General features: G+C 45.2%; 18 protein-coding genes and 1 long non-coding RNA gene across 53 annotated transcripts in view; 12 read left to right on the top strand and 7 right to left on the bottom strand.

Annotated features, from left to right (window-relative positions):
• Window positions 1-3,303: 3,303 nt before the first annotated feature.
• dntt (deoxynucleotidyltransferase, terminal) lies at window positions 3,304-32,409 on the bottom strand. 3 transcript variants are annotated; one of them, XR_007485115.2, is made up of 13 exons: window positions 32,188-32,409; window positions 30,980-31,154; window positions 29,057-29,191; window positions 26,544-26,714; window positions 25,580-25,651; window positions 25,241-25,364; window positions 24,753-24,885; window positions 20,996-21,098; window positions 16,074-16,322; window positions 15,900-15,983; window positions 4,821-4,900; window positions 4,587-4,718; window positions 3,304-3,598 (listed from the first exon to the last, which is right to left on the bottom strand). XR_007485115.2 is itself a non-coding variant. In XM_049736229.2 (11 exons), exons 1-11 carry the CDS (start codon window positions 32,376-32,378, stop codon window positions 3,512-3,514), a joined length of 1,524 nt encoding a protein of 507 aa, XP_049592186.1. In that variant the 5' UTR covers window positions 32,379-32,409; the 3' UTR covers window positions 3,304-3,511. The 3 variants fall into 3 exon arrangements, 2 of the variants coding, with proteins under 2 accessions (XP_049592186.1, XP_049592187.1); XM_049736229.2 differs by lacking the exons at window positions 4,587-4,718; window positions 4,821-4,900; XM_049736230.2 differs by lacking the exons at window positions 3,304-3,598; window positions 4,587-4,718; window positions 4,821-4,900 and adding an exon at window positions 4,907-6,252.
• A 2,936-nt stretch (window positions 32,410-35,345) lies between these two features.
• Window positions 35,346-45,742, top strand: blnk (B cell linker). Of its 7 annotated transcripts, XM_049735808.2 has the most exons (24): window positions 35,347-35,497; window positions 35,790-35,852; window positions 36,878-36,999; window positions 39,829-39,875; window positions 40,193-40,294; window positions 40,700-40,765; window positions 41,714-41,760; window positions 42,139-42,182; window positions 42,277-42,391; window positions 42,772-42,863; window positions 42,972-43,044; window positions 43,224-43,249; window positions 43,329-43,360; window positions 43,458-43,485; window positions 43,598-43,676; window positions 43,853-43,877; window positions 43,967-43,991; window positions 44,082-44,112; window positions 44,226-44,304; window positions 44,383-44,411; window positions 44,503-44,537; window positions 44,609-44,692; window positions 44,761-44,916; window positions 45,399-45,742. In XM_049735808.2, exons 1-24 carry the CDS (start codon window positions 35,494-35,496, stop codon window positions 45,567-45,569), a joined length of 1,575 nt encoding a protein of 524 aa, XP_049591765.1. In that variant the 5' UTR covers window positions 35,347-35,493; the 3' UTR covers window positions 45,570-45,742. The 7 variants fall into 7 exon arrangements, with proteins under 7 accessions (XP_049591769.1, XP_049591765.1, XP_049591768.1 ...); XM_049735811.2 differs by lacking the exon at window positions 36,878-36,999 and having other exon boundaries at window positions 35,348-35,497; XM_049735810.2 differs by lacking the exon at window positions 36,878-36,999 and having other exon boundaries at window positions 35,350-35,502.
• On the bottom strand, window positions 45,601-50,976 carry LOC125978450 (uncharacterized). Of its 2 annotated transcripts, XM_049735807.2 has the most exons (4): window positions 50,825-50,976; window positions 47,524-49,518; window positions 47,440-47,493; window positions 45,601-47,362 (listed from the first exon to the last, which is right to left on the bottom strand). In XM_049735807.2, exons 2-4 carry the CDS (start codon window positions 49,502-49,504, stop codon window positions 46,743-46,745), a joined length of 2,655 nt encoding a protein of 884 aa, XP_049591764.1. In that variant the 5' UTR covers window positions 49,505-49,518; window positions 50,825-50,976; the 3' UTR covers window positions 45,601-46,742. The 2 variants fall into 2 exon arrangements, with proteins under 2 accessions (XP_049591764.1, XP_049591763.1); XM_049735806.2 differs by having other exon boundaries at window positions 47,440-49,518.
• Window positions 50,977-51,057: 81 nt separating this feature from the next.
• Window positions 51,058-54,676, top strand: ccnj (cyclin J). Its single transcript, XM_049735815.2, has 6 exons — window positions 51,058-52,190; window positions 52,383-52,475; window positions 52,712-52,922; window positions 52,986-53,285; window positions 53,462-53,621; window positions 53,737-54,676. The coding sequence occupies exons 2-6, from the start codon at window positions 52,407-52,409 to the stop codon at window positions 54,026-54,028; spliced, it is 1,032 nt and encodes a 343-aa protein (XP_049591772.1). The 5' UTR covers window positions 51,058-52,190; window positions 52,383-52,406; the 3' UTR covers window positions 54,029-54,676.
• Window positions 54,677-55,390: 714 nt separating this feature from the next.
• Window positions 55,391-68,115, top strand: btaf1 (BTAF1 RNA polymerase II, B-TFIID transcription factor-associated). Of its 3 annotated transcripts, XM_049735962.2 has the most exons (39): window positions 55,391-55,647; window positions 55,748-55,826; window positions 56,590-56,713; window positions 56,841-56,955; window positions 57,369-57,503; window positions 57,857-58,056; window positions 58,348-58,481; window positions 58,666-58,795; window positions 58,885-58,953; window positions 59,074-59,163; window positions 59,245-59,340; window positions 59,426-59,602; window positions 59,681-59,821; window positions 59,917-60,041; window positions 60,241-60,361; window positions 60,575-60,679; window positions 60,777-60,926; window positions 61,084-61,226; window positions 61,371-61,545; window positions 61,631-61,834; window positions 62,380-62,800; window positions 62,900-63,084; window positions 63,171-63,324; window positions 63,421-63,530; window positions 63,718-63,919; window positions 64,030-64,178; window positions 64,285-64,437; window positions 64,521-64,642; window positions 64,708-64,875; window positions 64,957-65,034; window positions 65,114-65,243; window positions 65,324-65,465; window positions 65,531-65,661; window positions 65,751-65,870; window positions 66,066-66,218; window positions 66,365-66,573; window positions 66,648-66,807; window positions 66,926-67,096; window positions 67,288-68,115. In XM_049735962.2, exons 2-39 carry the CDS (start codon window positions 55,813-55,815, stop codon window positions 67,435-67,437), a joined length of 5,556 nt encoding a protein of 1,851 aa, XP_049591919.1. In that variant the 5' UTR covers window positions 55,391-55,647; window positions 55,748-55,812; the 3' UTR covers window positions 67,438-68,115. The 3 variants fall into 3 exon arrangements, with proteins under 3 accessions (XP_049591919.1, XP_068508698.1, XP_068508697.1); XM_068652597.1 differs by having other exon boundaries at window positions 55,391-55,826; window positions 60,028-60,041; XM_068652596.1 differs by having other exon boundaries at window positions 55,391-55,826.
• A 2,867-nt stretch (window positions 68,116-70,982) lies between these two features.
• slc24a3 (solute carrier family 24 member 3) lies at window positions 70,983-96,118 on the top strand. Of its 9 annotated transcripts, none has more exons than XM_049736745.1 (19): window positions 71,297-71,446; window positions 73,635-73,844; window positions 74,048-74,222; window positions 79,552-79,677; window positions 87,445-87,521; window positions 87,947-88,021; window positions 88,108-88,192; window positions 88,533-88,636; window positions 89,519-89,593; window positions 89,690-89,715; window positions 89,804-89,857; window positions 89,941-90,068; window positions 90,400-90,560; window positions 90,725-90,968; window positions 91,284-91,450; window positions 91,794-91,908; window positions 92,314-92,426; window positions 92,517-92,582; window positions 92,810-96,118. In XM_049736745.1, exons 3-19 carry the CDS (start codon window positions 74,150-74,152, stop codon window positions 92,957-92,959), a joined length of 1,839 nt encoding a protein of 612 aa, XP_049592702.1. In that variant the 5' UTR covers window positions 71,297-71,446; window positions 73,635-73,844; window positions 74,048-74,149; the 3' UTR covers window positions 92,960-96,118. The 9 variants fall into 9 exon arrangements, with proteins under 9 accessions (XP_049592699.1, XP_068508740.1, XP_068508739.1 ...); XM_049736747.1 differs by lacking the exons at window positions 73,635-73,844; window positions 74,048-74,222 and adding exons at window positions 75,352-75,370; window positions 76,186-76,243 and having other exon boundaries at window positions 71,308-71,446; XM_049736742.2 differs by lacking the exons at window positions 73,635-73,844; window positions 74,048-74,222 and adding an exon at window positions 70,983-71,070 and having other exon boundaries at window positions 71,157-71,446.
• A 447-nt stretch (window positions 96,119-96,565) lies between these two features.
• On the top strand, window positions 96,566-100,184 carry fam98a (family with sequence similarity 98 member A). The gene is made up of 8 exons (XM_049736748.1): window positions 96,566-96,705; window positions 97,235-97,383; window positions 97,465-97,599; window positions 97,855-98,036; window positions 98,259-98,339; window positions 98,411-98,527; window positions 98,621-98,788; window positions 99,026-100,184. Exons 1-8 carry the CDS (start codon window positions 96,668-96,670, stop codon window positions 99,635-99,637), a joined length of 1,482 nt encoding a protein of 493 aa, XP_049592705.1. The 5' UTR covers window positions 96,566-96,667; the 3' UTR covers window positions 99,638-100,184.
• Window positions 100,185-100,331: 147 nt separating this feature from the next.
• On the top strand, window positions 100,332-114,250 carry LOC125978892 (ras and Rab interactor 2). The gene is made up of 12 exons (XM_049736736.2): window positions 100,332-100,774; window positions 102,555-102,639; window positions 103,306-103,403; window positions 103,867-104,068; window positions 104,203-104,314; window positions 104,541-104,613; window positions 104,773-104,864; window positions 107,290-108,879; window positions 112,064-112,372; window positions 112,920-113,051; window positions 113,137-113,300; window positions 113,475-114,250. The coding sequence occupies exons 2-12, from the start codon at window positions 102,580-102,582 to the stop codon at window positions 113,868-113,870; spliced, it is 3,228 nt and encodes a 1,075-aa protein (XP_049592693.1). The 5' UTR covers window positions 100,332-100,774; window positions 102,555-102,579; the 3' UTR covers window positions 113,871-114,250.
• A 618-nt stretch (window positions 114,251-114,868) lies between these two features.
• Window positions 114,869-115,781, top strand: tmem97 (transmembrane protein 97). The gene is made up of 3 exons (XM_049736749.2): window positions 114,869-115,012; window positions 115,111-115,255; window positions 115,495-115,781. Exons 1-3 carry the CDS (start codon window positions 114,896-114,898, stop codon window positions 115,767-115,769), a joined length of 537 nt encoding a protein of 178 aa, XP_049592706.1. The 5' UTR covers window positions 114,869-114,895; the 3' UTR covers window positions 115,770-115,781.
• Window positions 115,782-116,059: 278 nt separating this feature from the next.
• On the top strand, window positions 116,060-120,538 carry si:ch211-195b21.5 (neurofilament heavy polypeptide). The gene is made up of 8 exons (XM_049736739.2): window positions 116,060-116,404; window positions 117,050-117,198; window positions 117,272-117,965; window positions 118,046-118,568; window positions 119,029-119,096; window positions 119,241-119,337; window positions 119,408-119,514; window positions 119,828-120,538. The coding sequence occupies exons 1-8, from the start codon at window positions 116,216-116,218 to the stop codon at window positions 120,314-120,316; spliced, it is 2,316 nt and encodes a 771-aa protein (XP_049592696.1). The 5' UTR covers window positions 116,060-116,215; the 3' UTR covers window positions 120,317-120,538.
• A 5,839-nt stretch (window positions 120,539-126,377) lies between these two features.
• On the top strand, window positions 126,378-133,708 carry cdh1 (cadherin 1, type 1, E-cadherin (epithelial)). Its single transcript, XM_049736737.2, has 18 exons — window positions 126,378-126,783; window positions 127,575-127,689; window positions 128,124-128,212; window positions 128,412-128,522; window positions 128,956-129,096; window positions 129,201-129,356; window positions 129,441-129,585; window positions 129,808-129,980; window positions 130,158-130,286; window positions 130,360-130,545; window positions 130,625-130,869; window positions 130,947-131,089; window positions 131,277-131,368; window positions 131,711-131,843; window positions 131,939-132,157; window positions 132,312-132,442; window positions 132,574-132,717; window positions 132,882-133,708. The coding sequence occupies exons 1-18, from the start codon at window positions 126,730-126,732 to the stop codon at window positions 133,095-133,097; spliced, it is 2,622 nt and encodes an 873-aa protein (XP_049592694.1). The 5' UTR covers window positions 126,378-126,729; the 3' UTR covers window positions 133,098-133,708.
• Window positions 133,709-135,686: 1,978 nt separating this feature from the next.
• On the bottom strand, window positions 135,687-145,643 carry rasgrp3 (RAS guanyl releasing protein 3 (calcium and DAG-regulated)). Of its 5 annotated transcripts, XM_049735885.1 has the most exons (19): window positions 144,198-144,575; window positions 144,035-144,116; window positions 143,674-143,888; window positions 142,213-142,327; window positions 141,986-142,085; window positions 141,795-141,857; window positions 141,545-141,676; window positions 141,306-141,453; window positions 140,890-141,063; window positions 140,636-140,752; window positions 140,143-140,415; window positions 139,992-140,072; window positions 139,764-139,877; window positions 139,563-139,678; window positions 139,271-139,418; window positions 139,043-139,079; window positions 138,294-138,449; window positions 137,879-138,228; window positions 135,687-137,483 (listed from the first exon to the last, which is right to left on the bottom strand). In XM_049735885.1, exons 4-19 carry the CDS (start codon window positions 142,280-142,282, stop codon window positions 137,475-137,477), a joined length of 2,088 nt encoding a protein of 695 aa, XP_049591842.1. In that variant the 5' UTR covers window positions 142,283-142,327; window positions 143,674-143,888; window positions 144,035-144,116; window positions 144,198-144,575; the 3' UTR covers window positions 135,687-137,474. The 5 variants fall into 5 exon arrangements, with proteins under 5 accessions (XP_049591842.1, XP_049591840.1, XP_049591839.1 ...); XM_049735883.1 differs by having other exon boundaries at window positions 140,143-140,258; window positions 140,349-140,415; window positions 143,674-144,575; XM_049735882.1 differs by having other exon boundaries at window positions 143,674-144,116.
• Window positions 145,644-145,788: 145 nt separating this feature from the next.
• Window positions 145,789-170,735, bottom strand: ltbp1 (latent transforming growth factor beta binding protein 1). 5 transcript variants are annotated; one of them, XM_049735867.1, is made up of 31 exons: window positions 170,130-170,735; window positions 169,115-169,185; window positions 164,056-164,413; window positions 163,451-163,584; window positions 162,219-162,386; window positions 160,346-160,552; window positions 159,997-160,274; window positions 159,793-159,895; window positions 159,350-159,412; window positions 158,683-158,805; window positions 157,487-157,657; window positions 156,748-156,924; window positions 156,337-156,356; window positions 155,839-155,941; window positions 155,121-155,207; window positions 154,561-154,686; window positions 154,079-154,204; window positions 152,926-153,045; window positions 152,268-152,390; window positions 152,026-152,151; window positions 151,774-151,902; window positions 151,487-151,615; window positions 149,777-149,914; window positions 149,416-149,577; window positions 149,226-149,315; window positions 149,012-149,140; window positions 148,741-148,881; window positions 148,493-148,669; window positions 147,993-148,145; window positions 147,563-147,712; window positions 145,789-147,495 (listed from the first exon to the last, which is right to left on the bottom strand). In XM_049735867.1, the coding sequence occupies exons 1-31, from the start codon at window positions 170,507-170,509 to the stop codon at window positions 147,323-147,325; spliced, it is 4,635 nt and encodes a 1,544-aa protein (XP_049591824.1). In that variant the 5' UTR covers window positions 170,510-170,735; the 3' UTR covers window positions 145,789-147,322. The 5 variants fall into 5 exon arrangements, with proteins under 5 accessions (XP_049591824.1, XP_068508761.1, XP_068508763.1 ...); XM_068652660.1 differs by having other exon boundaries at window positions 148,493-148,673; window positions 148,742-148,881; XM_068652662.1 differs by lacking the exon at window positions 157,487-157,657 and having other exon boundaries at window positions 148,493-148,673; window positions 148,742-148,881.
• A 2,990-nt stretch (window positions 170,736-173,725) lies between these two features.
• ttc27 (tetratricopeptide repeat domain 27) lies at window positions 173,726-188,885 on the bottom strand. Its single transcript, XM_049735879.1, has 21 exons — window positions 188,738-188,885; window positions 188,536-188,676; window positions 186,299-186,476; window positions 185,205-185,334; window positions 184,877-185,017; window positions 183,924-184,026; window positions 183,421-183,579; window positions 183,064-183,194; window positions 182,751-182,863; window positions 181,925-181,991; window positions 179,077-179,190; window positions 178,728-178,823; window positions 177,603-177,725; window positions 177,018-177,245; window positions 176,783-176,881; window positions 176,391-176,443; window positions 175,671-175,836; window positions 174,892-175,089; window positions 174,708-174,819; window positions 174,541-174,641; window positions 173,726-173,990 (listed from the first exon to the last, which is right to left on the bottom strand). Exons 1-21 carry the CDS (start codon window positions 188,742-188,744, stop codon window positions 173,865-173,867), a joined length of 2,586 nt encoding a protein of 861 aa, XP_049591836.1. The 5' UTR covers window positions 188,745-188,885; the 3' UTR covers window positions 173,726-173,864.
• A 987-nt stretch (window positions 188,886-189,872) lies between these two features.
• Window positions 189,873-226,769, bottom strand: birc6 (baculoviral IAP repeat containing 6). 7 transcript variants are annotated; one of them, XM_049735860.1, is made up of 73 exons: window positions 226,315-226,769; window positions 224,490-224,671; window positions 224,285-224,422; window positions 223,275-223,468; window positions 223,042-223,153; window positions 222,567-222,649; window positions 222,253-222,478; window positions 221,966-222,135; window positions 221,718-221,776; window positions 219,947-221,578; window positions 219,354-219,503; window positions 219,049-219,274; window positions 218,817-218,977; window positions 218,540-218,671; window positions 218,049-218,180; window positions 217,614-217,780; window positions 217,415-217,551; window positions 217,186-217,347; window positions 216,700-216,834; window positions 216,509-216,606; window positions 216,289-216,436; window positions 215,928-216,061; window positions 215,620-215,766; window positions 215,337-215,524; window positions 214,953-215,267; window positions 214,703-214,802; window positions 214,337-214,551; window positions 213,886-214,094; window positions 213,340-213,695; window positions 212,992-213,211; window positions 212,464-212,600; window positions 212,208-212,345; window positions 212,004-212,131; window positions 211,688-211,819; window positions 211,384-211,599; window positions 210,979-211,162; window positions 210,679-210,855; window positions 210,389-210,522; window positions 210,107-210,260; window positions 209,911-210,027; window positions 209,579-209,739; window positions 209,272-209,398; window positions 209,057-209,167; window positions 208,581-208,839; window positions 207,932-208,506; window positions 207,677-207,852; window positions 207,515-207,611; window positions 207,238-207,432; window positions 206,963-207,163; window positions 206,571-206,850; window positions 206,211-206,467; window positions 206,004-206,112; window positions 205,522-205,746; window positions 204,542-205,388; window positions 204,328-204,471; window positions 203,914-204,043; window positions 203,625-203,756; window positions 203,395-203,556; window positions 203,155-203,328; window positions 202,775-202,974; window positions 202,347-202,674; window positions 201,959-202,176; window positions 201,558-201,722; window positions 201,119-201,290; window positions 196,391-196,613; window positions 196,064-196,209; window positions 195,646-195,756; window positions 194,827-195,038; window positions 194,079-194,240; window positions 193,366-193,443; window positions 192,945-193,133; window positions 191,505-191,639; window positions 189,873-191,055 (listed from the first exon to the last, which is right to left on the bottom strand). In XM_049735860.1, the coding sequence occupies exons 1-73, from the start codon at window positions 226,523-226,525 to the stop codon at window positions 190,825-190,827; spliced, it is 14,988 nt and encodes a 4,995-aa protein (XP_049591817.1). In that variant the 5' UTR covers window positions 226,526-226,769; the 3' UTR covers window positions 189,873-190,824. The 7 variants fall into 7 exon arrangements, with proteins under 7 accessions (XP_049591817.1, XP_049591820.1, XP_049591818.1 ...); XM_049735863.1 differs by having other exon boundaries at window positions 211,688-211,816; XM_049735861.1 differs by having other exon boundaries at window positions 214,953-215,264.
• LOC125978501 (uncharacterized) lies at window positions 197,022-199,955 on the top strand. The gene is made up of 2 exons (XR_007485049.2): window positions 197,022-198,122; window positions 198,580-199,955. It is a non-coding gene; the product is annotated as an uncharacterized lncRNA (long non-coding RNA).
• A 394-nt stretch (window positions 226,770-227,163) lies between the features above and the next one.
• On the bottom strand, window positions 227,164-229,873 carry yipf4 (Yip1 domain family, member 4). The gene is made up of 6 exons (XM_049735894.2): window positions 229,642-229,873; window positions 228,996-229,152; window positions 228,750-228,921; window positions 228,379-228,456; window positions 228,201-228,314; window positions 227,164-227,874 (listed from the first exon to the last, which is right to left on the bottom strand). The coding sequence occupies exons 1-6, from the start codon at window positions 229,697-229,699 to the stop codon at window positions 227,737-227,739; spliced, it is 717 nt and encodes a 238-aa protein (XP_049591851.1). The 5' UTR covers window positions 229,700-229,873; the 3' UTR covers window positions 227,164-227,736.
• Window positions 229,874-230,257: 384 nt separating this feature from the next.
• exo1 (exonuclease 1) lies at window positions 230,258-236,122 on the top strand. Its single transcript, XM_049735888.1, has 14 exons — window positions 230,258-230,359; window positions 231,245-231,405; window positions 231,507-231,626; window positions 231,719-231,842; window positions 231,955-232,092; window positions 232,167-232,379; window positions 232,468-232,655; window positions 232,737-232,839; window positions 233,018-233,249; window positions 233,361-233,568; window positions 233,709-234,150; window positions 234,225-234,305; window positions 234,833-235,002; window positions 235,215-236,122. Exons 2-14 carry the CDS (start codon window positions 231,245-231,247, stop codon window positions 235,291-235,293), a joined length of 2,259 nt encoding a protein of 752 aa, XP_049591845.1. The 5' UTR covers window positions 230,258-230,359; the 3' UTR covers window positions 235,294-236,122.
• A 3,373-nt stretch (window positions 236,123-239,495) lies between these two features.
• The window catches only part of si:ch211-125o16.4 (neuroblast differentiation-associated protein AHNAK), a 5,968-nt gene continuing 1,670 nt past the window's right edge, over window positions 239,496-243,793 (top strand). The window contains exons 1-5 of one of the 2 annotated variants that reach the window (XM_049735871.2): window positions 239,496-239,637; window positions 240,716-240,774; window positions 240,871-240,988; window positions 241,070-241,245; window positions 241,703-243,793. The exon at window positions 241,703-243,793 is cut by the window's right edge and continues 1,670 nt beyond it. In XM_049735871.2, coding sequence (XP_049591828.1) covers window positions 240,772-240,774; window positions 240,871-240,988; window positions 241,070-241,245; window positions 241,703-243,793 — 2,388 coding nt within the window. In that variant the 5' untranslated portion in view covers window positions 239,496-239,637; window positions 240,716-240,771. Of the gene's footprint in view, window positions 239,638-239,753; window positions 239,773-240,715; window positions 240,775-240,870; window positions 240,989-241,069; window positions 241,246-241,702 lie in introns of those variants that run through there. The other variant, XM_049735872.1, reaches the window with a different exon arrangement.

Genomic DNA, 243,793 nt, shown 5'->3' with positions numbered 1-243,793 from the left:
TTAACAGATCAAGATGGGGTCGGCCATCTGAGAGTAGCGTGGCATTGAAGTGATACCGTTTACATTTAGCCATTTTCAATCTTCTCAGCTAATAGCAAGTCTTGTCTTGTTATTTTACAACACTTAGGAAGTGGTGGATAAAGAGCAGCATCTTTGAAAAAGAAATCCATATTTCTAAATCCTCCAGCGATTACGATACTGCAGCTCGGTCAAAGTAGCAGGCATGAGCGAGCTCATTAGACTGAGGGAGTGCCCAGGATCCAAAGTGTTGCAGGAGACAGACCTTGACTTGATTTTCGCTTTGTTTGTTTGTAGCTTTCTCAGCACGTCTTTTTCAAATTGCCGTGTAATGTAACGCTTGAAACATAGAGCATTGTAACAGCAGGAAGCCGCATCCTGTCCAACTGTAAGAAGCGCTGCTGCTCAAATCACTGCATAGGCACAAATCAATGCAGGTTCAGGCTCTCAAGTGAGCTTGTTGATAAATTAAGGCAAATAAATTAGGACAGGAACTCATTTTGTGCGAGATGGACAATTAAAGATGCATTGAAATTTCCCCAGTGAAAACACTTCCTCATCTATTAAATAGAAGCAATCATCAAGTGTCACAATGACTTGGCATGGGGAAAAAAATCATGATACCAGATCATCTCAACCCCTCAGCGGCATTTTGAGATTTTTAATTTTCTTCTAGGCGTTACTACCAATACACATACTCAAGTCATTTCAGAGACTTTACAAGATAAGTGGTCTTAACCTCCCATTAAGGTTCTCAATTGACTTATTCCCCTAACCCTTATTATTATTAGAGGGTAGAGATCAACCGGAATGGCAGCAGAAAACGTTTTTGTCACAAAAAATGCCATTTTAAATATTATCCAACAGATGTTTTTTTTCCATGCTGAAATATTCTATGAAACATTCACAAAAATATGAGGCATGTCATTACTTATGTGATGCCACTGTAGCTTCAGGGTTATTTTCTATCTGACTGTGCGATAGTAGCCTGTGGGCATTCTTTGGGTGCTGTCTTGCAATCACTTTGTTGTGCTGTCTGGGACCTGGTCACAGCACATTGCTTTGGCTTCACTCTGGCTCAACTGACTTTGTGACGGGCCTTGAGAGGCAAGGATGCGCCGCCGTGTCCTTATTCTGTCACCTTCTGTGTTGGCTTTGAGTGGTCGCTCGCTCGCTCGGTCGCTCCCAACATATGCACTGGAACCCCAACGCAAGCAGCCAATAAATCACTGTCTTCTTGAAGAAAACAAAAGAAACTTTGTTGCAGGAGTTCTGCTCCGAATTTTGTTCCTGATGATTAGATATGCCTCTGCCTTGTTGAGAGTGAAGTCAAATCATATTTCAGTATATTTTATATTTCGATAATATCTGTTTGGGAGGATATATAAAAACAAAATTGATTTCTGGGTCACACATTTGCATTCAACATGAATATTTGATGCTGGTGTATCACTGCTGTTTCTTAAGAGAACATGATATGATACATCACAATATCAATATGTGGTCCCCGCACTGCTCACCACATCCATACACAGCCGCTGTCATGTAAATCAAAGCCTTTTACATTAAGTGAAGAAAGTGTTCAATCACCTCCAAATGTAATCATAGCACCCTACTTGTGCTTGCAGCAAGTAGATTGTATCTTATTATCGTTAATATTAAGAGGCAAAGTTGGATGGATCATTCATCCACCAAATGACAATCCATCCATCACAGTTGGAACTTTCTTTTTTTCTGGCTTCTTGTTGGCAATTCATTTAGGTTCCGCTATGGTTGGCCTTTCAAGATGACATTCTATGTTAGAAGGTGGCTATTCAATTTGGGTATTCATTTTTCCGAATCGTTGGAAATTGTAAAAAAAAAAAAAAAAAAAAAGGCCTCAGCGTTCATTATTTTTGCCATCATTATTTGGATCATTCTGTGTTCAGTGGGGGTTCATATTTCATCGCACTTTATCCCTCATAACTTAACGTATAGAAAGTCAAGTAACATTCAGTCGTATTTTATGGAATGCTCGGGTTCGTTGTGGAGGGGACGGCTGTTTGATGCACGTTCCCCTGAGTGCGCGTGTCCTTCTCAAAGAACAGAGCATTCATCATTGAACACTTTCCATCAATGCAACCTGTCAACATATCATCCTCAGCTCTCTCGCTCAATCATGTGACATCTGCGGTGACGCATAGACCGAGATGCAGGACGGCCATATGTCATTTTACACTGCCGCATAACAAATTGTACATGCTTATCAAAAGGTCAGGTGAAATATCAGACCATCCAAGTTTCAAATACACACCTGAATGCCGTGCCAAACAGAATGCATCAAACGTCAGGGCTCTTGGCTGGGTGGCTGGGTAAACACTGAAAATTGAATACCATTTCACGCATAGAAATAACTGAATCACAACATCAGCAAATGACTTACGTGGAAATGACTGCATCCAATTTATCATGTTGTCACATACCAATCATCTTTGTTCTCAGACATCAAAATTGGGTGGAAAAAAGCTTGTGCGTGCGTGCGTGCGTGCGTGCGTGCGTGCGTGCGTGCGTGCGTGCGTGCGTGCGTGCACGCATGCAAGCCAAAGGCAATAGAAAATGGATATGGGATTGACTTGAAGTAATGAATAAACAAAAGGTATGTGCTTTTACAATTGGCAACTTCCAAATAGAAAAGGCAAGGACGAATTGACATTTGGACAGTGATCGCTAATGGAATTCCTTCTCAAATATTCAGACTGCAAACTAACAGTAAACATAGCGGTATTGAAGAAAATCAAGTAAAAACACGTTTTGCGTTTGTATGTGTTACACAAAATGGTCACACGGCTCCATTGTGAATTTCAAAATGACTACAGTGTTGCCTTTCAAATATCCGCATCCGTTGACTCATTCTGGATTGCCACTCATTTGACTCTGCTGTGTGATTGAGACGTTTCGTCGGCTAAAGAATGTTGGATAATCGAACGGCAGCTAAATTGATCTGCGTTGGACGTGGACTGAAACAGAGGCTAAATGGAATGGCGACACGGAAGGCTCTTCATCTGAAGCTCATTACCCGCCGCTCAATTCCCACAAGACCTTCTTCTGCTTCACGCTGAGCACTTTCCTGCCGAGAGAGTGATTGCAACATCTTTCTCGACAAGCCCTCACCACTCTTTTTCATTGTTTCCTGTCTCCCCCAACTTGGCTTTCTCTTTCTGCCTCCCCCGGTGCTTCTTTCAGTCTCCCTCAAAGGCGAGCAATCGTCTTTGTATTGCATGTCATTACAACACTTGGAGACAAGCAAACGGTGAATGAAGGGGTGTGTTTATTCACTTCCTGATAACAGTGAATGAGCTAGTACATTATCAATCATGCACAAGCAAACAAAACAGCAAATAGCATCAGCGGTAAACAACTGTATGAAAATCAAAAGCAAGACTTTTGCAGCAGATGAATGGGCCTAATGGCGACGGCGGCGGCGGCTTTGACAAATGGAAGAAGAAGTGAATGCCTATGCATTTCTCTGCCAAGGCTCAACGTACTCAAGACCCAGATGAGCAAATATGTCCTCTTCGCTCCTAGCTGTCAGGAACCGTCCCTACCAAGGAGACAAACAATTACAAAGTCGTTCATGCGCAGGAATTTGTCAAAGCAGGTACCCAAAGACGTACGCAGAAACGGAGCAGGGTCTACAGTTCATCTTCTGTATTTGTCATTCCTTGATTATTTTTGTCTTTTTTTTTTGTCATATTTAATACTGATGCTACTTTGTATGTGTGCGTAGCACATCCGGCTTACAGTACAAGGGTCCAGGATTTGAATCCAGGCTTCGGCCTTTCTGCGAGAAGATTGCATGTTCCCTCTGTGCCTGTAGGGCTTTTTCTCAGGCTACTCTATTTTCCGCCCCACGTTCTAAAAACGAGTAAGCTAGGTTAATTGAACACTTTGAAATGTCCCCAGATGCGAATGGCTGTCGGTCTACGTGTGGCCTGCCATTGGCTGGCAGCCAGTTCACTGCCCCAAGCCAGCCGGGATAGGCTCCAGCACGCCCGCGACCCTCGTCGTTCGTAAAATGGATGGATGCTATAGTATGTGTTGTCCCTCCTCGTTATTGAATACATTCCAGTCAGACACCTGGTGGTATCTGCGTGGTCCTAATTTGAATGTTAACAGACTGCTCTTCCTTGGCTTCTTCATCCAATCACAAGGATTCAGCACTTGGCCTCTACACGTTCACATTCTCACCCACAGTGGGAAATTACAGCTCTCGTCGTATAGCTGGAGGGTCACTGTCATATTTTTTCACTTTTCATAGCCGTCCCGCTGGCCCGGATTGAATCACGCAGCGGGCTGGTTTTGGCATGACGACAGGAGAGAAGCGCAGGACCGCATCAGAACTCAGTGTGCTCCGAATCAATGGATTTGTTTTTTTGTCAGCAGGATGTATTTGATTCAACTTTAGGGCTCTTGTTGCAATTGGCAGCATTCTTCCTTGGGTTAAGATGGCCCTTTTCTGTTCATCAATCATTTGTGTCATGAGAATATCTGTAAATATCAACTATACAGTCTAAAGAGTATTTATTCACTTTGTTTCGCTGTGTATTTTGTGCGTCTTTGTCCCAGCTTGTCCCACTTCGACCCTTTAGCCGGTTGGCACCTCTCTGCTTCCTCTTTCCTTTTCCCCAAACGTGCGAGCGCAGATGAGATGAGCACTCTCCCTGACAAAACACGACTAGGTTATTAACAGCTGCCGTCTACCAGAGCAATGCGATGAGGGGTTATGTCTCCCTCCATAAGAGTGCTGACGAGCTCTGACTCACCTTGGGAGCGAGCGGGACTGCCTGTGCCAGAGAATGAGCTGTGATTTTGACACATCCTGCCTTCAAGTGCTAAACTGGACCTGACATGTGCAAAAAGGATGGGGGGAAAAAAGCCAAAGAACGGCAAGCAAAGCTGTCAGCAGAAGGCAGACATACAGTAACTGGGAACAACAAGTTGTCAGCCAAGAGAGAAATGCAAGTCCACCCTTCGAAGCTTGTTAAAGATAATGCAAAGGACAGGCTGGCCACGAGGCAAAAAGGTGCGAGTGCGTACTAGACGTAGCCTTTCAGAGCAGAAGAGGAAAAATGAAAACAAGAAAATATAGTATATGTTTTTATATAGTATATATAAAAGCTTGGACATGCAATCGGACAGAAAGTGTGAGCACTGTTATTTTAAATATGTTTCCCGCGTACTTTTCTTGTTATATTTCCTCCTTAATCAAGATCAGACATACCGGCAGGATGGGTGCTTGGCAAGATTGTGTGTGATGTCTGAAGGTGTGACTGCATTGATGAAAAATGTATCAGCTGATTTCAAAGACTGCAACTTCTATAGTCATCTGAATTTCCACATTTCCAGTCCTGTCAGACTTGGTATGTCCATAATGAGAAAACTATAAATTCATGATCTTAAATGGGTTGCTTCTTCAAACTACTATATAGCTTGTTACTATTTGCTGTTTATGTGCTTTTTTTAGCGTTTGTTTTCAGAAAGACAAACTACCGTGGCGTGGAACATTTATATAAGAGTGAAATCATCTTGAGGCACATTCAATGGCGCACTTTTGCCTGGCTCATAACATTAAGCCCATTTGACACCTTAACTCAAATAAAATGCAGACGTATCGTTGTCATTGATGGATACAATAGGAAACTCCATAACAGGCTGAAGCTATATGGAGGAGTGGAAGAAAAGTGCTTGACATGGCTGATGTGATTTGCAGTAAATCCACTTCGACTACAATACGTGGCAGGGCCTATTGTTCAGAGAGAAGACAGGACAATTGAGGGCATCCCGCTGTAGAGGCAAACACCGATGAGATTTTCAACATTACCATTCAGCCATTACCGCCGCTCAGGACTTCCATCCTTTCTTTGGTGCTCTGTTCACTTTCTTGCATTCCCCAAATTCTCGCATCCTTTACCTTTTGATTTGCTCAGCACATAACGGTGTGTTCATGAATATTAGAACTCAGACGATTCCACATTGGGCATAAACTGAAAGACAAGCCTTAATAATGCAAAAATGTTACTTTTCTTGGTGGGGTTCAAAACACAGAGCAGCTGTTATTTTTTAAAACGGAGGTAGGTGGTACAGATTGAGTTACCTTTGGGCTAGAATGGCACTCAGCCAAGCAAAGACCTCCATCAAGGTCAGGTCTAATTTCGATCAGGATTACATTTCACTTCACACCACCACCTGCATATGCTTGTGTGACAAAAAAGATTATTATTAATAAACCCATAATTCAGGTTCTGGCGCAAATTCAGAGACTGTGGAAGAGGTTGACTCCCACAGTGCAAATTGAATTTACAATACGCTGGACCATTTCATTTTTGTAGGTCCCAAAACTGGATGGGACATACTACAAGTCTCATTATTGGTCACGCCTCTACTAAAAATGCATTTTCCGCAGGCGAGCTTATCCATTATTATTGTTGGAGCAATCGCACACACCTGTCAGTAAGAAATCTGCCATTCTGTTCTAATACGTTTGCAGGGGACCACATGCACAGTCCTCGCTGCTACTTTAGCATGAGCAATCCGTCAACATTCCAGACCCAAATGAAAGCAGTATGTTCTTGCGAGTCAATGTCCTTGACTTAATAAGCTGCTAATCAGCTACATGTTTTTCTGTCCTCTCCGTAATGACGTCCCTCGTGACTGTGAACACATACGACAAACATCTGCCTCTTCTCTGTTAGCCGTCACCCTCTGTGTGCCCAAAGCTTGATGGATGAGGCGGATGGACGTGGCCGCCTGCCCATCCCGGCCGGACACACTCCACCGAAAGAGACGGAGGGAAATTTGGGAAAGTAGTCGTAGGCGTATCAATTCCACAGTGTCCATATACAAGAATCCAAACAAAATAAATGTTGTACTGTACGTGCGCCTCATCCACATCTGGCAAGCAAAAAGAGCACATGCGTGGACTTTCGCTCCACTCGCCCCGAGTTTGCCAGGGCACATTGGTGTGCCATGAGAGCTCTTGAGATGTGATTTGAAAATTTCACTTAACTGGCCCAAAAGAATTCATTCGTAACAATGTGTATTTTTGCTCAGTCATTTTGAGCCAGATGGAACAAATAATGTGTATCCATCCACCTTTTGTGACAGCGGTGTGCCATATCACCTTAGAAGGCGTGTTTTTCCTCAATGTAGGTTGGGAGTGACTATGTCCGTGCACAAATGAGGGGAGGGCTGTGGCAAAACAGCACAATTGCTTTCTGCAATTTGGGACAAACTACAGGGCAGGGCGTATGGTGAATGATCAAATCAAACCGTGACCTGATTTCCACTCAACGTCTGCAGGCTGTTAAAAGGTGCAGCTTTTTCAACACTATTCCGCATTTGCAGGCCAACGTTGGGTCTGATAAGAATAACATCCGCCAAGGACCTGACATTTTCTCCAGATGAAAATGTGCTAATGCTTTGCTGCTCTAGCAAGATGCTTTTCAACTCCATTAGTCTTTTTTGGTTCAAATGTGTCTCAGTGCTTCAAGTTAGGAATCACACTAGTGCAGCTAAACTACAGTGACAGGAAACTGGAGAACATTGTTTAAAGCTTTAGGGCACAAGGTGCTGGGAAAAGAGTTCAAACCTCAAGTGTCACAATGAACATGCTTACTTTGCATGGTGATTTTTGATGATGATGATGCTTCCTAGAAAGCAATGATCATGAAACCTCAAACTTTCCCTTTACTACTATGACAAAGAAATGATTTTAGCATTGAGCAAATGTCAAGGTGAAAAAAGACGTTCACCCTGTCAGAGAAGGTGGGATAAGGTCGATAACACCTGTGGACAATCATCAGCTGCACACCCGATGTTCTCTCGTCTGTCATTCGGCAGGACCTCGGGTCACGCCCCAGAGATAGAACCCGCAAGGGCGCATGCAACTCACTAATCACACCAGCAATTAGACAAACAGTCGTAAAACAGGGCTGCTTATAAACAGCTATATTGGCTTTAGTGCTGTTGTCATTATCCAACCTTCCCTGGCTTGCTAATCAGCTTGTAAAATAGGCAAAGGTCCAGTAAATAATGAATTCCTCATCAGTAACATGGAGGTCCCAACTCAAAATATGCTAATCTTATTGCTCTCTGTGCCTGTGGAGGAGCAAACATTTGCAAATGAAAATTGTTTAGAGGGTTCGGCTGCCCCAATGTAATGAATGGCCAGCAATAGAGAGAAGTGGAAAAAAACAAATCATGTTTTCAGTCCCTTGAATACTGGAACGAAACATTGGAAGTTTGTGATGCATTATAAGCGTTCTGAATTGAATGAGCATATCGTTAGTCGCATAGCATAGTTGCCCGAGTCATATTTCAGTGTTTGTGGAAAACAACAAAAAACGATTTTTAGATCACACATTTCAGTATTTTTGTTTTTCTGTCCAATCTGATTTCATCTCCTGTGTTGCGACATATATATACTATATATCTATATATATATATTTTTTTTTTAAGATGGCAATTCTGGTCCGTGAGTAAAATGAACGTAGCGGACAATCAACCGAGACTCCTAAAAGTCGATTTTTACGAAATATTTGATCAGGTTATTCGTCTGCTATTTTGTGTGAGTATACAACAAACATGATTGCATTGCCTTAAATGTGTTGATTAATCAGTCACCTATGACAGGTAAGCTGTTCTTTTTGCAGCTAACAATTAAAGTGCTGGAAGATTGACAAGTGAGCTTGCATTGTATATTTTCTCTCTCCTTCATTTGGAGCCACACAGAACAACCTCCCTCCCTCCCTCCCCACTAATGATAGCAGAAAATTAACTTTCTCTCTTGCACCAAGTCTCATGAATAATTAACTGGTTTGTTGAGCAGGAAGCAGGCGCTTTCAAGACCATTAAGGGTATTCTCTATGTGGAGGTTAAAAGAATTCAGGCTGTGAATTGCAAGTGGGGGGAAAACCCAAAGCCAACTATCAGGGCATTTAAGTAAGCTCATTCCCCTCTTCATGATCTCTGGATGCTGCTGTCATGATATCGCCAGCTGAATAAAAGGGAGGAAGGTCAGCAAATTCTCTTCTACTATATTAAGAATGGGAGAAAAAAATCGGATGGTTTCCACAATTTAGAGTAAGAGTCCCTTAGGAAGAAGTTTTTGTGGAAGAGATTTCTTTTGCTCGGCCTCTTTTTCATCTCATCGCAATAGTAAAGGGGCAGGATTCATTTTAAAAATGAGCAAAGAGAAGTGACCTCTTTTGAAACAATTACCGATGTGGCGAGTGTGTCAGTAGAAGTTAAGTTTTCAAGCTGATTCATTTCGAATTATAAACCATGGAAAAAATTGGACTTTTTTTGTTTCATAAATAACATGTGCGGGTGTTTTAGGAAAATCATTATAAGTATAGTAACCATCAGATGCATCAATATAACCTTGCCCAAAAACTTGGATTACATGAATTGCAGAACCATTTTTTTGGTCATATTCCTCACAACATGAGCTTTAAGGTCACACTCCAAAAACGTGTGGGGTTACAGCATGTCTGAGGTCAGCACACCTCTGAGCAAGACATACCTACCTACCTACCGTCTGCTCACTTTCCTGGTAATGTAGAGTCAAATGACACAAAGGCTGCACGCTGACCACAAGATCAGCCTGAACCAGCCCAGTGATTGTTCATTGGAGTGTTCCTCTAAATAAATCATGCATGGGCCAAACTGAAACAGGAGCCCAGAGTAGAAGCGGGCGTCTCTGTGCCACCGCCAGCTCGGTGTCAATGAATGCTTTTCGACTAGGCAAACACGGTCCGGCATCAGACAGTCCTGAAACCTTTTGCCTTTTAGCTCATTAATAATGGATCAAATGTTGCCTCTTTTAAGAGAGATAAATGTGACTCAGACTCATCCTGCAATGTGGTTTCACCGCTGTCATTATAATTTGCACCTTTCATCCCATCGCGTACGTTCAGATGGGAAGACTGCAGCTTGCCGCTATAATAGGCCGCAATTTATTTCTATTTTTACTGCCTTAATAGAAACTAAATATATATCCTTTCTCTTGTTTGTGGATGGATAGGAGTTTGGCCGAATGGAGGAATCGTCCTCCTACAGTGTTTCTTCCTTTTTCTTCCTTGTCACATAATCAGCAGGATTCTTTCTTTTTTTTTTCTTGAAGACTTAACTCAACGAGATCAATGCCACCGTGATTTAGCCATCGTTTGTCTGCATTTTATAGCAACTGACCTTCAATACATGTTACCAGTCTGACAATCAAATTTGAAACACAGAGTGAGTCACAATTTAGGGACCTGTGGCCTATGAAGGTCAGGAACTGACAAACGTGCTGATAAAATGAGAGTCCAGCCAACCCTGCGTGTTGTCGCCTAGCAACAATCAGTTTGATAATCAGGACACAGCATGTTGAAATGGAGCTAGAACCTTAAGTATGTGACCCAACTTTTTCAAAAACTCATTCAAGTATATTTTATTCAACGCTGTGATGTGTTGAATGTTTCTCACAAGGCTCTAACAAGGGCTATTGAACCAGTCCATCAGAATCAGTTGATTGAGAAGGATCAATAATATTTGACTCACTTCAACCAGGGAGGTTTTGTGTGCCGATACTACCAATCGTCATCCTATGTCCGTTTCTACGTGTTCAAGAAGTCTGTTTGGCTTGTAGATAACATTGAGTAGCCAAAAAAGAAAACTTAGCAATGGGACACCAAAACACTGGACATGTATTCTTTTGGATTGCTCTGCTTTCACTAATCTCGCATATGACTTGACCAATCCATTTATGCAGCAGTCACATTCTCCAATAATCCCCATTCAATTGCCTTAATTGTTGTGCAACATAGCATGCAGTCGCTGTATCTTGAAATGAAAGTCCATATTTTTGTTTCTCCCGTCATAAGTGTGGTCAAAATTCGAATTGAGTGGTGAAATATTTGGTTTGTCAGATGCCTCAAAAATGTCAACCTCTTACACTAGCACTTGTGTCATCCACAAGAGTATTCTGCCACCAATTATAAGAGCTGCTAAATTTGGCTGCTGGGTGTGCTCCTGGCTTGTTTTGACTTTGTCATTGCTGCAATATTTGAAATAGTCCCATTTTCCTAATCCTATTTACAAATCCAAATGAATGTAATTTGTTCATAATTCCCCATTCTTATCTTAGAACCACAGGTGGAGGCTGGAATACTTTAGCTGGGAAAGGGGAAGGAGGCATCCTGTCGCGCTGAGATACTTTAAATCCGACAATTCATCTTCATCTAGCTCTGCTCCGTGCAAACCTTTTGCAATTTGCCTGCCGGGGGATCATGTTTTTATGACTCTATGATTGGATGGCAAGTATTTCAGACTTAGTCATTTGCTATGATGACTTTTTTTGCTGCGGTTTTTGCATTGTTACCTGCGAATACGTGTAAGAACAAATTCATTTCGGCAAATAATCACACATAACATTGGTACGGTGCATACGTCTCAAATGAGGACTACAAAAAAATGGCTATACCTCAGGGCAATTGAAATTGGTAATGACTTTGATCTGCATCCTCACTTCCATTTATGGACCTAAATAAATTGACCAGAAATCAAGTGAGCCAACAGTTGGCTTTCACTCCAATGAATCCATAAAACATGTGTTCCCTTTCTGCGCTACTCCATTTCCGCATTGAAATTGTACTATGAAAAATATAATGATGATGACTTTTTGTACCTAATTAAATGCAAGATGTTGTTTGCACCCATGTGTGGCAAGGGAGGAATAAACTATCCCTCTAGCGCTTCACTATAATGAGGTCACCAAATAGAATTGGGTGCACGCCTTATTATAGTGTTCCGTATTCTGCAATTTCCATGATTGATGGCTTGAAATTTGGGCAACAAGCAGGACAATTTTAAGGTTTGTTATTGCATATGTTAATGAGAATCAAACCCAATTTGCCCGTAATAGAAAGTGGCAACAAAAAGAACACATCTGTGCACACTTGTAAATGGTGTGGGAAGGTGTTTATGCTCCTGTATTTATAGGACATGCAGGTTCAAAACAAAGATACTGTGCTAATTTAACTTTGCCATTCTCATTTATTCTTGGAAAAGAGTGACTGACTGCACTGCCCAAAAAAAATGTGAGCATGCAGTAGGTAAGATGTGCTGTGTATCAAACTATCTTTGTGACTGTGTTTTTCTTTGAAACTTTGCAAAGTCTTCCCATGGTTACCAGAGAGAGGAAAAAAAAGATACTTTGACAGATTCAGCTGTTGCAGACCAATTCATCAAGGCTTAAAAGTCCAAGCGCTGAAGAAACCACCGTATCCGACCTTGAAACTGTATATGTCACAATGCAACGCCAACTACTTTTCATTCGCCTCTGCTAATTAAATTGTAATTAAAATTCACAAGACCAGACGCCATGTGAGTTTTGTCGGTTTGAACGTGCAAAGGAACCTCACACTCATTTGTAAATGTGCAGCGGCTAATTTTCACGCTCCCACAGCAGACACCTGAGTGTTTGGAGGACACTTCCACACTTCTTTTGTCTGTCATAATGTTCGCACAGGTGTGTGTTTCGTACAATATGTGAAAACCCTGAGGGTCCGTGTGCCACCATCCGCTAAATTAAACCTCTCCTCCTCCTCCTCCTCCTCGTCCCTCGCACACTTGAGATCCTTCTCATGACCAGCACCTATCCTCAAACATCTCAGCAGCTTGGAAACAGGAGGGAGAGTGTCAGAACTCTTGCTCCCCGAAGCCCAGTGCAATTGCCCTGTTATTGTCCAGTCATCCACTGCTCATGGGGGGGCGGGGGGGGGGGGGGGAGCTGTGAGCACTCCACACCCTCGATTCTCAAATTTGACAGTGAGCTTCATATTAATTTCTGCTCTCCGCCTGGGGGCAGAGAACTTCTGCGTGACAGAGAACTATCTTTACGGGCTGATCACTTTTTAAATTAAACATTTTTATGCATGCCAGGAAGAACTGTAAGAGTCGACGCCATCTGCTGAATTTCTCTGATTTGAAAGGCTATTTTGAGAAATCTGCAAACGCTCCCACACGGTCATCTTTGGAAAGCAGAAATTGTGTGAAAGCGAATGTCTGTCTGTTCGAATGATGAGTAAGTCATAAATTCCAAGATTATATCTGTGTGTAATTGATACGAAATGTTTCATTGTTTCCGAGATGCTAAGCTCTTCTATTGCATTTTTGATACCAAGTTTGAAGAAACAGTTTCACCTTGGATCTGTTTGTTTGGCATTTCAATTAGAAATGCTCTTTTCTTGCCTGCAAGTGTCAGGCAGAGAGGGTTGAAATGTTCTTCTCATGTCTGTTATCTGCAACTAGACTTAGCCACGACAACTACTCTCGCAGCCTTTACCCTAGGACTTCATTAATCATCCTCCAACATATGACAGAGTGACTACTCTCTAAGACTGATGCGCACACACACACGCACGCACGCACGCAGAATAAGTGCCAACGATGGCTTATTCCACACATGCTATGGTTAAATGTGTTTGGAGGTGTTGGACAGGTCATGGATGCCTCCTGCCCTGGGAGGGAGTCAGTCTGTCACGGTATGATGAAATCCTCTACCTGTCCTCATTCATCAGGCCCAATCCACATATTAATTATCACAAACCTTCAGAGTTACAGCAGAGGACATTGGCTCACGTCGACCCAACTATCGCAGCAGACCTGTTTGGGTACTAAAGCTCGCTCCGATTGCCTGGGGCACTACAAATTGTCGGCCTAGAGATGTCAGTCATTGCTTGCGGAAGCAAAAATCTCTGCGCTCGCCTCACTTAGTCAGTCATCTAAAGCTCACTGCACCAGTGCAATGGAGCAGCTTTGACCCACATCTTTCAAGTTCCCCAACCAGCAGGTAGACCAAACTTTGCATTTTTGAAGGCAAGTTCCATTGTGCAGGGGCTTAGATGAGAGTTTGGAAGTGAACATTTCGAGGAGGCAGGCAAGACAGGAGTGGTAGGCTATAGCCAATGTCAAGAAAACAACAGATGTAGCTATTTACAAAGATATTTTTAACCTATTTTAATTAACTCAGCTACATTTGAGGCACATCTAGCTAATGAGGAAAAAAGCAAATATCCAAGAAAACTGTTTCTCGTGTTTTAACCACGTGGAAACTGAGGCTGTGGCTGTTCATTAAAAGAAAAATCATTCAATAGAATTCAATAAAAGTAACACTTATGACCAAGTTGGTTGTTAACTCAGCCTGATTCTTTTGATGTCCCTCCCGTGTTTGGTGGGTGGTTGTAAACCTGGCCCAGCAGTTCACCAGACCTAAATCCAATGGAACATCTTTGGGACTGCATGGCTCAAGCACAGGTTCGAATTTGCTTTCACATGAATCTCTTAATACTCACTGACCATTAACAAATGATTTGATCACTCATGTAAAAATGTTCGTCCAGCAACACATTTGTTTCGAATTCAGCTTCATTTTGAAGGCCTTATTTCCAGAGACAGTAAGCAGTAACATTTTGGCTCAACTGTCAAGCTGCCAGATTAGAGGATTTGACAGTGTGGGAATAGATCCAGAAAAAGAAATTGCCAATGTAATACAAATTTTGCTCAGCTAAAAGTGGCTGGCTGTTCATTCAAGGTAGAAAATATTTTCCAGGCCATTTACTTTACATGCTAATCTTCTTTTGTTTTCCAAGTTTGTTTTAGGATTGTGCATATACGTATGTTTTTGGTATCATGTGTTGTAATGACTGTCATTTGTTCCTGTTGTTTTAGCTTTTCTTCATTGAACATGATTCTAACCTATGCAAACAAACAGAGTCTTGAAGCTCAAGTAGATTCCAGCACTTAATTGGGAGAGCGTTAGAGTGAGACAAGCGCTGTTAGTTTTTTGAAGCATTCTATACCAGGTTGTACGACAACAACAACAACTACTCCCCCTCCTCCTCGTCTATGTAAAAACGACAGACCCGCACCGCAATACTGGATTTCAAAGCAAAACATCGAGTATCGATCTTCATTGTGATGGGGAGCAAGGAAGACGTTAGGTCTGGAGTGCAGAGCTCTGACTGAGTTGACATTTGATGCTTTCTGGTGACCTTGGTGCTCGTGAAATACAGTACTACTGCTATTTTCTTTTGAGTGCTAAACTGAAAGATGGCCAAAATATCATTGGAGACATTTTCATTCAATCAGGCTAGAACACTTCCTCTTTTTCCTCCTTTTACAGTCACATTTGAAATCATTTCCTTGGGTGTGATAACAGTTCTTTTCCTTCCAAATATAACAATTGGAGAGAGTGTCACAGACACACCAAAATCTTATCCACTTTTTTGTCTTTGCCCAAAACGGAAGCTATATTGAAGCAGTTGAAGGAAGGGTGGCTAACTTTAGTTGCTTCCACTTTCAACTGCCCCTATAAGGTCCTGCTCCTCTTTCAATATAAGCATATGTTTTTGTGTGACTTTTCCTCCTGTCCATTTCATTGCACGGATGGCTGCACAGTCAGCAGCAGGTCCTTGCATTTGAATAAACACCATCTGAGTTGGCTACTTGCGCATAAAAGTGTCATCCGCTGATCCCGAGACCCTGACCTCTGTGCTCAGAGAGTCAGTGATGGGATACGGCAGTGACAGGGTGGCTGGCGCCCATGTCCATCTGCACACTCGTTCACTTGATGCGCCAAAACAGCCGCTCTGCCGTACGTATGCGTCGGAAATGAAATAAGATGCAGAGAAGTTGAAGAGCTTCACAGATGACTGACTGCCTTAAAGATTGATGGGCGTCGACAATTTTGCTTTTCCTGTCTGCTGAATCGGTATAGCTTAACAATTGAAAAATGGTCATGGCTTGAATACAGACTTATATGTGTTAGATGTAAGAATATGGGATAGCCTTCACTGTACCTTGGTTTTGTCGTAAAGGGTATGATTGTCCAAAATCATCCTTCTCTCTTTCCGAGCAAACCTCCTGAGGTCTCTGTCAAATTGCTGTGGGGAAAGAAAAAACACCAACTCCATTTTCAAGGTGATGTAAGAAACATGGAAACCGTGATAAGTTCTCTCAATGTTTGCACATACCGTGGAGCCAGTCCATCCGAGAAGAGCAAAGGCATAACGATCCATGGGCGGCGATACCAAGTCCACACGCACTGCCCTCCATCCCCTGTTGTCCCCCTCGGCGCAGCCGAGACCTCCGTCCACCTGACTGGCCTCCAATCGCAAGATCAGGAAACATTTTGGATAATAGTCCATTGCCTCAAAACTTTTGCAAGGCAGCTTTGACACGTGAAAGGTAGACGCTTGGTAATCACAGTAAAGAAGAATCCCCTAAAGGAAAAGGGAGAGCAATTCAGTCAGAAAGTAAATCACTGGGTGGGTTTTTTTTTCAACCGTAAATTTTACTGTGTAGGTTATATGCTGTGTGGGAAAGTGAAAGTCTGTATAAATAATTCATCAAAAACTATAGCGAGATACTTGTACAAGTTGGCAAGTGAAAAAAAATGACAGCAAGTCTGCTGGAGTGAAAGGAAGGACGTTTTATCTCAACTTTATAACTGCCTAAATTAACATTATAGGAGGATCGGAAATTGTACATTTCCACATGAGTAAAATACTGCATCCAACTCATCCGATTGAGGTCATTATGGAAACATTTTTGCTTTTATTTGTAAATCTTTCACCTCTAGTAGTACTAATAAAATTGCAATGTATGGAAGTAGGTTAAAGTACAAACCTTTCCTGGCAGAGCACAAGAAACGTGATGCATTTGTTTATGAAATTCCAGTGAAAGGTAAAGAAGTAGTTTGATCGTAACTGTCGAATAATTTCAAGGAGAACTGTGTCCATTGTGACTGCTATTTTGGAAAACAATGTTGTCAGCTGGGAAATCAATCTGTGAACTAATTGCCCGAGCGGGTGGCAGTTATTTTTGTGCTCATCTTTTTATAAAGTTCAAACGTGTCTTGATTTACACTTTTTGAGATGTCTCATTGAGAACTGCGTGCACACTCCAATTTGTATTCAACCTATGGCATTTAAAAAGGGCCAGCACAACGAGGAATTTATTGCATGGATTTTCTGCAGGAAGGGCCACTTCCTCCCATATTCCAAAAACAAGCACCTTGAATTTGAAAAAAGCCTTGTATGGAAACCAAATCAATCTCTCCAATAATAATGTTGGTCATCTACAGGAATGATGAGAGACGTGTGAGCCAATCGCAGGGGTCAAACGATCACCTGCTTTGCCCTTGCCCCTTTCTTGGTCAAGGATGTGAAGTCCCTGTAGCGTGGATCACATGTATGGCGCAATAATGTGTCAGCACACTTGACATGCCCATGGTGATTTGGAGAATGTAGTCAATTTCTCATTGATATATCTGTAAAACGTAGCAAAAGCCACTCATGCCTATTACAAGAACAATGTCAATCTTTTGGAAGCCTCATATTGTTTTTCTACATCTCCACTCACGGAGCTCCCTCCAAAACTGTGCGCAGCATAATTCAAGCACCTAATGAAAGCATCTGGCCTTTTTAATATAAACGGTGGATTTTATTGGGGTCATCCGTTGGCGTGTTTATCTAACAACCTCTCTAATGGAGTTCAAGGTGTTAATTTAGACTTTCACCCTTCAAAGATGGAAAACTTGCCCCCACTTTCTTCACAACTTTCATTCCCTCTGTTGTTCATAATTCTCAAGTTCCTCTCTCTGGTGATAAAATGATCTCGGCTTCGTCATTGTAATGACTTCGGGGCGGTTTTACTTGAATTACAGCATGCTGACGATGACCTTAGTTTTATCGTCAAATGCTGCAAAGATTACAGTATGCGTTGAAAGGAAGCGTGACCCTTTCACATTAGCATAGATGCAATCAGATACCATGCAGAGTTTTCAGTCAAATATGCTCGAGACTATAAAATATGCGAGATGATTGTGTGTCCATTTCATTTGAACCCAATTCTATTTCTTATTGACATCGTACAAGCACGTTGGATGATCCGCAATTATTTGGGCACGCTGATGAAAACAGCTTGCTTTCTTGCTTTCCATCTTCTCAGAGACTTGCTTGACCGGTTAAATTAAGTTGAAAAAAAATTGACCGGATTGCAAATATTACCGACATGCTTTGAATCAGTGTGCCCTTTATGTCACTCACGTTTGGTCAATTCCTTCCATCTTCTTTCATCTCGCAACAGACCTTTTTATGGCTGGCCCTTAAACTTTACAGGGTGCATATCAACTTAGCACCCGCAACAAAATAGCCAATTCAGTCCACCTGATAAAAAAAAAAAAATAGCTCGGACCGCTTCGACATACCCAATGAAATCGGCTGTGCCAACTTTCCAGAGCATCCAGCCACTGTTCTTCCAAAAAAGATATCATGTGAACATTTAGCATGCTTGAACATGCTTGAATGATGGTGCAAAGAAATGGTGCCCCTACTCTCACTATTAAAGGCCCTTATTAGCCATGGTAAGAAGCTCATTTGTTGTGCTGCTGCGGGTCACATTTCCAAGTGTCACTGTCGAGTGCTCCCGCGGATTGCTCTCTTTCTCTCTCTCTGCAATTACAGATAACCATTCACCTTTTAATATGTAGGGAGAAAGATTCTCCAAGTTCCCTTTGTGTTGAGCAGAGTAGTCAGTACGTGGCTTTTCATCCACCACTTGGAATTTTCAATCATTGTGAAAATAAACCGGAAGGATAAGCTACAAATTCGGCCTAAAATTCACCCAAAAAAAAAAGGAAAATGCTCATTTTGGCTACGGAAACGGCTTTTGCGAATGAACAATGACAGGACCCGATACGACATTGCACGTTTTGAGCACGCTGCATTATTTTCAGCCTTGAATGATATTGATGCCTTTGAAGAAAAGCATTAATGGTGACACTGACATGGACCATGAAGTACCTGAACACATTTGATTCATGCTCTTTAGTTTTGGGCCCTCCGGCATACATACATACGTACATACACACATCAAATGGAGTCACTCGGATTTCTTCCTGTCTCGCTCTTTCAGTTTGACACACATCTACTCAAAATCCATTGAAATGTCAGGAAGTTGTCATCTGACTATTGCGGCGCACTCTTTCGCCCAATGGCGCTCTGCTCTGCTCTGCTCTGCTCTGCTCTGCTCTGCTCTGCTCTGCTCTGCTCTGCTCTGCTCTGCTCTGCTGTCATCTCCCAAGCAGCAGGTAAATCAGAAAACATCGGAGAGTTAGATTAAGCCACAGTTTACAGAGGGAATTAGAGAGACGCCAAGATAATCTTTCCCCAAAAGCTTTGCCTCGGAGTCGCGGCGGATGATTGAAATCTTTTTCTTTCCATATTGTAATCTACTTGCAGCCTCTTTTGAGATAACAGCATGAGCTCATAGCACAACGTTCTCAGGACAAACAATGTTGTGAGGCAAAGCCTGGACGTATGATCTCATCGGGTCATTTGTGCGAGTCACAGAAAGGAGGCAAAGTTCTTCAACCCTGCATGGAATTTGCTTCTTTTAGATTTGATGAACCGTACTTTGACTTTGCTAGTGTTGTTTGCGCTCCGGCGGCATGCCAGTCCAAGTCGACTTGACTGCTCAGATTTGATTTTGATGAGAAATTGAATCTCAGCTGCACGGGCAGCGCTGCTTGAATCACTTATCCAACCAGAGGTGGAACACTTGAATCTCTAACCGCATTGAGTCGCTCGGCACCAATGCGTAACAATAAAGCTGAATTGCGTTATCATGGCGGGCCATCCCGACAGATGATAGATGAACGGAAGCAATGCTCACTGACTCATTTGTCTGCTACTGAATCTGCCTCTGCCCTTAAGTTAGGCTTTAAAGATCATCAGGAAAATGATGATGACATTTGTTTTGTAAGGACACGTTCAACTCCTGTGCCCGGCCGGCCGCTATTAGCTGAGTGAATGCGCACGGACGCTTCCTCAGGGACATGATTCTCGATGAGGAGATTACACAGCCGGCCGGGAGTCAACCTTTATTACGTCATTTAATCACATCGCAGTGTCTTGTCATGGTGCCTGCAAAGCGGCCTTCATCTCTTTTACGCCGAGCGTATCTGGCTTTCTTTCTTTCTTTCTTTCTTTCTTTCTTTCTTTCTTTTCCGGCCCACCTAAAACATTTTTATCACCTGTCCTACCTACTTGAGTCACCATCTCGCAAGTGGTGTTGACATGTGCTTTTTGCAGCTTCAGCTCACCTGCTCAGAAATGGCTGCAAATGGTGGACTGTGAACAATATGTAGCAAGGAGGAGGTCATTATTATTAAAAAGGCTTGGCCTTTTAAAACCTCCCAAACAGCTCAATTGAGTAGGATGTGGTCATTAAGATCATTTTGTGAGTTCAGATAATAAAACTCTTGTCAATGGAGACATTTTAAGTCATAAATGATCTTTTTTTTTTGCAATGGATTTAGTTTATCGACTGTGCTTGCCCTGGTGAATCGAGTTTTATTTTCTTCTTACATAGTAACATTTATGATGCCCCAAGGCTAAAATAAATAAATAAAGTTATTATTGGTTCAGTACCAATTCAACAAGCGCGTTATACAGACATTAAAAATATTATGGTCTTCTATTATTTTATGTCCTTTGCAGTATGACAGCAATTTGGTGTTCATTTTGGAACCTCTGCCAAGAAGCTTTTCTTCTTTTTTTTTTTTCTCAAATCAATTGATTGTCTGGGGCCGTCCGTACTGTGCCGCACTGGTTAGCACACGCACCTCACAGTACAGTACAGGGTTCGATTTGGGCTCCGGCTTTCTGTGTTAGGTGTTTGCATGTTCTCCCCGTGCCTGCGTAGGTTTCCTCCCACATTTTCTTCTCATGAGGCTAAATAGGTGAGTTGGAGCAATACATTGACATTTGTGTTCATTTTTATAGCTTTATTCTGTCAAGGTGTAAATACATTGCACGCCTGCACTATGAATGTGGCTCAACAACATGAGTAATGTTCAACTTTTATAGGAAGAATTCATATCTTCACTTACTTGTTTTTTGAAGGAATCAATAATGTGGCGCAGGACACATCCCTCCTTGCCCACCTCATGTGTCGTGACAATAAAGTCCACATCATGGCCGACCTCCTTCCCCCTGGCAAACAAAGACCACAAGCTGCGTGGGTGCTAATGATATTATTACCCCATGTACATAGCCTCTAATTAAGTAACTGGATGAATATGGAAAAAACATTAAGAAGAGGCAAACAATTATTTGGATGCATTTTGTTTTTTCTGCAGGGAAATCTTTCCTCCAACCTTCTGGCTCTGTCATCCAAAAACATCAATAACATTTTGGAGCAAGGCGTTGGCGTGCCTTGTTAACAGCTACAGGCACAAGCTGACATGACACACCGAGGTCATTAGCACTCTTCCATAGAATGATTGCACTCTGCCGTAGCTGGAAGAGCATGCCGCCGTCTTCACTTGCTCCTTCGTGTTCACCTTAGAACAGAGGGTCGACGAGGATCCAAAGGAGTGCCGTAAGGCGGACGAGTGCTAAGCACGTCTAGCTCACAGATCTCAGATTTGGGGCAGATTGGAATTTGTCAAGAATAGCTAGCACCTGTTGCTTTCTGTGAAAGAAATGATAGAGGAAAGGGTGTTTCCCTGCCACTCTGAAGTTCTCATATTCCGTGATGAAAAGGAGCATTGTGTTCTTGTGATTATAGCGGCCTGCCAAAACAGCCCGCGTGTGCAGTTTGTCATCGGTGAGAACAGTGCTGACACAAACAGCAAACAAAGGCCATGAGCGGATGACAGAGGTTTCCTGATTTATCAAAGTTGGCTTCTCCTTCAGCTCTAGCTTTACCTCTGCTTGCTGCCAAATAGGCCCGGTGCCATTTCAAACTGATCATTATGCACTCACAACTCCTTTTGTACACACCAGCAACGACGCCGGGAGATGGATGAAATGCTGCAAGAGCAACATGCTGCATGTAACAAATGACGGCAACATCAAAAGAGCGACAATGGGCTATGAATATGGCTTTATGGCGAAGCTGATTTAAAGAGCAACCGAGTCTTTGAAAAGAGCCATTACTGCTCGAGCAAGGCATGCGAATGGTAATGGTTAGGGTTAGTGGCAGGAAGCGCGCACGTTCCCCTGAGAGTGCTTTGCTTTCAAGCACACTCAGCAGATGTTGCTTTTGTCACATTTGTCATTTCATTTGCCCTCTTTAACTGATATCCTTCCGTTAGATCAGATGCATCCCGCTTACTTTTAGCCTTGGTTGTTGTGGTGCGTGTGAAAATTGAACCTTGTCCTAATCGTATAGCTCGTAGGACACGTTCCCCATCTGCTGAATGTGCAAGTTCTCTCAAAGCCTACAGCACTCTTAATTGGCAAAGTGGAAATTCCGCGACATTTCCACTTTGGCGTAGGGCGTAAAAAAAAAAAAAAGCATGGAGAAGCTTTCCAGCTCAGCAGCATCCTCTGCTACGCTGGGAAATCTCACTTGAGCGTGCTGCATAAATGTGTGCCATGAATAGCAAAATCATAAACACGGGGAGAGATCAGCATACATTCATAGCTCTCTTGGATTACCTCTAATCAGGGTACGGGTGAGTGCAAAGCATAGGAATGGCTAGTCAAGTAGGACACATTCACATATACGCTCACTGGATAGTAGCTGTGCATTATTAGTATGTTGCGGGGCTATGCAGCTACTTCCGCTAATACAGCTTTGGTCAGCACAAAATTGGATGAAAGCACACGTCGCATTCTCTCAAGCTAAGAGGGTGGCTGCTTTGCTTTGCTTTGCTTTGCTTTGCTTTGCTTTGCTTTGCTTTGCTTTGCTTTGCTTTGCTTTGCTTTGCTTTGCTTTGCTTCCTTTTCTTTGCTTCGCAGTGTCACCACACACAAAAAGAAGAAGAAAGACTGTAAATACAGCTGGCCTGCCTACACTTACTATATTGCGTGAGGAAATGGGATCAATTATTGAGCGTTTCAGCACAAAGCACATGAAATATTAAAGGTTATTTACAAATTTGTGTGGATGACAGTGTGACATGTATGAATAATACAGACGGGGGTGCGAGAGTGTTGCTTCTGGAAAGGTCTTGGAATGTGAGGCAAGAAAAGTGAAGTCACAAGTAGCTGGCCACAGAGAGGAAACGCTTTCCTTTACTTTACTTGGATGTGTTGACAAGTGGCAAGTGATAAGAAAGCTTTGAATGCAATTGTATGCAGCACATTGTTGCTATCTCGTTCGCCTCTGCCCCTACGAGCTTAGCGCGGCCATAATTAGCTAGACCTGCACAATCTAATGATGTCAAACACAGGAGCTGTCATGAATGAATGGCTCTTATACAGTACTTTATTGTGCAATCAAACTCAATCAAAAGTGATATTCCATTGTAAGGCAGCTAGCTGCTCTGGAATCTTACGTGTATGTATGATATTGTGCATGTCTACCTAATGGAGGAGCATAACATAGTCTGCTGCTGCTGCTGCTGCTGCTGCTGCTGCTGCTGTTAAGGGATTTGCAAAGCTGTTCCATGTCACTAGTGACAATTTTGATTTTGAATCTGATCCACAGCTGAGTCTTACTGGTACATTTCCACATACATTGCTGGCAGAAGCTGTGTTTTCCAGACTAATCTATTTTTAATCCCCCCCCAACAACAAGAAGATTTCTCGGAGTCTTGTCACCCTTCTCGCAATAAGGTTTATGTCAGCAGCACCAACAAACCCTTGCGGTGTTACTCTGCTGTGAAGTGAATGACAGCTTGACTTACTGCTGTGTGTCACTTGCCTCTTGCAAATTTGGGGCCGTACATTATAGTGTATGTTACTTGGGTGCAACTGTTTGACAAGATTTAGTGCAAGCTATTGCTTGTAAGTAATTTGGCTAATAAGAGAATTAGAACCGTGGAAGAAATTACAGGTCATTAAATCTGTTGGAATTTTGGAAGGGTGTTTTTTCAAGAATGTCACAACGAAAAAAATGAGGCTGGCAAATACATGAGCACATTTTGCATGATTTTGATGTGTCATAGCCTAACTATCATCTGCTATTAAAAAAAAAAGACATAATTTAAGCTATATGAATCATTTACTGACTTGAAATAGGCAAGTCATTGTTCTTTTATTCAGCTCTACATGATTCCACTTAGATTTCAAGGAATACTTTGCAGGCCTTCACCAAATATGAGAGGAGATTTAAGTGTGCTCCAGCTTGCTGAGTTTGAAGTCATAAAAGCTCTCTCATAGGGCCTGTTATGCTTTTCAGCAGACTCCTCAGCCATAAATCGTGTACTGTTGCTCCCCATCATCTTGATGCTAACTATCCGTGATGCTCCCCCCCCCCCCATCTCTTTTACCAGATTTTCCCTGGAGGGGCAGTTATTTACATAATAAGACATCATTCCAGCTGTCACTCAGATCTTTTGAAGTTAAGAGTTGCTATATGTAGTATGAGGAGAACACCACCACTGATGTTTCTTTGCAAGTCAAGAGTAGTAAAACATTTGCAAGCATTACAGGAACCAAATTTCCTGCAAACCAAGTACACGGCTGCGGACCGTGGTTGGGGACCACTGATTACCAATCCAAACAAATCAGGGATATTGAATTGTGCTAATCACTAAGCACTTAGGACATAAAGTTGTGATTTCAAATTGAAGCAGATCTTGAAGGACATTTTGCAATAAGCAATAACAGCAGAACAATGATAGCACAAAACAATGACATTTGTTGCGCGTCAAGCAGCACATCAATCCAGAAAAGACCAGACGAGTCCTCTACCTGCGGAAGCCACCTGTCAGCGCTATTACGCCGTCCGACGTGATCAAACGGACAGCTTGGTCAATAATGTTCCCCAGGGCTTGAGCCTCCGCTTTAGTGACAACCCTTGAGATGTCTCCGTAATGCAGAAAACCTTCGGGGGAAATACCATGCGGTTATTAGTCTGGGAGCAAGCCATCAATCACAGCCAGTTGCTCGGAGGTGAATTAAAAGGGAGATGCAATGTGATATGTTGTGCTGGAAGGCACGTCGCTCGCTGAATGATGAACTGATGTCATTTTGCTTTCGTCTGTCTCCACCGTTTGTTTTGTCACGTTGTGGCATTTGAAAACTAACTCTGTTTATCTTGCAAAAACATAAACAACCCGTTTAACGGTAAAAGTGGATTTGTCTTTCTCTAATAAGTGGGATAGAAAAATATGACACTTTCTCTCGGCACCAAACTCCAGGTGGATTTTTCCCGTCGAGACGACGAGATGTCGACGTACCGCTTTGTTGCATGGGGTTGAGCTGAACGCTGGGCTCTGCCACAATGTCACTAAATGAGCGTAGCCCCCTGCGGTACCATTTCTCTGCCGTCTTGGGTCCAACCCCAAACATACTTGTGAACAGCTGTCAGCCAGGAAAGGAGCAAAGAGAAGACATGACGTGACAACTTTTGAGAAGAGGTTAGCTGTCGGGACTTTGAAATGCTACTATATGGATTGGCAAAATGCAAATCATTTCAAAAGCGCCTCAACTGAGAAAGCCAAGGGAAAGGGAGGCTGCGGTGTTCATCAAGATATACAGTACCTGCCGGGACTTGTTTTTTTCTTTTATCTACTGACCTTTAAGGTCTGATAGCGCTCACTGGAGAGTATTCGCTCAACGTCAAATGAATGGCCACTTTGGAGAATCTCCTGAAAAACAAAAATGTCATATTCAAATGTGGAATCAGTTGATTTTTGTTGCTGCTGTTGTCCTTTTATTTGTTTGTTTTTCGCGACAGAGAAACGGAATCGAATTTTTGTGCTGTGACGCAATAACCAAGTTATCATTTGCTGTGAAACCTCAGTATATTGACCCTAATTCACGTAGGTCGTGTCAGACATCATCTCTTTGAAATCCAGCAAAGGTTGAAATTCAGATCTTATTCCTGTTACACAATACATAGTATCAATTAGTCAGTGAAGCTATCATCTGGACAGGACCTTTCAAATGCGAGTGCGCACGTGCAAACACACCCACAGACGATTCATGGCAAAGTCTGCCTCAGTGCTTTATTTACATCAGTAGGTTTTTATCTTCAGTGTCGCTCGCTCCATGTTCACAAGCGCATCAAGCGTTTTGTTTTTCACCTTGTTTTGATGTGTCATGTCATTTTCTGGCTTTGCTATATGAACCATCAGCTCAAAGTGAAAAGAAAACGCTTAAGCATCTGAATGGCGCCAAGACAACAAGAGGTCATTCATCGCCAGTCTAACTTGGTCTATGGTGGGGCATTCGGTGTTATTCTCGACCTCAAAGCTGACACATCTGACAGATTTTGAAACTTGCACCGAGAAACGTACTTTATGATGTCAGTTTCACGTGTCAACTAGCCTGGCGTTGTCAGAAAAGAGCACAGTGGCTATCATTTGCCTGACAACCTAACATTTTCTTGGCACACAGGAGGAGGCAATGATGGGCAAGTGAAGATTTTTATTTATTTATTTATTTTTTGTTATCAGATTCTCACTCAAATGAAGTTCTCCCTTTGCACGTGTGCCCTCTGTCTGCAAAATAATGAAATGTCCTAAAAGGTACTAATACCTCCATGATTGCCTTGGTGTGGTCCCCCAGGCAGGGCAGGCCCTGAGTGGCCTCAATACACTGCACAGTCCAGGGCAGACTCTTCAAGACAGACGCAGCTCTCCTGAAGACAAGGCACGAAGACTGGAGCTCACTCAGTTCGTAGTACTCTGCCAGCACTTCAAAAGCATCCTGCAGGCACATAGGGCCACGATGGGGGGGGGGAGAAGCTTTTTTTAGGATTATTTTGCCTTTCTTAATGGAAGTGCAAGAGAATAACAATGGGCTTTTTCAGGCAAATGTATTAAATGCTCATTCATAAGTGATATTAAAGGAAAGCAGACTTTACGACTTCACTTCTTCCCAGTGACAGGGGAACGTCAGTGACAGGGAAACATGGATGCCACTTTTATGATGCTGCAAGAAGAATACACAATGCTCTCTAAAAGCAAGACTATGAGCAATGCTTTCACTTCTCAATAATTCATTGCAGTCGGTGCTAATAGAAGTTCAATTGTTTAGCAATGATCTATGAAAACTGGCAAGTCTGGCCTTCCAGAAAAAATGTTTCAGTTTCTCATGACGTTCGCACATAAGGCTAATATTGACGTAGTATGTTTAGCGAACAAACCATTTTGTCATTTCCAATTTCCAAATAGGATTTAACACTTTCCAATTTGACCAGATCGCAAAACACTCCATATATCCATCCATCCGCCTGAAGCCAAGCCCTGCTTTGAGGCCGCCCCACCACCCGCTGTCTCGCACAGCCTGGGGTCAGTAAACAGGACACTAGCTCACCGAGGGACGCGCTGACCCGCTTAGTGCACCACATGGAGATGGAGCAACTGCGTCGCTTGCAAACATACACTTACTCACAGATGACTCTGAACAGCGTGCATCACAGAAGCGGCAAGCTGGGCTGCTGATGAAGAAATGGGAGCGCATGTACTGTATCTGTTACAAGAGCTTTGTCAGGATGAGTCAGTGGCACGCTACGACATGGAGATGACTATACTTACTTGTTCATCTATTAATAATGTCTTTCATTTATGTTTCTTTCTCTGTGACGTGCACGTCCATGTCAGTCGTGCGAGCGACTGTTGGATGAGGGCGCACCGTGCCTTGGACCTCACAGTCTATTGGCAAAGGCTCCAACTCATTGGAGTCGCTCCCATTGGCTGAGAATCGAGTCAGCTGTGTTCCTCGCCACAGCATCGCAGCCATTTCTAAAAATACCGAAATGAAGAAAAGATAGGCAGCCCTTTGCGCTGAGCATGAAAATAAGGTCCAGGGTCTTTCAACAAAACGTCTAACCAAGAAAGCAGCAAGTGATAAAAGTCAACCTAATTTTACCTCAGCCTATACAGGCACTAACAAACACCCATAAAGCCAGTCTATCAATTTCCCTTATAGCGTCAGCTAAATGGAGTGAACCCATTTTGGCTCTCATCTCATTAATGAGGAATTATGGCTCATTGGAGGGAAGGCTTTAATGCAGCATGCCGATTTACCCCCCACTCGCACGCATTGGCGGCCATGCCAGTGGGTCATGTTCACACAGCAACCTGCTTCGCTGCATGTGTTCAAAGAAAGCGTGAAAGCAGGTTGGAACCCCCATTGAGAAGTAATTAAGCACAATCAACAGCTACAATGGCTTCCACTTATTAGCCTTATCTCAAGCACTTACATCAAATGATTCAGCAAACGTTAGCTACAGTGGAATTGGATCAATAGCTTGCTATGAGATGTGCCATATGGAATTGGAGATATGGAATTGGATCAATTTGTTGATAGAAATGCATTTGCAACAATTATTGAAATGTACCTTTCAATAACAATCTAGAATTGATAATCATGCTGGAATTTATAGGGGGGAAAAATGTCGTTTTTATTCTCCTCACAGTTCTGGGGTCTTTTATTATATTATTAATATATTGCTTCTTCTTTTTGTTTCATTTTCAGTCAACAAAATGGGGGGGGGGGAAATCTACTACTCTCCATCCTGGCTTGCTAATTTTCCTGTTGTTCAGTTTTCCCACCTGCTCCAGCCCGCCAACAGTGTTCATGAAGCCAGGGTAACAGATTCCTCCGTCCTGGTGGGGACTGTCATGTCCATCATCCACTTGGCTAGTCCAGCGCCTAAGGCTATGTAGTGTATGCCAGCGCTGTGCCACGGCTTTGTGAACATGTCAACTGGTACACTTCCAGGGTTGCAGCTGCAGAAGCATCTCATTTGCTGCTTTAACCCCTTTGGTGGTGTATATTGCAAAGCGCTGCCGGTAAGGGAGAAAGCAAGCTAGCAAGCGAGCAAAAAACAAATGGAACTCCTGCAAGCAGTGAAAAAAGAAAGAGAGAAACTTTAACAGCAACTACTCCAACAAGATTTAGGAAATTGACAGTCTCAGCCACAGCCAGAGAGAAAAGATGTGCCTCCAATTTTTACAGAGCAAAATATGCGTGATGTGGTGAAGACAGGTGTGAGTGCTTCTTACAGAGCAAAATATGTGTGATGACAGGTAAGTGTTTCTTACTGTCAGAATCTTGTTTTTGTTGTCCGTGCTTGTCCGTCTCTGGCAGGCATATTGAGAAACGGAGGCCGCCGGGGCCGGGGCCGGTGCCGGTGCCAGGGCCGGTGCCGATCCTTCTTGTAATGCAGGCGGCGTGTCCTGTTTACAAGAAAAAAAACAAGCACTCAAAAACAAATACATGCACGGCCTATATTGTATTTTCACGGCAGATACTCCACGATTGCTGAGTTACTAAACGTCTCGATGAGTCTGACGATTTATATCCCCAGGTGACGGTGCCAAGTGTCAAGCTGAACGTAAAAATGTAAGCGTTTGCCTCGGAGAAGTTATTTCATAAGCGCGCGTCTCCGGGGCAACAGGCTAATGACACTCATCTCACAGTCTGGTGGCATCCAAATTCATTACAGCCAGCCAGCCAGCCAGCGCTGAAGCCATGGCATTATAAATCTGCTTGCCATCATCCAATTTGCCTCCTGTAAATTGCCTCTTTCATACTGTGAAGAAACGGTTTAACATTGGTGAAATATATGTCAAGGGTGTCATCAAATATATTCCGATAATTAGACATCACAAAGAGAAGATAGCGTCCGTACAATTAGTCTTGGATTTACTATGAGAACCGGCACGGCTGAAAGCAATAGCCAGTCCGACCACGCACGCTATCTATCGCAAAGGTAATGCCGTCGACACTTTGATATTTGGACGCTTAAAAGCAGTGAACCGAAGAGTTGGACCTTGTGATCTAATGTAGGTTCCAAAAAGGAAAATGGAGAAATGATACTTTCTTATTGCTTTGAGATGTGCTTCATTAGATAGAATCCAAGTGTTGGCAGGGAAAATGTCATCAAGGTCCTAGGTCTTGGTCAACTGAATACACCATAAGTGTGCCTCAATGGACCCATTGCAAATATTGCATGCAAACAGATTTATGCTTTCAAATATTCTCTGGACCATTTCTGACATAAAACACACTCTATCAAGAAGAGCCAAAGACAAGTTCCCCTGAGCAACAGCCTAGCTACAGATTTTTTTTTTTTTTTTTTTGGGGGGGGGGGATCTCTATGTGACTGGCTGCTGCTTGAATGACTTTATCACTCATGTACAGTTGCAGAAAACGTGTATGGTTAATGGCCACCTGGAGAAGTGCATTCATAAATGCCAGCACGGCAGTCATTTGATGACAAGGATGCTTGTGAGAGAGCAACAATGTCCATGCGCCCGCCAATAATAAGATGAATTTCCGCATTGTTTAGTGGGAAAGGAACATCGAAACGTGTCACGCATTCCACAGGCTCTGGAGGAAAAGGCCTGGAAAACCTTTTATGATATTACATTGCTTTATTATATTCACATCCCTATAGGGTCGTTTTCTGCAGCATACCGAGTCTGACTTCCTATTGGTAATATGAGAGTTGCTCTCAGGATGGTCACAAGTGAAATGAGCCTTCCTCCAAAATGTTGTGGGATTCATATTGGTCAAAGCAAAGCGCAAAGCTGTGGGTTTGGTTTTTTTTTCCGGCTTTTAAGACATCTCAACCAGACCAAATGATATTCATTATTTTCATTGTGTTACAAGTCAAGCGAGCGAGATGACTGCAAATGCTTTTGTGTGTGCGCGCTACAGTTCCTCTCTGCACCGAAGAATACTGGAAGACAGTAGGAGTACATCAATTCCAAAACAAATTGCGGGTGACCAGACAATGGGGAAAAAATTCAAATTTGGGCCTTTATTTCTGTCAACTGATGCAAGACCCCTGTGGTGTCGTGTGTTTGGCACGCGCACACACACACACGCACACACACACACACAGGGGCCGCTGGTCTCCAAGTGGCAACTTGACTTCAGTGGTCTGCTTCATACATTGCCATCTATTGTCTCAATTCTGTCCAAGTGGATGCTCCTGTTTGCATCAACTACGGCCAAACCTGAATGAGGTGTCTGTTCTCCACAGCAGCAGGACTCCCCACTCTCATGCTGTCAGTGAACCAGCTGATGTGCAGCACTTGCATCTTGGAAAGATTGGTCAGGCCGCAGCCCTTTAGCCACGCCCACAGCGATGACGCCCTGCTGTCTTCAGACACCACGTGAGTGATCTCGTCGCTGTAAATGAAGATGAATGACTTCAATGCGCTGTACCAATGTGTTCCAAAGATACAGGACAGGTCAAGGTTGGACACATTCACCCTGCGCTAAAATTGAAGCCATGAGTAGCCCCGATCAAGTGAATATGCACCACTGACAGAAGCTTTTGAATATTCATGATGCATTTGTCCACTTTAAATGGAGTGAATTTTCAAAAGGAACCAGGGTTCCATTCCCATTCCTGGCTTCCTACAATGTGCGCACACGCATGACATGCAGCATCCATATGTTGAGGGCGCTGTGCTTTCAACTTGGCTAAAAGTTGCGCTGTTGCTATCAAACCACAGCTGATACCGCTTTTGTTGGCTTACGGAATGAACGTCGGTTTGAGGCGGGCACGCTCTATTTCCTGCCGTTGCTTTCAAACTATTGTATCAAGCCGAGTGTAACCGAAGCAGCGTTCAAGCTGTGTTTCTGGGAATGCTGCCATGGCCAAGCTGTCACGCTGCTGGCTGACACACACACACACACACACACACACGTGCACACGCACACACACATATGACTATACAACACTCACGAACACCCCGCATTCACTACAAGGTACACTGAAAAAAATCAATAACTTTTTTCTTTTTTTTTACTTGAGAAAAAGATAAATAGTGGAGGCTAACGCTCAAAGACACACGAGCACAAATAGTGCATTTTGTTTGCCTAGAACTGTGATCGAGAGGTCAATTCATATGAATGAACGACGTCACCCAAGAGGAACTTGCAGGAAGTTTTTGATTTTAAATGTTTTTGTTTTCAAACATACAAAGGAATATGCGCACACTTTGGAGTTGAATACTTTCAACGAGTGACAGAAATGAAACAAGGCCTGTCACATCCACCGGTAGCGCACAAATGATGATTCGTCACGGCTTGAAACAACACAAAGATTCTCGAGTATTCTCATACTCTGAAATCCAAAAGCGCAGTCATGTAAGTGTAAATGCAAAGTTTTTAACAATATAGTACATAAAAGGAGTAACTTTTTTTCCTAACTAACCTGAGGTGGTCATCCACAATAAAGCCTTTTGATCTGGCCAGTTGGGTGAGGAAGCTTCTCCTGCTGGATCCCATTTTCCTCTCCACTAGGTATAATCTGACCTCCTTAAACTTGACCGAGTGCTTTGGGCCACCGACGCTGGCCGCTTTCGAGCGCTTCCTAACGCAAGGCCTAATGGCAGCGTGGAACATCTTTTCTGGAATGAGCTGAGTGTTTCTTCAGAGTTTGTTCTTATAACTTCTATCAAGGAAAAAAATAGGCAACTGTTTCATTTTTTTTTTTGCCAACTGTGTAACGGTTGTTGGCATACGTTTCTGGCACCAGGTGTTGGAGTTGAATTTTGGTGTTTACCAAATAGTCGCAGCTGCAATGTTGGGTGGGTGTTTTTTTTGGGGGGGGGGGGGGGGGGGGGGTTCCAACAAATTTGGCATGGCTTTGCTTGCCAAATACAAAGTAGATTCACCAGCAATAACTTTTAAGAGGAAGTGTGCACGATAGCTTGGGGCCCAACAAACACACTGGAAAGTTTTCCTCTCCCGAAATGAGTGGAGCATCTCTCCAGGGAAAGGCCTGAATTGTGTTCACCTCACCCAGCTGTCCTGCCATGTCCAGTTGATTTTGCCACTTGCTCACACATTATGTCCAGAGCAAGTCAGCACCATCTGCTGCACCACTTTAATTAGTTTACTGTCTAAAAAGGAGAGTCTTTCATCCCCGAGCTTTGCACACACACACACACACACACACACACAGGTAGGTAGGTAGCCCAAGCAGAGCAACATTACGGACAAAGGAAACGCTTCACTGTTATATGACGGTGATGCAATTATCGACATCTTTGAATTGAAAAGGAAAACTCAACAGTGCATCTCATAAATGTGTCTTCATTTTGCTCCAGCTCGCTTGACAGAATTGATCAGAGTGCTTTCACTTAGCTACCTTGGGTTAATGGGTGTCATAGAGCAGAGTTGACTCATTTGACAGTTTAGCCTGTCCCCTCAATTACTCAGCAGGGTATGAAGGTGCTTGGCCTCCTGTCTAAATGAGGGCCATTTTAATATGACTAGGAGAAATGACTGTAGCAATGTCTCCAATTACTACTCAACCTCATTTCTCAACTGACTTCCTTCAGCAGTCAAATGTCCAAGAACTATTTGGAGTTTTCCAACAAACCCAAACCTTTGTCTAAATCTATTAGTTGCTGCCTTTCATATGTTTACCGTTCTTTCTTTCTTACTTACTGTCCTCCCTTTCTTTCTTTTTTTTTCCTTCTTACTTTCTGTCTGGCTTCCTTTCTTGCTTGCTTTCTTTCTTTCACAGTTGATTTAAGACCAGAAATGCAAATGACAGCAAGGCCTTTCCTGTTAAGTGACGTCAAACGAGGTCTATTCAGCCACTTTATGATGCGCTGCGGGATCTTAGACTTTAATAGAGAACTACGACTATATGCCAATATACGGGCCTTGGAAATGGAGAGAAAAAAAAGTTCATTTCATTAGAAATAAAATAACTAATGAACAAGCCATTCATCCATCCATCCATCCATCCATCCATCCATCCATCCATCCATCCATCCATCCATCCATCCATCCATCCATCCATCCATCCATCCATCCATCCATCCATCCATCCATCCATCCATTTTCTACCACTTCTCTTGTTCAGGGTGATGAATGGAGCTCATGCTGACAGTGGGCGAGAGGTTAGACAGAAGACACCCATTCACATGTAAACGCAATTTAGTCTTCATGGAAACCTTTTTGTGCACCCTACGCATCACTCTGCTGCCAAAATGAAACAAATATATATTTATGAATGTGGGTTTTTTTTTTTGAAATATTAAGGTTTACATAGATTGTCTATAGATTTTCTCGAATGTTTAAGCCGCTCGTCTCAACCTAGTAGGCTAATTATTCAAACAATGATGTAACAATCGCTATAGGAGAGGAAATTTGTGATAGTGCCAACTCCTAGTATATAATGTCAAGAAAACAATGACAGTCTAAATCTAATTTGAATTTTCATTAGCTGAGATACTTTTAAGAAGGGTTCATTTTTTTCACACAAAGCCTGCAATCAGTGCATTACGAGTGCATGCACAAAGGCTAAAAATGAAGACAATAGTTTGTGTTGTGTGCACTTCCCTCCCTGATTTGCATTCACTCTATTAGGTGAATGAGTAACAGTCGCATAGTTGTTTTCATTCGAGTGATTTCAATTGATGTTATTTAACGCAACGGCGAGCAGATACATGCAATCATCTCCCACTCTGTTGCATTTAATAACACTAACACGCTCCTATAGAGGAGTGTCTGCAGTATGGATAAACAAAGTCGGACATTTCAGGGAATCTTCGCAGAGAAGAATGGGAATGGAAATTGCAAGCGGAACAGCAAGGGACAAGTGCCTGTCCATCCATTCATTGCTTTTCTATAACCTTGTCAGGCTCACGGCTAAACGAAGGCCTTACCAAACTCTTGAATCTTGAATCCAACCTAGCCTAACCCATCTGAATTCAAGCAAGAACACCATGGACTGATTGTCATACTAACAACTATTCCTAGCTAAGGGCAATTTAGAGTCTTCAATTAAGCCTAGAAGCATGTTTGGGGAATGTGCGTGGAAGTGGGAGTATCTGGAGGGGGCTTGGCTGGTGCCCCCAGGATGCCTGGGGCCCGTAGAAAAAGTCAAACATAAAATCAACAATCAAATACAATTTGGTCCTTCTGGATTGACACTACATTGTTGGAGTCATAAAAGTCATAAAATTTGTATGCTTTTTTTGAAGCCACAGATTTCAGTTCTGACGACGACGATAGGACACATCTGGAATTGGATATCCTCGCATCAATCAGGCAACCACAGACCAGCATTCGGACTTAAAACTCAAGTAGGAGAATCTAGGTCAAGTAAAAGGTATGATATTTGATCATTCTATTATTTACGCTTCCATTTCTCACTTGTAAGGACTTGGAATACAGAAAGACTCATTGCTTCCAAGCTTAGATGCGTTGCTTGAATCTCAGTCCCTCCATGTTTTTGACCATAAATGGCTGCATTCGTTCAAGATGTGGGAGCCTAATAATGAAGTGACCTCCCACTGCGCACTTCTCTGTGCTGAAGCCAAAAGCTGGAGCTGCAGGATGTGACAGGTCAGCCCATTACTGTACTTCCAGGGGCACGCACGCACACACACACTCGCGCGCGTCAAGTCGGAGTCGGAGTGTCCCTGCTGTGACTGGAATGAACCTGCCTGCATCCTGAGAGCCTTGCGAGGGGTGGGACCAGCGCCAAGTGGCCTCATTTATGGGTAAGGTGAGTGATAAGAACAACAATCGGAAGGTATGTGCTGATGGATACCAACAAGGCACATCGACCTACTTCCTTTTTAAATCAGGCTCTCTTTATGACTTCAAAAAGAAGGCGTCCTTTAGAGAGGTCGTTTGCTTTGTCAAACAAAATATCAACATTCAGAAGAATATTCAGCAGTTTACTATTCGACCGTCTGTGCTTTCATGTGAACTTTCTTCATTTCGGAAATCTCAAATTGTCAAAGTGTTGTACAAATTGAATCTACTATTCTGTCCGTTTCTTTCCACTAGAACAATATGCAAGACTGCGCTGTGACTGTCAACAAACTGAGAATAAGTGGACAGAGGCTCCTGGTGAGTACGAGGACTGCCGCTCCCATTTGGGTTCTTATTTGTTCTCAACTTGAATATAACAGATCCATTATTTGTTCACGTTTTAATCTTCTGAGGGTCGTATCTGGCTTGCGGCCGTGCAGTTTGTCATTCTAATTACTAGCAAATGGACAAATCCTTGCAAGCAATAGGATTACATAGAAAGAGGCTGTCAAAAATGATTAACAGGCAATTTGGTAGGCTGTATACATTCAGCACAGCATTTGGCACTTTTCTTTTCAGAACTACATACAGTATTTCAATTTAAATGCACTGCAAATACGGCCTTTGTGCTATATGCAAAATGAAATGTATAAAACGGTTCCGTTGAATCATTTCTCCTTTTTGAATGTAATCAGTGGACATTATTGTTCACTTCTGCTTCCACTTTCCTACAAAAAAGTAATGAGTCTACTTTGTTTCGGCTGAGCACAATCATCGGCGCAGCCCCGAGTTCATTTGAGCATTTCGCAGTGCCGTCCGTAATATTCGAAATCCAGTGGTAAAATGAGATGTGAGGGACCCAACCTGCAAATGTTTTGAGATATGCAGCTGTCGCAATTTTAACAACAACAAAAACACATTGCATTTGCTCAAGTACAAAAATGTATAGTGAGAAAGCTGACCAGAATGATTTTCCAAATACTAAATATCAGAATTGAATAGAATGTCATTTCTAGCAAATACTCTATTCATATATTTGCTATTGTCGCTACTCGTCCCCGGTTGCTTTAGTATGTCTGTTACCATGGTTTCTGTTGGCGTCGCCCCTCCCCTCCCCTCCTCTCCCCTCCCCTCCCCTCCCCTCCTGTGTTGCCTCACAATCAATGTAATCAGTCACCTGCCTCTTGTTACCTGTAGTGTATTTAAGTCCTGTCTGCCCTTCACTCCACTTCCTGTCGGATTGTTGGTGTCCTCTGTGTCTAGTCTCTCGTCTCGTCTATCGTCGTCGTCGTTCTTGTCTTTATCTTGTCTTTATCTTGTCTTTATCTTGTCTTTTTGTTCAGTTCTTCTCATCCCTAGTCGAGCTTCTTACAGTCTGTCTTTTGAGTTCTCCAAGAAACCAAGCTGGTCCGAGCTGCATTTGGTCGCCCAGCTCCATTCCTTCCATGACAGCAATAGAAAAATGGTGACAATAACTTACCACTAACCCCTTTAGCAATTTGAAATGCATTTTGTTTCATAATTCAACATTTGTCTTGCTGGTTTGTGCATGCAAAAAGAAACAAGCCGTTGTTAGTGCAGCCATCAGTTTGCTGTGCTGGAATGTCCACGCGTTCATTTTCTTAGGCGCTTGTCCTTATTAGGGTCACAGCTGTATCCCGGGCAATTTGACGAGAGGCAGGCCAGCTAGCGCACGGATGGCTCACCAGCCAATCGCAGAGAACATGGACCATCCAGTCTCAATAGAGCAATTGAGAGCTTTCAGTATACTAATATATTTTGGGAATATCAACGTGGAGGAAGAGCAATAGCCAAGATTCAAAGGCAGACCTCAGAATTGTGACACAGACATGCAAAGTGTTAGTTCCTGCTGGAATAACATTCCGGTCCAAACAAAACACAGCATTAAACTTTATACGCATCTCATCAAATATTTAATGGACTGATGCTTTTATTATCACCGACATTCTTCAGCTAGAAATGAATATCCCATGGTCTAGATTGTGTTATTACAAGTTGTTAAACTAAGCTTGTAAACAGGATTATTAGTACATTCAAATCATTAGCGAGGTGTAGTCATCATGTGATGCTGAGGCTGATAACGCAGCCATCCTGTTAGTGGCTTTCCCCTGCTCTAATAACTTTAGAAGTCATTAACATGAGGCGATTGGAAATTTACCTCTGCCAGGCAGGCAGGCAGGCAGGCAGGCAGCGTGTGAGCGCTTTTGTTGTGATTGCCATTAGTTGGATTGCCAATTGCCAGTTTAAGCTGTTTTGTTAGTCAGCAGCCTCACCAATAACTGCACGAGAGCTTTCCAATTGGATTATTAACATCACTAAGCGCAATTGTTAAGATCTGAGAGAGCCTTCTCAAAATGACATGTTCTACACTTGCTTCACTATTTTCACTGCGTACTGGTACTCGTTGTATCGCTTCCTCATTTTGACGCATGTACAGTGCGCTAGAGGCCGTATTTATGTTGTCTGTCACATGAGCCAGAAAAATGCATTTTCATGGGTTCATGATTAAATGCTGTTAAAACTAAGAGATTAGGGAAACTTGTTTTTAATCAACATAAGCCATCGGCGCAGTTCCCAAATTATAACTAGCTCACAAGACTGGAGGAAATAGGAATTGGTTAAAGGTTAGCGGAGATGACCGGGGTTTCATGATATTTTCATTGTATTATATAAAAGAGAAGTCCCATTTGAAAGATCTGCTGAGGGATTCCAGGACATCATTCTAACAGCTGGTGAGTTATTAAGATTTGAAAGTGGCTCCGCACAAAGGCTTCCAATGTGCAGTACAAAGGAGAGAGAGAGAGAGAGAGAGAGAGAGAGAGAGACGGGGACCGCAGCTCGCAGCTCGCAGCTCGCAGCTCGCAGAGAACTTGTGTCTCATTTGAACACGCACAGACACTCCTATAAATAATTCAACATTGGGACGGTGCCTAAGTATCCACTGGGGTGGATTATTTGATATTTTATTCTGTGTCAGAAGGCTAAATCTGATTTATACAGACACCTTTTTCCCCACTGTCAGACGCATGATGATGAAGTGTGAGGTCAAGGTTCATTTTCTCTGAAGGAGGTAAAGCTTTTCATATTAAACAATGTCACTCTCTGATTTGCAAATAATTAAATCATAAGAGTGTACTTTAAAGGGCATTGACTGCGCCCTTATTTTTGGCTGCCTTCTCTTACCTGGAGCTACGTATGTACCTCCATTCAAACAAAGGTCATGTAAGGGGCCTCCCAGGAATGATTTTGACAATTGTAGTTTTTCTTACTGCTCATCACTGCTCTTAGTTTGGATGAAACAACTAGGAATAAGTGGAGCACATCAATATCTTACTTTTTGATTGTGTTATTTTATTGTCACAGAGGGCACATTTGAAACAAAGCCCAATGAAGAGCAAGAGAGTTGGAGCAAAGAATGACCTGGAGCAATGAATTATGAATGAAGAAGGGAATCCATAATTTAGTTGGTATTGTTGCATATTTTATGCTAATCATTTTCCTTTCATTTATGATTGCCTTGTGGTCATTTTTTAAAAAAAATTTATTTAATGTTGATGGTAGCACGCGGCACCTTGGTGTGCTGGTGCTTCGCGTGTCTGCCTCAGTTGAAAAGATTCCAGTCTCCCTATGCACCTTTCCGTGTGTCGTTTGCATTTCTCGAGGTGCTCTGGCCACCTTTCGTGTGATGAGTGTACATTTCTCACACGTACCTAGGTCGATGGTTGTTTGTCTACACGGTTGACGACGGAGCGCAAAAGTCAGCTGGATTAGCTCCGTCTCAGCCGTGACCCTGACTAGGAAAACAATAGAAAATGAATCAAAGGATGCATAGTAATGTGGTACTTTAAATGAAGCCTGCTAAGTTTCATGGGTCTGCAAACATCATGTGACAACAGCGTCATTGTTTTTCCAGATGATTTGCTTTGCATGTCTTGTCCTTAAATGATTCCTAAATCTTGCATAACTTGATATGAGGTTTTCAAATATAAAAGACACGTAGCACAAGTAAGTCAGGGGCACCTTCTCCTACAATGCTGCTCACTGATGTCGTTATCACGCTGCAAGTGCTGCCTAATCAAATGTGAAAATAAAAGGAGAAGCACCTCTAAATGTTGGATTAAGGAGCAAGTTACAAGGAAAGCAGACACGTCCACAAAAATGCTGAAGTAAAATACTGCCATCCACTGTTTGGAAATAGTCTGACAAGTGCAATAGCGTCTTTACAGTCGAAAAATAGTTGTTACTTAACAAGCGATCTCTGTCATTTCAACAGAACATGTCAGATGGCATCAAGAGCAAGTTCAGCTTGCTCCATCAACCGTAAGTAACAACGTCCACTCAAAACATTAGTGAATCCATGTTGATGAATTACAAAAAGTTTCCAAGCAAAATGACATCTCAGTTTGCACCATAAAATACTTCCTCATATCTCTTCCAGTTGGGTGTGTGGAAGCAATTTTAAATGGATTATCCTATTGGCATTTGAACTGGAAATGTTTTTTGACAATTTATGCATTATTATAAATAAATTATAGATATTTTTTTCACAATTATTATCATTCTTATACTATCAATTGAAGAGTGAGTGTAAAGACTACAACGTCCTTACGTTACCTCTGCACATGTGTTCATTGCAGTCGGACAAAAATAAGTCAAGAAGGAAGTAGCAAGAACAACCTCGACCACCAACACAAGATGGTCCCAGCACATGCACCTGCACCTGCTGATATCAGCAAGAGGTTTGTTGAAAACTCTGCTTACCCAAATCAACATTTGTAGCTATGGGAGTGACAAGGAGTAGAAAAGAGAAGTGATACTATTTTTTTAGCCAACTATACTGAATTTAAACCTCTTGGGGATGAAGGCGTGACTTAATTACACGACCAGGACAGTACTTATGACATAAACCAAGGAGCCTTCTAAAGACAACATGGATATTTTGAGCAAACTCGCAGATTCTGCCACAGCCAAGATTCGGTAAGCCCCATGAATGTTTCTCACCGTGTTAGCAATGTCGTGACTTTTATTTGGACAATGCAAAAACGACTTATAACTCCACCTTGGCTTTTGTAGAAAAGGTCATCACCTCATTCCTGTTTGCAACGCAGGTTTTCAGTGAGCAATAAAGTTGATATGTTTTCTAGGCAGCTTCAAAAGATTGCTCAGGACATCCAGAAGAATGATGCTTGCTACCTGAATAAATTTAGAAGGTACATTTCATCTTTTCATATTTGTTTACATACGGTCATGGTCAAAGTGAACCATCTTGATATCAGGCAAAAATAAAGACAATAAATGTCATTCTCTAAAAATGGATGAAATGACCTTCAACTCGTGAAAACGAAAAGAATTCATGTGATTCGTTTGTGCAACCATGTTGATGTACACTGAAGCTAGTCCAGGCTAAATTTGAAAAACTCCTGAGAAGTGTCTGTGTCGCAGCCACATTTGCAGCGATTCACAAGGGTACATGCCATGCACCTGTATGTCTTTGAAGGAGCAAGGGGGATCTCAAAACAGTTTCACAGTTATTTCCACAGGAAAGACTATGAAGCCAAAAATATCTCAAACAGGTGCTTTCTGTCTGTCTCACTTTTTCTGAAATAAATTCCCCTATTTCATCTGTCAGCCCCTTCTGCTTTCTTTTCTGTGGAACTGCAACCCCTGCCTGCCTGCCCGCCTGCCCGCCTGCCCGCCTGCCCGCCTGCCCGCCTGCGTGGCTGCCTGCCTGCCTGCCTGCCTGCCTGCCTGCCTGCCTGCCTGCCTGCCTGCCTGCCTGCCTGCCTGCCTGCCTGCCTGCCTGCCTGCCTGCCCGCCTGCCCGCCTGCCCGCCTGCCTGCCTGCCTGCCTGCCTGCCTGCCTGCCTGCCTGCCTGCCTGCCTGCCTGCCTGCCTGCCTGCCTGCCTGCCTGCCTGCCTGCCTGCCTGCCTGCCTGCCTACCTGCCTGCTTACCTGCCTGCTTACCTGCCTGCTTACCTGCCTCAAATATTCGTTTTATCACGCTCGTCAAGTGAGTTGAGTCAGAAGGTAAACAGCGTCACGGGACATTGCTACAGGGAGTGACCAAAAGGATGAGGGTCTGCGTGTGCCCCACACCATGACCACACATACGCATGAATGAATAACTCTCTTTATGTTGTCTTTCCATGTGGCGGCAGATTGAAAAGCAAACCGGTTCCAGAGGTACCTGTGAGAGACTACAGAGGTAAGATCTCACTGGAATGATTGGGATGAAGACCATCCACTCAGAAATAGAAAAGGCAAACCGTGGCACAGCAGGGCCACGCCACTTTACATGTTATTAAAAAAAATCAATTCATCGTGCAAACCTTTCTTTTCTCGTGTTGGGGTTAAGGCCAATGACCAATAAGTTGGACTGATCATGTCTGTCTCAACTAATCTCAGCTAAGGCTTTCCTTTGTGGTGTTTGCATGTTCTCAGCTTTTCTGGGCTTTAGTCCAGCTCCTATGGTTTCCTCAAATGAATTATCCCAACAACATGCATATAAAATGAATAGACAAATCTAAATGGACTATACTGTCATGTGTCTATTTTCCTCAAATTACAATATGGTGATTTGCAGATGAAAACATAGTGGGTCCAGAAGACCTTTCTGGATCAGAATATGTAAGTCTGAAAATAAAAAAAGATATATACACATATATGGCAGCTCCACAGCTCTCTCCAACGCGGCACACTTTTCGATTCACGTTGTCCCCAGGATAATACCATGTATGACGATCTACAAGAACCTGATACCAACTATGAGCCGCCTCCCAGCCAAAAAGTCTTTACCAGAACATCTTCTTCATCCTTCCTACAAGAGGACTATCTTAGTCAGTGTGCCAATCCATCCAATCCATCCAATCCATCCAGTCCATCCAGTCCATCCATGCATCCATCCATCCATCCAATCCATCCAATCCATCCATCCATCCATCCATCCATCCATCCATCCATCCATCCATCCATCCATCCATCCATCCATCCATCCATCCATCCATCCATCCATCCATCCATCCATCCATCCATCCATCCATCCATCCATCCATCCATCTACGCTATGTTTAATTTTCTGTTACTTTTTGATGACTCTAGTACAGCAAGTTGTATCAGGTGCTTTGTGTGGGCTTTTGATATAGAAAGAGTGACAAAGCTCAGGGGGATTGAGCAAATGGCATTATGCAAATGCTGACGCTTTGCTTCTCCATTCCAGACAGCTGCCATAATAGGCCAAAGTGTGAAGGCAAAAAGGCCTTCAAACAGGGTCAAGGATCACAACAACCCACGCAGATGGACAATACTGATGTAAGATGAAGTTCAAGACACAAGCCTTCTGCTTGTTGATTCAAGCTATCTGGTTGATACGTCCCACTGAGTGTACACAACAATTGATTTTCCTTTTGGGCTCCACAGGAAGACTACATCAGTCCAGATGACAGTAACGAGGAAGACAATTATGTGGAACCTGCAGACGACCCTGCTGCTGGTAAGCTACACTTCACAATATAGTAAGTCGAAGAATAAATGTGAAACAAATGCTCCCATCTGTTGAGGGCTACTTGGAAAAAGAACTATTCTAAAGAGAAATGCTTTTTTATATCTCAAATTTGGCATCCATAGCTGACAGACCATACATTGAACTCAAACTTGGCATTATTTTTCCAGATTTTTATGAAGTTCCAGACCAAGAGGTGGGCTTTTGCATTTCATTGTGCATGTGTGAGACCAACTACAATTTGTCCCTTAAATGCATTCATGGGATCTTTGCAGGATAATATGGTGGGCTATGTTTCAGCAAACAGGTCAACCTTCTATTTTTACCCATCACTTGATTTAAAACAATACATCACTTCAAATGGAAGGCTGACATAAGTTTCATTCTGCTGACCTTGTTTTCAGAGTCAAAATAAGGAGATTCCCTTCTGCTGTAAGTGTTCACAGATGAGCAAGAACCTCTAAAAATAGTACTGTATACATTGTGTTGCATTGGAAGCTGATTGTGTGCGTCTGCGTGTGTGCATGTGCGTGAGATCATCCAGGCACAGCAGGACGAAGGTGACTCGTCCTATGAATTGTGGGATCACGAATACAGTGGGTATCAAAGGAAAGATATGAAAGGTATTTATTGATCTGAGTCCTATGCATACAGTAAAGACATTTAGCATGTTGTGCCACTTAAAGGATAAGCAGTGTCACAACAACAACAACAACAACAATAAGTGGAAAGCACTGTAAAGCAAGCAAGGTTCTCATCTTATTGTGCTTTTCTTTTATGACCATTGATCAATCTGCAGAGCCACCCAGAACTTTCCCAAGAGGGTAAGGCTCATACGACTTAGTACCTACGTACCTTTGCATGACATTATAATGGCGGTCTAATGATGGAGCCTTGTTTTTAATGTGATCAGGTCATCAAACTCTCCCTTAAGGCTGGTACGTTCAATCGATCAATCAATCAATCAATCAATATGCTGCATTGCTTTGTGAGCCTTCCTGAAAGTACGTGCATCGTTCTTATTTCAGACACAAGATGGAAAGCAAAGAGACTTTGAGCGTGAGTATTAGTATTTGCAATAAGCAGACATGTCGCTTTATGGCATAAATGACAAGCCGTATAGAAACTGAACGACTGGATAAGAGTTTGGTCTTCTGTGTGGACTATTACAGACCGAACGCTACCGATGAGTCACCGTGCTCGTAAAGCACAGCTTCCGAAATCCCTTGCCCCGGACACCAAACCACCCAAGTAAGGCACAGGCTGTGTTTTGAGTGCAAACCCCAGTTAGCGAAATGACTCGTGTATTACTTCATTCACATCTTGCAGGACACCTCTTCCAAATATGACTTTCCTCAGTAAGTAGCATTCGGATTTTGTTGGAATGCGCTCAAGAAAAGCAGATATTGCCTTTGTTTCATTGGCTCTTTTTCCTTTTTGTACCAACAGAACCAACTGACAACGATTCACTTGACCAAGACAAGGTTATCTATCCTCGAAGAGCAGAACGTGCAGAAGGCTAAAGTGGAATTCAAACGATCTTCTATCATTCCAGGATGCCGAGGTCAAGGAGAAGCCCTGGTTTGCTGGAGACTGTGACCGCAAGACGGCAGAAAAGCTGTTGTTTCGTGCAAACAAAGTGAGACTCTTTTCAAATGGTATTCTATAATTCTCATTTGCATGACCCCCTGTTGGGTTCTGCTTCAGGACGGGGCCTTCATGGTGAGGAAAAGTTCCAGACAGGACGCCAACCAGCCCTACACATTGGTGGTGTATTATAAAGGCAGAGTGTACAACATCCCCATCCGTTTCACACACACAAGGCAGCAATACGCCCTGGGGATGGAGAAGCAAGGAGAAGAGGTACACTCTACATTTTGGAAATGATTACGGCGGATGGTGGCGGCATTTGAATAAGCCAGCCTACCACCTGTGGCCGCCGCCACCACCACCACCAATCTCTTGCCAAGGCTTCACTTGGCGCTTTATATTGTAAATGGTCTCCTCCCTTTCCGTTGTGGGCTGGTTAAAATCAGGAAAATAATGACAATACTACCGCATTGGCCCTAAAAGATGCCAGTACAACAGATGGCCAGTCAAGCCCTGAGAGGCGGAACTGTCCAAAAAAAAAAAAAAGAAGAAAAATCAAGAGTTCATGAGCCTTGTAATTGGCTGACGACCAGTCTAGGTTGAATAGCACCTAATCTTCGATCCCAATCAGGACAAGCGGCATTGAATGGAGGAGATCAAGTCTAACCTTTGGGAAAGATGTATGCAATGCATGTGATGATCATGCACTTGGCTAGAAAAGGTCTTAGCGCTCAGGAGTTGTTTTCCCCTTTCAGTATTTCCGCAGTGTCTCTCACATCATCGAGAACCACCAGAAGATCCCGTTGGTGTTGATAGACAGCAAGAGCAACAGCAAGGATACGGCCAAGCTGCGTTTCCCTGTGACACAAGCAAGCACATGGGGCCATCAGTGGCCTGCTTCAGATGCATTCTCCCCTTGTCTGTAATGCGCATGAAATGAAATGAGCAGACTCGGAGGACTTTCAACATGTTTATTGAGATGCTTTGCAATGCTCACGCATTGTTCAAATTAAGACAGTGTAGCTCTGGCAGAGGCAGGACTTTTTTTTAGACAGCAATTTACATGTTTTTCTTTAAATAAAGCAAAAGGAATACATAACTCTGTCTCTTAAATTATGCCAGGAACACACAATTGGAACTTATTCTCTAATCAACAAATAATGCTCATGTATAACAAACCCAATGAAGGCACTTGATGGAAAATATCTTATTCTTACAGTACCACGAGCTCCACTATGTACAAAAAGAAACCTCATCTGAAGTGAAGGTTTGCTATTTTCAGTGAGTCAGAGTGGGATGGTCCTGGAATGAAAAACACACACACACACACACATAGTTCCTGTGCTGTCAATACTGAGATCACATGTCTGCTTTTGGAAATCTTTTGCCACAGGAGAACACCGATTGAGATTGTCTGCTTGCGGTGAGGTAAGAGAAATCAAAATCCTCCTTTAATAGTGCAAGTAAAAAAAAAGAAGAATATAGATTATCATTTCAAGTCAAGCAAAAATAAACTACACTGAAAAACAATACAATCAGTCTATGTCAGATTTAAAAAAAAAAAAAAAAACTAGTCTTATTCGCTGACATCATAAAACACAACTTTGGGTATAAAAATGTAGCACAATAAGGAATATCTGTGCATGAAAATATATCTGTCACAGAAAAGATGAGATTTGAACCATATTTGAAATTTACAGACCATTTACAAGAATTATTTCATGGGCCCAAAGTTTATAAATACATGTTGACTAAAACAGCTTATTGTTTTTTTGTCTTCTTCTCCTTCTTCAGTTTTTGGTAGATTTGACGAACTAACATCCATCCCATTTGAAAACCATAAATATGTTACATCCTACTCAGACTGTGGCAATACAGTGTTTTGTCAAATGTGACAGTGTATTTAAATAAAGCATTTGTGTAGACAACCACAAAGGCTACTTTGTAAGAACCAAACGAAGCCCTTCATGAAGGTGCTAGTCAAAGATTCCGCTAGCTAATGTTACCCTGAGCTTGTGCAATCATATTTCATTAAGACTTGTAATTAAGGTGATTGTCACACGATTGCAGTCTTCCGTATTGTTTCTTTTCCAGTGTATTCAAACATTTTCACAGTTTGGCTTTTTCCAGTCCATCAGGTGCCTCTTACGGTGGAGCATCCACACTTCCCGCTCGCCAAAGACTCTGCCGCAAAACCAGCAAGTGAATTTCTCCGCCGTCTTCCTTTTGGGCGAAAGCCCACCGACCACCTGGTATTTTTTCCTGCTCAGTCTGCGCAGCCGAAGCTTCAAAACAAACCTTTCCTTGACTGAGTTCTCCCCACGCCGCAGCGGTCGGCTCTCGGCGTCCAGATAACGCTTTGTCCCGTCGTCGGTCAGGGCTGAGAGCGCGTGGAGAGTCCTTTGCGACAGGACCACCTTGTGCACGTCTCCTCTGTAACGGCTGACCACGTTCATGATCCTGGCCACCTCTGGGATGTCTGCGTCCGGGTGATTGAGTACCACAACGGGCTGGTCCCTCACCGGACGCCTTATGGGCTGCGAGGGATTCATGGCTATCAACTTCAGGGTTCTTTGCAGGCTTTTGGGAGCAGGCTGCCAGTGGCCTACAAAAGCTGGCCAGGAATCATCCAATGGGTTGAAGTCTGAAGGCAGCACAACACAGTGGTCAGTGTGTTCCGTAGATGCTGCAGGCTTAGCTCCTCCTGAGTTGATCACATCTGTCAAATGAAAGTTGACACTCATCTACAAATATACGTATGTGCAGCAATGTCAAGCCAATCATTTGCAGTCTTACCATGTGATGTGGTAGCAGGTTGGGAAAGCGGGGGCCACTTGCTGTGGCTGCTGCTGCTGCTGTGGCTGCTGCCGCTGCCGCTGCCGCCGCTTCGAGTGGCTCCATCAACAGCCAACTCTGGGAACGCACCGGAGAAGGGCAACCGGGAGTTCTCGGGGCACACTTTGACCGCAGTCTTTGACGGGACGCTTTTGTCAACAAGTGTGGAAAAGTTGTTTGGGCATTGATTTGCGTCGTGGCGTTCTCGTTCAGATGGCAGTGGCAAGTCTTCAAACACTGCGGGCTGGTCTATGAGTGCATTTCTGGGCTCAGATGGCTTTGCAGAGCAATGTGGAGGATGTTCAGCCTTTGCTGGTGCACGTGCTGATGCAATGGCTTCTCCCGGGTCAGGCTGATCACTGACACAGACCTGGAATGCCGAGTCAGGATTTGCGAGCTCCTCCACCCGAAGACCGTTTCTTTCAAGTAAAGGGTTTTGTGACACCCACTGCTTCTCCTTGACGGGATTTTTCTTTAACACGATCTTTAGGGCGAATTCGGAGGTTGCTTTCTTTGCCTTTTTGGATCTGGACTTTCTTTTCCGTCTCCTCCTCAGAGTTGGATTTTTCACTTTGTCTTTAGATGTAGCCTTCCGTTCTTGGCTCTCGTTTGTGACCTTGGGCTGAGCAGAAATATTGATTCCATCCAAAGTGAGTTGAGCATCTTCAGGCCTTATGACTTTCGCCCCGTTATTCAAGTTAGTCTCCTGGTTCTCTCCATTTTCGAGAATCCGGACACACCCAGCCGGTTCATTGCGGGTGGAACCGAACGGATGTTTACTTAGTTTCGTTTCATTCTCGAGGCAACGTAAGTCGTCGTTGAAAATGACTTGACCTCCCTTGTGGCCAACGTCAAAATGATCCTCAGCGGCAGGGCTCTCAGGGGTCACGCTTTCTTTTTCCGTCTTCGGTCTCTTAGCATAGGTAGCAGCACCGTTCTGAGCCAACGTTATCTTGTTTTGGACCGTGAGGACGGCCAGATCCTCGGACTTCGGCACCACGCCGTTGTTGGACTTGGGATGGACGTTGATGTCTTGAGGGACGTTAGACAGAACAGACTTGAGAGCCTTGGTCCATTTCTGGTCACCCATTCCCCCCGCCACAGATTTCATGAGAAACTGCTGGGTCGTCTCTAATGTCGTTTGGGGATCCGATAAATGACAGTATTTCTCCAGGAAGTCTGGACCTGGTAGAGAAAGGCAGTCCTCTGTCAACCAGCACATGTCCCTCACTGTGCTCCTGGTTAACCTCGGCTTCATTTGACTGTTGTTTGATTTCCTTGCCATGGACCGGATTTCCTTCTTTTTCTGACAACTATGGTTTGCATTGATGTGCTTTGCAAGCACCCACTTGTGTGATGTTTCATAGGCGCATCGGGGACAAGATAAAGTTTGGTTTGCTGTTATGGAAGCAATCTCATTTGCTCTTTGGAGGCCGAGATGATGTACACACAAATGCTCTAAAAAGACAGTCACGTCGCCAGTGGAGAACCTCTGACACTTTTCGCATGAATAGTTGCCATTTTGGCAGTGGCGCAGTGTGAGGTGCGCACTCAGTTCAGACCATGTGCGTTTCACGTCGTCGTTACAAATGCTGCAACTAGAAAACGTGTCCTTGTGGTTCAACAGATGGACTACAAGGTAGGAGAAGTCGTGTGCCGCAAAAGGACACAAATGACAAGAAAAAACAGGTGAGCTCCCTCGGTGCTTTTCCTCAAAGTGGCTCATCAAGTCTTTGGGAACATATTCCAGATTGTCCTTACATTGACTGCATGTAAACTTGAGTGCATCTATAGGCCTACTGTGGTTTGTCCAGCGGTCACTTTGTTGTGCCTCCAGGTGGGACTTCTTCAACGAAGGCCACTCTGTGCTTTGCTCGCGTTCCTCTGGTAGCTTTGGTCCATTTTTAGCTTCACGTTGCATCGTTGGGAGCTGAGCTTCACGTTTCCTTCGCCGGAGCCGTTTGTGCCAAACTCTATGCTTCTTATTTGTGCCAGGGGGAACTTTGCAAATATCCACCAAATCCATGGTCTTTCAGGTTTCTGGGAGAAAAAAAAAAAAAAGAGTACAAGTCATCAACAAGGCATAGCCACTTTAAATTAAGACGGCACCAACAAAAAATTAATAAGGCAAGCACTTTGAATATACTGTATTATTCCAAATACACACAGTATCTTGTCAAATAAAATTTAGTCAGTCGACTCTAAATTGGTTTATATTTGTCTGAAACTGTGCCCAATAGAAATAATGAGATTAGAACCAATCAGTTGTGATGAATGAATTGATAATTGATGGGAAAATAGAAAGCATACTCAGAGATGATCTGATCTTTATAGTTACATATTTTGATGGGTTTAAGCATTCTATCTTCTTTGTTATCATGTAGAACGCAGTCAACACTTGTGGAGAGCATTCACTCAATTCTGTTGATAACATGTGGCAGTTGTGCTTTAATGTCAAGTCATTCATCAAAATGAAACACAAACAAGCAAAAAATGTGCACTCTAAATGATACAACTTGTATCATTTTAAATGTTCATTTTTATTTGCATTGATCATGTTGAATGTTCTGTTGTTTAGACTCGAGTTCAAATACGTGTTGGTGGGTGACTATACATAATACTTGTCTGGAGTGGCGAGTACCCCCCACCCCCCCTCCCCAAATTCCACCACATATGCGCCCCCGGTCTTTGCAAAAAAGAAGCACTTCTATTATTGCTGCATATCCACCTGTTGCTGGCTACAGTTCAACTTGTTCTTTGTGGAATCCGAACATTTCCCTCAACGGGAACAACACGGTGTTTGGTGTTGGGCCACTCTTGCAATACAGTAGGTCCATCTCTGCTTGATACACTCGGGAGTAGTTGCATTAAAATGACGAAGTGATTGTTTGTGTTATGAAGTTTGCAAAAACACCAATATATTAAGCCAAAGAGTCTGCAAAGTGATTATATCACCGCAGCCATGTCGGTAAGTTGGGCGGCCATTGTACTCTAAGTTAACCACAACAAAGTGACGAGACTGTAAGCAACAGACGCTGCAGGGAATTGGGAAGTGACGATTTGAAAGCAACCGAGCGAACGACTTGTCACTACATTCACTTGCCAGGAAAACATCATGCGGTTGTTTGCGAACGGCGAAAATGAAGTGGCGTTTTGGTTATTTAAGAATAACGTGACGCACCAAGCGCTTGCACAGTGCAATCGTTTGTAGAATAAAACGCGTAGCGACAAAAGTTACGATAGTTGCACATTTTAGCGTGACGTCGCGATAACAATGGCATCCAAACTTGTAGGTTGCACACGTCAAAATGAAAACAGTTGTTGGTGCGATTGTCTCGGTTGTTACCTTTTCTTTTGTCGAGAGCTTGACAGCTCAGCGAGTGGCAGCCATGATGGTTTCATCATCCGGGGATTACAGTCGCTGAGCCCACTTAGCCTTTAGCCTTTAGCCTGTCCTGTCCTGTCCTGTCCTGTCCCGTCCTGCCCTGCCCTGCCCTGTGCTGTCTCGGACCTCCTGCTGCCTCTGTCGACAGACAGCCCGACTAGACGGACGGACCTCATGTGGAGGAGAGAAGCGAATTAACTTGCAAATTGCTCTTTTAATCCTCGATGACCATTCACTCCTATGTCTTATTTTACACAAAAAATAATCAACTTGTGACTGGCTGGCATTTTTTTAAAATCTTTGTTGCAGATATCTTTTTTTTTAAATTGTAAATTTATTGACATTTGTGTTTTAATAAAGCAAAATGTGACTTTGGCTTGAGAGTAAGAATATTCTGCAGCGCAGACCTCCACTATGGAGAAACACCTTTTTCCTGTGGGTGGCAGTAACGCACTGTTTTCACGATTATTATAAGTACAGTATGACTGTAAAAACGTCTTTAGTCTTCTTAATTTTGGACAACTTTTCATCAAATATCTTTTTTAAACTTCAAAGAACATTTTTATTTCATTCCAATTACATGTGCAGCACCGTTAGCGTAATGTTGCCGGTTCAAATCCAGGCTCCAGCCTTGATGTGAGGTGTTTGCATGTTCTTCCAGTGGTTATCTGACTTTGATTGTGATTTGATTTGATTTGATTTGATTTGATTTGATTTGATTTGATTTGATTTTGTGGACTTCAGCTTGCAGTGGCATTGCTTGATGTGAAGGGCTGTCAATTTGATACACACTTGCGCAATGAGTAATTTGCACAAATGATTGACTTTTAATTATTTGATTATATGCATCTAAGTGGTGGCATGGTGGACAACAGAATACTATCCATTTGTTAAATATGTCTATTTCCATTTAATTGGCTGAGTGCTGTTGCTGTTCCCCATTGTGCTGCTTTCATGGCCAATTAGAAATGCGTAAAATGAGACAGTGACCGCTTACTAGAAAATCAACTGTAGCGATCAAAACCCTCATGTTTGAATGTTGTAAACATTATGTAGTCTAACGTGAATTCTCATCAACTGTATACAAATATAGTCCCTACTTGGGACCTTCATTGTGGCCTATTTCATTTTGTAACTGAAGGGGACTCACCTAGATTATGTAACTTCCGTTGACACTGAAGGCCACAGCCGTGTTTGCTGGGTTTGTGTCAAGGGATGAAGCTTCACTGACTGATTGCTTGCGCGGTGCAAAAGCATGTTCTACGAGTCTACATTGGACTTTATTTCAGCTGAACGGGCCGCTATATTCCATTGATGTGCTCTCTGGGTGAGTATTGGCTTTTCCAAACTCTCTATATGCAACAAATTAACGAACTAGATAGAAGTCTATGCAACCGGTGCAACTGCCTGCATGCGTGGCACAAAAATCAGCTGCTTCTATATAGCACGGATGTATTTGAACTTTCTGGACAGACTAATTGACGCTCGCTAGAAGGTAATTGACGGTTTGTTTTTTCAGTTGTTTCAAAAGCCCCTGTGTTAAATGGAGCTAGAGGACCAGTGGTGGCAAGGACAACTGGCTAAAGATATTCACCAGGCGCTGCGAAACAATGTGAGTGACAGTGAGTGAGTGAGTGAGTGAGTGAGCGAGTTTCCAGGCTGGGATTTGGCGTGGCCCGCGGGCTGTTCAGTCATACATTTTTAAAACCCCGTTTGTGACTAACGCATGTGACTCTGAATTTTCATCAGCTTGTGGTTTGTGCATTCACAAGCTATGTTGAGTCTGCATAGTATAGTGAAAGAATGAAGCTGCAGTGGCATTCTCAAAGGCAAAATGTCTTCATTCAGGAGCTCAACCTGCCCTCCTTTAAAGGCCAGTCCCCTCAGCTCAACTTGAGGCGATACTTTGCAGACCTCATAGCCATCATCAGCAACCACTTCCGGCTGTGTCCACCAGCGAGACACCTTGCTGTCTACCTGCTGGACCTCTTCATGGACCGCTACGATGTCACCACTCAGCAGCTTCACATGGTCTCGCTCTCGTGTCTTCTTTTGGCAAGTAAGTGCGCAAAGGGTCTTTCATGTCTCACTGCGTCGTAATGCTCTGCTTTCCTTTCTGCAGGTAAATTTGAGGAAAGGGAGGACAAGGTTCCAAAATTGGAGACACTGAATAGTCTGGGGTGCATGCGCTCCATGAACGTAGTTATGACCAAGCAGGCTCTTCTCCACATGGAGCTGTTCCTGCTGGAATCCTTCCAGTGGAACCTGTACCTCCCCACAGCAGCTCATTTCATCGAATACTACCTTTCTATCGCAGTTCACGAGGGAGACCTACACGATGGCTTGCCTATGACCTGTTTAGAGAAAACAAAACTCTACATGGCCAAGTATGTCGATTACTTCCTGGAAGTCTCCCTGCAAGGTAATGGTACACATGTGAACTAATTGCTGAAGAACTTCTCAAAGTTTTTATTAAGACACCTGGGAGCTGTTTTAAATTGGGGGGGGGGGTCATAACATCTCCAACTTGAACAACAATGACATGCCGCTTGTATGTGTCCATTTTGTTAAGTGTCTTTTCTATTGTTCTTTGCCCAGATCACGTGTTTTTATGTTTTGAACCCTCTCTGGTGGCCGCCGCATGCGTGGCTGCCTCACGCCTCATCCTGCACGTATCGCCTACTTGGGCACCCCGATTGCAGCGACTCACAGGCTATACATTGGAGAACCTGGTCCCATGTACCGAGAAACTCCTCATGTGTGTATTTGAATGCTCTGACAATGAATTCTAAAAATTCTCCTCGCGAAAAAGGACTGTTGTAAAGTTAGAAGAATTTTGTCAACTGATTTTTCACTGTCCTCTTTTTGTTTAGTGCACATGACAGTGATGTGAAAGAGGCCAACAAGCACAAGTACCAGCAACCGGGCCAACAGCTACAGCAGCAAGTTCAGACGGTCTACCACAGTTCGAGCCAGGCAGCCACTGTGGCCCAGTACTTGCACCGGCCCGGCACGCAGTATCCCCAGCAAGTCGCACAGTCGGCTCTCGTCCCAAACCACAGACCTAGCGCATATCTGGCCCACACCGCCACCCTGCAGGTCTCCAACGGCCCCGTCGCAGGGCAGTACTCGGGCCATCACTGCCTCATTGGCTCCCAAGTCTAACCTTACTAAAAGGGCTTACTTACCAAGCCGGCAGTTGTGCTACGTGCTATCGCAGGTGATGATGTTCTTTTGGGATTTAGAGCTTGAGAAGAAATTCAACGACTATTAAAAGTCCGCAAAATGAGAAAGAATGCTTTTAATTTGAGAGGACTTGATGAGGTAGATAGACGCAGCATGTTGGACCGCAAGGTTTGAGCTATGTGCACTATGTATGCTCTGTAGTCATTTTCTGTGGAGAGCCAGTGTCAGGATTTTTGTTCAATTGAGTACCGCTAGTGACTTTGCATTGCTTATCCTCACTAGGGTTGTATTAGTATAATTTTGCATCAGGCCAAAATTCGATTTAATTAAAACAAAGTATCTTTGAGGTATTGATCAAAGTGCATTATAGTGGTGCTGTTAATGACTCCTAAATTGAGGGAAGAACAGCACAGGGTTTGGGACCGTTTGTGGGCAATGAATATTTTGTGAGCGCAATTGTATTTTTTTTCTGTACCCGTATAGATTTTTTGTTTACGTATTTGTGAACTGTTGAAAGAATCAGTTCATATGCAGAGACAGTGTTGCTCTTCTGTAGACAGATTATTACAGTCAGTGATGTGCACGAATGCGCATTTTAAATAAAATACAAATCTCTGTTGAACTCAATTTGCTTTCTGAAACAGCATGTTTGTGTTCATTTGATTTCATCCCAAATTTTTATTGACATTGGCGGCATTTGCCTAAAACAGAGTCTATATAGTGTTTTATTTCATTTAAAATATTTCAGGTTTCTTTCACAATTAGGAAATAGACAAAAATAAACCTCAGATAAGGATAAACAAATCAAATAAACATTTTATGCACACAAACAGGATATTTTTCAGCCCACAAGGGGCTTTTTTCTTGTCGATAGGGAAAGTGTTCAGCACCATGGTCAGCTCTATGTATTATCAAGCCCCCCCCCCACACACACACACACACGCACACGCCCAGACACGCTACCTTCCTATTTAATTGTACATATAACTTGTTAAACATAAAATCAAATATAGAGAACATGCGGTGACAGTACGACAATCGTGATTATGAAAAACGATAGCGTTGTAAAAGCAAAACTTTGTCAAAATATGATTCATACGTACGTTATTACGGGATTTTGTGCAAACACACAAAGTGATGTATTGGCTACATGTCGTATTTTAAAAGATCGCCTATACCCACGCGAAATAAAATAATGCACGCAGCAAAGGTTAAAAAAAGAAAAGCGTCCGTTCGCGTTTTTTCTTTTTTTCTTTATTCGTATTCCCTTTTAACGCGTACGTTCATTGGCTTGCCGTGATGTGTGTAGCCAATCAGCGATCGCCTTCCACAGAGGAAGGAATAAATGCAAGATGGCCCCTCATATAAAAACAGTCTACCGGGTCGCCTTGTCAGCGACACAAAATAACTCTTTATACTTAATTAGGTTGAAGTATTTATCTGCAAAGAGTTCTGAAGGGTAACGTAAGCCATGGATTCATATGTTTGTGGTACTTGGTAACATTTGGTGGCAGAAGATACCGGGGAGGCAAGAGAGACAACTTTGAAGCCATGAATTGAAAGTGAACTCGGCGTCTTGTTTCGACACACTTGGGGCGGTCAGTAGCACATCCGCAGACTGCCGGGCCTCGACTCGCTAACGCTAGCTGCTAACTAGCCTGCTGTCATTATTCGCCACACTTCGGGATCCATTTGCAGTGATCGTGTTGAGTCTATCGTTTCGATTTGAATGTGGGACGGGAAGAGCGACAGGACTCCTGAACATGGCTGTAACAAGGTAAGATCCGCCTATGTTGCGCTAATGCATACTTTGCATGTGTCGGACTTGACTCAAACAATTGGCTAGCTAGCCTACTTAACAGTGCGGCGTTCGATTCGATTTAGCAGAGAACGGCGTAGCGACGGCCCTTCTGTAAACAGTGTAATGTTGGGCAAAACTTGAGTCGTCGTACACATTCGTGTTGACACCGGGTCCATCGTACACTTGATCTGCTGTTGTGCACCGACCGCTGCTTCATGTCGTCAAGTCAAGTTGCTGGATGCAGGATGGATAACGACAACGTGATGACATGATGTTTGGGTCCGCTGACTCCTCAACTCGAACACTCTCACAGTATGAGTGGAGGTATAGAAGAAGAGTAATTGTGATCAGCTTTCAAATATTGTTCGAATGATCTGATGACTGTGGCCTGGCTATGATCACGTCGGATGTTCCAAGTCCTCTCTCTTGGTGTGACCGTGGTAACGATCTGCTACTGTTCTACTGTTCGGGGGGCAAAAGCTATACACCTTTTAATCCACACCACTTTATTTATAGACTGCTTAGTTAAAGCGCAGTTGCTCCCGCCTCCATCGTTTTGCTGTCCCATACATTCCTTAGCAAAAATGCTATATGGACGTATTGATCAGAAATTCTTGAATGACTCCTACATCCCACAGCCTCACTGCCCAAGTTTCTGTAATTGTAGAGCTATTAATATTGCCTTGTGCCCATTGCGTGACATGTTGTTTGTGCTGACCTTATATACATTTATTTCTAGACTTGATCGTTTGTTCATCCTACTTGACACTGGAACAACTCCAGTAACTAGGAAAGCAGCAGCCCAGCAGCTAGGAGAAGTGGTGAAACTCCACCCGCATGAGCTTAATAACTTATTGGCTAAGGTATGTTTGTTTTAAATGGGTGTCATAACAAGGCTAACTTGGGCTTGTTTGTGTTTTCAGACGTCATTGTTTTGCTCATCGGACATTTGAATTGTCAATGCGATAAATTGATTCTGTCTATTCTAAGGTCTTGACCTATCTAAGGAGTCCCAACTGGGACACTCGTATAGCAGCAGGCCAAGCTGTGGAAGCTATTGTGAAAAATATTCCAGAATGGAACCCTGCCCCAAAGCCTAAAGAAGGTGATTGCCAAGGCTGGCCAGAAAACACTGCATTGCATGCTTCTTTGGTGTAATAACGGACAATAAAGGCTCTCAAAATTTAGGATGTGTTTGAAGCCAACCTGTTACATTAACTTCACCTTTTTGTGACTACCCACTGCTTTGTTTTGAAGAAGAAAAAGTTTTTTTTTTGTTTGTTTTTTTAATTCACTTTATGGTAACCATGATAATGTAGCAAGTCATTTGGTCAATACTGACTATAAGAAATAGTGAAGAGTGCTTACAAAGTTGTGATTTGTTTCAAGAGGAATATCAAAGCTCTCAGAGTGGACTTCTGTCTTTCTATTTATGTAGTATGCATAGAGGAAAGAAGGCCAAATGTACTGTATTTTGTACCGTGTTGTCAATGTTACTGTCCGTTTCTTTTCTTCCAGAGTCATTATCGCCTGAGGATCCAGCCAGCGAGAGGCTGAGCTTCTACCATTTTGACATTTCCCGCCTACTCAAACATGGCGCATCTCTTCTGGGATCCGCTGGTGCAGAGTTTGAATTGCAAGATGACAAAATGTGTAAGTCAAGCCATCTTAACACGAGCTTGATGTAGCAAAGCTGGTGTTTTTGAACATTTCAACCAAATGATCCATATTTACACAGAGCTAGCTGCTAAAAAGCAGACTTCAACCAAACATTTACACAGAGCTGCTAAAAAGCCCCGGCCGGAAGCACATCCCATTTGCATTTGTAATCATGTGCACACAAACGACACAAAGAGTGTGACTTGAATGTGGTGGCGTCATCCGACTTGAAAAGATAATGTTCCAAATGTTTGTGTCTATTTATTTAATAAGTTGTTTGTAGCAGCTGCAATAGTCATGTTGCTACTTGGTTTGTTGAATGGTTCCCAACTGTTGTATATTTTCAGGCGAGATGGACCCCAAGGAACGCCTGGCCTGCCAAAGAAAGCTTCTTCAGAAGAAGTTGGGACTCGACATAGGCGCCGCCATTGGCATGGACACCGAGGAGCTGTTTAATGACGAAGACCTGGACTACACTTGTCCGTCGAGTGTCTCGAGGCCTCAAGGAAGCAAGATTACAGCAGGGTCCAGCTCCCGTAATCACGTCGTAGGTCTTCCTTTCAGCATCATAACTTTTCTCGATCCAAACTGAGCACGTGTAAGCCTCCGCTGCCAAGTATTTGGCATTAGCTCTTCTCGTCTGACATCTTTGCTTGGTGGACGAGAAGTGGGGCACATTATGCAAACGTTGCTTTGTAAGATATCAGACTTTTCATTTAAGAGCGCCGCGACGGTGAATTTGACAATTGGTGTTGGTGCGGTGCACTCTTTGTTTTGGTGTTCTTTCAAACTGTATGTCTTGTCTGATGAAATGAAATAACCAATCTAATGGTTTCAGCCTATTCAAGCTGCCGAATTGATAGACTCGGAATTTCGGCCAGGCATGAGCAATCGCCAGAAGAACAAGGCAAAGAGGCTGGCAAAGCTAGTTGCAAAACAAAAATCCAGAGACTTGGATCCAAATGAAAAAAGGTGAGGAGAAAAAGCATATTGGGAAAGTGCACAGTGCATTGTTTTGCATTTCACATGCTAGAAGAACAGAAATTTGAACAGAAAGAACCAAAAGTCTGAAATTTGGTTGCACTGGTTGATCAGCCGGCCCACATTTAACGGGACATAGTTTCAATAACATGAAGATTTTTTTCTTCTTCTTCAGTAATGACAGTTTTGAAGGTGAGCCTGAAGAGAAACGAAGGAAAACCACCAGCATAGTTCTTGACCCGCCAGCAACAGAACATAAAGTTCTAATGAACAAAGTTCAGGATTCCTCCAGTCTTTCAGACGAGGTAATGAAACGGGGCATTTATTGATACGTGTATCAATACCTAGTGAAAATTGTGTGACGCTTGCACTCATGCCTCTTGTTGATTTTTAGTCACAAGAATGGCCATTGGAAAGCTTCAGTGAAGAACTCTGCAACGACCTCTTTAATCCTTCCTGGGAGGTAAAAAAGTCATTTCAAACCTTAAAGAGAAGTCAACTGAGAAAAATGGCTTTAGCACAATATCTTCTACGCATTCTGGTGACTAAAGCAGCAAAAGCCACTCATGCATGTCATTTACAGATCCGTCACGGTGCAGGCACTGGTCTTCGAGAAATCCTCAAGTCCCACGGCGCAGGAGGTGGCAAACTTGCGGGAAGCACTGCAGAGCAGGTGTTTGATCGATCGATCGATCATTATTCTTGCCAGTTGATCACGGGATTTGAGCACTAACTCTTATGTTGCTTGTTCCAGATGTGGCGGCAGCACGAGGAGTGGATACAAGACCTCGTCATCCGTTTGCTCTGCGTCTTTGCTCTGGACCGTTTTGGAGATTTTGTATCGGACGAAGTCGGTGTTCACGGCGCTCTCTGATTGACATCATCGGAATTCTTTGCTTAAGCACTGGTGTTGTTCCACGTTAATCTCTCATCAGGTTGTGGCTCCCGTCCGAGAGACGTGTGCTCAGACGCTTGGTGTGGCACTGCGCCACATGAGCGAGACTGGGGTGTCCATGACGGTTGACGTGCTGCTGAAGCTGCTCAAAGAAGACCAGTGGGAGGTCCGTCACGGAGGCCTGCTCGGAATCAAATATGCACTTGCCGTCCGACAGGTACGCCTGTGAAGTGACACTATCGCCGCATCAATACGTCACTAACCATCCGTCCTTTGTGTTCTTCTTGCATCTTAGGACCTGATCTCTGTTTTACTCCCACGGCTGCTCCCTGCCATCACTGAGGGCCTTCAGGACCTGGATGATGATGTCAGGGCTGTGGCTGCTGCGGCACTCATCCCTGTGGTGGAAGGCTTGGTACAGTTACTGCCCAATAAGGTTAGTTTCAAACGACCTGTCGCACACGACAGCGTTTAACCAAACGTTCTACATCAAGGTTTAATGTTCGTAACGGACGTTCCGCTGCGCCGCAGGTACCGTTCATCATAAACACATTGTGGGATGCTCTTTTGGATCTGGACGACCTCACCGCTTCCACCAACAGCATCATGACATTGTTGTCGTCTTTGCTCACCTACCCGCAGGTTCGACAGTGCAGGTTGGTCCGATTGAGGTTCTCAGAGTAAAAGCTGAACGGTAACAATTGGCACTCATCACCCAGACCTTGGTCTTTCGATCTCGACGCTATAACGCCTTCTCCTCCAGAATTGTAAACCGTTAGACAATGAGTTGAGTTCTTTCTCTGGATGGCGATGTGTCGGAATTGCGTTGATCAACTTTCTTCTTGGTCTCTGTAGTATGCAGCAGTCCTTAACGGTGCTGGTCCCCCGGGTTTGGCCCTTCTTGAGGCACACTATTTCATCTGTTCGACGAGCAGCGCTAGAAACGCTTTACACGCTCCTGTCTAAATCTGACCAGGTAATGTGTTAATATATCCATCCATGTTTGAAATATGAAGTGTTCTTTTTTTTGAATGGATCGCTAACATTCGGTATGGATGCTTGCATAATCTGCACTCGGGTCTAAATCTGACCAGGTCATGCCTTCCTATAAAAATGTGAAGTGTTCTATTTTGAAATAATTGCTAACATTTATGCTTGCTAATGCTGATGATGTGCTTTTCTCCATCAGAAATGTGCATTGTGGATCAACCCCATCCTACAAGATATGCTCCGTCACATGTTCCAGTCTTGTATACTTGAAAGCAATGAGGAAATTCTGGAACTTATCCAAAAGGTACGATGAAGCCAAGAGAAATGACTTTCCTCTGTTTTTAGATCTTGTCCATAGTTACTAGGCTTCGATTAAGCTGCGTGCGTCCATTTGCATCCAGGTGTGGACGGAGCTCCTCTCTCAGGCCCCGCAACAGTTTGTGGTAGCAGCCAGCTGTCCATGGATGGGCGCCTGGCTTTGTCTCATGATGCAGGGCTCGCACATGCCCATCGACCTCAACATGTTGCTTGAAGTCAAGGCTCGCGCCAAGGTTGTTCTGTCTATTGGAATCACTTGAAAGAAATACTTTGAAATGTGCCACTCCAAAAAGATGCGGTATTAATGAAATAAATATGAAAATGCTTCACTTTATTGACCTGGTCAGATTCTTGGACAAAGCCTTGAGTGCATTTGTGTCAATGTAACAGGATAAAGCCGGTTCAAAGGCACGCCAAGGCACCATCCAGATCAAGGAAACAGTCCAGGAGTACATAGCAGGGGCAGAGACGGTGACCGATGACCCAGTATCGAGGGACTATGTGGTGATCCGTGCTCGCCTTATGGCTGCCAAGTGAGTCGGTGGCATGCTTTCACCGCATAAAGCCGCTCTTTATTTTTATTTATTTTCCCCTTCTCCCCCTCGTCTCGTGAGCGACGTGGCTCCTTTTTCAAGAGTATTTTTAGTTTGAGACATTCTCTCATCTCTTTGTTCCAGATTGCTTGGGGCTCTATGTAAGTGTATATGCGAGCCTCATCTCAATGCTGCGTCTCAGGAGATCCGTCCAGCTGAGTCTCTGGGCCAGTTACTGCTCTTTCACCTTAATTCAAAGTCTGCACTTCAGCGAATAGCTGTAGCTCTTGTACTCTGTGAGTGGGCTTCTCTGCAAAAGGTGAAACACTTTTCTTTTTGTGTGCACGACGAGGCCACTAGTTTCAAAGCCGGTATTGATTTCTGTTTCAAATGTTCCCCATTAGGATTGCCAGATAGTGTCAAGTGCGGTGCAGCCTCGTCTCCTCGCCATTCTGTCCGAGCAGTTGTATTACGACGAGATTGCCATCCCTTTCACGCGTATGCAGAACGAGTGCAAGCAGCTCATCGCCTTGCTTTCTGAGGCTCACGTGGACGTTCAAGACCGCCTCAATTGCAGTGTGTTCACTATTGATCAAGCCAACGAGCTGGTATGACCACTAAGGCGCGTTGGAAAACATGCTCGTGCACGCACTATCTGAGACAGCAAATGTATTTTCATTTGATGCCTCGTCGGTGGGTGTACTGCAGGCGTCGGTCGGAAGAGGCATTTGTACTTTGAATACGATCTAAATCAATCTGGTGAAATGCTGTGAGAGCCTCGCTCCCAATGTATACACTCTTATGCAATTAGAGTATTTTAAAAGCTTTCCACCACAGCCTGATGCAGCTGAGACTTGAGTTTTTTTCCTACCATGCAAATCTGAATACGACGCACAGTCTCGAAAAGTCATCTATGCTCCTGTATATTAAGTCACTAGCAGTTAAGGCAACGAGCCAAAAAGTAAAAACAACACCTTTCATAAGGTTATTGGCTTGCACGCAGAAATGTACTCCAACTCGTCATTTGCGCGCCATTCGCCTCCACGCAATGTTGATCGAGACCTTTGTAAACCGACGTTTGGCAGACAACCGAAAATACAAAACAGCTTTGCACTCAGTCATGGCAACTTTCGTTCTCCTGCTTATTCCCTAGTTAACCACCATCTTCACCGAATCAACAGCTGCTTTGAATATGACGACAAAACCGTGGCAGGTATTGGACAGCAAGCGGCAGCAGGCCCAAGCCACAGTCATGGAAACCAGCCACGAATGGCAGCAGTTGCATCTGCGTGTCCACATGTTCACCGCTTGCGCGGTGATCAACCTGCAAGTGCTTCCCGACAAACTCAACCCGCTGGTCCGACCTCTGATGGAGAGCGTTAAGCGGGAGGAGAACACGCTTATTCAGGGCTACGCCGCTTCTTTCATTGCCAAGCTGCTGCAGCAGTGTGCTGGACGCTCACCGTGTCCCAACCCCAAAATTCTCAAAAACCTCTGCGCCTCACTTTGCGCAGACTCTTCAGTCACCCCTTCGTCCGCCTGCCCCGTACCACCCGCACAGGAAAACTCCAAAGGTAACTGAATCTAATCACCATCCAAAGCGCTGGTGTTTGACGTAAAACTAGTTTCGGCTCTCACCTAATTAGCATTTTATTTTCCATTGTTGACATTAGGCGGCGGATTGGACAAAGACTGCCTGCATCACATGGTTAACAAAACTCAAGGCATCATGACTCTGTACCGTCATCAGAGGGCAGCATTTGCAATCACCAGTAAAAGGGGCCCTGTTCCCAAATCATCCAAGACTCCCACTTCAGACCTTCCTCCAGGCAGCGCCATCAGCGTAGACAATGACGAGGTATGACGGAATGAGCAGATGAACTCAGCGCTGATATCACAAGATGCAAATCTGCTTTTGCCTGCGTTGTATTTTTCTCCTCCTAGAGGAAGCCGTGTCTTATTCAAAGGAGAGGGGCGGAGTTCTCACTTACAACCATTGCGAGGCATTTTGGTAGCGACCTCACCAAGTCACTACCATACCTTTGGGAGAACACGGTGGGGCCTTTGAGGACCGTAGTCAATGAAAAGCATTTGATCGGTATGTTGAGTTCAAAAATTCATACTCTTGGTGCAGTTCTCAAACGGTCACGTATGACAGACACATCATGTTGTAAGGGACTTTCCTGTCTTCCAGATAGGCAGATTCAACTGGAAAGAGGCGACGTTGCAGCTCAGGAACTGGTCAACTCACTCCAAGTGCTTGAAGTCATGAGTGGAGCCATGTCCCATGAGCTCAAACCTCTGGTATGGCTCTTCTATTGTCTTTGCAATGACCTCATTGCAGTAAATGTGCTGACAAGACAATATTTATTGACTTTATTGTGGACCTGGGCCACCCAGCTCCCGGTTGAGAACATTTATTTAGTTGCACATGCATTCGTCCCAATGACTGCATGGAACGATCCTGTTTGTTTTTCCTGTTCAATTTCAGCTGCTGGAACACCTTCCTCATCTGTTTACCTGCCTCCAGCACCCTTACACGGCAGTGCGTCACATGGCAGCTCGGTGTGTGGGCGTGCTTAGCAAGATATCCATGCTGGACACCATGGACGCCTTTCTGGAGTGCGTCCTGCCCTGGTTAGCCGCTATTCACGACAGCACCAAACAGGAGGGGGCCATCGAGGCTCTGGCTTGTATCCTTGGCACGCTCCGCTCCGCTCTCTGTCACGTGACCGTTTGAAGAAACGGTCTTGTGTTGTGTTTCAATTTCGGCTGAGATTGTCCTTCACTAAGTGACTTTTAGGTGTCATGGAACAGTTGGATGTGGATATCGTGCCCTACATCGTATTGCTGGTAGTACCGGTGTTAGGACGTATGAGTGATCCTAGCGACAGCATTCGTTTCATGGCCACGCAATGCTTTGCTACGCTCATCCGTCTCTTGCCGCTGGAGGTAAGACCACGCAAATAAGAACCAACCTGCACTCTCTCTGACTGACACATTTGATGGCATTTGATTTTTTTATCCTCAATCTGAGACGTCCTACTTGCTTCCCTAGGCAGGTATACCAGACCCTCCAGCCATGTCTGCCGACCTGATCCGACAGAAGGCCAGAGAGCGACACTTCTTGGAACAACTGCTTGATGGCAGAAAACTGGAGAATTACACCATCCCTGTGCCCATTAAGGCAGAGCTAAGGAAGTACCAGCAGGTATGCAGATTGTTCAAGACTCTCAAAAGTAGGAAGTCGTCGTCCTAGTGACAATAGTCTTCATCCATCCATCCATCTCTTAGGATGGCGTGAACTGGCTGTCCTTCCTGAACAAGTACAAGCTCCACGGGATCCTGTGTGATGACATGGGCCTCGGCAAGACTCTGCAGTCCATCTGCATTCTAGCAGGAGATCACTACCTCAGGTACTGGACAAATGTCAAATGAATCGTGGATGTTTTTATAAAGCACTTTGTTGATTGCTTTTCAGGTCTCAGGAATATGCCAAGACAAAAGCGGCAGACTGCATCCCGCTGCCCTCTCTGGTGGTGTGCCCACCCACACTGACTGGTCACTGGGTGGACGAGGTCGGCAAGTTTTGCGCCAAAGAGTACCTCAATCCGCTGCACTATACCGGTCCACCTACGGAGAGAATGCGGTAAGTTGGAACGGTGTGGGATGCACCTTTCATAGATATGCAAAGCACGAAATGAGAATGACCGTTTTGATTTGCTGTCAGCTTACAGCACCAAGTGAAGAAACACAATCTTGTAGTTGCTTCTTACGATGTCGTACGAAACGACATTGACTTTTTTAAGTGAGTACTCTGTCTGCTTTTATTTCAAAGCGCATCTTTCTTTTGTATGTATCATGCCTTTTGATTTCCACCTTTGCAGAAATATCAAATTCAATTACTGTATTCTTGATGAAGGCCATATCATCAAAAATGGCAAAACCAAACTTTCCAAAGCTATTAAACAATTGGCTGCCAACTTCCGTGTCATCTTGTCGGGAACGCCCATTCAGGTTTGTTCTTCCTTCCTGCGATGTTTGTTCAAACGGACCAAATTCTTCATGACTCATCCTTCTCCTCAACTCATCCGTAGAATAACGTTCTGGAGCTCTGGTCCCTTTTTGACTTCCTGATGCCGGGCTTCCTGGGGACCGAGCGCCAATTTGCTGCACGTTACGGCAAACCCATCCTGGCCAGTCGTGACGCCAAAAGTTCCTCACGGGAACAGGAGGCCGGTACGGCAGTGAAAACCCCAAATGCCTGCTGTGATGTCAATGTGACATGAGCTCTATCCGCGCAGGCGTCCTGGCCATGGAGGCGCTTCATCGGCAAGTGTTACCCTTCCTTTTGAGAAGGATGAAAGAGGATGTACTGCAGGACCTTCCTCCCAAAATAATTCAGGACTACTACTGTAACTTGAGTCCTCTTCAGGTTTGTCCCAGACCCTGCATTCACTTCATTAGATGTCATGTTGTCATGGCGCTCTTCAATTTTTTGGGACTTTTCATACAAACTCTCAGGTTCAGCTCTACGAAGACTTTGCCAAGTCCCGGGCCAAGGCGAGCATAGACGATAGCATCTCTGCCTCTCCGGAGCAAGAGGAAAAGCCCAAGCTGAAAGCCACAGGTCACGTCTTCCAGGTACGCCGCCGCCGCCGCCTCCTCATTATCTAAGGCACAGAATTTTAATTGATACAATTTTGGCCTTATGAATAGTGCCCAAATTTGCACTGTGGTGTTTTTGATAAAGGCATATGAAAGTGGCTTATGACAGTAAGACAATGTGTCACAAGGGTTGAGAACCACTTCAGGATCAATATCTATATGATGTTTCAGGCCCTGCAGTACCTGCGGAAGCTGTGCAACCACCCGAGCTTGGTGTTGACCCCGCAGCATCCAGAGTACAAACGCGTCACTGAGCAGCTCGCAGGCCAAAGTTCCAACCTGCGGGACATTCAGCACGCTCCAAAACTCTCTGCGCTAAAACAGGTCAGCAACTTCTTCTCATGAGACTTCAATGGCTCTTCTATCTCTAGGCAGGCATTGTTCATTCCTAAAAGCTCTCGTTTTCTTCCATCGCCAGTGGGTGATTGCGGGTCCGTGAAATCAATGTTTCAATTTCTGCCTTTGTTCAGTTGCTCCTCGACTGCGGACTTGGTGGCGGGGGTTCCGAGGAGAGCACCGAGGCAGTGGTGGCTCAGCATCGGGTGCTCATTTTCTGTCAGCTGAAGAGCATGCTGGATATTGTTGAGCATGACCTTCTGAAACCCAAAATGCCCGCGGTCACATACTTGCGACTGGATGGGAGCGTGCAGGCCGGCCTGCGCCACGCCATCGTGTCCCGGTGGGTATTTGTCGACCGAGCTGTGACTCTTGCCAAAATCAATCTAAATCTGGTCTGCTGGCTTTTGGCTCCAGGTTTAACAATGATCCATCCATTGATGTGCTGCTGCTGACCACACACGTCGGTGGTCTTGGTCTGAACCTGACTGGCGCCGACACGGTGGTGTTTGTAGAACATGACTGGAACCCAATGAGGGACTTGCAGGCCATGGACCGCGCTCATAGGATAGGCCAGGTGCTCACAAGCGCGCATGGCCCGCTCGTATAGCTGTGTGCTAGAAGCACCGGTGACCGACCAGGACCGCAAATAAATTGGCTGCTCGTGTAAAACTCGCATGTTTTGTGTCGTGCAGAAACGGGTCGTGAACGTGTACAGGCTCATCACTCGAGGCACCCTGGAAGAGAAGATCATGGGCCTGCAGAAGTTCAAGATGAATATAGCCAACACCATCATCAGCCAGGAGAATGCCAGCCTGCAGAGCATGGGAACAGACCAACTGCTCAACCTCTTCACGCTTGACAAGGTGAGAATACCAAAGGGACCTGATTTCAAGATTCTTTTTCTTTGGATTTTATTTTGCAATAGAAGACAATTTAAATGATATGTTACAGGGACCAAAAGAAAAGCTTTACTAAAGTGGAAAACAGTGGGCTGAATAAACACACTATTATTTTATTTATTGAAATTCAGTACGTCTTCATGTGCGTGTTTCAGGACGACAGAGGCGAGAAGGGTGAGCAGTCCGCGTCCAGCTCAGGAAAGGCCTCGATGAAGTCGGTGCTGGACGGCTTGGGAGAGCTCTGGGACCAGCAACAGTACGACAGCGAGTATAATCTGGACACTTTCATGCACTCCCTGCAGTAGCGCCCGCCACCTTGCCTCCCATACTCGCGGCTCTGGAAATCATATTGGCTGGCTGGCCAAGCAGGACCTGGTCAGAATCTGACAAGCCCTGCAAGAACGTCTTCGATCCAAGTGTCCCTATTACTGCTCTAAGGTCTTTCACTGGTTTTCAGTGAATCATTTACAAAGTTGCAAAGGTAATCAATCAGTTTGATCACGTAGTCCCGGCAGCGTAAAATGGGTTTCTTCAGTGGTAGCTGCGACTTGTCGTGGCACCCTTGTTCCACAATACAGTCTTCCCTTCCACCTCTGTCGTCAAGCTCAACAGAATCCAGTTACCTTGCTCTCAAGTTAAACATTGGCAATCCAAATGTCAGTGACCAACCAATTTGTCACACCACATCCAACTTGTCTTAGACAACTGAGCGCCTCTTCCTATCCACTAGATGGCGCCATTGTTTTAGTTATTCGAAAGTGATGCAGGCAAGAGCCTGAACCTCCCGATGAGTATAAAATGAGCAGAGGAAAAGCGGCGCACTTGATGCAGCGTCACAGAGACTAAACCTTTTTCAGGGGCTAAGCTGAGAAGAGCTTCTGAAATGTATTTTAAAGAAATTCATATGTACATATTTCTGTAATAGCTGCTTTTTGTTTATGAAAGTGGAATTGAAATAAATTCTACAAACCCTTTGAGCTACATCAAGCAACATTGATTTGTACATCCGAAAAAAAAGTGCTGAAATAAACTTTGTAGTCATTCGAAAATGTAAGATTGGCTACAGAATCGAATGCCACAAGAGATGTTAGCATTTGCCCATTAGAAAACATGCAAAACAAACTAGTCATGTTAAGATACCTGAAAAGTTATTTCAGCTTTCTGGACACCCAAAACCTTCAAAGTAAGATGCAAATATAGAGCACTTTTTTAGGGAGACCGTAAAACTCACAAAGTCAAACCAGTTGACCATAATTCAGCTAAAATGGCGGTGAAAGAAATTCAGATTTGAACCATAGTAGGCCACTGTTGCAATAACCCCATTCCTCTGTTGAAATGAGGATGTAATACTCCCCATCTTTTTAGATATGACTAAATGAATCATAAAAATGATGTACTGCACTATATATGTATTTATCATACATAATAACTACATGAGAAGTACCTTTGCCTATTTTTGTCCTTTTGTCGCTGCACCTTTTCATTATTTTCTTCCTTTCTCCCTACTTTGAGGCGCATCCTTGTGTGCATGTGTGTGTGTCTTCTTGCACAGGAGATTCTGATAAGAGATGTCAGTGTCAGCCCTGGGGGGAAGACGCTTGCTAATAGAGTTTGCTCTGTGGAGGAGAAGGCACTAAGAACGTTATGTTCAAATATTCAGTTGTGTGTGCGTGCGTGCGTGCGTGCGTGCGTGCGTGCGTGCGTGCGTGCATACACATGCTGTAGCACATGGAGACTTAGTGCATATTGCTTGATTAAGCTGGTCATTTTTGCTGTTTTTATCATACATTGAGCAGTGAACGCGGGTGTAACCTGTGGCTATACATCTCTATGTTTACACTGGAGACACGCCTTCATTGTTGAGATGGTGCGGCGGCGGCGGAATGCAGCAACTTCTACCATATGCTCTTTTGATGATGTAATCTTGTTACGTCACACTAATTTGGATCCATGATTCATGCATGTGTGCACATGAAGCTTTGATGGCGGCTGGAGCGCTGCTGTAGTGTACTGAAAGTGATCCTAAAGGAGTTGATGCTCCCTCCCGCTTTTCCATTGCAAGTGTACAGTGTGGATGTGGACTTGCATGGATGGATTATATGGCATTAGTTTGCCCACATTAGGCTTGCTGAAGGATTAGTCAACTCGCTTTAGCAGAAAAGCAGATTTGTCAGTCATGCTGTATTTCACTCTTATTTTTACTGTCTATATCTCACATTAGTCTTGCGCACGCCCACAAAACCAAATGAAGAATTGAAGCCCCCTTGAGGCCTTCGATCAAGGAACATCCAACAATAGCAGGAGGATTTGTAGGTTTTTCAAAAGCCCTTTTACCTGCACTTTGATTCTTAACATAAATCAAAAGGAGTCTAGGAATGGCCATCGACAGCATATACCTTTTCAGACAGTTTTCATGTCAACTATTTCTTTTGTGTATCTCTATGCGTGCACATCTGTGGACGTACACTCCCTAATCTTCTTACAGAGGGCAGGATTATTCATCCTGATAGCAACTCTGATTTCTTTAATACAACCTTTCCTGTCTACACAAGTTGCAAACGCTGTATCAAAAATGACACGCCCCTCCCAAACAATTGTATAGCGTGTTTGGATTGGACTCGTGGGAAACGACTGCCGAAAGGTACCTTAAAGGTACAGTGTGTAAAATACACTTGCGACCCAGTGGTGAACAAGTAGAATGCATGTTCATTTGGAATTTCTTCAGCAGCGGTGGAAGGAAAATGTCATCACAAATGACAGTCAGAAAGATGGTGGCAACCTAAAATGAGTGGCTCTTGCTATTTTTAGGTCAGACATTTGAATGAACGATTGGCCAAATTGAATTTAAAATGTGCATTATTTCATATGCCCTGTGATATTCATTGTGCGCCTCACTGAACATTTGTTGAGAGTGTGCACCTGCTCTATGTCCAGCTGTGAGTGAGTGAGTGAGTGAGTGAGTGAGTGAGTGAGTGAGTGAGTGAGTGAGTGAGTGAGTGAGTGAGTGAGTGAGTGAGTGAGTGAGTGAGTGAGTGAGTGAGTGAGTGAGTGAGTGAGTGAGTGAGTGAGTGAGTGAGTGAGTGAGTGAGTGAGTGAGTGAGTGAGTGAGTGAGTGAGTGAGTGAGTGAGTGAGTGAGTGAGTGAGTGAGTGAGTGAGTGAGCGAGCGAGCGAGTGAGCGAGCGAGAGTGTCTTCTGCCTTCAGCATTATGCACCTCTGCAAGGACAGGAGAAAACAGGATTAGTGCAAAGGCTTGCTTCTCACATGAGACCTGATGTTGTTTGCTGCTGCACTCCACTGCAGCTGCAGATCAATTGTGACAGCTCAATTTCACTGACCATGACAAGTCCCAAGTGCTCGAAACATCGACCTCTCCCTTTCTTCTTCTGCTCTTTGCTCAGATACCGTTTTCTATTTAAAAATAAAAGGGTCCTTCAGATGTCTCAAGTGCAGAGAGGCCAAGAAATTCAGCCCTTTGAACCTAATGAAGTAGCGAAAAGGAAAAGGGAAACCCACGCAAGCAAGAATGAGGAGAACGTGCAAAATACACACAAGGAGGCTGGGGCCGGAAGGAATCGAACCCTGCACTTTTGAACTGTGAGGCGGATATGCAGAGTGATACTGGGCCGCCGACCGGTGGTTGCAGACCACTGGAATAGGAGACTGCAACTCTGATGGAAAAAAAAAAGATTCTGCTTATTTTTCACAACCCAAAGTAGGCAAGTCTTGTATATGGATATGTTTGTTTTATTGTGCCCCTGGTAGCCAGCCAGGTGCACGCCTCACCAAGTGCATTGGAGGCGAAATTGTGGCCAAAAGGTGTCGTGCGTCGTTTGGCCTTTTATTCTGAAGGTCTATACCGGATATAGCAGCAGGGACGCATTCAATTTGTTTGGCGAGTCCATCGACAAGCCGCTCACATCTGGCAGCTCCACTCCAGTAAGTGAGAGCGAGCGAGCGAGCGAGCATCCATCCATCTCACTCGCTGGCCGGCCGTGACTCGGTGTCCGTCTTCCTCCCTGCAGCCCAGAGTCGTGCGTCCTCTTTCTTGCACCAGCCAGCCAGCCAGCCGGCGGGCGGGCGGGCGACCTGCCGGAACGCTCAACCAACGGAGCGGAGCGGAGCGCCATGGCCCGCGTGGTGGGAGAAGCAGCGATGCCTGAGTCAACCGTGGGAGTAGGTGTGATGCTGAGCCGGCGGAGGAGGAGTAAAGGCAGGCGGAGGAAGCGAAAGGACTTGTTCGCCCTGCAGATGTGCTTCACGGGGATTGTGCTGGGACTCGTTGTTGGCCTCAACAATGTGGCACACAAGGAAGGTGAGAAACGCGCAAAGTTCAATGTCAAATGTCAGGTGTGCATTTAGCAATGAGGTTGGTTGCTCGAGTCTTTGCTTTTATCTCAATTGGATTGCAGAAACTCAAATTGTATTCCGTTTGATTGAGATCAATGTAGAATGTGTCTGTCAATTTTAGACTAAGCTACATGTGAGACTTTAATGAATTATTATTATTATTATTATTATTATGCAAAGCATTGTCGCAGGACATATGGTGAGGATCTCTATGAACAACAAGCCAACGCAACTGTCAAGAGCTCATTTGTCAGCATTTTTTTTCCCGCATTGTTTTGCTGCACAAAAAGTTGTTCATTTAAAAAAACAACAACTCATATTTGCAGACTGGAGTTTTAAAATGAATTCTAACAATTTAGGCAGGCAGGCAGGCAGACAGGCAGACATGAAATATTTAATGTCTTAGTTGGTATGTCAAGAAAATTGAGTACAATTTCACTTCACTCGTTGCTACAAATGACAAAGTCAGAAGTGGCTGACATATGCTCTACTTTCAGACATGTTGAGCCTTGACTATTGTTGCGCAAGAACTCAAGTCGGTACTTAGCAAATAGCGCAATAGCGTCTACATGTTTGCCTTGTGTAAAAAAACAAAGTCGTGTAGTGCTGCTTGCTGCATCCTTTCATGCAGACCGTGCCAGTGCCAGTTCAATTATCGGTTAGTGATGAAAAATGGGTGGGAAGAGCATCAGGCGTAACAAAAACATGGAAGTGGTGGCCAACCTTAAGGGGCCAAGGCAAATTTGCAACCAAGTATAAAAAATAGATCATAAAATAATGACACAGACCTATCACTTAATTGCTCCACGCTGCACTTGCGCTTTTATGTCACCTAATAATCAATAATTGACATTTAGGGGCAAAGAATGGATGTTTTTGCCCACCCATACATAACAGAAGAAGCCGGAAAAAATGCATGCTGAATATACGTATATATATTTTTTTGTATTGTGCACGTTTTGGACCGCATGAAGGAGGTCTACCGCTTTAAAAACAGTATTTTCTGTTCATTCATTTGAAGCATTGAAGGTAAAGGTTAAACGCACAGTGACACTCACTCACTCACTCACTCAACAGTATCTTCAACTGAATGTGAAATTGAATTCCATAAATTATTGCTGCATGCATTTATTAATACGTGACTAATTCTGACAAGCAGCACGGTGGTGCATGTGGCTGGAATGGCAGGCTCCCAACGCTGCAACTTGCATTTATGTCTGGGCCATATTGTCCCAATCCCCTCCCTGTATGGCATTTCTCATCTCTCCAGCTTTCATTTCAAAAACATGCATAATAGTCCAATTATTATTAGAAGTGTGAATGGTTATACATATGTCCGGAATTGATCGATGACCTGTCCAGGGTGTACATGTGGAGCAAGTCTGTTACAAAAACAGGAAGTTTGATGGTAAAGTCGCAACTGTAATTCCCAGATAATGTATGTGGCATGTCCATAAATCCATTTCTCGGTTGTATTTCACCCACTCGGGAAAAAAAAAAAAGGTAAATGCCACAGACACAAATGACAAACGCTGTATATGAAGGAGGGATCAGCCATATGAGCTGCTATTATCTCCAGGTTTTAATGCTCGCTGAACTTTACTGCTCAAGCTAAAGACCCTTTTCATCCATCGGTGACAAATGGCAAAGACAAATAAAGGCTCATGGTATAAACATGCCATTGACGCTTTCTTGGTATGAGCATTAGTGTGTCCATTACCTTATTACATAACTCAGACCTTTGGTTGTTGGGTCTCATCCTTTGTGTTTGCTAGGAGGATGGGTTGGGGGGGGGACACAGATGGAGGGAGCACTTTGTACTGACAAAGCCTTGGGACTCAGAGCAGAGGAACAAAATTGGACAAAAAGGAAAACAGACAAGAGTGCAGTGCGTGCTGAGAAGAGGAATGGGAGGGAGCATGTGGGGACAGCTCAGGCTATGAAATAAGAAACAGTAGGATAAAGGAGATGTAGAAGGAATTGACAGGAACACAGGGAGGTGGGATTTCAGTGCGCTAAATTGCCTGAGACAGGGAAGGTGAACAAATATGTCTTACTATTAAGCAGTCTTGCACAAGCCTCATGATTTGATGGAATTACAATTAAGAGGGCTCTGACCTATGATCAGTATCTTAAATCAATGTTTTTTACAGCAGGGTCCAGGTCCAAGGCCTAACAGTAGGTCTGCGGGCACATTGGACTGGGATGTCCCAATGGGGACAAAAAGCCCCAAGGACGCAGCCTGATGAGAGACGGCAAACCATGGGGCTGAGCGTAAACTAGCTCTGCAGAAGAGGTCTGGATGTCCTCGTCGGGGGCTGAGCGGAGACACAGTATGACCCACGGGAGACCCAACTTCTAGGGTCGGTCCAATTTTGAACCCAGCATTTGCTGTACCTCCTCTCATTGTAAAAAGAAAGCCAGTGATTGCCAGGTCCCACCTCCCCAGTACTGCGCGGTCTGATGCCTGCCTCTATTGTGAGGGAGCCTGGGGAGGACGAGTGCGCTACAAGAGTCCAACGCTTCCTCCTTGCCCATTTCATCCTTGGGCCCTTTTTTTCCACAGGGGCTCATACAAGTGCCGCCTTATGTGAGCTGTGTGGGGAAGGACGTTCTTCTAAAAATAAAAATCATCATTCAAGCACAACTGCAGAGATTTTACAATGGAATGGCGTGGAAAAGTGGTGACGGCATCCGCTCAGGTGGGATGACTCCCTGTGGCGTGATGATGGCGGAGAAAGGTAATTGCTGACAGACTGAACTGGCACTTGGCTCTGTTGACAATGAGGCCCTGCTGGCTGAATCACTCCGACAGCGGCCGGAGACGTGGCGGTCGCTCCTTCACATTTGCCATGGCAAAAAAAAAAAAGACGATCAGCACAGCGTCCGTAAAGTCCTGGCGGCGCGGGAAATGGAAAAGGTCCAAGGGTGCGATGACGGCTGTCTTAGGTAGTACGTCCTTCAGGTGTACAGGTACCTGATGGTGACCACGATCCTACCTACGTACCTTTCTAATGTTACAGCCAAGAATGTCGTACATATGTATGTATGTATGTAGGTACGTACGTATACGTACTGCGATTGACTGGCAAGCTATCCAGGATACACCCCGACTTTCACCTGAAGTCACCTGGGAAAGGCTGAGTGAGGATGAGCAATATAGTAAATGGGTGTTGGAAAAAGAAAAAAAAAAACTTCTCAACAAGTGCCAACCATTACCTTGGGCCAAATAGCTGCAGGTGTGAGTCACTCAAAGTCTTTTTTCTTCATTGTACTGCACGCCGCGCCACGCCACGCCACGCCACGCCACTGTGTGGGTGAGCATAGAACACTTGTGTCCTTGAATATCAACACTGCAGGAGGCACCTAGCACATTGCTTTTCATTGACACTAATTGTCTTTGACTGGTCCCACGGAAAAAGAAGCTGCAGTGGGACATAAGCAATCTGAATATTTGAGGAGTTTGAAGGTTTTGACTCTCTCCACCTGAGTCGAGTGATGGGAGGCGGTGAGTGTAAGCTGTTCTTTCCTCCGCTTCAATAATCATCTCTTTTGTCTTTACAGCATTTAAGGTGACACCAGCTGAGCAACCTCATTTCCGTCTCTTTTTCTCGTCGGTGATCCGGCCAATGAATGTCATGTCATGAGAAAACCTGATGAGATTGCTGTTTCCAGATTGAGGGCTGAGCGCGCACACAGACTGTCCTTGTGCCTGATGTTTGGATGCCAAATGTGATTTTGTGGAGTGTGTGTGTGTGTGTGTGTGTGCAGCACCCCGTTGCAGAGGTGGCTGTTAGTCTGAGCCATTCTGGCATGGCTCTGTTGAACTCTGAGCTGTAGTCAATAAACAGGTGTCCTTTCTTTTCCAAGGCATGTGAGGGCGATGTCAAGTCAAGTCAAGTCAAGTCAAGTTTATTTGTATAGCCCTAAATCACAAACAGTCTCAAAGGGCTTCACATAGCCAAAATTGACAATTATTCTCAAAGCATCCCCTGATCATAAGCTCCCAAAAGGGCAAGGAAAAACTCAAAAAAAAACCCTACCAGGGGAAAATGAGAAACCTTGAGAAGGGACCACAGATGGAAGGATCCCCCTTTCAGGATCACCAGGTTATAATGGATGCAGAGAGTACACAAGTAATACATAATATGAAAATCAATGAAAAAAAAAAAAAAATGGATGTCGGAGGTGTCCTCGATTGTCCTGGCAGTTGCCTCAAGGGGGCCGAGCCGCAGCTCCCCCATCCCGAACTGGTCCCCGAGAATCCAGCCAGCCGCTATCCGCTTTTGAGCCACCTAACCCCCTCCCCAGCCGGGGAGGAGGTGGGCAGAGAGAACAGAACAAACTCCGGCCAAATCGGCCATCACAAGTTAGTTAAAGGCCATCTCATAGAAATGTGTCTTTAAACGTGTCTTAAATGTTTCTACTGAGGTAGTAGTTCTAATATCCATTGGTAGGGCATTCCAAAGCTCTGGAGCCCGAATAGAGAATGCTCTAGACCCTGCAGACATTTTCTTGGCCCTCGGTATAACTAAAAGACTAGCGTTTTGCGAACGAAGGTTACGAGACGGAACATAAGGAACGACTAGGTCGACGAGATATGAAGGCGCTAAGCCATGCAGTGCTTTATAGGTTAGTAGAAGAACCTTGAAGTCACATCTTAAATGGACCGGGAGCCAATGTAATTCGGCTAATATGTCATCATCATCATCATCATCGTCGTCAGTGAGCGGTTCCCATGATAAAGACGGTCCACGTCACGGTGCCTACGATTGCCTTCTTTATGTCTGATGAAAGACCTGTAGCAGCTTTTTCCACCAATTTGGCTGTCAGCATTTTAGCATAGCTGCAGAAAGGACTACTTCTGTCTAGTAGCTATTGTTGATTGTTCCTCCACTTCATCAGCTTAGCCTAGCGTTTGTGACGTGTGTACTGGTGAGTGGGGAAAATAGTGGCAGTCAATTCCTATTTGATAGAAACAAGGACCCAATCAGTGAATTCCCATACTGTGTTGAAATCTCCTGAGTCGTCGTCGTCATTTTCATTCTAAATCGGAGGCAAAAATATGATATACCAATGTATTTCATCTCTTAATAAATAATTCTATAAAAGTAGTGTCAGGTCGCAGACAGTGAGACAGAGCTCCCTCTTTCTCTCTCTCTCTCTCTCTCCTCCCCCCCTCCCTCCCTCCCTCCCTCCACGAGCGATTAGCCTGCAGAGCCTTTTTGTGCACCTCACCTGAACAATGAAAACAATCACAGCGCTATTCATTTCTATTAAGCTTTTAATCATGCCAATCTGACGAATCCTACTCTTAGGTGACCGGGTGGCCATGTGGGCGTCTCTATTTTCATTTCAAAGTCCAACACCAATGTCAAGCAAGGCAAGCAGCAGAAAACATGAATTCTAATGTGTGTGCTGGAGCTCCAAAACTGAGCCTTGGAGTGATGGAAATGATCAAAGATGACGCAACACACAGTAAATTGCATGGCAAGGCCAACGTTAAAATACATTCGGCCTGAATTGACTGCTAGTCCGAGTTTGGGGAATTTGCATAATCACTGACTGCTTCACTGTCTGGTGGAACACATTGTATGGGTGAGCCTTTGATCTATTTTGCATTTTAGAATCATACCAGAGATGGATCCGGAAATATACTTCCTTCTCAGTTTAAAGTTACATGGCCCTTTTTGAAAGACCTGGAGCTTGCCCCTTTTGTTCAATTGCATTCGTGGCAGTGTGTTTCCACCAACTTAACTGGAAGAAAACCAAAGTGCAAATTGGTAGAACCTGTGCACCGAGGGACAACTCGTTGACCTGCGCTTCACGTCACGCGTGTGAAACGTCACACTGAGCTGTTGACTTTGGCACATCATCAAATGAAATGACAAAGACTGATGGACACAAGCCGTGACCTGACATGAAGGCTTGCTGTGTAAATTCACATTCAGATGGTCACTTGATGACTGGCAAGTGGCATTTCGGTATTGAGCATTTCATTTATTTGTTTGATCACCTCTACAATCCAACTGGAGCAAAATGATCAAATAGACATTTTTAGGAAATAATGCTCAGCTTCCAGATGCTTAATCACATGCTACCTCTTTTGCGCCACACCAACGTGGCCTGATTCTTCTTCTCTCTTGGGACACGGACGGAGCGAGCACAATGTTTCAAGATACTCTTGATGGTCACAAAATGTAAATGGACCGCTCATGATGTTGGACACAAAGCTCAACGATAGATGCATCTGCCATACCTGAGCTGGAAAAAAGGAAAGAAAAAAAAAAAGTCCCCGACATGCATGCAAGGAATGGAAAGCATCTCTATACCTAGCCATATTCTTTCATGCATGAACACATCTGTCAAAGAACGCTAATGAAGATGAAGTAGCTAATTAGGGACGACATTGAGGAGCGATGGGCGGCCGTGTTATTTGACGTTATGGGGTCGACTTGGACCTATACCCGTCGGACTCTGGACAATATAGGACACATCAGGCGGCGAGGATAGGAATGTGTTTGCTATTGGGAGAAATATGTGGACAAGCAAGCAAGCATATCTCTTGATGCTAATGATTTCCCACAAGCATTTTCTTTTTTTCTTTATATAACGCTCATCTGATAAAAATGCACTGCATAGTTGGCCTAGATCCAGAGGCTGGTAGAGTTGTGCAGGTACGAGGAGATCCATCAAATTAAACACACGCATATTCCAGTGTGTATTTCAGTTCACAACAATGAGGTCTGTGGACAGATGCTCTCTTTTGTCTTGCTTCACTGCTAATTTATCATCACAAAAAGCCCGATTGATCTGTGTTTGGCGTGACGATTATGATTTGCAATTTTATTCTTTCTTGTGGCTCGGTTCAGACCTCTTCAAATCAATGAGCGACTCAATCAATGACTTACCTCATGGATACAGTTGGTATGGAGGACGTTCCATGCTATTCTGCTTCAGTCATCTTCTGTTGCAGTCTACTGCAAGGTCAAAATGTAATTGTCCATTTTTTCCCACCTATTTAATCCACTCGTGTGCAATCCCAGTCATAATTTCGTTCCGCAGCAAAGCCAAAGCGGACCGGCCGGCTCTCTTGTGGGCGATAGATAGCGTTATTATGAAAATAGATTGCTTTGACCTTGTCATATTGTAGTCTTATGTTTATGTCATATGGACACCGCGTCTACCAAAAAGGACATATAGTAAGTAGTAAGAGGACATTAAGCCTGTGTAAAAGCAAGGGCGGCCTAGCACTGATGCAGCTTGGCAGATTTCACCCTGGGGTTCTCTCGGTAGAACTGTACACAGTCCAACTAGCACTGTACGCTTGCTGTGACTTGTGATTTGCCCCCCCCCCCCCCAAATGAGGACCAATGCAACCTGCTTTTTCACTGACAGCCAAAACCTTCCAAAGCATTTTTTGCTGAGCCTCTTCATTCTTACAGTTTTGTCAGCGTTGTACGTCAGAACACCAAGAATCCAAGGGGGACTGGAAGCCAGGGAAAAAAAAGAGGGATGGTGGCGCTTGAAATTTGTCTCCAAGAAACTGTGCCGTAGCTGCCCTCTACAGCCTTGTGCACATTCTGTTCTCCAATGTGCTTGCAAAATCTATCATGTTCTGATAAATTGAGTGTAGACTGCTTCTATTTATGGAAAGTCTGCCTATGCTGAGGCCTGTTGCATGGTGAGAGAGGAGATGGATTGGAAGAGGGCTGCTCGCGAATGCAGTGACCTACCTACATGAATGAACTGGAACGGAGCTCGGCATGCCTCCATATCAGCCAGCGTTCCTGCAGGAGCGTGCATATGTCATCTCTCTTTGTTCTGTGGCAAACGGAAGGCTTAGCAAACATCCGTAGGATGTCAATTAACACCGGACCTTCAACAAATGAGATTTGTGTGCGCCAAAAGTCATTTCTTTTGCGGAAAAGACACTTGTTCAGCCCTGAAATATATTTTTGTTTGCCGAAGTTGGCTATTTATTTATTCGTAAAAAATGAGTTTGAAGCTCTCTGTCATGATCAGCACTCACATCTTCCTCTCTGTTTTATCCCATTCCGACTCTCTCAGCACACCACGTTTCAAGCGCCGTCATACCGGAAGAGCCCAGGTGGGAGAGCCGTCACCTTCTGCAAGACTTCTATGACAACCAGTCGAAGCTCTTCTCGGAGCTTGAGAAAAACTGCACCGAACCAGGTAAGACTAGTCTAGCAGAGAAGAGAGACTTGTTACTTGGACAGTGCTGCTCAGCTCAAGTCAAATATACGTAGTTGTCCCCAACATAGTACGTAGCTGCTGCCCACTCCCTCGTTGTGTAACCGATGTTGTCTTTTTGCGCACTATTGTGTTGTTCTCCTGGCACGCAGCGCACGAGTGTTTTCCATGTGGGATCCCGGCTGGGCCTGAACAAGGCTGATCCCCTGCCAAGCATTCTCTTGATCTCATTGTAAACACACCACACATGTATTGCACACGCTCGCACACTCGCACCGCACACACACACACACACACACGTCATTTGTCACTTTGAAGATCCAGATACTACATTTCCGTTTGTCATCTCGTTGGATGAAGTGCAGCATGTTAAGGACACGGTTCCTATTGAATTCAAATGTGAAACACTTAATAGGGATGATTCTTCTTGCTTTCATCTCTCTCAAATCCGCAAGGGGAGGGAGATCTTGCAGCGTACCTGTACGACTGTACATAGCGATTTGTGCATGGCGTGCGCTCCAAGCGCCCTGATTTGAATGCAAAGGAGAGCTGCGACTGCGATCGGACGGGACTCGGTCCCGTCGTATCCCGTCACGGCGCACGCCGCCCTATTTCTACCTGTCTCGGTAAATACCAAAAGAAAGAAATCTCCACTGACGGCGCTTTGGGCTCGACTTGCACTGAGCATAAGAATGGGGCCTGCTGTTTCCTTCTGTAAAAACACAACCTTTGTTGATGTGTGAATTTGTTTCGGGAGATTTGGCCCAAACACATGAGAGGAAAAGGGAGGCACTATGCACCAGCCGTAAATGCCAACGAGCGATGCTCACGCACGTGACAGCAATGGCCCCAAAATAGCCAGCCCCTTTTGTCACAATGCTTCCTTGGATATCCTTCAAGGTGAAAAGGCTTGCAAGTCTCTGATCCAGCATTCCTCCCACCGCACACCCCGACCGACTGTGTGCTAGTAAAGTGCTGGCTGAGGGAGGGAGGGAGGGAGGGAGGGAGGAAAGGAGGAAACGCTTGGACTTACTTTTCTATAGCTCTATTTTTATGGTCTGTGTGAGTCACAGCTGTGGCTGGAGCGGTGATATTTTGTCTGTCCATCTCTCCAGAATGGTTGCTTTGCCTTGAGGAAATGTCCGCTTAGTAAACTTGCGGATGAACAGCTTTTTTTTTTTTTTTTAACCAGTCAAAGAATAGGGAGGGACGTGTTTTTCAGGTTTGTCTCTTCTTTGGAGGCAAATCAACCACTCAATTAATTTCGGTGTTTTCCTGAATTCTGAAGGTGAAAATATTCATGTGCAATTTCATTTGACAATCTCTAATCCAGCTGGTTATTTCTTCAACATGCACTACTTTGTGTACTTTCCTGCCTTTACAAGACTGAACATGGCATTTTTGGAAAAATGAGTGGGAAGCTGTGCGCGGCCATGTATGTGAAATGAGAGTCGACACTTTAGAACCATTGTGCTGATCATGCAAATTTTTTTAGCTTTGAAAATGGACCCTCATCCCCCTGCTGCCATGGAAACCAGTGCACTATGTCACCGGTGCATGTACAGTGTGTGTATGTGTGTGTGTGTGGGGGGGGGGGGGGGGGGGGCTTACTTGCTAGCAATGAGCGTTTTACAAAAAGTAAGCAGTCCTTCAACAGAACATTTTTTTTTCCGCCAATACAGCAAACGTTATGTTCACTCTTGTCTAACATTTAATATCTTAATAGCTACATTATTTTTCTCTGACTTGCTGTTTAAGGGATTCAACTAACGTATGTCATCTATTTTTTTTATCATTAACGTACTGTAATTTTTCTTTCTGCCGTGTTAAGCATCTCTCCCTGTCTCGCTCGCTCTCTGTAGCGCTTGCCTGCATTTTGTGACATTCAAGACTGTTCAACCTCAGCAGGGATGTTACCATTTCCAAAGTGAAAAACTTGATCCGATGGACCTCAGACAGGCAGTCAGATAGTTATTTTGGGAAAAGGTCAGGGACCAAGATAACACAGTTTAATTGAAATAAAGTCTCCTCAGCCACATAGCTATTAACATAATGCCGAATGTGTGAAGTCGGTAACAGATGGAACCGGAAACAGCCAAACACCCTTTTTCATTTTAATTGACCTAAAACTGCATGTGTCATGCATTTTTGTCAAATCTAATTGTGACAACCAGATTGACTTTTCAAATACCCAATACAAGAACGAACAAAAAGCTTTACAAAAACAACAACAACAACAACAAAAACGGAACGGCTCTTATTAAAAAATAGTGGGAATTGTCATTTTTTACAACTTTTAAAGAGTTAATCACTTTTGTTTGTTCTAGAAAAACATGCTGATTCGCTGTTTTTGTGCTCGGGTCACAGTCATAAAAATATTTCCTCGGCATCATTTCTTTGAAACATTTTGTTTGTTTAGTTGTTTGGTTTGATAAATGGAGGTTGTTTTTTTCACACGGGATGTGTTTCAGATGTGCAATTTTCCCGACAGTCCTTGAATGCACATCCGTAGTGAAAGTGACACTAAAATAATGCTTTTAATTTTCTCCCATTGTATTACTTGTATTTTCCAACATTTATCATTTATTTTTCTGTGTGAAATTATAAATGCAATTGTGATTTTGCGGTTATAAGTGTGAAAGCTGATGCTAAAGTCTAGGAATGGTTGAATTGAGTTTGTTACCAGGTAAAACAACACGTTTGTGTGTGAAGCTCATTTGCTTTTATTGAAGAACATCAAGATAACAGTGCAAGATTCCATAAGCATGTTTACATGACGCTCAAATGTGAGCGTTTCACTGGGAAAGTACAGCCTCCTCTCTGCTCAACTGCGATATGTCAAATCAACAACGTGTTTGGCAGCTCTCGCTCGCTCGCTCGCTCGCCCACTCCGCGGCCGCCAAAAGCACAGGCGGCCAGCGGATAAATGAATGACGAGCCTGCCAAGATTATGAAATAGCTGAGATGGAAGAAGCCCAAATGTTCATTTGCGTTCCTGCTTGCTTTATTAATGCTGTTTACGCTCAGTTGTTTTTCATGCTCCAAATGATCAAGCTGCAATTGCTATCAATTGCTTGCACAGTAGCTATCAAATATTACATTCCAGAAATGATATTATGTTAGAATGGGATTCTCCATGCTTCAAGCTCAGACCAAGACAGGCGTGCGTGCGTTCGTGCGTGCGTTCACTCACTCACTCACTCACTCACTCACTCACTCACTCACTCACTCACTCACTCACTCACTCACTCACTCACTCACTCACTCACTCACTCCTAACCTTTGGTAGGCTCGAAATCATGAGCATAATACCCAGCAGACATACTGTTGACTGGATGTGCTCTCATCATTCGAATAACCAAGATCATATCAGGCCGCGGATAAAAGCAACATTTACTGCCAGTAATGTGTGCGTGTGTGCATGATGGGATTAATACAATGACGTGGCGTCATGTCAAATGTGTGTGCTGTGGGCTCAGCACTTGCGTATTAGGATGATGATTCTTGAGGTGTCGGCTTAATGAAGTAGCTGAAGGTATGTCATGAAAAACATCTCCAGAGGTTCAAGATGTTTATTTGGTGTGAACAGTGTTTTTTTTGTTTTTTTTTAATACCTCTTCATTATACATCAAGCCTGATAATGACGCAGCATTGTGGCCTATTTACTCGAGGCTGCTGCTGCTGCTGCTGCTTACCGCATGTCAACTTCCAAGCGCACGTTTGTCTCAGTAGTGTTAAAAGTTCAGGGGCAGTGCTAAAATTAAAAAAAACAGGATTCTCTCTTTGGTGCACGCCACCACCTACTGTACATACAGTAGATGGTCAATATAGTCTATTCAAACAAATCTGTGAAATGTAATGAAGGCACGAGACAAGCGGGGCATGTTTTCATCTCTGACACATTGAGTGCTCCATCCGTACTTGACCCTGTTGATGGATGAAAACCTCGTTTTTCGTCTTTTTTTTTGTCATCCATGGGCAAAATGGGCGCCTGTCAGTGATGGATTAAGCAACCTTCCTTCCTTCCTTCCTTCTGACAGAATGGAATGGCCACCTCTGATCTGACTTCTTGCCGCCTCCCTGATTAAATGCCACTATTAGCATGTAACCTTTAGCTCAGCGTTGCACGCACAAGTGCACAAGCAACAAGTTTTCAGTGTGTGGTTTTGTCCATGTGCATCACAATGCCCTTCCCCCTGTCACTCCTATTCTTCGGCCGGACACGTGCAAGACGGCAAAGGCGATTCTCGCTCGTATCTCTTGTGTTCACACACTTGCGTGATTTATTTCACCTCTCACAAGTTTTCTCCCTTGGTGATCCTTTTGCTTTCTGAGGTTCCGTGAGTCAGGAATAGATACTAGGTTCCTTGAATGTGACTAATCCCTTGTGGTCTTCAGCACAGTAGAGAGAGAAATATACATAGGTTGAAGGGACAACCTAAACAACAACAATGCTTTGTTGAAATCTTTTTCTTCCTAAGTGACATCCGGTGTTGTACCTCAACACGTTCAATGAAGGAACGTTGACTAATGTATTTTGAGCATTTTTGTGCTCCTTCTGAACGGTTTTGAATGATGGACAGGTAGCGTGGTCAAACTGCTGATGTTGAAAAGGACCGCTGCTGAAAATTCTGGGAGCTCAGCAGTCAGCAGCGCCTGCTATTTCAGATGACGCATGTCAAAATGATCGCAATATAGAATAGTTCGGTGCGTTAGGAAATAGCGCATCACTTTAGTCATAATTGGTTGCATCATCGGAGTGGTTTGTACAGTGGCAGCGGCGGCGGCGGCAGCAGCAGCGGCAGCAGCGGCAGCAGCAGTTGCAGCCTGCAGCCATTGGCTGAGCCAGTGTCTGCAGCTAATTGTGCCCTCAGGCTGCAGACACTTGTTAATCCCCGAATAGAGAGGAGGCCAAGCAACCTCAAGTGTTCAGCTCTTGGGGCTCTTTTCTCCCTTCCTTCTTCTCCATCACTGTGTAAGTGATGACTTTTTAAATTGTTCAAGGGTCATTACAGGCAGTGGACATACGTATTTGTGTCATTCAACACTGCTTTCATCCTATAAATTCTTTTCTTCTCCCTGTGTGTTTTCTTGCAAGTCTGCCCTTTTTCTTTCCGTTCACGATTGCTCGATGTGTTAGGTAATACCACCCGCATATATTTAAGTACTTGTGGCAGAAAATAAATGCAACCACATGCTGCTGCCTGTGTGTGTGTGTATGTTGCAATTGCATGCAATCACATGCTTTTAAACAAAGCTTTTTCATATGAGCCCTGTATTACATGGCATTGGCTTCTATTTTTCATAAAGTAAGTGGCTGCATTTGTGCTGCAGTCTCCTCTCCTCTCCTCTCCTCTCCTCTCCTCTCCTCTCCTCTCCTCTCCTCTCCTCTCCTCTCCTCTCCTCTCCTCTCCTCTCCTCTCCTCTCCTCTCCTCTCCTCTCCCCTCCCCTCCCTCTAAATGGAGATTGACATAAGAATGGGAAGGACTCTTCTGTGCTTGAAGGACACTGAGTCATCTCTAATGTCATCCAAAGAAATGAATCACTTCTTCTTTTTATGAAATGTCTGCAATTGAAGCCGCCAATTTCTCCAAAGTGACTTTTAAAAAGTATTTGCCAAAACAACTTTATTTCTCAAGAGAAGGCTTTTGTTGTGTTTGAATGATTCTTCCTTGAAGTTGTCCAGTGGAGCGAGCGCTGAAGCCAATTTGGGATGCTGCTCAACTTCCTCTTGTATTTAAAGTTCTTTTTTGCTTTCTTTTCTTTGTTTGTTGTTTTAATGTGACAAATGTAGATGTTTTTGGATCAACTTTCGAAGAGGGCTGAAGTTGAGCCTGTTTATTGTGTTTACAATGTGTGTGTGTGTGTGTGTGTGTGCGTGTGCCACAACAGCGAGCTTATTGTGGATAGAGGAAACACCATCTGTCATCTGCATGAAGAGTGTTTTTTTTCCCACTGTTCTGACAACAGCGAGGTCTCCCATTACGCCTTTAATGATGTATAGGATTTGTCAGATTTCTCTCTCTCTCTCTCTCTCTTTCTGTCTGCGTGTGTATGAGTGCCACACAACTCTTACGTAATGCTTGTGGTATTATGCAAGGAGGTGGGGGCGAGGGGGGCTGACTGTTGTTTCCAACCCTCAAGTGACAAGCCGTCCGTCTCTGCTTGGGTCAATCCACGTTGATCTCACGAAGCTCAGGGATTTGGCAGCTGACTTGGCCCCTACATGCCAGATTTCTTCATCAGGTCACACTCACCATGCAGTTTACCACTATTTCTGGGGATAAATTGACATGATGGAAAGATGAAGATTATCATGGTTTTCTATTTTATTGTAAATGATAAAAAACAAAAAAAAATATTTTGCGACTCATTGCATTATCATCTTTCTTTTAAGAATATTCCAATGAATTTTTTCCCTCAAATCTGACCCAACTGGAATGTTTGGGAATTTCTTTCTTTTTTTTCTTGGGCACCACCAAAGGGGCGATTTCCAACACATCTATCTGCACAGCCACTTTGACCTTATTTATTCCGAGGTGATGACACAACAGCTTTCTAATAGCCTTTTATCAGATTATATACTTAGCCAAATGGCTTTAGCGCAGCAGATATGGTAAGCATTGATTTTTCACCTTCTTTTCTACATGCAAAGATTATACAATGCTTTTTGTCTCGCTCACGCTCTGACATGCAGGTTTTTTTTTTTTTCATAGAATACTTAATGAGATTAGAACAGTACTAGAAGGTTACATCATTGCTGGTCTGTTTAAATATCCTCCATCATAATCCTAAATCATTTCAGATGCTTAGTATATCTGACATGCGTTGTACAGTTCCATTTCAAACTCTGTCCAGCTCCATCAATGTTGGACCTCTGTATTTATTGATGATGTGACCGCTGACCAAAACGTTGGGATGATTTCTCAAGTGTTTTGGACAACGTTCTCAGCCAAATGTTTCCAAAGCCCTTTGCAGTGCAGAAGGACCCCGGAGAATATGGAAACATAGCCGTAAAAGACAGCAAAGAGTTCAATTTAAAGAGGGCCGGGTCAATCTCCTGACCTCAAGCAATGACCCTATATTTTTTCTATAATTTGTTTTTTTTTTTTCTCTCTGAGTAGCTCCTCCACATGATTTCATTTTGGACGACTTGTCTGCTAGCTTCACCTTGTTCTCTCCTCTTCTTCCTATGCATAGACAGCGTTGCGGCCACGCAACACTCACAGGCTGCAGGTGCCACGGCCTGCCTGACTCACAAGCTCCGGGCTATACTGAGGGAGAGAAAGAGAGAATGTCACTGCACATTGGGTTGCCATTCGGTTACACCGGCACATCAACGCATACACATACAGCAAGTTACGAAGACACACAATGGAGCTTGGCGAGCAAAACCCAAATACACACAAAGACACGCAGAGTGGGTCATGCTGGGCCACAGCTATTTTTAACCCGAGCGCTTGTATGCACACTTCCATGTAATCCTGGGAATTGTGCATGCTGTGGCTTATTTTCTTCCAATTGGCTAACGATACACACAACGAATTATTCCTTGTGTCGTTGAGGTCACCGCCTGATTGAAATGATATTTCTCACCGAGCACAAACTCGACTCTTTGATCAGGTCTTTTTGATTGTTTGGAGGTCACTGCGAAGCTATTGAGACGTTTCTCATTTCTCACTGGATCATCATAATAATAATAATAATAACGGGCTTCTTTCTTTCATTGTGTTCTATTTTGTCTGCAGCTATTCACGAGTTCCCCAGAGACTTCTTCACAAACCAGGAGCGCGTTGACGGAGCCGTGGGATTGCATGTCCTCTGTGTGAGTGTCTTTTCGGCTGTAAAGCCTCACCGTGTAATATTGATCTGCAATATTTCTAGTTGTTTTTTTTGTCTTTGTATACAGTAGAGGTTTTTTCAAGGGTAAGGAACAAAATAGTCTGGTTTCCTAGAAATCATTCCTACTTCCAAGGGCTTCACACATGAGAATGCATTCTAATTACCCGGGAGAACTCATGTCCCTCTCGTGCATCATAATGCCATGAAGATGTACATGCTCTATAAAAGGAAACATTTCAAGCATGTAAATATGTTTTGCTTTTCTCTAAAAGTAGAGGATGTTGGAAAAATGATCTGTGTACAGAAATGATTTCATTGCCGCAGCAGCCAAGTTGAAAGTGTGTGTGTGTGTGTGCGTGTGCGTGCGCGTGCGTGTGCGTGTGCGTGTGCGTGTGTGTGTGTTTGCAGGCTGTCTATATGTTCTATGCCTTGGCCCTTGTGTGTGACGATTACTTCGTCCCCTCATTAGACAAGATATGTGAGGTAAATCCTATATCATTGTTTTAGCAAGATTTGCCGCCATGATGATTTTTCTTTCACTTTTCAAATTGCTTCTTCTCCCCCACTAGCGTCTTGATCTCAGTGAGGATGTTGCAGGGGCAACCTTCATGGCTGCGGGAAGTTCAGCGCCTGAACTGTTCACCTCGGTCATAGGTGACAAACGTACACAATACGCGTTCATAATATAGCAAACTCAATAAAGCTTCCGATTGAACACCTACAAATCAGTCAATGGATCTCAGTGGGTTCCTCGAAGATGATTCCGTCACACTTGACATGCATTTATAAGTCTACAGACAATCTTGTAAACTGTAGATTCAAATAGTATTTATCAAAACTTGGGGCCTCTAAAGCCAGAGCATTCTTTTGAGATAGTACTTTAGGCTGACCAGAAAGTGATGTTTGAAACAATCCAAAATGTATGCCCCCCTCCCTAAAGTAAACAAACGACTCAACATGTGCAGCAATGAGTGTTGACGTCTCTGCTTTGCAGGAGTATTCATTACCAAAGGGGATGTTGGGGTTGGCACCATTGTTGGCTCAGCTGTCTTCAATATCCTCTGCATTATTGGAGTATGTGGGATCTTTTCCATGCAGGTGAGCTACATTGTTGTTTGTAGTCAAGTACTTCAGTTTGGCTCGGCTACGCCCTCAAAGACATTTCATCTGCATAATTCAACGGTTACCTTAATAATTTTCCATTTGCAGGCAATCATTTACAATAAAATAGACAAACTGAAGATGAGCTTCAAACGGATCCCTGAGGACAAAAACAATCGAGTCTTTCATTTGTGAGGCAATCAAGCCTGCTTTGAGACATTACAATGATCTCCGTAACAGCTCTAGATCAGGGCGATGAGTGTTAAAAAGAGTTCATACGAGAAAGGTCATTCCCAAATTTCCCCAGGATGTGACCAAAGCCTTCTTCACTTGTCACCACAATGATAATTGAGCTCAAGAAGGTCAAGGAGAAATGGTTTGGATAGAGAAAGAATTGCATCGTGTCTTCAAATGATTGTCATTTGTTTTGAATGGCTTTCTGCTTTCTTTCGTTCTTTCTTTCGTTCTTTCTTTCTTTCTTTCTTTCTTTCTTTCTTTCCTTCTTTCTTTCTTTCATGAATGCACATCACACTTCCCACGTATTGTCAGCCTCAGTCCAAAAATCCCGCCCGCCTGTCCCTCTCTGCCCCTTTAATCCTTTGAGCAACCGCGAAACATACTTGAAAGAATGTTTTTCCTATCTAATGACATATTATGCAAGCGGAGACGCATGATGTGTTTATCTTGTTAAAAGCATCTTTCTCAACCGGACGAATCCGTCCGTCAAAGTCAAATAAGTATTACGATACCGATTTACTATTTGTCTAAATAATGCAGTTGTGTGGAAACTAAAAATCACCCAGTAATTTGTAGTCAACCCTTATGTGGGAGTGAATAATTCTTCTTCTTTTTTTTTTTTTTTCTGATTGTTCTCCCCAGACCATCCATCTGTCCTGCTGGCCTCTGCTCAGAGACTCCACCTACTACACTCTGTCTATCGCTGCTCTTATTGTGGTAAGTGCCTACTTTAAATTGTGTGTTGTGTTGTCATTTTTCCATACAGTGCATGTAAAAATGGAACCTTTCGTTGCCCTTCTTTCCTTATTGTAGTTCATATATGACGAAAAAGTGGTTTGGTGAGTCCCATTTATGAAATTCAGCATTTTCTCCCATTGACAGTTCCAGAAAAAAAGAAAGAGAAATGTTATTTATTGTACTTTTTAGGTGGGAAGCACTCACCTTGATTCTGATGTATTTCGTCTATATTTTGATCATGAAGTAAGTTACATAACAAAATGCATATCAAGTCAAACGGAACTGAAAATGGGTCTAGTTTTAAGTGTTGGATTTGTTCCCTGCAGACTCAACTCCCATGTGGTACGCTTCCTGGAGAGGCGGAAGAAGAACTCATCCAGTTTAAGGAACGACGCCGCTAGTAACGGCGAGCTCGACGATGGCTCCGATGCGACTGCCGTCCTGCTGAAAAAAGGTAGGCGCTCGGTAAAAGCTCTTAAGTTGTAGCGTTTGACACGTGATGGCAGCAAAGCACTACATTTAGCTAAATGACCATTCCCAACTCACTAAAGCGTCGTTCTTTGCACCGTTGTGCCGCAAAATGGCGCCAAAAAATACGTCAATAAATACTAATCATAAAAAGGATGCCTTTTCTGCTTGTTGTTATTATAACGGACAAACGTCTCAATACATCTTGTGTGTGTTTTCAGAAGGCTTGTTTGACTGATTAGCTAGCTGTTCATAGTGTTTAGTGCATCCGTAATGTATTGACCCTGCGCGCGTGTGTGTGTTTGTGTGTCGTAAAGCAAACCGCCACAGGAAAACATCCGTGTTGATGGTTGATGAGCTTCTTTCAGCATACCCCCACCAGTTGTCCTTCTCAGAAGCCGGCATGAGAATCATGATCACCAGCCATTTCTCCCCGAGAACACGCCTCACCATGGCCTCCCGAATGCTCATCACTGAGGCAAGGGCACACACGCACGCACGCACACACGCACACCCGCACACACACACCCGCGCACACACACTCGCCCTTTAAGAAAGATTGTGGTGGCTACTTCCAATGACATCTAACATAACACACTATCTCAGAGGGCTGATGACACGATGTTTGTAATGTGCGTACAGAGGCAACGTCTGATCAACACACAAACTTTGATCAACGGCGACTCGGACGGGCCCGCGAAAGGAGCGGCGGGCAAGCGGGCTATAGAAAACGGGCTGTCTGGAGCAGAACGCGGTGTCAACGTGCGGCGGGAGGATCACGAGGCAGGCAATGAGACGGAGAACGAGGACAATGAGAATAACGAAAATGATGAGGAGGAAGAAGAAGAAGATGGAGAAGGGCCTTTTGTGCCCTTCCAGTGTCCAGGTAGCTGAAAGAAGTCTTGTCAGCTTGTTGTGCAAATAGCATTAGTATTTAGTTAGGTTGTTTTGAAATATAAAATAATGCATTTGTAGCATGAAATCTTTGTTTCGTGCATGGTACACGTATATGAAGTTTCATCCCAGCAAAACAATTCGAATCATTTAATTATTCGCAAGAGAGTGAGCTGCTTCGTGAAATGCCTTTTGCGTGAAATCATACTCAAATGCGCAAGCAACATTCCAATTCGGCTTGTATCAAAGTGGAAATGAATTCTATTGCAATTGTATGATTTATTATTAGAATGTCATTGTATTGCAGCGGGTATATGCAACAAAGTCAAGTGGCTGCTGGCCTGGCCTCTGTGCCTGCTGCTCTACTTCACCGTGCCCAACTGTTCCACGCCACGTTGGGAGAATTGGTTCATGCTGTCGTTTGTCGCCTCAACCCTGTGGATCGCCGCCTTCTCCTACTTCATGGTTTGGATGGTGAGAGTTTTCATGCTCTCGCCCAAACTCGGTTGCGTTGACTTGTGGCTGAGATGAAAAACATGCAGCCATTCTCCTGCCACATTTCGTTTTATTAACACTGTCAATCAGGGCTAGTTTGTTTAGAGGGGCCCTATGCTTAACCTGTACCATATTCAATATTTGACACTTTTAGTTTATTGATCAGTTAGAATGATTCCAAGTTGAAATCTTGCGCTTTACATTTCAACAATGAAACCAGTTCCACAGCATTTAAACACATACTATGTGCTATTGTTAGAATGTAGCATCAAAGATGATCTCTGGAATAAGCGGCGTTATTCTAAAATGTTTTGTGCCTCAGGTAACGGTGATTGGCTTCACTCTGGGCATCCCCGACGTCATCATGGGCATCACCTTCCTGGCAGCTGGGACCAGTGTCCCCGATTGTATGGCCAGCCTCATCGTGGCAAGACAAGGTAGGCGGGCAGACAGGCAGACAGACAGACAGACAGACAGACAGACAGACACACAGACAGTCACACACACAGGCGTACAACAACCGTTACACTGGAGTGAAAAGCGGGCAGACACTTCAACGGGGATCCTTCAACTGTCTTTTGATCCGTGCTTCTTTTAGCTCCTGTCATCAAATATTTAAAGAGGTCTGTTTTTCCGGACGCGCCCTGGCCATCACGCGGCTTGGCTTTGCGCTCGCTTCGAATCACGCTTTCTTCGGGACATCAGTCGGACACGTGATGACACCGCTCTGACCTTTTTGAACCCCCAGCCGAGCTGCCCACGCTGTCTGCTTTTTTGTTGTTGTTTTTGCCCCCCCCCCCAGTCGCCTTAGCAACTTTCTCCCGGTGCTTCTTTCTGCGCAGGAATGGGAGACATGGCGGTGTCCAACTCCATCGGTAGTAATGTGTTTGACATCTTGGTGGGACTAGGCCTCCCCTGGGCCCTGAAGACACTGGCCATTAACTACGGCTCCGACGTAAGCGGCAGATCAAATCCGAATAGGAGAAAGCGCACAGTTGCTTTTGGTTTGATTGCAGTCAAATTCAATTCAAACACTTTGTTGCAGATCAAGTTATACAGCAAAGGACTGATTTTTTCTGTCGGCCTTCTGTTGGCGTCTGTGTTTCTGACGGTGAGTGTGCATGGAAAGGCTTTCAGATGCCTGCCTCATCGGTTCCTTCAATGAATGTGAGCGATGATTTCACCAATGCTAATTATTCCTGCTACAAAAGATGCAGCGTTTCGGGCTGAAATACTTCTACTGCGTTCATGTTTTCATTCCTTCAGCTTCCGAAGCGGCGGTATCGACTCATCATCGTTCACTTGTGCTTGTGTGCGTGCGTGCGTGTGTGTGTTCAGGTCATTGGCGTTCACCTCAACAAGTGGACGCTGGACAAGCGCCTCGGTCTCATGTGTCTCCTCCTCTACTCCGTCTTCCTGTGTTTCTCTTGCCTCATCGAGTACAACATCTTCACCTTTGTCAACCTGCCCACCTGCAGGGATGACTAAGGCACGCGCGCGCGCATGCGCACGCGCACACACTTTCAGACGTGGCATTTGAAGTGGAATTAGATGGCAGCGTACCAAAATTGCAAATCTTATTAACGAGATTAATGTGCAGACAACTTTCCCTCAGTGGAAATCACAAATGTGTCTATTATTTATTTATCAGTATGAGAAGAGGAGGGAGGGACGGCCGGCCGGCCGGCCCACACGGGATGACAACCACAACTTTCTGATGTGGTGGACTTTTTTTGTTTGTTTTGTTTTCCTCCCATGACGACATCGTCGACCGTTATCGTTTGGAGGAAACGGTGGAATTCAGCACTGTGCCACCCACCCATGTGATTCCGAGTCAATAAACTGGTGTGGGCTCGGAGGAAGGACATTTGTTCCGCAAATGAGACAATGTCCCAGCTGTCATTATTATGATCCAGAATTGATAGCGTTAAGCCATGGGGCCCATTGTCTTATTGTCTCTCGACTCGTACGTACATATCCAAAATACACCAGGGCGTTGTTACCCACCCACCCGCTCGTGTTTTGTAAATGTTACAACGCAGCTGACGTAGCGATGTTTTGTATTTCAAATGAATTAGTTTGCTTTATGGAGAGCTTTTGGTTGCCATTTGTACATAGCGTCGTGTAAATAAGCCCAGATGGCCGATCTATTATTTATTGGTGTCATATGCACATTTCTCCTTTGGAGGTCACAGAACCCTCAACAGGTTTATTTATGGTGCCAGGGTCGCTGCAATCCACTCTTAGGAGAGGAACACTTCTTTACAGATGACAAGCACAACCAACCGCTTTGGATGTTTTCGAATGACTTGATTTCGATGCACCGCGTGTTAAGATTAGGGAACAAAAGTCCAAATGCTCTTGCGCTCCCGAGCCGAAACTAGCTTTAGAAAATGACCGCTCTCTCTTTCTTTGTGGTCCTCCAAATGGTCCGAGCTGATTATAGGGAGGCTTTTCCTTGTAAGATGAAGCCGTTTTTTTGCGTTTGGCTCGAGCACTGCGAACACAGTGTTTATTAGGAGTGACAGGGTGGTTCGTCACAGAGAAGCAAAGTACACAAAATAACGTTTTGCTGCTCTAAGCTCCTTTCATACACTGACGAAATAGACACTGATGGCATTATTTGACTAGCCGCTCACTCTTTGGTAGATGGAGGGTCCCTTTCGAGATGTTCTATAAGACATCAGGACATCCTCGCTTGAATACTTTCTTTTTTTCCGTCGAGAAACTTTGTATTTTGTATGGCCTAATGTTTAGATTTGTCCCAATTTGGTAGGTTTGTTCTACAGTATTTGAATATTTGTACTAGATTTTAGAGCATGTTAAATGTAGGTTTGTGAACGCTCCCGAGTACTTTTACGCCACTTCGGGGAGTCCACAAACAGCACAGAATTCGCACTTATTCCTCAAATGACTTCCACAACTGTTGAAACCTGTTGATTCTTGCACAGTATCCTTACAAATGTTTTTCTGTTGTTATTTTTATTTTTGGCCTATTTTATTCCACTTTGTTTTGATTAAAACATTAGAAAAGGAATTCTATTTCAAATGTAGTATTTAAAATGTAATTTTTGCTTTGTTTATTTTGAGTAGGCTCAGTTGTTCAGTTTTGTCATCTGTGCTATTACAGGAAAACAGGGTTTTTGAAGTTGTTGAAGAACACCTATAATGCAATAATTACTATCATACAAACATGTTGACATCCCACTTTAAATATAAAAGAATTTATCATTGATAAGCGTTATAAAAAGAATATAAGCTGTGTGTTTTTTATGTACGGCGTGACACTTTGCCAGCTGATCTTTTATTTAAAAAAAAAAGAAAAAAACGGTTAATACCAGGATTAATTCAAACAGGACTCTTTTTATAATTACAGAAATGCATTTTGCAACTAAACAATCAAATTACAACTTGCACCATTCCGCTGAAGAAATCCCCTTTTTAACACCAGTGAATTGGTAGACGTTCCATGTTGTTGCTCTCAGAGGATAAAGATTCCCATTTTTAGGAACTTGAATTTATTTCCCTGAAGATGTGAGCTATCATTCTGTGCTAATATGAGGCTATATTGTACAGTATGACATTCTAGCCTAAGGTTTCAAATATTTATATATTGAGGAGGAATTCTTTCTCGTAGGACTAACACCAAGCTTCTCTGTTTTGTCTTTTGGCAAAATATTGTTGTTTACACTCGATGACACGATTTGAATCCAGAGAACAACTTATTATGTTTGCATGCCAAGAAATTGATCCGAAATGGAATACAAGGCATTGATGATCCAGGATATTCGGGACAATTGACCAAAAAATAACAGTTGATGATTTCGTCCATTTCTTTATTTGATCCGAGAAATGTTTAGTATAGTACACGTCGCTCTTTTTGATCTTCACACATTCCAAAACATTTCCGTAGATTCAGTATTATCAGTGAATGTTTTTCTTTCGATTGTCACATGGAACAGAGCGTATTTATACCATGCACTTTATCATACGACAAATTGTTACAGGTTTGTTTTGAACTGATCCTCTGCTGCTATTTACAAGATATACCGAAAACCAAAACAGTATACAATCCCATGGGTTCTAAATCAACCAAACCACCACAACAATGGTCAAAATTTGTCTTGGATATTCTGAAAGGTGTGATACCCATATAGATACTAGATAATACTATATTTCAGATGTACGATATGTATATAATAGGTGTAAATGTATATATTTTTGGTTTCCACGTGTATATTTGTCGAATATATATTTTCATAGAATGTAGGCTGGCCTTGTACTCCTTTGTTTAGATGTGCTTGAGACCTCTTAAGCTACTTGTTTACTCGCATGGAGATTCATGTTCAATATAATAAATTATTTGTAGTTGATGATCTTAATGTATATTTGGATGGAATTCCGCTGAATTCCCAGCACTGCATTTATTTCAAATAGCATGCTCTTGCTTGGTTATAGCGGGATTGAAGAGGAGAGGAGACGAGAGCTATTTGCAGAATACATTTCAGTACATGTGCAAGTGTTACCGCTTCTGAATCTAGGACCTTTCTAACTGGATGGTTGACTTTGTGTTTAGATGTTTCAAATGTCATTTTAGAGATCATTTTGCTACCAAAGCATTAATAAATATGTATTTGCTCAAGACAACATATGTATGTGTCGAATTATTATTCCTTGTATCGAATGACTAAGTCCTATTTCACCTACATAAATATCAGCTCTAAAATCAAATGTAATCCTTTCACGTAGGACATGAGCGAGCAAAAAAATTATTTCCGTCTCGAACTACTGTATTTGTACAAGATAATCTTTATTATAGCACTTAATGCCCACCAATAATAAAAAAATAGCTAGGGTGCAAACCAAACAATGACACAGTACAGAATATTACAGGTCAAAAAGCTGTTTGTGAAAAATCCCTGCAGTTAAATATAGTCATTGTGATGGATATTTTTTTTTAAAAAAAATCCTTTTCTTTTTCATTCACATATTGGAGGTATGACGACATTTCACATGAGAAAAGACAGACTATTTTACTGGTGGTCTGGCTTGACAGAATCCTGTCGCTAGAGGGCGTTATTGCGCCCATTTCACATGTTGATGAACAGAAAATAAAAGCAACGAAGAAGTCAATCGCTAGTCACTCCAGCTGCTCTATTTAAGCGTATGACATCTTGTGAATTTTGATCGTACGCAATGGAGAATGATATTATCGTTTCTCTTGAGGATTTGGGGTAAGTGAAAATGCAAAAGAGTCTTAATGATTTTATTGAACAATGCACTGTGGCCATTTCAGTGGTTAACCGTGACTGCGAATGTGGCGACGTGGTCTGCTTTAGCTAAAAAAACAACAGCTGAGCCGGTGTTGAAGTTAATATTAGTCAGAGAGTCCGTTTAATCCACCTCTACTGATTGCCATTATAATGTCGCAACAAGTGTCTCAAAGAAATGTCAACAACACTTGTCTCTAGAAGCGAAAGTACACGGGTGTAAATTGTTGCTGCTGCAATCACGACAAGTGCAGCTCCTTTTTTAAGCCCACGCTCGCCTCGCCTCGCCGCGCCGCGATAGAAAATCGTCGGTCGCGATGTATTGGCTCATTCCTAAATGTTGCTCAAATTTGGCTGCGGCATTTGGTTTGGGCGCTCTCCATTCAACCACACATTGTCATTAATAAATGGCCGCGCTGGGCTGATGAAGAAAATATAGCGTTATGACTTTAACAGAACTTTAATGCGTGCTATCATCACTATGTCATTGAAGGTATCAAGGCCCACTGTTGGAGGACGGAGCTCTGGAGTCAGCTGTGACCGGTGGGGCTGCTTCACCGGAGTTTACCAAGCTCTGTGCTTGGATTGTGTCCGAGCTCAAACTTTACAGTAAACTGGAGGAGAATGTCCAGGCAACCAACTGTAAGATTTCACATGCATATTCCTAAATAGCAACAGTAAATGCTGTGAATGTTTTGGTTTGAATCATCACGATTCCTGCAGGTCCAAGTGAGGCAGAGGGCTTCCAGCTGGAGATGAGCGGGCTGTTGGCAGAACTCGCTTGCCCTTACCCCGTCCTCACGAGTGGAGCTGTCAACCAAAGGCTTCTCAACGCCAATGACTGCCTGCTGCTGCTCTGTATGGTTTCAGCATTGACAGCTTCAAGTCTGATATGAGGGGGGAAAAAAATGGAATGAATGCATTGTGATGGACTAGCCGCAAGTTGTCACGTCTGCTCGTGCGGTGAACGATGCGAACTGCGCAATATCTGATGTAGATTTGCTGCTTTCTCATATAGCCCTCGTTGAAGCGGACAAATGGGATCCAGCATTTAGTCACTTGTAGTTTGAGCAAGCAAGATGTGAGAATGACAAAGTGGCATTTCCCTCGCAGCCTTTCTGGTATCCGAGCTGGAGGCTTCGAGGATGATCCTGGTCAACAGACCCCAGAAGAAAGCCCAGGAGTGTGGTAGCCCTGCCTTCCAGGAACTAAAAGGCATCTGCATGGCACTGGGAATGTCCAAGCCTCCGGCCAACATTGCTATGTTCCAGTTTTTTAGTGGCATTGAGAAAAAGGTCAGTTTGCCCAATTGTTCAAATAGACCAGCGATAAAGGTTACAGTACCTAAAGTAAACCACATTCACTTTTGCAATCATATGGTCTTGGTTGTTTCTTTCTATTTTACCTCTCTAAACGTACGAGTCACGCGGGTCATAGGTCACGTGAATGGTGCAAAAAACGTTTGCTATTTACTGTATTTTCTCACACTGCTTGTTATCTGACCTCATGTGTGGTAGCTGAAAGAAGCCACAAGTAGAGTGCCAGCCAATCATATAGGAGACCCTTTGTTGAAGAATGCCTTTGGACCCGTGCACATGGTAAAGGATTCTTTTTTGGGGGGAATTCAGTCCCCTGAAATGAAGCTCATGCCTTTTGTTCCCTTTGACAGGAAAAAATCGAAGCCATCAATCAAGCGCTTGTAAATGAGTATGAAGTGAGAAGGAAGATGTTGTTAAAACGTCTGGATGTGACGGTGCAGTCTTTTGGTTGGTCAGAAAGAGCAAAGGTACGCAGCCCCTTGTTTAAGAAGAAACGCATGCTGTGGTTGCTCTAATTTTCCTTTTGTGATTGTATCCCCCCCCACCCATCCCCACGACAGTCGCATGCTGGGAATTTGGCTAAAGTTTATCAGCCGCTACGTTCTGCCCTCGGTACCCAAAGCAAAGTGTCTGTAGCGCACCTTCTTGCAGCCCGACAAGACTTTTCAAAAATCCTTCGCACAAGCAGTGGGAAGTCGAGAGAGAAGACTGCCTGTGCCATTAATAAGGTGAGTCAATCGGTTTAAAAAAAAGTTAGTTTCAAATTTGATCAGCCTTGTAGGCGTTCCCTAAATTGTTTCTTTGCACTTGTTGAAGGAGAAAAGCCTGAAGCAAAGACATGCTGAAATGTTTTTTTTGTTTGTTTTTGTCTTTTTAGATATATTTTTGTCATAATGGGAGAAGAACTTTGAGGTCAATGTTGAATGTGCCATTTCACGGTTGTTTTTTTTCCCCTCACCCTCTAGGTTGTAATGGGTCGAGTGCCAGACAGAGGAGGGCGTCCCTGTGAAATTGAGCCGCCCCCTCCAGAAATGCCTTCATGGCAAAAGCGGCAGGATGCCCCCCAAGCTAGTGGACAGTATGGCGGAAGCAGGGGCACTTACGATCATTATTCCCAAGGCAGTCGGGGGGGCTATGAGAGGGGCGGCGGAGAAAGAGGAGGCAGGGGTGGCAGAGGCGGAAGAGTGCAAGGAGGATGGGGCGAGGGGGGTGGAGGGGGGAGAGGTAGTTACAACAAGGGCCAGTATCAAGATTTGGCTGCTCATCAGGGTGGAGGCGGCGGCGGAACCAGAGGTCCCTATAGAGGAGGCGGGAGCAACCACGGAGGCCCCCAGGAGTCCGGCCACCATTCAGGCTATAATGACAATTACCACCAGAACGGAAACTGGCATCAAGAGAGAGGAGGCGGAGGCGGCGGCGGTAGAGGGGGCAGGGGGAGAGGAGGCCGAGGAGGAGGCTGGGGAGGGAGAGGAGGCCATAATGTTAGTCAAGGGGGACACTTTGAACAGTTTTTTCAACATGGTGGCCAGAACTACAACCAAGCTGGTTTTAATCAAAGCCGCCACTACAATAGTTGAAGATAGTCAGTCGTGTGGGACATTACAGCACAGTCCGCAAACAACTTGAGAAGGAAGGCCTTACCGAGCTCACATTTCAGCAGGAAATGATGCGCACAGTATACTTATACATAGAGTAAATGTTTGCAACAATGTTTACATATGAACTGTACTGGCTTTTTTTGGTCATCTCCCTCCACAATGACAATTCTTAAAAAAAAGGTTTGTCAGTAACACTTGTTTGCTCAATTTGAAATCAGGTGACTCAATCGTAAAGCTTCACTGCTCTCCATCAGGAAAAAAAGAGGTTGTCTGCAATCGCTTGGTATTTCACAAAGGGCTCTAAAAATTCGCACGCTTACTTGAAGTGTTCTTTTTATGGCCAGGGTTCATTTTGTCAATTAGTAACAGCAAATATAATTGATTATAAATAGTTCAAATTGTGTTGCCCTTGGATTGTGAGCCTACAAATGCATGAATGTGCAATAAAATAATAATCATAATTTAAAAAATCCCACTGTTTGTCTAAATGCCTGATGAAATAAAAAATCACCAAATTGTGACATGAGGTTTGGGCTGACGTCAGCTGTATTTTCTACAAGGGGATTTTTTTTTTCATCGGTTTCAAATGGCAAAAAACGAAACTGCCATCCTTGTTTCCACCTTTCAAACACAGCAGAGAAAGTATCTTATTGTTATCATTACAATTTTTATTATTTTACCATATATTTTAAAGGGCTGACCAAGAAGTGATCGTTCCTAACTGTCGTCCCTGTCATCATAATTTTAATTGAAATCATCTTTAAGTCATCCGTGCCGAAAACATTTCTCAATTTTTGGGCATGTCCAGTAAATTGAGAAATTTTGAAAACAATTGTTTTATTGTGAAATGGTGTAAGCGGAAGTCTTACTGTGCGTCGAAACGCAGCCAAAAGTTCCACAAAGAGGGAAACGCAGCCAAGTCGGGAGAGGAAACGACCGACCGACCGAGTGCACTATCATGGAAAGAAGGCGCCGGTTGTGTGGCGTAATCTTGTTTACTTTATTTGCTTCGAGAATATAATGAGAGAATTAAGTTAAGAGAGTTTGGTGAAGTGACTACGCTATGGACCTTTAAAGATCTTCTCGTAGGAGTGGGGGGTTTCTTCGTATCGTTAAGTAAGTATCGTTTCAACTTTGCCAGTTCTTTGTGCGGACATTCGTAAGTGATCGTTCCGCGCTTTCCCCCTAACCGGTCGGTCGCCCGGTCGTTGTTTCTTGAGATGGTCGTAGTGGCTGTTGTGACGCGTTTATTGAATTACGTGCAAAGAATCCTGAGGGACGGACTGGCTTGCTGCTCAACTTGCCTCCCACCTGTTTCAACGGCTTCCGTCGATGAATGACCAAATGCTCGATCTCGAATGCGCTCGTTTGTATTGTGCCATCAAACATTCAAATCTCAATCAATTTTATTTGAATTGTCTTATTGTTTAAACTAATGACAAAAGACGTGGAAAGAAATCGACTTAAGTCTTTCCCAACTGAGGTGTGTGATATTTCATATAAACCCCCCAAAACCCAAATCCGCCCTGCAGTGATCTTTTCTTTTCTTTTCTTTTCTTTTTGTTCTAAGTAATGTAATGCCCCCCCTGAACGTTTCCAACTCACAGAGCAGTGCGTAATGTATTGTTTGCAAGGTAATTACATGGTAGCTGTTTAAAGTTGCCACTTGTGCTCGGTCTCAACTTATGACTGTATGATTCTTTCTTCCACTCACAGCCAATGGTATTTTCTAACCAAAGTCTCAAATCTGCTAATACTCTTTCTGTTGAAGACCAACAAAACACTACAGTGATGTACTATGCAAGTCACAAGTCAGGTATTGACTGTAATACACTAACTTGCACATGTATAGCATTGCTGGGAAGTTCATTTGGTGACGCTTGCACCAATGTCAAATTTATAAACAGTACTCAAGGATGTTCAAATTGTAATGCAGTGGTTTGGATGAGAAGCAGTACCTTAGCTGTCAAGACCTAGGCTTAGATTGGCCGTATCTTCGTAATGTCGTCGTCGTTCCAAGTTTTTCTTGGATGTCAAGTGAATGCAAATGGTAGTTTGACCAGTGATTCCATAGAGGCGGTGGTCTGCCTGACCACAAGGAGTTCAGCACTTACGCAAAAGAGTGGCTTGAGGTGTAATGTGCAGTGTGAGTGCTTTGATAGCTACCTTTGTAATGAGTGTGTGTTGGGTGTTTAAATAGAGTGGGACTGAGGATTTTTCTCTGTTGTCAGTAATACTGTGTTTCTGTGCATGTGTGGGATTTGCTGCTTTGAGGCTGATGTTAATTCATTCGGCTTCAAATCAATCAATCTTTGGCTGATGTTTGCCACTCAGTCATATCTTGATGGCATTCCAAGAAACTTTACTGCGACTGACAATATAAATGAACACGTGCTGGCAAAGTGTTTTATATTCCTTGGACTTCCTGGTTTTCTGGCCGGGACACTGACTCACATATGGCTCATACAAATGGAAAGACACATTTGGGCACCTGAACTCCCAAAATGCTGCAAAAAGTTCAGGGTGCCCGATGATAGGCTCCAGCACGCCCGCGACCCCCCGTGGGGTCAAGCGGGATAGAGGATGGATGGATGGATGGATGGATGGATGGACGGACGGACGGACGGACGGACGGACGGACGGACGGACGGACGGACGGACGGACGGGTAGATGGAAGTCCCAAAATGGCCAACACGTGCTTTTGTTTTGACAAGAGGTGTCGGTTCTGCATTCCTAACACATGCATGGTAGGTTAAGGGTGTGAATGTGAGTGGAAATGTTTGGCTTTGTCTGTCTGTGCCTTGGAAATCAGTTCAGCGTGTCGCCTGCAAATACTGTACCTCATTTCGGTAGCTTTAATGATGATAATTGTTCTGCTTGAATTTGCCTTTCCAGGGAGCTGTCCAGGAGGTTGGACAAGATGTCCAGCCATAACATCCAGCAGCCCTCCAAACGGGAGAGGAAAAGCAGTTTTTTTAAGGTACGTACATGTCAAATCATCACTACTGTTTTTCAAAAGGGAAGTGAGTTGGAGTCTAGCTTCTTGCCTGTTTTTCCTAGAAAACAGGAAATAATGACTTCAGCGTGTCGCTCCACTCAAATGTTTTTCTGGCGTTTTACTGTTGTTGTTGTTGTTGTTGTTGTTAAAATATACGTGTTTTTCAGCAAATCCAGATCTGGCCTCTCGGTAAACCTTGGAGAACACCAAGAATGATCAAACTGTACAACTGTATAGCAGACCGCTATTTAAAAAAAAAAAAAAAAAAAGTGAAATATATAAAGTGTATTTATTTGTGTAAGACTTAAAGCAAGTCTATCTGAACGCAATGTATGTAGCAAAGGGATTAAAAAAAAAAAAAAAAAAAAGGTTTACATTGCACTACTGCACACTTCAGAATGGTGTCCACTGTCCAAGTGGGCTTTTCGAATGCTCACATTGTGTAGACTTAGACTTAGACTTAGTAGTTATGGCTTTTAGATTTGGGATTTCCCACTGCTGAGCTTGTCTTTTTGGGACTCGTGTTGATGATCGGTAGCCCGCCCGACAGAGAGGGAAATGAAACAAATGACATCAGTACAGCACAGAAAATGTTCATTGTCAGCTCAAACCGCGAAATGAAATACAGTATTTGCTTTTCTTTTGTAGTTGATTGAATCCTTTGCTTTGGAAATTGGCACTTTGAAAAAAGAGATGGGGAAAAAGCCTGAGCCAATAGAAGAGCACAAGACGGATTCAATGCATGGGTGAGCTATCCTTTATCGACGTACGTACGTACGTACTTACTGTTTGTTGATTTAATAGAGCGCACTAGCACAATACAGACAGCAGAGAGCACAATTGAGTTTTTCTTGTCTATTGCTGTGGAGATGTAGATGATGACCAGATGTTTACGTACCTCTTTTTTCCCCAAGAATCATCCTAAAAACACTCATTTAGGGCTTCATTGTTGGCTTACCTCTCGTAAAGAAAGAAAAAGCCACACGGGCGCTAAAATAATCACAAAAGTCATGACACAGTAGTGATGTCTTTTACCTGTGGGTGTATTGAGTAAGGGATTTTTGTTTGGAAACGCCACCTCTTTGCTGTCGTAAAACACATGTAGACTTCAACTCGAGAAGCAGATAGGATACGTACGCATGTTCCCTTCCTGTGAAACTTCCTGCTTGCTCATGCCCATGGCGGCACTCTTGCTTGCTTGCTTTTCAGACTGAGCGAAGAAGTCGGGGGTCTCTTCCTACAAGCATCCCCTTGTTCTGACACGGCGACCGGAGTCAGGGACTCGGGCTACGATTCCCTCCATCGGCGACTCAGCGTTTTGGACAGGTTAATCAATACGCATTGTGTGTGGCTCCAACTTGACCTAAGCCATCAGGACGCCGTACACATCCTACAGGACCGAGCGCCTGGAGTAAGGAAACAGCTTATCACTACCATTACAGTCGGATAAAAGAAAAAAAGACTAGCCCTATCACGCCTCTGAAATCAAAGTGTCCGTTTGAGTTGCAGGTTTTCTGATTGAATGTTTCTTCCCCTGGCCCCTAGACATTTGTGGTGAGGAAGTCTTCGAGCTTGCAGAAAAAGGTCATCTCTTTACGCATGGACAAGCACTCTCCACTTCCTGTCAAAGACTTTGTTGTCAAAGAGAGCCAGTTCAGTAGGTTTCGACACTTTCTATCTTCCTGTTGCCCTGGCAATGGCGCTCATGCTGCTGATTGATTTTCAAGCACATTGGCGTCTCTTTGAATAACGTGCAATCGTTTCAACTTGACCTCACTTGTTCTGACAAATCTCTCTGGAAAGTAGATTGCATCAAAAGATGAAAGCTTGATCACGGCCTGCAATGAATTGATTCCTTCCTTCCTTCCTTCATTGTTCTCCAGCTTTTTCTTTGGAAGGATCCGGCCTGAGTTTTGCGGACCTGTTTCGGCTTGTGGCTTTCTGCTGCATCAGCAGGTAAATTCATTCTTCGCAATGACTCACGTTGCTCTTTTTGTTTTTGTGACCACGCTAAGAAGAGCGACTCGTACGCTTTTAGTCCCTCCTGCGTCAACCTGATTCTTCTTTTTTAGTAGTTTTGCTCCATTTCATTCTGCTTTTGTTGCTTTTTCTCAGGGATGTGCTTCCCTTCACCTTGAAGCTCCCAGAAGCCATCGCTTCAGCCAAAACCTCTGCTGAGCTTGCTCAGATTGCGAAACTTGGAGCAGGTACTACCGATGGTATTCAGTGTTCTTTTGGCTAATCGTTTGTTGTCTTACCCATAGGGCTCTCTGTCTTTGTATGGGCGTTAAACAGTGACCAGACGCATGTTGATTGGCGTGCAGGTTCAAGCCTCCCGCAAGCGTGTTTGGGAATTTTGCCGGGTGTTCCAGCATACTTTTACACGGTCCTCGCGCATTTGGTGGCTGAAAATAGAGAACAGGTTGTTAAGCGATTCAAAAGTGAGACCTATTACGTTACTATTAGCTGGCGCTAAACTGGCCTAGCACACAATGTCATTCGTGCCCGTTGACCTCATTTCATGTGCCTATTTTTTGGTGTGCGCACACATAGGATTCTTATTTGCATAGAGCGAGTGAGCACACACTCACACGCAAATGCGCGCGCACACACACGTGTTCACACAAATTTGACTAGAATTCCAGTAGTGAATGACTCAGTCTGAGGGACAAAGGTCTTGCAAGCTCAGATGAGTTTAGTTCAACAGGGAGGCTATTGAGTCACTCACAACGTGGCCTCACGTAAAGGTGTCCAGTGTGAAACGTCACCCCACCCTAACTTCAACGTGCTTTCTACTACTGTACTTTTTAATCGAAAGTAGTTTGAGCTCTGTTGTGCATGAGAGCGAGCCAGCCAGCCAGCCAGCGAGCCAGCCAGCGAGCTTCCGTCCGTTGTCTTCTGAGGCTTTGAAGGGCTCCGTTTGCCTTTCGAGCAATTGTGCAAACAAAGGTAGAGCACGCATTCAAGCCTAATCCCCATCCGACTCCTTTGATTGAGAAAAAGAACCATGTTTAATGTCACTGGCCTTTTCTTCTCAGTGCCATTTGACTCTTTAGTCAGCACAGACAGTGAACGGAACGACGTCATTCTGACAAGATTGCATCATTTGCCAAATTGAACCATACAATAAACATTTTGATAAGAAGACCATGGCGTGTAGATTGTGGAAGAAAATACGCTGAAATGTGTGCGTGCTCAATACAACTAAACAAAGCAATGTACAAATACACATGGCAAATAGATTACTGAAAGGATATTTTGTGCAAATCCCCCTTTTGATCCAAATCCTTTTATTAGAACACTAAATCTTCTGTACTGAGAAATTGCATTTTCCAAGAAAGAGCTATTGGGCAACAGAAATATGAACAAGTTCAGTCAAAACATGTTGTAAAGAAGACTGGATTGTAAACAAGTGGAGAGTGGGAGGGCAAACGAGGGTTGGCCATGCGTCATTGAAAGAGTTAGAGGGAGGGGGGGCGTGGGAGGGGGAGAGAGAGAGAGAGAGAGAGAGAGAGAGCTGGACATACTCTGCTTGCTAACAGCCCTCCCAGAAACACATCAACATCCTAACAAATATTGAGTCGAAGTGCACTTGAAGACAGCCGCATTAAAGGGTCCTGACATTTTGGGCTTGGTCCCAAACAAACCTCTCATTGTTTGTCGTCACGTTTTGGGATCACAGTGAGTATTGTTGTCATGTATTTTTTTCTGGTTGGAAGGAGTTACTCTGTGTCTGGTACCCGTGCTGTATCACTCTTTCTATTTCTCCTTTGACTGCCTGCCTGCCTGCCACAGGCGGGACTTGAGAAAGTTGTCGGTGCGTGACATTGCCTTGAAAATGATATATTTTTGCTTGTAAAAAAATAAAAATAAGAAGCAGCTGTGGTTCCGGGCTATATTTAAAGCTGAAGTGCTTGCGTTGACTCACCGAGAGGAGAAGTTGGAGTCAGTCCTCCTCGGCATATAGCAGACGTGTTAGAAACACAGTGAGAAGATAAAAAAAAGTCACATTTTGTTTCCTAAGATGAAATGATGCAAATTTGGAGAGATTCTTGTGTGAATAGCTGAGGCCGAATGTTTTCCTGAGCTTTTTGCCACTTTTCCTTACTAGTTTCTCCGCATACATAATAAATGCATCGTCTCTTAAGTTAGTTAGTTGCTCCTTCAGGTCTTTACATGTATTCTGGAGCAGTGGTTGCCAATCTTTTTTTTTTTTTTTTCTTATCCACGGCACACCTTTTCGTTGGAAAAAATCTCGAGGCGCCTCACCGCACCACACCTGACGCTCTCTCACGGCCTTGAAAATCACTCTGCTTTAATTAACTTCATCTGGCTTGTGCGTGCATGCGGAGAAGGGCTAAATGATGGCGTGAGTTTATTTCCACAGATGTCATCAAGTCTTGGAGTTCAGGCGACGTATAGCGTTCTGGTGATTTGTGCATACTGCTGCTCATTTTCATGTCACACAACGGTCATACAATACATGAATAAAACCGGATTGACTCGTCACAGGTTGCTTTTTTTGTCATGACAGAATTCTTTTCCAAAATACGTAGTCTTGAGACGTCATCGCCCCGGTCGCATAGCATTTCATCCAACTCGCTATAATCAATGTCATTTGTCATTCTACAGGTTTCTGGGACAGTGAATGGTGTCAGAAGAGGAAGGGTTCCTCCTCCTCCTCCTCCTCCTTTTTCTTTGGAGCCACAGCTCCTGACAGAGGACCTCCACCCGGCCAGCAAGCACTCTCTGTCGCAGCCGCCCCGAGCCGCCCTCGACTGGAAACTCGCACCCCTTCGGAGCTCGAGTGTTGCCAGTCGAATGGGGCGCTCTGCTTCATCAACCCACTTTTCATTAAGGTTCATCATCCAGAGAGCGAGCACTGTCCTGAATTAGATTCCTCTGATCCGAGTCAAACTCACAGCCCGGAAAAAAGCAGCGACGACGACAGGCCTGCAAGTTGTGACTCCGATTTCAGTGACAACCAACAGTCCAATGAAAATAAGGCGTTTAGCCTTGGTAGCGCCACGCAAGCACAAGGTGAAAAAAAGCAAAGCGCTGAAGACACCACGTCACGGTCTCCGCCGAGTCGTCCACCCCCGCCACAGTGGGCCCCTCCCGTCCGGCAGCGCAGTATGCCCGAGAAAATTGCCTGGATCAATGTCCCCAAGGAGAAGGCGGAAGACAAGGAGCGCAGCAGTAGCCTCTTATCCCGTCTGGGTTCTTCACTTAGTATCAGCCCCTCGTCGTCCCCTCCCAAAAGACTCAGCATCAGCTCCCCTATCTCCATCCCGAGACCTTCTTTCCCCCTCTCTTTCGCGTCTCTGTCCTCCTCGCCTCGAAAGGCCAAATCCTCCCTGTCTTCCTCCCTGGAGGATGCCCAGTGTCACCTGGCGCTAGAGGAGCAAACTATTGAAAAGGCGCTTCTGAAGGCCAAACTATCTCAGCAGAGCAGCGGCAAAGCTTGCACGCAGCCCCGCAGCAGTCTTGCGGACACAATGACCGTAAGCCAACAAGTGGTGGTGCGCGGAAGCGCTGGAGAACGAGCAGGAGAGGACTGCCAGGATGGGGTTAGCCAACGTCTCAGTGACGTGAGCCTTTCCACGGATTCTTCAGACTCCTTGGATTTCTTCTCTCAGTCGTCGCCTTTCTTCCTTCCTGCCCTCCATGACCCGAGTCCACCTACGGTGGCCGATTTCAACACCCACCTCCCCCTTTCGCTGCCCTCGTCCCATCTTCTGTATTGTAGCACGGAGGACGACGACGACGACGAGGAGGAGGAGGACGAAGACGAAGAGGAGCCCGACTACGGCGTCGGCCTGGAAAGCGACCAGGACCAAGACCAGGACCTGACCATGATGCCGCCCGGGCACAGGACCAGGCGGCGGCCGAGCGCCAGCGCTTTAGTCCTCCAGAAAGCGCTGCGAGGTCATCTGCGCAAGATGAGTGGCGTTTTTAGCTCCCTGTTGACACCAGAGAAGAGAGCCATTCGCAGGGTGGTGGAATTGTCCAAAGACAAAGCCTCCTACTTCGGCTCCCTGGTGCAGGACTACCTGAGCTACATGGGGGAAGGGGCAGGCACCCCGACCTGGCAAAGCTTTGCCTCTGGACTGGAACTCCTTCAAACGCTGCGTCAGTTTATCACACAAATGAAGAGTTACCTGCGACAAAGCTCCGAACTTGGTTTGCCCATAGAGAGCCTGATACCTGAAGACCAAATAGGTAAGTTGGAGAATTGCGCTCATGCATTATTCGGACTAGGATTTATTTTGTATGCGATGGAAGGAAAAGGGGAAAAAAAAAAAAAAGTCTCTGAATGGGGACCAGTGTATTGTCTGGCGTAATAATGCTCTGAGGAGGAGTTCTGCCACTAAGCTCAAGTTGGCAACGTCAACCTGCTGCTGCTGCTTGCAGCCAAGTCAATGATGGTAATCGTCACATTGAATTGCCTATAGATTTGAGTGAAAATGTCGTCGACGTCACTGCTTGACTTTCTAATCTTCTGGTATGCCGGCGGTCGCACCATTCCAACCGTAGGAGCATAAAGACCTCATTGTCAAGGAGGTGGGAGTTTAGTAGGTGTGTCTCATGTGCAAGCATGTTGTTGTGGAAATGTTGTTTAGTTTTCTTTTCACAAGTCAGCCAGTTAGAATTGAAAGAAGAAAACGGCAAGCGATTTGATGTCGGCAAATGCGTTTGTGACGTATCCATCGTCTCAACTGCGCGGCCAGACAGGTTGTCCGTTCCGTGTTGATCTTATTTGGGGTCTCAATTCTTTGGCTTGCTTTCTCATCTCTCTCTCTCTCTCCCTCTCTTGCGTGCCCTTTCTCACTGGCTGGAACACACACCCGGCGAAAGAATGTTAGACCTTTTGGAAAGTAACAAAAGGATGACTTTTTACCTTGGGCCGAACGAAGGCTGCTTGGCATTCTGAAGAAACAATTTGTAATCTGCAATGAGTGGCGCTGTTGTTGCACACTATTTGGTTGTGTTGAGGCTTCAGTGGAAGCCCAGCTGAATCCCAAGATGCGCTCTGCCAAGGTTTGTAACCCTACTCCACACGCCCCAATCAAAGAGAGCATTGGAAGCAAGGCCCCGAGCTCCCTAGCTCCCTAGCTCCCTCCTTCCCTCCTGTCCTGTCTGTTTTGCAGTCTGGACTTTGCTGACTCTCACTTGGCATTTTTTCTTCGTGACTCTTTCTTTTCCTAACTGCTGTTCCAGATGCTGTCCCAGATTTATTTACCATACACTTGCTGTAAAGGTGACTGATTCTGCTTGACTAATTCAAGTGAACGTGTGACAATATCCCAAAAGACAGTTGCGTGGTTATACACTGAAGAGGTTTGTTTTGCTTGTTTTTGATTTGAGTTTTCCAGGGACTTCTGGGGATGAATAGTGTGCTGAAATCGGAGGGAGGGTGTGCTTCGAAGAATGGACCCCCTTGTTTTATACTCTGCACACAGACCAATGAAAGTGCAATTCTGGTGCCTTTTTTAAACTGCTGCTAATTTATTATTTCAAATGGCTATTGCTTGTATTGCAGGTGTCCTATTGTCTGTCTAGGCTCTGCAGTACAATATGAATGAAAACCTCTTTTTGGATGAATTTATACTTATGCATGGAACAGCGCCAACCCGAATGTACACTTAGAGCAATCAAGTCTTAAGACGTAGGTCGCGCCATACAATTAGATAACAATAGAGATGCTGGGGTGGAACCTTGTGCCCGCCAAAGAAGTTCATGGTCACTCTAGCTGTCGCAGCGGTGTTCGTCCTTGGTCGGCAGTCTAATCGTAAAAGAATGTAGCCGTAAGAAAGACAGCCGCTCTGTTTCCTTCAACATGAATTGTTTTGTTTTGTTTGACCCGAGCGAGCGAGCGAGGGCAGGTAGAAAAGCTATGTTGAGATTGTGTCACTTTAGCAGGAAGGAAGCAATCTCTGTATCAGGAGACGAGTGACAGATTCCAGAAACGCCTCTGTCTCGCTCGCTCGCTCGTCCAGGCTATTTTGGATTCCCAAACACCGTGCTGGCTCAAACACAACGCTGTGATGCTTGCTTACAGACGTCAATACATAATGCATGATAGATTTGAAAGTAAAAGAATCTATTCCAGGCAGGCTCAAAGCATTTTGTATTCATTGGACAGGCAGTTAACCACTTCAGTCAATGAAAACTACTCAGTCTTTGAAGAATGCTAACAAACACAGAAAGAGCAGGGAAGGAAGGCCTGGATATACAAAGCGCTCGCTACATACTGGATGGAAGCTGTTATTCACTTTGTACTTGAACGGCAAAGTGAGAAGGTGCTCTTTGTGTAAGTCTTGCGCAAGTGCAGTCTATTTGCAGCTCTTTAGTTCCAGTTGAGCTGAGGCAGCAACGCAAGGAATTAAACATGAATGATTCATGCATGAGTGGGATTTGTATGATTCGATGATCAACAGTGCTGTGTAAGAATGATCCTATGCTGAGGCAGAAAATAAAACAACTGACTTGACCTTATTCTGGAGAGAAGAGTCAGCAGCACAAATGCAAACGCACACACGCGCGCGCGTTCCTCCTTATTCAGCAGTGCTGCGGTTTGCTTTCCATCCTGTCTGGATGATATCATGGCATGTGTTCGTCAGACTGCACGAGCTGAGATGCAAAAAAAAAAAGGTCATACTGGCACGTTTCCGCTTCTCGTGCGCACTTTTCTCTTCCCTACAATTGTTCCTCCCCCAACAACACAGTAGATGTTCTCAGCTTCAAGTAGTCCTTGACAAAAGATGCACAACTGTAAAAGTGCGCTGGGTTTTTGCATCTCTTGTGGAGTTTTTTGAAACAAAGACCAAATAAATGTATTTGCATACGACGCAAAACATTGCAAAAAACATTGATAACAATGCAAGTCAAAGTAATAATCATACCGTTCTAAACGCTCTGATCCATGCAAACTCCACAGGTCCATGGTATTGTGTCAGTCTCCTGAAAAACCCCAAATCATTTAGAATTGCCTGTTTGAACATTTATGTACTATAAACGGGGCTCCAAGACCTTTTAATAACTCATGATCTTCCCTAAAACAAATGTTGTTGATGATTTGATATCATCTAGAAGATGAGGAAAATGCAGCTGAATTGTGTGCATTTCCTTAACGTCTTGCGGCAACAACATACAGTAGGCTAAAATGTGTTCCTCTCTTACTTAGAAAGCTTGTCAAAGTCAATTCAGCACTGTTTCTTGGCAACAACTTTGCATCCAATGTAGGACTTTCCTATTAGACACGGCTTGGCGCCGTCGTGTGGCCCTTTCATGAACAGCAAGTCTCCGCCGTTTTTTAGATGACACGAGGGGAAAGAGTGAAGTGGTGAATTCTACTGCCAGCACTAATAATGTTCTGTGAAATGTGACCTCCCTTTTTTTTCAGATCACGTCTTAGAGAAAGCCATGCACAAGTGTGTTCTGAAGCCTCTCAAAGCCATGGTTAGTGCGGCACTGCAGGAGTTTCAAGTGCGCAGCGGGGAATGGCAGGAGCTGAGGGACAACATGTCTCTGGCCAAAGCTCGCCAGCCGCAGGAAATGGGCGTGGAGGACACGGTGCCGCCAGATCCCATCGCTATAGAGAAGATCAAGTGCAAGTTTCACACCATGTGCAAGCTGTACTCTCCGGAAAAGAAGGTCACCATGCTGCTGAGGGTTTGCAAACTCATCTACACCATTATGGAAGACAATTCAGGTAGCGCAACTTTACCATACACAGTGACGCTCCCTCCCACTGTATCCAACCAAGTACCTCTGTCTCCACTGACCCACCGATCCTTTTGACATTTCTCAAAATACAGCAATGATTTGTTCGGCCAATGCTTAAAGAAAGGTCAAACTAAAGGGAAACAAATCAAATCGTTCACATAGAGAAAAACAGTTGATCCACGCAGTCTTTTAAGCATCCACTATGACAGCTTGCCAAGATTCGACCACACAAGTGTCATGTCAACACGAGTATTTCTTCCAATAACATTTGAATTGATAAAGCCACACATTTGGATTGATCGATTTGAAACATTTCTACTGCATTGCAATGTCATTTGCAGTTTGATGAATCATTCAGCCCTAGAACACAGTGACATAAAGGAAAAACACTGTGTCTAGTGAAACTGGAAGTTGCGCAATTTCATCTTTATATCTGACTCTTGCTACATTCGATGTCTAAAAAAAAGTCCATGGTTACCACGAGTTGAAAATAGATCTGTCTGTGTGTGCGTGTGTGTGTGTGTGTGTCTCAGGCCGTCTGTACGGTGCAGATGACTTCCTGCCGATGCTGACCTACGTGTTGGCACAATGCGACATGCCGCAGCTGGACAATGAGATACTTTACATGATGGAGCTACTGGATCCCTCGCTGCTTCACGGAGAAGGTGTTTCTTTAAATTGAAGCAGCTCCTGACCCTTTTATTGGTCGCAGACTAACATTTGCGGTGCTGTGTCATCGTTCTGTCGCAGGTGGCTATTATTTGACGAGCGCGTACGGAGCAATGTCATTGATCCGCAACTTCCAAGAGGAGCAAGCTGCCAGGGTGCTGAGCTCCAAGACGAGGAACACGCTGCACCAGTGGCACCAGCGACGCACCACTCTGCACTCGGCGCCATCCTTCGATGACTTCCAAGTAAGGCCGACAAGCTCGGGATATTAGGCGTGCATCCTGACGCGCATTGATTACACTAATCAATACAATTATTGGCAGCTCTTATTGTACTTCAAAGTTAGACTGATGGAAAAGCACTATGTGTGAAGATGGCTGAAAATGTATCAATTTTTCCTTCGTTCTTCTCTCTCCTAGAATTACCTGCGGGTGGCGCTGCAGGAGCTGGCTAGCGGCTGCACCGCTAAGACCCTCCCAGTCCGCCCCTACGCCACCGTGGAGGAAGTGTGTCAGCTGTGCGCCATAAAGTTCAAAGTGTCTGACCCTGCCAGCTATGGCTTGTTCCTGCTGATGGAGGGCAACAGCCAGCAGCTGGCAGCAGACACCCATCCTCAGAGGATCAAGGCGGAGCTCAACAGCCGGCCGCAAGCTCCCCCCTTCCATTTTGTTTACCGCCGCTTGGCCGATCGCAGCGCCTCGGGCCCTCCGGACTCTTCGCCCGGTCCCGACAACGTCACTTTGACCAACCTGAGCAACCTCACTCCTGAGCCAGCCACCCCCTCCCCTGATTTGGACCTCAGACTGTCACGTTAATGGAGAGAGAGAGAGAGAGAGAGCGAGAGAGAGAGAGAGAGAGAGAGACTCTTCATCATCGGCCATGCGGCGTCACCGACCGACACGCTTCCGGCCGTGTCCAACAGAGCCTTGGACCATGTAGAGCACAACAGCGTGCTTGTAGCAGTCCGACTTCTCCTTTTGGATGTCACGCTCAACATCCTCTGTGTAGAAAGTTGAATCAAACAGACAAGATAGAGGAAGAGAGCAGTGACAGAAGTAAAAGTTTGCTCTTTGCGCCTTCAGCTTGGGTCCTGAAAGGAAACACTTTTGTTTTAGCTCTTGTAGGGTAATCATTTTGTGTTTCTGTGATTTAAGTCGACTCTAATTAATTTCAAGTTAATTTTTTGTCTCTTTAATTGTCTGACTCATGTTCATTTATTTAGCTAGCTATCTCCCCACATTAACGTAATTTTGTGTGTTTTTATGTGGCGTGGGGGGGGGGGGCGAAGTTGCAGAACGCTTTTATTTTGAAATCTGTCGGAGCTACTTCGCATGCCGACACTTGACTTCCTGTCTGGTTTGTATACAGTAATTTCATCAACTTCATGAAATCCAGTGAACATTGAAACTATGCGGAAAGCTTTCGGAAGCGCACCGCATCGCACCGCACCGCAGCCGGTGTGAATTGACAAGCGAACTCGAATGCTTTCATTTCCCTGCGGCGTGGCGTCTTCAGTCTGTATAGTGGCCGACAGAGTTGCCGCGGGTGGGTCAACCTCCGCGGCCAATTAGTTTTTATTTTCTTCTTTTGTTGGTTCCGTGGCCGGTAGCCCCGGCCTGCCCATCGGACCACCGGACCGGCCGAACCGAAGATGGCCAACCGGGGAAAAGCCCGCCTACCCTACCCACCCCACCCCGCCCCTGGATCATGTTCCAAACTGAACTGACTACTCGTCCATGAACAGAACACACCTTCGCTGCATTGCTTTGAGACTCGGAACGTTCTATCTGTCTGTAATAACTTAACGTGTTGTGCTAGTTCTTTGATTTGCTTATCCAAAATGAAGGGCATTCGTTTATTAGAAACAATATTTGTCTTCTATTTTACATCGCACATTCCGATCACGTTATTTATTGACTTGCAAACAGTTCTACCAGGCTATTTGTATCCCCAAGCTGTAAGTATCGCTTGATAAATGAAGGTGCAAGTAACGTTGCATGGCTTTATTCGACACATTCGTCCGTATAATATTCGTAATGCCATCCATTCCCCTAGCTGAGAGACCTATTCCAGTGGTATGCAAAGGAGTTCAAAGACCCAATGCCCCTTCAGCCGCCAGAGTGGTTCCAATCTTTCATCGTCTGTGAGGGTTTGCTGCAAATACCTTTCTTTCCAATTGCAGCATATGCCTTTTACAAAGGTAAGTTCATCAAAACGGCCACTCCTACTTGAATGGTCAAAGCAAAACAAAACAAAACAAAACAACAAGCGTGAGTGCGTTACGAGTGCAAAAAAACGTGTGCGTAAAAGCACATTTATTTGACGGGAGTGTTTGAATAGTTGTTATAATTTGAGTAGGCCGCTCTATTGAAATCCACGGTAAACTGCAGGAGTAAAGAAAGTTTATTAGTTTGATCCCAACTGTTTCCTGTCTTCTAGGAAGCTGTCACTGGATCAGGACTCCTGCCATTATTTATTCCACCCATGTCGCCACCACATTGATCCCAATTCTCTCCCACATCATCTTTCATCAGTACACTATTGAAAGCCCCTGGGCCCCCCAAACATGGCAGGAACGTTGGACGCTCGTTGCAATATATGCTCCATATTTGTTTGTCCCTGTCCTGCTGCTTTTCACCATGCTGCTGTCATCCACATACAACCCTACTAAATTTGGAAATACATTGCCAAACAAAGTAAAGAAGAAAAATTGAAATGTTGCCTGACCTCTTGTCTTTTAATCTTGTATTATTTATATTGAGTGCATTGACTCAATCCTTTACCTATCAAATGTCTTGGAAATTGTGCAGCTGTTTTACTGTAATCTGGTCAGCTCATTTTTTAAAGTATGCTTTTCATTTGTCTCTGCACTTGATTTTAGCTATCAGCATATAATATTATCACATGACAAAAAAAATCCTGTCGACGTTTGAGCTGGACAAATCAAATAGGGGAAAAAAATGCAATAACGCTCCTGCTCAGTAGAGGGCAGTGCTGCTGTATCCGATCTGGTTTTAAGCAGAAGAAGAGTATGTTGGGGTTTGACGCATTCATTTGCTCGATGCCTTTACCGCAACGGAATCGATGGAGTTGCTGGTTGTTCATTTTGTGCAGTTGAATTTATCCTACTTGTCTTGATTGCTTCATCAAAACAGAAATAATGTACCGGCCCGGACGACATCCGTGCGGTCCGCCTTCTTTCGGTGTTCCACGATCTCGCTTCAATGTCGGCGCTCCTTGTGGGCCTTCTCCCGGAAATTTACCTCCTCGACCGTCTAGACAATTTTCGTCTTCGGCGCCGATGGGAAGCCAATTTCTTCCAAGACCTCCAGGACCTTATTTTATGAATGTACGTACACGACAAGCTCATGCTTGAAGGGGGCGAAGGTAGCTAGGACTTGTATAGCACCGTTTTAGCAGTTAAAATGAAGTCCTCAAGTAGGACGTAGCTCCTCATTTCAGCGTGCAATAAAGTGCGGCATATTTGAGAGGAAAACATCATTTTAGATTCTATTGTATTGTACAATTGGGTTCGACATCTACGTGATCAAGTTTGGTATAACGCCAAACATGAAGACGAAGCTAGTTACGAGTATCATCAACAAAGTCATGTTCGGTGAAGGTCTCAATAAGTGGACATACACATTCGGTTTTTAGAGAATGACTTCAAGATATTCTGGTTCCGAATTCCTGGGACATGCCAGGGCAGATGATCCGTCACAGCATATCAAAGTATAGTTTCGTGTGTAAGAGAGTGAATCAAAAATAAATAGAATACGGTACATGCTAAGAACATAGCCTTTTCTAACTTATCTTACTGCCAAACGCTTGCCTATACGCCAAGTTGGGACACTCAAACTCAAAGGTACCACCGTGTCAATGGGGGGGGGGGGGAGAGAAATGTTGCTTGTAACGTTAAATAGTATACATATGCCATCAATGCCACAATTCTTTCATGCAAAGTCATATTCACATGAATTCTTAATACTCTCAGCCCCACTGTAGCACGTTCTCCATAGACCGCAGTACAGTGATAACCGTGGGGGGCAGCCAGCAGCTTGCCTCTCCGACACCACCGCCACCACCGCATCTTCCGGGTTCCCAATGGAATCCAACATCTGTCAAGCTTGCACCAGACAACAGGTATGTATGTCGTCTTACACGTAGGGCTGGACCCTTTTCCACTTCAAGGTGTTGATTGATATCCCTTTTTTAGTGACAGCGCTGGAGAGGAGTTCCTGAGATGCATAGCTGCAAATAAACCTTTCCCAGATTATCTCAGAGGGAACATGGAATACAACCTGGCTGACGCATTGAAGTCAGCCAGTATCCTGAAGGAGGCCGTCAAGTCGGACCCGGCTTTCCAAAAGCGGAGTAAAAGTCCGAGCAGGAGTCCTGAGGGCAGCCGCGGAAGATCCCGAGCTAAAAGCCGTGCCCGAAGTCGGAGTAGAGCCAGGAGCAAAAGTCGCCTTCGTGAAAAGAGTCGAGCGAGGAGCAAGAGTCGAGCGAGGAGCAAGAGTCGAGCGAGGAGCAAGAGTCGAGCGAGGAGCAAGAGTCGAGCGAGGAGCAAGAGTCGAGCGAGGAGCAAGAGTCGAGCGGGAAGCAAGAGTCGAGCGGGAAGCAAAAGTCGAGCGGGAAGCAAAAGTCGAGCTCGGAGTCGAAGCCAAACCAGAAAAAGTCGTGCACGGAGCAAAAGCAGGCCTCGGTGGTCATCGTCACCGAGTAGCGGTCCTGACGGCAGCCGTGCTAAAAGCAAAAAGCGGCAAAGGAGTCCCGGCCACATGGGCAACGACAGCGCCGCTAGTTGTAGTAGTAGTGCTCGTTTGTTAGAGGGACTAAAGTTGGTCATGACCAACAAAGAAATGGAAAACCATCTGCCCTCTCTCAAAGAGGCAATCCGAACTATTCAGGTAGATGCGTGTCTTGCGCAGTCAGTAAATGAATCTTAAATGTCCACAAACAATGCTTTTCTCTCTCTCTCTCTCTCCAGGCCTCGAGTCAAAGTAAACGAGCTCCGGGTGCCGAGCGACCTAGCGCGCTTTCCACTTTGTCGCTGGAAAGTGACAGCGTGCTCCTGCCTCATGACAGAGTTGGCAATGACTTCTCCTGGCTTCAGCCCAAATGGCAGTCAGCTTCCAAATCGGATCCGTTCGAAGACGAAGAGTTGTTCTTATACGGCGACGAAAACGCCACGCGACAAAATCCGTGCTGTGGAACATCTGCAACACTCACGCCTGGAGAGTCAGAGTCAGTCAAAGAAAAAAAAATGGATGAAATGAAGAGATGGGATCCCAACACTCAACAGCGTGACTGCGACCGGTCCAATCTCTCGTCACGGAGCCGAGCCTTTGCTCATCCGGACGAGCGCGAGAAAATCAAAAAGATCTTGAGCGCTTTGGGCCAAACAAACAATAGCAAATCAGGCCCTCGGCCGCCAGCGTCCTTAGGATTGAAATCGTGTCAAGGCCCCAATATGCGCAACGCTTTGGAGTCCCTGCAATCACTCGTCAAAGGTAAGTGAGGATATTCAGATGATTTGATTTTATGATTGACTTCCAGATTCATCAAGAATGGCATGAAATTGCAAGTCAAGCTTGCAAGGATTCTGCTTCCTTCTCACCTTTTGCGATGTACAGAAGAGAATTCAACTTGAATGTGACAAATAACCTGCACATCTGCCAAATGAAAGTCCCTGAAATGATTTGAGGGGAACAATTGAAATGGTTGAGTAAATATACACAATGTTTGATGCAGCATATAGATTTTGAGGGGTATCTTACCGATTGATTCCGCTCAAATTTCATGCAAGATTTGTTGCTGTTTTTGGATCTTTTTTCTCTCTCCAGTGATCAAGGAGAAGCTTTTGTGTCACCTGGACATGACGCTGGAGCAAAACGGCTGTCTGATATACTTGGCGCACTATGCTTTTATTGGTCAATAACAATTGTTACATTTTGGTTTTGCTTCTTCAAGCAACCAAGGAGAAGCGGGAAAAAGGTCACCCAGTTGGGACATCTCTGTCATCATATGATAAACACAAGGTAACCAATTTCTAAAACATTCTGCTAGAATATCAGCGCTCGCTGCCAACCGTTCGGCCGGCCCCGTTCTGCCTGCCCGACCGACCGAGTCAACTCGCTCAGCCCTTTTTCATCTTGCTTGAACTTGTCGTTTATATTTTGTAGCCAGGTGATGAAAGTGAAAGAAGCGAAGCCAAACGAGCAAAAACCACTCAAATTGAAAGTTTGATGAAAGAAGTGGGAGAATCGCTCAAACAGGACGGTAAAGCAATCTATATCAATTGCTCATGAATACATGCATTCAGGCACTCATTTGATTTTATTCTTTGCAGGATTCAATTTCCTCATCCCAGTGTTTGGCTTTTACTGCCAGATATGCGAGGAGTTCATCGGAGATTTCAGTCAAGCGGAAAGCCACGCAGCCATCCATTGTAATCGCGTGAGTACTTCCTTTTCCATACAAAACGTTGATATGGTCTCATCTTCGGTCCGTGCCTACTCGCCCGTTCGTCAAGGGGTGTGTGCGTGTATTTTTAATGCCATGGGATGGTCTCTTTAGTGAGTGAAGTGCCAAAGTCATTTAGGCTCTGACCATTGGGAGCCTCATACATCAACCTCCTTTCACATTGTACACCAAATGCAAAGGTTACAAATTCCCCACACCCTTTTTGTGGATTGCCATCATGTTTTGATTTCTTGGGATAGTGTTGTATTCTATCTATAGTCAATGTTTATTTGTTTTTTTTTGGTAGAAAACACTGGTAAGTAAACGTACAGAAGAGACTAAAGGACACTCGAGCTGTAGCAGCAGCAGCAGCAGCAGCAGCGGCGGCAGCAGCAGCAAACACCATCCTACATTGTTGCACCTCAAACACAGTTACAAAGACGAGAGAGGAGACAACAGGAAACACGGAAATGATTACCATAGAATCAAAGAGGAGGATGATCATCATAGGCGCCAAAGTAGTTTGCTCAAGAAGATGAGGGAGGAGAAGCTGCTCATAACGGTTTGTGCCGACCCTCCGAAAGTTAAGGAGGAGCCCAACAAGGATTGGGACGCAGTTAAGCAGGGAGGAGCATCCAACGGAAAGTCGAAAGACGCTCATCGAAAACACGCAAAGGAAAACAACGAAAGCCACCACGGCAGCGATGACCAAGAAGATGAATCCAAAGTAAAGTCACACAAAAAGAAAAAGAAAAAAGAGAAGAAGAAGAAGAAGAAAAAGAAGAAGGATGCCTAAGGAAGATCCTATACATGACCCTCGCTCGTTAGCAAGTTCAAACACACATCACGGCATCATTGCGAGACAAGAGCGTTTGGACAAGTACAGTACACGTGTCAAACCCGACGTCCGTTTGATGCGCCCTGCTCGCACAAATGACAAAACTGCAAATTGTTGTCACTTTTAAAAACATTGTTATTGCAAGCAATACTGTTCAATAAAGAACAGATGGACAAACTGTTTCTTGACTTCTCATTTCACACCCATCATGGAATCATGCGAGGGAGGCGTTTCTTTAATGAGATGGTTTGAAAAGAGTCACTCGTGAGTGAAATTTGAAAGGCAACTTATTTGTTAGCTATTGATTATGACCTAAATGTCATTCATTTTGTGCCAATGGCCCGCCCATTGTGTCATTTTAAGCAGGGCAATTCGATCTTACCTAATCAATGGTAATATTTGACGGCAAAATATGAGAAGCCATTGCAGATGACTTTCCTGAACATTGGAAGTCGGCCAGCACAACCTTAAACATTGGATTTAAGAAAAGTGTAAAGATGAACGTTGACTGATAGAATATTTACCAGCAGGTGGCGACACTGCCATGGGTTTACTTGGCACTTGATAGTGTGCCTTCATTCTTTTTTTCTTTTCTTACTATATATAACGCGCTAGTAGTAGGGTTTCAGGCAGACTCGAATTTTTGTTTGACAAAATGTTGTGTGACGTGAGTGTGCAGTCACCACATTAGTGTGGCGCAATAGTGGACAGTTGGATGAGTGAGGCTGCTAACATTCCTGTCATATCAAGTCGCAACCTGTCCACGAGTCTTGTTTGGGGAGTCCCTTCGGCTTTACCTTAATTGACATTCCGACATTCCCACGTAACAATAGTCCTTAATCTATACAAATCCCTTCTGATCTTTTTAAAGGACAGTAAATGAATGAAAATGATTGCAAACTTCCCTTTGCATTTTGCAGATTTTAAGCTTGAAAATCTTGAACGTTGTTCAACGGGCTATTTTATTTGCAAAAAGTATTTAACCTCTCACATATATGCAATATACTGTATGCAGACAATCAAACAATGATCAGCTGCTAAATTACAAAGTAAGGTAGGCGTTAACAAACAAAATATGCCATAATGATGCTATTTATTCGAAAACGACTCGGTAATGGCACAGGACTGCAGTTGGGTGATCGTGTTGTGACTTCAGATCAGTGGGACTCTCATCTCATCTTATTCTTACATGGCTGCTTTTCAAACACAATGTAAGAGGAAGTAGAAGGTAGTGTGAGACCAATGTGCTAACCACTAACCACCGTGTTTCCCCCCCAGACAATTGTTAAAATCAAAATGACACACACAGCTCTGTGAAGTAAAGGGTGTCTCGTTTACAAGTTGACGATGAACATTATGAGAATGTTTTTACTTCCTGTTTTTGTGCATGTCCTCTCTTTTTATTTGGAAAAGAGCATATCAGGATGCCCTGAGCTTGTCTTTGAGTTGAAGTGAATGATCAGAAAAGCTCAATGGAAATAGATACCATCACAGCGTTTCCTCACCTTTCTGCGAGCGAGCGATACATTCCATGACCCCCTGCGTAGGTGAATTCCACACATGACAGTTTTGCTCTTCCTGCCCCCTCATTTGAGTCAGAACGGCAATATTTGCCTAGCTAACGATTCGGCTGTAGCAGCGGCAGACAAAAGAGAATTTTCAAACATGGACACCTGACAAACTATCTTAGCCTGACCTAGGATGAAGCAACATGGATGCATTTCAAATGGGACCAAAGAGAAAAGACATCCTCTCTTTTTGAATCAGTAGCTTCACTGCTTGATTTTGCAGTCCTCTGTCCGTCCTTTAATTACACGTAAATGTGTGTAGTCATTGTTAAGCGTAACCGCACCCGCACCGAATGGGCAAATACAAAGGAGCAGTCGTTACACAGAAGCAGGGCTAAGGTGCGGGTGGGGCCTGCATATTTCGCTGTCTGACATGCAGGCCTTACCTTCAGGCAGATAAGAAAACAGTTGGATTAAGACGGTGGGGGTGGCACTCGGGTTTGCTCGAGTTTGTTGAAGGAAATGCTACTTCAGAAGATACACAGTTTGCTTTAAGGGAAAAGGAAGGCATGCATGATCCCAAAATGATAAGACAAATTTGGATTAGTCATTTGAACTCACCCTCTTCCTCCCTGCCTTTCTTTTGACTTTTGTTATGATGGCTTACACATCATGGATCAGGGGTGGGTGGCCAAATATGGCCAGGTGGGACACATCCAGCTCCTATAATCCAGCCAGCCCATTGAGAAGAAGAAGATGGAATATGGCCATATTACTTGATTTCATTAGTTGGTCAATAAAAACAGGTTCTACAACACATCAAATGCGCATATTGGCCACGTTACCACAAGGCTTAGTGTTGTTATGCTTTGCGTTTCATTGATCGAGGCAGTGTGGCTCATATTACTACTGTATACACAATCCTCCTTATTCCTACAGCCCATCAACCTTTGCGGGAATTCCAGTTTGAAACAGAAACAACATTTTGTTGACCTTTTGACGCCAGACTTAATGTGGGCGGGGATGCTCGTTGGCTGACTAATATATAATATTCCATACATGGCTTTTTTCCCCATGCTTTGCGGGCTTACGATTGTTTGGAAAATGGAAACGACAAGTCTGTCACAAACGTGTAGCGTGAAGGCTTGCCATTATTATTTCCAGATCCGTCAATCATTTCATGCAAGCCATTTCAGTGGCTTGAGGGATTGCCTCAAACTTCCCTCATCAAACTTCCCTCACAGCATGATGAGATATGAAACATACCTACTTTCCTTTATGTATCTATTTCAGTACCAAAACCTTTCTGCACAATAAGTGAAGGTTAAAGTTGTCCTAAGCTGGGAAGCTCTCATCGGAGATTGAAAGGCTGAGTGTAAGGGAACTAAAAGCTTGTGAGCAGCCTGATAATGGGCTTTTAAGAGGAAGTCCATGGTAGTCTTTTATGCTTGGAGTCAGCTGTTGGCATAGAGATAAACAACACTCCTCCACACGTCCAGCAGTAGTAGGAGAGGGATGGAATGAGTGGCCGCTTTCTATTTTCCTCTTCTTTTCCATGTTGGAATCGCCAAGCCACCACCGAAGGACAATAGTCACTACTATTGTTTTTAATGGAGATGCCTTTGGACCAAACTAAATCCAAATCTAAACTCCAAAACCTGGTAAGCTGCAAATTGGTAGCCTGGCAAGCCAATCGCTAGCTGGCTGCTGGTCGAGCATTGGGTCTCGCTTGCCAGGCTAGCAAATTGGAGCGCCAGACTTGAACACAAAAGTAAAGCAAACATTTCCCTGTGTTTACTCAGGACACGATAGACCCGTTTGAACCTGCTCGTTCATTTAACGTTACCAACGTAGTATACGGCATATGTGTTATTTTGCTCAAATATGGATGGTTGGGTTTTTTTGTATTAACAGTTGTCTCTATGAAGTTATCATACCGTAAAACTGAATGACCTCATTGCTTAAAAAAAAACAAGTTTCAGTTTCCTCACCGGCTGGCACGTAAAAAAAACAAACATTAACTTTGCAAGTTAATGATTGACGAGATGGTCACATGTCAGTGTCTGACACAGACTTGCTAAAACAGAAAGAAGAGCACCATTTTGAGTTTGCTTTTGTGTTTCGACTTGGTGATTACAATATTATGAACAACTTGATGTTTGGACTAAAATACATGTCTGCAGGTCTATAAGGACCAACTAAACTAGCTAGCCAATGATTGTTGACTCTTGATTCTTCCGCCTATCTTTGAAGCAAAACAATGGCAATGCAGCGGAAGTGACAAGTTTCAATTGAATTCAAAAGTAATGGGCCGACAAACACGAAAGGCTCTGGATTTATTTTCCGTTTAATCTCTTTGACTTAAATCGGTACGGAAACCATTTCTTACAAATGTGTTACTTCTCAATATTTCTTTCTTTGTGTGTTTCTTTAAGCAGTGCTTTGTTTTAACCTTGTGTATTCCTCCTCGTTAATAAACGTTTGTGTTTTCCGTTCTTGTACTGTTTGTCTGTTTACCTTGCGTGGGAACATTTCTCTCCATCCCCTTTGCGTTGTGTACTAATTAACACGGTTCATGGCAGACTGTTATACATTCCAGCGTGATAAGTGCAAGGACACAGTGCTTGTTTGAGTGTGATGAAGATAGAGAGAATATCTTCACTGGGCCAAATTCCACACAGGATAAGAATAAACGGCCGCTTAGTTGACATTCAGATCTTCATTCGAACAAATTCAACAATAAGTTGATCCCGTTTTTTTCTTGTTGGTCAAAGCTTACGTCAAGATCGGTCAAGCTCACAGAACCATAGACGTCTATTAGCCCGACGTCTAGAATTGGTCTATGTTAAGCCCAAATCTGGACGACAAAATTCAATCCATCAAATAGGAAATCTTAACATCCAGAATAGCTCGAAGTTTGCTTTCACAGGTGGAGCAGACTAAAAGGACTCATTCCTCTGAGAAGTGTGTGGGAAGTTTTAACCGTAGCCATTCATTCCTGAGAAGAGATAAAGGAACTATGTTCTTTCTGGAGGCCGTAATGTCCGATAGTCTACATTGTTATTCAAAACTATTTCTCATACATTGGATCTGCCCAACCAACAAACTCTCTGATCAGCAAAAACGAATCAATGTCGACAGCTGTTGCTGGGAACTAGGAGGAGAAGTTGCAGTTCCCCTTGGCGGTAATGCTAATAGAAACTGCATTTTTCTTCAAACCTTGGATGCGAAGAAATGTTCAAGGCCTACAAATCTAGCAAACATTGTAATGTGACGCTGCCTTGCTGCCACTTAACTTTGCTCCCCCTCCTTTTGTAACTCCTCTTATCTTTCATCAAGGCCTCCCTCCCTCCCTCCCTCCCTCCCTCCCTTCATGGCTATCCCGCATCTTTCACTTGTTAAGTGGTGGCAAATGTAAATGGAGCAGTCTTTCTTCTGCACCCACGGTTCTTTGTCCATCTGTGGGATCATGAGTGGAAGGGAAGAGCACACACACACACACACACACACACACACACACACACACACACACAGACACACTAAATTGCATTTTCATCATCCATACATCGACTTTGTAGATTACCAGGAAGCCTTGAAATGAGACATTGTTCCTTTTTGAAGGGGGAACCATTTGTCTTTCGCTTCCTTATTTACTATTCGTATTGTAACAATGCCACAAGTTACATTACGCCAACATGGCAACGGATTAGGATGGGAAACAAAAAGTCCAAATGTGTCCCTGGCATACCTTCATACGATCTCTTTTTCATATGAAGAAAGTCGACGCCAACTTGATTTTGTACTACTGGGCTTCCATCCATTTTGTGGCCCACATCTCCTCACTTCGAAGTGAGCTGCAGACTTTTGTGATACTTGCAGAAAAGCATGAAGAGAGAGAACATGCATTTGCTAACATGAACATATTTTTGCACAACCTTCCTACTGTTGATGACGAGAGCGTCAGTCAGCAGCCCCTTTATGTTGCAATTCCAATTGACGTTGTTACTCGCAACCCAAAGACAATGAGTCATATAATATGCGGGCAGTGGCAAAAAAATGACCCGGGCAACCGCAATGAATTATAGATGGCTTTTTCATCTTGACCAATGACGTCAAGTCGTGCAACTGTTTCCAAATAACGTTTTAATAGGTTTAAAACTGCTGTATGGTTGATATCTAATAAACAACACGCGTGTTATTTGAAAAGACGGTGTTTGTTGCAATTGATTTGAAACGCCGTGTGCCTTTGCGTGGACTTGGCCGTAGGTGTTACGACAGCAAAGGATACAATCTGTTCTGTACGATCTGCTGCCAGCTTTTTCAACTGTAAAATGGGACTTGCGCTTGAAACAGACACACACACACACACACACTCACACACAGACACACAGACAGACTCACTTGAGAGAAAGAGAGAAAGAGAGAGAGAGAGAGAGAGCAAAGGGAGGTGTGGCCTCCCCTTGAATTAACATAAATGCGGAACAGAAAGTTGTAGCTATACAGCTCCAAGCATCGATACAGATCTTATTTCAAAAGCTCGTCTGTCCGTATTTGTGACGAAGCGGCTATAGAAACTGTCCGTCGGTATCTGGCGGGCGTGTCAGCCTGCCTGCCTGCCTGCCTGCCTGCCTCCCTGTGTGTCCTTATGTGGAAGGCGGAAGTGGCGCACCTGTGACTTGACGTCACACATTGAAAATACCTGTAGCTCCGAGAGTGTTCACTTCGACAACTACCTCGCCTAAGTAAGAGCGTCCGTCCGTCCGTCCGTCGACACAAGCCTGCTTCAGTCCGGCCTGCTGAGGAATACACCATTTATTTGATCGTCAGCATTTCAAAAGTGCTTTTGTGGAACATAGCGGGCAGATGAGGGCCGCCACGTTTGCGGTGTGGGGGGGAACTTTGGCCGTCGTTCTTCAGGTGAGCTTCAATTACATGCTGATTTTGTTTTTAATTATTTCAACGTATCAGAAGGTACATTCCTTTGCCGGATTCATTTGTTCTAAAAATCCACTTTATATATGGCATTTATATTAGCGCTTGCCTTTCGGTAAATTGATTTAGTCGCCGTAAATTCGACGGATATTTCACCTTTAGAGCGAGATACTGGAGGCGATTTTTTTTAAGTACATGTTTCGATTGTCTGTTTGATTGACCTGATTTTATTTAACATTCGGATGAAATCAAACTAGCAAGACGTTGAAAGACGTTTGAAAGTGCGTGTCCTCGAACGGAGCAAAAGGGCCTCGCCTCGCCTCACCTCGCTCGCCTCGCCCCGCCCGCCCCGCCTTGACAGGTTAACGCTCGCCTTCTTTAATCTAGTCACCATTGAAGACTCGTATATATATTTTTTTATATTCTCACTCACCATGCGTGCATGTGGAAGTAAGGGAACTATTGCAATATGAAATCATCCAAAAGATCGCCAAGCTCCTGTTTCAGCATTGCATATCAGACACGCAGTGATAGTCATTTGGCGTTTTAGACGATCGCCTTTTTTTCGCTGCGTAACTGTTACATTAAAAACAAATCATGGATATTTTGACCTTAGCATTGCAGTCATGTATGAGGAACGACTTCAAGCGACAAACTAACCGTTGAAACAAAGTGATCAATGAGTCAAGCTTCAAAGTTGCGAATAAATTGCAATGTCCGATTTGCTCGCATGCACAGCTCACACCACACTCACTTCCCTGTTGATGTTCTTTTAGGCTTGGGCCATAGTTTCAGCTGAGGAGCAATCATGCGTGCCTGGCTTTCAGTCAGACATGAAGTTTTTCACTGTGACCAGAAAGCACTTAGGAAGGGGCACCGTGTTGGGCAAAGGTAAGAGCAATCGCAAAGTTAACAACCATGGCTTGTCATTTGTCTGGGTCATTGTTTCTTATGCTTATGACATGAACGCAAATGTTTCAAAGAGGAAAGGGCTCAAATGGTGAAATGAGTGATACTCACTCTGCGGTCAAAACAAGCTCAAGCCTCAGCTTGCTTGCTCACCTAATGATCTTTCCTGCACGCAACGCACTAAATGTCCCCAAGCCTGTTTTGCAAAGCATGTCAACAGCTGCAAGGATAGAGCATTGGGTTTTTTGTTTTTTTCCCCCTCTCTCTCTCTTTCTTCTCTCTTAACGCAACAACACTGCCTAGATAGTATTGTAAAGGTACATTTTCAAGGATATTCCCACGAGGACAAATTGGTTTACTTACTTTCTTAATGCAATGACACAACAAAACATTGTCATTTCTTTTGTCTGTTCTAGTGGACTTCTCAGACTGCTCAGGTCGCACAAGATTTCGTTTTACAAGTGAAGACTCGCGTTTCTCGGTCCAAACTGATGGCGTCGTGAAGGTGAGCTATTTTGTTTCGTTTCTATTGCTGCTTGTTTTGTCATCAGAACTGGAGCCTCGTATGAATGAAACACAATCAATCTCTAACTAAGGAAGTCGATGGTGGACTGCTTGTGTCCAGCGCAGTGAAATGTATTATACAATCAAAAACAAAAAGCTAAACAATGTGCTGGCCTTGTATTTTTTTTCCTTTCATTCAGGTCAACAGGCCGGTGTCTCTTCATGAAGGTCAAATTGACTTTTTGATGCACACCTGGGACTCTCAAGGGCGCAAGATGACCATTCCTGTCAGGCTCTTATATCATTCCGAGGTAGGATGAGATAGCACCACCTTGTAGTTCTTTTCCAAAAATATGCAGGACAGTACTAGGTATTTTCATGTGGCGTTCTCCTACCCTTCTCATTAGTGCTCAACTATATTTCCTTCAAGTCCAAAATGATGCTAATACAGTATAAGGTTGATTGTATGACTCGACTTTTGATGGTCAGCTGTTCATTGAAGCCTGAAAATAACTGAATTGCGCATTTGCGCCCTCTCGTGGCTGCATTACAATGTGCAAAATATGGTTGCACTTTTTTTTTTTTTTCTTTCTACTTTGAGAGTCATCTAAATGAAGTTGGAGAAGGGGGAAATATCCAGCATAGCGGCCCTCGAGCAAGCATCTACCTTGGTGTCCCAAGGTGTGCCGCTCAAAGCAGCTGTGGCACAAGTGTTCATTTCCTGCTCCCGTTGTGTGATTTTAGAGACGTGATGATGCCCAAGTGCCAGTCTTGCAATTCCCCCAGTCTAATGGAGGATTACGGAGGAGAAAGAGAGACTGGGTTATTCCAGACATTAACGTTGCGGAGAATGACCGAGGTCCTTATCCCCTCAAAGTATCTCAAGTAAGGCCCGTTTTGGATTCTGCATGAAGACCTTCAGTCATACTTGGATTGCAAAAACACAGAAAGCCAGCCAGCTAGCCTCACTTCTCCTCCCTTCTGTGTAGATTCGCTCCAATGAAGACAAACAGAAGAAGATCTTGTATAGCATCACTGGTCCAGGAGCTGATCAGCCTCCTGTTGGTCTTTTCACCATGGACAGAGACACCGGGAATCTTTACCTCACACAACCGCTGGACAGGGAAAAGCAGCCCAGGTACTTGGTGAGTGAGGTCCTCTTTTGGAGAAATTCATGCTTAAAATGTCTACTGCTGTACACACTCCTACCATTGTTCACGTGTGTGCAGTTTAAAGCCTTCGCCGTGGCAGTTGATGCTGGAAATGCTGAGGAGCCCATGGATATTATTGTCAATGTCATTGATCAAAATGACAACAACCCTGTTTTTGAAAAGGATACCTTCTTGGGAGAAGTGGCTGAGGCATCACCAAAAGGTACCTACTAACAAATGGATTTATTTATTCAACACACCATAATAAAAAAAGATTGCACGAGAAGGAGGGGTTTAAAAAATAAATAAAAAATGATACTGGGCAAGTTCAGCGGCTGACTGTAGATAAAAGATGATCGCCTCTCCTCGATACACAATCATTGATTTGATATTCAAAGTACCTGCTGGTTGTCATAGCATAGATTTGTCATTTTTCACTTGGCAGGTTTTGAGGTCCTAAAGGTGAACGCCACGGATGCGGATCAGGAAAACAATGACAATTCTGATATCCGTTACCGTATTGTGAGTCAAGATCCAGAGTTTCCTGCGGCAAATCTTTTTGACATTAATTCAGTGACTGGCGCCATCAGAATCAATGCCGGCGGCTTGGACAGAGAGGTGAGGCGAGGCGAGGCCTTTTTGTCTTTTTTGCACCTGCAAAACCATATTTATTGGCACTGCAGGTCAAATCTTAACGGTCTGTTGTCAGTGCACCATGCAGTGCATGCAGACAAGGCAATTGTTTTTGTAAACTTGAACAAAAGTCGTCGGCCTCTCCTCCTTCTTTCTGAACAGAAATATCCCAGGTACACTTTAGAAGTGGAGGCAGCTGACCTGAGGGGTAAGGGGCTGACTGCAAAGGCCAAAGTTATTCTCACTGTGACCGATAGCAACGACAATGCGCCAACATTCACCCAGAACTCGGTGAGTCCCTGTTCACTTGATTTTGCTCATGAATTGTCCCAGGATTTTTAGTTTCACCTCTTAATTTCCACAGTACGATGCATCCATGGAAGAAAATAAAGTGGACGTTATAGTCTTAAAGATGACCGTCACAGATGGTGATGAACCGCATTCTCCAGCCTGGAATGCAAAGTTCAAGATTATTAGTGGTGACCCCAAAAAGTTGTTCTCCGTGGAAACCGGAAGCAACAAGAACGAGGGAATCATTACGACTGTCAAGGTATCAAATGGAGTCCTTTTCTCACAGCGCAATGTCGTGCGTGACCTGGACGTGATTGGAATCCTTTTTCTGAACGCAGGGTCTGGACTTTGAGCAGAACAGCAAACATACCTTGTTGGTTGCAGTGGAGAATGAAGTTCCCTTTGCTATTCCCCTGCCCACCTCCACGGCCACTGTGATTGTAAACGTGCTTGACGTTAACGAACCCCCGGTCTTTGATCCGGTGGAGAAATCGGTGTCGAAACCCGAAGACCTTGTCGTCGACGCCGACGTGGTGCAGTACACCGCTTCGGATCCAGACATTGCACGCAAGCAGACGATCATGTGAGACGACTTGTTTCTTATACCACCGGGAAGTGGACGCATCTTGCTTTGAAGCTGAATTTGTTTTTCAAATGCAGGTATAAAATCGTGAGTGACCCGGCTGGATGGTTAAACGTGGCCAAAGATACAGGCCTGATCACTGTGAAGCATGCCATGGACAGAGAGTCCATCTTTGTCAAGGACAACAAATACACGGCGCTCATTGGCGCATATGACAATGGTAAGTACGACGCAGTAACATCTGCTTTCACAATTTGCACAGCTGTAACCTACGAGAAGCTTCTTAAACATGCGCACGTCCCAGTTGGAGCAATTGTTAAAGCGGGCTCCAAATTCAGACATTCTTAAGAATGAAATGAAATTCAAGGGAACGATTGTTCTTTGAGCTCGCCTTGTCTGTCCACTAGATGAAGTTCCAGCCACAGGAACAGGTACGCTGATGATCCTCCTTGAAGATGTGAATGACAACGCACCCACCATTGAGGAGCGTTTTTTTACGGTAAAAGTCCCTTTGCTTCCACATCTTCAATTTTCGAATGCAGCCATTTGGTTTCTGCGTAGTTTGTTTTTGTGGTGCACTTTCAACCTCAAACGTACACGCGGCATGTTAACTTCATTTCAATGTTTAAAAGAAAATGGCGGGTTTTTTTTTTTCCCCCTGCAGACAATGATGTGTTGCTCTACCCCTCCCCCTTTTTTTTTTTGTTTAAATGCACTTGTACTGAATATAGAGATCTTTTACACAGCACCAGAGAATGACCACACTTTGAGAACCACCGATGGCATTTCTTTGACTGAATATTTCAAGCTGCAACTCTGAATCCAATGTCGTGTTCCCCAGGTGTGCAACAAAAAACCCGTGCCTCAGTTGCTCTCGGTAACCGATAAAGACGGACCCGGCTTTGCTGCTCCGTACAGAGTCGCCTTGGAGGGCCTGTCCAGGAACAACTGGACTGCCAGAATGAACGACTCCAGTATGTATTGCAACACCTTTTACTTTGCTCCTTTGCAAAGGCGTGACGTGACGGTCGTAACGCCAGGCCGTCCGTCCGTCCGTCCGTTGTTGCAGAAACGGGAATTATCTTGAACTTGGCCACCGAGCTGGCGAGCGGCGAGTACACGGTGGTTCTTCGAGTGGCGGACAACCAGGGTTTGGAGCAAGACAGCACGGTTCAGGCCAAAGTGTGCGACTGCACCGGGGAAGATGTGATGTGCAAAGGACGCGTGGCGGCCGGCGCAGACCTTCCCGTTATCCTGGGAATTCTGGGAGGAATCCTTTTGCTTCTCTGTGAGTCTGACATTGGCTTTTACTTTCTTCCATCACAGCGACGTTTGATTGGCTGTAATGGCATCTCGTGCCTCGTCTTCCGCCGCCGCCGCTGCTGCTGTTTGATGTTTGATTTGCTGTACTGGCATCTCATGCCTCGTCTTTGTGCGCTCAGTGCTGCTGCTACTGCTGCTGCTGTTAGCGAGACGGCGAAGGGGAGAACCCAAAGAGCCGCTACTGCAGGACGACGACTTCCGAGACAACATCTACTACTATGACGAAGAGGGAGGTGGCGAGGATGACCAGGTACAAACGCAATTCAGTCACGTGAGCCTGCATGAAGCACAAGCCATCACCATGAATACAAATATCTCCTAATCAGTCTCTGTCGACTTTTTCTAACTCAAAGTGACCATTTATACGACTGTGTCTTCTAGGACTACGATCTCGGTGTCCTCCACCAAGGTTTAGACAACCGTCCTGAGGTGTTCAGGAATGACGTGAAGCCAGTCTACCTTACAGCTCCGCAGTACCGACCTCGTCCCGCCAACCCGGAGGAAATCGGCAACTTCATTGATGACGTGAGTCGAGTGCATTTTATTTGGCACATTTGTGATGTGTTGTTAGCGTACACAAAGTATGTTGAAAAAGCAGAGATTTTTTTGCCGCTCTAACCAACAAGCCCGTCCTTCCTTCCTTCCTTCCTTCCTACCTTCCATCCTTCCTTTCGTGTGCTCGATTGCAGAACCTGAAGGCTGCTGACAACGACCCGACGGCGCCCCCCTACGACTCCCTGCTGGTGTTTGACTATGAGGGAGGCGGCTCTGATGCGGGAAGCCTGTCCACTCTCAACTCGTCCAGCAGCGGCGACCAGGACTACGACCACCTCGGCGACTGGGGGCCTCGCTTCAAAAAGCTCTCTGATATGTTCGGGGGAGGAGAAGATGACGACATGCTGTAAATGGACCAAAGGGCAGAATGGGTGGAGAACGAAGGGAATGGATGGATGGATGAATGGATGGATGGATGAATGAATGGATGGATTGTGCCCGAATGTGAGCGTGGACTGATTAGTTGAACCATTCAGACTGTTCATTGCACATTCCCGTTGTCCGTAAGAGCCACTGCTCGAAAGCCAAAGGAGGGCCAGGCCTCTTTGATTGTGTCTTGTTGTAATGGCCCATTTGGAATAGCTACTCGTAGTTTCTATTCCCTTTGGAGACTTTTTTTTGCTTGCTTGGTTGGTTGGTTGGTTGGTTGGTGTGTTTAAAGAACCATAGCTTGAATATCATTGAATTTGTCAACAGGTCTTTGGAGAAACTTGCAGATGCACTGGTTAACTCAAAAGTTTATTGCGCCAATGTGTACTTTGCAGTGCCTCAGTTTTGTACTATTGCTTCTTTTGAATTGATGCTTCTGTTCAATTTCTTCTTTTGGATGACAATCCTCAGTAACCTACATGGAATCTTTTTTTTTTTACTTTAATGTGATAATGCAATTTTGCTAATGCTTCCAAATGAACTTAAAACCTTTGTTAAATTTGGAATTTTATAAAGTTATCTTGAAACAGTCTCTTATCTGTGGCTCCCTTTCATTCAACAATCTGGACTAATTGTATTGACAATTGGCATCATAAAACATTTGAAGGTGTATTCACTTCCACCACTGGCACTTTTCACTTTCACGAAGCTTTTTCCCTAATGAAGTGGCCTGTGATTAGGTACACCTCATGGACACTTCAATAGGTACACTACACAAGGTAAAAAAAAAATACATGAATGAAAAATGAATTGTTTGAATATGCGTCCACTTATACAAAGCGAGGTTCGAATTCTAAAAGCACAACGGGGTAAGTGCTCACACTTGGGATCGAACCAAGTTCCTACCGAGCAAGAGCCCGTGTCACTAACCAGTTGACTATTTCGACCCGTTAGAGTCTGGCCGTCTGCACTCTTTTGTACTAGTCATGTGCATTCCAGTTAAGAACTGCAGCTTTAGAATTGGTTCACTCAAAAGATTTGTTCAAAAGAATCGTTCACCGAATCGTTCGCTACACTTTCTTCTTATTATTATTTTTTACCTAGTACCTAATAATAGGCCACTTTATTATTTATTGAAAATGGTGGTGTACCTAATGGAGTGACCATGTGATTCCCTCGTTAAGTGCAGGTGCGTGAAAACTTTTAGCCACTTTCACGTTCAAAAGGAGCTAAAAGTTTTCACGCACCTGCACTTAACGAGGGAATCACACGGACACTCCATTAGGTACACCGCCATTTTCAAGTGTACCTAATAACAGGCCACTTTATTAGGGAACTATCATGGTCAAAGGTCACAGGTGTCAAGCTCTAGGACTCTGGGCCGCGTTCCAACATGTTTTCCAAGTGACCCTCGTTAAGTGCAGCTGCGTGAAAACTTTTAGCCACTTTCACGTTCAAAAGGAGCTAAAAGTTTTCACGCACCTGCACTTAACGAGGGAACCACACGGACACTTCATTAGGTACACCGGCATTTTCAAGTGCACCTAATAACAGGTCACTTTATTAGGGAACTATCATGGTCAAAGGTCACAGGTGTCAAGCTCTAGGACTCTGGGCCGCGTTCCAACATGTTTTCCAAGTGACCCTCGTTAAGTGCAGCTGCGTGAAAACTTTTAGCCACTTTCACGTTCAAAAGGAGCTAAAAGTTTTCACGCACCTGCACTTAACGAGGGAACCACACGGACACTTCATTAGGTACACCGGCATTTTCAAGTGCACCTAATAACAGGCCACTTTATTAGGGAACTATCATGGTCAAAGGTCACAGGTGTCAAGCTCTAGGACTCTGGGCCGCGTTCCAACATGTTTTCCAAGTGACCCTCGTTAAGTGCAGCTGCGTGAAAACTTTTAGCCACTTTCACGTTCAAAAGCAGCTAAAAGTTTTCACGCACCTGCACTTAACGAGGGAACCACACGGACACTTCATTAGGTACACCGGCATTTTCAAGTGCACCTAATAACAGGCCACTTTATTAGGGAACTATCATGGTCAAAGGTCACAGGTGTCAAGGTCTAGGACTCTGGGCCACGTTCCAACATGTTTTCCAAGTGACCCTCGTTAAGTGCAGCTGCGTGAAAACTTTTAGCCACTTTCACGTTCAAAAGCAGCTAAAAGTTTTCACGCACCTGCTCTTAACGAGGGAATCACACGGACACTCCATTAGGTACACCGCCATTTTCAGTTGTACCTAAACACAGGCCACTTCATTAGGGAAAAGTCATGAAAAGTGCCACACCCGCCCTCACCCCCACTTTCTGATTGGCTGTTTGATCTGTGACGTCACACGGACACTCCTTTAGGTACGCCGCCATTTTCAGGTGTACCTAATAATTTTATGCATTTTTTGTGCGTGTCAAGAATGTGTATTTGACTACTTGCTCTTTATTTGGGGGGGGGGACACCAACACATATTACACAACGTAAAATATTGTCATATAAAGCAGTTAACCAAATGTCATATTTTTGTTTTCATACCCCAAAAAATAAAAACAAGGAATAAAACACCAGACAAGTTTCAACAGGTTTTAATGTTTATTAAAATAATAATAATAAAAGTACATTTCAAACCAGCACTCAAATGTGAAATTGCAGTAGATATATTGGATAACAACATTGAGGCGTATATACGCATACACGTTATTTTAAATGTTCTAAAATCAAGATTACCCAAAGAGAAGCATCACCTCCCCGTATTTGCATAACGGGGCATCCCTTCATGCAATAAAGTTAGCCGTTAGCTTGGAGAAAACGCGCTTAAAAGAAGTGGTGGTTCTTTCTTTCCTTGGCAAATCGTAAATCGACATTCTGGCTTACATAGTTCACGCCAGGAGGAAGACGCAACACGTTGTTGATGCACGGGAAGGAAGGAAGGAAGGAAGGAAGGAAGCAAGGAAGGAAGGCAGTTGACCCATTGCCTCGTTCGTGAACGGGAAAGTCACGATTCGTTCCCTCACTGACCCGTTCTCGCGATGAAATGGAAATGCAAATCACTCGCTCACTCATTCGTTCACTCACAGACTCGTTCGTTGGTGAACGGGAAATGCAATTCACGACTTGTTGGTGGACGGGAAGAGACGTCATTCTCTTCTTCGATTTGTTTTACGGCAAGGTGGCACCAGCGTCAATGCGCATTACCGCCACCTACTGGTTGAAGTCATATAAACTGAAAAAAAAAAAGTTAAAGTTGAAGTCCCAATGATTGTCACACACATCTGGGTGTGGCGAAATTTGTCTCTGCATTTAACCCATTCCCGAAGGGAGCAGTGGGCAGCAGCGGTGCCGCGCCCGGGAATCATTTGGTGATCTAACCCCCCAATTCCAACCCTTAATGCTGAGTGCCAAGCAGGAAGGCAACGGGTCCCATTTTTATAGTCTTTGGTATGACCCGGCCGGGGTTTGAACCCGCAACCTTCCAGTCTCAGGGCGGCGGACACTCTACCACTAGGCCACTGAGCTGGTCTAAATAACTTTAGGAAGTGATTGGTTCACTCTTGTTCACTGAAAAAATCGTTCTTTTGAACGAATCGTTCACTCACGAGCCAAAACTCTTTTGTACGTACCCAACGCGCGCACAACGAAATATTGAATGGATAGGCATGACTCAAAACGAAAGCGGGCCGGTGGCCGAGCTCGCCTCGTGTGGCGAGTGGCTCCGTCGCCGCGCTCGCACACCTCCGACAGAGGCTTCGACTACCCACCCCTGCGACATGTGCTAAGCATGAAAGTACTAACGCTTGTCCGGCATCGAGCCCTTCCTTTTTATCTCGACTTTCCCTTTTATTGTTACTTCACAATCCACATGCAAGTTGCCTGTTTATTATCAGTTAGCTATTGTCTTTCTCCAAATGTTCATCCAAAAGTCAAACACTGAATTAAGATTGGTGTGACGAAGGACATTGCCTCTATTAAGCACACATCGTTTTGTAAAAATGTTTTACACTGGTGCTGACATTATGGTGTCTTCTGGAGAAGGCTCCAAATAAAGTCCACCATCCTCTGGTCTCAAAGCTGGGAGTGCGCTTTCTTATGCAACACATAGAAGGACCTGTCCATTGTGCTTCTCCTTTCTCACAGATCACATGTTGCCCTGTTACTGAACAAAGCGGGCATTAGCGCGTTTCGCTGTCCGCGCCGGAGCCCAGAGAGCAAGCACGCCGTGACCCGACGATGACACGCACTCGGTGAATGGGGAACATCAGAGAGCCATGCACCTTCCCAGACAGAAGAACTTCCTGGTACCAGCCACCAGGGTCTTTCTGGACCGCTGAGACTGGCGATTCACACACAGGTTACCAAGTCAGCTGTCCTGAAAGAAAGGGACGAGAAATAATAATCTTTGGATTAGGAGTTTAGGAATCTTCACTACATGCTTACTCCTTAACGCAGATGATTAGGGATGGCACAAAATTGAAAATGGGCACGATTGAGTGAAGGACATTGCCACGTGGACATTGTCTGCAATCATCGGGGTGCTGCAGCCTATCCCGGCCGAAAGAGAAAATGCGCTGAGATCGACTCTCCGGGTCACCACAAACTGACCGAGTCTAGCAAATTGCAAAGAAAATGAATTGCTGAATGCTCTCATTGGAGTTCTTGCATAAGTCCCCTCGTGACTGATTGGGAAACCAAACGGTTCAAGTTGTTGTCAATAATCGTCATCTTGTAATATATGAATAGGATGCTCCTGTTTGCTTCTCTCACCTTCCCTCTGCGGGCGACCCTGCGATCTTGAATCTGCACGAGGCCATCGGTCCCGGCGCACTCTACCAAATCTGTCGGCCGTGGCCCGTTATCCTGGTTTTCCCATGAGGCGAGAGCTTTATTTGGACCGCGCCGGTATTTGGTTTTGGGGAAGGTGTGGGATCCGCTGTCAGCTGTGCTCCCCCAGCTGTGTTGTGACCACAGAGGTTCAGTCTGCGTGGCCTGGCTGATAGTGGCCCTCTGCAGGCGGACGGAGATCCTCTGGGCCGAGCCGGTCATCAGGGTGATGCTTTTTGTAGGACGGGCTGATGTCATCGCAGCGGGGAACTCAAACACCTCGCAGTCCTTGTCTGAAGCGAGCAAAAGGGATGATTGGAATGCAACGGGAGCACTCGACACGGAAAGTAGAACTGACCGCTACAGGTGTCCAGCGCAGGGCTGCCGGGCAACGAGCCGCGCGTCGTCATCAGTCTGTCGGGGCTCACGCACCCAAAGGAACCGGAGCGCAGCAGCTTCCTGCAAGCCAGAACCAGCAACTCCCGACATTGTTTATGGCAGTTGACGCCGCAGTCTGCAAAGTCCAAATGGAAATTCATCAAGTCCACTTTGGAAACAAAAAGGTGCTCCTTGCTTGGGAGATCAACCTCAGGTGTCAGGTTTAGCATGGGAGACAATAATGCAACAGGCCTTAGAACGAGCCGTCTTCCACGTTTATGGAATGACTGGAGCAGGTGTCATGAAACAAAAAGCTTATGGACAAGTGAGTCTTGTCTAGTGGGAGTCCAAATGTTGAACAGAGGCTGCCCTTTACCCAAGTCAAATTCCTTGTTTGGCCCGCTCAAACATGGCCAGTAAAAAGATTCAAGAGATTCAAGAGTTTTTTATTCTCCATGTTTGAGCGTGCCAAACAAGGAATTTGACTTGGGTAAATCACAGCCTCTGTTCAACATTTAGGTGACTAACAACAACACTCAGGACATGTGAAGAACGAAAGATATTCTCAAACACCCCCTGATCTTAAACTGATCTTAAACTCCCAACTCTTGAATCTCGAAATCCCGTCAGTGTTATTTCATTGTTCATACAGTGACATCAACACACCAAAGTAGAATATGAAGACACAACATAACATACGTATCATTGTTGTTGTTCCATCTGTCATACCTTTACACTTGTAGCCCTGTTTGATGATGCCCCAGAGCTGCAGGTGAAGAGGAAGAAAAGAAGAGCAACGTAAGATTCATGGCGAGCAAACAATAAAGGACAGCTGGCCCTTCCTGACTTGGCTTTCAAGCACACAATGTGAAGAAACCTTTTGCTTTCATTTGCATTTTCACGCGCTAAGACCAAGGAGATGCACGCAGCCAGCGCTAAGGCTCAAGATCTACGTACAAATCCAGCGCAGTGTGCACAGAAGGTGGGCTTCAGATATGTCATTTCCTGGAAGTTATGCAAAAATCCCGGCCCCATCTCACACTGGAGCAGCGGGTTCGCTCGAAGGAAATACGCAATCATCTCGTCTTTACTGATCAGGCCATCTCTGTGAGAGAAAGGTGAGGACAAAAAGAAAGACGCCATCTCATTCAACTCACATGATGATAGATACGGTTTGCAATTGACCAAAAAAAAAAAGTCTACAATAAATAAATAGATTGAATATATAGACATATTGAATGGCACTCACTGATCTTTATCCAAAACACAGAAGGAGTCCAGGAAGGGAAAGTTAGCGGCAATATTTTCAAAGTCTCCTTGAGAAATAAAACCATCATGGTCGGGGTCATAGTTCCTGAACACTGACTGTGGGAAGATGAGACGATGAAGATGTCATGTTCCAGTCTAACGCCCATCTGCCAATGCGACAACCAGGACGCGCTGCACTCACATCCACCACTTTCCTGATGTGTTTGTTGACCACAGTGGGATCGGGTTTGGTCGGGACACCTGAGGCCCAGTCCAGCGGTACCAGCGGCTTGTTGGGAGTTGTGGGAGAGGTTGGCTGCAAAAGACACGTCACTGACTAGACCAGTTGGCTATCATGAAGAGAAGAATGCTAACAATAACGAATGAAACAATCTTGGAAGAAGCATTTTGATGATGGACACTCACTTACCAGCGATTTGGGATTCCGCGGTTCCCGGAGCAGTGACAATTCATAAATCTCATCCTCGGTGTAGTAAAGGTCTAAAGAAAGCTGAAAAGATTTGGCATTTGTTAAAGCCCCGCACTAGGGTGGACACTGAAGCTATTCAATATGTTGGCACCGTCAGCAGGTAGATCAGGTCCATGTTGGGCTCCACTTGGGCCGCTGCGTTCTGCAATGTCACCAGCTCGTTGAAAGTCACGTAGAGCTGCTGCATCTTCACCAGGTTGACCTTGTCTTGCACCCAGTCAGGGAAGACCACATGCACTGCTATGAGGTCCTTCAGGTGCACACCCAGGATGGGGATTTTAAAGCCTTGGCACTCACTGAAGGCCTTGCGGTAGTACGAGTAGTTATTGTTGGAAGAGACGAGTTCGGTCATCTCGCGCCACGTCTGCGTTTGGGTTCAGACAGTTTGCACAAACAACACGTTGCAATTCTTCTCGCCATTGTCAATGTCACAACCTGTTGTGTGTTGTTGTTATTCTAGCCATTGCTTTTATAGACTGACAATCAGCGGTGGCTGCTGCTCATTGTGGATGAGACTTCCCCCCCCTCCCACTTTTCAGGGGTCTTCCGAAAGCAATAGAAGGATCAGGTTTGTGTTGACCTACCTTAACTACCTCCGCAGAGAGATACGATTGCGTCTCCTTCAGACGAGAAATGGAGCTGTGGCTCAGCCCTCCCACCACTGCCATTAAAGTGTTGAAGTTGTGCAACTGAAGAAGTTTCTGATGGGAAACAGTCATTTGTCTAAATGAGTGTGCGTGACTTGATATGATGATGATGAGGATGATGATGACGATGATGATATGATGATGATGACGGCACTGCACTGGAAATATCAACAACCTTTTGTGCGGCTTACCTGAGCCACATGGATGTATTTGGTGATAACCTCTGCCCTGGTTAGAGGTGTCAGCTTGCTTAACACCATAAGTTGGACCCACTGTGAAACTCCATTGAACAGAGCAATGGAGCGTTCCAGTGTTGGATTGTCCACCAGACAACCGTGGATCACATAGCTTTTGTAATCAGGGAACTGGAGACACAACAAGGTAGGCAATGGATTACAATCGATCAAAGGTCATGAGTCATTCAGTCAATCTAAGAGGAATAATGTTGCTTTCAAACAAATACAAGTACAATGGAACCTCCAGAGGCTAAAGTCATGCAATTTGGAGTCACACCAAAATGATGAGAAGCCTGCTCTGGACCAGAATGTCGCTCCGCCTGCATTCATTCCAGAGGCTGTCAAACAAGAAGAACGAAAATTGCGCCTACCGATATCCTCCTGATGGATTTAAACTCCAAAAAAGTCAGATGTTCCGCAAGCTCCATGGGTTCAAGGTGGTCAAACAACAGCGAAGCTTTCCCTTTCTTCACCTGCTTTTTACGCTGCGTCAACTTGCGCATCCAGTCGTACGAAGGACTGCGAGAACCATTGACAATGCTTAGAAATAAGAAGAAGAATGAATCCGTCCATCCATCCGTTCCAAAAAAAAAAAAGCGCCGTTACTTACATGGTGGAAATGTCGATAAGTTTGAAATGCTCCTCGCGGCTGAGCCTTTCAGCGACTTCCCTGAACTCCTCCGTTATCCGAATCAGACCCAAGTCCAGGTTGAACTCTGCAGGGAATGTCCCTATCCAGTACCTGAGCACAAAAAAGTACACAAAAGCATGGCACATCTGTCGTGAAACGGACAAAAAAAAAAGGTTGATGAGAAAATGCGAAGCGACGTACGACGGACGTGCCCGTGTGACGGCGTTACCTCATTAAGTAACAAATCTTCAGTCTTGTTTTCTGGCAGTCATCAGTGTTGCACTCGCGATACGTACAATTGTGTCAAGGAGCATTTTTGATTGGAAAATCAACGGTAACAAACAGCAACGTTACAAACACGTTTGTGCCATTTTGTGGAGTGCAAGTTCCCACTCTTCCTTCTCTTATTAATGGGGATATCTCATCAGAAGTTTTCCAGCCAGTTCTGAAGATGAAACATACCAGCGATGCATCAGCAGAAGCATGCGGGGAAGGTTGGCCTCGAGCTTGCCATTGTCGTCTGTGAACAAACAAAATGACCATTTGACATTTGGATTTGAAATACTGACATCTCTCAAACAAATAGGAATGGCAATAGCATGAAAATGTCTTCAACTGATGTACCGGCTTTGAATAGAAGTGCTCACCAAATGCATGAACGCATTCATTTAAGAGGGCATCAAGAGAAGCTGCCTTTCCCAGTGTTGACGATCCCATGTTGTTGAGTCCAAGAGTCAATCTTTTGCACCGCTCAAAGTATTCCTGAGAGATGAGAGAAACAGAACCGATCTCTCATGAATCCAAGCTCCGGCCTCCCGCGCGTGGAAGTGCATCGGTGCACTTGATCTCCTATGTCGTCCGACATTTCGACATTCCAAGATCGTGCAAAATCACAATTCTGATTGTGATGTTATGGTGACGGAAGACTGAATTGTGTGAATAATCCTTCTCCGTATGAATCCTGCTGGCCACCTGGCCTTTTGGCTTGGCTTGGCTTGGCCAGCACGTGCGACCCGAGTGGGGATGGAAGTTGATTTGTATCAGGCAGTTCAACAAAAAGTCTCAGTTGCGCTTGCTTTTCTCCAAACAAAGCTCTTTTTATTGAGTCACTCCACTCCACTTAATAGTGTTAGTATTTGTCTGCACGTCCACAAATCACAGAAAAAAAGTCCTTTACGGAAGTTCTGCTACGTAATAATCACGTCAGCCATGCAAGCATCTGTTTATTGTGACACTCACAGCAGTATCAAATGAGACTCTGATTCATTCAGATGAATGAACACGGATATCTGAGGGCAATTCTTAAGTTTCATTTCAAAACTTTATTTATGGCTATGGATTGATTGATTGATTGATCGATCTTACTTTGAAAGATGAAGCTAATTCTTGCTGCTGATTTGATTTTTTCTTCTTCTTCTGCTTTTATGGCTTGAGTGTACACGTTACAGTCAGCTGTGCCCTTTAGCATGACTTGTTATTTGCTGCTTTACAATGGGTCACTGTGTCCCTGCCTCTGGTTAGCAGATGCGTCATTGTGTGTGCGCTTGTGCGGCGCTCCGCTTGTAAGCACTGTACATACTACACTCGCACATGCACATTCAGATAGCACTTGTGAAGGAGCAATCTATTTCAAGCAACAAGATTTGGCCATTTCTACAGCTTGAAAAATCACCATATTGCCACATTGGCTTGTCTTGAAAATGGGAAGAGTGGCTTTGTCATTGTCATGGCAAGCCTGGATTGTCCATTTGAAATGTCTGTAAAATACGACGCGGGTTTCCCTTTTGTGCGCTTTGACGCATTTGCCACACGGTCAAATATTTCTCCACGAGTTATAATTATTCCAATCATATTGAAAAGAAACTTGCTTCTTTTACTTCAAACCATGTGCTTGTTAAATGGACTTATTATCTGATTATATTTGCAAGAGTGACTTGAAAACAAGTTTCAGTTTACAAGTACAACCAAAGAGGATCCTTCGAGTAAACAATATGGTAACAGCTGCATAAGACAGCTAGCTCCAACACTACTCTGACTTGAGTATTCAAAGGAATCAAGGTCACAGTTCCACAAATGGAAGAAAAATGACAGTTTGAAATAGGTCTTACCCGCTGAAAAGAGTGCCGTGCCAGGAAAGCAGATATGAACTGGTGCAAGCTGTTGATGCTTATAGAGTGGAGAGAGACAGAGAGACAGAGAGCGAGAGAGAGAGAGGGAGGGAGAGAGAGAGACAGAGAGAGGGAGAGAGAGAGAAAGAGAGAGAGCACGCCATCATATGACCTCCTCCTCTTCCTCCTCCTCCTTGTTCGTAAACACAGCCAACCTAAGCAGCAGGACCACAGCAAAGTCACCACACGCCCACACGTAAAGCACTGGAATTGTAAATATATATTCATTTATAAATCAAAGGGGTGCTTGGGGAATGAATATCCAATGCTTTTTGTCATATTTGTCAAAACGGAATAGTACGCTCATGACTTCATCCGTGGGGAAGCCAATCAGCCTTCTGTCCAGATCTTTCGCCTCTAATCGGAGTTTCATGAGTGTAGTACTAAAGACAGAAAGCATCATTAATGAGTTGTCAATCATTTGCCCCACACACACACGCACGCACACACACTCAGCCTGTTACCTTGAGCGTCAGGAGCTTTGCTGAAACTACGGTGGAATATTTAACTGAATAAAAATAACCATCCCAAATAGAAGAAGAGGGCCGAAAGCCTCGGGAAGCTCCTTTTTGCACTCCACTATCAGGCCACACATTGATCCAATCCAAGCCTTGAAAGGTTGAGGTCATAAATCGTGATGCTGCCTGTGCAAGTTACGTATCTATTGTCCCTTCTCCAGAGCCATGCTGTTCCATTGCATTTCCAGTAAATGTCCACCGCAATAAAAAGAACAAGAGTCGCCTGTTGCACAACAGAAGCGCTCTGACACCATCCATATCTTATACGTGGTATCTTCTTTAAAGTTTGCCAACCTGGTTGAAAGTACAGCGTGTTCCTGCAGATGATGGGAATGCTTTGCAGGAGTCAAGCACTTACCAGTGTTTTGTATTCTAACACAATTTGGACAGCCAATGAAATCATCCCCAGATAATATTGCACGCTTTGAGCAGCACATTTGAATGAATTGCTTGTTCGTGGACGTTCGTCTCTATACGAACGTGAATTTGAGGGCAAAACGGAATTTCGGGTGGCCACTCATGATTTTGTGCCACCGACAGGAAGCGGAGAGAGTAAGTTGAAGCTATACTCTTGGCTACTTTTCCAATCATCTCCTACTCCAAAGAGCTTTTCCAAATGCTTATCTTTCCTACTGACTATAAACTTGTCGAGGTCAAATAAAGACGGAGCTGAAGCCACACTGCACATACCTCATCGATGATGATGACGACGGTGAAGCGTTTAAAGCATATCCACAACAAGGTTTGAGCCGCGAGGGTCGGAAGAGGCCATTGGCTCCAAATGGGAATATTTTCAATTTAGTCTGCGTCTACCTTTCCATGTGCCAGCAGCGGCCAGCCACACTGCTGCTCCACATTGGCTGATTCCTATTTGTGACTTGTTTGTCCAAATGGCTACTCGACTTCCTTCAATTGTTTGCCCAACTTAGTCGTTCGTCCTGCCTGCACGGGGCTAAATTTAGTGACTGCACAAGGTGGAGTGGAAAGCAAAGCAGGAAACGGACAAACCTAGTGAAAATATGCACGCTTGCTCATGCGCTCGCTCCTTCGTCCGTAAGTTTGCGACTAATTTCACAAGCACGGTCGTTCCAAATGAGCAAAACATTTTGAGTGAGTCATTCTCCCATCAGTTTATTATTGCGCTTGCTCACTTCCCAAACGGAGTGCTGATTGAATGTGTGCGTGCGTGCGTGTCTCCATTGTTCTGGATTGCGGCGAGAGGGTCAGCCCATCCCATATTCCTCTCTGATGACGTTGTTTGCATTGTTTTGTCTCTATGGGCTTCTAAAAATGTCTGCCTAAACAAAAACAGTGAGCACACATCCTGCTGAAGCCTGGACAAAAAGAATACAAGCCCTACTTTTATTGTCTCACTTTTTCAAAGGGGGAGATTGGTGCTCAGGGTCTGTGTGTGTGTGTGTGCGCGCATATACTATACACGTATATATATGTATATATGCGTGTATATACTATATATGTATATATCTAAACATATTCCTGCAATAAACAACTTTGATCCAAAAAAGACCAATAAATATAAATATCAAAAGTTGTGATTTATTACCAAATCATATAAGAAATGTATTTACTCAGTACAAATTACAAAAAGCATTTGCTGTGTTCTTACTCCAAACTTTGTTCAGTCCCATGATTGGGTTTCGAGTATTTGAGCCCTTCCTAACAATTTGCTAACTGATGTCACAGCCACCCAAATACAGTGGCTTTCTTTATATTTCAATATTGATGAAAAATGACCAGCTTGCATTGCATCCATCCATCCATCCATCCATCCATCCATCCATCCATCCATCCATCCATCCATCCATCCATCCATCCATCCATCCATCCATCCGCCAGTTTTCATCAAAGAGGGGAGTAGACATTTGACCTCTTCACACAGTCTCAACATCAAAAGTTTTCCTTCTTTGTTCCTATCGTTTTATACAACTGTGTGGATATTCTCCATATAAGACACGACACGGTTTCATCTTTCAACGGACTTTGGCTATAACGAATGTGCATTGGGACAATGTCGTCTGTGATGTGAAAGTAATGCATCTTATGAGGAGGGCATATGGAGAAAATAAATAAAGATGTGCAAAAGCCAAATGATGACTACGACGAAGTGAGTTGCTTTTGAGGGAAAATATTCAAAAGGCATGAAGCGATCCATACATACATACATACATACAGTCATTTAGCAATGTGTCTTGGAGTCAATCAAATACAGACTATTAAGGAATTATGCTGAACAAGAGAATGCAATGAATGGCCTTTTCTTGTTGGGACAAAAACAGAGCCAAGACGTTTAAGGCAATTGTAGAAGTCAAACTCGACCCGAATTACAATTTTCACTGGGACTAAGAATCAAACTTCCATTTGCCTAAATGGTAGCCAACTGTTGTTTACTAATTGGCATCGGCTCATATCATGATTGTTTGCTTGACGCCTTTTGCATTTCAACCCTTGCTGGCACGTTAAATGTTTGTCGGACGATGCTCAGGCGTGGCCGCTCCATTGATATATATATATACTATATACGTATATTTTTTTTTATACTTGCTAGCCAGGTAATTCAAAACCCTGGTTAATTGTCCATATTGATTGTATGCTTAACATCGGTTTAAGATGGCGGCAGTGTGACCCTTGAAACATTTGGGGTTCAAGGTACCACGCTCCACTCATTTCATTTCAAGAACACAAACAAGGCATTGAAAGTGGAATACTTATAGACATCATAACATACAATCTATAAGATAATACATTATAGTTCATTTCAACAATATTTCATATTCAAAAGATATTTCAAATCTATTAAATAGAAGAAATCAGTCTTAATACTCACATTGAAGAGCTGGGGAATGCAGAAAAAGAATGTTGGGATCATTTTCAAGAGTTTTGCACTTGGGGGAATTTGGCTGTCAACCAAACCGGGGAGATTTCACTAATGTGAATGAATCAAAGATTTTCTTTTCAACTGCTCTTCTCAAAATTGCGATTGAGCGTCTCTTGTGGCCCGGCCCGGCCCAGTCCGGTCCGGCCCGGTCCAGCCCAGTCCAGTCAATCCACAATCACTGTGCGTGCGCTGAAGTTTGCCGTGACACTGTCTCCACGCAATAGTTTGGTTTTTCAGAGGGAGTGAATCCCGGAAGGCACGCGCAGCGGTACGAACCCACCGTGTTGATGCATCTGGCATTTCTACACAGCGACATGCGGTCGTTGAGCTCTGAACATTCATTTACATCTGGAGCAAAGAGAGGCACGGCGTCACATTTCAGCCGAGCCATGTCGGTCGGCTGTGCTTGTCTTACCGATGCAGGCCATGCGGGGCAGGTCCAGCGTGTAACCGTCAAAGCATTCGCAGGTGAAACCCTCTTGCACTCGAACGCATCGACCGTTTTCGCAGCCGTTCAGTACGCCGCACTCGTCTGCTCGCAAGCCCTCGAACGCCTTGAACGGATCTGTCGCAAAGGTTAAAACAAAGGGGAAAAAAAAGCCTTAGAAATTAGCTCGCTTGAAAGAACCACTGCATTGCCCATGACTCTTGATTATTATTGGTGGCCGGCTTAAATGATATTCCACTGAGACTGATCAATTATGAAGTTATGAATTGATGTTGCAGCAGCAGCAGCAGCAGCAGCAGCAGCAGCAGCAAACTGCAACATTACTCACACAAGATGGCAGCAAAGCACTGAATGACAAATGTAGCAGAAACTTGCTGTTTGTGGCAAAAATACTGACATTCCTCATGGTCGTAAAACGGCAGGGCAGGATTGTCGTCTGGCGATGGTGAATAGTCCAGGCTCACTTCATATTCATGGAGCGCACCGGCGACAAGGGCGTCACGGCCGTAAGGATGCCGCCCGGCCAGGTTACACATGGAGGCGTAATCCGCTAAAGTGGCACAAAGAAAAAGCCGGCAAAGTCAAACAAACGCCGACGAAGCTGATCGGTGCGCCAGCATAACCGGATGAGCGCGACAATGAAGCGTTTTCCCGACAAAGGGCCGCAAAGGCATTTCGTGCCTAAAGATGATCCGTCATTGAAATCAGATGTTTTCAGGTCTGCTCAACAGAGGAATCAGTGGAGAATGAAGAAGCGGCATGGGAGAGCGGCTTCAACAACAGCACCCGTGCTGCCCAAGGACCGACCATATGCTGCGACAGAATCAATGCGCTGTCGTGTTCATCGTGCGCCGCGTTGCCGCGACCGTGCGGGTTTCTTCGCTTCGCTTAGTGTACCTGTGTTTTTGGGAGGGCACAATGCACAGTCCATTCCCCAGGCCTCTCCAAAGAGACAACAGCACTCGGTAAACGTGGTCTTCCTGTCGTCGCCCAGCGGCAGAGTGCACGACATGGAGTCTGTCACCTTCTGCCAGCAGATCCCCTGGAAGTCCATCTGCCCCACCTCGTGTTGCTCTGCCAGGCAGGGGGATACATGCACACACCATTTCTCCCAAAATATGACGGTGGGAGAAAGAAAAGCTTACCAGCCGCATCAGGGACAAAGATGCAGCTGTTACTGTTGGCATCCAACACCATGGGATGATTACAGAAACAAATGTAGGAGCCTTCCGTGTTCAAACACTCTGCTCCAACGCACACTGACTCATCCAGGCACTCATTTATGTCTGCCGGAAAACAATCAGAGACCAAAGACAACTTGGATTATTTTGGGACCTAAAATGAAAAAAGACAAAAAGGCTCGAGATTGGAGCCCAGAGCTTTAAGGCCTGCGTTACAGTTCTTATGTGCACGCACCTCTGCACTCCAGTTTTGCAGGGTCGTAGTCTTGTCCCGTCTTGCAGTAACACTCATAGCTGCCCACCGTGTCCTGACAGAAGCCTCCTTTACACACCTCCTGGCCGAACAGCGTGCACTCATCTGCATCTGGAAAAAAAGAACCGGTTCAAGGATTCCTTTTACTCATTGTAAATTCAGGAGGGGGTTTGATCAAATGTCAGCTACGACTTACTTTTGTAACTCTCGGCTGTTGGGACTTCATAAAGCAAATCTCCACTTGGGATAAATCCTTTTCCCGATGGACACATCTGGTTGAACTGGTCTGAAATGAGGCCCATCCATCCATCCAATGATTATTTCAAATGGGACTACGATGCACCTGGTACTGCATATCGTTCTATCATTTGGTCCTGAATACGTACCTGTGCCATTGACAGGACAGGGATAAACCTCACAGTTGTCCCCCCAGCCAGCTCCCAGCGTGCAGCAGCACTCTTGCAAGGTGACGTGGCTGGTAAGCACACTCTCGCACAAGTTCTCATCATTCAGATGGAAGTAGCACTCCTTACGCTCTATGGGTGAGACTGAAAGGCAAACAAGCACGCAGCACGAGACAAGTTTTGGAGTTGAGGCAAACTGAACACACGCGCACACACACACACGCGCGCGCGCGCATGAGCACGACTGGAAGTTCCCCAAAAAATGGTGTGTGCCCAAGTTCATCTCCATTTCCAATCCAGTACTTTCCATGCGCAAGCTACAAGCTCGAAATGAGTCAGTCACCTGTGGGAACGGGCTCACATCTGGCGACCATCACATTATACTCTTGGCCGCTGGGACACGTGCAGACGAAGGAACCGTCAGTGTTTAGACACTGAGCTTCTCCACAGACACTATTCAGCAGCTCGCACTCATTAACGTCTGTAAAAGAAGCATCCAAATAGATAATTGCATCAAGAAATACTTGTGTTGTTGTTGTTGTTGTCCTCCATGTTTGTCACTTCCTAATAGCGGCGTCCCTTTGGTCAACATATGACCTTGACCATAAATAATGCTAGCGCGGATGAGTACACTGCTGATTCTTCACGCCTACCGTCCGAGTAATATACGTACGGCGCCAATATTCACCACCTAATTCCAAATTGGATTCCACCCTCAACAAGCCATAATGATAACGTGGAAGATGGGCATAAATACTTGCGGCTTGTAATCAACACTTTGGAAATGGCGTCCAAGCAACTACATTTAACTGGTGCACTCCAATCAAGTCCTATAAACATGTCAGGGATTAGGAATGGAAATGGGATGCACTGATGTTATTTTGGATACATTTTGAAAACGTTTCAAGAACATGACTTGATCAATATGCAATCGCTGAGTCAAAAGAAGACCGAATGTTGACATTCCATTTGGGTCCCTTTTGGACTATGTCTTAGGTCTGGTTTTTTGGGCTACTTAACAAATGGACACACGTTCTGCGGCCTGTCCTCTTTTCCAGCAAAGAAACCTTTCAATTGAGAGCGTGCCACTCAGGTGGCTGACCTTGATTTGGAGCGCCACAGTTAATCTTCCTGCCTTTTCTTGACAGATTTATTCTCATGACTGCGCAGACCACGGAACCTCGAATGAAAGTGCACGTTGAAATTGAACGTAGGATATTTGAGAAGGAAATGCTGATGGAGATTTGACAGGGTGCAAAGGGCTAAACCACACAAAGAGCGTGAGAGACTCGCGTAAGCTTAAGTGGAGGGAAAATAATCGAAAACAGAAGTGTCAAGGAGGCGCGAGATAGACAGAAAGGAAGGAAGGAAGGAAGGAAAGACGGCGGCTAGTCGAGACGAGACGAGAAGCATTTTAAACGGTTAGCGGTACACCGCCGCTGCACGGTTGTGTGCTTGTTTGTAAGTGAGTCCATCTGTTGTCGCCGCAGCGCAGTGAAGGCTCGGCACTGCATTGCACTGACCAAGGCAGCCGGCTGGACCAAATTTAGGTGCAACCTAGCGCGACTGCCAGATGGGCACGTCGTGTGTTTAAAACACACACTACGTGGACCCAGAGCCTCGTGGCCATTACGTACGTACGGGGAAGTCTGGAATTGCCACTGGGATTGTACCGAGCGGCGTGTTTCCAATTAGCTGCAGCATCCGGAACCTCCGAGTACAATTTGTAAGCAGTCTGAAGACCAAGCACGAGATGATCCGTGCCATGAATCAATAGAAGGAAGGACGCGTATACAAACGTTTGCGGATGTCTGAGGAATGCTAACCTCAATCCAGTTAGTGCTATTACCGGTAGGCTGATTTTTGTTTTTTGTTTTTTTTAACTGGCAAAGGCACTGTAGGGGCTGCGTGGACACGTCTTCACCGTGATCAAAATGAGAGTGTATCAGGTTTCCGTGCATCATTTAAAAAGATCAACATTTGGGGCATGTTGCCGTACTATGATTGTGCAGGAGCTTATAGCGTGTACATGATTCTAAGATGGGAGACTTACCCACACAGCTTTGGCCATCTTGATTTTCCTGGTAGCCCGGGTCACAGAGGCATCGGAATGAACCCAATCTATTCTCGCAAAAACCATGAGGACTACACAAAGTCTCATTGAGTCCGCACTCATCGATATCTGTTGATCCAAAAACACGAGTTACAATTGATGCCTGTGACAAACTTAAAGCCCCTTTTGGACTTATTTTCACAGGTGGATTGTTGAAACCCTGAATACAATTCCCCAATGTTAAACAGGAAATTCTAACAGCTTTGCATCTGCACTTGACATCTTACCGTCACAGGAGGGTGTATCGAGAGGAGCGGTGAATCCACTCCCACACGCACACGCATAGGATCCCTCTGTGTTGAGGCATTGGCCGTGGGGCGAGCACAGTTCCGGCTCATCGACACACTCGTCAACATCTGCGAGAAAACAAACAGGACTCCTGTTGAGAGGCTGTGTGTGTGTGTGTGTGTGTGTGTGTGTGTGTCATAATGTGTCCACACCTGTGAGCCTTGACACAGTCAGAGAGATTGCTAACTAACCTGTGCAGCTGGTGCCGTCCATCTGTCGATACCCTCGCGGACAGGTACATGTGTAGGAGCCCATGTTATTAACGCACTCCCCGATGGACTTGCAGGGCCGGTCGTCTTCTGAACATTCATCCACATCTGCGGCGGCCACAAAGGCGTAAATATTGACTGTCGTTATGACTTAAGCTCTCTAAGCGAGAGACGACATTTTCATGTTTTATGATCTTGTTTACACTGCTAGGACTTTACTGTACCGTCACACTGGTCACCAGACAGAGACACCCTGAAGCCCGGCCCGCATTGACAGATAAAGGAGCCGTCGGTGTTCACGCAGTGACCCCTGGTACACACGCGTTGATCCTGGCACTCGTCCGCATCTGAAAACAACAAACAAAGATAGGATGTAACATCAAGCACGCATTTGCAATCAGTCATTTTGAGTTTCTTTGCTCAATTTGCGATAGCCCGGCCTGGAAATACCTTACTGTGAAAAGTGCAACCACCAGTCCTAGTCCTAATCAATGAATTCACCTTTGTGGAGGCTGTGCAGTAATCTCATGAAAGACATTGTCATCACCCTTACTGGTGCAGTTACTTTTAGCACCACTCCCGCGCACCCAATTACGTGCAAACATCTGTGAGCTGTGTCGTTGAGGGCTATAAATGACACTGTAGCAGCACGGTATATTTCTTTCCTGTCACCGCTTCCACGCAGTGGCTTGGCTTGGCTTTCCTCGCAGTGCAGAGAAGCCATAACCTCACAGCGCTCACGCACACACACACACACACACACACACACACCCTTGGTCACGTAAGCTCAAGCGGAGACCAAAGAAAAACGATTTCAAATGAATGAGATTGTCTTTCAGGTGCATAGGAAGCATAGGTATGAAAATGCACACAATCACTCACCTACACACTGGCCTCCCCGCGCCAAGAAGCCAGGAGGGCAAGAGCCGCACTCGTAAGCCCCGGGGATGTTAATGCAAATGCCAGATGGACACACTGTCTTGTTTGCGCATTCATTGATATCTGTCGAAAGCCAAAGCAATCCATAACTCATGGAAAGTATCACCGTGCGGACAGACACTTTGACATTATTTCGTGTACAAAAAAAAAAGAGAAACGACTTTGAGGACGACCTCCCGTGATTGAGCTAGCAACTTTGTGATATTGGCAAAAAGCATTCCCGTACAATGATGGAAGATGTTTAAATAAAACTGTGAAAATCAAAACACCATTTGGGTGGAAAACATGTCGACTGACTTGTGAGAGTAAGCCAAAGGAATAAAGCACCAAATTTTGACAACCCGTACAGCAAAGTGCTTTCTAAATTTCAGGAAAATGTAAGAAGCTGAATTGTTCATTCCGCTCAGATGTTTTTACGCTGTGAATTGGTCATTCTGCTCAGATCATGAAAAAAATGTTTTAGTGTCATAAATCAACGGATGGCTTGCATCTGTTTAAAGTATATAAACCAAAACACAGCCTCAAAAAGTTCTAACCGTATCCTTTTCTCACCACTACGGAAGAGGGGAGAGGTTTTGGGGTGATGACCATCAGCTAGTTTGCTCTTACAGCTCCAAATCAGTTTCCTCTTTGCGGTTGGGGAATTCTGTGTTGAATTGGCAAGAAACCGCATAATGACTGACTCCCTCATATTTATATCAGAGGAAGAGCGAGCGAGCAGGCAACAGGGAGGTGCACATTTTAGTAACTGTGTGGTCAGCGTGCTTCCATTCAAATTTCCACCTACTTTTTATTCCCTCGATACTTGAACGGTTTGCGGAACTTGTGCGTGCGTGTGTGTGTGGGAGACCACTGCTTAATCAGATGGAGGCCAAAGGAGGCTTTGCTGAGTCATCCAGAATAAGCTAACTTCTCAATTGTCTGTGTCTTGTCTTTGAATCGCAAGCTCTTTCATATTTTTGCCACGAATCAAACGCTACATCCAAGAGGTGCCTTTTGAAAGGTTTCAGCGAAGCGAAATACACACGGAAAAGGCGCGTGTCCTCAAAGATATAGTGTGCTTCATAAAAGTGGAAGAAAGAGTGCACATACTGACCCACGCAAGTGGTTCCCTCTTCATCAACAAAGAATCCTTGTGGACACACACACAGGAAACTACCCTCGGTGTTTTGGCACAGACCACCGGAGCACAAAGATGGCTTCTCCAAACATTCATCCAAATCTGAACAAACAAAAGAGCACAGAATGGGCTTAGAAATCACATGAGGGGATAAAGAAGAAAGAAAAAGAAAAAAAAAAAAAGGTCATTCATTTGAGTCTTAATTCATTGCAATGAATTACATTTCTTTTTTTTTTTCTTATGCTAATATTCACAAGGCACTAACTCCTAAAACTAAATCTCGGGATCCTTATGATGTTTGTGGGCAACTACGTACTGAACTTCAAAATCAGTCGGGAATCTTATGCTGTGTGCTAGTTGGACTACAATTGCGCTAGGAAATAGAATGTTGTCCCTCCCTCCCTCCCTCCCTCCCGATAAAGACATTTTCTACTTGATGGCCATTTTCTCCTCCTCACCTACGCAGGAGGTGAGCGCATGATTCAAGCGGTAGCCGTCATCGCAATGGCAGGTGTAGCCTTCGGCTGTGTTGTAACAAAGCCCTTGGCCGCAAATATAAGGGTTGATCTGGCACTCATCCACCTCTGTCACACATGAAAAAGACAAAGTCAGTACAGCAAATCCTGTCATGAACTAATCGTCATACATTCCCCATACTCCAACATTGATTTGGGGCATATCATCGAAGGATAATGAAGAAATGGAAGATGCTAACGACCAGATACGCTACGGGATGAAAGGTTTTTGTTCTCTTTGTGCTTACAATGACCGCGGCAAAGCTGCAAAAATAAAGACAAGGGCCTCCCTCCATAGTCATTGTGCGCAAGGGTGGCGTTTCCTTTCATTTGGTATTTTTGCAGAAGGGAGGAGGCGCTTATGGAAAAACCAAGTCTTGTTCTATTTCGTTTGGGAATGCCCTGGATGGCAAATTCCCAAACAAATCAAGGCTCGCTTGTTTTTACGTACGCCGTCTACAAATATTGAGTCCTAAATACGTGCGTAAGTGCTGAAAGCGTACCTGCGGATATCGTTGGTGCAATGTCTTGGCCTGCATTTGAAGGGAAAATCTCCACTGGAACAGGCGGGGAACTCTGCTCAACAACCTCTGTCCAATTTAGAAGACACAAATGAATGTACACTTTTCACCCTTTGACAGCCTTGCTGAAAGCCGTCACTTCTGAGTTTGTACACTTTGGCCCCTGCGGAAAATTTGATTTCCTGATCCCCAAAGGTCCTTTCAATGGAAAGTTTCCATGTTTTGACACAGTATGTGAACATTTGTATTGAATAATTGAGGGAGTGCCAATAAGCAACCTCAAGCAAGCAGACATTCCCTGTCGTTGCACTCGGTGGTTTCGAGTATTTTGGGACGACCCTTAAAGCAGGGGTGTCCAAACGACGGCCCGTTGGCCCGCAAGACATGTTATGAACAGAATTTAACATGGGCCGGCCGCGGCACTTCAACTCTTGCCCGAGTGCATTGCGCTTTCTAATTTTAACACCAGAGTGAGCTACTGTTCTACTACCGCTACTGTTGATCAAGGCAGTTGCTCCAGCAAAAAGGACAAAAGTAGACAAATGTACCCCAAGATTTGAAACATGGCGCAACCAAAGAAGCCAAAGTCAGCAGCACTGCTCCCACTGAGTGCAATGCCGTTCTCAATTTAGGCGAGTGCAAAATATAGATTTCAAAAGTACAGATAGATTTCCATTTCTGTATAAGGGTAGACAGACACCTGGGTAAGCTGCATTCATCTTGACAGTGGATACACCTGGAGATAGTTGGGGTAGAACGGAATCACTGACTGGCCTATTACTAACCGCAGGTCCTACCAGCTCCTTCAACGACAAAACACACAGAAGAATAGCCCAAAAAATCAGGTGGGCAGATTTTTCAATCCAGCATTTCACCAGAAGCGCGTCAAGCTTTTGCCATGCAAGATGCATGCCCCGAAGAAGATTAGCAATAACCGACTGCTCCTCAGTTACTGAGCAAGAATGAGCGTTTCAGCAAGGGGGCAAAAATAAATAGCCTGCTGGCTTGCACACATTCCAATACTATAACCCATGAGGTGACTTATTGCCATGAATGGTGCTAAAGTGAAGAAAAGCTTTGCTCAATTTGCTATCCGACTCCATGCAAAGGCTCCAGTGCAGCAGCAGCAGCAGCTGCAGCAGCAGCAGCAGCAGCAGCAGCAGCTTTTGCGCATGCCAGCTGTCTCATTGCAACCTACCTGATCTGGGGCAGTGGTTGCTAACAACCGCAAAATACAAAAAAGAAACTTGTTAATGATGATGGCATTTTTATTCCTATCCCTGTGGTGTCTTGGAATAGAAAAGAAATCACAAGGCCCATGGGACAATTTGCTACCGGGAAGACAAGTCATGCCAACTGTCAGTGACAAAAAAGGATGTGGACTCACAAGAACTACAAAGAAAAGAATGCCTTCAAAATCCATACAACGATGGAAAGGTGAGTGGGCCAAAAATGCTTCTGCAATAGCTGCCAAAGTCCCAGCTGAACTGGTCGCCAGCCAATGGCAGGGCACTTCATACTCAACAATACAAAATCACCGACGTCATGGCATCCTGAATCTCCAATTGCAATCTGGATATTAAAATGTTATCTGATATGATAGACTCACCTGGTATAATCTCTCTCTCTGGCTTCCCAAAAGCCATTATGGGTTTTGCTGGCGTTGGCAAGGGACGGGGGGCGAGCGCATCACTGGCTGTCTGCTGGACTGTAACTGGTTGTTTGACGGGCGGATTTGGGAGAACAGTGTAGCCCATGCCGCCAGGGCAAATTTCTTTGAACGTAGCTAGACAGGGAAACAACAACAACAGCAGCAGCAGCAGCAAATGTTTACCATAGACATGATCGTATTTGCACAATTGTTTTCAGAATTGCCTGAAATAGGTTTTGAATGGTACTTTAGATTCAAATGACAGACTGAATTGTTCCCATTGCGTTGACATCTTTGATATCATTTCAAAACAAACCCTTTGAAGTCGCGCAGTATGTTTCAATCGGACGGACACTTGCTTGTGGAAATGGGAGGAAAAAAAATGGAGGCTCAGCGGCAAAAGTATACAACTGATGTACAGCGAAAGCGTTTGGTAGTCTACACAAAAAAGCAACTACTAAGCCAAGCTGTGAAACGGGGGGCGAAAAAGCATGCAGCTTCCCAAATCTTTACACTTGATCAGTGGGCAGGCCTGGCTACAGCGTTTGAATACAAGAAGAAAAAGCAGCAGCAACAACAACAGCAGCAACAACAGCAGCAACAACAACAACAACTGCCTATTACGGCAGCCTTGCGATGGTCGAAATGGCTTCGCCACAAGTGACAACTGAGCCTTTTGGGTCATGAACTGCCTTACCTGTTCCCGGAGGAGGACATTTGTCACAATGCGGTCCCCAGGCTTTGCCCACACTGCAGCAACAGAGCTGTTTGCTCAGCTGAGCCGACACCGGGTGCAAACACTGCCTCCCTGAGCTCACCAAACGGAAGCAAGCCCCCTTCTCCTCTTGGACGGCGGCAGCTATGTTGGCTGAGGCGGGCGGGCGGGCGGGCGGACAAAGAGGAGCAGAGCAGATGCCATGGAGTCGAGCGGGAAGAAATGACAAAGAGAAGAAACAAACAAGTCCCCTTCACCAAAGCAGATGAAGCAAATACACATATGAAACACCATATCGTCATTGTCGTAAAACGGCAGACTGCAATAGGAAAAGGCGGGCCGTCATTCCTCCGCATCTGCCGCCGAGAGCCAAACGCAAAACACCTTCAAAGACAAAAGAGCACGCCGTAGCAAAGACACCAATAAACGTCAACGTGCATTACAGCCAAGCGCTGATGGAGATGAAGGCATGCAGAGGGCTTTGCTTTTGCCTTTCCAAGTCAAACGCTGCAATTAAACATCTCCACATACCAATGACAGCTGGAATTGTTCGAAGTGGAACAGAGAAAATATTTTTCTCCAAGGGGATTTAAAAAGGCTTTTAAAGGCCAGTATTAGATAGTGACGTGGGCCGGATAGATCCTTTGTTCACCCTCACGGGAAAATCCCTCGCAACGAAATAAAACACTGGGCTAAAAGATCCATTTGGTGAAGAATCACTTCATTGCAGCCAGATACGTACCTTTCGCCAAAATGGCTTCTTTCTTGGCCCGTACGCTACGCTACGCTACACTACGTATACAGACAGCACCGCTTTCCGCGCTAATGATCACTGCACATGTAATGTCAGTCCAAAGCGAGCATCGAGCATGCACGCACGCACGCACGCACGCACGCACGCACACGCCATCAAGCACTGAAAACTGCTTTGGTGTTCCATCAAACTCCCAAAGGCCAACGCAGAGGCATGTCGAGTCTGCCTTGCAGCGCATGCTTCAGGGAGGAAAAAACATTCCGTTATCCATGCACTAAATTCATATGCATTGCATCAAGCATGTTAAAAGCATGGCTTTATCTTGATCCCATGGAAATACAGTTGAAGATATCTTTTTATTCTAGAGTTCAACTTTTCTATATTCATGTTGCATCATCCTGTAGTTTGTAACTAGCATACTTACAGATGCACGTGGTGAGCATGGGGTCAGCGATGTAGCCAGGTTTACACATGCATCTATAGCTGCCCACAGTGTTCAAACAATTTCCATTAGGACACACCCCTTGCAGCTGGCACTCATCAAAATCTGGACAACAAAATACGGATACATTTTCAAATGCAAACAACAGCAACAAATACTGTCCAATATTGGTTATTTAGGCAAGTCACACGGAGGAGACCTCGTTGATTCATGACATCATGTAGTTCCATAAAACTGAACTAACCTTTTGTCCTAGGATTTTACATTATACGTACACAATTGTTTGACTTTCTCATCGCTTACAGCTCTACATATATTGACTCTGTATGATCTCATGTAATGTGCTTTTATAGTGTTGAAAATATGCTCAAAGCCTAATGGAAAAGAGATGTTTGGATCCAGAGGTCGTGCGGCGGCGTCGGCGGCGGCGGCGGCTCAAACTGTCAAACTCCATCGATAAAATGGCAATGAGTCAAAAGAGACAGTAGCACCCTCTATTGGGTCTCTGGAGAAAGGTAGGGTTGAAAAGACTCTTTAAATTGTTCTTTTACATTTCATCCTTTTTGTTTTGATCAAGTCATTTAAATATTAAGGAAGTGAGGACAATGAATAAATAATTGAAAGGAATAAATATGCTGCAAGCTCTTACCTTGGCAATGAGTGCTGTTGATTTTCTTGTAACCCTGAGGGCAGTCTATCAGAGGAATAGCAGCTGAGTCCAAAAATGGGGAAACGTCAGTTAGATTATTCCAAAAAATCATAAAAGCAAAGGGTCAGCTACATTCACTGTTGGCTAAGCTCCTAAAGTGATTGATCCCTGCCATCGGCGACCACGTCAAGTTTAAATAATGCTTTCCTTGGAGAAATGACAATTCCCGAGCCTCTTACATGACAGCGCATCAAAAGAGGGAGGGAGGGAGGGAGGGAGGGAGGGAGGGAGGGAGGGAGGGAGCGGGATTCCAAAAACGGCTGTGTGTAAAGACAACACGTACAAGTCATCTGTACTGATTCCATATCACAGAGCCTGCCTGACTTTTGTTTACTCGGTGATGTGCCTGATCCTGAACCGATTTCTTTCTTGGCTGCACTTACATGGTTTCTTTGGACACTTCTGGCATTTATGGAAACCCCACGATGTTCCCATGGTCCCACAGCACTGCTCCTGTTTGGTCAGCCCTGGGAGAGCTTTCCCACACTGAAACATACAAAGCGTACGTATATACAGACAGAAGAGAAGGTCTGCCTTGAAGGGCCATTTGGAGCAAATCTCTCATATTTGATTGACTGACAGCTTACCTGACTACCAACAGTTTCTTGGAAGCAGCGGCCCAACGTATTCTTGGAGGAGACAGGTTGGTACTGAGTCGTCTGGTCCCCGTGCTGGCCCGGGTAGATAATGTTGTAGCCGTGGTGCTGGACCTTCTGGTGGCTTTGGGTGTGATGGAAAGTGTAGCTGGAGGAGGAAGACGATCCCGGCCGGGGACCTCGCTCGTCCAGCTGAGATACCTGGTGGACCTCCACGGATGCCTCGGGAGGATGTTTGATGTGGATGTTGACAACGTTGGGACTGAAAACTGGTCGAGAGGCTACAATGAATCACGATACCAGCGATGGGCTGATGACACTGAGTTTACGGTCGACTCACCCGTGTTTTGCCCGTTGCCGTAGGTCAGAGGCAACGTGTGTGTGGAATGGACCTGAGTTGGAGGGTAGCTGCCTGATGTGTGCTGGGGCTGATGCTGTCCATTTTGAAGTGGAATCTGGCAGAACTTTCCAGTGAAGTTTGGAGGACACTGACATTTGTCTCTGGCACTGCACTTGCCGCCGTTAATACAAGGCAAATGACACACCACTGAGGGGAAAGCACAACCATAAACATGTTTGGCTTCAAGTGCTGTTACATTCTCTCCTCTTCTTTTAGCCAAGGCACCTTTTTCCAACCAGTCGAGTCTATTCCTCAGGAATTAGGCTTGGGAATGCTTTTTTTGTTTTTAGTATTCATGTTTTTCTACTTCTCAAATGCAAAACAGCTTAAGCTCTGCACATTTTGGTATTTCAATAGACATTCTCATTTTTGCCATGTGTGTGTTGTTCACTGAAAGTGCATCATTAGTGCAAATGTCCATTTGCCCATTTTAGGGGCTTAGCGTTCAAACACATTGCTATTTATATAAACAATGTCAGAGAAGCTGGAAACACGTCAGAGAAATGCTAAGATGGCTTTCCCAGACTCTCGAGCAGGCCAAACGGGATACATATAGCGATCGGCAAAATCCTAATCAATCACAAATTGTTCATCATAGTCAGTCGTGGATCATTTTCTCCTCTCACCACATGCTTTCATAAGAATCAGCGAAATGGATTCGTATGTTGACCTATTTTTGTTTGATCTTATCTTCCATTGTTTCTCTGAAACATCTATCTCCAACATGATCTCACTGGGCTGATATGTGGAGTTTGGAAATGGCCTAAAGGGATCCCATTGTAGCATAAATCATCTCTCTTGACCTCTCTCATCATGTTAGCGGGATAAACGAGAAAGGAAGGAGTTATTTATTGTCTCTTGACTCTTTGTAAGCGGCCTTGACCAAACAAGCTTTCATCTTCCCAGTCCCATCCATCCGTGGCTCAGAAGTGCACACACATGCACACATACATAAGGAAGAAAGGGAAGCAAGGCAGAAGGAATGAAGCAGGCCCAGACAAGTGCATCAGACGAAAGGCGACTCACTCCACGCCGGCAGCCAAATATGCAAAGCATAACATTTGAAAAAGTTCACGAGGATCATAGCAACAATGATCTCACAGCTTTTCATTGCCAACGTGGGCTTCAAATGTGAAGATGGAGATAGATAGATAGATAGATAGATAGATAGATAGATAGATAGATAGATAGATAGATAGATAGATAGATAGATAGATAGATAGATAGATAGATAGATAGATAGATAGATAGATAGATAGATAGATAGATAGATAGATAGATAGATAGATAGATAGATAGATAGATAGATAGATAGATAGATAGATAGATAGATAGATAGATAGATAGATAGATAGATAGATAGATAGATAGATAGATAGATAGATAGATAGATAGATAGATAGATAGATAGATAGATAGATAGATAGATAGATAGATAGATAGATAGATAGATAGATAGATAGATAGATAGATAGATAGATAGATAGATAGATAGATAGATAGATAGATAGATAGATAGATAGATAGATAGATAGATAGATAGATAGATAGATAGATAGATAGATAGATAGATAGATAGATAGATAGATAGATAGATAGATAGATAGATAGATAGATAGATAGATAGATAGATAGATAGATAGATAGATAGATAGATAGATAGATAGATAGATAGATAGGGAGGGAGGGATATCATTTATGGTAAATAATCATTTCAGACAAGATTTTTGCCGGTCTCTCGGAATGTCGACAATACTGTTACTGGCAGAAAGTGTATTTGTAGCTCCCAGTTTGAGGCATGGTAATGACTTACCTATCCTGAAGTTGGGTGCCGTCAGAGTATCAGTGGCATGGCCATTTTCGCTGATGATTGTCGTGGTGTTTCCCTGCTGGCAGTTGTTGTGACATCTCCCTCCCACACAGGTAAATTTGCAGATGGTGGGAGTGAACACCACTTTGATCCTCCCTGTGTGGTTGCCCACTGGCAAAAAGAGGAAGAGCCATGGTGTTGCTTTGAGCCACGGAAATGCAAAGCTCCCTCCCTCCCTCCCTCCCTCCCTCCTGAAATCCGGGCATTCAAATAAGTGGAATTTGCACGACTTTACAATGTCAGGCTGCTTATTTCAAGTGTAACATGAGTTGTCAGCTCCTTTTTCTTACCACTTGAGTGTTTCAGGTTAAGCGACGAATCTAAGATTCAAATCAACAGCGTCTTTTTCAATTGCTGTCATTATCTGTCCTGAAGCACTTGCTGAAAATATCGGATTATAGCTGAGATACGTAACTTGGATATACATACATACATATAGTAAGTACATGGTGAAGATTGAAACAACTGCTGTCAGTGTACGTACCTCTCCTTCTAAGAGTGACTGACAAATACTGCAAGCAAAACATCTCTTGGATGAACTCGACTGAACTAGTGTATGCTTTTACCATTTGCCATTTTCTGGACTCAGTATTGGAACAATTCCTTGACACACTCGCACTACATGGTTCAAGTAATAATGTCCAAAGCAGTGGGAAAAGGCACGAGGCAACTTCCTGTTGAGTCGCTGAGCAACCTTATGTAAGAGCACTGTCATTCCTGAGCCGTCCGTCCGACCGTCCCTCCGAGCGTCCGACCGTCCCTCCGAGCGTCCGTCCCTCCGAGCGACCGACCGACCGAGCGAGCGACCCCGTGACATTCAGCGCAGCGCGCACCTTAAGCGCGTGCGGCGCGCTACATAACACTATTGTCTCTTCCTGAGTCACTGGCGGCCAACACTGACACAGAGCCCGATTCTTTGCGGTCCCTGGCCTCCAATGGTCACGAGAAGGATGGCCGCCGGCACTCTTGGAATGGCTCAGTGCTGATGCCTATGCTATACTAGTAAGCATTTTCTTGCAGAAGCAGGAAAGTGGCTACAATGCATCCATCATGATTGACAGTCATTTCCCTGAATGGAAAGCGTTTGACCCAGCTGTATCCCACACTTTGTAAAACATCACTGGAGCAAGAGAACATCATCTCCTTTAAAAAAAGAAAAGCAGCCAAAGACTCACCGTGTGCCCCTGATAGAGGGATGGGCCTTTCAACTTGAGGTTGGAAGTGTGTCTGTGTGTGGGTGCTGTGTGTGTGGTAATATTTGGGCTTTATGACATATTGCTGGCCTGGGTGCACGGGCATCGAGCGAATTCTGAGAAGACAAGAAAAGAAAAGAAAAGAAAACATTAGATAGCAGTTCACGTGTCTGATGGAGCGACCATTTCATGTCTCAAGAGAAAACAACTTAAAGGTTGTTTGATTTCCGTTGACAATATGTGAGCAATTTGACAAAAATCCCATCTGCGCTGCTCCTTGAGTTTGTTTTGAAACAAATGATGTGCCTATTTTGTTCATGATTTAATTAGTTTCACATTGTTTCGGAGAAGTCCTTCCCTGCAAGCGCTCATGCAGAGTGTTCCCAATAAAATGACAACATTATTTATGCTAATGCTCAGCGTTTACGCTGTAACCCCTTTCTTTTTTTCCATTTCGACAGCATTTAACAAGCTTTTTGCATCGTTGCTTCTTCCCAGTCACGCTCAACTTTACGGCCACTTGGGAATTTGGGAGGGCGTAGTTGCAATTTGAAAACGTTAAAGGTGTATGTTTATTTACTACTTACTGTTGCTGGATGTGTTGTTGGATATAATGCGGCGGCCTCACAAACTGTGGGGACGGCTTGACTGTCAATTTCATCTGGGCAATGTTGTTTGCTTGAGGTGCGTTCGAAGGCACGTGCGCTTGCTGAGGTATGGGCCGCTGTGCTCCTGCGTTGTGATCATTGCTCGCTCCTTTCCCAGGCTGGCTGTGGCTGACACTGTGGCTGACACTGTGGCTGTGGCTGTGGCTGTAGCTGAGGCCGTGGGGGGGTGTGGGCACAGTCTTCTGCTCACATGCCTTGCCGCTTGAGCCAGGCTTGCAGACACACAGCTGAGGCCTGAGGCACATTCCTCCGTTCTGGCACTGGGGGATGCAGTTAGCTGGAATACAAAATCCAGACAGATGAGATGAGAAGAGAAAAGCAAGGACAGACAGACAGACAGACAGACAGATAAGGACACAGATGTGGTGTACACATGGATTCATTATTAAATGTCATTAGATTGAAAAAATCAAACCAACAATTTGAAAGCTACTGCTGCCCACAAAAGTGTTGGCAAAGTTCTAAAATTGCAATCCAGACAAAACGTAGATCGCATTTGATCCTCAAAATCTTTGGTCCTTTGCGCAGTATTTTTGACTTGCCATTTTCTTGAAGAGAACACTTTGAGCCTCCGTAAAATTGGGTTGAAACATTTGAGAGAAAATTGCACATTGACGAAATTTCTCCCGGAGGACGTCTTCTGATGCATTTTAAGATCAAAGCAATTCGCTGCTCAACTTTGAAGAATTCGTTTCATCCACTCATTCGCAAGAGTCGACATTCAAGAGGGACTCACTTTTTACGCTGCACATTGTAAGCACACAAAATATGATTCATGGCAACCATCATCATCATCATCACACCTCTTATAGGATGAGTAAGAATGATCAAATTGGGGATATGGTTTCTTTCTATACTGTATGTCATTTATATGACGGTTGGTCGGATTTTGACATTGTCTGAAATACGGCTTTGGCACTAAATGTGCCTGGGCTTCATTCCGGCCCTGAAAGCTCTGCCGTCATGTTGTGTTTAATTGCAATTGCGCTCGCTATTAAGCCGTGCCGACGGGGCGGCTGGGCAGCCAACCACCGCAAACACTTGGAAGGACAGAGGAGCCGAGCCGCCAATGACCTGATCTGTTCTATGGCGTGCTTTTCAGAGATGTCTTGTAAACAAGGTACGTAGGTTTCAAAGCAAGCTGGTGACAAGAGCGCAGATAATGAGTGGCAATCATACATTTAATGATACTGACGAGATGTTGTCATAAAAGAGAGCTGAGCTTGAGCTGACCAGTAATGAGTGGCAATCATACATTTAATGATACTGACGAGATGTTGTCATAAAAGAGAGCTGAGCTTGAGCTGACCAGTCAAGTCAAGAGTTTCGAGGTGAAGCAAGGAAATGAACAGAAAGAGATGCTGATAAATGAACATTGGAATGACCACAGTGATTTGAAAATCACTTTTCATTCATCTTTGGGCATTTTCCCACAAAGCCTTCAGTCTCAGGTTTTGAACTGCAGTTGTTGAACAAATTCATCTGGCAAGCTGGATAGCATTAGATGATGGCTATCCAAGTCAGCAATAGAAAAAGAAAGTATGAAGGAACAGATGAGTGCATTTCTTACTTTCTTTATGTCTGACTTTATTTGTGCAAATCTGCCCCCCCCCCCCCCGCTGAAAACAAAATGTTCCATCTAGGGGGTATCCCACAAATTGCCAGCTCGTGTTTCTCAAATCAAAACAACCAGACTCGTGGGGTAGGTACCGTCAAATGAGAATTGGCTGCCAGATCAACTTGACTTTTGACATCCCATGGCCACATTGTACTGTAGCTGCTACTCCCACGAGGCAGAGGCAGAGGCAGAGGCAGAGGCTTTTGACTCTGTGTGGATTCTTGTCTGGACTTGCAATCGCAACATTGGCACAACATGCGCTCTTTTAATACAAATCTGGCTCAAAATGGCAGCATGCGGCCTTGTGCTATACGTACATTCGGATACATGGCTGCTTTTCAAGGATGGATCACATTATATATATATACATATATACGTATCTACTCAAAAGATGTTATTATTCTCCTGTTCTCATATGATTGTTTTTACGATGTCTAAAGTATTCACAGCTTGATCTATAAAGTGGAATGCCCTTCATATACAATTTGCAATGATTTTTTTTTTTTCAAATAGTGTTCATCCCAAGATCTTTTCTTAAAAAAAAAAACAGCTCGTTGAAATGCCTACACGACTCAATCGAAAGCTCTCAAACATTGAGCCAGTGAAGATACACAAGTCATTTTCAAAGAGCGTGACTGCCCAATCCAATGATGACATCACTGCTGTCTTCCTTCCCACTGGGAGGTGAATTATATTAGCGGTTTGAAAAAGAGCAACGTTTCCACTCATGCTAACTTTTTTTGTTTCTTTTCAGACAAGCGTAAATAGTTTTCATTGCCCTCGCCCACCTCTGGCCCGGAGCTGCTGCCATCTGTTCGGCAAGCGAGCGAGCGAGCAAGCTAAGAGTTTTGTTCCGCGACAATGACGTTGATGGAAGAAGTCGTGTAATCTCCTTGTTAGGCAGGAAGAGGAAAGAGATCAGTCATGGTGATGTTCTCACCCTTTTGATCAAACTATGCGGTGTTTGGCATGTGCTGCGCCTCCCGCCCTCCCTCCCTCCCTCCCTCCCCTAAGCCAGCCAGCCAGCCAGCCAGCCAGGCAGCTCTCACTAAGGGGCTCTGAAAAAAATAACAGGCTCGTCTGAATGAGTGAGTCAGTGTGTGGTTGTGCTCTGTGGAAGAGAAGCAGCAACATCGGGATAGAATGATTTCCTTTGTGTCACCTTGTTGTAATGCCGCAAAATTCCAAAGTGGCATTATGAGCAACTGCAACGGCTTCTTTTGACCTTGGAATAAAGTACCTTCACAGAATCTAGGTCATGCTGCAAGGATATTACTTAGCCCTGTATAAACTATATCAAATTCAACTTTGATTTCCTTACAACTAGCCCTCGTGTGAGGGATTTTAATGGGATTTTTTTTTTTTAAAAAAGCACAAAATTGCAAAAGAGCCACAGTTCCTCTTCAACGTCTACTGTCCAGAGGTGTTGTGAGATACTCTGACATTTTCAGTGACATCATGAAGCTTTTATGGAAGTGGACATTTCTTGCTGGGTGGGGTCTGTACTAATATGTCCAAGCATGCCCTTGTTTTAGTTTTTTAAAATCTCATGTGAATGATTGCTTAAGTTGGAGGGAGGCTGCTTTTATAGGGCCGGTTGTTGTGCTTCTTTGTGTTTATTTCATCTGATTGCATTGTTTCATTGCCGTTCTTGTCAATAATGATTTGTCCCTCATTGTTTCCCTCTCAAGGCATGTGTGACTGTCCTTCTAGCCAAGTCTGCTTGCTACTTTGCTTGATAATAATCATTTTGCAGATGTCTTCTATTAAAAGGACAGTGTGTCGGATTTAGTGCCAACTGGTGGCGAAGCGATAGAATGCAATGACCTGGGTTGAAAGTGTCTGGGAGAAAGCCCGCTTTACAAGCCTGCTGCCGCCAAATACTTCAGCAGACGTGCAGGCAAAACAAACCACTTTTAGTATTCCCTAGTAAGTGCATTGCTTGCCTATATCAAATGTATACTGCATATGCGTCAAATGTACGGTGAAGTGATAGAACATATTGGGGTTTATTTTAGATTTTATTGAGTGTTTTTTTAGTTTTATGAATGAATACCGAAAATGATGTGGATTCTTTTTTGAACATACGTACGTACTACATAACATACACGGCAAACGCCTTCTCTGGATGAACGCGCAAAAATGGATCAAACGACGAAATGTAATGATCTGCCGTAGAACCTTTTTCTGCATTCCCTTGTATCAAAGTGAATAACTCAATTAAAAGGCGAAGCAGAGTCAGCGAGAGCTGTATTCCGAGGACGGACACGATTTTTTTCAGCTCTATGAAGTCTGCCTGTGCTGCTCATGTAATTCTATAATGAGCTCCAATAGGTCTGGCCCTCTTGGAAAAGTGGAAAAAGTACTTCAGTAAGCATTTTGCCAGGTGTTCTAATGGTCAACCCCCGCCACTCAAAACCGGACTGAATTTGCACAAATGTTTGAATGCAACTGGGGAGGTAACGCGGCATGTACGTCGGTCCACGCGGTAACACCGCAGATCTTTTTTTTTCTCATTTCTTGTCAATAGAAATAGATGCAACACAAACTGAAGTCGCCAAAACGGACAGTAAGATGTTAGTGCCACGCAAACGTTTCACATCACTGCAGGGCAATTGATCTGGATCAATGTAATTGATTTAGTGGGGGCAATATGAGCTGGTTGGGTTGGCTGTCCAATTATTTGTTCGGTCCGCATGTCCCATTTGGATGTTGCAATGCTGTCTTACAGTACCAATGTTGTCCCACAGTTGCAGAGGCCAATCAATTTGTCAATGCGACTTGACATTCATTGGCATTTGGCCGCACGCTTGACCTTGTCACAGTCAACGAAGCCAAGTCACATGAATACAATGAACAATCATTTGCTGGATCAGGCAGCTTTTATATAAAGCGCGTGTCTGAAATGGAAATGTCTGGCGGCATGTTTAAGGTGCAGTATGACATTGAGGAATGTCCCCTACTGGTCATTGTCCAGATGTTTGCGTAGTGCTTCCTGTGCCTGTGTAAACAAGGAGAGCCTCTCCACCACCCACCCTTTAAGTGCTCAGCTGATTGCAGTTCCCCAAAGCAACAATGAATCACTCACATTGTACGTGCAACAGTTGAGTCTTTTGTATTTACGATCGTGTCCTACTCTGTTTACAGCCATGCGACTGATGATGTTACGATGAGCCAAGCCTGCTGTCTTATTGTATTCGCCTTCCAACTACTCCAGTCCATTAGCCCGTCTGTCTCCACTGCCAAAGACGTTACGACAACTTGTTTCAACTCGACATTTTTGGAATCATTGCTCAATTGCATCACGGTGCCCATCCCTAATCTCGACTGCTCCCGCGAGGAATGGTTGACGTTACTTACGCGTCGTGCAGCGCTGGGATCCTTGAGCTTTACTCCATCCATGACAGCACTGGCCTCCACATATGTTCACTCTGCAAATAGAAAACAGAAGAGCAGAGGCAACGATGTCAATTTCATCGGGCCTTGATTGACAGGTTGGAGCTAGTAACTTTATGAGACAGATACTAGGGATGATATTGTACGGCAATATCAACCAGAGGCACTCTAGATGGATAGTACGTCGTAAGCCTGGTTTGTGTGTGTATGCATGTGCATGTGCATGTGCTTGAATGAAAATACGGCAGCCCTTTTGTTTCCTTACTACAGTACAGCGTGGCCCATCAAAGGTCAAAACAAATCAAGATACAAACCATTTCTGGTTGACTTCCAATCTCATCATAAATCCAGATGCCTTTTGGCTCAGTTCGATTTTCTTGACAACACCTACCCTCTGAGATGTGTTTGATCACATGGTTCACATTTCTTCAAATTGCTTTTTATTATTTTTGTCCCATAGAAGTCATTAAAACAGTTGGTTTGGAGAAAAAAAAAAAAGAATGATTAATTAATTATTACAACTTCGGGATTTTTTTTTTTTGCAAACCAAAAGTATGTTTTGTACAAAAATAGCGTTTAGCGCCTATGGTAGCCACAATTACTTTGGACGCAACCGTTTTTAGAGTGAATCTCTGCAACAATTTACTTTCATCCACATCAGGATTGGAACACAAGTCCTCCCTCCTTACAGCGTTTACTGCCGCCAAAGTGTGGACTCAGTGAGTGCGGATAAAAAAATTTTAAAAAAAAGTTGGGAACCACCCAATTAATTCATCACAAGCAACGCGCATTTAGGGTAAAAAAATGCTTTTCTTAATCAAATACATCTTGTTTAAATTTGCATTTGCATGTACTACATATATGATTTTCTGCATCCAAATATTCAAGTAATAAGAAGAAATGCCTTTTGAAATGAATGATCCAAAGGGAGCCTGCCGAATTGAGAGCGTGCGTGCGTGCGTGCGTGCGTGCCCCTTACCCAGACTGCTTGAGAAGCTGCCTGTGCTCCGCAGCGCTGTGCCGCCGAACAATGGGCTCCTGGGCTGTCGAGGCTTGGTTCCCCATCCGGCGGGTCCGGACCTGGCCGCCCAATTTGGCGCTGAGTTGGACGCTGTAAGAGTGCGGAAGCCCCGACGCGCCGTGACGCGTTGAAATGGAACTGACTCGCATGGCATCCTCTCGGTTAGCCCCCGCTGAGCCCGGACCGGGACCTGGACCGGGACCTGGACCCGGCCCGGGTTGGAGCACGTACAGCTTCCTGACGCCGCTCTGGTTGTGCGGTAGCGCTGCCCCAGCTGACAAGCAGAATGGTGAGAGAAGGATAGCAAAGAAAAGCAAGAGGCCCCTACTCCAAAACATGCCCGCGTCGTTCGTTCTAAATCCAAAGTTTCAAAAAGTTTGGAGCGCCGGAAAAAATAGTAATTTTCTATGAAAACACGCCAGTGAGCTTGAGGAGATTCTTCAAGTCCTCGAATTCCGTAAAGTCCTTAGAAAAAAAGAAGAGAAAAAAATGATATCGCTTGCACAATGACAACTTCACTCAAATAATCTTAGCATCGAGTAGTACAAGTAAAAGTGCCTGCTGTCCCCGCGTGTGGAGGTTCTCCTTCGGCTGCTTGTGGCCACTACGTCCGAGGAGCTCCACAAGTCCAGGAAAGTTTCTTGATGGAGGAGAAGGCTGCCAGCCCAGCAGCAGCAGCAGCAGCAGCAGCGGCAGCAGAGGCAGCAGCCTGCCTCCAGAAGTGACGTCACAAGGGGGGTAGTCTGCTCACTCACACACCGCAACTCACATGAGTAGGAGGAGGAGCTGGGACTTCCGAGGGGGTCGCACGCACGCACCCAACCAAATCACCCACCCACCCACGCACCTGCACACACCCTGACACCTTTGTGCTCAACAAACATGTGAAAAATGTGGCAATTCGGTCTGATTTCTACTTGGACTAGAATCACTCAGTGGCCACACAGCCTTAGCTATTAAATGAATCAGACGCATCATTGTTTTGCCAACAACAACATTCGTGTGACGCATCAGCCAAAAGAAAAGAATGACACCAGGGGAGTTTTCCGTCAGCTACGTGGGAAGTATCCTGACGCCTAAAAGTAAAAAAAAATGTAGATATGTTGCGTACATAAAGTCAGTCCAGTATATACCTACAAATGGAAAAAGTACAGAGAGTAAAGCAATTAGTGCTGATACAGTGAGAAAGTATTCACATCTCTGTCGTCTAGCAATTGTTTTCTCCTTCCCGGTGTTAAGAATAAAGTGCAAGTGGAAGCCACCGCCAGCTCATTTGAACGCCACCACATCCTATGCGTAACTATGCGCGCTGGATCCCTGCAACCACAGGCACGGCGGTTGACGAAAAACGATTTGAAAGCTTAGCCAATTTCAATGTCTTGAGAGCAAACGACAGCTTGGAATCATAGGGTTGAAAAATGACACTAATCCGGTTGTGCAATGGAAAAGAAAACATTTTCAATGTTATGTTCGCTGGGAAATCTTTGATTCTAGTTAGATCATATCTTAATCTCGTCATCAATTGTTCCATTGAATCGCTCCATTTCCATGCTTTCAATTCGACTTTCTTGGCCGGACGCTCAGGGTCGCAGTGCACCAATCCATCACTTTGAGTGAGCCTTTTCTCTTTGCATAAAAGTGCTTGAACCCCGCTAGCACGATGTGGGATGCGTTCCGCTCGTTTCCTTTGGCATCCGAGATCAAAGTTAGCCTTGGTTTTGAAATAGCTCGTCGCTAAGCCGCCGCATTTCAAAGTCACTATATGATATCATTTTATAGACTTGATCTTTGGATTGCGCCATCTGCTTCGATGTCCAAGGTTTGGAACGTGACGTAGTATGGAGAAAATGTATTCCGTGTGAGCAAATGAGAATAAACACAAGTCCACTGAGGTGAGGTGACGTGACGTGTATTGAGACGGGTGAAAAATGCGCCATTCAAGAGAGAAGACCTCACTGTTCCAAAGTCACGGCCTGGGAGATTCCTCTGAAGGAGAGATTCCAGAGGAGATTGAGAATATCGAAAAGCCCTTAGCAAAAGACTCGGCCGCTTGCACGAGCCAGAAACATGACCAACCGGAGACGTCTTGGCGCAAGGAAGCCCCGGAGGCAGAGAGGAAAGCAAAATCCACCGTTCGGGAGGCTTTGGAGAAGGAACAGCGCAATAGCTCGCTGCTGAGAAAAGCTTTGAGACGAGCGCAAAAAGCCAACGCTACGCTCCTAACCGGTCTGAAGAGCCAGAAAGCCCGGAAGGATGACCTTCGCGTTGAAATGGAGCTCATGAGCAAACACTTTGACGAGATGCTCGAAAGGCAACGGCGCGGCCGAGTCCAGCTTTCGGGGAAACTGCGCAAAATGACAGCCAAACGGGAACAAGACAAGAAGGCCGTGGAAACGCTCAAGAAGGATTTGGCGGCAGCGTTACATCAACACCAAACGCAAATGGCAGCGTTGGAGAGAGTAACATGTGATCAGGTCCAGAAAGTGGAGGAGCAGCTCACCAACATGCAGGAAGAAAGTGCGCAAAAAGACGCTCAAATGACATCCTTGCGCTTCAACACTCAAAGGCTTCAACAGGAAATTCAGGCTAAGGGGGCCACCATTTACACCCTGCAGCGCAAGGTCAGCCAACTGGCCTCTGAGAGAGAAGAGCTGCGACGGCAGAGTTATCTCAAAGCCCAGGCCCGCGCAAAGCGAGCCACGCAGAAAAAGACTGCGGCTTTGGACGAGAGTCTGGCCGCTGACGAGTCTTTACCGAATCAACGGGAGCTCGTTCGCAAGATGCTTTTGCGACACCGCACGCAGGTCAAGGCCATAGCGCTCCTGAGCTACGAACAAGCGCAAGCCGCGGCCGCCTCCGACGGCCTAAAGGAGCACATTCGCTGGCTGAGGGCGGAGAACGCATGCGCCGCCGCTAAATACCAGGCTTCCCAGGCACAATACGGCAAAGTCAGCTCTCAATGTCACTCCGCCTCACAGCGCTGTAAAGAACTGGCCTCGGCCAACGACGACCTGCTCTTTGAGAAGCGAGCGCTCGCCGCCCAGCTCCGCCACGTGGAGGATAAACTCCGACTATGCCGGCTGGAATGCGGCGCCGCTCCGACGCGACTCCAAAAGGCTCTCAAAGAGGAGAAAGAAAGATGTTCGGAGCTGGAGGAGAGAGCCGCCCGGGCTGCCCGCGCCCTCCGCAAGGAGAGGAGCATCTTTGAGAAACACGGCCGAGCGCTGGACAACGCTTGGAGCAAACAGATGCAACTGGTGGACGAAAAGCAGACGCTGAGCGTGGCTTTGCGCAACGCGCTGGACGCCAACTTAAGGCTGAAGAAGCAACGAGAGGAGGAAGCCGCCGCTTTTGCGTGAGGCGCGATTCAAGCTGCAGCACCAAAATGGGCTCTGCCTAGAGGGATTGGGATCGGATGCGCGTTATTTGTTGGACTCTTGCGTCTAGAATCCACACAAAAAAGAATCGCACACAAAGTGCCAGGGCTTAGCAAAATGTCGCAAATCTTACAGTGGAGGCAGAATTGCACCAATTACTGGGTTAAACTTCCAAACTAGAGTAAATCATCATTGGAGTTTTAATTCAAAGTAGCAGTTTAAATGTCAATTTAAAAAAAAATAATAATAAAGTATTGCTATCTTAGAGTTTAAAAAAAAAAAAAAGAAGTGCGAAGCGACTCCTTTGAATGGGTATTCACGACGATTGGCCACGAAGCTCTCCGCACAGCTCCTGCAGCTGGGTAAGCAGATGCTCCAGAAGAGCGACATCATCTCGTAGCTCGGCACAGATCTCACCTGAAGCCGCATCAGTGTGCATTTGCTGGAAGACAACATTAGATGAAAGTTAAAGACATTTCAAGTGAAACAAACGCTGATGTCCACTTTTGAATGCTAGTCTCCCTCCATTTAGGCAAAATGTCATCTTGACTGAATCCTACTCAATTGTCTCAATATCTGATTTGTGGTGAAGTGCTGCCCTCTTGAGTGAAAATGCAAACGTCGGCGTTGGCTATTCATTTGCAGTCTGGACCCAAATGGTCAACATCTGCTTTGGAGGTCTCCACAAGTCTCCGATAATGCCACAAAAGTTGCGAGATGACTTGCTAGTCCCTTTAAAAAAAGTCGATAGAAGGCTCTGAATAGTTGCTCCTAAAGTACGCTGTGAGCGCCATCAGTTGTCATGGTAGCTCAAGGACCATTTGCATGAGACATAACTGCCCCACCCCGAAAAAATCCCAAGAAAACCTAGTGTGACAGACAGAGAGAGAGAGAGAGAGAGAAAATGGTATTTCCTTCTTGAAGTGGGATCCATGCATGCATGCGTGCATGTACGGATCACGGCGGCTGACGGTCTTGAAAAGCATCGGTACCTTGGCTTTGCTGGCCAAGCCCTTCAGGCTGAGGCGGGTTGAAGAGAGCATCGGAAGAGCTTCTGCAGGATTCCTTTTCTTCTTGCTGCAAGTCATGCTTACTAGAAAAACAAGAGACAGGTTAACATTGATCTGCCGCCGATCACCGCAAGTTCAGCGAGACTCACTTTCAGCCATATCGACGGCTCTTCCGATCACTTCCTTAAAAAGATGGGGCTCCTTTTCCCAGCCGCCGGCTTGAAGCTCACAGCGATGGGCCTTGGCCAAAAAGTGCAGTGCCTACAAGCCCCAAATGATCATGATTCTCTCGAAAGAAGCAAGGGGCAGATCGTTTTGGGAGAAACATGAGACCTTTTCATTTTCTTCTGCACTGCAGCTGTGGCCACCTCCGTACAGCACAGCGTACTGCTGCCATATTTCGGGATCGTTGCTGTGGCGGGCGCTGATCCGACCCACAAGTTCCTTTAGTTTGGACTGCAAAGATGCCGCCGGCTCACCCTGGCTGTCGGACAACTTTTCAACCACAGCTCGAACTAGGATCTTAACAATCTGCGACGGAGCAAACGGAGGCGTTAGGCGCAATTAGTCAAACCGCTGATCAAGCGAATTCCTTTGTTGTTTATAAAATCAGTGAATAATACGAAATCAACAAAATCAATCAGGGGAAATGTGACACTTTAATGCAAATAAAATGGTGTTTCCTGAAAACAATGCCGTTCGTTTGAAACATACAAACGACGTAACTATAAGTTAGTCACGGTTTATGTTCCATTTTTGTCAAACCCTTCTCTAATGAAAAGCTGGCTGCTCTCTTTACGGACAAATTGCATTTGCACATGTATGTCTGCTGAAATAGGAGTATATAGACGGTGCTTTATGAATACCTGATGCTATTTCCTTGTTTAGGAGGCTTTTTCGATTGACAGAATATTACATACGATCCAAATAGAAAGAAGAAATCCGTAAAACTGAGAATGCCCGTCTCAAAGTATCAATGGGATGTTCCTGTGTACATCTTGTGCCACATGAGAAACTGGAACGCTTGCAGCAAACTCAAGCTAAACTCAACTTTGTATGACTGTCCGTCTGTCGCGCCGCTCCGTTGGTCAAGAGAAGTGTTTGTTATTCACCTGGATGTCCTTGTATTTGTCTCTTAGATCCATCAGACGATGGTAGGCATCGATGGCTTCAGCGAAGGCACCGATGTCGACACTGACAACAATGAAATTTTCCCAAATCTGCCAGTGTTCGTAGTTACATTTAAGGGCTTCTTGGAGGGTACGAAAGGCTCGGTTTCTGGAGGAGAAAAGGCCCAAGGAGAAACAATGTCACAACAAATTGATGGTATTTGTGCATTGCAATATTGATTGTTGTTGGAAAAAAATACCTACAATATTAGGATAGCCTTTATTATTTTGCTGTAAGTAATGAAGCTTTGAACGCGGTTGTCAAGATTTAAAATTCCAACCATTCGAAACGAAATCATAACCAAGTACTGTGATTTTTTTTCGCCGGCAGAAAAAGCTGTCTGGCACAAAAAATGGCATTCAAGAAAGTCACATTAGGTAGTAGAACTCATTTTTTCACAAAAATCCAAATGGGAAAAAATCATAAGGCTTACTCACGGAGCGTGAGCACGACTAAGACATGTCTGCCATCTAGTGGTGACGACAAATTCAAATTGACGCGTTTATTCCAACCCTATTTTAATAAATACCATTCATTATTTTAATGGCGCGATTAAAGACCACTGGAGCCAAGTGTGGTCAGGGGCCAACTGCCAGTTGCCCATTGCCCTTACCCGGTGCAAACAATTCAAAATACAACAATTAGCAGTGGATATCACTTACTTATTTCCTAGGCGAATGTATGCTGTCGAGAGGTTGTTCCATGCTTCTGCATTCTAAAGGCACGGTGAGGGGGGGGGGGGGGGGGGGGGGGGAGAACAGAGATACGAGTGTTGTCTGATAAGTAGCAAATACATCCATTCATGTCATTTTCAATCCTACCTGAACGCTGCTGAGAGAAAATGTGCATTGAACAGGAAAACGCAGCGTGAATTCCTACATTGGTACAATCGGGGCTATTTACACTTGTTATTCATTATTTTTCTTAAGTCTAGACATGAGAGCGAGAGAGAGAAAGATATGAACCGTAGATTTATGGCTTTGTCTTTTTTTTTTCCCTTCTTCCTCAGACTACCGCTGTAAGGTTTCATCAGTCTGTTTATCTTGGGACTCACATCTGGCTCCAGTCCCACACATCTTTGGAAAGCCTTGGCCGCTCCCTCGTAGGCCTCCAAGGCCAAGTAGGCACAACCCAAGGAAAACCACACACCGAGCTACAAACGGACGGACAAACATGCACACACACACACACACACACACTAGAGTTTTACAGATTTAGAGTTGCATTCATTCACTTGTCGGGCAAATGTTCTAAATCAACAACTTTGTACTGCTCGGAAAAACGCGTACCTGCAGGGAGTTGATTTTGAGCGACTGTTCGAAGCAGTCCACACACTGCTGGAACTCCTTGTTGCGGAGATGGAGCAAGGCTTTGGAGCGCATGGCTCTGGCGCTGCCATGTCCCGATAGCTCCCAAGCCCGCTCGTAGTAGCGATGCTCCCTTAAGATGTCCCCCAGCAGGCAGTACAGACTCGGCGTCTCCTTTTTCTCCAACTCCCTGCGGACAATCTCTTCGGCCTGAGCGCAGGGGAAAGAAAACACTTGTCAGGTTCGTTGCGGTCCAAGCAAACTCGGGTGCGACAGCGCCGTTGCTTTGGAAGGCGCTGTGCTTCACTTGACTTCAACTGGCCAGAATTGCGAGGAGGCCAACTGGAGATGCTTGAGGGAGGGAGGGAGGGAGGGAGGGAGGACTAGCACGGCACGGATCACTCTTTCAAGGGCTTTACCTTATCCAGATGGAAAAAGCCGGATTGAACAACAGCACTCATTTGGCTGTCCAATTTAAAGGCCGGCTTTGAGACTGGTTGGCTTTAGAGAAGACTCCAGGGAGCCGGCCGGCACAAGCCATTCTTCTGTAAAACAACATTTGTATACCTTGCCGTGCTGCCCGAGTCTCTCGTAGCATATGACGACATCTTCCCATAGCTGGAGCTTTTCATAAATGAGTAGCGCTGAACTGATGCAGGCCAGCTCTGTCAGAAGCGTCGCCAGCTGTTTCTGGAGAGAAAGGGAACAGGATGAAAATGGAGTTGCTCCATCATTTCTACTTACAGTGGAATTCGGAGGCAAACGGCTAGTATGTCTACTGAAAGTATCATTTGGCGTGAAAAGCGAGCCCATTTTCAACTCACTGAAGGGCAATAAAAGGGGCCTGTTTTTTCAGGCCCTTCTCCAGAAAGAAAGGAGGAAAGAAGGAAAGAAAGAAAGAAAGAAAGAAAGAAAGAAAGAAAGAAGGAAGGAAAGAAGGAAAGAAGGAAAGAAAGCAAGAAAGCAAGAAAGAAAGAAAGAAAGAAATGCATCCTATAGTATATATCAGCGGCTACAATCAAGAGCCTCGACCTACTTTCTTTTCCCCGGGCTGCAATAGGGACTCTTCAATTCCAGCTTTATTGCTGTTATCAGTTATTATAGGACGCCTGGGTGAGCGCTACGCCCCAAAAATGCTCTTTTCCTCTCACGGGCATTCCTCCTCCTTCAATGCCTCAGACAATTGTAAATGACTCTTTCTTTTTCTTTTTTTTTTTTACACGCACACATCTTCGGCATATTATGGTGTCTCGCCAGCATGCGTGTGGCAACAGATGTTGACATTTGTTTTATAGCGGTGTCTGCATGCAATCCTTTGTGCTCATTTTCCAAATATAATTTGGAAAACATGAACTGATCCGGTGTAAATCTATTCAGAACACATTTTGTTGTCTCACAATGGTTTTGTTGGACGTTGTTCCCTTGAATAGCCTTGGTGAAAGCTTGTGTTGGCTTGCTATACACAGCACAATGTCTTGAAATGAATTAAAATAAATAAAATAAAACGTATGAATCAAAGCATTGACAATGCCACTCAATCTGTCATGAAGAGGATTTCTATCTAGGTGCACTTGTCTTCTGCGTGTTTGATGTCTATGATGATGGGCGCACATCCATCCACAGTGTCAAACACGTCGTCTGTTGCGGCTCCACAAGCGAATGTGGCCGAGAAAACCGGTCGCACTCTGTTACCTGGACAACCCATCTGGTTGGAGCGCGGCAGCAGTAAAATATCTTCAGACGTTCAATCACGGGACAGTTGTTGTCTTCAAAATGGTCTACTATTGCCTGAAAGTGAAAAAACAACAACAACAACCTTTTAACAGCCGATGACCACAAATAACAGACATTCAACTCTTTCCCCCCTACTATTCTGACTCGCTCTGGGCACTGTCAAAATACGTACGATTTGAAAAAATGCCTCGTCCTTCCCCTCCCCTCCCCTCCCCTCCCCGCCAATGCCACCCACCCACCTCTTGGCGGTCGATCCAGACAAATGCGCTGTCAATGGAGTCATGATGAAGTCAAGTTTGTAGCTTACCTGAGTTTGCATCATGGCTCTCTCAATACGTCGGGAACTCCCTTTTTCCAGTTTGGTCCGGAGGCAAAGTGCAGTCACCTCCACAGCCCAGAACTTGGGCTGAGACAGCAAAAACTGCAGACAAACAAGTACATTCCAACAATTATTATATGTTTTTTTTTATGTAATAGCTGTAGACCACACTGTCGCTGGAGCTTTGGGAAGAGGAATGAACAATTACAATCATTTTTGCACCGCTTACTGGGGAATCAAGGTTGAAATGGTCCGCAGTTTCTTAAATGCTTCATGATGTTAGCTTGGATCCCACGCACTTTTGGCCATCGGCTAAAAATGCGAGTGATGCAGAATTTGGAGGATTATCACCCTGCAATAAGTCTGTCCTTTCAAACATTTGGAAGAAACAACATTCATCGAGATTTACGAGGACAATTTTCTTCTGTTGTACGACAATGTTAGTTAACCCATAGGAGACGAACGAGAATGTTTGAAAGCGTTTTTGACATTCTTCTTGTGGAATCAAATCAACGCAAACATAGGAAGCATCCAATTCAAACCTTTGGATATTTGCGTCAACAATGAATTGTCTTATGAATCTCTTGAAGGGGGCTGGCTAGGCTTTCGCAGCAGTGGAATGGAATAAAGCAGCTCACACAAGCGAGGGCTAAAGCCAAACAGAGTCAGAGGTCAGTCGTCGGTGAAGACGGCCAGACATGTGACAACCATCTAACCAGCCTGCAGATTGCTGGATCTACGTGTAGACTGGGAAGATGCCTGCTCACAGAGCCAGCAGTATTCCTGTCACACATGACGTACATGACCATACATTAGGCTGCAACCTGATCAAGGATGCAAGATAACGGATCCAATACTACATTGTTGTTGTTGTTGTTTTTTTTTCTTTCCTTCTTTCACCCCACCACAACAGCCTGCTTGTGCGTGCGAGCAAGAGAGAGAAGAAAGAAACTAATCAAGCCAATCAGCTAGCATGGGACACAGATGTCACAAGTACGGTAACTAACAACAAATACAATGAAATCATATGAGAGACATTTGATTTTTTGGTGCGTGTCATAAGCAACAGAATGATTTGGCATCGATGGATTCCAGCTGGACCTCCGGAGACCTGCTGTTTTTCAATTTTAATTTCCTGTCCTGACAGCCAGTCTTATCAGCCTGGACACATTCAGGATCGTCAGCGTCTACGCCAAGCGCGTTATCGGATTTCTTTGTTGAAACGTCTCCAGACGAACAATATGTCTCCGAGTGAGATCTGTTGAATGAAAGAGTCAAGCTTGTCTTCCAACGTTGATCACTTCCACTTTAGTTTTCAGTGATGGAAGTTGACTTGGGTCCCTGACGCTCAAGTGGCATGGATAATAACTTGAAGACATCAGGAACGCCTCGTCCCGCCAACATGACCTCACAACGACCGGAGTCGGAAGACAATGGATTCATGGCTTTTGCAGCTGCTCCAAGTAATCACCGCTCGCTCTTTCTCTCTCTCTCTCTCTCCCTCTCCCTCTCCCTCCATTCACACTTGAACACAAATTACAGTGGAGTCTCCAAAGGCAAAGACCAGTTGGTAAGCTATTTGTTCTGCTTTCAAACACATTTTTTTCATAGGAAATAATGGCAGCAAAAAAAAAAAAAAAAAAAAAAATCCAGGGTCTTGCCATTTTGTGATGTCATCCATAACTCTGTCTAGTATGAACTGTCGCTTTTGGCAACAAGAAGAAAAAAAATCACGCCTTTTTCTCCTCAAATCTAGTGCTTCTTTTGGAATAACAAAGAGCATAACAGAGTCCATTTTTTTGATGCCGGCTGAACTGAATTCTTATGTGACGTCAGCACGATGGACAATCCAATTCAAAGGTTGTGCACAATTTCTTTTGCCTTCAAAATTGGATTCAATTCCAAATTCAGCTGTATTCAAGGCTTCTACTGTCTGTAGCCTACATCAAATATTTCAGTTTGATCAAATGTTCTGCTAAACCAAATGAACTTGCCAAGTTGCTACAACGATGGATTTGAGGATAGAGCTCAGTGTCGGGGCGGGGCGCCTGTCCGCTTCAAGTGAAAAGGAAAGTTTTATGGAAGTCACCGGCAACTCCGTGCTCTTCACTGTGAGGGAGGGCAATAAAATAGTCAAGATTAAAATGCCAGGCAGGGAGGGCAATTTAGCAAAGCAGCTGTATAAACATGTGGACTCGGACCATTTTCAAGTGTCATGCTCCACAGGGAATTGTTATGAAATAGGCTGCGTGTCACCTCTCAACCACCAGCAGCAGCAGCAGCAGCAGCAGCAGCAGCGGGAGGGGCGTGAAAGGGTTACAATGAAGGACTCTGGAGTATTTTTCATTCTTCACAATTTTGGGATTTAACATGCTTAAACAGCCGTCACCTACAGTCCATGTGTTAACAACTAGAATAAAAGAAGCCGGATATAAGAGATCTAAATCTAATAAGAGCCTACATAAGCATGAAAAATGACAAGCAGGCCCGCTGAGACTCAACAGAGACATCATTATCTGAAGACAAAAAACAAAGACATTTTCCACACTGACTGTAAATTGCAGATAAATGGCCAAAGTGAGACAGCCATTGCAAAATCCTACTGAAGTCAAAATAAAACTCAAGAGATGGCGCGCAATCACTTTTGTCTTTGTGTACGTATTGCCGACTTGGTGGCTGTCTTACCGTACAACAAGATTTAGTTTGCAAAAAGAGGATCTGCTTTCAAACAGACACAGGCACGCACGCACACGCGCGCCAGCAACAATCTTACCCTTGGATGGTGACACAAAACAATTGAAAATGTACAGATGTTAATACGATGAAAGGTACTTACTGATGTGAAAGCCAGAAGTTCCTCTTGCGTCAGTTTGTGCACAGGATTATTCTTGTGAAAATGTGTACTGTAAAACACAATATGCACAAAAGTGCATAGCGGGGTCAAATATTGTCCAAGAGGAAAAAAACGTACAATAACAGGCCAAAAAAAGAACCGCCGTAAAATGACATGACAACTCGGATGCTCATCCATTGCCAAGCAATCTCCCAGGCTTCTTTTTCTACTGACCTTCACTCCACTTTCTATTAGGCCTCTCCAGCTTCTCGTTGATTTTTAAACACACAACTATTGCTTGTCTTCTGTGTGAGCGCTTTAGTATAAAAGCCTCGCGAGGTTTCCACCTTTCGCCTCCTAATTGATTACTTTCCCATTGCCAAGACTGCAAAGTGCTTTCCCCGAGCGGATCTTGGTGTTCAAAAATGAACTGTGAGCGCGGGCATCCGTCCGTGCGTGCGTCTGTCCATCTGTCCATCTGTCCATCTGACCATCTGTCCGTCCGTCCGTCCGTCCGTCCGTCCATCCATCCATCCATCCATCCATCCATCCATCCATCCATCCATCCATCCATGAGGAGCATTTTCTATGAATTCTTCATCACCACATCTAGACCAGACAGCGTTCTTTTCCGGATGTATTTTTGTCACGACATATTGAATCAGTCCAAGGCACAAAAGGAAACTTGATTAACTTTGAGGAATGTGTAAATAAATGGATCATGAAGTGCACTACACAACAACCGCAAAGTAGGGAAATAGCCTCTAAAAGACACAACATGCTGCCGGTGTGTGAACGCGGGCGGACTCATCATTTCTTGTGGACTTACCAGATTCCCAGGATGACTGCCTGCTCCTCCGCAGTGAGTTCCGGCACCTCATACTGCTCTGGCTCTGCTAAATGAATCTTGTCCAACACGGTGTCATCCCCAAGATTGCAATCCTGCAAAAATATCAATAAATCAGAAGCATGTCAGACTGCATTTGAGAAGGAAACGAGTTTGAATTTGAAGAGGAGCTCCTGCTGTTTTGGGAATCACATTACAAGTTGTACTCAGATCTTTATTTTGAATGACACAAATGGAACTTGGCATAAATTCCAATGAAATCAGTAGCCACAGTGGCCACACCGTCGTCGCATACCTTGGGCAGTAGGGCTTGTGGCGTTGGTGAGGGACTTGCAACACACTGCTCCTGATTCTCCTTTCTCTTTACCTCGAGGATGAGCTGAGCCAAATACTTTTGCTGGAAATAGGTACGTTTCCCCAAGGCACCTTTATTTACAAGAAACAAATATCAAGGGTATTGTATTCAATCCGTTGAAAATGGGAAAACCAATCAGACAGAAATGAAGTTATTCATGCGATTTGACCTCCCATTCACTGATTAATTGACAAAAGAATCCACAGATTGGTCATTTTTGAATGTATTAAAAGAATCATCAGTTGCAGCCCCAGTTGTGATAGAAGAAGAAGAAGAAAATATTTATAAACATCATACCGGTCGTGTTGATATCAAGCATTGAGAGCTCCTGGGCTTTCTTAATGTGTTCCTTGGCAGCCTGGTATTCAAAGTAGGTCAGACTACAATAAACACACTCCAAGTGGAACTGGATTGCCAGCTTTCTCTGCTCGGTGAACAGAGACTCGCATTTCAGCACTGTGGGGAAGGAAGAGGGAAAAAGGCAACACAACCAAAAGTCTGTCAGACAGAGAAATCACTCAACCTTCTGGACATTCGGCCTTTTCCTGATAGCCACAGTACAAAAGGTTTGTCGTCGCGTGTTTATGCACCGGACAACTGTTGAGAGTCGCAGCAGATTTTGGAGCAAGCTGGCGGCTGCCTGCCAGCCGGCCAAGTAGAAGCATCTTCCGCGGTTGCCGGGAGCGAAAACTCAGGCATGACTTTAACTTCCGGAAGGTACAAGTAAAATAACGTCGCCAACAGTACATGTATGTCATGACTTTGTATATGACTATGAGTTGAAAGAACTTCATGTCCACCTTTTTCTATGCTCATGAGAGACAACTGGAGGAGCTGCTGAGAACATGCCTCCAGGATTTGTTGGTGGAGGTTGACGTAGCGTAGAGTCCACCAGGAGAGAAGCTGAAACGTTTTTCAAAAGAAAGAAATGACAATGCTTCATACATGATATGCACTCGATTAAATGAAATGCACTACGGGCCGGCCAACAGACTCCTTCCCTAGTGTTATTTTTGTCACACCATCTTTAAAAGGAAAAAAAAAAAAAAAAAAAAACAGTATAAAAGGAGGCCACCAAAATGCAAATGAAGGAAAACATATCCGACTGCAATTTGGATGAGCTTTGGAAGAATAAGCAAAGAGCGTACATATGTGTGCATATTTGTGTGCTTTAGCGGTAGCGTAAAGCTTGCAAAGCTCGCCCAATTACCCCAAGCTTGGCAGACAACAGCAGTATGAATTCAATTCCTTCTGCTCCATTAGTATCGAAAGAGCACATTAACACTGAATCACGTCTGACAGAAAATCACTGTTGCACTTGTGCGCACATCGCATCGCATCGCATCGGTGCTGCTGATGTCAGATTAGGGCGCTTGACAATTATTCTCAGCCCCGTGACTTGAAATTGATTTGCACTCACATTAGGAATGACTTAGGGCTTGCTGAGCATGGCAAAAAGTTGCCATTTGCACTTTCTTCAGTCATGCTATGAACGCAAAGGGAGGATTAAATGGATGACGTAAAACGCCATGGAAATACTTCCTCCAAAACGACAAGATGTCATTCGCTGTTAGCCGAGTGGACGTTCTTGTGGGGAGGATGAGCTACTTCTCGCGTACGTGAACGCTTCCCATCTCGACTATCTGCGGTGGCAGGTTGGTCAAAAACTTAGATAATGACGCTCGGATCAAATTAACCCTCGGTCCAAAAAAACGATATGAAAAATTGAACATACGCACAGCAGTGATTTTACCTGAAGTTGTTCCATCTTGGAACAGCATTTGGTGAGAATGACCCTCGCCAGCAGGAGGAGGAACGGGTTGGCCACCAGGCTGTACACAGACTCACCATCCAGGAGCAGGAAAGAGTGGATAGCTTCTACCGTGGACTGAGGCTGCAATACAAATTGCATTGGAAATCAAGTTTACTGGCCAAAAAAGATCCAATCTGTGATGGTCGATTGTCCGTGGCCATCTCATCTGGCCGGCCGGGCCTTCGAAAACAGTCGTGCCGGATGATCTCCTTTACACCATATACTAAGCAAGTAAAGGAACTGCAAATCGCTGAAGTGCAATTTCTACCTGAGGAGAGAGCAAGGCCGGAGGCAGAAGGTCCGAGACAGGAATGGAGAGTGGAGGACCAGTCCAGTTGCTTTGGGCAAACATGTGGAGGCAAGACACTGCCAGCGTCAGCACCAGCAGTTCTCTGGAGCTGAAAAGAAAAAAGTTTAGAGGTTACTTCAGGGAGTTTTAAAAAGACGTTTCAGCTGCCATTTCACTTGATGGACAATTAAAAAATTGGGAACAAGCGACGTGCTTGGCTGCCTCCCTATTTGCTTCCTTTCTACATTGATGGAGGGCGATGGAGGAAAGGAAAGGAAAGGAAAGGAAAGGAAAGGAAAGGAAAGGAAAGGAAAGGAAAGGAAAGGAAAGGAAAGGAAAGGAAAGGAAAGGAAAGGAAAGGAAAGGAAAGGAAAGGAAAGCAAAGCAAAGCAAAGCAAAGCAAAGCAAAGCAAAGGAAAGCAAAGGAAAGGAAAGGAAAGCAAAGCAAAGGAAAGCAAAGGAAAGGAAAGGAAAGTGAAGCAATCATTATAAGCCAAGAGGAGGAGCAATGTGTGTCACATTTATTTTATTCATGAGCCGGCCGGCCGGAGCTAGCGTGAGGAAGAGAGATGTTAAACTGTGCTTATTAAGAATTAATCATTCATGACGAAAGGAATCGAGACACTTAATAGGAGCCAACAAACACCCTTGAGATCAGCTCAGCTACTTCCACCTCATTAGGTCATTATGGATATTTTCAGTCATCAACTGCAAGAAACATACCAGATGGAGTCAAAATGCGAGCGGTGGTGAAATTTGGAAATGGATCACATTTGGGCAAAAATTGTTCACGTGAGTCACATTAGATTTCAGAGCTCGCAAATCGTGAAAGACTTCAGCGTGCCTCGCAAAAGCTCCGACTTTTGGAAGGCCAAAAGTGACTGGCAAACTTACAATGCCTTCTTTAACCGGAGGATGCAAACAATTCCGGCCATATTTGTAAGCATGTTTTCATAAAATGCTTTGCAAAAAAAAGTTGCGTACAATTTCAAACCGTACAGTCAAATGCTTAGCCACGAAGGGCACGTACGTGTATTTTGGGGCAGCAAGAAAAGGAAGAAATGATACTTTACCTGCTGGTTTGATCCCCATCTGCGCTCAGGTACGAGAGGACGCGTCTCTCTAAGTAGGCCTCAATGCTCTCGCCCTCGTGACAGCTGCCATCACCGCTAAGCAGTGCCAGCACCTGAGGGCTTCTCAAAACTGCCTCAAAGTCCCCGTTCAGCAAGGACTCCAACAAAGAGCCGAGCTCTGGGAGGAGAAGAAAAAAAAAAAGAGGGGCTTCAAATTCGGAACACTTGAGGTTGTCAATTCACACGAGTGCAAATTCATTCACATTTATAAATCCCCCTAAAAAAAAAAAAACAGTCTGCTTCTGTTTTGCGGATTTCACTGACTGCAGGTATTTTCTGGAACCTACTAAACAAGGGAAGACGGTGCATGATTAGTTTTGGACGTTATCATTTGCCAGAGCACATGAATGTGTTGCTGCACCATCAAGTCAGTTTCACCATCAATTCATGGACTGGCCGTTTACGATGACCATCCATTTTTGATTTTTCCTCCACATCTGACTGCATTCACATGATCTTTGACATACACGCTTGGCTTTAATAAGGATCTGCAGCTCGCGGTGTAGTCAAAGAGCAGGGCAGAGGAGGATGAGGCCAGGGAGAGAGAGAGAGAGAGAGTGAGTGAGTGAGTGAGTGAGTGAGTGAGTGAGTGAGTGAGTGAGTGAGTGAGTGAGTGAGTGAGTGAGTGAGTGAGTGAGTGAGTGAGAGAGAGAGAGAGAGAGAGAGAGAGAGAGAGAGAGAGAGAGAGAGAGAGAAAGAGAGAGAAAGAGAGAGAGAGAGAGAGAGGCGCTTTGACTTGATGAGGTAGAAAATGAAAGCCTGACGAACGGCCAAGTGTTTAATAACATTTCAGCTATTCTCCGTGTCTGCTGATGAAATGGCAGCAATTATGGAAAACAAGGCCGGGGTCCTCAAATTACTCTATAATTCAGAACAATTCATAGAGTGCAATGGGGAGCGAGCGAGCGGGCGAGCAGAATTTGCAGCTGAATTACCTGCAAGGTCCAAAATGAAATCTCTGCAGACACTTCAATCCACGAGCCTTCATTAAGAAGCCAAGTGCACAGTCAACGTGCGTCCGGTGCTTTCCATCCATCACTTAATACGTAGCCTTGGTTTGATCCAGAGTAATCTGTGCCGAGATCATATTCGGAGGCTTGACCTTACTGACCAAATTCCAGCTCAAGGGGAAAATAAATAGAGCTTGATATTCAAACACCAGTCAAAGTCAAGACAGACTAATGAGTTATTACAATGTTTCCAATTGGTCATATTTTGACATTTTTTCACTCGCCGTTCAGCTTCAATCAATTCCAGATGAGGTTTTTTTTTTTGTTTGGCTTGGAATATAGCGCAGCTCTGGAAGCACGGACATTTTTCCAGACGTCCTTCCAGACACCCTTTTGATAATTATGTTGGAGAATCTTGTTAACAAGTCGCTCCAAAATATTAGTAGGAGGAAATAAAACTAAAGGACACGAGCTAGCAACTTATTTCAGTGCAACCGTTCATTTTTTAAAAGAGCAATTCCCACCGGTATTACCCAGGATCTTTCTAGTAGTATGCAAAAGGAAAATAGGAGTCCAAAAAATATCATTCAAAAATATTAAATCCGTCCATCCACATTTTGCTCGTCTCTTTTTGGGAAAAATAGTTAGTTGCTTGACAGGCTGGAAAAGTCAATAAATAGAGCAAAAACACTGCTTAGAAAAAATAGTCAATAAATAGAGCAAAACACTCTGCGCAAGTCACATTCAAAGCACAACTTCCAGAATAAAAGCAAAACCATTTTTACGCTTTACTTGGCCTTCATGGTCATCGTGAGGGGCTGGAATAATTCAATCATGAAGAAATAATGGATGAAAACCAGGTAAACTTATTCAAAGCCCAAACAGCAGTCACACGCGTGCATATACATTTTTTATGGGTTGCTATCAACTATACGTATACATGTTCATTAGTTAAGTACGCGTTGTTAAATCGGTGAATTATTGAACGGAGTCAGGCACGACATCGTTCATCGCGTTTTAGTAAACACAAGCAAGCCCCAGGAAAGTCAATGAATGATGTCTTGTTTTTTTTTTTTTCGTTTTAACTAGGGGTGCTTGCAACAGAACATTGCTTGATTGTACTCTCGGGCTAAATCATAGAAACAAGTCTGTCTGCGTGTCAAGGCGTCCAGTCCCTCCCTGACGACACACAGGGTTGATGTTTTTGCTCCAAAACTAGTCTCTCACCTGCGATGCTGTACATGTCCTGTTTCCATGCCGTCTCCTCACAGGGTGTTAGAAAGCCTCTGAGGATGGCGAGCTCCACATCGAGCGACATTTTCGCAGCCACGACTTCCTGATCTGGTCTCACTCGCCACGATTTCATTGCTGCAATGAGGTTTAGCCGTCAAAATTCTCTGCCAGATAGAGTATGATCATTTGCGCATACCATGCATGTGGAGCGTGAGCAGTCCGTCAGCGGGCAGCCATGACAGCTGCGCGTTGCATTGTGGGAACGTGACAACAGTACAGACAGACAGGCAGGCAGACAGGCAGGCAGACAGGCAGGCAGGCAGACAGGCAGGCAGGCAGACAGGCAGGCAGGCAGGCAGGTAGACAGGCAGGCAGACAGGCAGGCAGGCAGGCAGGCAGCCACGCAGGCAGGCAGCCACGCAGACAGGCAGGCAGACAGGCAGGCAGACAGGCAGGCAGACAGGCAGGCAGACAGGCAGGCAGACAGGCAGGCAGACAGGCACAACACCGCACCGGACGTAACCCCCGCTACATCGCGGTTTATCGTTCGCGTTTTTGCCGTTAAAAAAACAACATAAATGATGGCAGGCGTGACCGTGGAGATGCAGAATAACTAACAAGAAGATTAGGATGCTGCTTCTCCGTTTAAGTGAATTCAAATAGCATAATTGTGTTACAAAAACGTTTTTTGTTAGCAACTTCCTCAAAACACTGGCTTCCCTTCACACCTTCAAAAATACGCTGCACCCATCTGTTGTGGAAAGCACCCTTGTGTATGCATGTACTGTAGTCAGCTAGGCTGTGTGGCGGCCAGACATGTGTGTGGCGGCCAGACATGTCGGACACGTGTGACAGAGAGGTCACGGCACGCTTCTTTCTGCCTGTCATCGACGATCCAACATTTCCGCTGCACGGACTGACGGACGGCACCATCTCCAGGCAAGGGAGCAGCTTCAGTGACAGGCTGCCCCCCACAAATGACAACATCCTTCCTTTCTCAAGACTACAAGCAATAAAAAGACTTAACACAGATTATACTTGGAATAGCTATCCTTTTTGCTTTGGAGCCTGCGTAAACAGTCTCTCAAAGTGCTCACGACAGGCACCTTTGCTTTCGGCCGTCTTTCAAATTGTTTGTTCCACCAAAATGACATTTTGCTACAGCGATAGATCAAGTGCAGGTTATGCGGTCATTTTGCGTACAAGTTGAGCTTGACCTTTACCCTCCCCTGTGACGCACAATGCAGGAGGAATTGGTCATCTTCAGTAAGATGTCAAAGCACTGCACAAGGAAAGCGGACAACAAAAAAAGCATTGGCACAATGGACGCATACTTTCAAGCATCATTTTAATGTCCTAGCAAAAGGATTAAGCGGCTGGCTGTTCTAGGGAGTGATTAAAATAGAAAGTGCATCTTTTTGTTCACTGGAGTTTCAACATTAAAAAAAGTTCCAAGCAATTCTGTATGTCAGATGGCGCAAAAATCATCAGTGTGTAGAAACAGCAAAAGAAAGTCAGTAAAGGTAAGGTACACTGTGGACTGGCTGGCTGGCTGGCTGGAGGACTTGGGGCTGTTTTGGGTGTCACTCAAAGGCACATCACAGCTTTGTATCTCACGGGGATTGTTGCGCACGCACATACGCACACACAGACACACACAAGACACGCATACAACATGCACAAGCCTTCAAATGACACACGGTCGGTCTCATGATCCAAAACGTTTATCCAGCGTTCGCAAGAGGAAGAAAATAACATTGAAGCTTTTATTGAAGTGGATATGATCCCAGAGATATCAAATGAAGCGACGTGTGACCAAAGGGGCTTTGCAATTCTTTTTTTTTTTGTTCTTTCCTTCTATAGTGTTTCCTTTCTGCTGCTTCTCCGGAAATATTGTCCTTTAAGAACGGCCACCATACTCTCAATAACATCTGCTGTCGCTCCAAAAGATGGGGGGGAAAAAATAATTAAAATTGAGTAAACATTCATTTCTAAAGGTAGTTTCCCTTATATAATTTTCCTCTGCCATGTATTTATAAACAAGTTTAATAACATACCAATCAGTGGTTATTTCACAACAGGGTGGGGGGGGGAGCACAAAATGTTTACACGCTTTTTCAAGGTAAATAAAAGTCTTTGTTGACCATTTTTATGATGGGCATAGCATAGTTCAGAGTTGGTCTCATGGCGTTGTGGTTCCTCACATCCCCACGCGTCCCACTATTATACTATTAGATCTTTACATACAAATATGGACAAAGTGGCGGCTTGTGCTCCAAAGCCTCAAGTCTTTTTTTTTTTTTTTAAAGTAGCCATCTGCTCCGAGGCGCCGCCGTCCTCGTCCTGACTGCCGCCGGGCTTCTCGGAATCCTGAGCAGGCAGCTCTCTGAGGATCAGGGTGGCGCTCTTCTCCGAGAACTCGTCGTTGCCGTTGCCGCCGCCACCTCCGTCCGCTTCCAGACCGTCGGGGCAGTGCAACTTCAGCAGTTCCTCTCGGAGCTGAGCCGTGTGTCGCTGCGTCCCAAAAACACACAAATGGTTTGAGCCTGAAATTCATTTGGATGCTTCTTGGAGGTGGGTGCTAAAATGGGTGGGTGGGTGCTGAAATGGGTGGGTGGGTGCTGAAATGGGTGGGTGGGTGGATGGATGGATGGATGGGTGGGTGGGTGGGTGGGTGGGTGGGTGGGTGGTTGGATGGATGGATGGATGGATGGATGGATGGATGGATGGATGGATGGATGGACGGACGGACGGACGGACGGACGGACGGATGGATGGATGGGAGCTGAAGACGGAGAGGAGCGGGCGGATGTGTACTCGGAAGTGCGAGTTGGCATTCAAAATTGAAGCGCTCAAAGGGACATGAGACCTGAACCAGCCTCTCAGTCTCCTCGTCAATGGACGGCGACAGCGGCTTGTTTAGGTTTCAAGCGGAGCTGCTCTAAATGCCTTTGCGTTGTTACCTTTAGCGCTGCAGCATGATGGGACATTGTACGCCCGACCCTCTTGTCACTGCTGTACTGCTGAATGTCAGCGATCCATCCCTCGCACTGAGACATAATCTCTGTCCGCTTCAGGTAAAAATGTTTGTGGATCACCTGCAAACACAGTCAAACATGAAAACTCCATTCATGTGATGACGACGTATGTATTGATTGCGCTTTGCAAATAAGGGGAGCGCAGGGGAAGATGAGTCACAGTTTGCCGTTGAAGCCTCTGCTACGCCAATATCAATCACGTCAGCACTTTGGTTGACTGCTTTTAGCCTCCTCCTAATTCAGCTAGCTAGCTAGCTAACTTGAGCAGGGACTAGACGTGTAAGCCTTGATCTGCTGCAGAATTGCTGCAAAGCGGCTTGGTGGAGCACTTGCATCTTCCTGTTCTGCTCTATCCATCACAGTCACACGTTCCCATCTCATCCCGTTGCTTACGCTATGCTTACGCTACGTTTCAAGGTCAGCCACGTGTGGAGCAAATGGCAAAAAAAAGGCAAGATTCGTGACAAAAATTGGAAAGACAAGCACATGGCCGACATTATGCGCAAACATATAGAGGTTAAAAGAGGATGTTTTCCCCGAGGCTCCCCGTCGCATCGGCAAACAGCCACTTGACTTTTGCTATTTGGACATGGCCATCAATCACAGAACGAAAAGAAGCACAAACACGCACGTACTATACAGACGCGCGCACACAAAGGAAACACATGTGCGGTTAGAGATGAGCTCCACTGGCAGAGGGGAAGATCCCTCCCTGGCTAGCAGATCAACTCGGTGACCTTTGAGCTAACGCTGTCCACTCATTCTTCCAGCGAGGAAGACTAGCCAAGGAATGGATATGCGGAAGGAAGCGCTCTGTCTGTCGGATGGCGAGAGGGCGGGCGGCTCAAGGACAGACAGGAGTGAATGGCACTGCTGTTATTACGTCTTCCAACCAGAGGCTCGCCGTACCCGACTAACTCCAAACTGCAGCTCCCAGACCTGGCTCATAGCAGCAGTTTATCATCACATCACGTTCAACTGATGAGTCCACTCCCACACCTACACATTTCGCACACGAAAATCCAAGTGCATACTTATTCTTGTCCTCTCTCGCATCTATATTTTAACACACAAAGCATTGTCCTTAATTCCACCTGACAACCTGCTGCTGTGCAATTCACGCTTGCGCAGCATCCTCCACCTCTCCCACGATAGCACTCGTTAGGCTAAAAATAAAATGGCATCGCCAAAGTCCCGTTTTCAGGTGAATCGATAATGTGATATTTGCTATGTCACGCAAATAATGACCGTGTTATGGCAAGTCGGACAGACAAAGTGCCGTTCTATCTGCAACTTCCGATGCTCTCCACACGCGCTTGCTTGTTTGTTTTGCACACTTCGTCGCCGGCAATTTTGGAGTCTTACCTCTTTGAAGCATGGCGATGGGTTGCGCATCTGTTCCAGCATGGCCCATTTCACGGTGGCCTGACGTATGTTGCCATCGTATTCCCGAGAGCTTTGGGTGCCGCTAAGAGTCCCACGGGAGCGCTCGTACCCTGGTTCGTTGAAGTAGGGCTCAGCCACCAGGATGAGGGACTGCACTGACACTAGCACCTACAGCACAATGACAAGGCTCATTTTCGTGGAAATCATTTGTATGCACTGCAGCAAGGACATGATGACCAATTGAGAGTTTTTGTTCAATGTGAATGTGATTTTTTGGCTCTCGTTGACCATCCAAAAACAAAGGGAACGGATCCAATCGAGTGAGAGGACTGGGACAGGAGCACTGCTACTAAACTATTTGGACAGGCGACTGCCACGATGGGATGGATGTTCAACTCGCCTGTAAAAAGCTTGAGGTCTGTGGGTTCCATTTCTCCTCTGGTCTCCCATGCCATGTGTTGAGGATACTTAAACATACCTGAGAGAAAAGAAAAGGAAAAAAAATCATTAGAATATACGTACATTCAGTTATTAATCTCATCATACCAAAATATAAAATTAAGAAATGATGTGTATTGCTTTTAATATACACCTGAATTTTATGCTAACTTTGGGGTCCAGAATTTGGAAACCTCGAAAGCACGTCACATAGAAAGCCTTGGGTTTTTTTTTTTTTTTTTTTTACAAAGGTCCTTTGTTACGTTAATGTAGGTTGTTGTTCTATTTTTTCATCTGTGTGCTAAATTGCTTTGTCCAAGCTGTACCAATGATGTAGCAAGTATTTCTTCTAGCAGCTGTGACGGAAATACAGCGGTTGCCTAATGAGGTGTAGCAGATGGTGAGCTGCAGCACCTTGACCCTTCCTAAACGGAAAGACGCAACAGCCAGGGACATCTGGAAGGATGTGGACGTCAACTTCCAAATAGCAACAGATAGCGTGTGAGAGACGGACGGACGAACGAACGAGTAAAGTCCTTCCTGAGATATTTCTATTGATGATACGCACTGCTCAGAAACATTGCGTCAGACCAAAGACCACTTTGCGTCTCTGTCCCGGTTGCTAGGTCAGGGGTTCAACGATATCCGACACCTTTATTTCCATCTTCCGCTCACCTTGCCGTCATTGTAGAGATTAGGGTTAAAGCGCACACTGTGTCCACCGGTTGTCTCTAGGTTCACCAAAGGAGGTGAATTGGGATAATCTTGGGGAAAATACACATCAAATTCAAAGCAGCCATTGGCGTACGGGGTGTCTGCCGGGCCTGTGATGAGAACCTGAAAATGAAACAGAATTACGAGAATGACTCCATTCGTTGTAATGATGCTAGATAATGTCCAACTAACGGATGGCGATGCAAATTCGAGTATGGCTGGTCAAATCCAGATCAAATGGGCAGACTGCATGGGTCAATATTGCGACCGTTTTTGCATGTATTGTGCAGCCCTACTCTGAAAACAATGATAAAAAATCAAATACAAGCCAAACACTCTCTTGAATGCATGCAGGAGGGATTTGCAGGGATAGACTGGCCCAAGGTCAGGCAACTTTTTGCTGATGTTGCTGCGTCGACGAGTCAGAAGCCCAAGAGGCAAGTGGGAGGGAGGGAGGGAGGGAGGGAGGGAAAGCAATTCTGGTGATTTACTTTGTCATCTTCCAACTTTCCTCATCTTATCGTCTATGACTTTAAAGCAGGAAAAGAAAGATGTTCTGGCAGGATAAGTAAGCTTCAAAAGTGTCTCTATTTGGAAAGAAGTCAACAAGTGTGTCGGGCTTCACTCAGATTTGACTCGAGCCACTGGTACGAAAACAAACGCATGGTTAATAAATAACTTGGTCCGTTGGCGTCTGGTCTGGCTCTACCTTCATGATGTCCAGTCTCTCCTCATCGCAACGAACAAAGACACTTGATGAGGAAGACAGAGGCAGGGAGGTGGAAAGGGTGACCGCCTCCTGGGCAAGACGGCGCGATCTGGCGGCGCTGTTTGTGTCGCTGGCATTCTTCACCTGAGACATGTAATGGTAGTTGACCTTGAACATCAGCTTCCCATCCTCTGACACCATTTCAAACGTGTCTGAACAGGGAGAAAGGAAAGCAGAGTGTTCAAACTTTGAAAGCAAGTCACAACTACAAAGAAATGATGATGCGATACATCTCATTGTTTAGCAAAGTCAAAGTAACCAAGGAATGAATGAACGAATGAACGACCGAACGAACGAACGAATGAATGAATGAATGAATGCCTGCCTGCCTGCCACCAAGGCAAACTCATGTTAGCATCTGGTTCAACTGAAAGAAAATAGTGAATGCAAACTGTGGCGAAAAAAATAAACCACTCATACATTCCAATCATGTCCTGCGGACATTTTCCCCTCGACCATTGTCGTGTGGCCAAACGCATGCAGAGATTCAGACTTGATGTTTGCCCGGCCTGGAGGCTCACAGGCTCCAATTGTCAACCCGCATTTAAGTTGCAAAAACTCTTGCGTGAACGACAAATAAGTTCTACACTTTTGCTTTTCTTGGGTGCTCTCGTTTGCTTTAGTGCTTGACTCGGCAAAAAAGGAAATAGACGAGAATTCTACCTATCGAGCGAGCAACCGAGTGAAATACGGCATACATTGACACTTGCAATGGCAATTTACAATCGTTTGCCAATCAACACAAAAAGATGATCTCACCAAACTGCAGCTTCTTCATGGCAGCAACATATTTTTCTTCCAGAGACCGCAGGATAGAGAGGGGCTTGGGTCGACTTGATACTTTTCTTGACGACTCCACCAATTTCCTCTCTGGCAAACGAGAAGCACAGATTGGAGCATACGGTCTTGCTCGCCATTTTCGACACGAGTGTGAAATGAATGGGGGACGTATCATGCGTGTTTCAGTGTGCAGTGGAGATTTGATTGGTGACTCATTTTGTTGGAAGAATCCTCCCATTTTGTGCATTTCATTGCCCTGGACTCACCTTGACTCTTTGAACGGTGAGGGACGACTGTCTGTGTTCAAAAGCCACATACTACGTGTGTAGAAGCTTTGACAATTGTGAAATCTGTTGTTACAGTCGTCAAATAAGATTCAGCACGTGCATATATGTACCTTGGTTGGCTTGCCGGAGGCTCGTCGTGGCAGCGTAGACTATCTCAGCTGTCCTCTGGATGTCGGGTACGAGAAGAGTCAGGCCCTCGGGCTCTGGATCGGAGCTATCTGGCTTCACCGTACCTTTGCTTTTATCTTTCTTTGACCTGGAATACACAAATATATATATATATATATATACACACGTATATAATGTAGCATGAGGTATGTGACGCAAAATGATGGACTGGGGCTTTTCATCTTAGATAAGAGAATGCCATATTTATTGTTATGGTCAGTTATTTTGGGACCGCCGTCGGGTCATCAATACCAACAATTGCGTCCCACCTGAGACGATTTGTGTACGTGTCCACGCATGTCTTCATTTTGGCCAGCAGCATTCCAACGGAAGTCTGTCCCTCCGAGTGTTCTTCATCCTCCTCTTCCTCATCCTGCCCTCGGTCACCAGACAGAGGGAGCAGCAGAGGGACGAGGGATGTGCACGTCGAGATGGCCCGGAGCAGCTCCAGTAATGCTCGATACAGGGGCACGTGGCGTGCCATATCTAGAACTACAAAAGCAAAACAAAACAAAAATTCCTTCATGTTTTTGCAAAAAAATATCAATGATAGTGGCAACCGGGACTTAACCAAACAAATAACACAATCAGATAAGAGTTGGTATCTTCTCATTTCCTTAGCCATGATGACCAAAAGATTCAGGTTATTTGGAATTGACTCCTCAACAACTGGAAGACTCAATCGGGCCCTCACCTTCTTAACCATATAAAGTGTCATCAATGTTATTTTAAACGCCTTTTTTTAAGAACACATCCATAATAGGGATCTAAAATACGGTATCCATCCACCCATCCATCCACCCACCCACCCATCCACCTAGGCAAGCACGGCAGCTATCACCCTTTAAAGAGATAATGTGCACAGAGAGACAGAGACCCCCCCCCCCCTTTCCTTTTTCACTGCCTCCTGCTTTGTCCTCCGCCCAGCTTGAAACACTTTTGATTCCAGCGTCGCTTCACAGTGCCCCCTCCTCCATCTCCTTTCTGCTTTGCTCTGTCCAACAAGCAGCAGCTGATGACGGACGGGGGCTCTCCTCAACGCAATTCTTTTTTCCCCTTTTTCTGTTTGTGTTGTGCTTGTGTGTGCACAAGCAGCCCCCACAGCGGGGAGAGGGGAGGAGAAAAGGGTAAGCGAGCATGAGCAATGTTGTTTGCCCCACCCACCCTGGTCTTTCTTCATTGCCACGGCCATCGGGATCCATCCTCCTGCCTCTTTTGCCACCGTTCTGCTTGGTTATGCAATGCACGATGTCTAACTGGTGTTGAAGAGCCACTTCTGTCATCAGCAGCGCTACCTGAAGCTCCATCCCTACAGCGAGAGAAAATGTCTGCCTCTCCACAGTGATCTCAACTATGGAATGCTTTGGTTTTCTATTCTCCTCTGGAATATCAACAAGCGGACGCGGCTACTTCAGGGAGCCGTGCGGAGGCTTGGTGGCATAGAGACATCAGCTGAGACAACAGCCAGACAGACAGACAGACAGACAGACAGCCAGACACCATGGTTCGTTCGGGTTTGGATGCATCCGGAGTCCGGAGCCAGACACTTGATTGACAAGCGCTAATTGCATTCTTTCCCAGAGGAATCCGAAGCCTGTAAAAAAGATGGAAGGGACGCAACAAGCTGGGGCTGTCAATTGACCGACACTATGAGGAAGGAGTTGGGAGAATTGTGTAGACGTGTTTACACAAAAGAGGCAAGTGCAATGGAAAGAAAGGTGGGAAGAGAGGTGCGGGCTCATCGTCATCACCCAAATAAAGCTGCTTGCAGTTAAGCAGAAGCAAAATTGCGAGGAAAGGTCTGACTCCATTCAAATTTCGGGGGAACACTGGACTTATTAAGTGGATGTGCTTTCCCTGGAAGTACAGTTGAGCAGAGCTGCCGACTCTCCCCCTTCACCTGCAGGATTCCACGTACAGCATGCTCTTAAATCCAAGGAATTTCACAAAGATCCAAAAAGCATGGTGAAAGGCAACCCTTTGCACCCGAGCCACCTCATGGTAAGACACCCATTTGTAGTCATATGCAATCACCAGAGGTGAAAGATTGCAGTAGTTCCTCATCAACACGTGTGTGTGTGTGTGTGTGTGTGTATACTGTGCAAAGAATAGTTCCATTTCAAATGATTGTATTTGAAGATGTGAACCAACGATGCTGAGCAGCTGGGGGATTTCATCATTTACAGCAGTGGGCGGAGGCCAGGGGCTCTAATGGCAGCATTTAATCATGCTTCTTTTGGCAGAGGGCCTGCCATTAAATGGAACTACTGAGCAGTTCAGCCCAGATAATCTCAGCAATTGTTGACATGGAGCCTGCAATTAGCCTGATCTCATTCAAAATGGTGACCCCAATTTGCAAGGCCGTATTGGTCCAATTCATATCCATCAGTGATACCTTATTGAGTTACATGTGACAGGGAGATATACACATAATATTCCTTCTTTGGTTTTCTTTCAGAAAGGAGTCACCTCCAGGGGCTAGGCGACTTGCGGGGAGGGATCATGGGCACCACAGTTATCACCCTTGATGATGTGCATGCACTGGAGCTGAAGGAGGAGCAAGAGGAATCCATCTTGGCCTTGTTGGGCATCATCGGCACCTTCCTCAACCTATTTGTCATTGTCTTTGTATACATCTACACCACCTTATAGTTTGATCAACGAGTTGAGCAAACAGTGTTCACTTGGCAAAACCTGAAGACGTTTGACATGAATCTTATCCCAAGGAAGAGGAGGGATAAGTTGGAACAGTCCGAAGACACGGCAGGAAACGCGTCAAGTCCGAGTCATGAGCTTGAAAGATAGCAAAGGGCTGGGAGAGACGTATTATTGGAACCATGGGTGGACAAGAGGTCAACTAGGACTGACGTTCCTATTTCGAACAACTCCGAACTGGGCCTTGAAGTTGGTGGGTTTTTTCGGACTTCTGAGACAATGAAATATTCATGTGGTCGCTTGCCTGAAATTGAAAAGCGAGATGACCGACCGTCTTACTGGCAGATGCTTTGATTTTCTCAGTACCTCGCTCGGCGGGATGGCCAAAAGTCAACCGAGCATAAGACGATACAAGGCAAAAGTGAAGTCATTGTTCATAATAGAATTCCAACTCAATATCTGGGCTATCACTGCTGTCGATTTAAAAAATGCACAACTGTTTGGAGGATTATTTTGAGACCTAAGAAGCATTTTCTCCTAATTCTCTTTTAAGTGGGTGGATGTGAGTCAGTGCGAACAAATAATGACTCTGATCCAACCTGTCGGGGGAGATCTTCACTGGAGGATAATGAGTCATAGTTTTCTCTGTTTTGGATCAAGGAGGGGTAATGGCCCACCCCCTGAAATATGCCCCGTGATCCAGACTTTGGGGAATTTTCCGGGAACAACATATAATGAATCTGTATGGGAGTTTGGTTGTTGTTGTTTTTTTAAATATTGTGTTTGCAATATTTTTGGAGGGGGGTGCTGAGATATCCCTATTCCCCACATAGCACCCCAAAGAGAAAAAAAATCCTCGCTTCGCCAGTGGTTGGGAGTGATTCACCCAGAATGAGCAGGGACACCCGTTTGAAAAACCTTTACACGGTAAAGTCATGCAGGCCGCAGTCGCCTTGTTCTTTCAGTCACAGAGATGTTACACACAGTATGTATTTTACATTTACAACCTATTTTTTCTGATTCCTGTTTAGCAATACATTTCTGCTGTTTATTTTTTGTTTGCAACCAAGGGTTGCTGATAAATGTAAAAGGCTACACTTCTAGGCTTCAGCATCAACCGCATGTCAATTACAGGTTATTCATATCATAACTGTAAATAAATATTTTTCTAATAGATTACACTGCCCGTTGTTTTTGCCATGAATTGACTATGTTTCTTTCTGTCACAATCTCTCTTGCAAAATCAGTAACTGGGGATTTGAAAAAAATGCGACTGAAATACATATATATATATCTTTTTTTCTTTTTGTCATAAGAAGGATAAACATGTTTCTGAACCGTTGAGGATGGATTGAAAATACATTCCTAAAGTCTGTTATGAAGCTTCATGACAGAGAGGGCGGCATCATTTCCTCTCACCGCGTGGGGACAGCGAGGAGGAGACCGAGGGAGAAAGAGCGCAGCTTCATTTTGGCCAGGCCAGGCCAGGCCAGGCCAGGCCAAGCCAAGCCAAGCCAAGCCAAGCCAAGCCAAGCCAAGCCAAGCCAAGCCAAGCCAAGCCAAGCCAAGCCAAGCCAAGCCAAGCCAAGCCAAGCCAAGCCAAGCAAGGTATCGAGCCATAGACGGACAGACGGACAGACGATCATCATTGATTGGATGTGGCAATGATTAAATCACTCAGACTGTATAAAGTGCAGAGCCAAGATTGCGAACCTTGGTCTGTGACTCAGACAAGCTAAGCACGTCGGGTTGGTTCGCTGTGCCACCCACCCGTCTGGCCCGATTCTCAAGTCTTCAAAAAGAGGTCGTTCACAAAGAATGCGAGCAAAAGATGGACTGCCACTTGGCAAGATAAAAGCGCAGATGTTCAAGCAATTTTCGACTTGGACGCAATCTAGGTAATTGAGTCCTTCAATTCTATCGCTCTTCACCCTCTGGCTGAGCAATAAATAGAGCGGCAGTACCATTTCTTTCTGGCTAACAGCTCTTTTGACATCAGAGGAGGAGGAGGAGGAAGGCTCTCACTTTTTCATTACAGCCAACTCTCTGTGACATTTATCGAAGGACCAGAGCTGCTGGGCAACTGGCTCTTTTACACAAGTTGGTCAAGAGCCACCAGCTTTAAATTGAACACATTTAGTACATGCAGTGGCATTTGGCATTATTTAGGTCACGCTTCAAATAGAAGCGGTGATACCTTTGACGAGGCGGGCGAGGCGCGTATCACTCATTAACTAACTAGCTTTATCGGCTAAAGAGAAAATACATGAAAGGCAAACATCTTCAAGCTTGCTCAGCTGCTTCCATCCACACAACGGATCATGAACGGATCAGAAGCTCACCCGAGTCGTTCCGTAGGTAGGAGGACATTGCAGGGATGAGACAGGACTGACTGAGCAGCTCCTGCAGCACGACTGGAAGCGCTGAGCTGTTGTGGGTTCTGTTCTCTGCCGAAGATGTATCGGGACTGTTGAAGCTGCTCGAACCTGCAGCATTAATGTAGCTTGCCAAGACCTAGTAAATGAAATGGAGCTTTATTCCCGTTCAATCGATGGCAATAAACAAGTAGAGTCACCCATTCGCTCATTTTCAGCACTAAAAACGATGAAGGTCCGTCTATCGTTGATCCTTATTCATTTGAGCAAGCGTATCACAAAAGAAAAGTAAATTGCGATCGCGCTGATCCTTTCGACCAAATAAGGCCTCGTAATTTGCCGCGTATTGCCGATTACGAGGCGGCGTGTCATTCCGTGCGATGCGTTAAATCGAGTAGCGACTCGCCTGGAGAAGACAAGTGACGTGCTCCTCCTCAAGACGCTGTTTTGTGAGAGCCTGCTCAACATCCCATCCTGAGGCTGTGGATCCAGTGCCAAAACCCGTTCCTTTGGCCCAGTACAGCTGCTGCTCCTCACTGGTCCCCCCACCATGGCAACTTGACATCTGTGGCTATAAAAAAAAAAAAACAGATGTCAGACATTTTAATCTATCCGAGCAGAGGCTTTTTGCCGTTACAAAATGGCGAAGATTCACTTAGGCTGGTCAAATAAAGAGGGTGCGCTTTGCCGCCATCTAGTGGCATCTAGAAAGCTCCAAAGATCGATACAGTGGTCAAAATCACCCCAATTAAGTCTTGCCATTTAATCTGGGGCAACACAAAAGAGGCAGGGATGAAACGTCCATACCTCGGAGACATTGCTACTCGCGTTGGGGTTCCGGGGGGCATGGTGGCTGAGAGCCGATAGGCAGGCCAAGATAAGGTGAACGGCGCCTATCTCCAAAGCCATACGACGCAGCAGCACGCCGTCGTCCGTAGTAAGAGGAGTGCTTCTGAACAATGCTCGCAGGACATGAAAGGGCAAGGTGGGCAACACGTCCGCTGACGGCGATTGCAGGATATGACCTGCAAGGGAGAAGGACAGGCGGCAAAAAATTCAAGTATCGAGCCCGAAAGGAGCAGTTCGGTCAGAGTCGAGTTGAAGACTTTAGAAAGGTCACTTGAGCTAGCGAATGCGTATGACGAGACGGACGGAGGCTGTCAAACTTGCTCGGCGTCCAACGATTCCAACTTACTGCCTTCTCCGTCATCTGTGACACCGAGCACCAGGCGCAGCAGGCACTGGGCATGTTTTCTCTCCTTCAGCAAGACTTCGGCGTAGCCCGGCAGGCGCAGAAACAGGCCAAACGCTGCCAAGGAGTGGGCAGGGATGGGCGACATGGTTTGCACTGGCGACGAAGACGCCGACTGGGACTGCTGCTTGTTTATGGGCGGCGGCTCGGTTGCAATGGACTCGGGCGCCTCGTAAACAAGCTCTCCCGATTGCTCGATGGTGACCCACTCAAACTGGTCCGTATCTTTTGCTTTCTCCTGTGTTGCAGAAGGCACGACCGGGGCGCTGACCTGTTGTTGCCACGCAGAGAAGAGAATACATCCATCGGCTTTAGTCGATCGAGGTGTCCGCTGCTTATCGATTGACTGCTCGCTGGAGTGCAAAGCTCACCTGCTGAATGACGTCTGGATAGAGCATGGGCAGCCTCTCCGCGATGAGAGCCAGGCCTCCCATTCCAGCAAAGACTTGCAGGGGCGACTGGATCGGGTGCGTTTCAAGTAAGGACTCATCAGCGGTGGCGTCGAGACACTCCTCGCCCGGCGTCATGGGTTCATCTTCGGGGCAGCTGTTCAGCATGTCAAGGTGATCCACTAGGAACGGCAAGAAGAAAAGGAGAACCAGGCGTTGCAATTTTTCAAAACCAACACCGTCAATTCTGTCACGGTTTGCTCATGATCTAAGCAAAGCATCGAGAACGTCTTGTTTCTTGCATTTTCTGCCTAAAATACAACTGAAAGGTCGTAACATCAAGCAGAAGCGCCTTTTGGTACCTTTTTCGGTGCACAGCCGTTTGAAGGAGTCCGTCTTGGATAGGGCAGGGTCAGAGATGACCTTAGAGCCCAGCCTGACGGTGAGGTTGATGGACTGGTAGCCCTGTGGCATCTTGCGGTCATACAGGAGGGTCAGTAGTTGGGCCAGGGTCATCTCCGGTGGCAGGGGCTGACCTTGAGAGGGATGCAACAAACAGTTCAAGACAATGCATGTTAACTTTGCTCATGAGTCTCTTGTACCTGGAAGCAGCTTGTGGTAGAGGTGGAAGACAGGCACGCTGATGGTTTTGGCAGAAGGGTCCACAGCCGATGAAGTCGTCAACTTGTCACTCGTCACCCGACCCCTTCTTGAAGGAGGCCTAGGAGGTGTTGACAGAGCACGCTTGGACTGGGACTTCAAACCTAAACAAACACACATATTTGCATTTTGAGCCACACAAACTAAGTCCAAGATGCAAATGACTGACTACCTGAAGCCACAACCACACTGTAGTTGTCCTGGAAGCCACTGTCAGCTTTCATTTTCTCCTTCTCCTCATGATTCTTCTTCTCCTTGTCCTCCTTCTGTTCACTAATCAGCTTGGCTGTAATACTGGGTGTGTCTAAAACATAGAAATAGAATGCTAGATTTCCTCCGCTGGCAGCTCTGCGTTCAAAACAATCGGCGGACTATCGGGCCAGTGACAGAAATGATCACGGTTATTGGCAACAAAAAAACCCTAATGCTAATTGTTTGAAATTCTCCTCCTTCGTACATACCAGACACCCGGTCCAAGACTTCAGCAAGAGTGGTGGAGATTGGTAAATGGAGGGTGCGGTACTTGTGGCCTGCTCCATACATTGGATGTTGGATCATGTGGCTGGTGGCGTTGATGCGTCCTTTGTATAACTAAAGAAAAAGAAAAACAGATTAGACGATGATACCGGGACAGCTTAGCTATTTTTTAGAATTGGATTCACAGAAGCAAGGTAAGTAGATTTCAACGTGGACATTGGTAGTCCTCAACTTGCGCTCCGAGAGGCTGCTCCCCAGTCGAATTGTTTGTAAGCGGAGACACGATTGATTTTGCTTCAAAATGAAATTTCATGAAAGAAAAACTTCCAAGCTTCCAAATGCAGCGCAGTGCTGTCCACGTCAAGCAGCTCAATGCGGACGAACAACCAGATACCTACCGGGCAGGGCGACTGGAGGAAAACAGTGACTTTCTCATCCTCCAACATGAGTTGCAGAAAGAGCCTTCGTATGAAGCCAGAGATGCTTCCAGAGAGAGGCACATTACCTCGCTGTGGTGCTGATTGGAAGAGCTCGCAAAGAACCTGCAGCAAAAGCGTACAGCAATGTTGAAAATGAGCTCCTCTAGTGGTAAAAGAGAAAGGCAAAACCTACCTGTGCCATGAGCCGCTGGTTGTTAGGGTGGCAGGAGATGCACTGTAAGAAGAAAGCCACGGTGGCATTCTCCAAAGCTGTTCTCTGCTGGGTGGTGAGCCCTCCCGACTGACCACAAGACGACAGGGAAAAACGTGAACCTGAGACGTACGGCTGGGATGGACCTCCACAAGAGGCCTGACAACTTGTGTTGGCACTTGCACTGGAGTGGCACAAGAGGAAGAGCAGTGCTGTCCACAGAGGGTTGACCTCTGGGCCACCTAACCAGTCCTTCATGGCGTGGCTGTTGCCAACTTCGGTGAGAAAGCGCAGAACCGGAGCAGCCAGCTCTGCGGCAAGCGGCGGACGGCGATGTGCGGATGTGGAGCACGGCTGGTATTGGTAATGCCGCCTGTCAGCCAGAGCTGCGGGCAGGGGCAGGTCGGCATTGGCCAGTAGACACGCGCAAAACTGGGCAAGGCTGCGAACAAGTAACGAAGGCAATCCCGAGTCAAGGAGCTGCTCGATGGCTCCCGGGGACTGCGAGGCGGCTGCCAGCGTGGTCAGCTGGGACTCTGATAAAGTGACTGGAGGTCTCGCATGCTTCGAGTCATCTGTAAGTCCCGCGGCGGCGGCAGCGGCGGCGGCGGCGTTTGCGTTGTGCTGCTTTTTGCCATCATCGGTCATGGCCAGTCGGCGCTGTTGGGCTTGAGATTGAGCGGCGTTGGGCATTGATACGATGCCCATCCAGGACATGAGCAACGAGAAGTAGCTCGGGTGAATGTGACACATGGAACACAGGAGGCTGTCCACAGCCTTCTTTAGCACAATGTCGCAAGGCAAAGACATGGACCAATTGTACAGGAGTCTAAGGGAAATGAAAGACAGCACAGTCAGGAGTTAAGCAAATGACAGGGCTGCTCTTTCAAAACAGAATGGCTCAATATATACGTGCATATACTAGATGTTATCTTTGGGGGGAAGAAAAAAATAGGACTGACTCAAAAAGCTCTTGGTTCAGCAGTGTCGGGAGGTCGTAGTCGACAGGCAGCTCGTAGCTGTGCCACAAGACGGCCGCTACACAATGCAGGTGGGACGGCGAGGGCATGAGGAGCCCGTACTCCCTCAATGAAGAGGAGCCACTACTGGTGCTGGAGTAACCCATTGGAATTTTTAGGGCCGCAACCCTCGATGAATCATGAACCCACTGGAGAAGAGCCTGGATTCTGCAACCAAAAAGTGCAGAGAGAACACGAGGATGAGTCCGGCCAAACTTCAATGATCCATCCCGCTGTCCTTCTAAGTGATCTTGGTCAAAGCGCCTTCCTTCAAATGCAACAAACAAAGCCGACTTTTTACCATCGCTTTAAGAGCCCGGCGATGAGATCACCTTGATAGGAAACCGTTTCTCATTTATCATTCTAAGAGTCAAGCTAAACAACAAAATCAGACAGCAAGGACAGCCTCATTTAGAACAACATACCTGTCCTTGGTTCCCGAGTCCTGAGTGGTGCCCAACTGGTACAGAATGTCTATCGTCGAGTCTGAAGAGAGGCCGTTTAGTCGACCAAACAACAGAGGACTGTTCAAATCTAAAAAGAGATCAAATGCATTGGTTTATCAAACAAACAGATTATATATACACGGACATTCGTCAAAGTTCATCCCAGGATCCCATAAAGTCACTTACTGGCCGGGTCAGTGCCGGAGGCAGCACAGTTTCGCAACAGAATGTCGATGAGCTTAAGACCGATGCGTGTCGACTGCAGGCCGATCTTGACCAACACGGCTTCGATGTTGGGCGAGTGCATACCGCAGTAAGGTGACATGAGCAGCGCAGCGCAAGTCTGCAGGAGGTTAGCTGTAGGCGCGGCTGCGCTGGCCATCATGGCCTCCAAGTCACTGACATGGGTCAGGCAGTGGTGAAGAAGGCGGAGCCAACCAATACTGGACAGCGGGAAGAAGAAGAAGAAGAAGAAAGGACTCAAAACGGGCACATGGGATAAGGATTGAACAACAGTCAGTTCAGATGGGTGCATATATTTGCTACCTGGTTTTAGAGACCTGGTCCTCAGAAGGTAAGAAGGGGTTGTTGACTGTTGCAGAGGAGGTGTTACCAAACGCCGTCAGGCCCAAGAGTTTGATCTGAGACAGACCGAGGGTGCTGGCATCTCGAGGCCGGTGCAAGCGCAGACATACGGCTGACGCCACCTCGGCCTTCACCAGCTGGATCTTGATGTAGGTGAGGCCGCTGGTGATCAGCGGCGTGGAGAGCGGCAGCATGTTCACCCCATCGGCACTGATCTCCACGGAGACCGAGGCCGGGCAGGCTAATTGGTGGAAAGAAGAAAATACAACAGCTCAATACATTTGCTTACAATCCGAATGTCCGTCCGAATGAATACTACCAGGGAGGGGTCTGGGGCTGTGTACACTACTTACTCGCTAAAGAAGCAAGATGTGGCTGAATGTGGAGCTCCTTTAGCAGCACGGCAGCGGGAAGATGAATGGTCAGGTCACACCAAGCCTCCTCTGGAAGGAAGATGTAGGACCAAGCTGCGGAACGAGCTCGCCGGTGAGGCGGCGTGGCTTGAAGTAGGACTTCCGCCGGCTGCGCTGTCGGGCTACTGGATGTAATTGTACCTGAGGAAGGACCAATGCCTCGTTACAAACTGATGATGCGTTGCTGCGTGTTTAGCCCAAGTCTATTTAGGCACCTAATGGGGCAAAATTGTGCAGTCCCTCCGCATTGTCGGGCTCCGACGTCATCACTCGGGATTTGAGGTTACCATCTGATGCTTTCCCTGGACCCGAGTCTAAGAATTTCATAATGGTGGAAACCATGCTGCGTGCCGTGTTCACTATGGCTCTGGTGCTGGTCACCATGTTGTTACAAATCAACTGTACGCCACCTGGTCAGGGAGAAACCATCCCGTGGGGTTAGAAGCAGAGTGATTGCTGATGATTGGGAAAAAGGATCAGTCTGATCCCTACCCAGGTCATGGAAGGCTTTGAGCGCCTCGCTGGTATCCAACACTCGCAGAATGAACCACAGAAGAGGTTCAGACAGCTGACAAGTAGAGAGAGAGCCCTAGAAAATAGGAAAGGTTTGACAAAAATCCACCCACGGCCAACTGCTCCCAACACTTTGCTCACCTGTCGACCCATGTAGCCACAGGCCATGTACGTGAGGATGGGCTGCAGCATGACCTGAACTGAGGTCGCCCTCTTGCTGAGGGTGGTGAGGATGGTGAAGAGGCCGTCACCGACTGAAATGGCATCCAGACCCCCGTGGAAGTTCTCATGTTTTGTCAGGTGCAGCCCGCTGGCTCCTGGTGACCAAAGAGGGCGGTCAGATCAGCGGATAATGTCGACCGACGTAAAGGCGCACAGGTCATCGGCACAGCTTACCGATGATCATGGCCATGGCGCTGCTGTTGCACTGGCCCAGCGCAGACAAGATCTGACTCATGATCTGCTGATTGGCCAGTACCAGATCAGCCACACCGGCGGACGGACCCTGGCTGGATGCCGAGCCTCCAGCCACACTTTCTTTTGACCCGCAAACCTTCTCTTCATCCGACACGCTGCTATCGGCCGCCCCGCCGCTGGCCATTGCAGGCAACCGACCGCTGAACTCTCTGTCCCCCGACAGAGGCAGTTGCACCAGCACGTTAACCAGTTTAAGGAGATCGAACATCAGCTGATCGCGGGTCGTTTCGCCGCAGACAGCCTTTGCATCTCCCGGTCGAATGATGTTGGCGAAAAGGCCGCCGAAACAAGCGCGGGCGCCCACGGAGCTATCGGAGCCACTGCGTGAGACAACTTTGTCAGAGCAGGTGATGTAATGGTGAACGAGAAACGTGATGGACTCGATGACTGAGGTGATGGTGACCACAGACACCGCTTCAAAGTTTTGCTCCAAAGTAAACTCCAACAGCTTCACCTGGGCATCGAGCGGACCCTGACCTGACTGGAAGGGCCCCCTGAAAGTTCAAGACGGTACGGTGCCGTGCGTCAGCTCTTCAAAGAGCGCAACAATTGGGATATGAACACGTACCTTTCAGTGGACAAGATGTGCAGAAGTTTGAGGAGGAACTCGCTGAACATTTGTGGGCAGGTGGAGGAAAGATGCACCTGCAGGCGACTCAAAAACTCGTGCATAGCTTGAGTGGCGGTGGGTCCGACTTGAGAGCTATGCTGATTGGTTCCATTGGTGTTGCTGCCAGAAAGGAAACGCACCAGGATGTGCACCAGCGTGGGATCCGACACCATCTGATGTGCGGTGCTTTCTTGGCCGTTCATTCCATTACTGGATCCTGAAAGTTCGAACGCGGTTTTAGTAGTCGAGTCGAGTCGAGTCGAGTCGAGTCGGCTACGCTCAAATTCCAAGTTCTTCATGAAGTGAAACACGAGCAAGAATACTTTTCCATTGACATAATGCGGAACATTGTAAGCGTAATCGTGACTCGCTTCAGGGTGATTCGGTGACAATTTGATCTGCGACTTTGTAGAGTGACATGATAAAATACTGACCTTGGTAAGGCATGTTTGTCATCAGGGTCAGCGAATGCAGAACCAGACACCATGTTCTCAGGGAGGCGTTGGGGTACCATGCCAGCACAGTGAGAAAACTGCTGATGGATGCTAGACGTACAGCAACATGGATATTTGTACACGTTTCGCAACAGGACTTCATCCCCCCCAAAAAAATAAAAACACAACAGGTAGGGATGGTGAGAAATCCTGACCTTGGTTGAGTGGAATGGTGGGTACTCGACAGGAATTAAACAAGAAGACCTCTGATCCGTTATCTTCGTTGCCACTTGCGCTTGTGTTGAGACTCAGCGTTATCCATAGCTGCAGCAACGACTCCAACTAGCATCACAAATGTTTCCCATTTGTCAAAGGATTCAATGACAGTGTCTTGCTCCATTTGATGACATTGAAAATAAGGTTGGGAATTTTTCTGCCTTTGTATCTGGGTGTAATTCTTTTCCGCACATGCATACTGAGAATGGGCCATATTTGGGGAATTTATATTGAAAAAGTACAGACCTGCACGTGGTGAACTTGCAGCATCGAGAAAAGCTTGTTGAAGCAAGCACTCAGCATGGGAATGGAAGATGGCTGAACCAGGAGGGTGCCGCCGGGAGGAGAACCTCCTCCATGAAGAGCCCTCAACAGCGAGTCATCAGTACCGTTGGTAGTCTGGCAAACTGGAAAAGCAAAGTTGCAGTCCATCTTGCGTGAATATACATAGATAATAACATGAGATTTTCGTGGTTGACTTTTTGCGAGTGCAGATGACGGCGGACTTGACGCTTTATTAAGGACTCACGTTCCCTCTGCGCTAATGTCGTCCGCACTTCATTTGTTACCCTGGTTACCTGTGGAGGAGCTTGAAGTGAGAGCCTGTAGAATCGAGTCGGCTTGTAACGTCGCCATCATTTTTAGCATCAGTTCAGCCTGCTGCTCCAAGCCCACTTCTAATCGAGCATCCAGTGCTGAGGACAAACGGGCGCTCCGAATAAGAAACAAATATTCATGGCAAGAAGAAAAAAAAAAAAAAAGCCATCTCCTCACCTTGTGAAACGGAGACGGAAAGCCCTTGTGATCCCGGCTTCTCAACAGCAACTGGTGGTTTGGACACTGGGATACCAACCCCTCCGATGTACGGCGTGTAACCATACGTGCCATAATCCGAACCCCAGTAGTCATACCACGTGCTGCTTATTGGCTGAATGCAGACACAAAAGAAAAGGATATTGAAAGTGATCACGCGAAACAATGTTTTCAAAGCAGAGGGGAATGAGAGAAAAGGTGAAACGTGGGTTGTTTTTTTTGTTTTTTTGTTTTCCTTCATACCTTAAAAACTTTTGCAGCAAGCGGATCTTTTTCCAAATCAATATCTAAAGGATCAATATCAACATCCATCAGGTCTTGTAGCAAGTCAAAGTCCATGTCTTTATCTTTTTCCAAGGATGACAATGGTGGAGCGCCTTTGGATAATGAAAACAGCTTTAACTGACGTCAAGCAAACAGGCAAGCCGTTTGTCATTCGTACACCGATGGGGAAGATGACGGGAAAACGTTTGAGCTCTCGTCTCGTCAAAAGTTCAACATCTAAGGCGATGATTGATGAGTCCAGCTTATACCTGCAATGATATCAGGCACGAGGGTCTCATCGATGCTCTCTACCAACGGGATCGGCGCGGGCTGAGGCAAGGAATCATCTGGATCAAGCCCAACTGATGAGGACGAAGCCCCGGTGGTCTCCTCGGCGACAGAAACTTCATCCATGATATCCAACGAACCAGGAGACAGCAGCTCACCTGAAACAATAACGTTCCTTTTGATTCCAGATCGCCATGAGTTGGTTTGCCGTCGTTGGCTTTTTTCTTTTTTTTTTAACAGGCAGTGCGCGTGACAAGGATTTTTAAAAGCAAACAACACACCTGCCAGGATGTCTTGTAGCATACAGGTGAGGGAATACTGAGCCCAGGCACCGCCCCAGGAGATGTCTCCTCGATTGAAGTCCGTTCCCACCAGCAGAAGGAGTAGGCGCTCTAACTGGTGCTCAGATACTACCTCAGAGAGGTGGATTGTCGGTCTGGTGGCATTGGCTATTCTAGCGAGGACCTGAAGGGGTTAGGGTTTTATTCATTCATCGGATGAGCAAGATACAGGACGAACAAACTCGTGGATCAATCAGTTCTTGGTACGGCTATCAGTGACAGACAGCTGACAACTGACTACGACTAGTATGGGTCTGGAAGAAAAGTGGTATGGAACATCCCTAAACTATAGCGTGCACATTTTTGTATTGTGATTTTCAAATGAATCAGTCCTCTTAGTCGTACCTTGCAGACAAAAAGTAGCAGGTCAGCATGGCAGGTGAAGTCCATAGACAGCAGGAAGAGGGCGAGCTTCTGCACCACAGAGATGCAGCGCTCATGGGACAACGTAAAGGGCAGGGGCTCAACTTCCGGCGCTTCTTTGGCTGTTGCAGACTCCGTGTCTAACGTGGAGCGCGGCCATTCGGCCGTCCGCCGAAGACGGATCAGGTCTTTAAAGTGCTGGCAAAGAGAGGAATTTCAAAATTGGCTTCAAACGTGGTCAGGAACATTGTCCCTTTCAAAAGAGGAGGATGATGCTATAACCTACCTTGGATGTGGCTTGCTTGAGCTTGGCCTGCTCCACCAAGAGTTTGTAGGAGGAGCCCTTGTTGCTCTGGATTTTCTCCTTCTCAATCTGCTCGACTAAAGCTTTTTGTTTTGCTTTCAATAGATTTAACTGCTAAAAGGAAAGGGGCGCAATGAATGGCAGCTTGACAAAATGTTCCCCGCCCGCTAGATTTTGAAAGAAGGACTCTTGATTAAGGAGTTCAAACTTCAGTCTCCATTCGTACGAGTGGCAAATACGGTACTCTCTTACAAGTTAACCGTCTCGTGTCGGTTGTAACCGAATGAGGCACCTGTACCTGCTTGTGGTGGACCAGTTGCTTGCGAATCTTGCGGGAATAGAGTCTGTCCAAGCTACTGCCGCCCTTTGCCGATCTGCTGCTGTTCTGAGACTGAAGGCTGTTATTGATAAAGCTCCACTGAATACCTGAAAAAGAATTCTCCAGCGGTTACCAAACCATATCACTCAAACATTTGAAATAAACATGCTCATGCACCCCCACCTGTTAAGGTTCTATCCCTGTCTTTCCCTCCAAGATGTTTCTTCCCACCAGAAGCTTCATCTTCGATACTTGTGACATAATCCAATAGTCTGGAAACAAGCATCACCACCCAACTAATCATGGGGATATCCAAGACCCCTGTGAAACACAAGAGATAGTCAGACTGACAAAAAAGGTTTCGATGATGTACTTTGGCAAGACGCGCAAATCGAGATGAGAAACTGGCTGCCCGAGGTCACCCTGTGGCAGGCAGTACCTTCAGTTCTATGCTGCATAGCAGCTTGTGGTTGCTGCAGAGGAGAGAGCAAGCTGTCCAGAAGGTTCAGCAGACCCTCCAACACACCGCTGTTGCTCAGGGATCTTTGACCGAGGCAGGACAGGAGCATAAACACTCTGAGGTAGAGAGAGAGAGAGAGAGAGAGAGAGAGGGAGAGGTAGAGGTAGAGGTAGAGAGAGGTAGAGGTAGAGAGAGGTAGAGGTAGAGAGAGGTAGAGGTAGAGGTAGAGAGAGAGAGAGAGAGAGAGAGAGAGAGACAGAGACAGAGACAGAGACAGAGAGAGAGACAGAGAGAGAGACAGAGAGAGAGAGAGAGAGAGAGAGAGAGAGAGAGAGAGAGAGAGAGAGAGAGAGAGAGAGAGAGAGAGACAGAGAGAGAGAGACAGAGAGAGAGAGAGAGAGAGAGACAGAGAGAGAGAGAGAGAGAGAGAGATTCACCCCAAAAAAACGATGATTAAACAACCTGAAACATTATAATTAAACGTGGTACAAGTGCAAGGCTGCCGACCTGTCCTGGGGGAAGATGAGAAGCTGTTCAGAGTTGTAAAGCTCCTGCAATACGTTAGAAAGGAACTGTCCCCACCAGCGCTCCCCTCCACACAGCTGCACCAAAAGCAGACCGGCATGAAGGCGAATCTTTGGTGTCCCACTGAGGCAAAGGTGTTTAAAGAGCTCCTCGCAAGCCTGTGCGTGGAAGGTACTCTGGAGCACTGATGGCACAGAGTGACCTAAATATTCAGACGTGTATATTTAAAAGAAAGAGAAAAAACAAAAAAAAGATTATGCGTTAATCAACAATATTAGTGTAAAACCTTGGCATCCAAACAGTTCCACAAGCGTGTGGATGCCTACTCACCGTTGTTCGAATGCAGTAGGCTAAGCAACGTGTCCAGAAGGTAACGGATGATTGTTCTCAATTGCTCCGTAGAGGAGTTGTGGACCAGGTCTTGCGGCTCATGGGACCCGGCGGCCGTGGGGAGAGATTTTCGACTGGCACCAAGTGATACGCGCAATCTCTGGACAGCGTGGTGAGCCAGGTTGAGTTGCAACTGAAGCTGGATGCAATCTTGGTAGGCTGAAAAAACACGTTGGTCCTCCTCTACCACCTTGTCTGGTTTGCGCAAGAAGTACTGCGCATTGTTGGCACTGTTGAGGGGCGGCAGGTCGATATTCTGTAGGAGGGTTTCCAACCGATGGCAAGCAAGATTGTACCTGGAAAGAAAAAAGTCAGGATATGAAATTCAAAGGCTGATATCATTCTTACGCTCTTTTAACGGTCAATATTTTTTTTTAAAATTCTCCTGCACACTTGAACCTCGGTGCATGAATTTATCAAATACAAATCAACTGTGTTTTAGAATGCCAACAGGGGAAAAATGTGGCGATGTACTTCATGTCTCACCTGCACTGGATATCTTCCTGTAATGCCATCATCATGGTCAAGTGCTGATCCACATCAGGCTGACTGGCAGGTTCACTTTCTCCCCGAAGAGGATCGTGCATCAGTTTAAGCTCACTTTCCCATGGTAGAATATAAGTATGACCGTAGTAAAAGCCCAGTGGAATCTTTGCACGAGCATTGGTGCTGCCATAGCGGCCGATCACAGTGATCTGAAAGTTGTGGAAGGATGGGGAGAAACCACCGATGAAATCTACTGTCAACTGCCATGACAGTCTTGCACAACGGGTTAAAAAAAGGAATACCAAAATCCAACAGTAATCAATGACTGTGACAAAGGTTCTGCCACCATTGCATGCAAATGCTGACAACGCTATTCCGCCCGTTCTTCCAGCGACACAACTTTGGGTCGTGCGAAGGCTAAAATGAGTTAAGAACAGAAATAGAAACAAACCTTCATAAACCTGCAAACGGGTGGAGGCAGCAAGTCATGTAGAATAAGGGAGTGAGTACTGATGTCGGTGGCCACCACCAGCCTGCGGCCATCCACCTCCTCACCTAGCGTCCAAATGTCTATGGACAGAGAAGCTAGGTCGCTGCAGGTCGGGATGAGAGCATCGGTCAGCAGGACGGGTCGACCAAAGTCCAGTGTCACAAAGCGACGAGCTCCTGGGAAAAGAGACGATTCGATTTACAACTTGGATGGTGCACTTGGCACAGTTAAGGAAGCTGCAAAGCCACATAGAAACAGGTGAAACCACGATCGATGGCTGGCTGCAAAACGATACCGACAAAAGAATGTCAGACAAACAGGGCATACCAGAGTGCATGCGCTCGATGATGATAGACTGGTGTGGAGGAGGCTGGAGAAAGTGAGATGCCTGAGAAATGGCTAGAGCCAAACCACTGCCCATGGGGCTCTGCGGGGAGACAGAGAGAGAAAAAGACATCCCAAATCAAACAAACAAACAAACAAACAAACAAACAAACAAACGCTTGCACATACATATTTGAAGCTTTTGCTTTGAGAGAGAGAAAGAAAGAAAGAAAGAAAGAGCAGCATCACGAACCGCCTTGGCTTTTTGGGAGTTTTTGTGTGCTGCCAGGTTGACTGGCCCAGGATCCATCATGGAGCCAGGGAAGAGGTGAGCTAGCTCGGCGCTGAAGGCTGCAGACACTGCCTCATTCGGAGGTGTGAGAGGAGGCGTCATGAAGAGAGGTGTGGTCTTGGGCGTCGGGGGAATCACATCGGAGGGATGAATGAAGAAACCCGGAGCACAGGAGGAGTTGGAAGGCACCGAGTTGTGGATGGGCCCCACGCCGGAGGAGGCCGCTGCGGCCGCAGACGTGGTCTGATGCAATTTGGCTTCCAGCTTGGCCTTCTGCTTGCAGCGGATACACAGACATTTAGTCAGGGAATAAGAATAAAATCCAGGTCGAATGACTCGTCTCACCTGCTGCTGCAGTTTGAGCAGCTGCTGTTGCTTCTCTTGCAGGACCTGTAACTGTTGTTCAGCCGACACCATGGCGTGAGACAGAGACTGCAGGGCCACTTGAGCTGCGGAACTAAGAGCTGTGGAAGCTTCGCCGACCGTTCCCGTCGACAGGCCGCCGACCGCCGGGGTAACGCCAAACGTACTCACTGAGGATTGAAAAAACAAAAAAAAAAAACAAAGAGCTCATACGGTGAGTTGACTTGAAGCAATGGCATAGAAAATGAAGAGATGGCATATTCACCAGTGAACATGCTGGCGTCATCGCGCTCCACTCGAGTACCATCGCTAGTGGCTATGCAAGAGAAGTGCAAAGGCTCCACTTCTAGGAGCCCGGTTAATGCTGTGAAGCTTCCCTCTGCTGCTGCGCAGCTACTGACTTTGCCATTCCCTGCAACAACAACGACGACGACAACAACAACACATTTGTACTGAGAATCCTGTAGTTATCCTGTAGTACAAACAATCTCTTTCAAATGTCACCCGCATGCACTACGTTTAAGATCGGTGCTCATGTACAACAATGGATGTCCAGAAGGGCATTTGTCTTACCTGAGAGAATGTCAGAGAGGTCAATCTCATCCGACTGGACCCCAATGCTGCTATTGAAGGCATTCTTGCAAGAGGAACCACTGACCTCCAGATCAAAGAGCACTGGATCAAAAGGCGAGCTGTACAGTCCGTACCTGGAAAGACACCAACATAACAGTTGACACGACACGTAGAAAAGGTGTCGTGTCCTACAAAGTGGAAAAACCAGTCTTGACGAATTGCCCAAGTGTCACTGAGAAGAAAGAGTCACGGAAGTGTCGGGCTGTAAAACCTTTTACAACTGTAATCAAAATGCAACTGGCAATGAAAACAACTCACATTTTGGTTCAAATGATTAATACCTGGATGAATTGGAGATTACCTGGTCTGCAGCAGTGCCTCCATCGGGGTGAGTCGATCTTGCAGCTGTCTTGAGATGGCCGTGAGGAGGGAGGCGCAGGCAGTGCTGCAGCCTGCCAGGTCCTCTTCCTTTACATAGTTCAGCAACACAAAGTACCAGAAGACCGAGCCTGGAAGAAGGAAGATCGAGTGCAATTAGACCGAGGGATAGCGCGCTACGGTGCAGCTGATCGACGACATACCGCCTGTTGCCGCAGCAGGCAAGTACGGCATATTGTCCAGCAGAGCCTTCAGAAGACTTGTGACAAAACCTTGTTGGCTGGGATCACCTTTCCCATTGCTTTAGCAAGAGGAGGAAAAAGATGATGCTGACATGAGCCCACAAGGAAAAGAAAACAAGCTCATCAATCATGAAATGGACCCAATCGCTCACCTGATGCAAAGTGCAAGAAAGCGTGCGCACTTGTGAGCAATGCTGCGGCCGGCCTCAAAGAAACAAACTGCAACAATATCCATTAGCCTCGATCTGGCTTTGGCCAGCAGCCCCTCCTTTCCTTCTCGTAAGCTGCTAAAGAGAAGTTGGGCACATCGAATATGATATATATACGAATAGCGTGCTAATGACATACAGTCAGTCACGTATGCAGTACAGCGGATATGAAGTCACAATCACTCGCGCTTTTCACCTTTTGGGAAGCTATACTGAGGGGTCGTTTAGACGCAAAAGAAGAAATGGACTGTCTCTACAAACTGTATCAACTGTGTTTTGAAACGTTTGTAGAATTTTGAAGTGCGTTTACATTTACTTTTATTTTTTTTTTTAAAAAAGAGTGAGTTTTAGGCGAGTACGTAGTATATGGATAGCGTATTTCTATGCGGTGGATTGAACTTATTAAGCCCCAGAACACGGGCATAATACCTGCAGGGCCCATTGGAAAAAACACCAGCCAGCCAGCACAAGATGTCCAGGATGAGGCCTTGAGCATGTTCTGTGGAGAGGCCACTCTCTGTTCGCTGGCACAGCGCTTCCAGCAGCTTCTCGTGGAAGTCTGGAAACTGCAGCATTGCACAACGCTGGACCCTTCAACAGAAAGCACATTTCAATGGAGTTGTATAGTTCTTGAAATAAGGTAGCCATTGTTACCTACCTTTCTTTGGGAAGAGATGTCTTTTTGAACCTTCTGATTGTGACAGATACTTCTTGCAGCAGGTCGCAGCCTCTCAGGTTTTCGACTTTCTTGGAAGATGCTTGACTATCTGGTTTAACTCCAGACACCTTGTCCTGCTTAAAACAACGCATGGTTTGATTTGAAAGCTTGCATCTGGCATGCGTTCGAGTCACACTACCTTAGAGGCCTGAGCCCTCTGCAGCAGAGTGGACAACGAATGTGATTTGGAGCACTGGGGTTTGGCACTGGGCATTCTCACAACAGGTCTGGGGCTGTCCTCCATGTTTTTGTCACTCGCTGCCTTGATATGAACCAGGAAGGAACGATACTTTCCACCAGCCATGCCTAGAGACAGACTGGACTGAAGATCACTGACAACTTGTTCAACTTCACGTGTTCAGGCTATGTTTTAAAGGAGCCGCATCAGGCAGGCTATTTTGCTTAGAGAGGAGGAATGAGCAGGAACGTTCCAAAATGAGCCAATGGAAGGAAACACCACATTTTTGTTTACTTTGGCATTTTAACATGACTACAAGCTAAAAAACAACAACAACAACAACAACACTGATTCAGCAAGACATGGCTCCTTTAAACAAGGCTTGCCGTTTCATACCTTTGACCAACTTTGGGCTGGTGAGACTAAGCATGCCAGCATGACCAGAGAGATCCAGCCCACTGGCAAGCCAGACTGGTCCACACAAGATGTCCTCCTTGTGCTCTTCCAAGAACGGACACAACGTGTAGCCTACAACAAAATAGAAATCACCTTAAATGCAAGTGCCGTGCTGCAGTTCAATTTCAGTACCAATATCAAGTGAGATTCTTTTTTCGTTCTTTCTTTCTTTCTTCATTTAAAAGGGGTTGGGCCAAAGTCAGTGTGAAAGGAGAATACACTTGGCACGCCAGAGACGTTTGCAAACAGTGTACCACGAGCATTGATACGAGGGATAGATTATGACCCGAGCTGAGTGCCGGTGCCGATTTTCGCCATTTGACACATCGTAATCGGCCGCGACAGTGTCGGTTCATCTGTCGCGTGTCTGGTGGGTCCAAATTGAGCTCAGCATAATAAGGACAAGTGGTACGGGTGACTTCAATTCTTACCCGATCTGTCCTCGATGTCCATAAGGTGGATGTCCTCGGCGAAGTCGTGCACGGGGGGCCGACCGTTCTTCTCCCCGTTGGCATGGGGGACATTGGGGAGGGGGAACGTGATTTGTCTATCGACAGCGGTCTCTGTCAAAGAAATGCAGTTGAATAAGGTGAAACGAAACGCAAGCACTCGGCTGGCAGGACGGGCAGGAAAGGCCGGTCTCTGTCGCAGCAGGTCGTTGGCCCTCCCTCCTGTGTGCAAGTCTAGCACGGACATTTGTGTCCTTACCATGAACCTTTCCCAGACCAGGCGCTTTATTCTTCAATAAAGTGATCTGGATCTGAGGAATGTTGACAATGTTGGCATTCAGGACAAACTTGAAGTCCACGTGGCCCACCATGCAGGCCTTCGGCAGCACCAGCTCAAAGACGTGCTCGTCCCAGCTGGAACTAAAGAAAGGACACAGCGACGACGCCGTTGCGTCCCCTGCTGACAAATGAATGTTGCCGCGGTTACAAACCTATCACTCTGAAGCTTCCAGGTGCGGGTGTGCTGGGCCGCATCCCCGTGGTGCTGCTGGTGAAGATGCTGCGGATGGCGCCGCTGCTGCTGCTCTTGCTGCACCTCCACCCAGCACGGCGGCACAGTGGCCGAGAAGCGGGGAGTCAACGTCTCGAAGCGCGTCAGCTCCACCAGCGACCTTAGGCTCTCTGTGCTCAGCGGTTGGTCCACCAGGAGTTCCACTCCTGTTCGAGAAGCGAGCGAGCGAGCGTGCGCGTCAGGCAAAATGATTGAATGGACTATGATTGACTATGTGACTTGTACCCGAGATCCCAGGACTAGAAGGGTTGGACGAAGGCCTGGGCCACTCCAGCAGCAATTCAGCCCCTTTAGAAATGGGGCCATCGATAAAGATATCACCGTCGTCAATATCGTCGCAGACACCTCCAATTTGAAGGAAATGAAGCTCTCCGCCTGTAGAGAAAGAACACGATGAGTACTAACCTACTCATTTCAACGCCGAACATTTTGAACAGGAACCGAGCGAGCCGATAGAATAAAGTTGATATTTGACAAACGTCAGGCACCAACTCGAAATTGATTCAATTATTCTTGATGTGATCAAAGTACCGAACATTCTCAGAATGTCAAACATTCAGCATAGGCTGGTCGACTATGATCGACATCCGTCCACCCAAAAACTCCAATATTGTTTGGTTTAATACTAAATAAATGCACCTCATTTTTTTTTCATTTGTGTGGCTAACTTTTTGGGGGATTATATTCCAATTTAAATGATGAGCCTTTTTTTTCTTTTCGCTTTCACTGTTCCAAGTCACGGTGCAGTCATAACAACACCTTATCAATTGTATTCAAAGACACCCAAATGGCCAGAGCTCAGCAATTCAAACACTCACCTTTAGTGCACGCACAAAGGCGATCAGTCCCAGAGCAATAAGTTACAGAGACAAATGGGTCTATCTCATCCAGCACTCCCTCTTTCTTAGGGGGTTCCACCTTGGTTAGAACCTCCAACGTGGACAGGTCCATGATCATAATGTTGCCACCCCGCGTCGTCACCACCAAGTGGCCGAGGCCGACCACTTCCTGTTTCTTGGACTCTTTGTGCGCGGCAGAGGGACCGGTAGCCGTGGCACCGCCGCTGCCTGTGGCTGTTCCACACGCAGCGCGAGTTAAAGATGCAGCAGAGCCCACCGGGCCAAGTCCAAACCGCGAGGTGCCGTTTTTTGAACCGGGGGGCGGCTCGTCCGGAGTCTCCTCACTGTCGTCTTCCCTGCTATCCAGCACATCTGGAGGAAGCAGGATAAGGGAGGTAATTGCATCGCAAGGCTGAGATATCTGCTGCACCTTCACAGGATCCTGATCCAAGGTGACAATACGGGTAGAGTAGTTGAGCTTGTAGAGCGCAAGATAGCCTCCGCCGCTCGGGCACGTCTGTTGTTGGTCTCCTGAAGGCAGGATGAAGGTTGCTTGAGGAGCTGTGCCCTCTTGGTGGCTATCCTCCACTCCATTGGCAACTGAGTGAGGGGTGTCCCCCTTCTGTTGGCTGCACAGGGCCGAGTGCAGGCGGTTGAGATTGTTCAGGGCCTCCACTTGGTTGGCCGCACTTCGAGATTCTGCGTCGCATGGCTGCAGCCCCACCAGAAGGTGCACACCATCCCAGCATGGTGTAATGGAGTCCACGCAAAGATTCTCCTCTTCCAGCTGCTTGGGTAACCGCAAACACTGGACGAGCGTTCCGGGTCGAGGCGGGGCGGAGGAACTGGCGGCGGCTAATGTGCTCCATTTGTCCATCTGACCGTCAAAGCCGGCCAGATTCGCGGCAGAGTCGGCAAACTGTTGGATGTACGTGATGGGAGGATCCTGGAGAAGGAGCTGCTCGTGCGAGTCAAACTCCATCTCGATAATCTGTGGCACCGTGAAGCTCTCGTCGTGGAGACCTTTGCTCATGAGGTTGTTCATCTGAGCAAACACCTGCCCGGAGCTCTTGTCGTCCGTCTCTCGGATACTGTACAGCAACAGCACAGGTATAGTCCTGTGCACAGATGACACGGAGGAGGGACTTGGGGGCTGAGAACCTACCAAGTTGGAGAAGCACGGTTCCTGGGCGGCATTACACAAATCTATTTCCATGGGACCTTGGTCCTGGATAGGTCCTACTTGGAAGGGCTCGGGGCCCTGAGTTCTACAGGGACTGTCAGACACCCTGCGAGTTGAAGACGACGGGACTGTGGGAAGAGGTCCGGCTGCGGGGTTGCTAAACGCGCTGCGGTAACTGAGCAGGCCTCCGGCCAGCAAGCAGGGGAAAGGAATGTTGTGCTGCTCGGGGAGCTTTTCCTTTGCTTTGGCCTGGTTGTGGACCTTGGTTTGACTCAATGAGGGATTGGCACCCAGCTCTTCTAGGTCTTTGACTGTGTCCTCCAACACACTGGCCACCACCTCCCACTGGAGTTTCTCTGGTTGCTGGAGAACACTGAGCGCTGTCACTCCAAGGCTCATATCCATGCTCTCCCACTGGGACGGTTGGCCTGTGGAGGGCAACATGTACGGTTTCAAAAAATTGAGAGAAACCAACTTCCAATTCAGACTAATGGTCTAAGCGTCGAAGGCACCAGCTGATCATTGAAATGAAATGACAAAAACAAATCCCGTGTGCGGGCCGGGTACCTGTCACTGACTCGGACCTGGAATGCTCGTCGCTGTCTGAATCCTCCAACTGGTCATCGCTTGGAGATAATTAATAAACAGCGGTCAGAAAATGACAAGAATGCATTGATGCGAGACAAAATGACCAAGTCAATCCAATCCAATCCTCAAATTGTTCATATAAAGTACTTGGGGAAATTGTGAAGAAACTTAAAATGATGACCCCCAACCCTCAGAAAATGTGGTCTTCAACTCTAAGTAAGGCTCACCTATCCCCCTCAAGCTTGGGCAGGTCTGAACACGAGGAGGACTCCTCAAGCCAGGCCAGAGTGGGTCTCCGAGACTCGGTCAGCGTGGGCTGGCTGTGCTCTCCGCCAGACAGGATGAGGTGCCTCAGGATGGCCGGGTCATATGGGTTAATGTCAAACTTCAGGTGCACCTGTTTACAAGAACACGCTGATGAGTCTGACCAGCCAACATTCAAACGCTTCATACGAGCAAGAGATGAGACGGCACGGCAAGGGCACGTCACGGAGGAGGCCATGTGTAATCTGACCTTCATCATTTTGGAGACATCCCAAATACAGATCTTGCCTCTCTTTGTGGCGACAGCCAAGAACTGCGGGCAGCTGCCAAAGCCGTAGCAGGCAATTTTGTCTGAGCCGTCAGGACTGTTGGGAAACTGAGCAGGACTGGTTGCGAGTGTCACTGACAAGGGAACATTTTGCGTGTGCTCGCCCTTGACAAAAGGACAATTAGGGGAGTGTCGCTCATGTTCGGACCTGCGGACGGTGGAGAAACGCTCAATGGCGTACATTGTGTCTACAAAAGACACTCTGGTCAAATACATTTGATCGTGGTCACACTCACCACGGCTCATCCGTTGGTTCCCAACATACCAGACATACGCTGCAGGTGAAACACATGGCCCTGTCGTCGCCCGACGAAGCAGGCTATGGTGAGAGAGAGCGAGAGAGAGGGAGAGAGTGAGAGAGAGCGAGAGAGCGAGAGAGCGAGAGAGCGAGAGAGCGAGAGAGCGAGAGAGCGAGAAAGAAAGAAAGAAAGAAAGAAAGAAAGAAAGAAAGAAAGAAAGAAAGAAAGAAAGAAAGAAAGAAAGAAAGAAAGAAAGAAAGAAAGAAAGAAAGAAAGAAAAGAAAGAGGGTCAAGGTCGTTGAGAATGGCTTATACAGCTGTACTAGCAACTTCACATGACTTTACACGAGTGTCTCGCAGCATACTTCATGTTGAAGTCAAATTAACATTGAAGGACTGCATCCCCAATATGCAGGATAAATGGCGCTTTTGCTCAGAGGTGATGTGGGTGTAGACTTGTCCCTGAACCCACCTGGTGGTAAAAGCCTGCCTGAGCCATTGGATCAGGTTGAGCCCACCTGTAGCCGGCGTGTGGCCACGATGTAAACGTCTCCCTCCTGTTGGCTTCGCTGTACATTAAAGATCTACAGGGGACATCAAGAGAATCAAATCTCAAATTTAGCAAAGTACACTTGAATCGAGTCGACAGTCTCCCATCTTCGACTAGCACTGGAGCGAGCGGTAGTTCTTTTGCAGATTGCTCACCTATCTACAGAGCGCCCAGGCCCTACCCCGAGTTCAGGTCGGGCGCTTGACAAGAGGTAGGAAAGTCTGTCCATGATGGATGAGGCCACAGACAAGGCAGCAATGTTCTGGTTGATCTTCTTGAGCTCACTGACGATGGCACTGGCAACCAGCTTCAGCACGTGGTGAGGAAGCTGCAAGGTTACTGTCGCCCACTGAGAAGAAGAAAATCAGTTTTAGGCTTATTGAAAAAAACCAGGCAATTACATACAAATGTGTTATATTAAAAATTCCAAGTTGCAATGATGAAAAGACATTTGCTGACATTAAAAACAAGAGTGACACTCCAATTGTTTTGTCATTGAATTATTTAGCAAGTGATTAACATGTACTGATTGACAATGTAACTCTCTCGATGGATGGATGGATGGATGGATGGATGGATGGATGGATGGATGGATGGATGGATGGATGGATGGATGGATGGATGGATGGATGGATGGATGGATGGATGGATGGATGGATGGATGGATGGATGGATGGAGCGATGGATGGATGGATGGAGCGATGGATGGATGGATGGATGGATGGATGGATGGATGGATGGATGGATGGATGGATGGATGGATGGATGGATGGATGGATGGATGGATGGATGGATGGATGGATGGATGGATGGATGGATGGATGGATGGAGCGATGGATGGATGGATGGATGGATGGATGGATGGATGGATGGATGGATGGATGGATGGATGGATGGATGGATGGATGGATGGATGGATGGATGGATGGATGGATGGATGGATGGATGGATGGACGGACGCACGGACGGACGCACGGACGAATACTTTCACATCACTTTTACATCTTGGGGAAAAATACAACACACAGCATGAATCAGAAATTGGAGCGGCGCATAAAAGAAAGAGAACTTTCAGGGAGTGTTGTGTTTTTTTGGTAAACCGGCTGAACCGAAAAGCAATGACGCAAGAGCAGGAAGCCGAGATGAGCCAAGCCGTCACACCAACCTTGGCCACTTTGTGATTGGCTGCCGTCTCATGCGAGGTATTCTTCAGGCCTTCTTTCAGCTGTACGATAAAGACTTCGTAGCCCTTTGTGTTCGAAACATCAATCTTTTCCAGGCAGGCTGACAGCAGATGCAGAGCCTAAGCAGACAAACACATTTATTGGTCAAATGACACACTACTGCATGGTGTGAAAGATTCTTTTTACCTCAGTGACAGGAAGCTCCATCTGAACCAGATCGTCGGGTTTGGTCACTGGAGGTTGCAGGGCCGTATCCAACAGCAGGATGCCATTGAGGTCCTTCCTGCATCCGACTGCATAGTCGTCAACAAAAAGCACCCTATCCACGGCAGGGAAGTACTGACATCTGACACGACCGCCGGGTTTAACTGAAAAAAGCAGCGGAGAAAAGCGGAACATAAGCACTTGTGTTATTCCCTTCAAAAGGATGGCAAGCAATTTGACTTTTGAATCAAGTAAATATCATGTGGTTTCTTGGGTTTTTTTTTTTAGCCGTTGCCAGTCACCTTCCCTCCAACAAACTAAATAAATAAATGGATGGATAAATAAAGAAATAAAACCACAGGAGCCAAGCTGCAAATATGTCAAGTGTAGATAGATCTTTGCGGGGCTTTACTTTTTAATTTCTCTATTTTGCATTGTTAAACTTGCGCAACTTTTATGGACAGAATTTCTAGGCGCATCCAAGGCGTTGAGGGTGTCCGATTTGGTGACCTCAGTACGGCATGCTGGCTCTGGCTTCATCGAGCCGTGATCTCCAGCTGGAGCGGTTCGCAGCCGAGTGTCGAGCGGACGGACGGACGGATTGCTAAACCCGTTCAGATAAACGTTCTACGTGTTTTTTAAACTCATTCCATGGAATTGAAAGGACGGACGGACGGTGCTTATCAGAAATGTATCTTATTTGCCACCACAGAGGCAATAAATAGTTTCTTATAGCAGTAATGACTAGTTGATTAGAGGAGAGGATCTGCAAACAGGAGGATAACGGTTAGCTAAACCACGCCGGCCAGCATGCGCGGCTCGTAGCCTCGGCACAGAGCGTTAATGCCAACGATTAGAAAGGAGATGTCAGCACTAAAGTCTGCAAAGAATCATGAGTTGTAAACTTCACGGGTCCCTTCTAGGTGTGGCTTCAACCCACCTGTTCCGAGCTGGGATGATGTCAATTCTTTATCGTGTAAAATGATATCTTGTACTCCGTATGTAACTTACCTACAATACACCTACAACACGACTCTTTACGTAGTCTGGTGCTGCTGTTATGGTTCACAACACAGTAAAATGAGCTCAAAGTTAGGGGGAAGACTCAAGATTGGCAAAACATGAATGTGCTGTATTTTGTATTACCAACTAAATCAGTAAAGTTGGTCTGAACTACGGAATGACATCCAATATAATGACTGCTAAACCCCGTCCAGCGTAGTTTATTGAAAGTGTAGCCACTGTTTACCAGTACAAATAAATCGTTTCCGCAGTGCCGACGATGACAATGCGCGAGCGCGCACGCACGCACGCGCGCACGGTGGTGTAAAACGCTGCGACTACAGCTGTAGAGTCAGGCCGGTCGGTGGCTGCAAGCACGATCATTCCGTTTCACACAGTCTGCCACTTTCTTCTTTCCTCTCTCTATGTTTCACACGCACGATGCTGAGCAGTTCATTGCCTTTTGACACTCGTGTATTAGGCTGCTGCGCTGTCAAGCGGCGGAGTGCGAAGCGAGCCAACTAGCTGTTAGCTTTCCTCCTCGATTTGACATGAATACAAAAACGAAAGCAGTCACTTGGAAAACAGTGTCGGTACTCAAGTAAGCAGCCGTTCCTAAGCCATCAAACATATCAACTCGCGGTGTCAGTGTGTGGATTTATTAGTCGATCGTGTTTCAATAATCTCATTAGGCCCCAAAACAACTGCTAGTACCGTTAGCGCTCGCTAGCTGGAAAACGAACTCTCAGTCAGCCAAAGTCGTGTTGACAATCAATGTGGCTGCTGCCCGTGCTCCGATGCTTACCGTGCTGCGCAGAGGCCTGGAGAATTGCCCCCGAAGTGCCGTCAATGACTTTAATACCCCCTTTGCTGGTGACCGCTAAGATAGCGTTGAGGGCCGGGTGGTATGAAAGGCTTCGCAGGCCCTCGTCGTCGCAACGCAGGCAGCCGTCTCTGAGCACAATCCAGTCCGAGGGGGTGGACGAACCGGAGCCCGGCGAGGCCGCGGCCGCCATCTTTCCTCACTTTACCTTTCCCGTCCCTTCTCGGTTTTGCTAGGAACCGCTGACACACTCAATAGAACTAAATCTATAGGACTACCTCCGGAGTGTCACCCCTCTGCCACCGCTGATCCTTTCTGCGGCTTCTTCCAGTCCGTCCGCCCGTCAGTCAGTCCGTCCGCCCGCCCGTCCGTCAGCGTAGCAGCGGCTATTCACTAACAACGCCTGTCGGTGTTCGCCGAAATCGCTGCTGTCAGTTACATGATAGTCAAACGAAACTGGCGTAGCCGTGGTCACATCTCGCGAGAACGGCTCGCATTTCCGCAAGTATCAACGTTACATTGTTTTATTTGACAACGCCAATGACGCCGATTAAAATAAATATCCCGAGTATAATTACTCTTGTTATTCTTCCGCCATGATTTCACATTTATCCACACATGAACTAAAGCGTACTTTTAAATGTGTTTAAAATGTTTTGCGTCACGTTTTGTGACGTTTGTGGAAGACGTTTGAACAGAACACAAAAACATTTTATGATCAAATAGGTTGCTTTTTTTGCTTCCATCAAAAATGATATTTGCCAACTTGCCATATCTTAGTCTCCTCGGGTTATTACATCTCCACACAGAATCGTAGTCGTCAGTCAACCATGTGTTTGTTTTCTTGCTGTATTTGTGCAAACAAGGGCAATCAGTTCAGTCAAATTGGACCTTTAGCAAATTAATGGCGAGTTGCACAAAAAAAGAGCAAGTTTTGCCACATTCTTTTGAAGGTTGCTGAAAATTTCAAAAGCACTGTTATATAATTTACCGTTTCCACCCAAAAGTTTGAAATAACCCTAAAGCTGATGATAATAATAATACAATAATAACAACAACAATGAGTGTCCATCAGAATAGCGTCTCAGATCATCCAGAAAGACAAACATTTGCCATTATATTCAAAATCAGTACAATGCATTTTAAGAAGAACAGGGCATTCATTATTTGCTATAAAAACATAAGAAACTTGTCAATGGGACCATCCATTCTGTGGGGGCTGCACAGTTCAAGCTGGAAAAGCAGCTGCCTTTTTAAATGGAACATTATGATGACATTAGAGTCCAAATGTATATACTACGTACATCAGGAACATATAATGCTCAGACCCCCCAGAGATTCTTTTTCACCTTGTGGGGTCAGCGTCACTGTCCGTGAAAAGGTCCATAGTTCAAATTGATTCAGTCAGACACCGGTATAGAGTGACAGGAAATAAATGTACAGAAGGAAAATAGGATAGATGAGCAGAGGCTTCTTTGTCTTAAATTCATCGCCAACCAACAATGACGCAGCACTGTAAGCAGCCCAGAACACTCCAAAGAGCTGGAAGAAAAGCAGACAACGATCAATCATCAAGATCTCGCCGAGGGAAAACTAAAGGCCTCGTTCTGATGAGTTCGGAATTTTCAAAACAACCACGAGTTTGCGTTCAGTGATTTCCATAACATCTGGCCCCTCTGCCTTTTGCCACATAAACACCCATTTGCAGTTTTGCATCAAGCGTGCTTGATTGACAGTTCTGACCTGCAAACTGCGATGCGAATTTGCTTATCCGGAGCCTTGGTGTGCGCATGCTGACTTCCGGCTTAACGACACTTTATAAAAGCAGTTTCTTATTTTGTAGTGTTTTTCAGTATGATCGAACTCACTTTGAAGAAGGTCGAAACCATCTCAAAACGTCCGATCACCAGAAGCAAAGGGGCTATAACAATGAGCGGAAGAAGGGAATATCCAATCACTCCCAGGACCTGACCATAGGAAACCTGTTCAAAACAAGACTCGTGAGAAAAACAATGATATAAGTCTGCCAACCGCAGCGCCGCTTACCTCACCGCCGAGAACACGGGCCAAGAGAAAAATGGTTAGTGATCCAAATATCCAGATGGTGATGATCCAGGAAACCACCTGCCAATTTAAAGCACAATCAATTTAAGTCTAAGGGTTCAATGAACGGGCATTTGAGGCAGACAGCTTGGCTCAATGCCTATCAATAGCACTATTACTTTATTTTAGTACCAAGTGAGCCAGGTCCAAAGCAGGCTAAGGAGACCCGGAAAATGACAGCTTTCATTGCGGTGCAGCATTATGCCATTTGCAGCATATCTCGTCTCACTTGTGCGTTTGCAATTAAACAAAAAAAAAAAAAAAAAAAAAGAGCAAAAAAACGTTAATTGACCACCACAACATGATCTGCTCACCCTAAACTGTCCATAGATTGAGATCATAGAGAAGAGCAGCACCACAGCCAGAGGGCCCCAGAAGTCCGGGTTATCTCTGACCACCTGTCTGTTGTAGCCCAACGATGGCAATGGCATGAGCACGCAGCGAATCTTGTAATAGATGTCCTTAACGTCAATGTCCAGCTCATCACTGATCACACATTTAAGGAGGAAAATTGGTCAAATTGATCCTAAAGGTGTGCACAACTAAAATCCTTGACTTACAGAAGAGGTTTGCTCTCCTCGCCGTCATCTTCCTCCACCTCCAGCAGCCAACCGTAGCCTCGCTGCCTCAGGAAGGCGGTAGCATAAGGGTCTTTCCCGCCGTCGCTGCTGCCCATATTCAGTTCAACATCAGGAGCAGCAATTGTGCCACTAAGCTCTGTAGAATACACTTGATTAATACGATTGATTCATTTGAGAAAATATATTACGAGTCACTACGAGAACACAACTGAAACTTAGATCAGTCGATTGGACGAATTCGTAACCCATAAATTATAGTATCCTTGAACAGATAAGCATTTTTATACTTGGCCATAATAATAATTGATCAAATAAATGTCACTCCATAACTTATCACCTGAAAAACCTATGAGTCGAACTAGCACAATACTGTAATGGATACAATACATTGTAAAAACTTGTAATGGATCCAAAATAACGTCAACAATATAGTATATTGGATTGACAACTCGTCACAACGACACGTCAACAGTGCATTTAAAATGGTTCCATAAGCAGGTCATTACAAGACAAATAACTATGCAATATCTATAATGCACGCAACACGTAGATGACGTCCATCCAATAACACTCAATGTTGCCTTCCTTGGCCTCCCAGGGTAAAGCTCTGCTAGCATTAGCTTACCCTGCGCCTCTGTCGAGGAGACGAATGTAAAGTCTCCGTTGTTTGGGGGGAACTGCATGGTTTCGGGTTGACCGCGTCGATTTCAGAAAAAGACTATTCGAATAGAAAAGTTGTCCAAATTGCCTGTTGATCGCTGTCTTTGACCACAGCTCTTTGGAGAGTTTAACTATCGCATCTTGTTTTTCGTCTGTTTGACACCACCGTGATGGAAAGCGGAAGTGCAAGGGAAGCTGGGAAATGGGACACGTCTTATGATCCAACTCTGTTTGCGCAGGTTCGCTCAGTCCGCCTCACAAATCTTTTCATCCCTTGACATATAACTATATTTTACCCTTACCCTGCGTTTTTTATTCTTTATTATTGAAGCGTGTGATTGTCAATCATTATCTCTATTTGCATGGATGGGCCTATACATGCTTTTCCTTCTGGCAATCTCCATACGTTATTTAACCCATGAAAAAAACAAGTGTTCCCATGTTTTGTATCAATATTAATAAAGTAGTAATAATAAAAAAATAAAAAACATGACTCGTGTGACGTAAGCGCGCACCTCCTACGCAATATTGTGACTCCGCCCCCTTTCCTTTTTATCCAATCGTCGCTGCCCATACTTGGGTCATTTTTTTTGCCGCTAAAATTGAGCTTCCCGTCTTTTCCTTGTGCGTTTCAAACAACCACAGAGCCACGTACCAAAGCAAGAAGTTACCACCGAAAAGAGGTATGTGTTCATCAGTTGCAAAAGGTTTTCTGTGCACTTTGTGTCGAACTGCCTTTCTTACGCACGTAATCTATTGAAATTGCTAGCAAAAACAAACTGTCATGACAGCGCCTACTGTTGATTCCTCTCCCTTCTTAATGGCATATTACCGATGTTTGTTGTTCAACCTTTATTTTTAAATGCTTTTAATGCTATGCCATTACTGCATCTTGCTATACCGACGATCCCGTTTGCACGCATCTCGAAGCGAGGCTGGAAATTGTTTGCCTCACTGGCTGCATGGTCACTACTGCAATTGTACTAGCACCATTACCACAACGTATACACCATTCACGAGGTCTTGACCAATCCCAACAGGGTTTCATTATTCAATGTTATTATAGTTGATATTTCTTTGCCTTCTTAATCCAGAGAGAAAGCAGTAAAGTATGGCTATTATAAGAATGAAATCAATTTGCCTCGATGACTGATGAATGAAGAGAAAAAAAACATCCAATATACAAATATGCGTTTTCCACAAAACATGGAAGGGAAACGTGAACTCACCTAGTTTCATTTTTTTTTTTCCCCAGAACCTCTTCTCTGTTATTTGCTGACCAAATTAAATGAATATACGCTTTTGGCGCCATCGTGTGGATTCTTAGCCGAAGTGAGCTGAGGCGTTTGAGTTGGACAAAAGTAGTGCTTTGCTTGTGGCGTAATTGGCAGTTTTGCATCTATTATGCGCAGATTTTCACAATGACTCACAGTTCCTCTGCCCCACGAAAAGCATGACAGGTGACACTGTATTTGCGAAATTCCCGAGTTTAATGTACATTTTCAGGCAAGAATCTTTCTTTGCAGCCCTAATTATTTGTACTTGGTGTTTCCGTGTGACTTCCAAAGATGGGCATCCCCGGCCTGCTGCAGTTCCTCAAAGATGCAGGGGAGCCAATCAGCGTGAAGAAATACAAAGGCCAGACGGTAGCTGTAGACACGTACTGCTGGCTCCATAAAGGAGCCTTTTCATGTGCCGAGAAGCTCGCCAAAGGAGAGCCAACTGATCAGTAAGTGCATTCGAAAATCTACTTCTTGTTAAATCTTCAGCATATTTGAGGACCTGCGCGATTGATTGATTGATTTTGGTTTGGAATACGCCCACTCCTAGGTATGTACGCTTCTGTATGAAGTATGTAGACATGCTGCTTACCTTCAACGTCAAACCAATTCTTGTATTCGACGGACGCAATCTACCTTCTAAACGAGAAGTGGAAAAGGCTCGCAGAGAGTGAGTTGCAACTTTGCAAGCGCATGAATAGAGAATTGATACATTTGACAGCATTTGCATCATAACTGCGCATACCTTGACGTGCGCTCCAGGCGTCGAGAAGTAAACCTTCAAAAAGGCCGGCAGCTGCTACGAGATGGCAAGCTTTCCGAGGCCAGAGATTGTTTTACCCGCTGCGTCAACATCACTCCAGCCATGGCTCATCACGTGATTAAGGTGCCCCGACCGACTCGGTCTTGTGTTCCTGCGTTGCTCCAAATTGGCACCTATTGTCATTCACAGTTGAACAGGAAAAGTTGGATTTTTGCTACGTGTTTTCTTTTCCAAGGCTGCAAGGGCGAGGGGAGTCGACTGTCTGGTGGCCCCGTACGAAGCCGATGCCCAACTGGCCTACCTGACCAAGTGCGGTTTGGCTCACGCGGTCATCACGGAAGATTCTGATCTTCTGGCCTTTGGCTGTCAAAGGGTATCTGAAAAAAAATGAATGAGGGTCAATGTGTGACTTGCCAGATGTCATCCTAATTCCGACACACAATGCAGGTGATCCTAAAAATGGACAAGCACGGAAACGGCCTGGAGATCGACCAGCGCAACCTCGGTCGATGTCGCTCTCTGGGCAACGTTTTTACGGAGGAAAAGTTTCGCTACATGTGCATCCTCTCCGGCTGTGACTACCTGGCCTCTCTGCATGGGATTGGCCTGGGCAAGGCCTGCAAGCTGCTGAGACTGGCAAAAGACTCTGATATCCGAAAGGTGCGATAACCCTTTTCAATCCTTCTGCTAAGTGCTGATGGCAAACGGCATTATTATTAGCATGACGTGTTTTGCATTTTGGTGTCAGGTGATCAAGAAGATGGGCCAGTACCTAAAGATGGATCTAGTCGTCCCTGAAGAGTACATGGACGGATTTGTCCGGGCCAATCAGACGTTCCTTTACCAGCTGGTTTTTGATCCGGTCAGCAGGAAGATGGTCCCCCTCAACCCGTATGAAGAGGACATCGACCCGGCCACTCTCAGCTATGCTGGAGCGTATCCTACACGGTTGATTGAATAGTTGTCTCGCACCTGGACCGCACGGGGACGGACGGCCCTTAACTGGATTGGCTGTAGGCCTATCGGAGAGGGCACGGCCTTGCAGATGGCCTTAGGGAACCTTGACATCAACACAATGGAGAAGATTGATGACTTCAACCCAGACAATCCCATGACACCGGTACGTATCTGATGCAGCTTTTCTCATGATCAATCAAATGGCTGACCAAGTCAACACCACAATGATTTTCAACACAAAGGGGCCGTTGATTTCAACCCCCGTCGCGCGTTGTTTGTTTTTAAGAATGAGGACACAAGTACCCAGTTTCCTCCAAAATAACGGCCAAATCTCTCCCCAGCCAGCCAAGCGCCGAAGTCGCAGCTGGAATGAGAGCAGCGTCCCCAGGCCCGCTGGCCTCAGTATTTGGAGTAGAAGCATCAAAGCCACGTGGGTTGGAGCGGCCCAGCCCGCCGCCTCCCCTGACAGGCCTGACAGGCCTCCTCCATCCACCAGGGGGAAGGAGAGAATCATCAGCCTGACCCCAGTCAGGCTTCCCTGCACAAGTGTGCAAGTGAAGAGACCGCCACAAGGTGAGGCAGTCCCGCCGTCAAGCTGACATTTCTGTCATTCCAGAGCATTGACCGAATGGCTGTGGATAATAGTATTTCTATAATATTTGCACCTTCTTTTCCCTGCCGCAGACAGCAGTCTATCAGATCAAGATGTGCTGCGGCAGTATTCCTCCGCTGTGAAGCGATTCAAGTCAGACATGCAGCCAGAAACGGTCAAGTCAACAGCCATGGCTCAGCCGCGGCCACGCAACCGCTTTGCCACAGTCCCGCAGAGGAGGAACCAGGATGTCCAGGGCCAGGGCCAGGACCAGGACCAGGACCAGGTTGTAACCAGCAGGTGATTGAGCCTTGAATGGGTTGAACTGAAATGCGTAAAAGCAGCTCTGCTGATGACCCCATTTTCTTAAAAACAGGGACTGGAATTTTTGTTGACACATAGAGCAAGATCAAATCTCCCTTTATCTCCCTTGCACGTAGATTCTTCAGCCGTTCCAGTCCAGCTGCCAGCAACCTAAAGGAATCTGCTGACATGGGTTTCGCTCATAGTGCAGAGTCCAAAGAGCCGAGCCCTACGGCCGATCCCGACTGCTCAGAAGGCCCAGAAGCCCTGTCTGTGGAAACGCCCAGCCCACCTCATTCGGGCAGTCAGGGGCTCAGGCTGTTTAACTGGTCAGACACTTTGCCCTTCACTGATCAATCACAGACACTCAAACGGAGTTCAGGCCTGGCTGCCCTGCAGCACTTTCAGTACAAGAAGGACACGTCCGCCAAATCCTCTATTCCCAAAGGGGAGGAAAAGCTCCAAGGCTCTCCTCCTTCCCAGGACAGCGGCTATTTTTCTCAATCCCAGCCTTCCCTCGCGTCATCCTACAAAGACCAAAGAGCCGACTGTGGCCCCAAGCCCTTCCGTTCTGTGCCTGTAAGTTTGTACCAATCGCTACATTCTCGCACCATTTTGTGCCTGACAGTGAACCCTATTTCCTGTTGTCTTAGGGAATGGATTCAAAAGAGTCCCAGCAGACTCCCACGCGCTCAAGCAACGCCAGTAGTACGTTTGGAACGCTACAATTAAAGGTGGGTTCATTGATTCACAGCACCGTATATGAGAAGTGAGAATTTCACGGGGTCCTCGGTTCACAACCGAGGTCTTCCGTTCTGCGAATCACCCCCCAAAAAACGGTTTGAGGTCAGAGCGGTCACGATGAAAGACAAGTTGGCACATCTGCTTCACAGCTCTGAGATTCAGGTTTTGAATTGGTCCTGCGTGTTCTCTTTGTGTGCCTTGCTTTTCGTTGGCTATGGATTCCTCCCACATTCCAAGAAAGACTGCAAATCACATGTGTCAAAGTGTAGGCCCCGGGGCCACATCCGGCCTATCATCACGAATGGAAGACGGCGGCTCGAGCGCTAGCCCGGAGCTCCTTAATGCAGCAACTTGTCTTTTGTTGTCTGCGCTGGGTGACCATGTAGTCACTTGAATTTGCCTTTGAAAATGCTTCAGAGCTTTCAATTTGCGTTCCAAAAGGAAAAGTTAGAAGGGCATCCGAGATGCTGCGCTGTCCACCCTCAGCCCTCTTTGTTTTTGCATTTTGTCACACCAGGGTGCAGGTCTGCCAAAGCCCAAGTTGAGCAACGGCGCCACCAAGGTGCAAGCATTGGGCCCAGCGAGGGCCAGTGGATTGAGGAAGAAATCCTCCGCAAACAATGAAAACAAGCCAAGTTCCCAGTCCACCACCATCCGCAGTCTGTGGGAGAATTACAGCTTCCAAAGGTATTGGGCGTCTTCAAAAGATGATGATGATGTTGTTGAAAGCATTTTCCATAGTTTTAGAAAGCAAAACTGATTTGATTGTATTTGAACCCTTGGAAGCCAAATTGATCGTTCATTAAATGGAGAGATGAACGAACGAATCTCCATTTGTGTCAACTGCCGTTGTTTGACTGATGGTGGTTGTGATGAACTTTCTGTTGCTGTGTTTTTAGGAATACCCAAAAGGTGACGACATCTTGCAAGAAAGGAGACCCGATGTTTGGCCTTCAAGTCAATTTGTTGGCTAGTTAATTGCCGATACGAGATGGTCGAAGTGAACGTGAGCTTGTTTGAGTATTGACTGAAAATGGTCGTCCTCCGTGCATGCACTAGATTGTGCTGCTGACAAGGATTTCAAGTCTTCAATAATCTCAGCGGAGACGTTATTGTTTGGCTCGGCTCGGCTCTGTGATATCAAGTCGTATTGGAGTTGCTGTGAAATAGGACACGGCTTTACCATTTTGTGTTCCATTTTGTACCAAGTATCTCGCCATTTGGACTCCTGAATGAACCTAACCCTAACCTAACAAGTACAGGGAGGAGGTGCCCAAAAAAGTACTCACCTACCAAATGCTACCATGCCCACATTTAATTGATCCAATGACACTGTGCAAGTGTTCAAAGTCTTTTCTTTGCGAGTCACCATTAAACCTGTCTGGCACTTTTTTTTCTAATGCAGACTAATTTTGGTAGCAACGTTCAAGCGGTCTATAGTTTCCGACATGGAAAGTTTCTTCCTCCTTTCTGTCTGTCGCCTTGGTTTTGTGCCAGTACTAATTACAGTACACAACAAGTGAGCATGAGTTGCGCTCATTAGTTTGTGGTCATGGGAAGAGCAAGCAAAGGCGTATATACACCAACATCTCTTTTCATTTTCTGCTCAATGATCTGTGTGACTTGACATGATACGGATCATTTTGCTTCTACAAAAAGTAGCGCTATAATGTAGTACATATGGTTAGAGATCCATTCGATGGGACTTTTTTCTTTATTATTTTTTTTTCTTCCGTGATTCTATCATGCAAAATATCTGTGCAAATAAACTTGTCTATCACGGCTCGTAATTGCTGAAAAGACAGAAGCTAGTGCTTTTTAAATTGGCACACGACAACACACATTATTTGTTGAGGCAACAGTCGTTCTCCTAAATGGATGTGGAAAAGCGTCGTGAATTTGTCGTGAAGGCATCATTTGGACTTTGCTACTGCGTTTGCATCGGTTCCCTATAAACGTCGGTTGTGATGTGACAACTAAAGTGCCTTCACCTTTTATGTCCAACACTTGCATCATGTGTCGTTAAAGAAGACTGATGCGTACTGAGTGGATTTTATAACAGTGGTTATTCTATGGGGCAACATTCTTGAGCTTATCCAAATACCAGCCATGCTTTTGTCTCTTTGGAACCAGCCTGACTTGGTGTTGCGCAAGTCCCAGGGGCCTGCCTCATCGATGGCTTTAGCCTGCAAACCAATTTGAGATGATTTCTCTTCTCCGTCTTCAACTGTACTTTGCTTTCAAGTTGTTCCTTTTATTTCTTCATGCAAATTGCTAGTTGTGTCGATCAATAACACAACCTATAGCTGCGCGTAAGCCTTAAATCTGACAGTTGCGTCCGTTCCGTCGCGGCTTTGCGTGGAGCGAACGAGGTCTTTCTCCATGCTAACGGCTACGTTTTGGGCCACCGGTGGCACACGAGTGTTGAAATCCCCTTTTTCTCTCATTGGAGAAAGGGCTGAGTTTAATCCTGAACTCTTGAATGAATTTCAGCCACACAAACAGTCTGTTCTGTAAAAGAATCTGCAAAGAATGTTGTTTCACAGCATTCCCTTGTGAACACGCGGCTTGACTCAAATTTGACAACTTCCGCCTATTCGACACTCCGGATACGTTCGCCAAGTACATGGCGTGCATCACTGAATCTGTATCGCTAATGTCTGAGGAATTTGTCAATTATTTTAAGAATGCGGTTTAGATTTTGTGTAAAATCACAGCTTGAGTGGGGCTATATGGATCATTTAATATATACGTATATCATTTTCATTTGATATATATATATATATATACGTATGTTTATATATATTTAAATATATTATTCATAGGTAGTACTATATTTAAATTGAAAACAATAAAAATCAAGAGAAAATATGTTTTGCAAAAGCCTATTGCTTCGTGCCACATACGTAGCTACATTGGGATGTTCTGAAGCTCATCTTAAAGTGGCAAACAAATCTCTTTGACTTGTAATTCAGGATGTTGGTGACAGTTACACAAATGAACTCCTCGTGCTGCTTTATGCTGGCCTATTACATAAGATTACGCTAAGTAGACCTTCTCCTTAGCGCTTACTAATTAAACACTTGACTCCAAAAGAGCCAAGCAAGCAGCAGCAGCAGCAGCAGCAGCGACTATGTAATCCTCGACATGCTTTCATTGTCCAATGAAAGGGCTTGTCTTCAGGGTATGTTAAAAGTCTGACCAAAAAAGTCCGATTTTAGCTCTGATCTTTCTCTGTGAGATTTGCAGGTTCTACCTGGGATCTTTTTCAGGTACCTACACTGGCTTCCTTTCTATAAACGCTGATGCTGGCCAGGAGGCGGGACCAAATGACAATTGCCTGGAGGTTCCAAAGTTAGGTGCTTTTCTGTCATGTGCTGTGGCCAAGGCAGTGTCGGTCCTCACTGCAAAGTGACAGACAAAAAGCACAGACCAGAGAACCGAATTGAATCTTGATTCATTTGTCATCCTATTTTGAGCAGCAACATAATGACATAGACCAAGTTCCGGTTTAACAACGAATGTAGTAAATGTAACATTTTGCGGTGACAGTGTGCTGACCCTGTTTGTTGCGCACTGCTCCACTGCACACATTCCAAGAGACAAATTGTCAGCATACATACGCTACTGTTTGTTCCGAGGTATTTTACTTCTCATCTTAGCAGGCTTCATTTGTTTACGCTCACGCGTCAAACCGTTGCAAGAGGTGACAATGTAAATGAAGCACAAGCACACCCCAAGCACAAATAGCTTCTTTCTCTTGGGTTGCAAACGTCATTTCTAATCTTTCTGCGCACAAACGAAGCTTAGAAGAGCAGAACCAGAACAGTTCAATTGTGGTCCATGCAGAATCATTTCGACATTTTAATGAAGGCATAGCAATCCCTTCCCACCATGCTATGTTCTTTGACTTTTAGCCAATATTTCAGACGCATTCCCCAGTCCCGACTATCTGAGCGGATTGGTCACATTCTGAAGATAGCGAACCTTCTGAAATCACGTCATCCGAATGAGGACTCGAAGGGCAGAAACTGAACGCACAAATTGCTCAACATCATTTACATAGCCTGTTGTGCACATGCCAAGACGAGCGCCCCTCCCACACGCAAAAGCTTGTTTGCTTCCAATAAGGCCGATGACACCTTTATATTCAAGGGTTGACTCCAAATGAAGTGTTCAATCAGATGAAATGTGATACTAGGAGCTACAAGACAAAACACGTCCGACCGATATTGTTACATTGCCGTCCTACAAGTACAAATGCAAAAAGGCGTCATTCGTTCTTTTTGGACATGAAAAAATGATCCGTATCCTATCCTTGCTGTGACTTGAGTCAGCTGTCGTTTCTAGCGAGCCCAAGGCCTCCGCCCGTCTCCACTCGTTGCATTGTAACCCGTTCATTTGTCAGCTGGGCAGGGTAGTGACTCACACTCTTGAGCTTAATGTGCATCTTAGCAAGAAAAGCTTACTATTGTCAAAGTAACTGTGTGGATTGCAGAAGTCAACTGCGTGCGTGCGCATGCAAGTCAATAGGACAAATGCTAACTTGGAGCTTTAGAAAGGAGACACGTATGCGTTGATTTCCTTCGTTTCAAACGGTTCCTAGTTGTGTTGATTAAAGATTTCTGGTGTTTGTCTACCCAAACATAATTCACTCGTCACTCTTGGGTTCAAACGACTTGGTTTCGTGTACATGCATATAGGAGATGGAAGGACGGACAGATACTACATGACATAGTGGATGATTGTCACGTCAGTTATCTTGGTATTTTGAAGACCTTTCTAAAGGGTATGCTGTACCGCCACTCCTTGGAAATAAACCTAATAAGGGGATTGAAGCTTTGCTATGCAGTAAAAACACAACGGCAGTCACATTGAGGCAGCCAAAATGTCACAAAGGTATTGTTGAGAAAGCTATTGATGCAAGGAGAAAGAAGGGTTTGTGTCATTCTCCCTAAACCTGGTCGGTCCAGTTCCAAAGGAGTGGTGTGTTTCTCTCTGCAATGGCTTTTTCTCTGGGTGCTTCTCGTCTGGTTTCGACTGCCGAAAGGCCTGCGTTTGGCTCTCTCCAACATGCTTGTCGAATGAGGTGTGTGCGTGCGTGCGTGCGTGCACGCGTGTGTTGCAATGGCACAGGGGGCATAAGGAGAGAGAGGCATTACTGGTGCAGCCCAACCTGTTCTCCTGGTTGTCATCCAGCTTGTAGGCATTTAACTGGCAGATTCTTCCCATCCTTGTGACAGAGCAGACTCGACACGTTGAAGAGGAGACCGAGCTCGCTGGGCTTTCCTTTGGTGGAGGCGTCCCAGGAAGCAGTACACAGTGAGTGCACAGATTAGCTCAAAGGAATCCCATCATGACTTCATTGTTAAGAGGCATTTGATGCACATTATGTCATTCAAGGCTCTATTGCTTTTGTACACGTGCTGAATTGTCGTCATCGTTGGATATACGTATGTATGTCTATACATATATATATATATGTGTGTGTGTGTGTGTGTGTGTGTGTGTGTGTGTGTGCGTATACACTTTTTTTTCAGTGCAGTCACTGAAAATGTGCAAATGCACAAGAACAGAAACATTCGACGACTGACAATATTTGAATGTTTAATATTTTCTGCTGTATGCCTGCTATGCTCTATCGTTCTAAATACATTGATCTTATTCATTTTTGGCAGATTTATAATCTTTTATACAACTGATAGATTTCAGCAATTGCTGTGACGTGTGACAAGCTCAAATATTTGTTGCTTTTGTGACATCTTTTGCCCCTTTTTCTCGACGGATGTTGCAATGTACCTTGTTGAGTTTACATGGGGGGGGGGAGGGGGGTTTCGGGTGTGGTTGACAAACATACAGACCCACTGTTATGTGGCGGAATGCACGTGTGGATCAGTGCGGCATGCGCATGGGGGAATGTGAACCGACTGGTCCACATGCATGCATTCTCCTCCAAAGGAAGGCCTCAGATTCTTGAGGTGCGGTGTTGGCGGCGGCGGCTGCTGTTGTTGTTTCGGTGCCTCGGCTTAGGAACGCTGACCACGCACAAGCAAAATGGGATGAGTCCTTATTTCCAACAGTGCTCATTGGCTTTCTTTGAACTGATGCATGGACATTGCACACGTATTTAGACAATTCTATATCATTGTCATAAAAAAATCTGTCCAGGAGCTACGTATGTCGTTATGAAATCGGATCGTATCCACTCATTGTTTGATACACGTACATTAGGTACAGAATTTGTTAACCTGTACTTCTTCTTGTCTTGATCTCCACATTTTTGTCTATGAATTATTCTGGTAGAGGACCAGCACACAGTCGAACGCTTGACTAGTACTTTTGAATCCATTTTATGCAACTGGTATTTATATTGTTGTTGGTTCTCTACTCTGTTTTTCAGAGCTACATCTGCAGAGCAGCTTCCGGGCATGTCTTTCTAAACACACCTAAGACATCATGGTGAGGAACAGGAACAGACTCGGATAATCCGACGGTGAACATTGCTACGTTTGAATCTCGGAAAAAAGTCTCACTGTCCGTTCATTTGTCACCAAGAGCGCAGACAGCATGAGTGGCTTTTCCGAAAGCCTGCTGGTGGAGAACGCTGGGCGAGGAGCGCTCATCGGAGGGATCCCAGACGGCGCGTTTGTCGGATCCAGCGCTGCGCAGACAGGTAAACCAGTCGGCAAATGTTAATCCGGACGTTCACGGAACCCGCTTGAAGGATTTGAGACGACTTTTCAATTTCTTTCAGGGGAAGATGTGGTCGCAGCCACCATACACCTTGATCACCTCAGCCAAAATGAAGTGCAGAACATCCTGAGAGCACTGCAGCCATATGGCAACAACATGAAGGTGGTGACAAAGAAGGAGCTCAGCGCCGATGCCAGCCTCAGCTCCGAGGGATTAGGCCTTCAAGGCCCACCGGAGGTAAATCTTCTCATTTCGATTGGAAGTCAGTACGTAAACTAGGTGATCTATTCAGTTACACAATAGCATCCTGTATTCTTGCTAATAATTGAAATGTAGCCCTTGTAATCAATGAGCTAGTAGGTGGCATTTCATTTTTGTTAAAAAAAAAAAAGTGGGTTTTCCATGATATGTCTCCTGAATTTTTCATTGAAAAATTGTCGCTGATATAAAAAAGAACTCCAGTTGTTCATTCATTACATTGTTGTATTTGTATTGTTAAATAAAAGCCCTGCTTCAGGTCTCTGGGTTTAACCTGCAAAAGTGTTGCTTCTCATATCCAGACAGTTGCTCCTCAAATGAAGACCTTCATTAGCAAAACAGTTATGCCAAGAAAAGACGTTATTTGCCACAATTGCTGTTTGTTTGACACGGAACGTCGGAAAATAATTGTATTTCTTTTCTGTTGAATCAACAGATGCTCAGTGGTGACTCCGTCAAGAGCAATCTGTCTACATCATCAGCTGAGAACCATCTTTCTTCTCTTGATAGCATGAGAGCAAAGTTACATGCCTCTCAGACCATTGGGAGTAAATTCAATGAGGTTCCCAATGTGAATCTCACTGCACCGTCAGCTGATGCTGATGCTGGTGCTGGGGCTGGGGCTGGGGCTGGTGCTGGGGCTGGGGCTGATGCTGGGGCTGGGGCTGGGGCCGGGGCTGGCTTTACGCTATCCTCCCCTGCAAAGGTCGGTGCAGATCTTGACGGCACCCTCACAGCACCCAAAGTCACTTTGGCCACTCCCCAGCTCAACAATCACAGTGCTGCTTCACTTGATACGGACAAAGCACAAGTCGAGGCAGGTAACCTCCATTACAAAGCTCCGCACTTTACAATGCCAAAATTTGATGTACCTGCGGTCAAAATACCACAAGTAGATGGTGGTCTAAAGCTTCCCTCTGTTAATGGAGGAACAAAGGGCCTTCAGCTCTCTTCACCCAATTTAGACATGAATGGAACAAATGTAGATGTGAATGGACCAAAAGTGGATCTAAATGCTCCTGCTGTTAACTTGGGAACCCCAAACGCTGACATTGGTGTATCGTCAGATGCTTTCAAGCGGCCACACCAAAAGTGGAAGCTGAAGAAGCCCAAGCTTCATGGTGCCAAAACTGATCTAGACTTAGATGCACCAGTCCCCCAAGTGGAGGGTGCATTACATGCACCGAATGCTGACCTTAAAGGCCCGGATTTCGACATTCAACAGCCGCATCTCGATGGACTCTCCGGTAAATTTGTCTGGCCTCATTCTAAATGGAAGAAACCCAAACTCAAAGGCCCAAAGGCCGACTTCGACATACACCAACCTGATGTGCATGTGTCAAGTCCAAAGCTTGAAAGTGGCATGAATGCTCAAGTGGACCTCCCAAAAGCCGCCTTCAAAGGTCCCAGTTTAGATGTCGAGACGCCACACGTTGGCCTTGATGCTCCATCGGTGAAAAAAAACTGGCACCTGAAGTTAAAGAGACCCAAAGTACCTGATGGTAAACTGGACACAGATGTGAGCACACCAGACATTGGCCTTGATGGTAGTATGAGTGCACCAGGAGTTGACCTGAATTCACCCAAACCTGGTTTAGACGCCAATGCACCAAGTGTGGACGTTGATGCTCCATCAGGTAAAATCAGGTTCCCGACTCTGAAAAAGTTTCGGCTTGCCGGACCCAAGGTGAAAACCCCAAGTGTTGATCTTGACGCTGATATGAAAGCCCCTGACCTTAAACTTTCTACTTCGCAGCCATCGCTTCTGGCCCCCGATCTGAATTTACCTAAAGCTGACGTTAAAGTGCCTGATGTCGATGCATCTGGAAAAATCAAATGGCCCACCCTAAAAAAACCAAAATGGTCTCTGTCGGCGCCAAAGGTTAATGGTCCAGATTTGGATGCTGGTGCTTCTACACCCGACCTGAGTCTCACCTCTCCAAAGTTTGACGGTGAGCTGACCGCACCGGATCTAAAACTAAAAACTGCTGAATTGAATGGACCCGATTTAGACATCAACGGTCATGCGCCATCTGGAAAATTCAAATGGATCAAGAAACCCAAGTTTGGTACGCTGATGGGTCTAAAAGCTGATGTTGACGGAGAGATCGAGGTGCCGGACGTGGATCTCAAGACACCTGATGTCAATTTAACGACACCAGATGTTGATCTTTCGCCAAAAATGCAAGCTCCAGACCTCAATTTCAGCACGCCAAAGGCTAATATCAGCGGCCCGAGTTTAGATCTCCACACGTCTGCTCCAAACATTGACCCAATTGATGGCAAAGTGAAGTTCCCAAAAATGAAAATGCCAAAATGGCCAAAAGTCAAAGGCTCCCCAAATATTGACGCCAATGTTGATGTTCCTAATTTAGACGTAGATACGCCCAAAGTCGATCTAAATGCACCTGATCTGTCCTTGTCGACACCAAAGCTTGGAGGCAGTCTTGATACACCTGATGTCAATCTGCAGTCTCCGGAACTTTCGAGCGGGCATTTCAAGTTTCCCAAACTCAAATTGCCAACA

Source organism: Syngnathus scovelli, chromosome 12 (assembly GCF_024217435.2).
Source record: "Syngnathus scovelli strain Florida chromosome 12, RoL_Ssco_1.2, whole genome shotgun sequence".
Taxonomy (NCBI): domain Eukaryota; kingdom Metazoa; phylum Chordata; class Actinopteri; order Syngnathiformes; family Syngnathidae; genus Syngnathus; species Syngnathus scovelli.
The sequence above is the reverse complement of the archived record's forward strand: the minus strand, read 5'-3'. Positions and strand labels throughout refer to the sequence as shown.

Excerpts from the sequence above, each read along its gene's own strand:
- yipf4 (XM_049735894.2), bottom strand. The coding sequence starts at position 229,699 with ATGCAGTTCCCCCCAAACAACGGAGACTTTACATTCGTCTCCTCGACA. Across the intron at positions 229,153-229,641 it reads CTCCTCGACAGAGGCGCAGG|AGCTTAGTGGCACAATTGCT; the intron begins GTAAGCTAATGC and ends TGTATTCTACAG. Across the intron at positions 228,315-228,378 it reads CCCGTGTTCTCGGCGGTGAG|GTTTCCTATGGTCAGGTCCT; the intron begins GTAAGCGGCGCT and ends TGTTTTGAACAG.
- blnk (XM_049735808.2), top strand. Across the intron at positions 40,766-41,713 it reads TACCTGAATAAATTTAGAAG|ATTGAAAAGCAAACCGGTTC; the intron begins GTACATTTCATC and ends ATGTGGCGGCAG. Across the intron at positions 43,878-43,966 it reads CCCAGAACTTTCCCAAGAGG|GTCATCAAACTCTCCCTTAA; the intron begins GTAAGGCTCATA and ends TAATGTGATCAG.
- ttc27 (XM_049735879.1), bottom strand. Across the intron at positions 178,824-179,076 it reads GAGCCATGATGCAAACTCAG|GCAATAGTAGACCATTTTGA; the intron begins GTAAGCTACAAA and ends TTTCACTTTCAG. Across the intron at positions 176,444-176,782 it reads GTGTGGGACTGGAGCCAGAT|AATGCAGAAGCATGGAACAA; the intron begins GTGAGTCCCAAG and ends CCGTGCCTTTAG.
- birc6 (XM_049735860.1), bottom strand. The coding sequence starts at position 226,525 with ATGGCGGCCGCGGCCTCGCCGGGCTCCGGTTCGTCCACCCCCTCGGAC. Across the intron at positions 222,479-222,566 it reads GAACCAACGGATGAGCCGTG|GTCCGAACATGAGCGACACT; the intron begins GTGAGTGTGACC and ends CACCGTCCGCAG. Across the intron at positions 209,399-209,578 it reads TGCAAGTTCACCACGTGCAG|TTGGAGTCGTTGCTGCAGCT; the intron begins GTCTGTACTTTT and ends TTGTGATGCTAG.
- LOC125978450 (XM_049735806.2), bottom strand. The coding sequence starts at position 49,504 with ATGGATTTGGTGGATATTTGCAAAGTTCCCCCTGGCACAAATAAGAAG. Across the intron at positions 47,363-47,439 it reads ACCTGCTACCACATCACATG|ATGTGATCAACTCAGGAGGA; the intron begins GTAAGACTGCAA and ends TTCATTTGACAG.
- LOC125978892 (XM_049736736.2), top strand. The coding sequence starts at position 102,580 with ATGTCCAGCCATAACATCCAGCAGCCCTCCAAACGGGAGAGGAAAAGC. Across the intron at positions 112,373-112,919 it reads CATTATGGAAGACAATTCAG|GCCGTCTGTACGGTGCAGAT; the intron begins GTAGCGCAACTT and ends TGTGTGTCTCAG. Across the intron at positions 113,301-113,474 it reads CATCCTTCGATGACTTCCAA|AATTACCTGCGGGTGGCGCT; the intron begins GTAAGGCCGACA and ends TCTCTCTCCTAG.
- ccnj (XM_049735815.2), top strand. The coding sequence starts at position 52,407 with ATGGAGCTAGAGGACCAGTGGTGGCAAGGACAACTGGCTAAAGATATT. Across the intron at positions 53,286-53,461 it reads CCTGGAAGTCTCCCTGCAAG|ATCACGTGTTTTTATGTTTT; the intron begins GTAATGGTACAC and ends TTCTTTGCCCAG. Across the intron at positions 53,622-53,736 it reads TGTACCGAGAAACTCCTCAT|TGCACATGACAGTGATGTGA; the intron begins GTGTGTATTTGA and ends CTTTTTGTTTAG.
- si:ch211-195b21.5 (XM_049736739.2), top strand. The coding sequence starts at position 116,216 with ATGTACCGGCCCGGACGACATCCGTGCGGTCCGCCTTCTTTCGGTGTT. Across the intron at positions 116,405-117,049 it reads CAGGACCTTATTTTATGAAT|CCCCACTGTAGCACGTTCTC; the intron begins GTACGTACACGA and ends TAATACTCTCAG. Across the intron at positions 117,199-117,271 it reads AAGCTTGCACCAGACAACAG|TGACAGCGCTGGAGAGGAGT; the intron begins GTATGTATGTCG and ends TCCCTTTTTTAG.
- btaf1 (XM_049735962.2), top strand. Across the intron at positions 63,325-63,420 it reads CAATGAAAAGCATTTGATCG|ATAGGCAGATTCAACTGGAA; the intron begins GTATGTTGAGTT and ends CCTGTCTTCCAG. Across the intron at positions 65,035-65,113 it reads AACGACATTGACTTTTTTAA|AAATATCAAATTCAATTACT; the intron begins GTGAGTACTCTG and ends CCACCTTTGCAG.
- slc24a3 (XM_049736741.1), top strand. The coding sequence starts at position 78,221 with ATGAGGTCTGTGGACAGATGCTCTCTTTTGTCTTGCTTCACTGCTAAT. Across the intron at positions 89,858-89,940 it reads GTCTATATTTTGATCATGAA|ACTCAACTCCCATGTGGTAC; the intron begins GTAAGTTACATA and ends TGTTCCCTGCAG. Across the intron at positions 90,969-91,283 it reads TGTGCCCTTCCAGTGTCCAG|CGGGTATATGCAACAAAGTC; the intron begins GTAGCTGAAAGA and ends ATTGTATTGCAG.
- tmem97 (XM_049736749.2), top strand. The coding sequence starts at position 114,896 with ATGAAGGGCATTCGTTTATTAGAAACAATATTTGTCTTCTATTTTACA. Across the intron at positions 115,013-115,110 it reads GCTATTTGTATCCCCAAGCT|CTGAGAGACCTATTCCAGTG; the intron begins GTAAGTATCGCT and ends CCATTCCCCTAG. Across the intron at positions 115,256-115,494 it reads AGCATATGCCTTTTACAAAG|GAAGCTGTCACTGGATCAGG; the intron begins GTAAGTTCATCA and ends CCTGTCTTCTAG.
- fam98a (XM_049736748.1), top strand. The coding sequence starts at position 96,668 with ATGGAGAATGATATTATCGTTTCTCTTGAGGATTTGGG. Across the intron at positions 96,706-97,234 it reads GTTTCTCTTGAGGATTTGGG|GTATCAAGGCCCACTGTTGG; the intron begins GTAAGTGAAAAT and ends ATGTCATTGAAG. Across the intron at positions 98,340-98,410 it reads CCTTTGGACCCGTGCACATG|GAAAAAATCGAAGCCATCAA; the intron begins GTAAAGGATTCT and ends TCCCTTTGACAG.
- ltbp1 (XM_068652660.1), bottom strand. The coding sequence starts at position 170,509 with ATGTTTTGGAGTAGGGGCCTCTTGCTTTTCTTTGCTATCCTTCTCTCA. Across the intron at positions 169,186-170,129 it reads CAGCTTCTCAAGCAGTCTGG|AGTGAACATATGTGGAGGCC; the intron begins GTAAGGGGCACG and ends TTCTATTTGCAG. Across the intron at positions 152,152-152,267 it reads GTCTGGTGACCAGTGTGACG|ATGTGGATGAATGTTCAGAA; the intron begins GTACAGTAAAGT and ends TGGCCGCCGCAG.
- rasgrp3 (XM_049735881.1), bottom strand. The coding sequence starts at position 143,961 with ATGAATATATATTTACAATTCCAGTGCTTTACGTGTGGGCGTGTGGTG. Across the intron at positions 139,679-139,763 it reads ACATCAGGAAAGTGGTGGAT|TCAGTGTTCAGGAACTATGA; the intron begins GTGAGTGCAGCG and ends ATCTTCCCACAG. Across the intron at positions 139,080-139,270 it reads GTGCACACTGCGCTGGATTT|CTCTGGGGCATCATCAAACA; the intron begins GTACGTAGATCT and ends CTTCACCTGCAG.
- cdh1 (XM_049736737.2), top strand. The coding sequence starts at position 126,730 with ATGAGGGCCGCCACGTTTGCGGTGTGGGGGGGAACTTTGGCCGTCGTT. Across the intron at positions 131,090-131,276 it reads CATTGGCGCATATGACAATG|ATGAAGTTCCAGCCACAGGA; the intron begins GTAAGTACGACG and ends TCTGTCCACTAG. Across the intron at positions 132,718-132,881 it reads TCGGCAACTTCATTGATGAC|AACCTGAAGGCTGCTGACAA; the intron begins GTGAGTCGAGTG and ends GCTCGATTGCAG.
- exo1 (XM_049735888.1), top strand. The coding sequence starts at position 231,245 with ATGGGCATCCCCGGCCTGCTGCAGTTCCTCAAAGATGCAGGGGAGCCA. Across the intron at positions 232,840-233,017 it reads CAGACAATCCCATGACACCG|CCAGCCAAGCGCCGAAGTCG; the intron begins GTACGTATCTGA and ends ATCTCTCCCCAG. Across the intron at positions 233,569-233,708 it reads GACCAGGTTGTAACCAGCAG|ATTCTTCAGCCGTTCCAGTC; the intron begins GTGATTGAGCCT and ends CCTTGCACGTAG.
- dntt (XM_049736229.2), bottom strand. The coding sequence starts at position 32,378 with ATGTTCCACGCTGCCATTAGGCCTTGCGTTAGGAAGCGCTCGAAAGCG. Across the intron at positions 25,652-26,543 it reads ACACCAAGGCAATCATGGAG|GAGATTCTCCAAAGTGGCCA; the intron begins GTATTAGTACCT and ends TTTGTTTTTCAG. Across the intron at positions 24,886-25,240 it reads CAACCCCATGCAACAAAGCG|GTTTTCTGCATTACGGAGAC; the intron begins GTACGTCGACAT and ends TTTCCCCCGAAG.